We start from the raw sequence: 243,793 nt of genomic DNA, 5'->3' as shown, positions 1-243,793 counted from the left end.
TCGTAGTGATCGTTGTGTTAATAGCTGTTCCAACAGCCATTTTTCTCAACGGTAAGTGATTGTTTATGGATCAATCCATGCGCATTTGTGTGCATACGTTTAATGTTTAATCAAATCAATAGGATTCATGGTAAACTTTACGGATTTATAAGTCTATCTATCTATCTATCTATCTATCTATCTATCTATCTATCTATCTATCTATCTATCTATCTATCTATCTATCTATCTATCTATCTATCTATCTATCTATCAGAGGATAAAACTGAATCCCAGAGGACTTTTACTTTAGAAGATTACTTCAGTGGAACTGCAAGAACCAAGTCATACAACATGCGATGGGTTTCAGGTACTCTGAAATAAGTAACCCCTACAAATAAATAATATACCCAAATAGAAAGTATGCTGTGGCTGTACTATAGTACAATAATGGTATTAAATAGAAACACTATGGTACTTTGAAATGTACCATTTTATATGGTTCTACCATGGTATTTTTAAGTGCATATTCATGTTCTGTGGTATTTACATATAGTACCAAGTCCAAAAACATGATAATATCATGATATTTTCATAAGTAAACTTTTGTTAGTGGATATTGGCATGTTTTATAATGAAATCATTTTCTACCTTTATGCACTATTTTTCTTGCAGATGATGAATATCTTCACAAGACAGGAGAAGGTTCACTGCATCTGATCAACGCAAACACTGGAAATGGAAGTGAATTCATGAATCAACAGATATTTGTAAGAGTGTTTGCCTCATCTTCCTTTTTCTGAATAGGAAGTGGTGTTTTGAAATGTCACATACTGGACGTGTGTGAACCTTGACGCATCTAAGAGACTTTTGTTAGTTTGGGGACCAATTCTCACCATTAACTAACTATTAACGATGGCTTTGTCTCAATAAACTCTTAAGTTGCTGCTCATTAATAGTTAGTAGGTCGTTGTTAAGTTTAGGCATGGGGTAGGGTTAAGATATCTAAAATATGTTTATGCAGAATAACACATTCATATGTGCTTTATTAGTGCTAATAAACAGCCAGTATGCTAGTGATAGGGATGTTAATAAGCAGAATTGGTCCCTATGCGATTAAACGAGTGAAAAGTTGGATCTTTCTATAGTTGGCGCAGTAAGCAACCGCCTAGCAACTACCTAGAATACCCTAGCAACCACATAACAATGTACTAAAAACCAGTTTCGCACAAGAAAGCACCGCTCTTGTTTCTTCAGAAATTCTAAAATGGTCTGTTCGAATCAAGCCACGTACAAATCTCTGTTCTCAGATCCAGTGGCGGACTGGCCATCTGGAGCACTGGGAGTTTTCCCGGTGGGCCGCTGTACAATGTGGGCCAGCTCTTTGCGTAATATATATAAAAAATGGATTAGTAGTAAATGTACATATATCCTTCCATCGGCCCAGACGAATGGCCCACACGGCCCACTTCATTCAAAAATTCTATTTAATTTAGCGTGCTTCGGCTCAGTGCAGCGGCTCAAAAGCGCTCGTCAATGTCAAAATGTTTGAAATAGAGCTGCGCACAACTTGAATGCGAGCTGAGGTAAGATGTAAGCAGCTAAATATGACGAGAGACAATTCAGCAATATTTACCAACCGTTTAGTTAAAACAACAGACATTAATTTTCAGGAATGCAAACTACTACTGGCCTTTTCAAATTTCTCAGATTTTAATGCCGTTATTCGAATCGTCATAATGTAGGCTACATAATGCAGTTTTCAGCAGACATGAGATAAGAGTTAATGTAAATCTGCTTTTTTTTTTTGGCCCCAGTCCACCCCTGCTCAGATCTGTTTAAAAGTCTGATGAGAGCATCTGTTAAATGGCTTAAATGTAAATGCACATTTGTATCGATTCCTTGAACTTTCAACGGTTGTCTTTCTTTGATGTTATCAGTTCCGTGTGGCAGCTTTTGATTACATGGTGTCTGCCGATCGAAAATACGCCTGTTTCCTGAGCAACTACACTAAGGTATTCAATGAAACGCTTTGATGGGTAATTAATAATTTATCATCTGCTATTGGTGTCCAGATGTTTAATGTTGACTTTCTTCTCCAGCTATGGAGACACTCCTACACTGCATCATATTCCATTTACGACCTGGAAAAAAGGTTTGTTTACTAGCGTTTTTACGGTCTATAAAGCTAGCTAGTTGTTTATGCTAACAAACTGCTATGCTATGTCATAACTGTGATTAATGATCACTCTGTAATCATTTAAGATGACTAACTTGCTCTTTATTTCAGGGATTTTATAAATACAGATATCCCAAATGAAATCCAGTACCTAGCATGGTCACCAACCGGCCACAAACTGGTGAGTATCATATCAGTTCACCACTTCATGCAGAAGTTGTAATGTCATGTACGCGTCATAAAACCTTGCTGTTGTTTTTGCCGTGTCATTATTTATTCTTTTTTTCTATGAGGACCTTGGTTCACTACGTGTGTTAATATGTGCTTTTAAACAGTTTTGAGTGTAGCTCAACTACATAACTAGGGTTTACTACAATTTTGACAATAATTAAAACGGTGTAGCTAACAGTAACAATAAAATAGAATAAAAATTCAACAAATAGCAGTAGTTTGACAAAAGTGTATTACATTTTTTGTAGTATAACAGTGGCTAAGCTGTTTTTGAAAACAATGTAGCTTTTTTAGGTAATATGCTAATTTCTCAAACTCGTAACAATTTGCACACACAGCTTCCTTTTTTTAAATATTGGGATATATCAATACATACTGGGGGTTTCTAGTCTGTAGTTATGTATTATAAGAGATATTACATACTGGAGGTAGCTAATTAAAAGAAAGTGTAGCTTTTCCATTCTTTGTAACTAACTAAAAGAAGCAATGCTACTAACTTGACTACATTTTTCAATAGCGTGGCAATAGCTAAGCTATTTAAAAAAAAATAGTGTAGCTTTTCCAACAACAAGCTAATTTTTCCAGCAAGTAGCGCTATAGCATGAAAGAGATATTTGCGCACACGGCTTCTTTTTGTTAAATAACTTTCATTAAATAAATAATTTGTTAAATACTGTGATTTATAAATACGGTTTTTGCTAGTGTTATTACGTTATATATGTTCAAAAGATATATTAAATGTTGAGGGCTGTAGCTTTTCCAGTAGCAAGCTAATTTTTCCAGCAATTAGTGTTGTAGCATGACAAAATGCTGGCTAAAATACGAGTTCATAATCCATAATATTGCTTTTTCTTGTGGAAAACGTCCATCCCTTGTTGTCCTCTCACATCAAAATCCATCAACATATTTGTTTAGAACTGTTTTGGACTTTTTTCACTTGTAAAAATCTGTGCATATTTCTCTCGTTTTTCAAACAAGATGAGTTTTTCACTGGAGAAAGCAATATTATCAATTATGGACTCATATTTTAGCTGGAAGCAATGATTTAAAGTGAAAAAATGTCTTAATGATGGATTTGTTTCTTACAAAACATGCAGCTGGGTCATTCCGTGTTAAATCAACCAAATTTAAAAAACTTCCCGTGCTCAAAATTTTGCTGATATTTTTTCTGGAGAAAGACAGATATGTATAGTGATGAAAACCAAAATATTAAATGTCATGGATGAATATTGCCTCAGTAATCCACTATTTTGTAGAGGGGGGTCAAAATGGCTATTTTCATCTGAGATTCAGAGCCAAATTACAGGGGAGTAAAAATGACTTCAGAAAGATGGCAGCATCATAATGTTATTTTTACACATAGATTGGTAGGTCTGTTAGTAAAATCTGTTCACTTTAGCAATCTTTTTTGCATTATGTGCCAATGGTGACCGTTCAAAAATGGGGAAACAGCACATTTCAAGTTTTTTTTCTCCAAAGTTTGCATGCCTGTAACTCAAGAAGTGTTAAAGATATCTTAATGCCATTTTAGATGTTGGGTCTTAACAAACTTTCCTTTTAGCATCTTCATTTTTAAGGGCCTATATGGTTCAGTTCCAGAGATATTGGAATGTCAATATGGCTCCAAGAGTAAATTGTTAAAGGGGTGAATCAGGTTTACTGCCTTTTTTCTTTGCTTGATTGTGTTTATGGGGTGCAATATAACATGTCTTTGTGTTTCGTTTGTTAAAAAACGCCTTATTTTTCATAAATTTCACCTTTATTGTAAGCCTCTTTCTCCTCTGTCATTTGAACGACCAGTTGACTTCCTGATTCTATGAAACCACTCCCTCAGAAACAGGCAATGGGCTCAGATTGGTTAGTTGGGCCGGTGTGTTGTGATTGGCTAAACTGCATACTGCACATTGTCCGGAAACTTCACGCCCATTACCTTTACGGGCGACAGTTGCATGTGCTCCGGTCAAATGTAAATAATGGTGTCAATATTGCCATATCAGTTTGAGCCAGAATCAGACCCAGAAAGCGGTAATGAAGAGAGTCAAGCAGAACCTCCGCAAACCTCGGCTCTTACAAAACGTTTCTGAATGGTAAATTTTTTTTATCATTATTCTCTCAAAGAATTTCGATACGCTGTTACTTACAGGTTGTGGCCCAACAACTGCTGCCTCTGGTTTTAAAGTTGGAACTGCTCCATGTTTTAGTAATAGTTTCTGGTTGAATCCGGCATTGAACTCTGCATTTGAAGTATCTCGTTGTAGTCCCATTTGAGTCGTTTTTGTAGGCATTAAACTTCCTGATTTTTAAAAGACCACTTACGTTGAACATTCAGCGCAGCAACTTTGCAGATACTGTTCATGCACCAACAGCAACATTACACACTATTTAAAATGAAAAAAGTGAAATCGCAATCAACCACCCCTTTAAAAAGTATGTTTTCAGTGGTCAAAAACCAAATGTGGGCCAGTTTGCAAAAATATGATACTTTTTTTCTTTTAAAGAGGAATGTCTGATGAATGTGTGGTTGAGTTGACATGGAATGAGACAGCTTTTTTCGCCACCAAATATCTTCAGTGTTTTAAAGCTGCTTTTGGATAGTAGCTTGTAGCAGTCAAGGGAGTAACAGGACAAGCTAGCCTCAAAGTAGCTGCTACAAAACTGCTCGTCTTCCAAAACTCCAAACCCTTTGCACACATATTCCCATCCAACAAAAATGTTTAATGATATTCTTTTCAAATCCCTGCAGGCTTTTGTGTGGCAAAACAACGTCTATGTGAAGGAAACTCCCACCTCTGCATTCAGGCAGGTCACTACTGATGGAGCCCACAACCTGATCCTTAACGGCATTCCTGACTGGGTGTACGAGGGTAAGAGATGGATATTTAATGAAGCTGATGGATGTTATCCATTCATAACAGAGGTATTTTACCTTTTGAAGACTTAATGGAGTAGTTCACCAAAAACTATCCAAAAAAGCTAGTGTTCTTGTGTACATGTTTTCTCTGCAGAGGAGATGTTTTCCACCAACTTTGCTCTGTGGTGGTCACCAAATGGGAGGTTTGTGGCGTATGCCAAATTTAATGACTCGGGAGTCCACAACATTGAGTATACATGGTACGGAGAAGGCCAATATCCAGAAATGGTCTTAATACCATACCCCAAGGTAAAAGGATTTTTTTTTTTTAAAGCAAAGTGTGATGTTAAAGAAATAGTTTGCCAAAATTGAAAATTTGCTGAAAATTTACCCTCAGGCCATCCAAAATGTACAGTAGATTAATTTGTTTCTTCAGCATATCAATTTATAGTAATTTAGCATTACATCACTTGGTCACCAATGGATCCTCTGTAACGAATGGGTGCTGTCAGAATGAGAGTCCAAACTGCTGATAAAACACAACGTGATTCCAGTCCAGTCCACCACATCTTGTGAAATTAAAAGTTGTGTGTTTGCAAGAAACAAATCCATCATTAAGGCATTTTAACTTTAAACAGTCGCTTCTGGCTAATATATGAGTACATAATCCATAATAATGCTTCCTGCAGTGAAAAAGCCCATCTCCTGTTGTCCTCTAACATCAAAGATATTTGTTTAGAATTGTTTTGGACTGTAAACGGTGAATGATCTGTGCATATTTCTCTCCTGATTCACGACATTTTCCACTGAAGAAAGCAGCATTACCGATAGAGGACTCGTAATTTAGCTGGAAACAGTTTGAAGTTAGAAAAAATAAATTTTTCACAAATACAAATATTTTTGCTTGACAAGAGGGTAATTGATGGACTGGAGTCTTGTGGATTACTTGTTGATTAGGGCTGTGCAAATAATTGAATGCGATGATCATGTGCATCTTGTCAGTAAAGCCGGTTCTGTGATTAGTAGTTGATCTCCTTCACATGCTTTCAGATGGAGCGGCATTTAATACACAGAGCCGTAGATCGCTGACAAGCTACGCAATATCGCGTTCGTAATTGAATGCGATTCATCTGCGATAATGAACGTGATATTGCATAGCTTATCAGTGAACTAAGGCTCTGAATTAAATGCCGCTCCATCTGAAAGCACGTGAAGGAGATTAACTACTAATCACAGAACCGGCTTTACTGACTAGATGCGCATGATCATTGCATTCGATTATTTGCACAGCCCTATTGTTGTGGATGTTTTTATCAGCTGTTTGGACTCTCATTCTGACGGCACCCATTCACTGCAGAGGATCCACTGGTGAGCAAGTGATGTAATGCTAAATTTCTCCAAATATGTTTCCATGAAGAAATTAACTCATCTTGGATGGCCTGAGGGTGAGTAAATTTTCAGCACATTTTCATTTTTGGGTGACTTATTTATAACACACATTTTAATGCTCCCATTCGCTTGTTTCCAAGGCCGGAACCCCAAACCCAACTGTGAAACTCTTTGTCTTTGACACAAACACAACCACGACCGAAGAAGTCCTGGTTCCCAGTGATGTTGGTGCAGGGTAAGGAGTTTTGGTGTTCGCATGTGTTCTTCAGTAATTTGACCTAAATCGATGTGTTTTATCACAGAGAGCACTACCTGAGCACTGTTACATGGGCGTCAGATGAGCGAATTGCAGTGCAGTGGCAGAAGAGAACGCAGAACTATGTCGCTTTGAAGACGTATGACTTCAGCGGCAACACTTGGACCGAAAGTTCACTGGTACATCTAACTTCTTGGACTTTTGTTGAATCACTGAATCGACTGAAGCACAATCTTCATCCAATCACAATTCTTTTTTCTCATATGCTTTTTTTTAACAGAGCCAGGTTATCACAAGCAGCACGGGCTGGGTTGGCCGGGTATGCATTATTTTATGATGAAATTATCAATTGATGTTTAATGCAATGTTGAGTCAAGCTAATATGTCCCTGTTTTCATAGTTTTCTCCTGATGAACCTGTCTTTCGGCCGGACGGCAGCAGTTGTTATTACATTATGAGTGATGAGAAGCAATTTAAGCATCTTGTTTATTTCAGTCCAGTGAGTTTACAAACTATAAAAACATGATTTAATATCATTTTGAACTATTTAAAATGTATATTTAAACTCCTATTTAAGTTTTAGTTATTGCATTGGTATGTGTATATGTATTCAATATTTACACTTATAATATTTTTTATTTTATTTATTAAATGTTTAGATCTTAGCATTTGTTTTTTGTATATGTATAAATTTTTTAGGATAAAATGACAAATTGAGCCATTTTTAGTAACCTATTTTATTTTTGCATTCAGCTAATATAAACTTCAAATCGAAGTAGAAACACAGCGTTGCATGTGTTCTGCATAGTTTTTCATATTGTTCGATATTGTTTCCTAGACAGTAAAGTTGTTCCTGACAACAGGAAATTGGGAGGTCACTAGCATCCTTAAGGTCACAAACGATGCTGTGTAAGTTCATTTGCTAGAAACTTCTGTCACAGAAGTGTCCGAGATACTTTCCTCAACTTTTTTTATCTGTTTGTGACAGATACTATGTGAGTAATGAACACAATGCAAGTCCGGGCCAAAGGAACGTTTACAAGTGAGTGTCGCAAGCTGAAATCAATCAGATGTTTTCATAGTTGAAAAATGTAATAAATTGTGTTTGGGTTTTTTTCGGCAGAATCACCATAAATGGTGATGTTCATTTGGAGCGTGAGTGTCTGACCTGTACCCTCAATGCGGACCGGTGCAAATATAATTCTGCCCTGTTTAGCACTAAAGGAACCTACTACCTCATGAGCTGTTCTGGTACGTCATGTATATTAATTTTTATAGAACTTCTTTATATGCAAAGTACATAAAGCACACAAAAAGTCAATTAAATGTACCCAACATCTTTTATTTGTTTGTTTCTGAAGGGCCTGGACTGCCTCTGCACACACTGAGAAACAGCAGAGATGGAACAGGTACAGCTAAGCATTAAATTCATTAAAACCGCTGCCATTAGCAGTTAGCATAAATGTGTTCAAATCCCATTTAATGAACATTTTTGAGTACATCCCCACCACTTCCCATGTCCTCTACAAAAATAAAATAAAAAACTATTTATTCATTCACTTTTTTATTTTTATTATTTTTTTTAATGTAAATTTTCTTTTGTTATTTTGTAATATAAGTAACATATACAGTGGCCCAGTAGTGCACAACACAATGCATAGGACTAATTTAGTTGTGTTGGGACTTGTTTCTGTTGTGTTGTGTTGTGCTAATTTAATTGTGTTTTAATTGTTGTTTCCATTGTGTTGAAGAGATTTTGTTGTGTTGTGCTAAATATAAGCTTAGAAAGTGCTTATAAGTAATAGAATTATAATATTAAAATCATATGTATGTATGTATTATACAGTAAAAGTATACAATATATATCGGAATACATGTATGTAGAAACTTTAAATTTGTTGGAGTAATTGTAATATAATTGATACAAAGTTTATATTCTATAAAATAGTACTATATTCTAAAAGCTATTTTATATAATTATATAAATAATAGTTTTTAGAATATAGTATTATTTTTATAGAATATAATATATATATATACATACACACACTCTCATTTCCTTCAGAATTCTATAAGATTTCTACATAATTAATGGCAAACTAAATACCATTTTGGTCTGACGATTACAAATTTAAACCTTTAAGAGCACTATTTCCTGATGCACTGTCCCTTTGAGAGTGCATATCAGAGTGAGTTTCTCTGTATTCATGTATTACAATGAGTTTAAATGTGTTAATTATGATTAACTATTTAATTATTAAATAGCGTACTTTTCAAAATCAGAGCAGTTCAGTTCAGTATCAGTTATATTCCTGGTACTAACTTACTGAATTTCTCAAAATGTTTTTTAGAGGTGAGAATTCTTGAAGACAACAAGGATTTGGAAAATACTCTGCAGGATATCGCAATGCCGTCAGTTACACATGGCACGCTGAAGATCGGAGAGTTTGGTAAGGCTGACTCTGCAGGAGAGCAGAGAATCAGATCAAATAACCTAGAAAATGTGTTTGTTTTAAATCTTAATCTTGTGTGGGATTTTTTCCCTCAGACCTCTGGTACCAGATGATTCTGCCTCCCAAGTTCGACAAATCAAAAAAATATCCTCTGCTTATTGACGTGTAAGCTAGCTACACATTTTGTGGTCTGATTTTGAGCTCTGATCTGGGTTTGATGGCCACTACAATCTTGATTCTTTAATATCCTGTAGATATGCGGGCCCCTGCAGTCAGAAGTCAGATTTCCGGTTCAAGGTGGGATGGTCCACATACCTGGCCAGCACAGAGAAAGTGATTGTGGCCAGCTTTGATGGGAGAGGAAGTGGTTACCAAGGAGACAAAATCATGCATGCCCTCTACAAACGACTTGGCACTTACGAAGTTGAGGATCAGATAACAGCCGTTAGGTACAAATATGTGTCCACACTGCTCTAAAGTGAATATTTATTGATATTTTTGTGCTGCAGACATGAATAATTCCTCAAAACATGTATTTTGTTGAGGAGAGGTGAGCTGTTACTTTACTAAGCAATCAGACTAACAATTTTTCAAATGTTGGATGTTAAAATGGTGAAAAAAATCTCATAGACAATAAAGGATCCATATCTAAACTCTGTTGACTTGATCCAGTAGGCAACCACCCAGAATACAATGAAAACTACCTAGCAACACCCTAACAACCACCCAAAACACCCTGGCAACTCACAAAGCAACGCCTTAGCAACCACTAAAATCCTTAACAACCCAGAACAGTCTAGATTCCACTTAACAATGCTCTAGTGACCACTGAAATCACCTTAGCAACGACCTAGCAACCAGCCAGAATGCTCTAGAAGCTACAATCTGTAGCAATGCTCTAGTGACCACCTAAATCACCCTAGCAACGACCTAGCAACCTCCCAGAACACCCTGGAAGCTACAGTCTGTAGCAACGCTCGATTGACCACCTAAATCATCCTAGCAATGACCTAGCAACCACCTACAATATAAAACCACTTAGCAACATAATAGTCATACTAGCCCTAGTGACCATCTAGAATCCCCTGGAAACCACTTAGAAACATCCTAGAAACCATTCAGAATACTAGCAACACCCCTAAAGATCACCCAAATCACCCTATACACCTTGGAAACCACTTAGAAATACTCTAGCAATCACCTAGTGGTTCAGAAACCACTTAGCAATGATTAAGAACACAGCGATACCCTAGCAACTTGCCAATGCCCTAGCATCAACTCCCAACACTCTGGAAACCATCTAGTGACATCCGGTCAACCTAGCAATGGTTAGCAACCACTCAGAACACCCTGGACATCATCTAGCAACTTAGCAATGCCCTAGCAACCACCTCAAAGACCCTAGAAACCACCTACACTAAGAAATTGTAGTGAAGTGCAGTATTCTAGCAATAATTCACTCATAATTTAACTATAACAATTGGTTTAATCATGTTACATAGTATGCAATTGACATTTGCATTTTATTTATTAGAAATGACAATTCTATAATTTTTCTTCATTTTTAGACATTTTATTGACATGGGCTTTATAGATAAAAACAGGGTTGCCATCTGGGGCTGGGTAAGTTTAATTACCAGAAATCTTTGTTCTGATATCATGAATCTGACAAACTTCATTTTGAGAGTTGTCTATGTTTATGTTTTATCTGTATTTACAATATTGACAATGACTTTTATATTTTGTTATTTGGTGCAAAGATATTTATGCATTTTATGTCCAAATACAATTTTGTGGGCCACTGTATAAGTAACTGTGAGTTTGTGATGCAGTCTTACGGCGGTTACGTCACTTCAATGGTTCTGGGAGCCGGAAGTGGAGTTTTTAAATGCGGAATGGCCGTCGCTCCAGTCTCTAAATGGGAGTATTATGGTATGTATATGTATAATTGTGATCCATTATTGATTACAAATTACATGATGAAAACTATAGTTAGTAACATAATCTGGAATACAGATATTAGGTAATATAGTCTGACTATTTTTTAATTCCTTTTAGATTACTTTTGGCTTAGCTCGTTTGTCACATAGACTTGAATGTGATTATTGTCTATCATACTGATTAAAACAAAGAAAATGTATTTCATTCTGTTATCAATATTATGAAATCAATAAATTCTGAAAAATGTAACCCTCTGGTGCTCCTTATTTGGGAGTCACACTTGTGATCTTCACGGTCAAAAGTGACCAGACACCTAAAATTTAACTTTTTTTCCCTCCAGTAAAATCAATGTAACACATTTTTGTTTAATAATATATATTTTTTTTTGATAGAATTTCATGGTACTAATTAATATTTATGCAATAATTATGATCAATTTTTCCCATTGAAAATAATAATAAAAAAAAAAATCAAATATTTTTTATTACTTTTCAATTATGGCAGCATTTCATGTTAAAATAGAGCCAAAGCCTTCAAAATCCAATTTTTGAAGCCAGACTAGTGCCATCTGGTGGGAGTAAAATAAGAAAAACATCTGCAATGCCATGGTTTAGCCCATAGATTCCCATATAGCTCTATGTAAAAGTCCTATTAATTCTCTAATTGCTTTTAGACATAAATGCTTATTTTTAATTAAATTGTGGGTTTGGATATATATTTAGACATTTTCAAAGACAACTTTTTGTAAAGGTTTAGATTTTTGTTTTGGTTTGAAATGTTGATTTAAAGCGTCAGTTTTTATTATTATTATTACTACAGTCAAACCTGAACACAGAGAAAGCATTTTGTTACACAAAATATTAAAATGCTATAAAAAGTAACAGATGAAGCTGTGATTTTTAAAAATTAAAAACAGAACATCATATTAACAGCACCAGAGGGTTAATGCAATTGAACGAATACGTAATCATGTAATCCATAAAAACGTAATTTTCAAATGTAATCTAATCTAATTACAAGTACTGCTTGAAGAGCGGGTCATATGGGTTTTCGAAAAATATGTTTTGCAGTTTGTAACGTAGCTATCCTTCAATGTAAACAGTCTGCAAAGTTGTTAATCAAAAAATTGAATGATAAAGGAAAGAGTCGACTCAGAACCGCCTTAACGAGTTGCCATATTTTCGAATCTTCTGCCTGTTACTGGTCTACGCCACTAGGTAATACATTTGCATAATCCCACCTGCCTACGTAATACGAAAACACTGACCTGCCCACAAACACTTCCACGATTTCTACCGAGGGGGACCCCAACCCAGCCCCCAAACCTTATAAGATAAGAAATAAAAGGCCTTTAAGAAATAATTCTTAGAATTCGCTGTGAACCCACTATTTCCTAAAACTGTGTCGATTAATGTAGACAGTCGTGGTTCTAATTACTTCGTTTAATAATAAAGAATGTAGACATATTTTGGTTTACAAACTGTATTGTTTTATCAGTTAGTCACGTTAGCACTCGGCTAAAGTATCCACCATTATTGTTTTGTTAAGTGTTTACAGTTTAGCAGCTAAACTTTAGCTGTGGGCATGATTCGCTTTCATAAGTGTTAAACAAAATGTTTTTATGTCATTATTTTAAGAACGGATTGGAGCACTATATTATTGTTTTGCTCAAAGGTGCATGCTTTGTCAATGGTAGCGCTCGCTAACTTGTTCAAGTACTCCTCTCTGTGCCAATCACAACAGGCTTTGCCGCCTGACCAATCAGAGCATAGTAGGTTTATGGAATTGAGGGGTTTACAGACTTTAAACTCAGAACTGCTTCGAACGAATCGTTTCGAAATCATTAAATGTATATTCTGAGAAAATTACAATAATAAAATTTAAACCTGTTATAGGGGACTCCAACAACAAAACAAAAAAAACAGATGACCTGCTCTTTCATTTTTGGAATCTGATTATGTAATCCGTAGCACTGATTCTGGTTTTATATTTCATTTTCCCCTCTTTGAAGTTCATTCCTGTCATGTGACAAGACTGTTGTTCTGTAATTTCCTCCAGACTCTGTTTATACTGAGAGGTACATGTTGACGCCAGCGGAGAACCAGGCCTTTTATGATGTAAGTTGCGCTTGGAAATTCTGATTTTTTTATTTTTTTTTGTTAAACTCATTGGTTTCCTCATGGTGACGTCACAGAGAAGCGTGAGTCAGTCCTAATATAACTCACGAGAGGAAAGCACAAGCGCTGCGTCACTCAGGGTTTATGGGATGTTATGATTCTTGCAGAATTCCACAGTGACGGGAAGAGCCAGAAACTTTAAATCGGTCCAGTACCTCCTGGTGCACGGCACTGCTGACGGTGAGATACCACCCGTCTCTCTCTATCTCCGTCTCTCGTCCTGTCTCTGAAATTGAGCAAACTTGAGTAAATGAAAATAAATTGATATTAAAATATCGAATAAAAATGAGCTGCGTTCTTAATGTTTTTCTTTTGTGTCATTTTTGTTGAAAAAAAGATTTTGTTCATTTTAATTAAATTATTTAAAAAATACATGAATGCAATTCACTGAAATTTTTATATTCAGCTCTTATATATTATTTAAATTTTCTGTTAATGTAAATATCATGAAAATGTATTTGTTCAAAATTATTCTGAATATTTCCTGAAAATTACAGAAATATTTCCTTGTTACTTTTGAGTTTTAGATCAATAAAGAAATATTTGTACTATTTTATTTAAATTTCCTAAACATGTAAATATCTTTAAAATAACTCAAATTACATTACATTAAAGTGAAAACTCATCACATCTTTTTTTCATGGTGTTTTCAGATAATGTTCACTTCCAACAAGCTGCTCAGATCTCTAAAGCGCTCGTGGATGAACAAGTGGACTTTGATGCAATGGTAAGAAAGCAGCAGAATTGCATTTTATTCATGCAAAGTTATTCTAATGAATTATAATATATAATGAATATAGTAATCAAAATATAATCATATTATATATTATTTTATATTAATTGATAAAAATATAGAAATATACATACATTAAAAAATAAAATTGTGTATGTATATATATATATATATATATATATATATATATATATATCACAAATATTTGAAGTGTTTTTCACTCATGACCTGTTCTGTCTCTCTGTAAGTGGTACACTGATGAAGACCACGGTCTCGGCGGCTCGGCCAATCAGCACGTCTACACTCACATGAGTCACTTTCTGAAAAACTGCTTTGCTTGAACTTGTGAAACTTTCCATCGGATCAAATAAGCCCACCCAGAAGCCACAGCACTGAATCAACCTTACTTCCAGACCACTTCACGCACTTAAACACGTCAGGAGTGTGTGACTCCCCATCAGCAGCCCCTGAATCCACAAGAACCCTGTAGCTACTGTACTGTGATGCAATAATGGACTCCTTTTAGTCACGTTTATCAGTTTCAAATGTACAGTCTGAACAACTTTAGTACAAGAGTCATGAATCCTTAGTACACCGAAAAAAAACAACAACAGAAATACTTACTGGATAAACATAAAGCTTGATGAGCTGGCTAAAGAAAACAAAGTAAAAAAAAAAAATACATACAAAATAAAATAAAAAAGGTATTTGAATTGAATACGCTCAGATTTTATTATTATTATTTATTATCATTATTAATTACCTTTTAAGCTGGGGAGAGCAATATGGTGCATTTTCCATATCAAGTTCATTGCCAGCTGTACATTTTCATGTATAGTACAAAAATAAAAGGAATATTAATGTTAATTTAATATTTTAATTATCAAATATATTAAATATAAAATAATGCATTACAATATTGTCACACTATAATAATTTTTTATCAAGCTTTGTTGAGTGTCAAATAATCTTTTAAGAAAATATTTATTTTATGTGCCATTACTTTTCAAATATAAGCCATAATTTGTATGATATAGCAGAGATATATTTCAATATGTAATAAAATTCAACAAAAATGTGTTCAATTGTTTGACTTATTTACACTTTAAACATATTAAATAACAATTTTTTCAAGTTCAAATAGTATGAAATAATTAAAAAAATTATTCATTCTTACAAGCCAATCCTCTTGTCTTTGAAAAAAATTAAAATCATTATTTGTTTTTTTGTAGTTAAAGTAGTGAGTTTACTGTTTACTGTGATTTTATTAAAAAACTAATTTATTAATAGCATTTTTATATATTTTAATTTGAAGTTTCAGTTTAAGTTTGTAATTAATGCACAACTAATTGCACTAATTGTTGTTTATTAAAAACAACAAATATATGAAGATTTGATTTGCTAGTAATCAAATTCTATGCATTCTGTGAACTTTGTCCAACACTTTTGTTTACATAAAGTTGTCATTGACATATTAATATTGCATTAAAATGATTTTTGTTAATTGCAAAGCATCCTGGGTTGGACACAAAAATCATGTATACTAAAACTAAAAAACACATGAAAAGTCCGTTTGTCACGTTCTCATGGAAAGAGTATCCGTCTCCTCTCTTGATTTTCGCCTACAGTAGCACTTGGCGCGTTATTTTTCTCTGGGTTTATTTGCGAAAGCCTCCATCCTGCTGTCTCACACCTCCAGGACGGCTCTTATCTGGAGGTACTTTGGCACATCTCTCTCTTTAAGCAAACACGAGCGGTTTCATCCAGAGCGGGTAATGGACTGACACTAATGGATCTGAACGCCCATGTACGTGTGTGTGTGAGCTGCCGAGATGGGACGGCCCACCTGGACCGACTATATAAGACCCAGACCATTGAAAAGATGCCACGAAACCAGCAGGAGAAGAGTGAGGAGAAGATCCAAACACACTCAACTCTTCCATCCATTGGTAAGTTGAAGGACCTCTGTGAGAGACCCAAAGGCTTGTAGATGTTTGGTTGGTTTCAAAAGTGTTTTTCTCTCCTTTTTACAGAACGTGTGCATTCAGAACTGAAAGAAGCTCTCAAAATGAAAGGCGTCCAATATCTTGCTGGTCTTCTTCTGTTCCTCTTTGTTCAAAACAGCATCTGCGTCCCACTGCAAGACGACAACACAAGGTTGGAGAAATGGCCTTTTATGTGTGTTTCTAAGCAATAATTTACTAATTTGAAGATAATTTCCTAGCTTTTTGAGGACTTTATTTGGAAATGTGGGCATCATTTTGGTCAGTTTACGTAATGTAACACTCGTATATCATCTCGTCGTGCAGCACAGAGACAGTAGAAGGTCTTCTGGCGAGGGGTCAGGGATTCACGACCGCGAAGAGACATTCTGAGGGAACTTTCTCCAACGACTACAGCAAATACTTGGAGACCAGGAGAGCGCAAGACTTTGTTCAGTGGCTCATGAACTCGAAGAGAAACGGGTATGTACCATTACAGTGTGAGGTTATGTACAGAATTGTTCAAAAATGTAAAAAATTATCCAACATTTGGTGAAAAAGACAAAAATAGACATATTTACAAATCAAATCATAAAACATCCTCAGTTTTTGAGCAGAGTGTATCAAATTAAATAAGAATAAAACAAACAAAATGTATAACATATTCTGTATATACTTTATATATATATATATATATATATATATATATATATATATATATATATATATATGAAAATATTTAGCATAAGGATGTTAAAATGTTACAGAACATGTTATCACATTTATCTAATTAATTTATATAATATACTGACAATAAATATATACAATAAATAGAAATATATAAAATAGTCTGTGTAGTATAGTCTTATATAATGTATATTGTATTTCTATGTATCTATTTATATATAATATAAAAATAATATATAAGTAAAATATTAAAACAATATACAATGTATAGTACACATACATATACATATATATATATATATATATATATATATATATATATATATATATATATATATGAATATATATATATATATATGAATATATTGTATATAAAACCTTAAATACAGTAAAATATGTAAATCATATCTTATGTAAATCATAGATTGTTTTATAATATTTTATTTATAATATTATAAAAATTAAACAATATAATGCGATAATTATGTAAATAATACAATAATTATGAATATTATATTGCATTTTATTATTTTAATTTTAGAATTGTTTTGTATAAAAAATACAATTTACACATTATAATATTTCATATTTATTATGATATTTATAAATATGTATATATCATTAATATCATTCATTATATAATAATCAATAATACAATTATCATTTTATTTGAAGGACTAACACTTACAGAATATATATATATATATATATATATATATATATATATATATATATATATATATATATATATATAATTTTATAGTATAGTGTAAAATACTACATATATTATAAAGAGTATATTGTATTTTATTTAAAGCCCTAACGCTAACAGAGGTAATAGTAGCTCAAATTCACACATTACTTGAATTATTTCTCACATAAACTCTCTTTATTCCTCCAGTGAATCGGCCAAACGTCACGCTGAGGGAACCTACACCAGCGACGTCAGCTCCTACCTGCAGGACCAGGCGGCCCAGAACTTTGTGGCCTGGCTAAAATCCGGACAGCCCAAGCAAGAGTAGGCCTCTGCGCTTCTAGTCCCACCTTCAGTGCCTTATAGAGTGTGAAAGAGATGGAAATAAAGAAAAAGAGCGAGTGTGCGAGAGAGAAAACTGACTGCTTCACCACGCTTTCTCCTGCCCAAAATCTGTCTCTTTTCTAACGCACCCTGTCCAACCTCACTGCCAAATGCTAATGCTAATAAATAGCGCTGAAACCAGGCTGTGTGCTTCTGGTTATCTTTCTCTGCTAATGTCTTCTGTTTCTGTGCTAATCAAACAAATACTTCAAAATCCAGCAAAGATGCTAATTATAACCAAACGTCACAAACTAACAGCTACTACAAACTTTCTCACAATCTTACAGGCTACATGCTACAAGCTAAACTTGATGAAAGCCTGCTAACTGCTTCTAAAATGAGTTTAAACTTTGAAAAAGTGTCATGTACACAAGCTAACAAGATGTTTATCGCATATGCGCAGTGCTGCAGACAACAGAGGCGCAAATTTGCAGCGCAGGAGGCATGTAGACGGCAGTTTTACCAGTGACGTCAACAAGGTCTTGGACAGCATCGCTGCCAAGGAGTATTTACAATGGGTGATGAACTCTAAGACCTCAGGGACAAGGTAAAGTCCTCTCTAGTGGCTAACAACACAGATATGCTAAAGATATATGAATATTATGAATGCTAATCAGTGCAAGAAAAACATATGGCTGTATTTTAAGGAAGTTTTATGTGGTTATTGTCTTTTCTAGTGGCAAACGCGGCGGAAATCAATGAGGAACCAGAGGGCTTCCCTGCAAGAGCTTAAATTGGTATCCTGAAGGGGATACGATCATCAAAATGAATGAAAGCCATATCGCTTGCAGGCAAAATGGAAACTTTTATTTTTATTTTTTTTTAAAACCTCTGAGCACTGTGGTTATTATTTATTTTCCCTTAGTGTTAAAGAGCATCATGTAAGTTATGATGAGAGAAAAATTAATATTTTTCTATAGTTTTGAACTATTTTCTATGTGTGCGATAAAAACAAACTCAGGTGAATGCACTAAACACTCAGGTAAAAAAGTGAAATTTTACGTGTGCCACCACTGTATCAAAGTGCAATAGAAATGGTGTCTTGCTCTGCAAAATAAACTTTTTCATATTTCACCCGAGCCTGTTGTTGTATCTATAGCGTCACCTAAAGGATGTCTATAACAATACATGCGTTTTCAGATTCAAGAGAGATTCATGATTTCTTTATTTGTCACATACACAGTTATACAGCGTATAACCAGCAGTGAAATTATTCAGTTTATTGTATGAAAGGAAAGGAAAGGACGTGACATGTGGCCATGTATGGTGACCCATGCTCAGAATTTGTGCTCTGCAACTAACCCATCCAAGTGCACACACAGTAGTGAACACACACACACACACACACACACACACAGTGAACACAGCCCCGGAGCAGTGGGCAGCCATTTATGCCACAGCGGCGCATAAATAAAAAAGCAGTTGGGGGTTTGGTGCCTTGCTCAAGGGTCTCACCTCAGTCGTGGTATTGAAGGTGGAGAGAGTGCTGGACATTCAGCAACTTCAACTTGAAGTTATTTATATTTATGTAAGGATTTTATTGTTGTAATAAAACAATAGTTACATTCCTAAAATTTATGAAGATTCCTATATTAGGTAAAATACATTTGCTAATGCCTTTTTCTACAAATTTATATAAATAACAGGTATTTTTGTTTATTTTTAGATGTTGCCAACTTTGCCAACTTGTAATTATGCTCATATTGGTTTAAGCAGCTGAATCCTAATGTGAAGTATCAAACATCTTTTCAAATATTTTAAAATCTTTCTTTTTCCTCTTCGCAATTGATCAGAAAAAGAATATATTTTATTTAAAAAACATAAATATAAAAATAATATTTTCAAATACTCAAAAATATTTTTGCAGTTAATCAGAGAAAAACATTTGAGATGAAAGAATTATTTAAGAAAGTATATTATTACTGAAACTTTAGAATGTTTTTTTTTTCTTTGCAGTTGATCAGAAAAACAAAACAAATATAAGAAATAAAATCTAAAGAAAATAAATATAAAAAATCATATAAAATTACTCAAATATATATATTTTTGCAATTGATCAGAGAATAACATCTGAGATGAAAGAAAAAATAATTTTTTACTTTTTTTACGGCTGGGCGCTACCATCATGGACCGGCGTTACACCGGCCCAGTGGATTCCATGTAATCCAGCTATCCTACAGGTACGCACTTTTGGTGGCGGTATGTTACTGACTGGCTATGCTCAACACACTAACCTCCCTCGCTCTGTCTCGCTGGATGCTGGTGGCGGTGTTGGTGCGGGGAGGCCGAGTTGCCGGGTGTTTCCATGGCCGGAGTTGGCGTGTTCATGCGGGGTTGTTGGCGTCTGAGGCAGGCCTGGCTTCCCGTGCGGCGAGCGAGAGTGACACGGACTTCCAGACGAGCTCGTACATTACAGGACCTTTGGGGAATGAAGGGAATTCTGCGCCGATCGAGTCACCAAACAGTTCAATTTCTGTGAACTCTGATTAATACCTGATTAATATTCATGAACCCAGCAGCTCAATAATCCTTAGTGCGTTTTATATTGTATATTTTATATTGTTCTTAGTAGTAGAATATATACAATAAAAACACGATAAACAAACAAACAAAAAATATATAATACAATCCATATACTGTGCAGGGAGAGGCAGAAAACCCAAAGGGCTTATTTAGAGCCTCCACCTAAACAATGAAAAACAAATTTATTCACGGTTTGAAATGCAGAATGACACACCTGCACAAAAACTGCCCACACCTCCCAACGACCGGGGCGCTCTGTCTGTCTCCAGTCGACGTAAGGAAGACCCTATCTAGGATTAACTCACGCAAGGCTGCGGGTCCTGACAACATACCTGGCCGTGTTCTGAGAGACTGTGCTGCACAGCTGACAGATGTCCTAACAGATATCTTCAACACATGTAGCAGAATGACAATAAAGCTCAACTTGAACTTGAACTTGAACTTGAAATAAACTCATGAAACTAAAGCTAGATTACAATAACAAATATATAGATACAAATTAATTACAACATATATCGAAGAAAAAAAAAGAAAGAAAAAAAAACTGAATATACTCGAAATAAACCATCTATGGTAGCCTACGTGAAATATAAGATAAATTATTACAAAGCAGCATTTAAATGATCTTTTATTCTTCGTTTATCACATATTAAAGAGGACCATTTTTTTTTGCTAGATGAGATAAATCATTCCATAATTTTCACCCCTAAATCTTATCAAGTATTGACCTCTACAAGTGAGAACTTTAGGAAAATTAACATTTGAAAATTTTTAGGGTGACCTTTTAACATTCTGTCAAGGGTCTACAGATGAAAAATTGCCCTTTGGGCTAATTCTGGCACATTTACAGTTATGTTTATTAATGTGCATTGCCCCTGTAAATAAACTTAAAGTAACTAAATATTCAATAAAAATAATATTACTGAAACAAATTACCACCACTTCAATACTGTGCAATTTAGATGGTCTGTATTGAAATTCAAAAACTATTTGCAAGCTATTAAACATTTTAATAATAGGCCTAAGTTAGTTATGTTTCTGAAAAGAGCAGGATTTAGTTTTTAGGGTTTTTTGCAACAAAAAAAAACTATTTTGCAACTAAGAAAAACACTTTCTTGTGCAGTTTATAGCGTGTGTAACGAAACTCAAAACACTTACTAAAGATAGTCACTCTTTTTTTTTCATGGGACTTTATCATATCTTTGCACTTCGCACGGCGTCACTTCCTAAGGGGGCGGGGCATCGCGGGCTGTTTGCGTGTTGCGTTGCGTCAACAACGTTGCGCACGTTCTCTCTAGGCTTCTGCAAGGGCGTCGAGCCGCAGCTGGTGTCATTCATATCAACACCGAGTGTTCCGAGACTTTACTCACGTTAAAAACATGATCAGGAACGGAAGCCATGAGGTGGTGGAGGAGGACAAGGGAGAGCCGAGCTCTTCGAGCCACAGCCCAGAGAAGAGGAAGCGGGTGACCCGGGTGTGGTGTGACGGTTGGTGAGTGAGTGCACAGACGGGCATCTCTACAGCATTTAAAAGCAGCAAGAACGAGTCTTATAATGTTACAATTTAACAAAAGAAGTCGTATAGTTGCACTATTTTAATATTTACCATGGTACTTTATAATTACCGAGAAAAAAAAAACATGTTTGTCCTACTATGACAGTAAATGGTATGATTATAGCGTCACATCACACATCAGGTGTCCTTGTTACATTGTAGTTATACATTTAAATACTAAAACATTAATGGTTAGGGTTGCTTGTATGTTATTATGCATAATTTATTGTTATTACAATAGTAAGTACATGTAACAAGGGCACCTTCAAATAAAGTGTTACCAAAGTGTGTCTTTTTCAGTAATTACATTAAAACTGAAATAAAATAAGGAAAACTTTAAGTTGAAGGATTTAAAAGAATTAAAACTACAACTGAAAAAAATAAATAATTAAAGCTTTATAGAAATATAAAAAAAAATAGCTGGAAATATAAAAATAATAGCTCATTTAAATTAATGAATTAATACTATAATGGTATATAAACAAATATTAACATAACACTGCAGTGGAGGTTCAAAGGTTATGGGATCATGTGATTTCTGAGAACTAGGCCTATTATATGGGAGTTCTATAACTCGTATTACCTGTTTCTCATACATACGCTTATAGTTCACAAAGGCGCAGAAATAACACCCTTCGTGTTTAAAGATGTTCCAGTTCATTTAACCGCAGCATTCAGTTACGAGTGATGAAGTAACTGCAGTTATAAATAACACAGTGTGAAGTGTGGTGCCCAGCAAAGCATCATGGGAAATAGAATTGGAGATTATATCCCCATGTAATCCCATCGACCCAGCTAATGATATTACTAGGGGAAAGGGCTCGTGGTGGTTATATAAATTACAGCTGTGTGTACAGCCTTTTATTTAGCTGTTATTAAAGCATTTATTCATTACATCACCTGTGTGGGTTGTTTTTTAAACGGAGGTCATGTTTTCTTGACCCTGTATCTAAAGTCCACATGTGTCTCCACAGCTATGACATGGTGCACTACGGTCACTCTAACCAATTACGACAGGCCAAAGCGATGGGAGATTATCTCATAGTAGGAGTACATACAGATGGTATGCTTCACACTTAATATTTCAGACCTTCACATAAAGTCACTCTAATATATAAACTGAAAAAATGATCATATCTCTTTTCTTTCACGTTCAGAGGAAATAGCCAAGCACAAGGGTCCACCGGTCTTCACGCAGGGTGAGCGTTATAAAATGATACGGGCCACAAAGTGGGTGGATGAGATTGTTGAAGGGGCACCGTATGTTACTACGCTGGAGACGCTGGACAAGTACAACTGTGATTTCTGTGTGCACGGAGGTGAGGGGATCCTGTAGACACTTATAGACATCCATATTAATCATTTTAATATCTTTAAAGATGCTGTATCTTACAGTTTTGTGGAATTGTATTCCTTGAAGTACACTTATTTTCATCCCAAATGGTCAAAACTTAGTTTTTCATAACCATTTTCATTCTCTTTAATTCTTAGCAGCCTGTGTTTGCTACAGTTCCTTTTCTTACTGTTCCTTTTCGCTCGTAAAATGCACATTAGTATATATGTCAGGTTAACTGTTACTGAATAGGCATTTTTTGTGCTCAATATAATTTTAACATGACATTAATACAAAATTAACATATGCAGCCTTATGCTAAAGATTGTGATATCATATTCATGACTATTTCTAAACAACATATATTTTTAGAGTTTATTTTGAGTAAATGATCTTGGTGTATAAAGACCCGTTCCCACCAAGAACCGTAACTATAAATAAAACTGTAACGATAGCTATTTTGGTGTCTACTAGGGTTGTGATGTTGAGGAAATTTTCCCACCGGTTAATCGACGTGTGACAACACCGGTATCACCGTGGTGGGGGGGTCGTTTGAGTTTTCCCTCTTTTCCTCGTTTTCCTTCGGTTTCAAATAGATTGTAAAAGCACCGTGCACATTTTACGTTCACTTTTAAATTTGCGGCAATTCTGCATCAAGCATTTGTTTGTTTTCAGTTCGTTTGAGTTTTCCCACTTTCCCTCTCTTTCCTTTGCTTAAATAGCTTGTAAAAGCACTGTGCGCATTTTACTTTAACTTTTAAATTCACGGCAATTCGGCATCAATTGCTTGACTTCAATTCAAGCAACAACAAAATACAACATATATTGTAACTTATTAACAAAACTAATAAAAATACACCATGCTATATGCCTAATATAAAATAACAAATAACTTACAAATTTTAAATAGGTATACAAAACTGAAAATCGGTAAAGACTGAGGAACAAATAATTATAAAATGTAGAACGTTTATTAGCGAAACGATTAAGAATGTTTGGAGGTACGGACTGCGTATACCTTGATGTAAAATAATGGGGGGGGGGGGGGGTGTCACAGTTTAAATAAAATAAAAATGAGAAAATACCGTAAAAAAAATACTGTTTAAAAAAACCTTCCAATATCACCTTAGATAAATGGCAGGTCAACAGGCTTTTCAAAATCCAAAATATTTTTAAAACAGGCGCTTTTACATTTCGTTTTGAAACTCTTCTGCCATCGTCTTGTCTTTTTCACCTCACTCTTCTTGGCAGTCAGCTCGACGCACTCTCCTCACATGATAAATCTGATCTGTGATGCGCGACCGTCTTTCGTTCGATGTGCTGCATTGAGCACCCGCATTCAGTTTTAATTGTAGTGTCTGTTCTCTAACTGAACTAAATGATTTTTATTACTGTAAAAAATCAAAATGACGGTGCCGCAGTGGGCAAGTGACGTAACCGGTGTTGCGGCTTAACAACGGTATCACCGCCAATACCGTTGTGTCTACACCAGTGGACGATAACGTTCTGTTTATTGTAAGTATGTGATGTAGTTTTTTTTTCATCTGCCACTTTAAATTCTCAAGCTCCTTAAATCAGGGTGGATTCTGAGTGGCTGTCAATATTTTTATCATTTATCAGCTGGATAAAATAGTTCTGACAGTGGTTCTAAGGCTATCGTTCCTCTGTGTTGTTGTTGTTGTTATTGTTATAGTTGTGGTGTGGACATCTCTATTAGAATTAATTATAACAATTATTTAAATTTTTTAGTCATAGTTATCTTTATAGTTATCATCCTTCCTTGGTGTGTCGGCATAGTAATTTGTACAATGAAGGAATAACGCATTTTAGATTATATGCTTCTTTCAAAATAGTTAAAATTGTACCAAAATTTTATTGAATCTGTAAAAATATCATATATTTTGTTAGATGACATCACATTGACCGTGGATGGGAAAGATACATACGACGAAGTGAAGAGAATGGGCCGATACAGGTAAAGTCCAATGGGCCTCAGACATACACCTGCGGCACACCACTGAATTTTGACCCAAGGGTGTGTGTAACGGTTGCCATGTGTGTTTTTTTCACCAACAGGGAATGCAAACGCACACAGGGAGTGTCTACGACAGACCTAGTGGGTCGTATGCTCCTGTTAACGAAATCACATCACAGTAACGTTGTGAGTAGACTTTATCATTGATTGTGTGTAGACAAGTGTTATGTAAAGACTTTCTGTCAGTCATATTCTCCTCTCTCTTTCAGGATAACGCAGCCTACCAGCTCCACACAGATAACTTTGGGAAGGTGAGTTGATCTGCTTATTAGCAGATTAATATTTTTAAATGTATATTGTAATCTGCTGTCATATTCAAATTTGACCACTAGAGGTCAGGGCTTGCCTACATTATTTCCATCTACATATATAGTTTTGCTTGGAAATGTCACATATTACAGTCATTTAATAGGTTGGGAATGCCATTTTATGTAGCTTTGAATTCCAGTTGGGGAACATACTGTACATAACCTGAACTTGTGGTGTATGAGGAAACGAATACATGTTGTTTGTTTGAATATTCTGGCTTTTGCAAATGCAACAATTTGTCATGTATCTGTTCTCCTCAGGATCCTAAAGGCCACAGCCCTTGGACTGGTGTCTCTCAGTTCCTGCAGACATCTCAGAAGATCATCCAGTTCGCCTCAGGAAAAGAACCACAGCCGGGAGACACAATTATTTATGTGGCCGGAGCTTTCGACCTCTTCCGTATCCTTTTAAAAATATGCCACTCCACACATTGCTTCTGAAGACATCCAGAAAGCTATAAAAAATGATGAAAATTTCAGTTTAAAGTTTGGAAACTCCTGTTATGCTTTTGTTTTGGCCTTGACTAAATGACCCGTATAGATATCGGTCACGTGGATTTCCTCGAGACCGTTCATAAACAAGCAGAGAAACCTTACATCATTGTCGGACTGCACTTTGACCAGGTGTGTTTCATAAAAACAAACGCTTGACGAGTTTTACTTGTTGAAAGGGCAAAATTTGCTATTACAAGCTGTTTTTAATTCTTGTTATAAACTTTGATCAGACAGAAAACCTCATGTGAACCAGAAAAAGGGAAGTTCAAAGTCACAACCTCGGCATGACGACATGCAAACCTGTTTTACAGAGTTTTTGAACTTCTTTGCCTCAGGGGAAACATGTGTTTAAGGTCCCTAACATGCAAAATACCATACGCATTACAGGTATGGTTACTACAGTGAAACTGTGGTACATTGTTTTACTACAAGACCTAAGTGACAAAATTAGAATTGTAAATAGTTTTAAATGGCCAAATTTTAGACCATTGGTTAGTGACATACCGTAAACCTTTGGTTAGATTGTGACTATTTTTTGAGAATGTGCGAGTAAAAATTTGTGCGAGTGCATGGTCTGCTCTGCTCCAAATCGTCTGCTCCCAACTGCACATTGTAGCAGGACTCAGATTTCACTGATCACGTGAAGAGAGGTGCTTTCAGTGCAAGCGCTTGAGGTGTAGAGCCTGGTTTATATTCGCCGCGTCAGCACGAGCGCGAAGGTGCTATGCGGCAAAAATGACGTGAATATTGAGGAAACGATGGCGGACTGAGGATTTGGTTTTCACACTAAAGCCCGAGATACACTGCACAATTTTCGGCTGTCGCAGACGAAAGACTGGCCTTCTGAAGCAATCGTGGCGATTTCTGATTGGCCACGATTGTTTCACGATGCCAATCGTTCGTCTGGGACAGCCGAAAATCGTACAGTGTGTTTAGGGTAGGGTAGTGTGTTAAAAATAAAGTAAAAACCTATTCTTAAACCAGAGAAGTTAAACATGTTGGTACTCTTGTGGGAAAAAAAAGCATGCAAGTCTTGTTACCGACAGCAGGTTTAGTTTTGTTTTTGTTTTAAAAAGCTTGTTATCTTTGCTGTTTACCTCATGTTACACTATGGAGGCTATCTTATTTTTTATTTTTTTATTTGATTCCTCAGTTTACTAAACATTCTGTAATTTATTAGTCGGTATATAATAAAGCATATGGTGTATGCCATGCCTCATTTATTCGTTTTTGTTAATAAACGTTATGTAAGCTAGTTTGTCATTATGGCCTACTGTTTTATTGTTGTTGTGCTTTTTCATTAAGAATAACAATGGATCAATCTTTTGTTTTCGTCTTAAAAAGTGAAAGGTGTATAGATATAAGCAAAACAGACAATCATCTTATCTTGTAAAACGTGACACCAGGATCGCGAAAACATTTGAAAGTGAAAGCGTCCAAAATCCGGCTTTTAACACACCAAAGGAGTAATTCCCGTTCACAAAATTTGAGACCATTACAATAATCCACCCTGCTTGTGATAAAGGCATGAACACGTTTCTCCAAATCTTGACTGGAAACAAAACATCTAATTCTTGCAATGTTTTTGAGATGATAGTATGCTGATTTAGTTACTGCTTTGACATGACTACTAAAAGTAAGGTCTGTTTCCAGAATCACACCGAGATTTTTGACTTGATTTTTAGTTGTTTGACCCCTAGAGTCAAGGTATGCATTCACTTTGAGAACTTCATCTTTGTTTCCAAATGCAATGACTTCAGTTTTCTCCTTGTTTAACTGAAGAAAGTTCTGGCACATCCAACTGTTAATTTCATCAATGCATTGGCAGATGGAGTCAATGGGGCTGTAGTCATTTGGAGATAAGGCTAGGTAATCTGGGTATCATCAGCATAGCTGTGATAGGCAATTTGGTTCTTTCTCGTTATTTGACTTAGTGGGAGCATATACAGGCTAAACAAGAGCGGTGCAAGAATTGAGCCTTGTGGGACTCCGCATGTCATGGACGTCCAATTAGACTTATGCTCTCCTATACTCACATAATAACCTCTCCCTTCTAAGTATGACCTGAACCATTTGAGTACCATCCCAGAAAGCCCAACCCAGTTTTCCAGTCTGTCTAGAAGTATGTTATGATCGACAGTGTCAAACGCAGCACTAAGATCTAATAGTACCAGCACTGATATTTAGCCTGAATCAGAATTAAAACAAATGTCATTTATTATCTTAATGAGTGCTGTCTCTGTGCTGTGATGCGCTCGGTAACCAGATTGAAAATTGTCTAAGTATCCATTTAAGTTTAACTAACTGAGAAAGTTAGTCGCAAAAGAGCGACCAGTGGGAAGAATGAGTCTAGAGCCCTGGTTAGTGTATCTTAATCGGTCTGTAATTGTATTAATGAATTGTGTATGAATTATAACAGTGTGTAATTTGAATGTTTAATAATTGTTATTATGTTTATGAATTGTATTTGTTTTATTGTTTTGTAGGAAGTGAACCGCTACAAAGGAAAGAACTACCCCATCATGAATATTCATGAGAGAACTTTGAGTGTGCTGGCTTGCAGAGTAAGTCCATAACTTGCGCCTCCTCAAGTCAAATTTACTGCTGCCTTAAATAATTTATTGGTAGTTTGCATAAATTACCATCTCCTCCAATCTTTTCTTAGCATTTTGCATAAATTACTGCCTTCTCCAGTCATTTCTTTGGATTGTGCGTAATTTAAAGTCTCTTTCAATCTGGTTTTATTATGTTGCACATTGTTTTCGTATTCCTGATGCTCTTGTTTAAAAACAATGGGCCATTGTATTCATAGACAGGGAGTTATATAGTACAAAAAAGGGAGGATGAGGGAAGAAACTGGGCAGAAACGTTAAGAAACATCTCAAGGTCAAGAGAACAGATATCACAAGCAGTGATAAAAGTTCATTTGTACTGCATACTTGTGAGACACCTATTAAAAATCTCACGCCTTGAGCTAATCCAAACCATATTCAAGTTTTCAAACCCTCTCATTCATCCACAGCACACAAACTCTTATGGATCAGGCACATACCAGCATACCTAAAGCATGACGTTGCATTCAGACAGAACCCACATTGAGCTGCCGATATCAGAAACATGCAGTGAAACTCCAGACCTCCCTCATACTGTAATATCAGTGCAAAACACACATGCATTCCTTTCTGAAAACTGCTGAATGATGGGATGTTTCATTTGGCTTTAAGATTTAGAACTTTGGCTGATTTGGAATGCTTAAACCAAGAACTTTGAATTTAGGGAACCATAGAATTGTAGCACTTGAGGAACATGGTGAACTTAGAACTGGAGAACAATGAGAATGTGAAACATTGAGAACTTAGAGAATCTGGAGAACATGCTGAAAAAAACTGAACTGGAGAACTTTGAATTTGTAGAATCCTGAGAACTTAAAACCTAATGAAATTAAAAGATTTGTAGAACCTAGACAATGCATGATTTTATAACTCAGAACAAAATTACAAAAATAATTTAGATCGACAAAGATTTGACAAGAACCTTTTGTAGAACCTAGACAATGTAGAACTTAGAATTTACAATTTAAAGAAATTAGAATTACAAAAAAATTAAAGAATGTAAAACTTGGACTAGACATAGAGAATGTAGAACCTAGATAGTGGAGAACTTTAGATCTTAGAGAACTCTGAAAATATACATTTTAAAGAAATGAGAACTGGAGAACTTAATGAGCTTGAAGAACTTGAAGAAACGTAATGAAAAGAAAGTTGAACCTAGACAGTTTAGAACTTTAGAACTTAAAGAATCTACTATAGAACTTTGAGTTTAGTTTATAACCAATCTTCCATTTAGGCCTTGGATAATGGTCTTGCGATTCTTTTTTTCTTCAGTATGTGTCAGAGGTTGTGATCGGGGCTCCATACGCAGTAGGAAAAGATCTTCTGGATCACTTTAAGGTACAGTACTAAACTGGCTCACATTGTTAATTCATTGTAGAGAATACAAATTTAGTTTTGGTGTAACGCGCTTCCAGACACAATAAAACAATAAGAGGCTTTGAGTGTAAAGAGAACGTGGTTTGTGTGATTCACACACTATGTTATTGAGATATAAAGCTGTGTGTGTGTGTGTGTACAGCTCTGGGACAGCAGCCAGACTCAAAGGCTTTAGTGACTGAACACTATTTCAGCAATTCTGTGTTGTCCTACTTCGGGAACAATCTAGAGATTTACTGCTCGCCTCTTTAACCACAAACCCTCAGACAGTTACAGAGAGTTCAACCGTGTATTATAGTTTAACTAAAAAGAGTGCTTGGAACATTTTCTGTCCTGATGGGAAGAACACAAAGGACGCACAATATATTGGTGGCATTATCAATATACTGGACACTTTTTTTTGTTTTTGTAAATATAAATGTAGGCTTATTGGTTTTTATATTCATTTTTATTTTATTTTTTTTTATCAAATTGAAACAGTTTAACTTTATTAAATTATAAATATGGATATTTGGCACTGAAAAAATAATGAAAAAAATAATCTGCTTAATTAAAAAATAATAAGTAGAGCTCTAAATAGAGATATAAATGCTTATGCTCTACTTATCTTTCTTTTAATTTGGCAGATAAGCTTCTTTTTTCAGTTCAGTTACATTTTTCCATAATTTTTTCAGTGACAAATTTCCAAAGCACTACAATTGTATCCATATTTTCTGTTGTGCATTGAAATATTTTTCAATATTTTTTTTATAATTATGATACATAATTTTAATTATAACCTTTACATTTTAGATTTTAAATTGAACACTGTTCTTGTTCACATTGTGTTTATATTATAACATAAAAAACATTATAATAATTGACAACAAATATCTATATATATTGACAGTTATCTGATCTAAATGTCTCAACCAAGGTCATATTTAACTAAAACTGAAACTAAAATTATAAGCTTAAAAACATTTTGTTCTAATTCCTTCAATTTTTTTAACTTAGTTCAATTTAGTTTAAATCTGAAATGACACACACACACACACACATAAATATATATATATATATATATATATATATATATAACAAAAGAACTACTAAATATGACAAAAATGCACAACAAAATTACTAATTAACCTTCTAATTAATTAATTACTAATTAATCCTGATTCATGTTTATTTTTTCTGGTTGCAGGTAGATCTGGTGTGTCATGGGAAAACCGAAGTGTTTCCTGACACAGACACGACAGACCCTTACGCCGTGAGTAAAGTCTCTGAATATTCATCTCTCAATGATCTTCTCTTCCATAAAAACCCATTTTTACCCATTGTCTCTCTTCGCAGGAACCGAAGAAGAGAGGTATTTTCCGCATCCTGGACAGCGGCAGTAATCTGACCACCGACGACATCGTGCAGAGAATCATTGAGAACAGGTTTGTGGGACAATATGAGCAAAACGAGAAAACATCGCTCACGAGAAATGTTACAAACATATGCAAATGAGCCGTGTCTGTCTTTGTTCTGGCAGGTTGCAGTTTGAGGCCAGGAACCAGAAGAAGGAAGCTAAAGAGATGGCCGTGATCGAAGGTTTGAAGCATAAAGAGGATTCGCTGAAGACCGAGGCAGCTCTAACGAATAATTAACCGAACTATCCAAACCGAACAAATCAAGGGCTTCATCGTAGAACCAAAATTACCCCCGGACTGTTATATAAACACCCAGAATGAACAAAATGCCTAAGCTGAGGCTGCTTTTAAGTAGACGTGGAGGAACACAGACTTGTTTTTTTATATCGTACGACTCTTGTTTGACGACAAAAGCACTGGGTTGGAAGACATTCTCTCTGGATTTGAGGAACACTGAAAAACATTCAGTATCTGCTTTTGCATTGTGTATGAAGGTTATGGGAGTTTGTGTCATTTCAGTGGTTTTTGAATTGGCGATCCATCTGCACATATTTGTAGTTGAGCAGAGAAACGCTTTGTGAAGAAAAGATGTTGACTACGATTGCATGCATACTAGTGGTTAGTATGCATGTAAGCTTATTCAGATTTTATGTTGGGATTATTTTTATTTTGTGTTATGGAAATAAATCCAGGTCACATTTTACCCCAAAATCAAAAGGAAAAAAAAAGGTTTTATTTTTTCCTAACATTTTCTATTTCTATTTCTATTAAGGCTTTTTTTTTGCATTGGGATATTATTTTTATTATTTAATTTCCATCTATATTCTCATTACCATAATGTATCTGGACATTTAACTTTTATTTTATTTTTTGTTTTCAGTTCACATTTTTTTGTAGTAGTGATTCATATTAGATTCTCTTTATAGTATTTTTTTAATAGATATGTATAAATAAGGATGTACTACCATGATATATAAATGCTTTACAACTTAATATATGTTGTCCTTTTTTAAATAATTATTATTATTATTTCCATTTTGGTAGCGAGAATTTGACAAATGGTCTTATGGGGAAAAAAATATCAAGATAGTGTCACAATGCCAAAAGAAAAGGATAGAAAAATAATTTGAATCTTTTTTTTTTTTGTGGTAAAACGTCATCCTGGCCTTTTTTAACAGGTCTTACCCTGGCATATTTTATTCTAGTGGTGCTGTTGTGGTTTTACCTTTCTCAACATCTCTGGACGTTTGATATGTGTGTCATGAAAAAACAAAAACAAATCTCAGAACTAATCTCTGACGTTTTGTCAACTATTGTTTGATACACTGTCCACAGTCACATATCTGCCATTTTACTCAGTTTCACCACTTTTATTTTCACTTTCTTACTTTTGTTTGTTGTGACATGATCAAAATCACAGCCAAAGACTCTTTGACCTCCGGTGATTGTTAGATGTCAGTTTGATGTCACGCTTTTATTCATTTTAACATGTAACAAATAATCTTTACAAACATCAGTTTCTAAACTAAGTTGATTGTTAAAAGTCAAACTTGCTTTTATCTCATATATACTTTTATCTTGTTTTATGCGGTTTGTTGTCTGTTTTTGTTTTTAATGAATGTCAAAGCACCTTGCAATTGCAGCATGTTTTTAGTTTGTAACATTTCCTTCACATTTAGGCAGTGAAAAAAGAACTAATTTAATGTTTTTACATTGCAGAAATGTTGAGTGACCAATTCTGAATGTGGTGTTAATGTCTTCAGACAATCTATAATTTATCATCCCATGCATCAAACTGTAAATCATCAAAACACATCTATTAATTGCAAATTAAATTGCAATAAAAAAGCATCAAAACAGCTTGTTCTGACTATTGTTTGATCATTATCACATTAAGCGCATAAACATCTAATTATTGAATCTAATTTAGTCAATGTGAATATTATATAAACTTTGATCTCACTCAATTTTATGAGAAATTCAAAATATTCACTTATTTAACTAAAACCATACAGAGAAAAAATAAAGATTGTTACTTGGAAAAATGTTAACTGAAATAAATATACTATATATATATATATATATATATATATATATATATATATATATATATGATACACTGTATCAGTGATACTAAGTTGATTCTAAACTGAATTTTAAGGCAGGTTTGCATTTGTGTGGTCACTGATTGTACAAAGAAAATGTTTATGGTTATTAATAAAAAATAAAATTGTTTTATTTAAGCTGATACTTGATACATATTTTAGGATGATTCCATGTTTTAGTTTTGTTGTGGTCTATAGATCAAGATTAAATTAGATCAATATTTAAAAGATACTAAACTTACTATGCAATTTGCCATAATATTTTATTTACATTTAATTTATTGATTATATATTTTATTGTTTACATGGTATTTTATGGTGTTTGTTGTTGTTTGGTTGTAATTACTTTTAACGTTTTTACTTTATTCTGTTTCTCAGATTTTATTTAAAATCTTTAATGAATTAATTGATTTACTGCTTAATTTTATTTTATTTGAATTATATAAAGAGTTACACGGACTGCCAGCAGCTCTCGCGCAGCGCTTGAACGAAACCCATCTCAGGTGACAAAAGTTCCACAAACGGCACGTCACTTCCTTCCTAAAGAAAGCGGACACCCCCAAAAAAGACGCTCTGTAGGCGACATACACCATTTAGTTTGCGCGTAATGAACAGGTAGAGCTGTGTTGTGGTTTAGGAGTGTCTGCGCGGCGTCTGATAGTGTTTGCGTGAGATCTCGATGGACACAACAACGATCCGAGTGCTCAGCCTGACGAAACTAACCGGGAACAGGACAATTTGAAACTTTTTTTCTCTTTCCTCCTTTACGATCGGGACTATCCCAGCCTCTCTCTCTCAGATTTGGAATCAGGTCTTTCCAAAAACACACGCGCAATTGACTTTGGTGTCATTTTACGCGTTAACCGGAGGGACTTTGGATAAGAGCGTGGGGGACCTCGCCGGGATGTTTTTACGCGACTTTGAACGTTCCTCTTCGGTTCCATCCGTGATGTTGGGATTTCTGTTGGATCTTTAGCTATGAGCTCTGGATATGGGTCTATGTCTGGGCTCAGAGGTGACAGAGGAGGGAAAGAAGGCGAAGATCCACAGCTCGCAGATAGACAGAGATCTGTACGAGTACGCCAAGAGAGAGATGAACGTGGTGAAGATCCTCATGCTGGGTAAGACATGTCCCATCCAGATGTTTGTTTATCTGCCTATTGCTTTTAGTCAAAATAACATGGGTTTTGATGTTTACATGGGTCTGCTTGTACATTAGAAACCTAATTTTGGGTACTTTAGTTCACTTGTAACTAAAAGATTGTGGGTTTGACCACCAGTTTATTGGTCCAGCAAGTCATCAGTTTAAATAGGCGATCTGTGCTGGTAACTCTAAGAATGTAGGTTTAAATCCCAGATTTGGTTGGAAACCTACAGGTTGTGGGTTTGAACCCAAAAATTGGGCAGAGATTGAAACTTCAGATTTGGGAAGGTAACAACATATTTGGGCTTGTACCTCCTACAACCCCCAAAATATTTTGTTACCTGGCCAGATCTGAACTTTTAGCTGATGTTTATAAAAGGTTGTAGGCTCAAGTCTCAGTTATGGGTTGAAGCTAAAGGTTGGTAGGTTGAACCTTAGATCTGGTCAGTGAAATGGAAGGTTGTTGCTTTAAAATATCAGATGCGTGCAGTTAACTGAAAATTTGTGGGTTTGAAAATGAGAAATGGGCTCATATCTGCAAGGCATTAGCTTCATATAATATCTGTGCTGGTTTGAATTTCATATTTGAGCAGGTAACTGAACCATTCTGGGTTTAAATTTGATATTTGTGCAGGTAACTGGACAGTTTGAACCTTAGATAAGTTTGTAACTTAAAGATTGTGGGTTTGAATTTCATATTTTTGCAGGTAACTAGGCAGTTCTTGGTTCGAACCTCATATCTGGGTTGGTAACTTAAAGGTTGTGTGTTTGAATTTCATAATTGTGCAAGTAATTGAAGCATTCTGAGTTAAAACATCAGATGTGTGCAGGTAACTGGATAGTTCTCTGTTTTGAACCTCATATCTGGGCTGATAACTGAAAGGTTGTGGGTTTGAACTTCAGGAAGAGTTGAGTTATGAAAGGTGAAGACTGTGCTCTCGAACCAGACATTTATCTTGGGTTAATATAAGAGGACTGTACCATTTGTAGGATCTGTTGTTAAAATTGTAAACTAAATGACTGATTAGTAATGTTGAATGACCTATTTCAATGTAGGTGCTGCTGAAAGTGGGAAAAGTACGCTGGTCAAACAGATGAAGATTATCCACAGTCATGGATTCACCAAACAAGAGCTAGCCAGTTTTAAGGTAAGACATTTTATGATGTTGTTTTCTCATACTTGATGTCCACCGGTGCAAGAGGTTAATTGCATTTAATAGTTTAACATTTGTTCTGTATTATATTTTTGTCTGTGCGCTCTGTACTTCCTCTGCCATCTGGGAAATCAAGCCGCTGTGTGTGTTTGGGGATTATTAAAAGTTTAAGGGGTCATTGGTTCAACTGTGAAACAAGAACTCAGTTCAATGGAAGACTGGATCTTGCCTCAGCATGTTTTTTGTTCTGTTTGGAAGAGAAAGCGGAAGGGGGAAGGAAACATATGGAAACATGAAACAGAAAGGTTTTTAGGTTTTTAAACCATTAAAAATGTCTGATTTCCAAGAACATTTTCTCTATAGTTTGTTTGACAGCCAGTGTGCACTTCCTCTATAGTCTCATTGCACACCTTTTTTGACCTGCCACTCACAAGTGTTACCATGGCGACATAGTAAAGGCGCACTGCACGCTGGCTCCTTTAGAGTAACCTGCGGTCCATGTACGCCTTATCGCCATGGGAACAGAAAAACGATTGATTTGCTCATTCATAGTAAACCGCAGCCAGCTGTGATCTCAACATGGTCATCAGCCCTGGCGCCACTAAAACTGCAATTTTTGACTGTCACTTCAAGGCTAAAAGCCATTTTTGGCAACAACAATAGTGGTGTTATTCAATCCCCTTCTTCAGTTAACCAAAAGACCCTAGGCTAGGGGTTGGCAGTATGAATAAAGTAATTAAATATCACAGTACATATGACAAACTTGTTATACTTTGCTTGAAATTCAATAGAAAAAACATTAGTACTAGGCTACGAAAGGTTATTGTATGGCTATATATAGACTTTACAATTCAGCTTGCAAAAATAAAGACTTTATTTTGACAACTTCGAACTTTGTTGGGCTGAACACGGAGCCTTGCTGAATCCCGAACTCAAGATGTGGCTTAAACACTGCTCATCTATATTTACTACAAAATTATGCTATTTTATGACACACTTTAGCTTGTGACTGACAGGTTAAAAGAAATGTACTAGGAGTTTGTTGACTTTAGAGAACATGCATGTTGGCTGCAGAATGCACAGAAAAATGCTAACTAATTTTTTGTGAGAGAATGCTACCTTATTGAAACTTCCCTCAGTAGGCCTATTTCATTCCCTTTCCCTTAATAAAAGCCACTTTGATCCTTTGGAATTCGGGAATTCGTCCATCCAGTATTTGTGCGCTGATGCTTATCAAGCTAATGGAGCGTTAGCAAACATGTTTCTAGTCAGATATTTCTCCAGTTGTTTTATAAATCAGCTGATTTAGTCAAAAACGGACGGTCAATCGAATCTGCTATGAAGTGCCAGGTGCAGATCTGCATGTGTGCTTGCTTGGGTTAAACAGACTTTGTGTACCATGTTCTCCTCATTAAACCTTCCCTCAGGGTCTGTTTGTGTTCGCTACACTTTCCTGTGAGCCTGAATTAGATTGATGGAATAAGAATATGCAAGTGGTGTTTTGAAGTGCCTCAGGGAATGCTTTAAAACCTCAGTGGCAGCCTATTAGCTCCAGCCAAATGTAAAGGGTTGTCAGGATGGTTAACCAGATAACTAGTCACTAGTCATTGCTTGCAAGAAAGTATGCTACCCTATTTTTGTTACTGTCTGATTGTTGCCATGTGATGCGGTTTTATTGGTCTTTGTCCTGTATTTTGGTCTGATTTGTTACCCGTATGACAACACTGACCATCCCACAATGAAAAACCATGAACAAACCCTTTAAATAAACACTCACCGCAATGCATGTACCCTTTTGGGGAAGGAATCATCATCTGTGCTGTCTTTTGCCAGCAGAACTTCCATTATCTTTAAACAAAACAAGAAGTATTGGAATGTAGGTGAGATCAACGTAATATTGTGTAGTATAAAATAAAATGCGCAGTCAGAAGCTTGGGAGAAAGAAGTAAAGTTTGTGTACACAAATTTTTAAAATGCCAAAAGACAACAGCTAATTATTAATACTGAATTATAAACATGGTATTAAAATCATAATTTTAAGCAGTGTAAAAATCCACATAAAATATAAAAGGCTTTTATAAAAATGAAATACAAACATTTTAAAGTATAATATATTATATTTAATTATATATATTAATATTTACAAGTTTATGTATTTAAACAGGATCATTTATTCAGCGTCTGTGAGTTCTTGTTTTCCCTAATTTATTGATACTTAAAGACTTTATTTTTAAATAGGCTAGAGAGTGATTAGACTGTCTTCAGATATGTACTTCGAAAAATCACCTTTCTAAAATGTAAAAGGAACTTGTTTCATAAAATGACACTCTAGCTGCATACGCAGCCTCTGCTGTCATGTGGATAGAGTTTCATGTACATTCTAAACCGAAATTACTCCTTAGAGTTCTTTATTGAAAAATTGGAGTTCAGAAATTGATGACTGTCAGTGTCCTACTTATTGAGATGTTAATTTGTCAAAGATTTCAAGCATATCAATTGAATGCTTTGTCTGTACAGAAAATGACCTTTTTTACTAAAATCTAGAAATTTAGTTTTTTTTTTTCAAACCCATGTAAATGTGGCAGAATTGTTAGTGATTTGCTATGATGTTGATTTGTTCTGTAGGCATTGAACTGACTGACATCAAGTGTGAAGTATGTGATCTCTAGATCAGATTTACATTAGCCATGTCACTGCATAGTTTGTGCCAGTCACTGTGGTATGAAGCTCTTCTGACTAGACGCACAATGTTTGAATTTTGCACCAATCTAGTTGTTAATTCAACCCAACAGCGGTTTTCATCTGTTTGTGGAATGGGAAGAACAAAAAAGTAATGTCCCATAATAACACTAGGCTATCTTCTCCCATTGTTCTGGAGACAAAATAAACATTGCCCTAAAGCCAAAGGATAACATACAATAGCCTAATTTTATAGCAAACGCAGACGAGCCGAGTTTGAGTCATGTTTTGAGTTCGGAAAACCTCAAGGCTCTGTATTCGGTCCATCAAAGTTTGATATAAATTAAATAAAGTCTTTATTTTTGCAAGCTAAACCATAATTTTTATGCTGACCTCTTCTATGCCTGTGTTTTCTCTTAAAATGTGGCCAGACAGAGGGTTTCTGTGTTTCTAATGTTCAAAATCCAGTTCCTGCTTCACCAGTTTTTGTTGGATGGATTCATAAAGGGTCACGCTTTCACTCACACATGCATATGTTTGTACTGACCCATAATTATGGCTAGTTTTATATTTTACACATGCTTGCAGACATAAGCACAGTCTGTAATCAGACTGGCCTTGGTTGACTTGGATATAGTGTCACACAAGGGCGGACCGTCAACTGTCAGAGGGAGGCCAGGGAAGGGTGTGGTGACCTGTGCTGTGTGTGTGTGTGTGTGTGTGTGTGAATCATAAATGCAAGGGAAAATATGACGTGGTACAGGTAAAAAGAAGAGACTTGTTCTGACCTGAATGTCGCAGGAGTATCTTTTTCTTAATCCTTTCCTTTTGCTCACCATTGTACTAAACTGTCACTGTACTAAACTTTAACCACACCGCGGTCTCTCTAACCCACAGGAAGTCAAGTTGTCTTTCCTGTTTCCTTCTTTTTTGTTTCTTACCTGACACTCGTCTCTCCATTTTTCCTTGTTCTCCTAAAGCTGCAACTTCAGCTTAAAGTCAAAATGACAAACATTTCTTATTATCATGAATGTTGAAAACAGTTCTGCTGCTTAAAATTCCTGTGGAAGCCGTCATTTACTTTTTTCAGGATCCTTTTGTAGAATAGAATGTTTAAAAGAATAACATTTATTTGAAATGCATTTTCCTGACACATAAACATTTGAATTGTAGTTTATATTGTTACATGAATAAAGATTACACATATAGGAGATGTTCTCACATTACACACAAAGTGATAAATGTTACATTAGTGTTTTATCTAGTGTGTCCATCTGGTGGCTCTTTTTTATGGCAAGACTTCACAAAACTCGCAGCTGGATTTCGTGCTTTCATTTCCTCAACCTCCCTCTGACTCTGTTTCTTTGATGAAGTGGCAAGTTCTCTGGTTACAAATGTGACATAAAGGAGTAATAGGAGACTTTGAAGTGCCGTTGTCGGTGGTCTAGAATTTGAGCTTGACCCAAACATAGTTATTGTGGAATGTACAGTACTGTCTTTGACAAGATTCTGTTGAGCTCATAGATGCCTGGAATTTTCAGAATTTTACATGAGTTCTAGAATTTCTTGTTCTTTGATGTCTGTAAGTTCTATAAGTCAAATTCCTGAAAACAAACTGTGAATTCCTAGAATGGTTTGACAAAAAATTAACTTTTTATAATTATTTACTTATCCAAGCCAAACCTGTAATTTTTCTTAGTTTCAAGGAACACACACAAAAAAGATATTTTGAGGATTAAGCTGCTTTTTCCATATAGTAAATTTAGGGATGGGTGACATCTTATCGTTTGCGATTATACTGGTAAAAATTCTCCCCACGATAAGTAGTAGTATTGCCGCGCATCCAAAATAAAAGTTTTTGTTTGCAAAAAATGTGTGTACATTTATTATGTCTATATGAATGCACATATACATGTGTTGTATACACACATAAATGTGTTGAATGCACATATAAATGTTATGTTTATATATTAAATATATTTATCTGTAATATAAATTATATAAATATATACATGGAAATATTTAAAAAATATACTGTATATGTGTGTATTTATACATAATAAATATACACAGTACACACATATATTATGTAAACAAACTTTTATTTTTAATAATTTGCAACAGAAATTATAATAAAATTGGCAAACAAACATAAAATTACTAAAACTGAAACTATAAAAATAAAAGCAAATTCACACATTCACAGACATTTTTAAACTGTCACACTAATGATAATCAGTGTGACAGTTTAAAAATGTCTGTGAATGTGTGAATTTGCTTTTATTTTTATAGTTTCAGTTTTAGTAATTTTATGTTTGTTTGCCAATTTTATTATAATTTCTGTTTAGCTTTCATTTTATTTTAGTTTTTGGTTTCAGTTTTTATAATTATAGTACTTAAACTGAAATTTAAGGCAGCATTTATCTTTTTCGTTTGTTTTGTAAGTGTGACATCTAATATTCATTTTATTTTATTTCAGCTATATTTTAGGTATATTTTTAGGTAGTTTTAGCAAATTCAGTAACAAACTTATTTTAGTTCAGTTGTTTGCCAAAGCAACACTTCTATTTATTTTTTAGTTTTGTGTTACATGTAATGTTTATATTTTATATTATTTCAGCTTTATTTCAATTAACAAATATGTTTTTTAAATATTTTTAGTGCGTTCATTATGTAAAACATTTCTAATTTTCTATTTAGTTTAGTAAATGTAAGTTTTACGTCTAATTATTTTATCTCAGCTAATCTTTTATTTTACTTCAGAAAATTATTTTTAATAGTTTTAGTTTTAATTATTTATTACGATTTTTAATTGACGCTGTGTTAAGTAGTAAATAAAGGATGAAGAGTGTGATTTAACCCTCTTTTTCTCCCTCTCTCTCTCACACACACACACACACACACACACACACACACACACACCCACCCCTAGTGTGTGTGAAGCTCCCTACCATCTTTGCTCTTACCGCTTTCCACAAGAATAGTTTCATTGTTCTAAAGTGTGTGATTCACTACTGAGCTTTACCTCCTGCTTCGCTCTAGTGCACTTTGTGTGTGTGTTTGCAACAACAGGAAATCGATAAAAGCGCATCATACATCCGAACCACAGAACTTTGGGCCCGCAGCCCTTCATGAACACAGAAGGGCTTTTCGGCGTTCGCTCTTCCCTGGAATGTTCTGCGCCTCTGATCTACGGCCCAGCAAACAAAAGCTGTTCAATAAAGGGCAGGAATGTGTTTGCTTTGGCCAGAGAGTCAGGGGCGGTTAAAGGGGACAACATGAGTGGACGGGCGCTGAAAGTGTGAAAAGGGGAAGGTTTTGGGTGGCACACACGTGGAATGATTTTGTGAATCGTGCCAAATGTTTTTCAAAGTCGAAATTAAATCAAAATTTACTTTCGTAATATAAATTTCTGGTTTACTGTGCATGATTATTCATTTTAATAATGCAAATTTCTGATACTTGCTATTACAATAAGGTAGTTTTATGTTAATATTTTATTTCTTCAGTTATATTTATTATACATTTTGTTATATTATATTTAAAGTATTTTTGTGTATACATAAATAATACTTATGTAATATTTGTTTAATATTTATGGTTTGTGTATATTATTGTACACTAATATATAACAAAAATATAAAAATATACAAAATTAATATTACATTATATATACATAGATTATCTATTATCATTTTAATAATTATGTTGTGTGTATATACACACACTTTTTAAAATGAATAAATACTATTATGATTATCTAATAATTGTTTTAATATCATTAATACTTTACTATTTAAGCCCCCCCCACACACACACTTCAACAGTTGAGTTAAAATTTCTATAAATATTTATCCATCATATATTTATCTATTATTTATAATATTTTTGTAGATTTATCATATTTAATTTCAAAGATTTATTTGTCTTCAATTGTCTTTTTTAAACTCAATGAAGATCCTATTTTACTTGCAAATATGTTTCAATATGTGTGTAAAACAGTTCATGAATGCCGTTTTGTGTATGAAAAAGAAAATGTGGTGATTCACAAACTACAAATCATTCCCATCTCTGTTAAATGTTCTGACCAAAAAGACATGATCTGCATTCCGTAATTCATAGCCGCACAATTGCACTGAGTTGCAGCCGAGCGTTTGATCATCGCGCAGTAATGGCGCCTGGTGAAGCCACTTCCTGTCACTTAGGTGGACGTGAGACAATAAGGACCAATCAAGCAGAAATGCATAACGTCCCAGTGACAGGAAGAAGATTTGTTTGGTTTGATGCACATGTACATGGCCTTTTTACGTTCTGTCACAGATCAATGCAAGGGTTCTTAGGTAAGGCTTTTATTTTAGGAAGTTATTCGCATTGAAGGGACAAAGACAATGAGTTCACACCTGCCAATCAGAAGAGAAAATGAATATGATAAGCATGTGAACATTACGCTTTGTTCTCACTTATATGAAAAGACATTATGATTTATATATCTTTTGTTTTTCCAGCCTGCGGTGTTGGATAACCTCCTGACCTCTATGAAGTTTGTCCTCCATGGAATGGGCGTCCTTCGCATCAACCTCGCTAACAGCAAGAACAAGGTTTGAACCAGACTCTTTCCTTTCTGCTGTTGAACAATATATTTATTTATTACCCAGAGTTAAGATTTCTCTATTTTTACATTTGAATTTATTTATTTTTGTAATATATAATACATAAATATTAATAATAATAACAGTTATTATTATTATTATTTGATTTATTATAATAATAATAATAATAATAATAATAATTAATATTATTATTATTATTTAATTAGTATGTCTTTATGTACCCTTTTAGATTTATTTTTTGGTAATTTATAAAATAATATATTTTTTGGAATGTATTAATAAAAGCTTTGTTGTTTTATAATATTATTATTAAAACTTTGTAGTTAATAATTGTTCATTGTGTACCCATTTAGATAAAGATTTAAACATTCATTACCAGATCTTGTTACCTAAGGTTAGGATTACTGTAATAAAATAACCTATTTTTACATTTATATTTAAATATTAGATTCGTTTTATATTTTTATTATTACATTATAATTATTTATTTAATTTAAATAGAATGTATACATATTTTTCTAATATATAACAAATTGAAGAATTGTATTATTATTGTCGTTGTTGTTGTTGTTATTTACTAATAATATGAATAATTATGTCTTTATTATATAGCCTTTTAGATACGATTACATTTCATATATATATGAAATGTAATATGAAAAATTATATATATATAATTTTTTTGCAATGTATAAAAAGTAAAAACTATTATTATTGCATTGTTTTTATGTATCCACAACATCTATATACAGAGCTAAACATGTATAACTAGATCTAGTTACCATGAGTTAGCAAAGATGTCAGTGCCTCAAACTGTCTTTGTGCCTGCTGAAAAATATACTGTTTTGCTGTTTACAGTACTTATAGGGTCCACTAGGTGGCGGCATGTTTTCAGATCTAGGGATGTGAATGCCAACATTCAGTCCAAACATATCAGTCACTGAGAGTCGTGTGCTATCAGAATCCTCCCTCGGTTCTGGCGTGTTCCAGACGTGTGTCTCAGACAGTCGTCGTTATCATCTTCCGGACGCACCTAAACAGCACAATGAGGGTCGTCTGCTTTATTAAATATGATCGTGGTGCAGGGTGGCCTTGATCAGGTCATGTGACGATCGCTGTACTGTAATTAGACAGATTGTTCTTTAATAACAGTGCTAGAGACGCATATGTGGTGGGTCACACCAGCAGATCTTTGTTCTAGTTGTTTAAATGCTATTGTTTTATGCTTATAAACCTTTGCTCCAGTCCCTAATCTTAATTTTCCTTTCTTAAAGGGGTCATCGGATGCTGAATTCACTTTTACATGTTGTTTGAACAGAAATGTGTGTTGTAAGTGTGTACACACATCTACCCTATAATGATAGAAATCCACCCAGTGGTTTTTACTTAATCCCCAAAAATAATATCCCCTCTTTCAAATCAGGCTGTTCTCAGATTCTTGCCTGTGTGACGTCACACGGACAAAGGCCCCTCCCACGATTGTTGATTGACAGTGCCGTCTCACCTTAGACCCGCCTTGAGTGTGCTATAACAGTCCGACCGCCATTGTTTCGACACCAGAGCAGGAGAAGACAAGAATGTCTCAGATTAAGCGATTGAGGCGTTTTGTTGTTGAATGTAATAATGATAGCAGTATTTACTCCCGACATCTGGGCTGCTGAAGACGCAGTGGATTACATGTGTTTTTGAAGGGAATGCGCCCCCTGATCTACCTAAATGTGTTTGTTTTCGCGCAAATTATTCGTGATCCAGCTTCATTTACCGCAGAAAGTGAGTATAAGGTTTTTTTATGAATCTTTGCAATCGTTATTCCTAATAACGTGTTAGTTAGCAAGTTTTAAACAGCAAGTAAACAGTCTCTTCGTCAACCCACAGAAGAGAGGGGCGGGGTCAGCAGAGCTCATTCGCATTTAAAGCAACATGCAAAAAACAGGTTGATTTCTGCAGAACTGATTTTGGAAGGGTATAAAAAGGGTGCTGTTTTACACTACCGTTGATTTTGATATTTGTAGCATTAGTGCCCAGTTTAGCATGCTAACGTTATGCTAAGCTTTAGCAGTTAGATGTTTTGCACACTTTAAGTTCTTAAAATTGAGAAACGTTCTTGAAAGATACTTTGCCGTAAGTACAAATGATGTATTTCTCATGTTTGTGGTGTTTCTCCAGGTCCACGCTCACTCCGTTCTCTCGTGTGGCCGTTGCTTCGACGAAGACCAGATGCTGTTCCCGTTCATAGGCCACGCCCTCTGCTGTTTGTTGGCGGATCAGGGGGTGCGGTCAGCAGCGGCACGAGGATATGAGTACGAACTCAATGACTCTGCACTATAGTGAGTAACACTGAGACTCACTAATTACGCACCATCGCTAATTTGAAGTTAGGGTTAAAACAGTTATCACAGTAATACATTATTTGAGAGCAATGTTTTCGGCCAAGAGTTCATATTATGATATTTAATATCTAATATTAGACTAGATTTCCTAGAATATCTTGTTAGAAGCTTGTTGTTCATGTTTTTTTGGAGTGTTTAGCTACTGCACACTCTCTAATAAATACTCAGTGTTTGGTTGTGATTGATCATTTTATCTTCATGCCCAGCTAGATTCAAAGCTAAAAATAGTCAATGAAAACATTTCCTTTTTTATGTTTTCAAGTAACTTTCAGTTTGCAAGCTACCAGCTTAGCCTGTTTAAAAAAACCATTCTAGTTACGCAGGGCTTCTTTGAGATTAGCTAGTCGGCTAGTTGTTCAGGCAGCCCATGGGCTAGTAGTTGATTTTGATTATATATAAGTAACAGAACCCTTATGAAAATTAATGATTGTTTTACAGGTTTATAAAACCCCCCAAAAAATGAAAAAAATAAATCATGGTTACTATAATTAAACCATGGTAAACTAACCATGGTTTTGCTACACTAACCATAGTTTAACCATGTTATTTGTAGTAAAACTGTGGTTATACGTATGGTAATCAATATGCCAAAAAACATGGTGGTTACACTTTTACTACAATAAAACCATGTTTAATTTTTATAAGGGAAATTAGTGTAATTAAATGATAAATCATGTCAATTAAATTTTTTTGAATTACATGTTATATTAACCATACAATTGAAGCTAAAACATAAGTTCAGTTAGCCACAGTTTTTTTTTTTTCAGTTAGCTGCTATTATTTTTCAGTTAGCCTCTTTTTTTTTTTTTTGTTTCAAGCTTTTTGTTTTTTTGTTTTCTGGTTTGTCTCCATTCATTTTAGCTTTTTATTTAGCTTTTTTTTTCTTCAGTTAGCCTACAGTGTTTTCAGTTAGCATTCTGGTTGGTTAAGAAAAGCTCTTTTAACTAGCTTGAACATGTTTTGATCAGAGAGCAAAGAGAATTCGGACCATGACATCGGAATGGGTCTCCGAAATGCTTTGCATCTCATTTGAATCTTATTTAACCACACTCAAATAGGCCAATCATGATCTGGAAAAGGTCATTAATGTTTTATTCTAATCTAATTGGTTGTTTGGCACGGGTGCTGACCCCTGAATCTTTCTCATGTTCAGTAAACATTTCACGTGCAGCGAGAAAATTTACAGACGATTTTAAGTAACACTTCCTCAAAATATTCATCTTATATTATTTTTCTGAATCTATTAAAGATCCTTAACACAGATTACGTCATTCATTTTCACTCATTGACAAGCATTTATCTCCTAAAGATTTGATCCTGAAGGATTTCAGGTTATTCAATATTTTATTGATTTTCTTGCTCTCTAGCCCAGGTTTTCCTAATGCTTCCTGATGCAGTTTCTGAAGACTCAATGTAGGTGTAATGGAACTAATGTGCGACTGCCACTCTTGAGCCATAATGGCCGCTGATCTGTGACTCGATCTGACACTACCACTGTGAATAATGGCTGATTAGTGGGATATTCAAACAGTGAGTTGTGTAATTACATGTGTGTGCGATGACAAACTAAAACACCAGGAGGCTGATTATTTAAATGAAGCAGAGAGGGTCACCCGTGTCGCAGACGTGTGGTGTGTGCCACAGCGAATGAACCTCAAACTCCGCAGCGAGGTGTGTGTGTGTGGAAACTCATAAAAGGCAATTAGAAAACAGTCAAACCTCAAAGCCTACATCCTTTGCCAGTTGATATATATATATATATATCCTGCAATGCATGCTGGGACGTCACGTAATGGAGGTTTGACATGATAGCTTGTCTTTTTGATTAGCACGCAGGACACCTAGTGAAGGTTGTAAAGAATGAGGAAATGATGGAGGCGAGCAAGATGTCAGGTGCTGTGTGTGGTTGAAGTTGTCCATACCGAATGTGTTTGACATCAAAACCCACACACACACAAAAACTGCATAGCCTTGATTCTACTGAATTCCCACACATGTGCACACAAGTATGTCTTGGCTGTAGATTTGGGAAAAATGTCCTAATTTAATTGAATTATTTATTTATTTATTTATTTAGGTTGTTTAAAAATTATGTTGGTGGTGTTGTTATTATTGTAGTATGTTTAGTAATACATTTAAATGTAGTAGTTATAGTAATTATGTAGTAGTTAATAATAATTTTAAATGTATTATTGCTAGAAGTAGTAATAATTCATGTAGAATTCTAAACGTTCTAAATTATATAAAATTCTAAATGATATAATAATAATAATATTTATAACTGAGTTGTTTATTTAAATATTTTTTTATTATTTATTATTAGTAGTAGGCTATAACAACAATTAATTATATTATTTATTATTTAATATTATTAATATAAAATCTTATTGTTCTTTATATATTTTATTTAAATTATTTTAAAATGACTTTTATGAAAAAAGAAACCACTATAAGCCTGGATAACAAAGCATTATAATAAAATATAATAATAAAAATAATATAACAGTAATAAATGTTATTTATTTAAAAATGTATTATTATTATTAATTTTTTTGTTATTATTAGTAGTAATAGTACATTTTAAATGTATCCATACCAGTTTAAAACATTTGAATTATTATTCATTTAAGGCTATGTTAAGGAAGTGTGTGTCTGTGTGTAAATTTGATTGACAGGTACTCCTGCCCCCCATTGGCCCCTGGGGCCAAGGGACCCCTCCAGACACTTCAGTCAATAATATGGAGTCAATAACACGCTTGTCACCAGGAGCGACTAAATTATCATGGTACTGATTTGAGTTGTGGTTTGAAGAGTGTTTAAAACCGACATACACACAGAACACATAATGAAGAATTTAGCTGGAAAAAGTACCAGCTAAAGAACCAGAAAATTTCACTTTATTTTATAATATGCCTGATTTGCATAAAAAGGAGTCTGAAAAGAATGACAATGGCTTAATTAAATATGGTGAAGTGCTGTTTTGGCATAGAGATTTGCACTAAAACGCCCTTCCTGTGTCTGCATCATACCGTTCTCTCACTCTCTCCAGGTTTAAAAACCTTTCCTCCTAAGCCGTCATGTCACACCTGCAGGACTCCATCACCCATCCTCACACACACACAAAGATACACACATATTCTCTTGTTAAAGGTCAGATTTATCAGAGGGCATTTCCATCGTCTTTGCAGGCCAGGTCGCAGCTCCTCACCTGTTCATATCCTGCATGCATCTTGTGAAATCTCTTTTCATTTCGCCTTTCATCCGTGCTCATTTGCCCTCCCTCGCGATTCTAAATTCTCTACAAAAACCCTGACCGGCGTCATTTCACGAAATTCAGTTGTGTGGAAAAATAGATCAGAAGTGAGGAGAAAAGATACTTCAGAGAGAAGGATGTTTGGTGAGAGGTCAAAGTGGTGTCAAATCAATCCGAGAGTTAAAGTATATCTACAAAACTCCAGGAGAGGCTTGTAAATGCTAAAAATGCTTCAAAATGTCACGCTGATGGATAAACCAGGTCGAAGCCGCTTTGGAAAGGAATGGATCTTCTAAAAATGATTCTAAAGATGCATTTCTTCTGTAGGACGCAAAAGAAGAGATTTCGAATGAAGAGATTTCACGTTGCTCTTTTCCATACAACATACAGTGAGATTGGTGGACTACAAAATTATAATAATAACCTCAAAGGAAGAGTTCACCCAAAAATGAAAATTTGCTGAAAATTACTCACCCTCAGGTCATCCAAGATGTAGATGAGTTTGTTTCTCCATCGAAAAAGACTTGGAGAAATTTTGCAGTTTATCACTTGCTCACAAGTGGATTCACTGGTAGTCAATGGGTGCCTTCAGAATGAGAGTCCAAACAGCTGATCAAAACATCCCGATAATCCACATAACTCTAGTCCATCAATTAATGTCCTGAAGTTAAAAGCTGCATGTTTGTAAAAAAGAAAATCTATCATTAATGCATTTCTGGACATAATAAAAAGTCTCTTCATAATTTTTTTTCTAGTGAAAAGTCCATCTTCTATTGTCAAAATCCACTGGCATATTTGTTTAGAATAGTTTTAGGCTATTTTCACTTGATCTGTGCATATTTTTCTCCTGATTCGGATAAGACAATTTTTTTCACTGGAGGAAGCATTTTTAAAGATTATAAACTCATACAAAGTGACTGTTGTAGAGTTAAAATGTTTTAATGATGGATTTATTTTCTCACAAACATGCAAATTCTGCGCTTCACAAGACATTAAAAAGTAATTGAGAATTACTTTGTGTGATGTTTTTATCAGCTGTTTGGACTCTCATTCTGACGGCACCCATTCAATGCAATGGATCCATTGGTGAGCAAGTGATGTAATGCTACATTTCTCCAAATCTGTTTTGATGAAGAAACAAACTCGTCTATATCTTGGATGGCCTGAAGGTGAATACATTTAAAGCAAATTTTGGGTGAACTATCCTTTAATGTTCAGCTTAGACCAGTTAAAAATCATCAGAAACTGGATTAGCTGGGGTTTTTTTCTTGTATGGACTATATAAAAAAAGACTATTTATGGAGTCTAGAGATGGTAAAGTTAGCCCTTGCCTAGAGAGCGTTAGAGAGTGAAACGGATCCACAGCGACAGGGCCTTTGTGTCCCGCTGGGAATTGAAGGCCAGCAGCGAGTGAATGTTGCATCCAGATGCACGTAACGGCATGCCTGTTTTATACACCCAGAAGCATTTAAAGAAACGCACCTCACACTTGTTCACTCACAGTCTCTGCTCAGGCCCGAGGTGCTCGCTGTCATGCCGCCCAGGGGGTTTACAAGATCAGACTCGGCTCGAATACCAAGAAATCACATTAGCACTGAGGTTGGGGTGTGATATTGTGTGTTTATCTGTCACTAAAACCAGAAACACTACACAGAGTGTGTTCTTAATTTACTATGGTAGTAAAAAACACAATACTCCACAGTGGTATTGTCATTAACTAAAGCTAAAATTATTATACAATGTTTGTTTATTGAAATAAAGCTGAAATAAAATATAACAAAAATTAAATTATGGTGTTATGGTGTTAAATTATGCTGTTATGGTGGAGAAACAGCCTGAAGACACCCCTGCTAAGCAAGTCAACAAGCAACTAAACAGATTAATAACACCGTTAGTTTAACGAAACAGAAGTTTAAGAATACAACGTGTAGGTTTTAGTACTCACTTATGCGAAATCATTTTCTTCAAATATCTGCCATTACAACATGTTATTCATGTTGATAGTTAACGGGCTATTTTGATGAGTGAAACTTTAATTTAAGCTACAAGCTAAAGTAGTTTCCGCAACATGCTAATGTCATGGTGGTGCAAATTTCACTTAGTTACATAAACTGTACACTCTTAAAAATAAATGTGCTTCACGATGCCATAGAAGAACATTTTTGTCTAAATGGTTCCATAAAGAACCTTTAACATCTGAAGAAGCTTTCTGTTTCCTAAAAGGTTCTTTGTGGCGAAAGAAGGTTCTTCAGATTATAAAAAGGTAAGAAAGAGATGGTTCTTTAAAGAATCTTTGACTGAATGGTTCTTTGTGGAACCAAAAATGGTTCTTCTATGGCATCGCTTGAAGAACCTTTTGAAGCACCTTTATTTAAGCTTGTTCTCTTTGAAAATGTAGTTAGCCGCTCTACAAGCTACTAACAAACAGTAGCTAACTTAAGCAAAATTTAGTTGAAAACATGAACATGGTTAATAGCTAGCTATAAAAGGGTGACATTTTAGCTAACTTTAAGTTATTCATCAAGATTCTCTTCAAATCAGTGTGTTAACATGACATTAGCCATGTTAGGTAAACAACACTGAAACTTTAGCTTGCTACTACATAAGCTAATTGTCAAATTGTCAATAGCTCTTTTTTTCTACAAGCTACTAACAAAAAGTAGTTCACATAAGCTAGTTAAAAACATTAACTTAGTCAATAGCTAGCTAAAGGATGAAAGTTTAGCTAACTTTAACATTGTTAGCTATAAAGCTAATTGCCATTTTAAGCTCTTTTCAAAAAGTATTTAGCCACTCTACAAGATACTAACAAAAAGTAGTTCACATAAGCTATAGTAAAAACATTAACTTAGTCAATAAAGGATGAATGTTTAACTAACCTTAACTTCCTTAGCAAGATTCTCTTCAAACCAATGCTATAGCATGACATTAGCCAAGTTAGAGAAACTACATTTGAAACTATAACTTTGCTATCAGCTAATTATTTAAGTTCTTTTCAAAAAGTAGTTAGCAACTCAAGTACAAGATACTAACAAAAAGTAGTTAAAAAGGTAGTGTGAGTTGAATTTAATTGAAAATATGAAATTGGCCAATAGCTGGCTAGCTAAACTTCAGCTTGCTAGCCATAATCTATTTGTCATTTAAGATAGTACTCTTCTTGTTTTTTTTTTTTTGTTTTTTTTTTATCTACTCTTGCTAGGTGTAATCTATCATAATTTAAAGTAGTTCAAAGCACTTTTTGTTTGTACACTGCTAATAGTTAACTGCATTGAAGCTGCAATGCTAAATACTAAAATGACAGGAACTCTTAGAAGACAACAATTTATGCTAATGAGGCTATAGCATGCCTTGCAGCAGCAGTGCGAATTCAGCACATACATTTCAGTATGCAATAGTGTGTACGTCAATCTCTGACGTATTAGCGATTAGCACAACCTGGCCTTTGTTCTGTTTGCATGAACAGAATGACAAACTGGTCTTATCAGTGCAGGAAAAGATGCCTCAAACACTCTTAATCAAAAACTATGGCACAGTTGTCTGAGGTTATTGCTTCAAAACCGTGTTTGCGTGTTCGTTTGTCTAATTCTTTCTCCAAGGCATTTGCGACCTCCTGTGAGGTGTGTGTATCACTACATAGCGTGCGCTCCCGGATAATCCCTCTCTTTAGCACATCCGCGTACAGAAATCCCCCCACAGATGTGCTTGTACTGTATCATGCTGTATTTATATTCATGCTGGTAATTAGCATACAGTTCGTGTTTCCCCCGGACCGGTCTTATCGCTGCCACAGACACTGCAGTCAGAGGTAAAGCTGCTTGCCTAGACAAGGAGAGACGGCCCTTAAGAAGAGGGTTTTCCCACAGAGACCTGATTTAGAAGAGGTGAGGATCCGCGTTTGCTCCCAAGCCCCTTTTTTACTGGCAGGTTGCTGGAGTTAAAACCTGCTTGTATCAAACTAGGAACTGCTAAGGGGCAGGATAATGTCCGCCGTGTAAGGTTTCAGTGCTGCAAGAAATAAGTCTGGTGTCACTAACGCAAAACAAACTAGGTTGTGTGAAAGCACAAGATATCGGTACCATACCGATATCAACCAATATTGTAGTGTTTTTTTGTTTTGTTTTTCTTGGCAGGTTGTGTATGTTTGTTGGATATTTAATTTATTTCTCCTGTTTTTTACATGTTGATAACATTGGCTGTCATCTAACATTCACTTTAATTCTTTTAAAAAGGGAAGTAATCTTTATTTATTTATTGTTGCTGTACATTTTAATATGGTGATGCCTAAATTCACTTAAAGTATTTATTTATTTTTAATTTATTGTGACCAGCATTGTTATAGCTAAGACTAAAGCTAAAACTATTTAAAATTGTTTGCCGGTAAATAAAATAAAGCTTAAATGTAATAAAATATAAATATTATATGAAAAGCTTAAATTTAGAAACATTGCTATCACAACTAACTGAAATAAGCTTAAACTGAATGAAATACTAAAGTAACTAAAACTGAAAAAAAATTAAATATATAAAAAATCTGTTTAAAAGTTGACCTGCACACATAACGAAAACTAAATTAACTAATTAATATGAAAAATTTAAAAAACAAAAATAAAAGCAAATTCAAGATATATCATAATTTAAATAATATTACAGTAACACTAATTTGGATAATACAGTAAAGGATTTTTATATTGGCCATGTATTGTTTATCGGCAATGGCATGACAACAATTATCGGCTTATGAGATTTGATCGCAGAACTTCTGGCCAAGAACCAGGTTAATTTTGCTGGAAAAGGGATTCCAGATAGAATGTCTAAATGTGTCATTTTTGTCATAAAATTTGTTATAACTTTGTCTATTTATGTCTCTCTGTTCTCAGTTTTTTCGAGAACATGGGGAGGATCATTGACCCTGATTACATGCCGACAGAAATGGACGTTTTAAGAGTCCGACTGAGAACCACAGGTGTGATCGAGACGCAGTTCAAAGTCAAGCACCTGGTCTTCAGGTAAACAGCCTCTTTATTGTCAGTTGTTGTAATTGTTCTTACAAAAATTTGTCTGTGACTGTGAATCATCAAACATATCAAGCTTTTTCTGTTGTTTTCAGTTGAAGTTTGGTTAAAAGTAAGCTAAAATAGTAAATCAGGAGGAAAAAATTGAGGTGTTTTCCTTCTCTCAGCTTCACGTTTTCATGATATTGACCATGTCAGCATGGGCGGCATCCTCCGTCTCTCACTATCTTATGAAACGTCACCTTGCACGACGTTTTGATGCATCGCTCCATTCGTCAATATCCTAACTGGCATTATCAGCGTTGAGCACACGTTTAGCTTTGATTTGCATGCAAGACTTGTTTTGAAGTTGTCTTATGATTTCTTTTTATTTTGTATTCATTTTTAAGCTCGCTATGTCGTCTTGTCTCGAGTCCCAACTCAAATATTTTGACAAACAACTTTTGATGATGTATGCTAATCGTTTGTTAGGTTTGAACCAGTGTTATTTTAGTATTTTGTTGTTTTTTGTAATATGTAGTAGTTTTGTATTTTAAAATGTTTATAGTTTTTCATTTTAAATTAAATTCTTTTGTATTTTTATATAGTTTATATTTAATTTATATTGAAGTTTTAGTTTATTCAGTTTACGTTGTTTTAGTATTTCAACTAAATAAAAAAAAATTGTCATCTAGATTAAAACAAAATTATAATTTTTTTTTTAATTCATGTTTGTCAAGTATGACTTTTTTATGGTTTTAGTTAACATTGCTTTATTCACCATTTGCTCATAAATTCCCACTGTTTGCTTCAATCACAGTTACAATGACTTTTGATCCTCAAAATGTCGGAATGAAAAAGTTTCATGCATGTTCGTTGTCCTCGCAAGTTAAATTTTGCGCAAACATTAGACAACCAATAAAACGATTGGAAGGTTTCATGGGAAATGTGAGTAATTTTCTGCTTGGCAGCTTTTACCAGCCATTTGAATGTTAATGGAGACATTTACAGCTATGAGATGCCATAGACTGTTTGATATGGCATGGAAAGATGAGTGTTTTGGCATTTGGTGAAAAGCAACTGTCTTTGCCTATACTTTTACGTTAGTTTCTTCTTGGGCTCATTCTGCCCTGAGAGTTGGCTAATTTATTGGCTTCAGTTGAGGGCTTCTGCAATAACATTTATATTGCATTATATTGCATAATGCTAAATCTAAATTTTCTATGGCTTTCATGACAGTTTTTAATAAAAGCGCTTCTACAACGTCATAAAATGAAAACAAGATGACTTGGTTGTGGGATGTATGTGTTTGAAACACCCAGTTTAACACCCATCCATTTAGTCGTCTTTACAGTTTAGTCTTCAAAAGTTTTTCTATCTGCAAAATTCTGTTCTCTTTGTCGGGATTTTAGGTTAAATTGTCCTATAGAGTATATAAATGCGAGCAAAGAAAACCCCATAAACCCTGAAATCAGAGTGGAATTAAGAAAATGAAGTGGCTCTGCGATGATTAAACACATTACGTTTGTTATTAGCTGTTGTTATGTGGAGTAATTGTTATATGAAATCTGTTTAGTTTCTCTTGAACTCTAGAGTGAATTAATTTGCTCTGGAATAACTTACTGTCAGTCTTCTGCACACTCGACTGCTCATCCTTATCGCAGCAATTCACACGCATCCCTCGCCGAAACCTCATGATCTTTATCATATCACTGGATTCAAACCTCACGTTTGATATAAACACCCTAGTTGCATTTCAGTTTCTTTGCTTTATACACATTTTTTACATCGAAAGTTTATTTTTGCATTTATTTTTGTATTTATTTAATTATTTATGCATTTCTTTATGCATATTTATTTTATGCATGTATGGGTTTATTAATGCTTTTATTCATTTATTTTTATTTAATTGCGGCATTCATTTTATTTACTATATTTATCTAATAAGACAATAGACAAAGACAATAAAATGCTGTTTCTTATGGCCATATGTAAATGTTATGGTATCGTTTTAAATAGTAATTTGCAGTATTCATTTTTACCCCTAATTTTACTAATTCCAAATAGGGCTGGTCCGAATACCATTTTTTTGAGCGTCGAAGCTTCGGTAGTAATCAACACTATTCAAAGCTTTGGAGGGAGGGGCTGAACATATTCTTCTCTCTAATAAAGGCAGGAATCTCTGTGTGTCTGTTTGCATTTTTATGATGTCGAGAACTGTTCATCCAATCGACCTTACGCGTGGCGGGTGTGTTGCTGCGGACCCAAGGGAGTGCAGTGTCGCATTTTGGTGCAATATGGACACACGACACGTTCAATAAACAGCGCGAGCCGGAAGCAGTGCGCCTCACACGGGCAGGGCTCGTTTCTGCTCCAAGAACAGACACCGCACTAGTAGTGATACAAAACACACAGGTCTGTTAAGAGCAATGCTTTTAATAAGGTAGCCTAACATTTTTCTAACAAACAAATCACTCCCAAATCAGAAATTAGCAGCACAGTAATTACTGACACCGTATAGGGTAGGCTATTTAAATAAAAAAAGAACGAAAAATAAATAAAGAGCACGGTAGCATACTTTCAATAACAGCATCACACATTTTAATTAACGAACAGTTTAAATAAAATTAAATGAATTAAACAAACTGTAATAGGCTAAATAGAAGAAGGGTAACGTTAGGCTGGCTAGACAGCTCACATTTCTAAATTAATGGGTCTCATATAGCGATGAACTCCACTATGGCATCTGTTATCGTTCTTTCTTTTCTCCGTTATTCGCAAGTATTTTCCAAGCAAATTAAGTGCACGTTTTTATCATGTGTAAAATTACTTATTAACATGGCGGATAAAAGCAGCTCGTGTTTTTACACCAACAATATAGGCTACTATAATAGGCGTACTACTTACAGAACTTAGGCCAGTTTCAAATCCCATATTTGGCACACTGCCTTTGTCTTGTCCTTACTCAATTTAAAGTGCTCCCACACAGCTGAGGTCTTCGGCATTTTTGTCTTCTCTTCCAGACGAACTGAATCATGACGCTCATGACTTTCACTCAAGGGCGATTCATATTCAAGCGCGAAAGAGAACCGTTTCAAAAATCGAATGCCAATCAAATATTCTGGTCCAGCCCTAATTCCAAATAACTTGCATTTAACTTATCAACTGTAAAAGAGTAATGTTTATTGAATTATTTGTTTTTTCTAATGCATTTTATGCATACTTTATGCTTAATTTATGCATTTTAATGCATTTCTATGCGTATATTTATGTATTTATGCACTTTTATGACTTTTTGTGCATGCTTCATTCATTTTTATTTTATATTTTTTTATTGCTAAATTTATATTCATTTCATTTGCTACTTAACTAAAAAGACAGAAACATTGTTTATGTCCATATGAAAATATATTACTATTAATCATTTTTGATAACGATTTTGCACAGTTTCAATCTTGATGTGTGGTCTAATTTTCCAAATTTTGCAAATAACTTGCGTTTAGCTTCTCAACCTTTAAAAGAGTAATTTATTACATTAAGTATTTTCTTCCAGTGATTATTATTTGCAGTAATAATTGTATAGCTAATTTTTAATTGGACATGAATAGGAACAATATGGTGTTGTACAGTCATGGCCAAAAATATCGGCACCCTTGGGTAAATATGATCAAAGAAGGCTGTGAAAATTAATCTACATTAATCCTTTTGAACTTTTATTTAAACAATTCACAATCTAACCTTTCACTGGAGAATAAGAATTTAAAATGGGATGAAATATCGTTATGAAATAAATATTTTTCTCTAATACACATTGGCCACAATTAATGGCACCCTTTTATTCAATACTTTTAGAAACCTCCATTTGCCAGTTTAACAGCTCTCCTATAATGCCTGGCGAGGTTAGAGGACACCTGACAAGAGATCAGAGACCATTCCTTCATCCAGAATCACTCCAGACCCTTTAGACTCCCAGTTCCATGACGGTGCTTCTTCTCTTCAGTACACCCCACCCAGGGTTCAGGTCAGAGGACTGGAATGGCCAGCAGAAGCTTGGTTTTGTGCTCAGTGACCCGTTGTTTTTGAGGTTTGTGTTTAGATTATTGTCCGGTTGGAAGATCCAAACATGGACCACTATAAGATTTCTAACAGAGTCAGTGACTTGTTAATGCCATGTATCTAAACAAGATGTCTAGGAAGATATAGGCTCACAACATAAAAAAATACAGCAGTATATTTCATTGTACACATGGGGTACTTTTTATCCTTGTGTTCACCAAACCCATTTTGAGTGTTTGCTGCTAAAAAGCTAATTTTTTAGTTTCATCTGACCATAGAAGCCAGTCCCATTTGAAGTTCCAGTCGTGTCTGATAACTGAATATGCTGGAGATTGTTTTTGGATGAGCTAGGAGAATTTTTCTTGAAACCCTCCCAAACAACATGTGATGTAGGGGCTGTTTGACAATTTTTTTTTTTTAAGGTTTTCTGACCCCGAAACTCAACCTTTCTCTACAATTCTCCAGCTGTGGTCCTTGGAGAGTCTTTAGCCACTCAAACTCTCCTCCTCACCGTGCATTAGGACGATATAGACACACGTCCTCTTCCAGGCAGATTCGTAACATTTTCTATTGATTGGAGATTCTTAATTGTTGCCCTGATGGTGGAAATCATTTTCACTGCTTTAGCTCTTTTCTTAAAGCCACTTCACTAATTTGTGAAGCTCAATTATCTTTTGCTGCATCAGAAATATATTCTTTGGTTTTTTTTCATTGTGATTGGTGATTTAAGGGAATTTGGGCTTTGTTTTCTCTCCTATTTATATTTCTGTGAAACAGGAAGCCATGGCTGGATAATTTCATGTTCACCCTGGAGTGCTCAAAATTGTGATTATGAATGGGAATATACTTCAGAGATATTTTACTCATAAGAATTTCTAGGGGTGCCAATAATTGTGTCCAACGTGTATTTGAGAAAAACATTTATTTCATAATGATATTTCCCCCCCATTTTAAATTCTGATTATCCAATGAAAGGTTAGTTTTTTTGTGATTTAAAAAAAAAAAAAAAAAGATCAAAAGGATTAACAATGCAGATTAATTTTCACAGCCGCCTTTGATCATATTTACCAAGGTTGCCGATATTTGGCCATGACTGTAGGTTTGTTGGTCAGGAAGTGATGTGAATTTTTTTTGTCACAAGTCTAATGAAATCTTCCAAACAGCCACAAAAGTCAAAATCTAAACATCAGGTGGCTCTGGGTCACCCTTGACCTCTGAGCCATAATTAGCAGTGTAATGATCAGTGAAGTGACTTGCGTTTTGATCAGTGTGTTTAACACCGCACGATTCTCACCTTGTCTGCTGTGATTATTTGGCCACATCAGATCGTCCCATAATTAAACAAAGCCATTATTAAACCTGTGCTGTTGGAAAAGACATGACAGACAAGAAAGAGCACGAAAATACACTGGTTTGATTATTATTATTTTTTTTTTTCTTGTTTAAATTTCCTGTTGCAGCTGAATAGCCAATAAAATACAATATTGAAACATTTTTATATTCAGATTTACAACTATAACTGTTGAGATATATTTCAATTAGCTAATTTAAGTAAAATTCATTGTTACATTTATAGATTTGGATGACTTTTAAATCATTTAACAATTATAGATGGTGTATATTCAGGAGTTATAAATATTCAAATTAATAAATATATATTTTTTATTTTATATAATTCTAAAACATTTATATATGAATCTAAACATAAGTAAATTCTAAATATGTAGTTTTAAATTTGAATATAAACAGTGCCTTCCGAAAGTATTCATACCCCTTCATTTTTTTTCCCCCATCAATCTACACTCCATACACCATATTGGTAAAGCAAAAACATCTTTTTAACATCTTTGTAAATTTATTGAAAATAAAAAACTTAAATGATTCCATTGCATAAGTATTCATACCCTTATCTGGAACAGTTGAAATTTAGCTCAGGAGCATTCATATCACTTGTAGATGTTACTACACTTCGAGTGCTGTTAACCTGTGGCAAATTCAATTGAATGGGTATGATTTGGAAAGGCACACACATCTTAATAAAAGGTCCAACAGCTGATAATGCATATCAGAGTAAAAACCAAGCCCTGAGGTCAAAAGAACAGTCTGTATAGCTCAGAAACAGGTTTGCGTCAAGCCACACATCTGGGGAAGAGTTCAGAAAAAAATTCTGCTTCATTGAAGGGTCACAGAAGCCTGTAGTCTGTTACCCTTAAAGGAAGAAGTTTGAAACAACCAAGACTCTTCATAGAGCTGGCCTCCTGGCCAAACTGAGCAATTAATGGAGAAGGGCTTTGGTTAGAGTGGTGACGAAGAACCTGATGGTCGCTCTAGTTCAGTGGTTCTCAATTCCAATCCTCGCACCCCCCCGCTCTGCATATTTTGCATGTCTCTCTTAGTTAACACACCTGATTCAGATAATAATAAGGACTGGAATTGACAACCGCTGCTCTAGTTGACCTCCATGATCATATGTGGAGATGGGAGAAATCTACAGAAGGACAAAAATCACTGCAACACTCCACCGATCTGGGCTTTATGGCGGTGTGACCAAACTCAATCCTCTCCTCTGTGAATACACATGAAAACACACTTTAAATTTACAAAAAAGCACCTAAAAGACCCTCAGACTCTGAGAAACAAGATTCTCTGGTCTGATGAACCTCAATTCTAAGCATCATGTTTGAAGGAAACCAGTTCTGCTCATCACCTGCAGAGTACCATCCCAAAAGTAAAGTGTGCTGGTAGCAGCCTCATGCTATGGGGCTGTTTTTCAGCAGCAGGGCCTGAGGGACTCGACAGAGTAGAAAACAAGCGCAATACACCAAAATATTGAGAGAGCCGTAATGAAAACCCAGTCCAGAGCATTCAGAACCTCAGACGGGCAGAAGGTTTACGAAGTTGTGACAATTCTGTTTTTGCTTTGTCAGTATGGTGTATGGAGTGTAGATTAATGTGGGAAAAAAAAATTATTTAAAGCAGTTACATAACAAAACGTGAATAACATAACAAAACGTGAAAAATAAATAAATAAAATTAAAGGGTTATGAATACTTTCTCAAAGGCACTGTAAAGTGAAATACTGAATAAATAGTAATAATAATAGTAATAATAATAATATAAATTTGAAAATAGATATTTAAATTATAATGAATTGTGTGCAGAGTATACATATAAATTATACTCACTTTTACACATACTCGCATTTAATTTACAATACATTAAAGTGTTCCATATTTCATTAAAATTAGGTATGCTTTGTATTTTTTAATAAAATGGTCATATTTTTCTGTTAAACATGATTTTTTTTTATCTTCAGTTTGTTGTATACGAAAACTAATATAGCAGTTAATATCTGAGTTTCAGCATCAGCTATGTTCATGATTCAATTCATTTGTCTGATTTTATGGGAAACCCTCATGTATTAGTATCCCATAAGGCACATATAGATTTCTTTTTCCATCATGTTTGAAGTGTGAGATATAATGATAGATATAATTTCAGACGTGTAGGGGAATCTTTCCCACAAATATAGAGAAGAGACAGCACAGGATGAAGTGGAAGATGGAAAATAAATGTGTGAGAGAGAACCATAGATACTGTTTGTTCATGGCCTTCTCTGTTTAGGAGACAAGAAACACTCTTTGAGAACAAACACACTCTTTTTAGTTGTGTCCCAAAAACAGACGTGAAGAGGAGAAACCTGGAATGAAACGTCATGTTTTGAGATTTTATTTAGTTTTGACGCCTTTTTGCTATCTACTAGCTAACAAGCTAACTCTTTTAGTGTAGTGATCTAAAACGCAAAGAGAGGGAATTTGGCGGAGAGTGTTAATTTGAGAAGCTGGTTTGATTACATCAATAGCCCATTAGTCTGGTTTTCACATGTGCAGATGCGTGTCGCTAGTTAGCAGCATATTAGCATAACAAATGTGACGCTGTTTGTAAAAGTCATGTTTAAAATCCATTGTGCTTTGTAACTTGATGTACTCGAGGTAAATTGGTTTTGTGTTGAGTCTAATGTGTTTTGGGGTCATATTGAGGTGTTTTTTTTCCGTTTAGGACATTTTGTCTTTTTCTCTCCACAGAATGTATGACGTTGGAGGCCAGAGGACGGAGAGGAGGAAGTGGATCAGCTGTTTTGAGGATGTGAGGGCCGTGCTGTTCGTCGTGTCTCTGAGTGGATACGACATGACGCTAGTAGAAGATCCATCTATGGTGAGAAAACACTTGTGCTTTTGCATTCATCTACTACTTTGAGCAGAGGTTCAGTTAATGTTGCTGAACAAACAAGTAAAGAAACCAAGAATGTCATTAAAAGTGAGGAATTTGTGGTTGTTAAAAGTTTCCAGTATTAAAAAATAATTATGTACATACAAAATGGGCACCTTAAGAATAGTTTAACCAACAAAAATTAATCTGTTACTTATTGATTTTTTTTGTAAACAGTTATATTTATCAGTTACAACTAGCTACATGTAAAGCATCATTATAAATATATTACGTTTAAAAATATGCTTTTGGAAGATATTTCATTGTATTATTTTCATAATTCAGTTAATATAACTTAAATGTAAAATTTAGTAACAAAAATAAGCATCAGTATTAATGCTGAAATGTCACGTAATTTGAATAATTTACAGTATTTGTTTAAAGTGCTAATGTAATATTATAAACATACATTAAATGTATATTAAACAATTTAACAAAATAAGTCATTATTAATGCTTACAGTGACATTTTATTTGAATATTTGACTTTTCATTTTGTACTGTAATATTATAAAACCACATTTTCCTGAATATAAGTCCCTTTTTAATGCAGTTACAGTCGAGAGCAGAAACACATGAATATTTGTGCCTAACGAGAAAGCCGTTGGCGTTTATTATAAATGTTGTTTATAATGAATGCAACTGAAATGTATGTTTATTTAATACTTTTTCATTCTTGTCCAATTCTGTACTGATTTTGAAGTATTTGTTGTTGAGTGAGGGGAACTTTTCATTATATTGCTATTTTACATAATTTTTTATGTAATTTGTGCGTGCACCAATGCAACTTTCCTTTCTCAACAATGCAATTTTGACTCAGCGTGACTTTTATTTGGAGAAATGTGTTAATGTTGAAAATAACATTTAGTTTGAACATTTTACAGTATTTAATGTATTATTACAAAACTAAAATTTAGTAACAAAATCGTTCTACTTAATAGATATCCGAATGTTAATACAACACACAGATTGTTCGCATGCACCGACCTCCGCTTTTCCTTACTCATATGACATCACAAGAGCATCATGGGATCTCATGGGAATGACTTGTTTTTCATTTTGTTCTCTTGTTTAGAATCGACTGCAGGAGAGTCTCAAGCTGTTCTCGTCAATCTGTAATAACGTCTTCTTCAGAAGTACTTCTATGGTAAGAAACGGCTCAGTTAACAGAGAGAGCTCATCCAATCTCATCGTCCCATTAGCTCGAGAGGAGGTCAGTGTCGTCAATCAAGAGATGATGCAAAACAGGCAACGTGTGACCAAAAAAAAAAAAAAGTGCCTTGCAACACGTTTTTATTTTATCAAACAACTCCTAAATCCAAGGTGCTCGAGTAGTGTGAAAAAATGAAGAAGCCTTTATTCACTTGGCTTTAGAATTTAAAAACAACACATTTGTGCACCGACGCGTTGCGGCTAACTCGCCTTCATCAGGTTGTCAATTTACAAACACACACAGAGTTAATTTAAGCAATCAGTTCATCACATGACGTAGTCACCAGAACAGGTATCGAAGTAACAATGAAAGTATTACTTATCGTAGTCATAATCAATCAATTCAAAGCACTGTAACAAATGTGTTGTTTTTAAATTCTAAAGCCATGTGAATAAAGGCTTTTTCATTTTTTCACACTACTCGAGTGCCTTGGATTTATGAGTTTGATGATATGAAAGAATCCCGCATCCAAAGAGCACCGATTAATGGATTTTTTTTTTTACACCCCAGCAGCACTTTTTTTGCATAATTGTGAATATTTTTATTTGTTTTATTTAATAGTTTGAATTTACTGAAAACTATTAAACTATATAATACAATGAAAATAAATAATATAGATATATATAGTTTTCAGCCACTTCTACAACATTTTCAAATGTTATCAGGTGTTTATTTTTTGACAGTCTTGGTGCTTATGCTGCTTATATTGACAGTCCTTTTAGCGCCGCTACTAAAGTTTGCGATGATTTTAACGTTCCATTTTTTTACTTTTCATATTTCATTTTCAACTTTCAAATTTGTCTTTGTAAAAAAATTTAAAATAAACTAATCTTTCGTGATTATAATCTGCCTGTGAAATGACTTTCCGTTTCTGCTGACATCATCAAGTACTCTCATTTTTAGCCCCTCCCCTCCATCCTCTCATATATAGCTAGTTGTCATTAGTATGTTACCAAAGTCATTTTACGTGGACGTTAACTTTACGTCACCGGTTTGACCAGTGTCAGTGAGTTCTTCACAAGTTCTGAACCTACATCTCATTATAAACTCATTTTACGATTAATGTTTTTGCGATCACCTGATAAGAGTTTGTCGCTTGTTTAGACGGCACTGTTTGTGGTTTCATTCATCGAAACTTCTTCTTTGATTTCACTGATTACCGTAGCTTGCCGTGGTAACCTCGCCTCCAGATTTACCATCTTCCCTCATAATTACAGCCCACATCGTCAGTTAGCCCAGACTTTGTTATAATTGCCCATGTCGTTTGGTAATTAAACTAGCAGGTATAATTTAGGTCGTCCCCGTGGGTGACGGTGGTCCACTTTGTTGTCTGTCTATTTATCGTACGCCCTCCGTCCGTGTAATGAGGTGCGCTAACTGCCCTTGTTAAGATTTTATAGCCATGTTAGTCACACTGTGTTGTTTTGCAACGCTGAGCAAAATCATCACTGGAGTAAGTCGTTAATTAAGCCATTATACTGAGCCGAACTCAATGTTATTCTCTTTTTCGATCTTCTTTTGTGGACACTGAGGAATATAAAAGGAAAAGTGCACCCGAGCCGAGTTCATCCAAAAATGAACATTTGCTGAAAATTGACTCACCCTCAGGCCTTCCAGGATACAGATGAGTTTGTTTCTTCATCAGATTTGGAGAAATGTAGCATTACATCACTTAATCACCAATGGATCCTTTGCAGTGAATGGGTGCCATCAGAAGGAGAGTTTGGATTCTCATTCTGACTGCACCCATTCACTGCAGAGGATTCATTGGTGAACAAGTGATATATTTCTCCAAATCTGTTCTGATGAAGAAACAAAAACTCATCTACATCTTGACTGACCTGAGGGTGAGTGCATTTTTGGTTGAACTATTCCTTTTATAATCTCTTTTTGTCAAGTCGGTCATTATAACCACATAAAACTTTCACTTTGAAGACTTTCTATAGCTGTTGTATTGCACTAATCAGTTCTTGTCCTAAAGGATTGATTTTACAGAGCGACTGATTTATGGGTTGTGTCTGTCTCAATACAGCTTGGCGTACAAGTGTCTCTTTATGTTTTACAGATATTATTCATGAACAAGATTGATCTTTTCCAAGAGAAGATTCTCCACTCCGGGCGTCATCTGCGGCATTACCTTCCCCAGTTCAGAGGTGAGAGACGGATCTGTGATTACACATGAATCATGTTTACTTTCTCTGCAGACTCTTGAAAGAAAGTGTATTATTTTCTTCAGCTGCTTGCAAAGTTTTATTTGTTTGCTCACTCATGTCCTTGCAAGCATTTCTTCTACAGCTCCTAAATATATTCATTCTTTCTTTATTTGTGATGTTCGCTTTGATTTAGTTGTTTGTATCATTCGTTTGTTTGTTTGCTTTTTTCTTTTGTTCTCATTTTTTTAGACATCCATTAATTTTAAACATTTGTGTGGTTCATTAAGTCTTTGTCATTTTAGTTCTATTTCTGTTCTTTTTTTATTTGTTTGTTCTTTTGTTCATTGATTTTGTTTAATTTTCTTTTGTTTGTTCATTTTTTTTCAATTTATTCTTTCATTATTTTTGTTCTTTCTTTTTAGTCATTTGTTTCTTCCAATTATCTGTTCTTTTTTGTTAGTTGTTGTTCTTTTCTTAGTTCTGTCCTTCATTTGTTTGTTCATTTGTTTGTTTATTCTCTTTCATTGTTCATTCTCTCTGTTCTTTTGTTTGTTGGTTTCAGTTTTCTCCATTTTATTCATTTGTTTGTTCAGTTGCTTGCACTTGTTCTTTCTTTTATTCCTTTATTCTAGTGCTGTTTTTGTTTCAGTCTTGATCTTTTTTTTCTTTTCCCAGTTTGTTTGTTCTTGCTTTTCTTCTATTTATTTGTTTCTTTTTGTTCTGTCCTTTATTCATTTGTTTGTTTTTGTTCTTCTTTGTTTGTTCTGTCCCTTGCTCATCTTTTGTTTGTTTTTCTTTTGTTTGTTTTTCTTTTACTACTTTTTTCATTAAATGTTTCCCCCTATTATATTTTGTTTGTTCATTTTCTTTTTCCAGCATGTTCATGTTTGTTCATTCTTTTTTTTTTTTTTTTTTTGTCACTTGTTTGGTTTCCTTCTGTTAGTTCTCCTTTTCTTTTTTGTTTATTTTAAATTTTAGTCAATTTTATTTCTTTGATTTTGTTCATTTATTTGTTATTGTTCATTTGCTTTTTTCATTTTCTGTTGTCTTCTCTCCTGTTTGTTTTATTCATTTATATGCTATTTCATTATTTTAGTTGTTTGTAGTCATCGTCTTTCTTTCTTTCTCTTTCTTTCTTTCTTTCTTTCTTTCTTTCTTTCTTTCTTTCTTTCTTTCTTTCTTTCTTTTCATCCTGTAGCACTGTCCTTCCATTAAGACTGAATCCACCGTGTCGGCTTGAGTCTGTAGTTTGGCCGTTTAATCAGCTGGAATGGATCCCGTAGTTTTTATCTCAGGGAGAAAAGGTCAAGATGGACAAGGCTGGAAATTTCTCGCATGATATTGTCTTCTCTCCCCTCCTCCCACTCCCTCCATGACACTTGTATATGACTCAGATATAATTCAGACAGACCCAGAAATGCAAATGTCAATTTAGCATTGGAGGTTTAGAGATTGATCCCATTCATCAATCTTGCCGTTTGGAGCAGATCTCGTCAGATATTCATAGACTCTCACTTCATTTTTAATTTTTTTATGGGGAAAACCTCAATTACTTTCACTTCGCCCGTCTTCTCTCGGATGTACAGGGTTTCCTGGTAATGCATAATTCGCCATTGATAAATTCATATGTTTTTGAAGCAATCTCCTGTTTTGTTTTTCAAACCAGTGGTTATTGAACCGCATTCATATTTTGAAACTGTTGATTTCTAGCTTAAATATTCCTTAGAGAAAATACTTTTGCACCCATGCAAAGGAAAATATTGATATTTCACTTTCTCTGAAGTATATATGATTCATTGATTGTAGTGCATTCATAGTTTCTTATGATACAACCTATAATTAGTTTTTTTCATGACACTGAATACATTAAAATACATTCTATATATATATATATATATATATATATATATATATATATATATATATATATTTTTTTTTAACAGTATCAAATAAAACCACTTTTTTTCACAAACATCTCCCTGTGTTTTTGTTCGCAGGAGCTGACTGTGACGTGGATGCTGCCGCCCGGTTCATTGCCTCAATGTTTGTGTCTCTCAACACGACGCCCAGCAAACTCATCTACCACCACTTCACCACAGCGACCGACACCTCCAACGTACAGGTAGTTTTCCAGGTCGTCATGGACACCATCATCAAGGAGAACCTGGAGGCCGTGTCTCTGCTCTGAGAACCATTCCTCCTTTAATAACTCATTAAAGACTCACGGATGAGTCCTTCACAATGCTGATGGTATTTATTGTATATGATGCAATTATATTAACTAGAATGCACACGTTTAATGAAGCAATAACTGAATAAATGGCAGTTTATTTTCTTCTTGCTTAAACACAAACTAAAAAAAGACCAAATATCTAATAAAAATGCAATAATCAGCCCATATGAATCACATATTATGCTGTGGAAGTGTATAATATGGATTTAAAGAGTAAATTATGCTGTCCTTTGAGTGGTCGAGTTGCTCGTCCAAGCATCCCATCATTTCTAACCAAGATCCCCCACTTCCTGTGTGTACGTTACCATGGTTAATCATCACTTATAAAATAACCTTTTCCCCTAGTGTAAATCTTTGCCCAACACATTCCATTCAGAGATTGAACAGAACACCCTGTCAGGGTCCAGTGTGTTGTTTTGGGGGGGTTTTGTGTGATGAATCATCTTTTGCTTTTGACTTATTTGTGATCCAGCACTTTTATAGTTGTTGAGTCTTGGTTGGTGATTCAATCTGAAATGGTTTTATTGTACCAAGGTGAGCCAAACGCACATAGACACATCTATATGAAGCATAATCATACCTGTAGCAAATTTTGTAAATATGTTTGAAATGATGCCTAACCCATTTATTCATTAAGATTTGGTTGATATAAAATGTGTTTTTCTATTTAAATGCTGTATGTTGTGCCACTTTGCAAGGTAAATTCAAGTCACTCTTTTGTAAATGCAAAAAAGCCACTGTGAATAGAAACCTCATTAAAAACTAACATTAATGTTTTTGATATTTTGTTTTGTGCTGATCTCTCACACAATGAACGGTATGAAACAAATCACGCCAGCACAAATGCACAACACAAGCGTACACAGAATGAACGGTATATCTTTCAAGTTTAATAAAATAAAGAAAACATCTTTGAAAGTTTTTGCTCATAACAGTGAACTCTTTTTATGAATATTTAATACATCTGGAAGTAGGTACAAGAGACGGGCGGGCGCAGAGGAGAACAGATCAAACAGAAAATACCTCTCCGTTTTGTTTGTGGATTTCCTATTTTTCCATTTACAAATTTAAAGCAGCAAACTTCACATTGTGTGAACCAGGGGTGCTCAGAACTGCTCTCCAAGATCTATTTTCCTGCAAAATAAAGCTGAAACTAAGTGCGTTCACACTGGAAGTGAATTGAATTCGGTTTGACTTCACTTTGCTATAAACTAAAATTTATCTCTTTACTGTATGTCTTGATGACCAAATTTCATTTTAAGAAGAATAGGGGGGTTTTGTGTAGCCTATCACAAAACCATGTTCAACTTTGAATGTGCCAGACTTCCGATTATTTTTAGCGGCTCGTTATGCTGCTAGATATTACAAACTTGCATATATTCTCATATTATTTTAATGCTGCGTCGTAATTATGAACACACTGGTTTGCAGAGCAAATAGTTTTGTTTACTTCGCTTTAATATATATATATATATATATATATATATATATATATATATATATATATATATATATCATGAATCATCACGAATGAATCATCCCTCGCACATTCCCAGAACTTTTGCTGCGGCGAAATAAGGTGTACGGATTTATAATATATCACTCATAATGACAATGATTATTATTGGTATATAACTAAACTTTGCAGGAAGCTATATCTTCAGGAGCAGCGCTGAACAACCCTGGTGTAAATCAAGTAAACATTCAATGTCAACAGCGCGCCTCACTGCCTTGGCTGTAAATACTCCTGAAATGGAAGAGACTTTGGGTCGGAGAGGGAGAGAGACGGGTTCCGCTCAGGAGGTGAAGCAGTCCAGCGAATCGAGCGAGAGAAACACGTCTGCTTTACACCGAAACGTGCTTGAACCGTCCTGAACCAGCTCGCAGCTCTGTAGGTTTGGAGAAATGTCCTTTACGCAGATGGCCTGAGGGGAAAAACGGCACAGTTAAAGTTCATTTAAGTTATGGTTCTGATGCCTGAATTCACGTATGCGTCGGTCTTATGTTTTTTTGTTTTTTTCAAAACCGGTCAGACATCAAAGGTGTCTACATTAAATCTGACTGAGAAAAAAAATTAAATAATAAAAAAATAATATTAATGTAAAACACTTGACTGAGTTTCTGTGCTTGAATTCGTCCTGTTTTTCTATTGAGATATACAAATTATATATATATATATATATATATATATATATATATATATATATATATATATGCGCGCTGAAAGCAACCAAATTATAGCTGCTTTTATATGGGTTTTAATGTTTAAACAACGTTTTCATTTGTTAGACGATTTTAGAATGTGGAAACATGTTTTAAAAAGCTTTTGTAGGCCTATTGTTAATATATGTAAATGTACATTCAAATATATATATATAGAACATTTTAATATACATTAATTAGGCTAATTCATATGTTCTGAAATGTTCTGAATATTCATATTTGAATACAAATCAGGTATGATTTATATTGTATTGTAAATTTATCGTTAGTAATAATTTATGTAAAAAAGTTAAATATAAAGAAAAATCATGTTTTTTGTAAGTTCACATATGTATTTCTAATTGGATTGAGTAGCTTCTGCTCAGTTAAGCATTATATAATGTTTATGAATAAAATAAAAAAAAATAATTTTATAAAATATTTTGAATTTATTAACTTTTAAATAAAATAACATTTAAATATATAGCCTATGCTTTTCGTCAAATACAATAGAATTTACCATGTTTTTAAGAACTGGAGTTTGTCTGCTGCTGAAGTCGGGCATCACGCTGTTGGAGACGTCGGGGGTCTCGCTGCTGTCCAGCGCTGATTCGGTCTCAGATCTGCGCACATACGGCGACCTCCGGATCCCGGACAGCAAACCCGAGGCTCTCCCGACGGAATAGTAGCTCGGCCCGGTGGACTGCTTGTACCAGGCGTCTGTAGGATGGCTGGAGATGAGGATGGAAACAGCCACGAACACCAACACGGATCTGACGGACCTCTCCATTGCGCACTGGACCCAAACGCGTGTGTTGTGATTTATGATGCCTCGTAGCTTTTGGATTGATGTTCTCCACACATCTGGAGTTTATATATACCCCTCGGAGTCGTGATCTCGTTCGTCATTCCCCACTAGATGATTCATATTTCCGGCCAATAGGATTGATTTGCGCGTCTTTGCGCCTGTTTGGAGATGGCTGGGGAGCCCTTAACGTCAGGTGGATGTGATGTGTGGCGAGTTAATATTGTTTCTGTGTCACCGAACCTGTCTATATTGATCAATAAACGTCTTTCTGGCGTCACAGCGCAAATTAGAAAAGAGAAAATCCCGTGCGTAAAGACGCACATTCGCCTGAACCAAAGTATAAAGATATCAAAGTATTTTGAAATAATTACTATAGGAAATCTAAGTGCGTAGTACCTTAAAATGAAGTCTCATTAATACGTGATTTAAAATATTGACTTATTGACTTCTCAGTAATTACACATTTGGATAAACGTCACAAGGTTTAACCAGATTGGCAGATTTCTAAATCATTTAAATGAGAGAGCACTTTCAATATAGTAATTCAAGCAGCCATAACAAACTTGAGTTTATAAGAAAAACAATAAAATGCAAAAATAGGTATGAGATGACATTTAAGAAGCCAGAAATAATGTTTATTATTATTATAACTGCTATTATCATTAAAATATTAGTACTATACAATAACAATATTATTCGTAATAAAGCAATAATACACAATGTAAATACAACAATGTAATTTTGAAATGATAGCCAAAAAGTAATGCATATAATAATTAATATACAAAAATATAATTTTGATATGTTGTTCCTTAGGTATTTGGGATGACATATAAAAACATATTAAAATTATTATATGATAAAGTAAATTGATTGCCAATCTCTCAAAAATGAAACTTGGAAGGCAGAAGACATGTATATGGAGTCTATGGCAATTAAAACACAGTGTCAAATATGTCAAATATTTTCAAACATTTTCAAATAAAGTAGAGGTAATATAAAAAAAAGAGATGCGATAATGTTGACTTATTTAAAATGTTTATTAACATTTTCAATATTAAAACTACAAACATAATCTTACAGTTCTCATATTAAACCATTTAAACAGTGAACCTGAACCATAACAAGTTAATTCAGTTTTCTCTCAAATTTTAGGCACTCATAGTCCATTGTACAGTGGTCGGCACTGTGGTTCCAGCTTGGTCTCGAGGACTGCATCTGGCTCACACACCCAGGGATCCTCTGTTTGCCACTGCCACTTCAGCAGCTGATCCCTCAGGCTCTTCAGAACCGGGGTGTAGGCCGGATCACCAGCTAGGTTCCGCCTCTCTGTCGGATCTGACTGGATGTCAAACAGCTCCCACCTCTCCCGGTAGTAATACTCCTTTAGAGTCTTAAACCAGCCTGTGGGCTGACCCGTCTGAGTCCGGTTTAACAGATCCTGGAAGGTAGGGGACACGTAGAAGTCCTGGTCTATAGGGAAGGGCATGCGGTAATGCATGTTGTGCAGGAGGCGGTAGCGGCCCTGGTGGATGGAGCGCATTGGGTAAAACATAGTGACCTCGTGGAGACTCTGGCTGGCATAGACGGTGACCCAGGACGGTTCTGAGATCAGGGCTGGGAGAAGAGACTGACCCGTCAACACAACCGGACGAGCCCCTGAGAGACTGTATGATGGATGTGGCAAAGAAAACCAGTCCAGTATGGTAGGAGTGATGTCTGGGAAAAAATGAGAGATGCTGTTTTACAAATCAAAACTGTTGTTACACTGGCAATAATCTGTGAGTAAATAGAAAGATATGGCCTTAAACATAGAATCAAGTGTGAAAAGATGTAATGATAATTTTTTTATATCGTACGAACAACTTGCAATTCATACAAATATAAAATGTTACACTGACAATAACTGGAGCAAAAAATAAAAATGAGACCTCAAACACAGAATCTAGAATGAAAATGTGCAATAATGAGGGACGCCGATTCATAATATCGTACGAACAACTTGCAATTCATAAAAATAGAATTTTATTTTATCACATTGACAATCTGTCAGTAAATAAAAAGATATTAGCTTAAACGCAGAGTGATATGAATATTTGGCTATTTGCATAAAAAAAAGTGTAGTACAAATAGCTTCTGATACAAATAATTATCGTACAGATGTTTCCTTATATCTGCCATTCAGTAACAGTATTTCTATACTATAGCCTCAGTCACAGAAACAAGTGCATGAGTGTGCAGTGTTTTCTTAAACAGGCGTACAGCACTGCCTAGTGGTTAAAAGCAGTTACAGTATATAAGAAATTATGATCCGCACTCACGAGAACAGTCTTCTTTTTCCATTTTATTTAATGAACATCACCAATGGGGAAAAGACACAAACGTTTCGGCTACCAAGCCTTTCTCAGTGTGTAAAGCAATTACATCCCTCCACCCACTTTTCAAGTCAACCAATTATGTCGACGTCATCACTCGTTAGTCAATGTTGAATCACCACAATCACATCACGCATCCAAACTTTAATATTTAACTGAAATGGATCGTTATTATAGACATGATCTTTTTCAAATTTACCCAGAAATAAATTTGCATAGTTTGGTGCTATGGGAGTGCCCATCGCTGTACACTGTAAAAAAAAAGAAAGTTGAGCCAATTTAAAATTTTAAGGTAACCAGCTTCAGCAGATTTTTGAGTTTTCTCAACTTGTTTTAAGTTTATACAACAAAAAGTTGAGAATCTCCTACAAAAATAAGTGGAGAAAACTCAAAAATCTGCTGAAGCTACCTTGCACTTGCAAATAAAAATCTCTCTCAAATAAAAAATAGTTCTTGGTTAAGACTAATGTAGTAAGGTCCACTATATATTGTGATGGTACTCTGCTGTCATCATCTTTACAGTAAAAATTGAGTGCATCCAAACCTGCCTCATGAGGTATATTTGTGTAGAGTGAAGTGACATCGAGCGTTAGAAGCCAGTCCATCGTGCTTATGCAAGGAATTTGATTCAATTTATTAAAAAAAATCAGTGGTGTCTTTTAAATAGGAAGGCACTATCGCTTGAATCAAAGAATCAAGAAATTTAGATATAGTTTCTGTCAATGACACATTCCCTGAAACAATTGGTCGCATTGGAGGATCTTCTAGTGATTTATGAATTTTTGGTAAAGTGTATAAAACCGGAATCCTAGGATATTCATTTTTTTAAATATTTAAATTCTTGTTCATTAATCCATTTCCTATCTAATCCTATTTGTAAAATTTCATCAATTAGTTTTTTATAGGACTCAGTCAGGTTAAATACAAGTTTCTTATAAAATGTCTCATGATGTAACTTTCCTTTTATTTTCTCGATGTATGTACTAGTATTCATAACCACAATCCCTCCACCTTTATCTGCTCTTTGAATAGTCAATGTCGGATCATTAATTAATGCTGATAATGCTTCTCTTTGCCCTCTTGTTAAATTTTGCTTATGCAATTCATTATGGGGTTCTTGTAATCATTTTTCTACAAAAGTCTACAAAAAGTATTAACTGAATGATTATAAATTACTGGTGTAAAAGTACTTTTCGGTTTAAACTGTTGTACATATGGAGTTGCATTCACATTCGAATTAAAAAACTTCTCAATTTCACATTTCCAAAAAACTTAAACGTTGAGCATAAAGGGATTTGAGACATTATATGGTACAAATGATAGTCCTTTACTCAATACTGTAGTTTGTTCAGTGGATAATTCTTTGTCTGATCAATTAAATACAATATTGTCTTTGAAACAGTAGATTCGGATGAAGTTACCTCCCGAAGTCCTTTTCCCCAACGCCCTCTTCTCATTGGTTTCTTCCATTTTGATTGCGCTTGGAGCGCTTTTTCCACTGACTAATGATTTGACATTGACTAATGAGTGATGACGTCGACATAATTGGTGACTTGAAAAGTGGGTGGAGGGATGTAATCGCTTTACACACTGAGGAAGGCTTGGTAGTTTGTGTCTTTTCCCCATTGGTGATGTTCGTTAAATAAAACGGAAAAAGAAGACTGTTCTCGTGAGTGCGGATCATAATTTCTTATATAAAGTAACGCACCAAAATGAAAAGATCAAGTAACGGAGGAGCACGGTGCAAACAACGTTGTTGAAATAAAAGCAGTTACAGCCCATGAGAGACTTTGAGCTGTGCACATCCTGATATCATTTAATCAAGCTATTGATTGGCTCTTACCCAGCAGACTGACGTACGCCTGGCTAACCTGCCCCCAACGCTGCCAGTGTTCAGGTGAGGAGACCAGCATGGGTTCCTTCACACCTGAGCTGTATAGGTTAGTGCGACCATTAGGAAACGGAACTCCGTTATCTGAGCTGTAGATCACCAGAGTGTCATTTTCATATCCCGCATCCCGTAGTTCTTGAAGAACCAGACCGACACCTTCGAAATCAAGCAGAACATTTGTGAAGATCTATGCAAGCAAATGTTTAAATATTACTGTGAATGGTGTAAAATATATAACCTTGGTCCAGCCGGCTGACCGTTGTGTATTGGGCCGCAATGTCCGCCCTCGCTGCAGGAGTGTCCGGAATAAAGTACGGTACCTAGTCATATATGAAGAGACTGATGGTTAGGAAATTCAACTAATGACCTTTTACATTTTTCTTTATTAGTAAGGCGGCTCACCTTGACCTGGTCTGGAGAGTAATACTTCGGCTCCCAATCCTGAATTCTCCCCATTCCGCTCTCTCCATTCCCAAACTTTTCACAGAACATTCCATACTGAGGCTGGGAATGGCCGCAACGGTGAGGATCATGGAATGCCACGTAGAGAAAGAACGGCCGCTCCTCTTCCTTCTCACTCCTCTCCTCTTTCTGGCTTTGGAAGAACTTCCGGACAAGGAGCTTGATCTTGGTGATATTTCGACCCACCTGAAGAACGGAATTGGTCTCTTCTGTGTAGGCGAAATCAAACGGGTATACAGGGCCTGGGCCAACATGTTTTTTCCCGATGATACCTTTCCAAAAAAAAACAAAAACAATTATGAATGATGTAAAACTCAAAAATTTTCCAAGATTCACTCATGTTTTGAGTGTTTAGTTACGAATCATAAGCTAGTTTTCTCTTGAGCACAAAAAACGTCTGCCAAAAGGTGTTCAAAATTTGTACGAAACTTTAAAATTCATAGAAAAATTAATTGTCGTACTCATACGCTACGTTGGTATCAATCTGTCATTTGGTAGAAAGACTATTATCAGGGCTCAAAATAGAAGCAATCCCAAAAGTCATAATAGTTAGAAGCTACTTTCCTAAATTTGTACAAAAAACTTGCTATTCGTAGAAAAACAAAAAAGTTTTTATATATATATATTTTTGTTTTAGAGTCAGAAGAATAATTGGTTTTTCTTCATACAGATTTGACACATTGGTACAAATCAGTCACAGTTGTCCTATCATCTGGCCTTAAACACAGAAACAAATGATAAAGATTAGATTTTTTCAGTGTAGTACAAATAATTTGCGATAGAAATATTCATCGTGCAGCACTACACTGACACAAAATTGTCATTCAGTAGAGATTTTTTCTGTTATCTGGCGTCAAACACAGAAGTGCATTAACATGAACATTTTTTATATTCACAGATTAATAGATCTTCATCGTACCTGTGCGAATGTGTGCTTGTTTCAGGAGAAGAGGAAGACTCTGCACTCCATCAAATGAGTTAAAGTGATGAACTCCCTGATGGAGACCGTACATCCCATTCTGGTGCTATTGATCAGAAAGAACGTTCAAGCCAAGTTTATCCAAAGGCCAATGCTAAAATAGAGACTTTAACCTGCTGGTTACCTGTGGTAGTCCAGTCAGGATGGTGGAACGACTTGGTGAGCAGCTGCTGACGGAGGTGAAGGCGTTCTTGAAGATCACACTGCGCTCAGAGAGAGCCCGGAGATGAGGGGTCTGGACCACAGTGTTGTTGTAGACATCCGTTTCGAACCCACCATCATCAGCTGTGTTTCACAACAGAACATAAACACAACATTAATACAACTTAACAAAACAAGCATCAAAACAACGTTAATACAACATAACAATACAAAAACCTTAATACAACATAATAATACAAACATCAAAACAATGTTAATACAACATAACAATACAAGCATCAATACAACCTTAATACAACATAACAGCAATACAAACAAAACAAAATAACACAAAAATAAAATAGACATAAATACAAGATAACAACAACACAGACATAAGTGTATAAATTAGTTATTTTGTCAAATCAGTATTTATAAAAAACCCATGATTGTGTTTTACTACACACCAATGATGAGAAGCACATTTCTTCTTCTGCACTCTCCTATATCACAACAAACCAGAAGACACAACAGAGTCCACGCGAACAGAAACGACATTTTAGTGTCATTTGCCTCCAGAAACCATGTTACTAAAGCAAATGGAAAAGTCTTGACTTTGTTTACACTCCGCGAGACCAACTTCCGCCCTATGAGTTAGTCACATGACCGCGATCAGCTGACGCGGATCCTCAGCCAATCGCGTGGCGCGTCGCTGCTCAGACCGCGATACATGCCAGAGTCGCTTTGAGTGCTCAAATGTTTCTTTGTATATTTATGTGTTGATATAAATAATGTTTGAACTCCGATGAATCAAAGGTCTCTGAGGTTTCACATTGTGCCTCTTAACATTGATCTCAACTTGCAGTTTGGTTTATAAATACGATTATCTAACTGAGATTATTATTATATTTAGTATGTTTTTTCAAATGCTTTTCTTCTATGTGCATTGCACTGTGTACTCAGATCATGAGATCCTTTTAAAATGTCATATGATTCATGTCAAAACTCTTACCTAATCAGTTTTAAGGGTATTTTAGGCCCATTGCGATGTTTGATTATTTTCTTTTTTTTTCTATTTTTGCAATTTGTATCTCGTTATTGAAATGCAATAAATAAATAAAATGTAATCATATTTTTGATTGGAATATATTTTTGCATCGTTAGTCATTTTAGTAATTCTTTAAGTGTTTTCTTTGCATTTTGCATCTTGTTACTGTAATGCAAAAAAATAAATCAATAAAATCTTGTTACTTGAATGCAAAACATAAAACAGAATATAATAATGCATTATTGGTAATAGCAATATATTTATGCTAGAATTTGTAATTTTAGTCATTTTTAAGGGTATTTTTATGGCCATTACTATTTTTTTCTTTGCATTTTGCATCTCATTACAGTAATTAACCTGAATTTTTTGTTTCTGTTATGCAAATTCAAATAATAATAACAATAATAAAAATAATGATATATTATTTAAATTTTAATATATTTATACATAAAGTTATTTTTGTACTGCCGTTTAAATGTATGCCAAATTAAATAATAATAATAAAAAAAACAGTTTCTGAACAGGATGTTTTTATTACTGTATGATTCACATGTTTGAACAAGTAATTTCACAAGCAGCAGTGTTTGAATCTCGTGATCGTGCGTTTTATAGCTTGTTGTCATGCTGTCTTGTAGTTTACGTTTGTCGTTTTACTAACTAGTGGATTCTCCACAGATGTACTTTGAAAAAACACTTATGGAGAAGCAAAAAGAAACGTTTTGACTAGCACACAGCCAAGAAGAGCTTGATAGCTCCACCCTTCCCGTGAACTCTGCCACATCCTTGTTTGTCTACACCATCTGAGTAGCATTCAACATCCTGGATGAAGCACTACAGCTCATGAAGATCCTTAACTGATGGTGTTCGGTGGGATCTTCTGATGGAGCAGTGACGGGTCTCCACTGGTATGCCGCCCTGCGCTCTTGTTTTCCCATACTCACCTGGCTGCCCAGGTATAACCTGACCTGGCTGAAGATGGACCTGATCGCCGGTCTGATGGTGGGTTTGACTGCGGTTCCTCAGGCTCTGGCCTACGCGGAAGTGGCCGGTTTACCTGTGCAGGTAAGAACATCCACGTTCTTCCAGAAAATTCTGTCAATAATTACTCACCCTCATGTCATTCCAAACCCGTAAGACCTTCGTTCATCTTCAGAAGACAAATTAAGATATTTTGATGAAATCCGAGAGCTATCTGACCCTGCATTGACAGCAACACTACTGACTCGTTCAAGACCCAGAGAGGTAGCAAGGACATCATTAAAATAGTCCATGTGGCGCGTTGCTGTCAATACAGGGTCAGATAGCTCTCGGATTTCATCAAAAATATCTTAATTTGTGTTTTGAAGATGAACGAAGGTCTTACGGGTTTGGAACGACATGAGGGTGAGTAATTAATGACAGAATTTTCATTTTTGGATGATATAATCAAATAATCGAGATTATTCTGTTCTAAGAATCTTTAAAAGACGATATACTGCAATTATATTAATACAATTATGTGTAATTTTCTAAAGAATGAAAATTATTAAAGGCATCTGAAACACATTTAACATTGGTGTACAAAATATTAAATATTGAAATATTAATTAAATATCATCATTATTCAATTGTTTGGAGAAAAAACTAAATACCCAAAAATGTATTTTTCTTTCAATATTAAATGTGAAATTAAATGTGTTTCATAAAATAAAATTTAGATAAAATTATCTAAATATAAAGACAGCTATATATATATTTTTTATATATAAACACATTTATATTGTCAAAATTAACGCGTTAATAAAATCATTTTAACGGCACTAATTTTATTAACTCACGATTAACGCAGCACAAATTTTTGGTTTGACCTTTGGCCTAGTTCTCCCGTAGTTGGAGAAATGGAGATGCACAGTGTTGTCAACTAGATTTAGTGACTTTTTTCCACACATCTAGCGACTTCTTGGACATACCTTATCTAAATAAGGTAGTTTCTGAGACTTGCCGGTACTGCCGTGCGAGGTCTTGCTTTCCCAGCGCGCACACACTAGTTTGAGGCAAACAAATTTAATAATAAATTATAAATGTACATTTTGGAAGATTCAGACGAAGTAGTGTGAAAATGTAAACAGGTTTGTGTAAGTAAATTGCTCAGTGCAAAGAAAATTAATGGGAACTTGGTATTTCTTTTTTCATGTGTCTAATAGACATGAACAAGTTCTTTGAAAAACATCTATGACCTTTGAAACATATCTAGTCTTCATGCTCTATGTTGACTATGGTTTCAATAATAATAAACATACATTTGCATAAAGCATCCATATTTGTCATTGCTCATGTTGATTAGAGTATTAATTTAAGTATTAATTTAAGTATTAAGTATTAATTTAAGGTACATTTAGAACAAATATAAATGTGTGATGAAGTTGCGATTAATCACGTGTTAATCTCGATTAAATATTTTAATCAATTAACAGCCGTAATATATAAAAACAATAAAAAAATATATATGTGTATTTGTGTGTGTGTATATATTTATACAGTGCCCTCCGAAAGTATTGGAACAGTGAGGCCAATTCCTTTATTTTTGCTGTAGACTGAAAACATTTGGGTTTGACAACAAAAGATTAATATGAGATGAGAGATTAACATTTCAGCTTTTATTTACAGGTATTTTTATCTGGATCTGATACACAACTTAGAAGATAGCACCTTTTGTTTGAACCCACCCATTTTTCATGTGAGCAAAAGTATTGGAACAGATAGAATTAACATAGATTAAAGTGAAAAAGACTTAATATTTAGTTGCAAATCCTTTGCTTTCAATAACTGCATCAAGCCTGTGACCCATTAACGTCACCAAACTTTTGCATTCTTCTTTTGTGATGCTTTTCCAGGCTTTCACTGCAGCCTCTTTCAGTTTTGGGGAGTTACTCCCTTCAGTCTCTTCTTTAGCAGGTAAAATGCATACTCTACAGGGTTTAAGTGCGGAGATTGGCTTGGCCAGTCTAAAACCTTCCACTTCCTGCCCCTGATGAACTCCTTTGTTGTTTTGGCACTATGTTTTGGGTCATTATCTTGCTGCATGATGAAGGATCTCCCAATCAGTTTGGTTGCATCTTTCTGTAAATTGTCAGACAAAATATTTCTGTAGACTTCTGAGTTAATTTTGCTGCTGCCATCATGCGTTACATCATTAATGTAGATTAATGAGCCTGTCCCAGAAGAAGCGATGAAAGCCCAAGCCATTACATTACTAGTGTTATGTGTACTATAATGTACACCTGTGTACACTGTGTTTCAGATGAGCTTGTGTGTTTGGGATCATGAGCAGATCCTTTCTTTCTCCAAGCTTTAGCCTTTCCATCACTTTGGTCCATAAAATCAGTCCATAAAACCTTGTCCCAGAATTTTTGAGGCACGTCTCCTATTCTTCTTGCTAATGAGTAGTTTGCATCTTCTGGTGTAGCCTCTGTACTTTTGTTCATGAAGTCTTCTGCGAACAGTAGATTGTGATACCTTCACTCCTGCCCTCTGGAGGTTGTTGCTGATGTCACTAACAGTTGTTTTAGGGTCTTTCTTTACAGCTGTCACAATGTTTCTGTCATCAACTGCAGATGTTTTCCTTGATCTACCCGTTTGAGGTGTGTTACTTAGTACAACAGTGGTTTCTTTCTTCCTCAGGAGATTCCAAATGGTTGTACTTGCTATTGCCAGTGTTTGTGCAATGGTCTGATTGATTTTTCATCTTCTCTCAGCTCCACAATTGCTCGTTTTTCACCCATCGACATGGTTTTCATGTTGGTTACACGTCTAACTAACTATAAATGCAGTCTGCACGGATCTGAAACTGAGCGAAGACATTCAGTGCTATTTATTGTTTGAATAATCAATTAATAGGACACACCAGGGCAACAAAACACACGTCAGTCACATGTTCCAATACTTTTGGTAACATGAAAAATGGGTGGGCACGTAAAACTATTTTTAGGTAGTTTTTGTATTTTTTATTTTTTATTAAACTCTGAATCCCATGTAATTTTCTGAACACGCACTTATTCTCAACACTAAAGAATCAAATCTGAATTATTTTGGGTTAAAAAGCACTAAAAATCAGACTGGTCTCTCTCTCTCTCTCTCTCAAAGAAAAACAAATAAATGTATATATATATATATATATATATGTTACATTAATCAAGATAATTATCTTTCTCTGTAGTTTATTGTAGCACTTTTATAAGTTTAGTATGTTTACATTTATTATTTGTTGATTAAACTGATTCTCCATTAGGACACAGATGTTTGGAATCTTTTGGACTGACAAAGATTAAACAACAGACATAAACACTGAAATGTATTTTTGATATTAAACTTGATATGATCTACAATGGCTATGCTTGAAATATTTTCTTGGATAATTAGATATGTTATGTTTATTGTTTTTTTAATTACTATACATAAAATATTCAAATATCTTTTGATACAAAAATCTATATTCACACCATATTAGTATATATACAGTGCCTTGCGAAAGTATTCATACCCCTTAATTTTTTTTCACATTTTATGTTGCAGCCTTATGTTAAACTGCTTTAAATTAGTTTTTCCACATCAATCTACACTCCATACACCATACTGACAAAGCACAAAACAGGTTTGTAACATCTTCGCAAATTTATTAGAAATAAAAAACTGAAATGATTCCATTGCATAAGTATTCATACCCTTTTCTGGGACACTTGAAATTTAGCTCAGGAGTACTCATATCACTTGTAGATGTTACTAAACTTCAAGTTGAGTTAAACTGTGGCAAATTCACTTGAATGAGTATGATTTGGAGGTTTAACAGCTGATAATGCATATCAGAGCACAAACCAAGCCCTGAGGTCAAAAGAACAGTCTGTAGAGCTCAGAAACAGGTTTGCGTCAAGCCACACATCTGGGGAAGAGTTCAGAAAAAATTCTGCTTCATTGAAGGGTCACAGAAGCATGTAGCCTCTATTATCCATAATGGAAGAAGTATGAAACAACCAGGACTCTTTGTAGAGCTGGCCAAACTTGAGCAGTTGATGGAGAAGGGGTTTGGTTATACTGGTGACCAAGAATCTGATGGTCTCTCTTGAGCTCCATGATCATATGTGGAGATAGGAGAAATCTACAGAAGGACAAATATCACTGCAACACTCCACCGATCTGGGCTTTATGGCGGTGTGACCAAACTCAATCCTCTCCTCAGTGAATACACATGAAAACACACTTGGAATTGGCAAAAAAGCACCTAAAGGACCCTCAGACTCTGAGAAACAAGATTCTCTGGTCTGATGAACCTCAATTCTAAGCATCATGTTTGAAGGTAACCAGTTCAGCTCATCACCTGCAGAGTACCATCCCAAAAGTAAAGTGTGCTGGTAGCAGCCTCATGCTATGGGGCTGTTTTTCAGCAGCAGGGCCTGAGGGACTCGACAGAGTAGAAAACAAGCGCAATACACCAAAATATTGAGAGAGCCTTAATGAAAACCCAGTCCAGAGCATTCAGAACCTCAGACGGGCAGAAGATTTACCTTCCAACAGGACAGTGACCCTAAGCACACAGCAAGAGTGGCTTATAGACAACTCTGTGAATGTCCTTGAGGGGTCAAGCCACAGCTTGGGTTTGAACTCAATCAAATATTTCTGGAGAAATACTGAGTTAAGGGTATGAATACTTATGCAATGTACTTATTTCAGTTTTTTATTTCTAATAAATTTGCAAAGTTGTCACAAATCTGTTTTTTGCTTTGTCATTATGGTGTATGGAGTGTAAATTGATGTGGGGAAAAAAGTAATTTAAAGCAGTTTAACATAAGGCTGCAACATGACAAAACATGAAAAACATAAAGGGGTATGAATAGTTTCGCGAGGCACTGTATATACGTATATATATATATATATACAAACATATCTATAGGCTACATTATTTGTATATTTAACATATGTAAATAAATTATGTAAAAACTTTTATGCAATATTATCTAATAGTAATAATACTATACAAAGATCTACTGTATATTTTTTATTTATATTATTCAGTTCTTCTGATTAAAGGTTATATACACAATTACATAGAATGACTATGTTATTAAATCATTATTTATATATATTAAAATATGTATGTGTAAACGTTTTTGTGTATATGCATAAAACATATAATAAACATATCATAATTTAACTTTTTAAATACGGTATTTTATATTGAAAAAAACATTATTAGTAGTAGTATTGTTAATTATGCTTATGAGTATTTCCCCTCTTCCAAATGAATGTCTGAAAATAAATGTTTGTGCTACTTTTAAACAGTAGAGGGCGATTTTAAGCTTCTGTAGTTCTAGTAAATTACAGGCCCAAGTAAAACACTGCAATTAAGTCTGGCTTGTCTTATGCTGAATTTATGTAGTTATTGATATTGTCAACCAATAATGTCCTGACATTACCAGCAAGCAGCGTGCAAATATACTTAACCAGTATATCCCAAAACAAAGATGTTTCGATTTTCTTGGTCTGAAATTGTTCCAAATCACATTTCAGTGCCATTGACTTTTATTTTCAAAAGAGACCATGCTGATATCAAGTTTAATCAAACATGTGGTCTGGATGACTTCGCTATGGATAAAAAGCCACAATTCACTCCGTAACTGGCATTACTGACACTTTTAATATCCTAAAAGTCTAATAACAAAGTGAAAGCAATGGCATTTTGTACTTAAGTCTTTCCTTATACGATGTGGTTGGATGTTTGTTCTTCATCATAAAACTGACTCACAGCGGTACACACCTGGTGAAATGTTGATAGACTAAGAACCAACACACACACAGGTTATAAGATATTACAGTCACACCTTAAACTCTGACCTTGAGCAAACAGTTGTCATACTGTTAAACACATCTTCAGGGAGTCTAAAGGCATGGTCACATTAACTGTTGCGTGGCAAAATTGTGTGGGTGAAATCCAGTCAATAGGAATCCGTACGATGGGGACTTTCTGCCATCAAATAAAAAATGGAATTGCAACTTTTTTACTCACAGTTCTGAGTTTATATCTTACAATTGTAGACTTTTTCCCATAATTATGAGAAAAAAGTAGAAATGACGAGATATAAACTCAGAATTGTGAGACATAAACTCACAATTCTGAGAAAAAAAAAACAATTGTCAGATATCAACTCACAATTGCCAGTTTATAGGCTAACTCAGGGATGGGCAACTTCGGTCCTGGAGGGCCACTATCCTGCAGAGTTTAGCTCCAACCCTAATCAAACACACCTGCCTGTAGCTTTCTACTGATCTTGAAGACCTTAATTAGCTGGTTCAGGTGTGTTTGATTAGGGTTGGAGCTAAACTCTGCAGGATAGTGGCCCTCCAGGACCGAAGTTGCCCATCCCTGGGCTAACTCACAACTGCAAGATATAAAGTCACAAATTTTGAGAGGAAAAGTCAAAATTTTGATATAGCCTATAGACATAGCCCATAGGACTTTTGCTAAATTTGCCGGTATGAGAAGATGAAACATTAGGCATCCCAGTAAATTACAGGTGCTGTGTTCTGTGTGAACGCTGAACGAGATTACCGTTCTGAGCACATTTAAGTTTGGAACGTGGCCAGTCATAAGATGACACAGATGACACATTCACTCAGGGCTGTTTATAGAAGTTAAAGTCCCCATGAAATCAAAATGGAATTTTTTTGGCTTTTGGTATGACTATGTGAGGTTTAAGATTATCTATAAACTAGTGTGCTCCTAAACAATGACAAAGTTCACTTTGACAAGATATAAGCATTCAAAACTTAATCTCTCAGTTCCTCCAATATGGATCAGCAATTTTGATGACATCACACTGCACTTCAGCTTCTCATCAAACTTTCTGTCCAATCAAATGCTTTCTAGAACCCGAAGCGTCCTGCCCCCCTACACTAGTATAAATTAGACGCTGAAGCTGTGGCTCAAATTTTCCGTACGGTGAATGGCACGTAGTTTATGAAAACATAAACAAAAACACTGACCGCGTTTACCCCTCTATGTTTACATACACAAGACTACCGTTTAGGGGTTATTTCCGGTTAATAATGGGACAGAATTTACTGGTATTTTGAAACTGGTGTAAATTGTGCTTTACCGGTAAAAATTTGGAACGTCGTTGCCTGTGTGAACAGCACATTTTTGTATTTTCCGGTAAAGCCGTTCCGGTAATTTTACAGCAATTTTTACAGCATTTTGTTCCATGATGGAAATGGCCCAGGCTTCCATACCATAGATATACGTATATACATATCTATGTTCCATACACCTTGCAGATCTGTTCAAACTGGTGACTCAATACAGTGGGTCACTCACGCAAATTTGCTGCAAAGACCAACAGAAATCTGCTTGGTTTAAAAGTGACTTCTGTGTTAGCACTGCTTCGTATAATGGACGTTGTGACCATGCCTTAAAATGCTGTAAATATTTTCATCTATAGACTTATTTTTCATATTCAGTGGCATCAAACACCCGCGGCAGCTGTGATTTTACGCCCTGATCATGAGTGCTGTGGGTTCGTTCACTGTGTAGGTTCATTTAAGGTGTTAATAGTGAGGTCACGTCACATAGTGAGTGAGTGTGAACCACCTCACGTCCTCTTCACACGTGGCTTGAGCACGAGGTGACAGCAGCTGTGTTGTGGTTGTGCTCGCCTCCATCGGCCTGCTGTAATTGCTGAGAGTTGAATCTCACTCCACTGGCTCCTCGATGGGTTGCAAATTTGGAGTGCCAAATATAGCACGACTGCGTGCTAAAACTGGAGCCGAACTGTGAACTTATTTCACACTAGGCTGAAGGATCACATGAGGTTTCTACTGAGAGAAAGAGAGGATGGGACCTTGACTTAGAAGTAATAATCTTGTTTAGCCTAAATAAACCATTATTTTATGTGTAAATTCTAATTTTTCTAATCTGAAACTTTTTTTATTATTGGTGCCCATAATAATCAGTACTTTAATATTTTAATTAAATCTATCTATCTATCTATCTATCTATCTATCTATCTATCTATCTATCTATCTATCTATCTATCTATCTATCTATCTATCTATCTATCTATCTATCTATCTATCTATCTATCTATCTATCTATCTATCTGTATGGGCATGGTAAATATGATCAAAGAAGGCTGTAGAAATAATTCTGCATGGTTAATCCTTTTGATCTATTATTTAAAAATTCACAAAAATCAAACCGTTCATTGGATAATAAGACTTTAAAATGGGGGGAAATATCATTATGAAATAAATGTTTTTCTCAAACACACATTGGTCACAATTAACGGCACCCTTTTATTCAATACTTTTTGAAACCTCCGTTTGCCAGTTTAACAGCTCTAAAGTTTCTCCTATAATGCCTGATGAGGTTAGAGAACACCTGACAAGAGATCAGAGACCATTCCTTCATCCAGAATCACTCCAGACCCTTTAGATTCCCAGCTCCATGTTGGTACTTCTTCTTTTCAGTTCACCTCACTCATTTTCTACAGAGTTCAGGTCAGAGGACTGGAATGGCCAGCAGAAGCTTAGTTTTGTGCTCAGTGACCCATTTTTGTGTTGTTTTTGAGGTTTGTGTTTGGATTATTGTCCGGTTGGAAGATCCAAACATGGCCCATTATAAGATTTCTAACAGAGTCAGTTACTTGTAAAAAAATGTTATCTGTTAATATTTGATAGAATCCATGATGCCATGTGTCTAAACAAGATGTCCAGGACCTTCAGCAGAAATATAGGCCCACAACATCACAAATACAGCAGTATATTTCATTGTACACATGGGTTTTTATCCCTGTGTTCATCAAACTCATCTTGAGTGTTTGCTGCTAAAAAGTCGTGCCAGTCGTGTCTGATAACTGAATATGCTGGAGTTTGTTTTTGGATGAGCTAGGAGAATTTTTTCTTGAAACCCTCCCAAACAACATGTGGTGATGTAGGGGCTGTTTGACAATTTTTTTTAAGGTTATTCTCCAGCTGTGGTGCTTGGAGAGTCTTTAGCCACTCAAACTCTCCTCCTCACCGTGCATTAGGACGATATAGACACACGTCCTCTTTCAGGCAGTTTCGTAACATTTTCTGTTGATTGAAGATTCTTAATCATTGCCCTGATGGGGGAAATGGTCATTTTCACTGCTCTAGTGCTTTTCTTATAGCCACTTCACTAATTTGTGAAGCTCAATTATCTTTTACTGCACATCGGAAATATATTCTTTGGTTTTTCTCATTGTGATGGATGATTAAGGGGATTTGGGCTTTGTTTTCCCTCCTATTTATATTTCTGTGAAACAGGAAGCCATGGCTTTGTAATTTCATGTTCATAATCACCTTGGAGTGCTCAAAATTGTAAATATGAATGGGAATATACTTCAGAGATATTTTACTCATAAGAATTTCTAGGGTGCCAATAATTGTGTCCAACGTGTATTTGAGAAAAACATTTATTTCATCATGATATTTTAAATTCTTATTATCCAATGAAAGGTTAGATTTTTGTGATTTTTTAAAATAAAAGATCAAAAGGATTAACAATGCCGATTTATTTTTACAGCCTTCTTTGATCATATTTACCAAGGGTGCCAACAATTCTGACCACATGTATGTATATATATATATATATATATATATATTAGTGCTGTCAAACAATTAATCTAAATTAAATTAAGTTTTTGTTCACATAATATGTGTGTGTGTACTGTGTATATTTATTATGTATGTATATGTCACGGTGCACACACGAGGGAGGAACCAGGAACACGCAGACGAGGATATAAACTCAAAGAACAGACTTTACTTAAGACATCAGGACATGGCAGGACAAGGCAAGGCAGACACGGACATCACACACCGGGGTTAACGAGTAGACCAGACAAATTGTAACTCAACAGACAGGACTAATATACACAGGTAAATCATAGCTAATGAGACAAACAAGGCTGGACAAGAATTAAACTAATGATATGACAGGAAACAAACCAAATAAGGAAACACAAGGGGCAGGAACACACGACACACACGACAGTTCCCTGACAGTATAAATACACACACATACAGCATAATTTTGAAAATATTTACATGTATATATTTATATTCATAAAATTGATATATAAATATATTTAATATATAAACGTAGCATTTTTCTTAAATATATACATGCATGTGTGTGCATTTATATATACTTAATAAATATACACATTACATACACATACAATGCAATAAAAGGTTAATTTTGAATGCGATTAATCGTTTGACAGCACTTACATATATCTATAAATATATATATACATATATATGTATATATAATTTTATATTTTTAGATATATGTAAGTGCTGTCAAACGATGAATCATGATTAATATATATATAAAATTAAATGCCCTAAAGCTTTAAAATGTGTCAAACATAAACTGTGTCATAAATTTTTGTTACTTAAATGTGATATCATTTTTGTGATATAATAAATGTTTACAACTTATCGTCAGACAACTAATATAGAAGAAAACACAGCTTTATTAGTTTTCAATAAAACTTTTGTATTTAATTTTCAATTAATTTTATGTAAAGTCAAGCAAGAACAGACAGAAAAATATGAAAAAAATAAATAAATAATGAATCAACTCAATAAACACTTCTGATTTCTGAAACCAAGGTTTTACATTATGAGAGTTTTATTAGTTTTGAATAAGCTTATACAATGTATGTAGTCATTTGTAAGTCAAGCAAGGACGGAAATAATGAAAAAAATGTCAATTAAATTAAACAACTGCTAATTATTTAGTGTAAAAAAGTTACTTTTAATTTGACTTATATCAAAGGTTAACTATAATTAGCAAAAATTGACATTTTATATCCTATAACAATGCTTGCAAACAAACAAAAAAAACAATAAATGGCAGATTCAATTACATTTTATATTATAATATTTTTTTTTTACAGTTTTAGTTTTTTTCATCACTCTTTCACTGACGCAAAGACACCTGCCTCACCTTTAGCGCAACTGTCGTCACTGTCATGTGACGTCCAGCAGAGGGCGTCGCATCTCGAGGGCGGGGATTGAACGTTCCCCTCTCTTCCTCTGATTGGGCAGCAGGGTGTCTGACGGATAGGGGCGGGTCCTTCGCGGGGTATCTCGCCCTCTGATTGGCCAGGCGCGTCTAGAGTGACTGGAGCGCAGCGGCGGAGGCGCAGCGGAGAATCACAGCAGCACAAACCCACTGCGCTCATGGCATCAAGGAGAATGGAGACCAAACCAGTCATAACCTGCCTCAAAACGCTCCTCATCGTCTATTCCTTCGTGTTCTGGGTGAGTGACCCTCATTCATTAGCTTTTTTGAGCGTGTCATGTTTCCGCGGCATGTTATGAAGCATTTAAATTGATTTGTTATCATAATAAGGCGTTTGTTGCAATATTGCGCCACTAGAAAACAAGTGCATCTCCATCATGGCAGGGCTGGACCCATCTGAGGCCATTAGAGACACGAATATATCAATGATTCTGATCAAGGATATATGATAAACAATGTGCGTTTCAATGCAAATGATGAAAAACATAAAAAACGATGGTTTTTGAGACGCAAAATGAGATGTTCACGATGAGGTTGGTCATTATTAATAATTAATTAATATTAATGCTTAATTAAAGACATTTGCAAAACATTATTCCTGATGAATTTAATTTTAATGTCCAAAAATGAGCATATACACAACATTCTAAATTGTTAATTGAATATTAATGTTCAAATATGAGCATATCTTGGACATTATTAATGATAATTTTAACATTAATGCCCAAATATGGACATGTGCTGAAAATGATGCATCATAAATTGAAAGTTAATGTCCACACATGGACATTTGCTGAATATGATCACACAGACATTTAAATTATAAATTGTATATGAATGTACCAATATGGTCAGCTTCTAGAAATGTTTATTAGGGTTGCAGTGACCTTCATCTCTGTCATATGAAGCAAACCTCTGAGTCCTCATCTTTAGTAATGAATGTGATGTTTCTGTCTGTTTAAAGTCATTTGGATAGTAACAGTTGACTGTGACATGATGGCACCGCCCCGGTACCGCTGTAGTGTCTGTGTGTAATGACTGATCCAACTATTATTTGGTTTGATTTTTTTAATATTATAGGCTAAGTATTAATAGTAACACTTTATAATATAACTTTAAGTATAAGAACATTAGGTAACCTTTCTCGTTTCTGCCCAAAAACCACCCATTTAGACAGGAAGAAATGGTCTGACTGACATGTGACGTGAAGTTTTTCTTGTCAATTAAGGGAGTTGCATTAATGCCATGCAACTATCAAAAACCAGCTTTCAAAGATTTGATGCTACTAACCTGGCAAACTTTGGCAAATCCGATGCACAGACTAAGGCTGGGACTAGCTACTTTGATTTATAGGCTATATTTGCTTACGTACATTTTTGCATGTATGTTTAATCTGTTCAACGTTATGTAATGTTTGTTAATGACTAGCTAATGTAAGATATACTAAAGTGCTTTTGCAGTAGTTTTGTAGGCAAAGAAAGGCAGTAGCCTGATTAAGTTATTTGTTAAGAATTAGATAAATATTCCATTTTATCATTAATTATTCAGAAGAAATGGGGAAAAAAGGGCCAAATGTGCCAAGTAATTGAGTACATGTTCTATTTGATGTGATTACTAAGTGATGAATTACTGGACAATCGACACGATTCATTAAAATCATCTGTAAGCCAGTTTGACCTCAGATATCAATTTAAAATCTCATGTGATTTTAACTACAATGCAACCAAATATTCAAGAAATTTGAATGTTTAGGAATTTAATAATTGATGATTAGCCTGTCTGAGGGATTTTTGCAGTGACTGATTATATTGCTTAGGTTTTTCTTGATTGAGTCATTTGCGATATTTTTAGGTTCATAGAAGTGTGCATAGATTGCATTATTTTTTGGGCTTCGAATGGCGACTCTCATCTAGTCAGACAATAATGATGCATAATGGAAAATTCCAGAAACAAACCTTGAAGCAAATTCGGCATATTGCACTCTGTGTGTATCTGATTGTTCGTGTTTTGAGCTGAAGACGTGTTTCTTCCAAGGAATCTGGGCTTCGGATCTCATGTAGGTCAACACTCTGGGTTTGTGTTAGTAGGTAAATGTCCCCATCACATTTCCTTCTGTGCTTACTGGAGCTTCAGTAATGCAGTGTGGCACATTCGCCACCAACCAGCAGCTGTTTAGCTCTCTGTCTGTCTGTCTGTAATCCCACTCGGCACAGTGATCCAGTGCCTGACCCAATTCTAGGCCATTTGGACCGTAACGCAGTGCATTTCTACTGTAGACCTCAGAGTAGACACCATATTTATTTAAAACAATACGTCAAGTTCTGCCTCTCATAGCCTCATTTTCATTCAGGTTAAAAATGATCTAAAACGTCTAAAATGGTTTAATCAAGAAGCAAACTAATAGGAGTGAATTTGAGAAACAATATCACAAGTAGTATTTTAGCGCAAACCCATATGTCTTGTTTACAAACAACTCACAACTCATTTAATCATTGTGTGCTAAAAGGAAAGGGAAGGGAAGTGGTGTGTGGCAAGTATGGTGACCCATACTCAGAATTTGTGCTCTGCATTTAACCCATCCAAGTGTACACACAGTAGTGAAAGTGAACATACACCCGGAGCAGTGGACAGCCAATGCTGCGGTGCCCGGGGAGCAGTTGGGGGTTCAGTGCCTTGATCAAGGGTCTCACCTCAGTCGTGGTATTGAGGGTGGAGAGAGTGTTGGTTATTCACTCCCCCCACCTACAATCCCTGCCGGACCTGAGACTCAAACCCACAACCTTCAGGTTACAAGTCCAACTCTCCATGACTGCCCCATTTAATTGCCCCATAAAATTGCGTATTTTTACGAAGTAGGCCTTTTACATTGAATACATTGTCATTTACATTGTATATGTTGAGGTCTGCCTCTCATAGCTTTGCTTTCATAAAATGAAATTAAATATGATCTAAAATGTATATTCTTACTAAAAGTTAAATCTTTAATCAAGAAAAAAACTCATAGGAAAGTAATTTAGCACTTTCGCTAGTAGCACTTAAGAGTGAACCATTATAAACTGAATTGAGTCATTCATAAATAAGACTATTGTACATTTCCTAGGAGGGATGCACGATATTGGATTTTTGACGATATCCGATATGCCGATGTTTTTCAACTAATTTTAGCCGATACTGATACCGATATATGTGTACCAAAATTTTTCAAAATAAGTTCTTTATATTGTCACATTATCCATTAAAATACCTGCAAAATTAAATATGACTTGTTGGAATCAGACAAAAAATGACTGAGCTACAGCCGTTTGAAGGCAATGGAGGCAGCAGATCTGATTTTGAGAAAAAATCGAGTTAAAGATTACAAAGCAAAATCACAAAGCAACGCTGCATATTTTCCTCCAATTATTTTCTTAATAATAATTACTATATTATTAATCACAATATAGCTATTTTTATTTTATCTTTGTTATTAAAAATAAGAACAAAGATGCAAATAAACAGTAGCCTAGTTTAATCAAGAGCAGCGAGTGATTCCGCCTTTTCTTTTAATGTATGGTTAACATTGAGACAGATCTATATTAAGACCTACTGTATTGCATGGATCAAATATAATGTTACACATCAGATTTTCCTCCAATTATTAACTAAACGTTCATGAAAGACATAACAGATTATGTGAATCTCGCTAAGACATATTTTGCATATATCGGCAAGACATATCGGCATAATATTTCATATCGGGCCGATGCCGATATTTACATTTAAAGTCATTTTCGGCCGATTCCGATATCAGTCCAATAATATCATGCATCCCTATTTCCTAGTAATAATGACAAAGATATGATCTAAAACATCTATTATGACTAAAGTTTGAACCGCCTGAACCATTTAATCAAGAATCAAGCTCTATTTATTTAGCATTTTCACAAGTAGTAGCTATTTCAGCGCAAATCCTTGTCTCTTATTTACAAAAGACTCACAAATCAGTTTACCTCCTAATTAAATGCAGTAAAATAACATTATTATGGATTTTTAAAGAGGCGAATCAGGTGCAGCCAAACTTGAAATCAAATTTTTTAAACAATTTTGCAAGTAGACTTTCAGCACAAACGCTTGTCTTATTTACAGTTGACTAACAATTGAGTTTATCTCTTGTGAAAATGTGCTTGCAGAGCAGCTAAACACAAATGTTACAAATGAGCTTTGAAACTCACGTTGTGTTGAAACAGCCAGCGAGCGAGTGAGCGAGGGCGTAATTGAAGCGAGATGTTAAGATAGAGGGCATGTGAGTGACAACTGAAAATGGAGTTGGTGTCGTTTCTCCATCCTCCCATCAGCTGTTCTGGAACTGTTGGGTTCATTCTGTTCGTCTGAACGCAGACAGACGGCGCGCCATGTGTCCTGCTGTCGACCCTCACAAACACATTCACACTCTCTGTTCTCCCAGAGGCAGATGGGAACAGACCAACAGGGCTGAGAAAAGACAGGCCGAACATGAGGCAGATGAGACTGGTGCCTGTTGCTTTCAATGAAATAACTAGTGCATTTCACACCCAGCCAGTTTAGATTGTATTTGACATGTTAACATGCTGCTATTTGTGGAGAAGATCTAACACCTTGAGTTAACCAGACACAACGCAACACGTTTCCAGGATTTCCAACCCTGTCCTCACTGGAAAGAAAAATGCTTTAAAGTAACACAGCTAAACATGTTTGATATTTATGTTATGTTCATGACATGTTGGAATTAACTTAATTGCTAGTTTCCAACTAGTAAAAACCAATTATGTCAAACTCATGATTGCAAGTTGCACATTGCAAGTTCACAAGTTAAAGGTAGCTTTGTCATGACAACTCTTAGAGGGATTGGCATGGGTAACGTACATGACAATGTTAATGTATTTGGTCTTGGTGGAAAAGATGTGCTAAGCTGCTGCTGCGGCAGAGCAAGTACCGAGACTTGCTACTGCCAGTGCATCCACAATGTGCTGCTGTGAGCATGTAAGAAATACTGCTGCTGCAAATATAACAGACATGAAATAACCCCCTATAGCATACATGAATCATGAATCTATACAGGTGGAGCTGGGGGAGGTGGAGGGCTTCTGAAGCGTGCTGCGAACTGCTACAACAAGCACTATTTGAATGTTGAGCAGCGAGCTCATTGGCTACCGATACAGGAGAGAACCAATCAGCTGTGCCATGTGATAATGATTTAGATTAGATTGAGTTAGACCTATCGGACTGTGCCATCTAGAGTTTCATGCCAGAACGGTGTATTTATTTGACGAACTCTACATATTCTGTTTGATATATTATTGTTTTTTACAGGTAATGTCATGTGTTTTCTTAGTGTATTTATTATGTGAAGTTGGAATTTGGACCAAAGTGATTTTTATTGTGGGCAGAATTTGCGATTTTAACAAAACAATTCAAAACAAGTGGCACAAATTGGTGTGTTGCTTGTCACTGTAAATTTAATTTTATGTAGATTTTAGGGGTGACCTGTAATAGTCGACGATTCGATGCTTCAATTGGAGGAGCCTGATTCGACTCACAATCGAATATTCGTGGGGTGTTATAATCATGCCATTTTTGCTATATGGGGGGTGCTGAAATGTCTGATTTCACATAGAACTACCGGTTTTCTCCCAATAAGTTAATATACAGCCTATTAAGATAATGCTTTAAATAAGAATCTGAAAAGGAAGCTTTAAATATTTTAACGTGCATGAATAAATCCAACCACCCCTATAGATTTAAGTTTCACATTACATAATCCGTGACCGACAGAGGAGCATCTTGGCGGCAGGAATTTAAATCTTAAATTCAAGACTCAAATTGACAGTCTTTCAAATTGAGTGAAAGACTGGATTTTTTTTCATGTTTCAAAACATTTCAGCCAGTTTATATATATATATATATATATATATATATATATATATATATATATATCTATATCGTGTGTGTATATATATATATATATATATATATATATATATATATATATATATATATATATATATATATATATATATATATATATATCGTGTGTATATATATATATATATATATATATATATCGTGTGTATATATATATATATATCGTGTATATATTATTTATCTAGTATAAAATGCATTTGGTTGAGTTGGGCTGCAGTAAAGCACTTCATTGTAATACTACGGCGATTCTCTTCAGCGTTCAGTGCGAGCAGGACAAACAACAATGCAGAATATTAATAACTATGACTGGGACTGTCATATAAATAACATTAAAATGAGAACACTATTATAATTAAACGCTGTGAATTTTTAGAGTTTAGTTGCCGTGTTTCTGCACGTTGTTGCGTGAAGAACACTTTCACAAACGGAGTTAATTCAGAGCCGCCCAGACATGTTCATGAATTCGGGGCATTTTGTGCAGATAGCCGATAAGTCGTGATATTAATTGAGATAAATTATGAGTTAAATCTCAATGATTAAAAACCTGCTATCAGATGCTTCATTCTACTGGTCATCTTCAGCGCGCGCAGCTCAAAACAGAAATGCAGAAAATGTCTGTCATATACATAACGTTATAATGAGAGCACTATTGTAATTACGTTTAATGCTATCTTTTAATCAAAACATAAAACATTATTTTTGTATCTGCGAGGCGTCCGATACACATTTTCCCTGTGTGTTAACATCAGTAATTATGACTGTCCAATGTCTGACCATTACTTGGTAATGTATTTTGCCCCGCCCCCAAACATATGATTCGACTATCAGTTGACTATCGGCAAGATTCGAAAATTCCGAATATTTTTTCACTATAAAGAACTTTTTCTCCATTTGAAAGGTTCCATGGATGTTAAAGGTGCCATAGAATGCATTGATACAATATTTTAAATTGTTCTCTGATATCTACATAAAAGGAATGTGGCTTAGTTAAGGGCAAAAATTCTCCAGAAATGGAAACAATAAGATTTCTCCCCAGAATGAAACGGTCTGTTATTGGCTTATTTGGAAGGGTCATGAACAATAATGTTGAGCTCTGCTCTGATTGGCTGTTTCACAGTGCAGCTAATTTCAGTAGCTCACAGGAAGGAAACATAGGGAAAATATATATTTCAATACTTTCTTGCGCAGTTATATTGTTGGGTAATTATCCTGTAAATAAAATGCGGGCATCAGGGAGTCGCTATTAATATGCTGGGCATTGAAACTGCTTTGGAATGCACGATTGCGTTTTACTTTCAGTTTCGAGATTCGCGATCGCACAAACTCTGTTTATACTATGCAGCGGCAGTACTTACCACACATTTTACAAGATGAGATGCTTGTCAGTGGTGCTCAGGATCTGTAAATCATTCGCCATCATCCTCAGGCATCTCTCCTTACTCTGTTTATGTGGTAAGGGAAATCTTATGTGTTGCAATGTAACAGGCTACCACTAGCAAGGAGCTAACCATGTCCTTTTAGTGGCTCGCGTTATTTGTTTTCCGTGCCTTTCTGAATACAGACACCAACCCATCCCTGCACTTCACATCCCCTGCACTGCCTGGAACATAACATTTATTTCCATGATCTGCCATTTTCGCTGTTGTTCTCGCTTGTTTCTTCACAATACCTGCAGAACTTCTGATGGCTCGGCTGGCATAGAACATGGGCAGGTTTATGCAAATGTTGGGGGCGTAACTATTAGTGATCCCGTCTGTTACGTCACAGTTGGTGTTATGTTCTGATTCGCCTATTTTTCCGTGGTCTTTTTTTATTCACGAGATTTACATAAGAAGGAGGAAACAATGGTGTTTGAGGCTCACTGCATGTCATTTCCATGTACAGAACTCCTATTATTCAATTATGCCAAGGTAAAGACAGTTTTCCATTCTATGGCACCTTTAAAGCTTTTTAATGAAATCATTGATGCCTTTAAAGAACCTTTATTTTTAAGAGTACATGAAGAAACTAACATCCATAGAAGCTTTCCATTGCACAAAAAAAGTTCTTTATAGTGGAAAAACGTTCTTCAGTTTATTTTGTTCTTCACTCTTAGAAAAACAATATTTTATGAACTGTTCATGGTACTTTGGGGAACAAAAAATGGTTCTTCTATTGAGTTGCTTGCTACAAAACCCCTCTTTTGAAACCCTATTCATAGTCAATACAGACAAAGAAATTATGCTTGTATACAAAATAGCCTATAAACCAGTACCCATTGAGAAAAGCTCATCTTTAATTGCACTTGAATTTGAAACAAAGTATTTGTGGCCTCCATTCCTAATGATAACTAGTTAGAATACAATAAAAGAATAAAAGAAAGTATTTTTTTTACATATAAGCCTAATTGAACAAAATAGTTTTCACCATTACATTTGAGAGTTTTCTGATCCCAGGTTTAAACACTGATGTTATCTAGAGATACAGAAGAAAACCTCAGGTGTCCACGTGTTCCCCATGAGAGAAATCTGGATCTCTAGAGCTTAAATTAGCGTCAGGATTGCAGTACATTCATTCGGTTCATATTTCAATGCAGTCGACATTATTAAAGCTTAGGATGTAAGGTAACACCTCATGCCACATTTCCCCTGTACACGTTTGATTGAGAAAAGACCGCGTGATGGTAAGAACGCCTTGTTTTTACCACAAAAAGTTCCCAAAGTATGCTAATAATTACTAATGAATATTTTTGAAGGTTACATAATTGGCAAGTTTTCTGCAATGAATGTTCTTTATTAAATCACGACATGTTGAATCTTGGGTTGCTTTTTATTGACGAGTCAATTTGATTGATTGATTGCGTGCTTAACGTTCCCGTAGGTTGTGTCAGCTCGGGATGTGACAGTATGACTTTGCAGAGTGTGTGTAACTGATAAACAACTAGAATTGCATGTGTGATCCCAGAGTTCCCGGGGTCTTAAAATAGCTAGCCTAGGACACATCACAGCGAGCGACGGGAATCCTGTTCTCACTAAACGCTCTCTGGCAATTGAGGGGATTGAAGGATCTTTTGCTGAGAAAAGTAACTGAAATATTGAAGAAAAAGCTATACTGTATAATAAAAATATGCCTACAAATATACCGAAATAAGAAGTTACTGTGTAAAATATGATAGCATTGTCATTATGAACTTACAAAATTGTGTTTAGCAAACATTTGCAGTGTGTTAATTACAGTAAGTTACCCTACACCTGCAAAACGTTGGCATTGCCATTGTGTTTTTTATGGAGGTGGAAAATCAAAAGAAATAAAACCTGTTTACCAAGCATTTGCGGAGTGTAAAGTTTCTTTGGGTATTTCATGAAACTTAACACGCCTCAAATGCTTTTGTGCTAGTTAATGTCGTAATTTAATGGACCGCGTTAGTCAAATCAAAGATGGACTGTATCTTGTGTTTATGTTGTCCGAAAGGAAATTATTCTGTTGATATGGAATACAAGTAATTAAAGGGTGCCACTGGACCTATTTGGCCAACAAGTAATAGATGGTGCCATTTGGAGATTCTTGGGTCGCCCTTCTCTTAAGTTATTTTGCTCTTAGCCAGTGTTATTAGCACTGGCAGTCCTGTTCATTACAAGCAGACAATTAAGGGCTCGTCTGGTCCGGTTTTCCCTGTAGCCTTTGGTGTTATTATGGAAATGAGAGTGTCGAGCCACCACAGTGCCGCTGATATATTCAGTGTTTTTGTGTGTGGAGGCGTTGATGCTTACCGTTTGTTTCTCCTTAAGCTTGTTAATATTTTGTCTTGTGTAATCTTTTCAGTGTTATTGTTCCCTGTGGAGGGCAGAAGTGGAGTGATCAAACAGAGATTTATTCAGATAGAACTTCATCAAAACTGAAGGAACTGAGAAACATTTAATCTCTCTTACTGTATGCAAATTAAGTCATTGTTTTCTTGCTGAAAACATACTCACCCTCAAGCCATCCAAGATATTGGCTAGATGAGTTTGTTTCTTCATCAGAACAGATTTGGAGAACTGTAGCATTACATTACTTGCTCACCAATGGATCCATTGATGTGAATGGGTGCCGTCAGAATGAGAGTCCAAACAGCTGATTAAAAACATCACACAAGTAGTCCACAAGTAATCCACATCACTCCAGTCCATAAATTAACAAATTGTAAAGTAAAAAGCTTTGAAACAAATCTATCATTAAGGCGTTTTAACTTTAAAGCGTCGCTTCTTGCCAAAATACGACTTCATAATCCAAAATATCACTTCCTCCAGTGAAAAAGTCCATCTCGATCTCCTGTTGTCCTCTCCACCGTCATTTTTTGGATTGTTTTCGCTTGTTATCTGTGCTTGATCTGTGCATATTTCTCTCCTTAGTCAGAAGAGAGGACTTTTTCACTGGAGAAAGCAATATTTTAGACTCATATTTTAGCTAGAAGCAACGGTTTGAAGTAAAAAAAAACGTCTTACAAACACGTTAACTGATGGACTGGGCTGGTGTGGATTACTGTGATGTTTTTAATCAGCTGTTTGGACTCTTATTCTGACGGCACCCATTCACTGCAGAGCATCCATTGGTGAGTAAGTGATGCAATGCTACATTTCTCCAAATCTGTTCCGATGAAGAAACAAACTCTATATCTTGCCTGAGGGTGAGTACATTTTCAGCAATTTTTCATTTTTGGGTGAACTTTTCCTTTAAGAATCTTTTAGTGATAAAACTCATCCAATTAAATCTTCACAGTTCTGTAGTCCTTCTTTAAATGACTGTATGGGTATTATCCTGCCCTGAATCCTATTAAAGGAAGATTATGAAGACACTCATGACTCTCAGCTGACGAGGTGCTTAATCAGGATACCTGCTTGATGTGAAGAACATCAGAGACGTGTTTGTGTCAATGCAAAACCTGAATACACCATATTTCTCTAATATTAACAATGAAAAAGTCTCAAATCCCAAAATGTTTCAGTGTATTCCCTGTGTCTTTCTGACTCTAGTTTGGTAAACGGAACAGAAACACTTTTCCCACTGGGATTGCCTTTCCCAGGAAACATGATCTTTATCTTTTATTATCTGCATCAAAAACTCATTGTGGTTTTGTAAACAGGAAGAGAACAAAAGCTAAAGGAGTGTCTGGTTAATGCAGTAATAAACGGCGGGACCCATCAGAAAAAGAAGCTTTAACCTCTAATGGAAATAAAATTGAGTTGAGGTGACTGTTGGCAGGGAAATCTGATTAAAGATCAATGTGAGCAATGCATTCATTATGTTGATTTTGAACAGTGATTAATCTGCAATTCTGAAAAGTGTGAGTGTCCTACAGTGACGTCCCGTTTGTGTGTGTGTTAGGGGTGTGGCACTGTGTTTGGTTTGAGAGCTTTTTTAGGTTAATCCTTATCAAGGGGGGAAGTCGTGGCCTAATGGTTAGAGAGTCGGACTTGTAATCCGAAGGTTGCGGGTTCGAGTCTCCGGCCGGCAGGAATTGTAGGTGGGTTAAATGCAGAGCACGAATTCCGAGTATGGGTCACCATACTTGGCTGAATGTCACTTCACTTATTTTTTCACTTATCAGGATGTCTGAATGATATTTTCTGATTACATGTGTGAATGGGAAATCATAACTGTTAAATGTTGCTTAGTTACAGCTGATAAAAAGCCAATTGATAACAAATAAATTATAATGTAGGTAATAAAACTTTTTTTTTTTTTTTTTTTTTTTTTAAATGGTTTGAATTGTATTACCAATTGTCTTTGGCTTGTTAAATTGTAAAGTCCCAAATTGAACACTTTGTCTCTCACGTTTGCATTCCTGGAATATTCCCAATTAGTTCCTGGCTGTGGAATTTGAAGGTGACTGGAATTCCTGTTTTTAGGTCCTGGAATGACACCATGAACGGTTTTACACAGGCCTGCTAATGAAAGAGATGCTATTATTAGCCGCTAGCTTGAGACGTGGTGCAAGATTCTTGTTTACTTTGTTCTGACATGGCGATTAGCAGCTTTACGCTCACGGGGAAGGGTATGCTAAGTGACTGTGTTAGCAGCACGTAGCATTAGTATCATTTTTTTGTACAGAAAAAAGTTTTAACTTTCAATTTATTAACTTTATATTAGCTGCTGTGTTGTATAACTAAGCATGCTAGAACACCTGAGTTGCAGACTAGTGGTTAGCATGCATGTCGTCACACTAAGCCAGTGAGAAACAAATGTGAGTCTATTATTTCCAATTGTGAGCGGTGCTAGCCTGTAAAAAAACACAATGCTAGTGTGTTATGGAAGCCTCTCAGAGCATTGTGCTGGTGCTAAGATCTACTAAATGGTTTTCAGAATACATTTCTAAGCAGGTGCTAGAGTGTTTTTGATGGTTGCTGAGTGGTTGCTTACCGATCAAAGCCAGAAAGAGACCAACTAATTCAGTTGTTTTTGTTTCAAGCATAAACTGAACACTTTTGTTAATACAGATTTCTCTTGTGAAAACTAAGTTCACTTTAGCATAGGCCTACTTTTTAAGCACTTATTATGGAAATAGGCTAATAGGCCTACACTTTAAAAGAATATGTCTAAGTGCAGACTCAGTTTTTATGTTATTTGCAATTTTTTTAATTTTAGCTTGCATTTTTGACATACTTAAGTTAATCTTTATTCATAATTTCATAATTCTGTTGTTTTTGAAATAAGGTTGAAGTGTACTTATGTGTGTGCTTAAGTGTATAAAGGCACAGTCATTAAAGTATACTCGGTTACGCTTTATTTTAAGGTGTCCTTGTTACAGTGTAATTATTCATTTAAGTAGAGAAATATGAATTAACTTCATGTACTTTATGGTTCGGGTTAGGATTAGGGTTACTTGAATGTAATTATGCTTAATTGTTTGTTAAAATAGTAAGTACATGTAATATATATAATAAGGACATCTTAAAATAAAGTGTTACCATATACTCTTTTTAAAGTACACTTAAGTGAATTTTTATTGCATTAATACTATATGACCTACAAGTACATTTAAAAAAAGTATCTGTTTATGATTTGAAATACACCAAGTACACATTCAATACAATCAAGCATACTTATTTTTTCCACAAGGTTTATCTTGTTTTAAGGACATTTAGATAAGTTTTTCCCTGTTGCTAGGTTGCTAATGCTGTTTTGTTTTGTGGAAAAGTACATTTCAGAATACAAAGTACACTTTGTACACTTTGTACAGCATACAAAGAAACAATACACTTTAAAAAATATATACTTAAGTGCAAACTGAATGTTTTTGGTCGCTGAATTGCGTGTTATTTGCAATTAAATGAAAATGTCTTGGTTTAAATTTACATTAAATTGAACATACTTAAGTAGCACTTAAGTCTTCATTCAGAATTTCATACATCTGTTGTCTTTGGTTAAAAGTGTACTACCGAATGTAGTGACAGTATACTTAAGTATGTACTTAAATCTGTACTCAAATGTATACTTAAGTGTGTTCTTAAGAGAAAGTGTTTTAATAAACAAGTTCTTATAGTACACTTTTTTAAGAATGCTTAAGTGGCCTTTTTTCTATAGTACTGTATTATCCACAAGTTAAAAAAAAAAATACTATGAAGATTTGACGTACACTGCAAGTGCAATACAATTAAGCACAGTTCTTCACAAAGATTATCTTGCTTTAAAAGCATAGCCTATATATATATATTTTTTTTTTAAAAACAACCAAAAATATTAAGAAACTACATTTTACAGTGTCTTCATAGCACAACAAATTTATGTAGTGAAGTTTGTTACTTAGGGTTGTTGGTGTTAATGAGATGCCGACTAAAATAGATGGCTCCTCCATTAGCATTAGCGTTCTCATTTCCCGCTCTATTAAACACAGATGCACTCTAGTTGAAGGCCAAAATTCACTGTCTTTTATTTCGAAAATAGCTATTCGTCTCTGTCTGTTTTTGCTTTAATTTTATCCATTTTATATATCCACATATCCCTCCTTCGTTTCCTGCTAACCGCCAAATACACAGTCAATTTAGCCTTGGACAGATCGCTCTGATTTAAGCCGCCACCGGCCTCCATTTCCCTGTCAGTTGACTCTCTGAATAATGAGATGGACCTTTCGGTGTCATAGAGACGCTGACTCTCGCCGGCCGTTTTCCACCGACTCTGACCTGACATTTCTCAGAAGCAGTGCAGGAGAGAATGAGGCTGAAAGGCCAGCGCCTCTGACAGCGCCCGTCTAAATGACCCTCTCAGAACAAACAGCACTTATCAACGAGCCGCACTGGATCATGAAGATGTACGGCGCTCTAATGGCCAAGAGAGAGAGAGACAGAGCAGTGGAGTGGAAGACACGGGAAAATTACGGGCTCAGTCTTAGCTGAAACAAAACAGGACTGCGTATGACAACACCCTTAGGAAGAAGGGAAGAAAACAAGCAGGATAATATGGCAGGATTTTGTTTGACTATTTTACGATCTTTTTGGGTTTAAAATTGAGCACTGCACTGTTTCTCATGCACTGGAAAGATGTGAAACTGTACTATATAGGGAAGGTGAGCAAAAATGAGTGACTTTTATCTAGGCTACTGTGAGTTGTGAATGAAAGGAGATTTCAAACCGGGGCCTGCAAGGGGTTCACAATGTACAACTTTTTATTGATATTTAATATTAATGGATTTCAGACATGTGGCCTCAAGGGCTTTACAGAAATTGAATTCTTTTTAGCTTTTGTTGTTGTTTAATAAGAGGTTTTCAAACAGGGTGGCGCAAGTGGTTCACAATTATTTCTTATTTTTTATTTATTTTATGAAAGGGGTTTTCAAAAAGGAGTATTTTCAACAACAATTTTTTATTGTCATTTAATAAAATGTGTTTTCAATTAAGGGTTTAAAAGGGATTCACAAAAATTGTAAAAAAAAAAAAAAAAAAGTAATGAAAGGGGTTAGAGCTGCACGATTAATCGTTAAAAGATTTCAATCTCGATTCAAACACCCACGCAATCTGATTTCTAAATGACAATGATGCATGCCCATAAGTGATAAAAAAAATATATACATTTATTCATTTGGCAGATGTTTTTATCCAGATTGACTTACAAATGAGCAGTAAAATGTTTAAGTCATAAATGTTGTGAAATTCATCACAATTTCTATTCTATTGACAGTCCTAGTTTTTAACAATAATAATAAAAAAATTAATTAAAGCCCTAATCCTCTTAATCAATAGTAGTTAAAAAATGTTTTATTGAAAGTACATATGAAGATACAATATTTTAAAGGGGTCATATGATACGGTTTCAAGTTTTCCTTTCTCTTTGGAGTGTTACAAGCTGTTTGTGCATAGATAAGATCCCTGAAGTTGCAAAGACTAAAGTCTCAAAACCAAAGAGAGAGTCTTTATAAAAGTTAAGACTTGACCACGCCCACCTAAAACGTGTCTACGTCACTGTCTGGGAAGATTTGCATAACACCGCCCAAATGTATACGCAAAGAAAGGGGGAGTGGTCTTGTTTAATATCGCCGGCGCCATGTCGGGGGGAGTGGTCTTGTTTAATACCGCCGGCGCCATGTCGGGGGGAGTGGTCTTGTGCCGCCGGCGCCATGTCGGGGGGAGTGGTCTTGTTTAATACCGCCGGCGCCATGTCGGGGGGAGTGGTCTTGTGCCGCCGGCGCCATGTCGGGGGGAGTGGTCTTGTGCCGCCGGCGCCATGTCGTGGAGACGCTGTGTTTCGTTTTGAAAGTGAAAGTACTTTTTGGGCTTCCAAAAGAGGGCACAGCTAGAAATCAGTGGTTAAGTTGTATTTACAACACTGTTCCAGAACAGTTCAACCCAAATATTAGAGCGTGTGCAGCACATTTTACGGAGGACTATATCCTGAACCTGGAAGAGTAGCCTACAATGCTGGCTTTTCTATAAAGTGGGGCAATTCCAACTTTGCAAGGACAGTCTGGCGCTTCTGACTCACAGCCTGTAAGTATGTTTTCAAATGAAAAGAATTTGCCACTGACATTCAAACGCAAGTTTTGAGCCGTGTAGAGTGTTGTTTGTTGCTTCTCCAATCACAAATGCAGACATGGTAATGTTTACGCGGCCAATCAGAGCACACCTCGCTTCTCAGAACGATGAACTTCGTAAATATCGGCGCGTTTCAGAAAGGCGGGGCATACAGGATCAACAATAATGTACAGTATGTGGAAAATGTGTTTTTTGAACTTTAAACTGCATAAACATTGCATTACAAATACACAAAATAATGTTCTTTTTAGCAATGTCATATGACCCCTTTAAATGTTAAACGGCAACAACATTTTAATAATTATAATCATGTGTATTAGCTTCTTTAATTAAGATATTATTAAATTAGTTAAACATTTAGGCATATATTTTTATATAAAAAACTAAATAACAGTTAAGACACTGCTGATGAACGCTTTAATGTGGCAAAGATGACAATCTGCGGATCTTTTCTCATAGATGGATGTCATACAGGAAGTGTCTGACTGCGAGCTCTGTTGTTCTGGGGTCTCTCTGTGTTTGTTGTCCTGGACTCCCCGTGTGACCAGATGCTTTTCCCAGCTTGACCGTATGAGAGAAAGTGCCACAGCAGCAAACTATGACGCTACACGCTGTGTCCTGTGAGAACAGAAAGAGTGTGTGTGTGTGTGTGTGTGTATAGCGTGATTGTGGTGTCACCTGTTGTTTGGTGTGCGTGCCATGTGTCAAACTCTCACTGCCTGTTGATTGCGGAAAGAAAAGCATCGTGTATCAGACAGACATCTAGGAGTCAGAGAGGAAGTTGAAATCAGTGGTTTTCAGAAGTTGTCAGCAGTGCTTCACACAATATTTACTGTAACTTACATTGCGTGATAAGAACGGCATAATGAAAACATCAACTCAGTGTGCTTTTGCAATTGTTTATTTTTGGACAGCTCTGATATTAATGTTATTTGCATTTCATTTATTTAGCTAGTTATGGTCCTGTTTTATTTATTTATTTATTCATGTACAGTTGTGGTCAGAATTATTGAAACCCTTGGTAAATATGATCAAAGAAGACTGTGAAAATTAACCTGCTTTGTTAATCCTTTTGATCTTTTATTTAAAAAATTCACAAAAAGCTAACCTTTCATTGGATAATAAGAATTTAAAATGGGGGGAAATATCATTATGAAATAAATGTTTTTCTCTGATACACATTGGTCACAATTAACGGCACCTTTTTATTCAATACTTTTTGAAACCTCCATTTGTCAGTTTAACAGCTCTAAATCTTCTCCTATAATGCCTGATGAGGTTAGAGAACACCTGACAAGAGATCAGAGACCATTCCTTCATCCAGAATCACTCCAGATCCTTTAGATTCCCAGCTCCATGACGGTGCTTCTTCTCTTCAGTTCACCTCACTCATTTTCTACAGGGTTCAGGTCAGAGGACTGGAATGGCCAGCAGAAGCTTGGTTGTGTGCTCAGTGACCCATTTTTGTGTTGTTTTTGAGGTTTGTGTTTGGATTATTGTACGGTTGGAAGATCCAAACATGACCCATTATAAGATTTCTAATAGAATCAGTCACTTATTGATTTTTTATCTGTTGGTATTTGATAGAATCCATGATGCCATGTGTCTAAACAAGATGTCCAGGACCTCCAGCAGAAATATAGGTCCACAACATCACAAATACAGCAGTATATTTCATTGTACACATGGGGTACTTTTTATCCCTGTGTTCACCAAACCCATCTTGAGTGTTTGCTGCTAAAAAGCTCATTTTTTAGTTTCATCTGACCATAGAAGCCAGTCCCATTTGAAGTGCCAGTCCTGTCTGATAACTGAATATGCTGGAGATTGTTTTTGGATGAGTGAGGAGAATTTTTCTTGAAATCCTCCCAAACAACATGTGGTGATGTAGGTGCTGTTTGACAATTTTTTTTTAAGGTTTTCTGACCCCGAGACTCAACTATTTTCTGCAATTCTCCAGCTGTGATCCTTGAAGAGTCTTTAGCCACTCAAACGCTCCTTCTCACCGTGCATTAGGACGATATAGACACACGTCCTCTTCCAGGCAGATTCATTACATTTTCTGTTGATTGGAAATTCTTAATTATTGCCCTGATGGTGGAAATGGGGATTTTCACTGCTCTAGCTCTTTTCTTAAAGCCACTTCACTAATTTGTGAAGCTCAATTATCTTTTGCTGCACATCAGAAATATATTCTTTGTTTTTTCTCATTGGGATGGATGATTAAGGGAATTTGGGCTTTGTTTTCCCTCCTATTTATATTTCTGTGAAACAGGAAGCCATGGCTGGATAATTTCATGTTCATAATCACCCTAGAGTGCTCAAAATTGTGAATATGAATGGGAGTATACTTCAGAGATATTTTACTCTTAAGAATTTCTAGGGGTGCAATAATTGTGTCCAACGTGTGTTTGAGAAAAACATTTATTTCATAATGATATTTCCCCCCATTTTAAATTCTTATTATCCAATGAAAGGTTAGCTTTTTGTGAATTTTTTAAATAAAAGATCAAAAGGATTAACAAAGCAGGTTAATTTTCACAGTCTTCTTTGATCATATTTACCAAGGGTGCCAATAATTCTGACCACAACTGTATGTATGCGTGTATGTAGGGGTGTGCGATATACCGATAGACACGATTAATCGATAAAAATGTCAACCGGTAGAGATTGTGGACTATTGTCTCTATCACGGTTACATGCTCACGTGACACTGCTGTGCCTCAAACATATAGTTTGCATGCGTTTTTAAGCATTGTGGTTTAAAAACAAGTGATTTTAAGCCATTGAAATACAATCAGCTGGGAAAGAACTCATTTCGCTATATGCACGTGCAGTCTGAGAGACCCGCACACTTGAAGACTGTGCTTATAGAGCGTGGAAGTACTGAACGAAGTTACTGTATTTTAACTTAATAGACCTTGAACAGTTAAATACACACTTGTGTGTCAAAATGGCCATCTTTGCATGCATCCTTGTAAACACAGTAATTTAGGTCTTAAGTGAAAGCAAACAGCTCAGAAAGAAAACACGTGTAACAGTATACTGGATCCGGGCAGCTCTTAAAGTGACAGCAGTCATTCATATTAATCAAACAATAAAACAGAGAAAATCTCTGATTGCTTTTGACTTAATCACATTTGTAACTTTAATACGAATAAATATTTAATTCACACAATGAAGAATATGCAGTGTTTTTATACATTTGATTACTTTATACAAAGTAACATTTCTTATTTATTTGTTCTACTGTAGTTTTTTTGGCACATTGCTTGCAATTAGGCAAGTTTCTTATTTAATCACTGACGGTTTACTTGCCTTCAGGGAACTTGAGTTTTTTTAATTTAATTTAGGCAATAATTTTTTTGTGATATTGACACTGGCGACAAGAATTATGAAATTTCCATGTCAGGGGTAGGTAACGGTCCTGGAGTGCCGCTGTCCTGTAGAGTTTAGCTCCAACCCTAATCATACACATCTGAACAAACTAATCAAGGTCTTCAGAATTACTAGGGCTACAGGCAGGTGAGGGTTTTTATTCAGGGTTGGAGCTAAATTCTGCAGGACGTCGGCACTCCAGGACTGACTGACGTTTTATCATGATACGAAATTACTCATATCATGATAAAAGATTTTTATCATATCCAAAATCTTTGTTCCTTTGTTCTTTCTTCCTTTTTTTTTTTTTTTTTTTTTTTTTTTTTTTTTTTTTTTTTACACTTAATTTTTTTCTACCGCAGTTTGAAAACCCCTGAAATAAACTACTTATTTACCAAAACTGTAAAAGACTATATTAATCACGTAATTAATAAGCTTGTGCATCACATAATTAATAAGCTCTACCTCCGTCATTCCCTGCCACTTTTTAAAAGTTAAGACATTTAAACACAAAAATATGAGTCCAATTTAAAAAAAAGAAACACATTTATTAATGAGATATGAGGTATTGGTTAAATGATGACAGGCCTCACAGGAGCCTGAAGTGAACGTCTGTTTGTTTTGGCATTGATGGGTGGATTGAGATTGCAGCGGGTTTTGGGATTCCTGTTGCCATGGCTACTGATTCCTCCTACAGCTGGACGACGGTGGAGAACGTTTGTTGTGCTCAACCGTCTCCGAGTTGAAACATGGTGAAAAGTACAGCACTGTTGACTGTGCTTTAGTTGACACGGGCTGTTTGTGGGAAATTCCTGCAGTGATAACATCACATGATCGGGTGACAGTATGAATGACGGTATGTTTTTAATGCTCTTAGTGGATAATGTGACTTCTAGATGTGTTTTGTTTATGAAACAGACTGATGGGGTTTGGAAAGTCTAATGTAACATGAAGGCAAATCGGATATTTTGATTGCACTGATTTGGAAATGATGATATGAAGTTTTGGGGTCAACAATGGTTTGAACAGTTATTTTGACATTAGTGTGTAGAAAAAAGATACACTGTCATCTTAATAGAAAGAAATGAAAGCAAAAATGGATTAAAATATTATTGTAATTACTAATTATAATAAGTTTTCACTTCAAAAAAAATATTTCTTGTATTACATTATATTATATTATTTAATTTTATAAACATTGTAATTTTTAAGTTGTGGTCGACCAATATTGGCTTTTTGACAGCTAATGCAGATGGCGATATCTAGGGTGGCTGATGACCGATATAAAGCCGATTTATTATATTTATAATTTTTGTATTTTATAATAATATTAACTATTTAATTTTTATTATATATATAATTTTTTATTTTAATTTGTGTATTTACCATTATGTACCTTTAACACTTTTATTTTTAAAACCTCCTTAAATAATGACTTTTTTATCAAAACTGTATTTCTGAATAACCTAATTAATATGTATAAGCTCAGTCTTTACCATTTTGTGACATCCTGTTAATTGTAATTAGTTTTCACTTTTTTAAATATTTTAATTTTAGAAACATGCCGTTTTAATACAACACTGAATAGTTTTAAGTTTGTGGTTAGTGATTTTAATGTTTTCTTTTGTTTAATTTTATTAAAACCTGTTTTTTTTTTTTTATTACACCATTTTGATCCCAGTGTAAAAAACAAACCAAAAAAACCTGACATTTTACTGTATTTATTTTATGTTTACTGATATTTCTTCATATACATGAACACTAGGTTCACTTCATATCAAACCACAGATGTGATGTTAAGCACCAGATTCTGGAGCCCGTAATTGTTCTGGTGCTGCGGTAACTCTCTCTCTCTCACACACACACACACACACACACACACACACACACACACACACACACACACACTTGTTCCTTTGAGCAGATTCAAGGCCACAGAACAACAGCAGCTTTGATCAGGAATTTGAAATGCAAAGAGCAAGATGGCTTTTCTCCTGCGCTCTCTTGTTTCCTCTCGGGTCCCTTTTTCATCATAGTGTCTCTCTGTGGTCCGTTCTCTCTCTCGCACTCGCACTCGCTCCAGACACACAGAGAAATGGAGAACAGTCACTTCCTGTCTGCAGCAGTATCTCTGTCTCTCTGATTTAATTAGGGATGGGTAAAATGTTGCTTGATGGGTAAAATGTTGTGAACATGTGTCGGTTGGTCTGAGGTGTTGACATCCTTCTCTCCTAAGGTTCGTTATCAGGCAATTTAAATCCAGTCTGACATAAAAATGAACATTTACTTCCTAGTTCACTTAACAAGCAGATATTTGTCCGTTTTAACCTGCTAATTAATAGAAATGTGTGTATTTGTATGAGTAGACTGTGGTGAGAATGCTATTTTGCATAACTTTAATTTCAGGCTTCAAACTAGTCTTAATGTAAAGGGGTTAAACTACAGTCGAGTTACTCGGGGGAAAAATACTAAAATAAGTTTCAAGAAAAACTATAAGCTATTTGACCTTTTAAATATCAGATGATAGTGAATAAATGTTTTTTTGTATAGTTTATTTCATGAAAACAAAACAATAGCTATGTTTCCATTCAAGGTTGTGAATTTAATTTAAGGAAAATGTCAAACTTTAGTATGTTGCCTGGTTTTTGTTGTTTGTAACTTCATATAAAACTTAGTACAACTAATATAAAAAAGTAATAGAATTATTATTTTTGTATATTGATTTTTGTTCATATAAAAATACTACAAAAATTTGTATATTAAATTTTTTAATTTTTGTATATTGTTTTTTTTTTGTTCATATAAAATAAATAAAAATAATATTCAAGAATGAAAGAATATAACACTATAAAAATAAAATAAAATATAGAATATAATAACTTTTTGTTGTATATTGTTTAAAAAAATAGAATATAATATTTTTATTTTTCTAATATATTTCTTTGGTTTTGTTGTTCATATAAAATTAAAATAATATAATCTATACAACATATATAACTCATTTTTTTTGTTTGTTTGGTTTTTATTTGTATACAAAATAAAAAAAAGAAATATTCCTTCATTTATGTTGTACAGTATATTTTTTTTAGTTTTTGTTGTTCATATCAAAATAAATAAAATGTAATAAAAATATTCAAGAAAGAATATAACACTATTAAAACTAAAATAGAATACAATATCTTTGTTTTTTTTTTGTTGTTGGTCATTTAAATAAAAAAATATAATTTTTTGTTTCATTTTTTTAACAAAAAATTATAAAAAAAATAATTAAATAGAATATAGTATATAATATATATTGTATATTTTTTGTTCATAAAATAAAATTAAAATAATATTAAAGAAAGAATAACACAACAATAAATAAAGCAAAACATAACATAAATAACACAAACATGAATAAAGCAACAACAAAAAAGAATGTAATCCTCTTTTTGTTGTATGTTTTTTGTTTTTTGTTGTTCATCTAAAATAAATAAGAAATAATATTCTAGAAAAAGAATATAACACTCATGTAAACAGGCAAAAGAGTAAAAATGGAAGTTGTTGGATCTTTATACTTTATAGAGCATATATTATAAATGCTCTTTTTTGTCCTTTTTTGCATGTATAATTATTACTGTTAATTTATGCCATGGTAGAAATAATGGTAAGAATTGTTAAAATAGACTAAAAACTACAACAAATTACTGTAAACGTTGTAAATAGTCGCTAAAAGTGGAAGCTGTAGCCACTGCATATACATAAAAATGGACTCCATTTGCTTATTTACGCCAGCTGTTTCCCCTTGATTCTTAATATTTACCGAAAAACGCATAATGAGAACACCACAGGAAAGCATAGAATTTACATGTCACTATATGGAAACGTTGCCATGGCACCCGCCTCTTCTTCTGTCATGGAGCGTTTTCCTCGACGACGAGAGCTCTAATAGATTTTTTTTCTTTAAGCTCTAAATTGTCTGTAACTCGAGAGGCGCTGCTGACATATCAAAGACGAATGCCGCCAAGCCGCATCAATTTGAGATTCATTTGAAGAAATGAACGCTTCACGTTGCGTTAGCAGACAAATGCGAGTGTCAGGGGATAGAAAGCGTCTCGTTCAGAAACGTGTGGCTGAGATCCTGTTAAATATTGGCTCTTTGTGGGTAAAATGAAAAAGCAATGACTAGATCTCAGAGCTGCTTCAAAGACCAATCTCTATCGCTCTGAGCTAATATAAACACTGTGCTCGCAACACCAAGGTCATGGGTTTGATTCCCAGGGACTGCATGAACTGATAAAACCTCTGAAAGAAAGTGCATTAGTAGTTTTTAAAGTTGGGTACTCTTGGCTAACAGGGTTTTATGCATCTTTATTTAACAGACTGCTGGCTAAGACCGAGAGAGGGTGACTGACGTACTGATGAATAATTTATATTCTTTTGCTCAATAAAACATTTTCTTCTGCCAGCCTTCACACAGAAAACACAAGTTCCGCTCTTCGGTGTAGTTTTGCGTCGTGATGTATGCATAGCGGATGGCTGGTCATTTCTTTCGCTTTCTTTCTATTTTTTTTTTTTTTATTGTTGCTTCGTCTCAGTCCTTCCTAGAACATCCGGGTGAATCTCACGAAACGGCTCATATTTCATCCTAAAAACTCAAAAGAACCCTATGAAAAGTTATGTAATAACAGTATTTTTTACAGGGTAATTAGAATAATATTTTTATTTTACATTATAGTAATGATGGTATTTATTTATTTGCATTTTGTAATTACAATTGTTTTATTTTTGCATCATAGTAATAATGATAGTATTTATTTATTTGGATTATGTAAATAGCATGATTTTTTTTATTGCATTATGGTAATGATGGTATTTATTTGCGTTATGGCAATTAAAATTGTTTTACATTATAGTTAGTTGGTTTTTTATTTGCATTATGAAAGATTTATTTTCTATTGTTGTAATGATGACATTTATTTATTTGCCATATGGTAATTAGAAAGATTTGTTTTATTTTTTGCATTATGGTAAATTAACTTTCATTTTTATATTGTGACAATAGTGGTATTTATTCACTTATTTATTCACGTTATGGTACTTAGAACTTTTTTGCATTATGATATGATATTTATTTACTTATTTGTATTATGAAAATTACAATTAAATTTTCTTACATTGTGGTACGATGGTATTTTGCTAGTTGCTGAAAGTTAAGAGTTGTTTCCTCCTCTCTCTCGGATCCCTGATGAGTAACACCATCTGTGCACTTTCTCTTTCTCTCTCCGTCTCTTTGTCTCAGTGTGAGATGGAGACGGGACGTTGTGTCCTCTGTGCGGTGGTGGACATGGTCTGAATGACAACATGGTGCTACCATTGAGCTTAGGATGGATACAAGTTTTTCTCAATTCCTAGTCTTCCTGGATACCATTTAAAGTTAATCACCTTGTTAGCTTATCAACATGCTAAGGACAAAACGTTCTAAGACGATAAAATTGCAGTGTCAAATTTTAATACCATTGTATTATATATTGATATATAGTATTAGCATAGTATATATTCCGAAAAAAACATGGTATTACTATGGTAAAATGTCAAAAAAGTATTTCAAATTATTTCAGTCAATACTAGTGTTGTATTTTTTTGTTGCTAATTGGAATGTTGTCATTTGCTTACAGATAATTGCTTACATATTAACATAAAAATACTGTTGTGATACCGTAGCTATCAAATTTTAATATCATAGTACTTTGCTATATATATGTGATATTAGCATGTATTACCATGGTACCATGTCCAAAAAATGTTCAGTGAAATTAAAATTGTATCATTTTAGCCAAAATGTATGTTTTTAATGCCTGTTGAAGTATCATTTTGTTAGCAACATGCTAATGACAAAAAGTACCATGGCAGTATTTAACATAATAATGGCTTTTTATGTGTACTTTATTTACTATGCATATATTTTTATTTACATACACTGCTCCGGGTGTATGTTCACTACTGTGTGTACACTTGGATGGGTTAAACGCAGAGCACAAATTCAGAGTATGGGTCACACACCACTTCCTTTTCCCTTTGTTAAAGTATTGTTGTTGCAGTGTTAGCTTAGCAACATGCTAATGACAAATAATGTAACATTTAGCATGTTTAACACATTTGTGTGTTATGTATATTTTGCAATACATTTAGTTAATTTGAGTTTTGTTGCACTGTTAGCTTAGTAACATATTAGGCTAATGACAAAGTATATTTGTGGGTGCTGTGTCAATTTTGCGCTAATTTGAGTAATTGTTTTGTACAAGATTTTTAACTGTTAGCTTAGCAAAATGCTAACTTCAAACACTAATTGCGTCCCAAATGATGCACTATTCACTATGCACGTATACACTATGTACTCAATCATGTAGTGTATGAATTTTATATGGTTATTTTTAATCTGAGTCTTATAGCCCCTCCCCCTGTGCAACGTAATTAAAGCTGCAACAGTTGAGTGCATAAAGTATCCAACATGCCACACTTTATTTATTTATTTATTTTTTTGGCAATTTAAGTACATCAACCAGGTATTTAAAGTGCACTTTTTCTTTTTGGAATTTTCAATGTGAACACACTTCTCACACTATTTATACTATAGAACATCATAGAATGGTGCATAAGTATGCGATTTGGGACGCACCTACAATTTGGAACTCTAATTAAATGATGTTGCATAAGGTTCCTTTTTTAGTTAGTATGCTGCCTTAAAATGTAGTTGCCTATGTAGGCACCAAGGCAGCTCACTATTGAGTTTAGCTTGTGCCACAATAGCTTTTCACACCATCATTAGCATATCCATAAAAACGATGACTCTTTCAGAGGTGTCAAAATGACGGCATCAAACTGTTCTGAGTGGGATGTGGGTTCACTTATTCAAGGCCGTTTCAGTGGGTAGCATCATGTGCGCTCGCTAACTCTACACTATTGCTCATCTCGAATGTGTGGATGTTAGTCATGGCATTTCAGACGATTACATGCAGTGATGGTTACATGCAGAAATGTCCTGTATGTGTTGATCTGGGTTCAGTTCGTCGTGTTGAATCTGTGGTCTATTCGCAAGCAGGCTAAACTGGTTCAGCACAAGCAGCCAAAGGCGACTTTCTCCCATCGGCCTTCATGTGTCCTCCAACTGCTGATAAAAATGAATAAACTTTGAGAGAACGATCCAAGCAGCTGAAACACAATCTGTTCCACCTAGTTTCTAAACTAAAAATGATTACAATTATTAATTGAATGCCTTCAACGATTAATAGATTGCCTTGGTACATGTTCAGAACATGGTATGCCATGGCACTTTTTTTGTAGGTGCAAGTGAAGTCTAGATGAAACAGGAAAGATGAAACATGTTTAGATGCATATTTTAATGAGGCTAATGTATTTTCATAAGAATAGTTGTGTCTCTGTTTGGCTGATCATCTATTACGTGACATCCCGCCACCCCTCAATGAGTCCCATGCGTCATAGAACCTTCTAGGGATGAGAAATACACCGGCGCCCTCTTCTGGTCAACACACTGAAACAGATTGAATGGTTGTTTGTGGTACATGTTTGTGTGACTAAACTATAAAAACTGCCTATTATAAAATAAGAGGAAACATATTAAATAAATTGTGCTTTCAGTACGTAAAAAAATCTAGAAAACAAAAATTTGTAGGCTAAAGTTTATATGCATTTTTATTATATAAATATATAAATGATTCTGGTTCGGTTTTAAAATGTTTATTTGTAAAACAAATTTTCTATTTATTTATTTATATAGTATTTATTTTTTATGACAAATCCCAGTAACAAAGATTGAATTTGTGATTTTAGATATAAGATTTTATTTTCATATATCAATTCAAGTCTGGTGTATATACAGGTCCTTCTCAAAAAATTTGCATATTGTGATAAAGTTCATTATTTTCTGTAATGTACTGATAAGCATTAGACTTTCATATATTTTAGATTCATTACAACACAACTGAAGTAGTTCAAGCCTTCTATTGTTTTAATATTGATGATTTTGGCATATAGCTCATGAAAACCCAAAATTCCTAAAATCATGAAAACCCAAAATTCCTATCTCAAAAAATTAGCATATCATGAAAAGGTTCTCTAAACGAGCTATTAACCTAATCATCTGAATCAACTAATTAACTCTAAACACCTGCAAAAGATTCCTGAGGCTTTTAAAAACTCCCAGCCTGGTTCATTACTCAAAACCGCAATCATGGGTAAGACTGCCGACCTGACTGCTGTCCAGAAGGCCATCATTGACACCCTCAAGCAAGAGGGTAAGACACAGAAAGAAATTTCTGAACGAATAGGCTGTTCCCAGAGTGCTGTATCAAGGCACCTCAGTGGGAAGTCTGTGGGAAGGAAAAAGTGTGGCAGAAAACACAGCACAACGAGAAGAGGTGACCGGACCCTGAGGAAGATTGTGGAGAAGGACCGATTCCAGACCTTGGGGGACCTGCGGAAGCAGTGGACTGAGTCTGGAGTAGAAACATCCAGAGCCACCGTGTACAGGCGTGTGCAGGAAATGGGCTACAGGTGCCGCATTCCCCAGGTCAAGCCTACAGAGAAGCAGCACTGGACTGTTGCTCAGTGGTCCAAAGTACTTTTTTCGGATGAAAGCAAATTTTGCATGTCATTCGGAAATCAAGGTGCCAGAGTCTGGAGGAAGACTGGGGAGAGGGAAATGCCAAAATGCCTGAAGTCCAGTGTCAAGTACCCACAGTCAGTGATGGTCTGGGGTGCCATGTCAGCTGCTGGTGTTGGTCCACTGTGTTTTATCAAGGGCAGGGTCAATGCAGCTAGCTATCAGGAGATTTTGGAGCACTTCATGCTTCCATCTGCTGAAAAGCTTTATGGAGATGATTTCATTTTTCAGCACGACCTGGCACCTGCTCACAGTGCCAAAACCACTGGTAAATGGTTTACTGACCATGGTATTACTGTGCTCAATTGGCCTGCCAACTCTCCTGACCTGAACCCCATAGAGAATCTGTGGGATATTGTGAAGAGAAAGTTGAGAGACGCAAGACCCAACACTCTGGATGAGCTTAAGGCCGCTATCGAAGCATCCTGGGCCTCCATAACACCTCAGCAGTGCCACAGGCTGATTGCCTCCATGCCACGCCGCATTGAAGCAGTCATTTCTGCAAAAGGATTCCCGACCAAGTATTGAGTGCATAACTGAACATAATTATTTGAAGGTTGACTTTTTTTTGTATTAAAAACACTTTTCTTTTATTGGTCGGATGAAATATGCTAATTTTTTGAGATAGTAATTTTGGGTTTTCATGAGCTATATGCCAAAATCATCAATATTAAAACAATAAAAGGCTTGAACTACTTCAGTTGTGTTGTAATGAATCTAAAATATATGAAAGTCTAATGTTTATCAGTACATTACAGAAAATAATGAACTTTATCACAATATGCTAATTTTTTGAGAAGGACCTGTATATAAAACTTTCATTTTACTAATTGGTACATACTAAAGCAAATCAGAATAGTTTTGACAAAATATGTAAACGTAATATCTAAACAACATATAAAATACTAAAAATAATCTAAAAATAAAATTGAACATATTATAGCTTTTAGGACATAGCAATTTTACTATCAAATTTTGGTTTGAATTTAAATTATTTCATTATTTGACAAGAAACAACACGAGGCATGAAATTAGAACATTATCAGAAATTAGTGTTATTTTAGTATAGTTTATATACTATTACAGTATTTATTAAAGTTCTGAATTAGCTATTTTTTATATTATATTATACTTTTTATACATTCATTTACGTTTTAGTGATTTTGTGCTTTTGTCATTTCTATTATTTAAAAAAACTATTTTTATATTTTTTATAAATTTATTTATTTTTAATTGTAGTAATTTTAGTACTTCATCTTGTTTGTTAATACGTGTTTTTGTCTAATATTTATACTTTATTTCATCTTATTTCAATTACAGAACTATTTTTAATATTTTTAGTTTTAGTTAATAGCAACACTGATAATAAGTAATTAGTAAATGATTCAAATTGGGGGTCATTATTATAAAATATTTGACCACAGAACCTCATTACTGGCTGATCAGAATCATTTCCATGTTGTGGAATGATAACTGTCTTCATGTATTGTCCACTAGATGGTAGCAAAGGAGTAAAAGTACTTACTAGATGGGTTTAACGTTAAAAGTTCTAATGTTCATCTTTCTCTGTAGATCACGGGGACGATCCTGCTGGCAGTGGGATTATGGGGGAAATTCATTCTGGGTCCGTACATCTCTATGATCGCTGAGAACTCCACCAATGCTCCCTACGTGCTCATCGGGACCGGGACCACCATCATCGTGTTTGGACTGTTCGGATGCTTCGCCACGTGCCGGGGGAGTCCATGGATGCTCAAACTGGTGAGTTTAGCCTCAGGGAGCACATTTTACATCAAATGACGCCCCAAAACAAACAGATAACGTGTCTTTCTCGCTCTCTCCATCTCTAGTACGCCATGTTCCTGTCTCTGGTGTTCTTGGCCGAGCTGGTTGCTGGAATCTCGGGCTTTGTTTTCCGTCATGAGGTGAGACGTGCATAGGCATATTCTTCGGCAGTGACCCTTAATGCGTCTCAGAGATCTCCATCTGTCTCGCATTAGGAGGGCTTGTTCTGGTGACATCTGACAGAGTGTGTGTGTGTGTGTGTGTGTTCACTCAGATCAAGGGCACCTTTATGAGGACGTACAACGAGGCCATTCAGAACTACAATGCCCAGGACGAGAGGAGCATCGCGGTGGACAACGTCCAGAGGAGTGTACGTTCAAACACTGGTTAACATCAGTTCATCTGTTTAATGCTTTTTATCTAGTGTAAGGAAAAATGTATCATAATCTGCATTAAAAATGAGAAAATCTAGTCAAAGACAAAGTTACCTGCCTTGACTGGAAGTTTAAAGTAGTTCTGAAAGCTTTAAGTTTATAGTTTGCATGTCAGTTAGATTGATTTCTAGTCCTTGCTAAGGTGTTACAAGTAATCACTATTTTCTGGTTGTTTTACGTAGTTGCAAGGGCATTCTGTGTGGTTGCTAGGGGGTTGCTAAGGTATTCCTGGTGGTTAGGGTGTTGCTAAGATATTTTCTGATTGTTAGGCAGTTGCAAGGGTATTCTGTGTGGTTGCTAGGGGGTTGCTAAGGTATTCCTGGTGGTTAGGGTGTTGCTAAGATATTTTCTGATTGTTAGGCAGTTGCAAGGGTATTCTGTGTGGTTGCAATGGGGGTTACTAAGGTATTCTGGGTGGTTGGGGGTTGCTAAGAAATTTCCTGGTTGTTAGGTAGTTGCAAGGGCATTCTGTGTGGTTGCTATGGGGGTTGCTAAGATATTTTGGGTGCTTGGGCTTTCTAGGGTGTTGATTAATGTGTTCCAGGTAGTGTTTAGGGGGTTGTTAAGCAGATAGATAGATAGAGATTTAGTATTACCTGTCATGAGCTCTGATCTGTATGATATTCTCTCTCACTGTGTTCAGTTGCGTTGTTGTGGAGTTCTGAACTACACCAGCTGGTTCTCTAGCATTTATTTCCCTGTGAATGGAATTCCTCCGAGCTGCTGCGCTAACATCTCCGACTGCAACGCCTCAGACCTGCAAAACGTCACCATAGTGGCCACCAAAGTCCATCAGCAGGTAACACACACACACACACACACTGATTGTGTTTTTCATGTATTTATAATGCTTCTGTTGTGTTCAGGGCTGCTATGAGCTGGTGACGACTTTCATTGAGACTAACATGGGCATTATTGCTGGAGTAACGTTTGGAATTGCATTCTCGCAGGTAAGATGGAGACTTATTATTTTTCTCTTTTTTTCTCTTTTACTCTTTTTTTTTTTTTTTTTTTTTTCCTGTGGTTACAGGAAATCAGATTTTTTTTTTAAAGTCAGTTTAAAAAAAATATATATACATATTTATTTTTTTTTAAATAAGAATTTTTTCACTTTTTGTTTTTATTTTAAACATTTTAAAGATATCCCATAAAATTAAAGTATATTGTTTTTACTTTTTAAAATATTTAAAACAAAATACATTTTTATTTTAAATATTGAATATATATATATATATATATATATATATATATATATATATATATATATATATATATAGAATAAATTTAAATTCTTATTTTTTTAAAACACTGTGCACTTTAAACATTTTATAAGATGTTAGGGTTAGGGACCCTTTGTTTTTAAATTGTGTTTTATATTCTACACTTATTAAACAGTTTATTATTTTTATCTCTTTTAATATTCTGTACTACTTTAATTATACTATACTTACTTTTACTTAGATAGTCCCGGCCCAAACTCAAGCAACTGGATATTATCTGAAAAACTCGCACGCCGTTAATTTCATCTAATCATAAGAAGGAACGTTTTTTCCTCTCCCTGAGACGTCATAATCGTGTCTGAGGCGATCGTTTGCGAGCTAATATTTACTCCAATCTGTTTTCCGTTTACCGCTGAAGCGAGCTGAACAGCTGGCTGCTGTCGTCTTGCACAGGTGGAGCGGTTCGCGCTGTCAAAATGAGTCACTGGGTAACGGCGCGTCTAAAAGCTTGAGCGAGAGCCGCGCTGCCATGACAACCCCTCCGTGAACGCCGACCCCAGGCTGTATGTGTTTTACCAGCCCTCATTTAGTAAACACACATAGACACAGGCGCAGGAGCTGAGCGTGTGGCGCAGCTGGGGTTTGCTAGCGAACGTGCCGCTTCACACGCAATCAGGCGCTCTGTCACTCACGCTTCCGCCTCGGGACCATTATGCAGATATCACTCCATCCGTACTAATGGGTCCAAAGGGCCGCGCAGGAACACCTCGACCCCTCCGCCGCGCACACGTGATGCTAATTGAACTGTAAACGTTATCTGTGAGCACACAGGCGGCCCGAATCAATGACATCTCTTAGAGAGGGGCCCCGCAAATACATCTAATCTTCCGCCGCGCACGTGGAATTCTTTTGGCTCGGTTAAACGGGAATCAGTAAACATTCATTATGATTATAACTAGAATTTGGTGAGCGCGGAGAGAGCGAACCGTAAACCCGGGAGAGCAGCCGGCGGTAACGACTATCGCAATTTAATTTAATTAGCTATTACGTTGGGAGAGGGAGCAAAAAAAAAGAAAAGCCCTGGAAAACAGCTTTACCATGGTAACGGCCACGTGCGTGTGTGTTTTTCAGCTGATTGGGATGCTGTTGGCCTGCTGTCTGTCACGATTCATCACTGCCAATCAGTACGAGATGGTGTAGCGGCGTGTGCACAGGTGAGACACACACACACACACACACAAAGTCCGTTAAAAACGTGAGCTACTGACTAGCTTTAGCCTTACATGCAAGGTTGCCTTAGAATTTCATCAAATTCCCTTAGATAAACAAACTTGATCTTGCCTCTTTGAATATGCAGAAATTTTCAAACTGTAGTGGAGTGGAGGAATTTTCAGTGAATAGTGACTTAAATTTCAATCTCCTCACCAAAGCTGTGCTAAGAAAACTTTGTGTGGCAGAATGTATTTAAACCTCTTTCCCATTTTTACAGGCACAGAAGACGTACGACACCTTGGAAAGAGAAAGCAACCCAAAAATGCTACCACACTCCATTCTTTCTCATGTCTTTTTTTATTCTCTTTCCTTTTATCTTTCATTCTGTCTTTCCTGTCTTCTTTTTTCTCCTTTCCATCATTCCTTAATCATGCAGTTGTGCCATGACCAAAGCCTCTCCTTTCGAAACGTCAGCGTTAGCGAGGAAAAGGAAATGGTTTTAAGACGCACTCCTGCGCACGCGTACTTTACTCTGTACAGAAACCTTGCATGCGGAAACCATCTCACACACACTAGAACGAAAGTCAACAGCGTTTCTGTAACACCGCGTCCTAACCGGTCACATACAAGCCAATCGATGTCGCAATCTCTTTCTAGCTGCATATCAAATATGTTCAGGTTAGCTGTGGTTTTTGCTGCTTTTTCTGTTTTTAGACAGAGAAGTTACTTAATATTTGAAACATAAACGCAACTTAAGTGTGGTTTGTTAGAGATATACTTTTTTTGAGAAGAAAAACTATTTAAAAGCTGTGTTTTTTCTTATCTATCCGTCATTTTGTCAGCTTGGTTTCTATTTGTCACATTGCAGTTGGTATCTTCGCCCACAGTGAATTCTCATTGGTCCAGATAGCTGTATATTACACATCAAAAGTTCTGATTGGCTATTGTGGCTTTGTGCAGTATTTTCACAAATCTGGTTTGGACACATTGTTACTTAACCCCTAAAAAATTACTTCAATGCAAATTTGTTAGTTAATTGCTTTTTCAAGAGGAAAACTATTAAAAACGCAAAAAAATACAGATGTTTTTGTTGTTGTTGTTGCTGTTGTAAAATCTTTGGCAAAGGGGTTTATTTCAGAAATGGCTTTTTTTGTCTTCATTTTTTGCTCCACATCTCAGTGCTGGGTTGAAAGTGACTCGACAAAATCACGTACAGAGTCAAAAACATCAATTTTGTCTTGTCGTGGAAGCCAAAAACAAGCAATTTTCTGCCACATATAGCTGCGTACAGAACTCAAATACATTTAGACTGAAGTCTTAACATGTGCCCTTAAAACTAGTGGCTTTTATGTCATTGGAAGACAAGCAGATATTTCAGAGTATCTCTAAACACTGTTCAATGAGCGATTTAATGGGTAATTTTGCAGTTTATGGGTTGTAATTACAGTTTTACACCATATCTACTTTGCGAGACACTGTATTTTCTATTATTTTGTGGCTTTTTACTGTAAGAATGTAGTCAGCTCTGGGAATTTTCAATCTGCATGTGATGTATGAAGGATAACAAGAATGATATTTCTAAGAATGCTTAGAAAAATATATTAAAAAATATTGCACCTTAAAAAAAAAGGCTTGTCAGAACGCTTTGTGAAACTTATATATACACTGTTATATTACTTTTTACTCAAAGTAAAAATGATGATAATCAGCATCATGTTATGCTAGCTAAAGTGATTATGTTGGCAGGAGAACAGCTCTTAAAAACAGATTTGATTTACAACTTTATGGAATAATTGCAGGTTTTCTGCATAATAAAGTGCTTTGTTGGTTCATTTGTGCAAGAATGAGCTTTAAGACACCTCTGCTGTTTATTTATTGTTTATTTATTTGCATGTGTGGTAGAAATCGCTGCAGTCTTTGGCTTTCTTTACTTTTTATTTTGAATCGTGAAGTACTGTCAACCGAATTCCGCATTTACGTGTCTTTTTCATTTAATTTTGTGTTATTGTTTTGTATGGTTTTCTCATTGATCATTAATTCTCATTTAGGACATGTAGCTGTTATATTAATATATCAAACCATCCATTTCTGCAGCTGCCCCTTGTGTTGATGGGTCATTAAGTATTAGAGTCCAGAATTCATAGTCTGAACACACATGAACTAGATAGACGAGCGGAGTAATAATATACTTTGTATAATATAAGACAACTTTTTAAAATGCATCACCAGCTAGCATGCCAACAAAATGTACGTTGATATTGTAAACAACCGTGATCTCTGAATAAAATGGTTCTTCGTCGTTATCAGCTTCTGGTTTGTCTTCATTTGAAGTTTGTGATGGATGGATGGGGATCATGTGTAGGTCCACATACGTCGTCTTTTTCCCCAGACACGTTCTGGTTGTGATTTCTAAATTGCCTAAAAGGTCCGGCCTATATGGGTTTGCTACTGACATGCTATCTACGTACATTAATTATAAACGCATTGCTTTTGACCATTTTCTAGAGATCCCACCTTCTCGAATGCCACAATAGGAAAACAAACCCAAAACCCAGACTTTTTAGGCAATTTAGGAAAACCCGGCCAGGACATGTCCGGGAAAAAGAGGACGTATGGTCACCTTAATGGTGTGAAAATTGCCATCGCCGTTCCCTTCCTGACCGCTAGATGGCACCACGATGTTGTTGAAAAACGAAACGGGGCCGCAGCCACTACGAAAGAGATCTCCGTTTATGGGGAAAGCCCATGCAAATAACCACGCAGACATGGATTTTAATGCAGATATTGTGTCTTATGAGAATGAGAAGATCATATATAAAAACAGATCTATTGCCCCCCAAAATGCATGTCCTATCTGTCTGACACTTATCTGAAACATCAAAACAAGTGATCATGTTCCACTAACTTTGTCCAATACATTCTGTCCTCATTTTGAACAGTTTATCTACTGTTTCATCGTTTACAACCCAAACAAACTGTTTTGCATAGTGTTCTAGTGCTATATCTTTCTTCACAATAAAATTAACTTTCCTTGACATTATTCAAAGCAACGACTGAAAAAGGGACTTGATCTCTATTTGATTTTTTCCCCTAGTGTCATTATATATCTTGCATAATATTTGCAAGTTAGTATTTGCATAATTCCACTGATCGGTGAAGGCTTGGCATAACTACAGTCTCTTTAGGAATAACATTTGAATTATTATTATTTTTTTTATAAAGTGTATAGACTGTGTTATATATTTTGGTCTCTTTGTGAAAAATTAGTATGTTTCAGCTAACATAAAATATCGTTCTGATGATGTGAAGTGCATTTTGGGTAGCCTACTTATTCCGGTACTTTATTTTTTACTTTTGTTGGCATATAAAGCCCTTGAAAAGTGGTGAGATCAGAAAGCTCCATTTATAGACAAAGAAATAGTTTTTTTTTGTTGTTTTAATATTAAGTTGGTATTCGACATTTAAGAATGGGAAGTAAAAGTAAAGCGAATGAGGTAGTTCCCTCATACACTATTCTTCTCGTCCACTCCACTGTAATATCTGTGAGCTGCAGCTTTGGCACTTTCTGCCCTCTGATTGGCTGTCGAGAGGCGCCGTCCTCCTGGAGACTGGCTTCTGATTGGACTAGAGCTGCTGAGCGGTGGTGGGCTGATGTCTCGTCTCATGAATATTCATAAGCTGCATAGAGCTACATGCGGCCTCGCCCTCGGTCGGTTACTAGAGGAGTCTGTTATCTTTCAGCGACTTTATCATCGGTTTCTTTGGACTTTGCCGGACCTTTTCGGATTTAAGGGAAGTCAAATATCAGTAAAGGTGGGTGTTTAGAAGCTTGTGTTATTTGTTGACTCGATAGATTGACGCTTAGTTTGCCGGCCGGCCGGCTTTCCCTTCAGCAAATCAAGGAGTGGTAGGAAGTATATAATGCGCGTTCACAATACAGTTTTTAATACATATTTAAATTCAATTCGAATTTAGTTTGACTAAATACCTGTTAATCTGTATATTTAATTCCAAAACATGTTTGTACATATTCTGAAAAATATTATTAATCTTATCGTTATATTTCTTGGCCTCATATTCTACATTTCACACTTTTGATTATATAATATTGTGTGCATTCCTACTAATCTTTCACTCATCTGTGTTATTTCAGGTCACATTATCTGGTTACACGTTTGATTGATGTGTGTAAGCCACGCCCTTGCTTTAAATCCACCTGTGCTTTCAGAAACTCACTTTAGTGAATCTGAGCACTCTCTGGACACGAGTACTAGCGGATAAACCCTCCGTTAGATCTATCTGGACCGTCCAGCACAAGAATAACTACATCTACGGCTGCTCTTTGTCCTGCTTCTTCTCAAAACCCTCCAGGTCAATAGGACAGCAAAGATGATGCAAATCTGCGATTCCTACAACCAAAAAAACTCCCTCTTCAATTCCATGAACCGGTTTATTGGTGCCGTGAGCAACATGGACCAGACGATTATGGTGCCAAGTTTGCTGAGGGACGTCCCATTGGACCAGGAAGGGGAAAAAGAGGTGAACTCCTTCCAGGATAGAGACATGTACGGCTCTTATGTGCTCCTCAAATCAATTAGGAACGATATCGAATGGGGTGTACTTCAAGCCGAGGAGAGGCGCAAGGAAAAGCATGGCGTGACAACGGCCCTGGAGGTGTCTCGCATTGAACCGAACGATGAGGACTTGGAGAAGCTGTTTCGTTTTCATCTAAATGGACTGCACACGATTCTGGCGACGCTCACCCGAAAAGCAAACACTTTAACAAATAGGTACAAGCAAGAAATTGGTATCGGTGGCTGCGGGAATTGAAATGAACTAGAGTTTACTCCATCCATCGCCAGTGGACCGCAAAAAAAAGTTAACGAGGGTGCAGCAGGGGTTGAAGCCGAAAGGGCCCCTGGTGGCTTCCATGCATCTTTAATTCCCCGGATCGGAAAAAAAGACTTGTACTCGATGCCGGTTTACAAGCACCCTTAATTCCCCTGCTAATATCCCTTGATATTGTTTGCACAACCTGGATACTGGCTTGGAAATTAAATACAATTTATTTAAGCAAACAAGCCAACATTTAAAATAAAAAAGATATGCAAAAGACATTTCATTGGCTTGCATGGTAGTTTTGGCGGTGTATTAATGCAGATTATAACAGGCTGGGCTGGGAATTAATATCACTGATTATGTATAAAACGCACATTTCTACACTGAAAAGCCGCTGGTACCTTTATGACGTCAATCGTTGATGGACTCGTATGATGGTTCTTATGGATGTTGACAGATTCCTGGAGATTACGTCACAGTTACTGCTAGAAATTGTCTAGAAGGAAAGTTGTCATGTATTTTTTTTCTATCACAAAGATGGTGTGGAAAATAAACATTTTGTAAATGCAACCCCACTGATTTGACTCTTTACTCGCTGCAAGTGTTTAACTCGTGATTAACAATGAATCATTTCCTTCTGGGATGTCCTTGCAAAATTTCACTTTACGGTACGCCTAGTGTACTTGCCTTATCGTGCTCGGCAAACATTGGGCAGTGTTGGCGCGCACAGCTGCTGCTGAGGTCCGCAAAGGGAACAAGCACGTTATATTAAGACCTGGCAACATCTGAAAGAGCCGAGCACCTGCAGTGCATTTTTCCGATTCGTACTGCTGAGTCACTGCTTGAGCTGCACTTAATGACGGACGTCTCTAATCTAAGCTGCCCACACTAGTTTAATAGCCCTGAATGCATTAGAAAAAGCCTTATAAACTAAAGGAATGGTTTGCTGATGCCTGTGTGGCCGGCTGACAGTTTTCTGAGGCATCCTGTCAAATTGAATTATTAATATGGAATTGTACTGCTCTTTGGAGACAGTAAAGATAAGCATTAACCCTTACTTTTGGAATTTTATACGCGTTTTAAAAGAATCTAGCTTGATTTTGAGTCATTCAAACTGAATGCATAGTATTTCATGCTAAAATCTGGTATTTTAATAAAATCTATAGTTTGACTAAAGTCTTTGTCTGGTGTTATCATCAAATGGTAAGCGAACTTTGGTAAACTGTTAGTGCAAAATGACATGAGCAGTTGCAGACAAAACAAATTTGCATTTAATATTTGGTCTGGTTTTGAAGTCAAAAACATTGATTTTGCTTAAATTGTAAATCTTTATGCACAGAAGGCAAATTTACATTCTTACATTAAACCTTAAAAGGTTTAACTTTGATAATCTCTTTAAAGTATAAAGTTAAAAAATTTTAAACATATGCACACAAGAAGAATTTACATTTTGTCTAGTTTTGACATCAAAATCATCAGATTTTGCTTTAATGAACTTTACACTGATAAAATGTCAAATGTAAAGTGTAAATAAAATGTAAAACATATGCACACAAGACTAAATTGCATCAAACTTTTTGTCTGTATTCTTTTCTGAATGTCACAACATATATGGACTGTAATCAGGTTTTGCTTAAACTGTTAAAGATTTTTACACTGATAAATTGTAGAGTGTAAAGTGAAGTGTAAGACGTAAAATGCAAACAAAGTAAACAGACATGCACACAAGTCGATTTTACTTTTATATTTTGGACTGTAATCAGGTTTTGATTGAAAATTTTCAATCTAACTAATAAAATGTAAAACACGAAGTGTAAACAAAGCACATGACGAAATTACATTTACATTTTTGTCTAGTATTGACACCAAAACATAAATATTCTGTTATGAGGCTTAAACTGTTAAAAATATGAAGTGTAAACAAAATGCAAACAAATTTTTTCATTTTACATACGTTTTTGTCTGGTTTTGACATACTGTAAATGGACTGTAATCTCGTTTCTATGATCTTTTCCTGATAAAAAAACATGTTACATGTTTACATGTTATCCGGTTATGAAGTATCATGGAAGTAAGACTGTCCATGTAAACACACTCTTTTCAGCAGGTGTCACCACTAAGAAAGGTCACTTGCCTAGTTGGTATGTCCTTAATAAATCAATGCATAAATATTTCTGACATACTGTCTCAAGTGGTTCTAAATATAGTTATTATTGGGTCCAAAACTAATTTATTGTTGACCCATTTGGCTGAAGTATTACAGAGGTATATTGACTTTGCATTACACAATTCATTATAGACCCAAAGTTCTGCAAAGTTATTGACAAGCTGCACACCATGGTAAAAAAAATATATATTAAAAAAAAGCTTTGTTATCTACGAGCCAAGCAATCTACAATAATTTGCTCTTTGAACACCATGTGTCTTGGAGCTGGTCAGACTATTAGACAAACTGACCTTTAGTACTGATGGATCCATAATAGTTCCAAAACATGACACAGTAGATAAAGCTGATTTGAGGTGGGTATCACATGTTTGTCAACTTTACATTGTATTTCCTGCAACATTCCTAGTCTAAACCCTCCTGGTTGACATTTTTCTCTCGTCTTCCTTTTCGCACCCTAATTAGGGATGCTGGGAGAACTATACAGGAAAGAAGGCTATCAGTTGGATTTGCTGATCTAGCGTTTCTCCAACTCTGACTGTTTGTCTGCCATCTAGCTGATGTAAGACCAGCCCGTGGCGTGACATACTGAAACTTCCAGGCAGTACGATGTAGTTTTGGAGGATTGTAAGACCACCGGTGTAGGATATGAAGTGTGATGCAACGTGTCCTCTGGGTGCACAAAGGGATTCTAGGTTCAGGTACAACTCAAAAGCGCTATTGTTTTTCTTTGCAGAGAATCAAGGCCAAAATGCTTGTGGTGCAAAAACTCCAAGGACGGAAAATGAGGCGAAATTAGGAGAGTTGATATTCTTCAGAATTCGTCAAACTATTGATTTTAAGTTATTTTAAAACATGACTCGCTAGGTGTAGACGGGTAAAAGTGAGTTACAAACTAGCAGGACAGGCTAATGGAGAGGACGGATGCTGCCATCTTGTTAAGGGGATTGTGTCTTGTCTCTGAGCGAAAGAAAATAGCTGTCTTATTACAATCTCTCACTCTTCAGAGTATTTGACGTCTCTCTCTGAGCTATTTCAGTGGCAGCTTGTCAGGTTCCTCAGCGGCCTCGCTTTTGGTCATCTGTTACAGTCTAGGACTTCCCAGAATGCAACCCTTTAGAAACGTCGGGAAGGACATCCTATTCCTCTGGTGACAATAACAAGACAAACAGTGTACAAGTGCTGCCACCATTGTGGCCGAAACAAACCACATGGCAGTGGTCAAAAATCATTGTCACGAAGTTGTTACTATGGAGACGAGACGACAAGATTCCTCTGTAACGAAATAAGATGGTGTGTAATTCAGTTAGGGAATTGATTTACAGGAAGCTGAATTTAATAACATGGACTTAAACAACGTTTAAACACCCTCAAGAGGCTTTCGTTGAAAAGTTTGAAAACTCTCTAGTACGTTTAAATGATTTTTCTGTGCTGAAAAATCGTTTTAAAATATCTGAGCTATTGATTTACACCACCACCTGTATGTTGAAGTATTTAGGTTACAGTAGATTACCGTAAATTAGGCGTGACAAACGGTATGGCAATTCAACCGCAATTAAAACATATAAATGGCTCAGTTATACTGTAAATCTTGCCACGGTAATTATTTTTACAACCACAGATTTAAGGCTATCAGAAAGCTACATTCACTTATGTAAGCCTTAATTCACACAAGGGATTGTATAATATGTTAGGAGGAGTAAATTTATGTCATAAACAGTCCGTTTACGTTTGTGCGTTTTATTGGTACCAGATTCAGTTCACAAACTTTAGTTAAGCTAACTATTGCAATCCCGAAATGCACCACTATCAAGTCTGTCAGGTTGTAAAAACAAACAGACTTTCACAGTGTATTACTTTAAAAGATTTTTGCTTGCTTTTATGAACTGAGGGACATGTCACAGATACTGCTGACAGTGCTTAACTTGTACTGAAACCAGAGCATTCATTTCAAAATTAAGATTTCAAGAAGATTCAAAATGATTTTGATGTTTCATTGGTGGCTTTCTAGTTATTTTTCTATAACAATGATGCAGGATCAGAGTTGCTACAAAAACTGTTCCTCAAAACATTAAAGAGGAACTATGGTTTCGAATATGTGAAAACTGAGATGTTAGAATTTCTTCTGAATGGTTTGTTTCTGGACTCTTCAAAGCACCAGTACATAGGTTGTTTTCTAAAGATCTAGAAAGTTCTTTGTGCCTGTAAAATCCATTTTGCTTCTAAATGAAACCTTTATTTTTAAAACCTCGCCTCAGATAGCATCTCGCATCTCCAGGGAAAAGCAGAATATGATCTGGTCAGGCCTGCGCACTGCGAGAGATCAGGTTTCCCATCATTGCGGATTTGGTTATTGAAATAAGCGGCTGCCAGGTGCCCTCTGGAGCTGATCTGAGATCGGGTTTAGCTAGATCTGCACGCAACAGTTAAATACAGAAAAGCCGACCTTGGATCGGCGCCCCAGGTGCAGCACGTCGTCATTTAGTCGTCAAAGGATTCTGTTGCATTTCATCTTGAATGGCGCACTATGATTACTTCCTTTCCATTAAAATGGCCCCTCTCTGCTTTCCTGCCATTTTTTCCCAAGCATCCTCTCCACCTTTTTGAAATTTGCCCTAAAATTATTAATGATTCCGATATATTTTCCATGCGAGCGTTGATGATTTGCATGACTCACAGTGGGGAGAGAGAGAGAGAGAGAGAGAGAGAGAGAGAGAAAAACCCAAGAGTGGGAAAATGGGTAATGAGGGAAGGAAAGAGGAAAAAAAGAGGAATGCAAAGACGAGACGGCAGGGAGGTGGGCGGCCGCGGAGACCAGGGACTCGTAATTGCCTTCTGCAGCGAGACTGCAAGATGAGGAGAGAGAGCGCGAGAGAGACAACGCTTTGAAATTTCATCTCAGGGCTCAGGGCCATCAAAGTCTGTAGGGTGTTGAGGCCGCCTCGTTCGACAATTCCCTCTTCTTGTTTCTCTCTCTCTCTCTCTCCATTCTGTCGGTGACAACGTGAGGCAGTTATTCTCTGGTGTCTTCGTCGTCTGTCAGTGAAGCCGTTGATAAGAGCAGAGAGCCAAGCGCTAAGTGAGTTAGACGGCCAGGCAGACGGCAGCCGATAAACGAGGGTTGAAGGTCAGGAGAAGTCATGTCATGCTCTTAAGCTCTGCGGACAACCTGAGCCGACGGGATGCTGTGACAAGACGTTGAGGCAGTGCAGAATGAATGTTAAATGCAATGTTTTAGTTTGATTTCAGTAGAAAAATGCATGTTTTCTGGGCAATGAACAGATCGCTCAAAAGTGAACACACTACAAACCCTTTCAAAAGAGGACTTTCTATGGAACATTAAAGTACGTAGTGAGCAAAGACTGTCAAAGCGTAATCTTAGTGTAATACAGGAAAGATAATAGTAGCCTAATTCATAATATTTTCAGCTAGACACTATTTAATCAGTACTTTTACTCAGGTAAAAAAATTAGGAATAGTGTTTTTTTAGGGGTAGCCTAATGGGATATCTGTACTTCAAATTTTACTGTGTAAAATGTAAATATCCTTGAGAGCAAGGGGGCCCTCTGGTGTTTCGGGGGCCCTACGCAGCTTGCGTATTCTGCGTATAGGGAGGATCGGCTCTGTCTGAAACCATATGCTTTCTGTACGATGAACAAACCTTTTTTTCTGCTGAAGAGCTTTGATCCGTGCCAATGGGCATATGTTTTGAGTAACGGGGTTGACACAGGGATAGTCGTCTGTCAGAGATCCTGTGGTACATCATCTTGGGACAAGAACTAAGTATGGTGATTGCTATCTTCTTTAAAATTAATTTCCCGCTCTCTCTCTCCGTTTCTCTCTCTCTCTCACTCACTCATTCAAACGTGTATCTGTCATCCACCAATCAGCGGTCGTTCGCGTGGTCCTGGATCGTGGGGTTTTGCCCTTCATTTTCTGCGTAATTAAATTTTGATTACCCCTTTAGCTCTGCGAGCGGGGAATACGCCACAGCACACTCTGATTGCCGCCACACGCAGACTCATTACCGCCACACGATTTTGTGTGTGCGAGCGTCGGATCCCTGAGCTTTAGATCCCCTGAGTTTTTTCCTTACCTTGTTTATGAGGTTGGGTTTCTTTCATCAGCAGCATTAGCGGCTCGGAGCAGAGATGAATGGGATCGTCCTTGCTTGCGGACACACACAAACACACACCCCACCGCGCTCTAATGCTGAATAACTGACCTTTCTAGATGCCCTTGTTGCGAGGGCGCGCACGCTGAGAGCTCGTAGACTGCTATATAAACGGATATATGAGCAGTCGAGAAACTTCCTGCATTTACCTATTGTATGTGCATATTCTTGTGAGTCTAGTGTGTATGTGGGCGTTTTAATCAATATTTTTCAGACATTTATTCTTTAAAATACCATGCTATCCTGTGAGATGCCTTACCATAAATGACATGGCAAGGTGACCATGGTATTTTTGGGCATGTATCATGGTATTCAGTGTCACCATATTTACACCACAAAGTATGGTATTACTATGTTTTATCAGACATTTACCAAGGTATTACTATGCTATTGATTGAAATATCAAGTACATACTATGATAATACCATGGTAGGCTATTCTGTGAAACGCCATACCAACAAAATACCATTGTACAGTTTTGGATATGTCTCTTGGTACTTGGTTATTCGATATCACCGTCTTCTCACAACATACAAAAAGTACCATAGTATCACAAGCTTGTTCAGACATTTTACCATGGTATTACTATGTTATTTGAATACTTTACCAAGTACAACCATGGTATTTTGTATTTGTAGCATATGGTACTACTATGGTATTCAATATCATCATCATCTTCTCACTACATACAAAAAGAACAATGGTATTACCATGTGTTTTAAATGAAAAGTAAATACTATGATAACACCATAATATTCTGTGAAATGCCATACCAAAAAGTACCACAGTACTTACTACCATGGTATTTTGGACATATACCATGCTACTACCATGATTTTCTTGGAAGTACCATGTAAATACTATGGACAATTAATGCAATTACTGTGGTATATTCCAAAGTATCAGGGTATTACCTTCTAATAAGTTTGCCAGAATACTTTTTTTGTAATATAAGAACATGAATATGGTGCCACGGTGAGTGATTTTTCCTGCAGAGACCCTTACAAAAAGTATTGTTTTGGTACAATAATGGTATTTTATGATTACCATATTAATTTATTGTGGAATACATGGTACTCCAAACAATACTATGGTACTACCATTATATCAGTGCCACCTTTATAACCTTAGGGCACCTTTAGGGACATCCTTAAAATGAAAACCAAATTCAAGATTCAAGATTTTTATTTGTCACATACACAATTGAGTATAATAATAATAACAGAGTATAACCAGCAGTGAAATGTAAGTCAGGTCCGCTCCAAGGACAGTGCAATTGTATAGAATACAAATATTAAGAAAAAGAAAAGTAGAAAAAAATAAAAGAATAAAGTAAAATAAAAGATAAAAAATATAAATGTGCAGGTCAGTATGTTGTTGACTTAGTAATAAAGAGGAACGTGCAAAAGAATGTGCAAAAAAGTTGTACAGGGTATTTAAATAGCTGCAATATGAGGTAGAAAAAATTATGAATAGCTTATAGATATAGTGATATTTACATGGAGTCAAGTGATGTTATGACACAGAGTTAGAGTTTAGGAGCCTGATGGCCTGGGGGAAGAAGCTCCTCCTAAGTCTCTCAGTTTTTGCCATCAGGCTACGGACGCGCTTACCAGGTGGAAGCAAAGTGAATAGACGGTTACCAGGGTGATTTGAGTCCTTGATGACTTTGACAGCTCTATTTTTGCAGCTTTGAGGTAGATGTCCTGCAGAGAGGGGAGAGCAGACCCTGAGATGCGCTCAGCTAAGCGCACAACTCTCTGTAGTGCTTTGCAGTCCTGATTGGAGCTGTTTCCATACCACACTGAGATGCACTGAGTCAATACACTTTCTATGGTCCCTGAATAGAAAGTTTTCAGGATTGCTGGTGAGACCCTGAATTTCCTCAGCTGTCGCAGATGGTACAGTCTTTGCCTGGCTTTCTTAACCTGTGTTTGGATGTGCGTAGTCCAAGTCAGGTTCTCAGAGATGTTTACTCTGAGGTACTTGAAGCTACTCACCCTCTCCACAGGGGTCCCACTGATAATAAGAGGAGTGCAGGGCTGCTGCTGTCTCTTCCTAAAGTCCATGATCAGCTCTTTAGTTTTGCTCACATTCAGAGAGAGACAGTTGTCCTGGCACCATGATGTGAGTCTCTCTACCTCATCCAAGTATGCGGTCTCATCATTGTTGGAGATGAGGCCCAGAACCACAGTATCATCAGCGAATTTGATTATAGATGTGGAGCTGTGAGAGGACACGCAGTCATGCGTGTAGAGAGAGTAGAGCAGGGGACTCAGGACACAGCCCTGTGGGGCTCCTACGTTCAGGGTGATGGAGTTTGAGGTGAACTGGCCAGCTTTCACCACTTGAGGTCTGCCGGTGAGGAAGTCTTGAATCCAGTCACAGAGTGAGGAGTTTAGGCCGAGGTCTGTGAGTTTAGATGCCAGCTTGATGGGGACTATAGTGTTAAAAGCTGAGCTATAGTCAATGAATAGCAGCCTTACATAATTCCCATTGTTGCTGTCCAAGTGTGTGAGGGAAGAGTGGAGGATGTGAGAGATGGTAAATAATACTAAAAATGTTAGTATTAGTTTCTAAAAATGCCAAAATGTGTTTTTTTTAGTGCTATGGTAATTATAATTGACTTAATGTAATAACAATTGAAGTCAATGGGCAGTCCTTATGTAGACAGCTAGATAAATGTGTGTGTGTTTGTGTTAGATTGGGTTTTGGTGCCTCTGGCTGTGCTGAATCGCTGTGAAAATGAAGAACTGCTTTGATAAAATAACCACTGCCCTTGCGGCTTCTCTCTCTCCCTCATTTCTTTTCTTTCGCTCCCTCTTTAACGCCTACGACAGCATTCTGTTCTCGCCCGCTGCACAAACTCTTAAACTGCTTTCTTTCTCCTCTCCGTCTCCTTTATAGCAGATGGGCTGATGCAAATGATTGGGCGAGCTGTGCTCTCCCCGTTCCTGGTGTCTGGTTATTGATTGGATAATGCAGGATGTCCATTTGAGAGCGACGCCCTCTCTCTCCCTGACCATTTATCAGCATGCTATCAGCTCTCCACGGAAGAGCTGCACATCAGGATGAATGCTAATCGATTCAGAGAAGAGAGAGAGAAGATTGGGGGGGGGGGGGGGGGGGGGGATTAGACAAGAGGGGAAGAGATTATATGAGACGAGAGGAGACAAGAGGGTATCTGTCCTAAGGTTCTTAACCCTGTTCACCCTATCCTAGCGCAACCTACGTTTCCCACAGATGTCTGTGGCCTAAATATTGGTGTTTTTGCACAAATGTTGATGTGTCTGATATCCGATGGTGCTGTGGAACCTTTATTCCTCAGTCTCACTGTGAAAACAAATGCTAGGAAGCTAAAGTATCTGAAACTCCAATTAAAGGGTTGTTTGTCGTTTTACTGCAAGTCTCTAAGAAATATGGTCACTAAACAAATCTAGTTACTTGTATGTTATAGCTATTAGCAATCAGATATAAATGCACATTAACTGGTAGATGCTAAAGGCTAATTTCTGCCTTCTCTAAATGGACTTAATAATTAATCTTGTGGTGAATCAGTAACAGTAAAAATAAGAAACTGTCTGTATGCGTGTGGATAATGGTTGAGTTGGCTGTAGGAGGCTGCTGGCATGCTAATCTGAGGGTATAGCGCATATAACGTCATGTCCGTTAATCTGGCCTGTGTGTGGATCTAGGTCAGATTCCTTCTACATTATCCCTGGACAACATCAATCAGAGAGCCAGAGAGAGACAGGCTGAGAGAGTAAGACAGAAAGCAAGTAAGAGAGGGAGAGTGACAGAAGAGAGAAAGAAAGCGTAGAGAGATATAAAAATAGAAAGGAAGAGAGAGACAGGCATAAACTGATATATGGACAAGCTTAGAGACAGACAGGATGAGAAACAAAAAGGGGCAGACAGACAGTGAGAGAGACAGGCAAAGGACAACAAAGTTAAAGAGAGACAGGGAGAGAGGGACATTGATAACAAATAAAGCAGAGAGAGAGAGAGAGAGACAGGCGTGAAATTAAATTAATGGAAGAAGAAGATGGGCATAGACTCACAGATGGACAAGAGGAGAGACAGACTGGACAAGAAACGAAGAGAGACAGAAAGACTGTGAGAGAGACAGGCAAAGAACCACAAAGTGAGAAACAGTCAGGCAGAGAGGGAGATAGACATAAGAAAAGAAAAGCTAAGAGAGAGACAGTGAAATGAAAGGAAGAGAGAGATATACATAGACTGGCACATGGACAAGTGGAGAGACAGACAGTCCAAGAACCAAAAAGTGAGAGAAAGACAGGCAGAGATGGAGAGAGATAAAATGTAAAGCCGACAAGAGATACAGAGAAATTAGAAGGGAGAGAAGAGAAAGACAGGCATTGACTGACAGATGGACAAGTAGAGAGACAACAGGATGAGAAATAAAAAGAGACAGACAGGCCAAGAATCACAAAGTGAGAGAAAGACAGGCAAAGAGGGAGAGAGATGGAAGAAAAGAAAAGCTGAGAGAAAGACGGAGAAATAAAAGGAAGAGAGAGACAAACATATACTAACAGATGGACAAGTGGAGAGACAGACAGGCTGAAGAACAGAAAGAAAGCCAGGCAGAAAGACGAGCTCCTGAATTTGAATTTGACATGTTTAGAGAGTGAAAGATAGCGAAACAGAAAGGGAGAGACCGACAGAGACTGACAGACAGAAAGTGAGAAAGACCACAAAGTGAGAGCCAGACAGGCAGAGAGAGATACAGAAAAATCTACTGAAATTGACAGGCATAAACTGTCAGATGGACAAGCTGAGAGAGAGAGACACCCTAAGAAACAGGAAGACAGGCAGAGAGAGACTGATAGAACAAGAAACAGAAAGTGACAGGCAGAGGCTGAGAGACAGACAGGCAAAGTGAGAGACAGAAAAAGAAAAGAAAAGAGGCTGGCAGAGACTGACAGTGACAGAAAGAAAGAGACAGACAGACATTTCAAAGTTGCAATTGAGTTCTGTAAACACTAAGACGGAGAGTGCGACAGATGCTTTTTTTCCCTCTGTGTCTCCTGGCAGTAGTTAATAGATCGTGTTATGTTGATCTCTCCGGTCGCCGTGGATACAGCACAATAGTTAATAGCCCATTTGAGTGCACACACACACACACACACACACACGCTGTTATCAGAGCTCTGTGTGTATATGTATGTGAGGAACGGTGAGCAGATTTTCCTACGTAATGTTTGCGTAGTTAATGTGCGCTTGTCTGTGTGAAAGACAAAGTATGCAGTGTGCACGTTGCGTGAACTTATTTTCCTGCGTAATTCTTTTTTTGCCTATAGTGCACAGGTGTGTGCATGTGCTGCTTTTTCTGTTTTGTTTTCTCTCTCATTTGTTTTAATGAGCAGCACAAACATACACGCACGGCCTTCGCCATGACAGCGCACACAAATACGCGCACGCCTCAACAATAGCGAGGGAACAAACAGTGCAATGGGACAAAATACACACACTAGATGATGACAAACGCCTTTGGGCTCCAGAGCGACAAAACTCAAAACAGCAGTATTATTATTTATATATATATATATATATATATATATATATATATATATATATATATATATATATATATATATATATATATATATAAAAACGCTGTGATCTTTCTCTTCACGCTCTTGGTTTCTCTAGAGATAATTGGTGGGCGTGTCGCCATGGTGCCAAACACACCCGCATCTTTGTGTCATGACCTGGCACTGTTATTACTGTCAACTTCACGCCAACTTTCCTGGTAGCACATTAATATGACACATATTGACCTGCATTGTGCTGACATGGCATCACTTATCAGATTACACAACATGCTTTCTTCTCATCATGTAATATCAAAACTTCATGTACACCTCCAATGTGTTTAATAAAAAACAACAACTGTGAATTCACCATTACAAGTGCAACTTCAAATGTGTGATAATGTGTGTTTATTTTTGCCAGTTAAAAGAGCCTTTGTACCTTCAAAGGTCTTTGTACAGACAAAACACACACTTTATCTACATTGCTGGTAAAGACGGCATACAAAAACAAGCTGTTAACTGGCTGTGCAAAACACACACACACACACACACACTCAAGTTTCGAATAACAGCATTGCTGCATACAGCTGATGCCATTGCATGCTGTTGTTGCGGGTCCATGCTCATCTCCAGCAGCTCCCTTGCTCACATCACATTATGTGTGTGTTTTCAAGACATTGCAAGAGTCCCAGAGTGTTTACGTATGCCTGTTTGTGCAGCTGAGACTTCTAGAAAACAACAGCAGTGCTAATAACAAGCAGTACTGAAGTAGTGAGCAGTTTAGAAGGCTATTCTACAAAACTCATGTAATTAATAATTACATCTGGTAACAATAATAATTATTACATAATAATAATAATAATTGTCATAATAACCGGCTGGTTTTACATTGTTTCACAAACATATGCATATTTATATATTTATTAATAAATAATTAATAATATTAAATTATAATACAATAATATTATAATAAAATAAAATATAAGTAATAATCAATAAAAATTAATTATTATTTTATTAATATAGGCTACTAGTTTTGTCTAATAATAATGAATATATTATTAAAATGTATTATTATAATCATAATTAGTGATGGCTGACTGTAAATATTTTCTATAATAATAAAATAATATTTGCTAATAATGATAATGTATATATTATTTAGAATAAACTGTTAAATTAAATTACATAAAACATGTTATAAAAATAATTGATCATAAATAATAATGAGACATATTAATTAATAAATATTATTTAAATAATATACTAATATTATCTAATAATAATGTATATTATTAAATTATTATGTATTATTATTTTTATTATTATTATGGCTGTCTGTACATTAGGCCTAATTTATAAATGATTTCTATACAATAATATTATTTAATTATAATGTATATATTATATATTAAAATAAATAAATAAAGGTGCCATAGAATGCATTGATACAATATTTTAAATTATTCTCTGATATCTACATAGAAGGTATGTGGCTTAGGCAAGGGCAAAAATTCTCCAGAAACGGTTTTTCATGTCCATTTACAACCCTAGGATTTGTCCCTAGAATGAAATGGTCTGTTATTACCTTATTTGGAAGGGTCATGAATATGTTGAGCTCTGCTCTGATGGGCTGTTTCACAGTGCGGCTCATTGTTGAGCTCTGCTCTTATTGGCTGCTTTCGAATGCGTGATCGCTTTTTACTTTCACTTTCGAGATTTGCAATCGCACGTGCTCTGTGTAAACAACAGCGGCAGTACTTACCACACATTTTACAAGATCAGATGCTTGTCAGTGGTGCTCAGGATCTGTAAACCATTCAACATCATCCTCAGGCATCTCTCCTTACTCTGTTTATGTGGTAAGTGAAATCTTATGTGCTGCAATGTAACAGGCTACCGCTAGCAAGGAGCTAACCATGTCCCTTTAGTGGCTCGCGTAATTTTATTAGACCATGTTATTTGCTTTCCGTGCCTTTCTGAAATCAGACACCAACCCATCCCTGCACTTCACATCCCCTGCACAGCCTGGAACATAACATTTATTTACATGATCTGCTATTTTCACTATTATCCTCGTTTGTTTCTTCACAATACCTGCAGAACTTCTGATGATTCGGCTGTATAGGTTCGGCTGGCCTAGAACATGGGCGGGTTTATGCAAATGTTGGGGGCGTACATATTAGTGATCCTGACTGTAATGTCACAGTTGGTGTTATGTTCTGATTCGCTTATTTTTCCGTGGTCTTTTGCATGCACGAGATTTACATAAGAAGGAGGAAACAATGGTGTTTGAGGCTCACTGCATGTCATTTCCATGTACAGAACTCCTATTATTCAATTATGCCAAGGTAAATACAGTTTTCCATTCTATGGCACCTTTAAAAAATGTCATTGTAAATTGAATAATTTTATTAAAAACATTATTATTATAACACATTTAACAATTTATATTAATATTTGAATAATTGATATTAATATTAATAAATTAATTGATTATTATATACATTATGCCAGCTTTATAAATGTTTTCTGTCTTTAAAATACTATCTATCTATCTATCTATCTATCTATCTATCTATCTATCTATCTATCTATCTATCTATCTATCTATCTATCTATCTATCTTATTTTAATGGGCCTGTTGATTTTTTTAATTGCAAAAATTCCTCAGTATTGAATTATTTGTAATTACTTCCTGCAGTTTTAGCTGAATTAATTACAGGAGCACCTTGCTGCACTGATTGCCAAGAACAAGGTATTTACTGAAAGTGTAAATCAGGTTTTACTGCCACCAGGTCAACGGCCTAATTACTTGAAAGTGGGGGAGATTACTTCCCCCCTGCTTATTATCTCTACAAAAACAGGAGCAATCTCTATCTCTCGCTCTTATGTTATGACCGTGCATCAGTGAATGTGTGACTTTAATAGCGTGCAAAGGTTAATTTCATACACACACACATTTATCGGACACATGTGACCACTGCCGGTTTCCTTATCGAGCACGTAAAAGTCAGTGTGACTGAGCCGTTTGCTCTTCAACTGTTCATGGGGTGTTTCGGATCAAAGGCCGTGATACGACTTCAGAAATTGACTAAAAAGCCATGTCTGTCTGTCTGTTATGGAAGCCTGTTTCCACCACTGAATAAAAAAATAAAAAAGGAAATTTGTGACTATTTATCTGACAATGCTGCAATTACGAGTTATAGGCTACAATCAGAATTGTGAGATATAAACTTGTAATTCTGAGAAATAAAGTCAGAATTGCATGATATAAACTCATTATAGTGAGTTATAAAGTCGGAATTGTGAGACAAAAACTCGCAATTATGAGAACATAGTCTTTTTCCCTCTCAAAATTGGACTTTATAACTCACAATTGCGAGTTTATATCCCACAATTCGGAGAAAAAAAATTCAAAATTTTGCGAAAAAAGTCAGAATTGCAACTTTTTCTCTCACAATGCTGACTTTATTTCTCTCAATTGCGAGTTTATATCTCGCAATTCTGACTTGAAAAAAGTGGCAATTACTTTTTAATTTTTAATTCAGTTGTAGAAATGGGCTTCCATAGTCTGTCCATGTGTTTGTCTATCGAAGCAATCTATTTTCTTTGAGTGTGCGAGACTTCTGGTTTATTAGCCGCTATAGTAAACGGTAAAAGACAGGGTTCGAATTACGGGGGAGCTAAGGGGAGCTCGGCTCCCCTGAAAAGGACCTGGGCTCCCCTGAAAGCCTACTTTGAGACATTTAGGGGGAGCTCTAAAACACTGTCCATTTTTTGTGTCGCATATAGATTTAGATTTTCTGTACATTAAGGTTCCTGAAATAAATGATGATATTAAAAATGTGTCAATGTTGTGTGTTTATTCGCTCATTACATTACTATTTCCGAACATCTGTTTTTTTTTTGTTTTTTTTCTATTTCCGAACATCTTGTCTCCACTAATAAATGCAATGCTGTGTCTCCTGCTGTGACCATCCATGCGTGGCGGCGCTGCACTGAAATTACTACGTTTACGTCACCACTTGAACTTCTCACTGAGTTGGTATTTGAATGTTAGCTTAACTTCAAGTTCAAAACATACTTTATTCGTTTTTTGGAACACTCTGTGGATACTAATAAGAATTTCAAAAAGAAAGCAGCCAAACCTCAGTCAATTTGGATTTACAAAACAAACGAAGAGGAGTGATGACAGCGCACCAGCTACAACTAGCTTGCCGGTGTTACCGCCGCCGCCGCTAAAAGTTGCTGCTAGTGACAGCACCAGCACCGAGGATAGCGAGACTTGGGCGCCAGAAACCACCGCTGTATCAACTTGGATTAAAGCCGGTCACCGACCCTCAACATCCTGGGTTACAGGACGGAAAGCAAAGACAGAAGACCCCAGGCCTCTGTGGACACTTCTGATTTAAGGTAAGAATCATGGAATTACTTAACTTACTTGATCTGTGCGTTTGTGAGGATTGGCCCTAATCCTATTTAATATTGATGTATTTTTTTATGATTGTTATGTGAGTTATTCTGTTTTTATCATGATTTGCATGATGTAGGCCTAAGTGCGGTTGATTCAGAACCGTGGACAGAGCTGTTTGCCCTAACACTGACAACACTGACTGACGCTTGCGTTTTGAAGTAAACGGTTTACTAAGTAAACAATAGCTTTACTGTAAACCTATTGTTTTAAATGCCCGAACATGCACCAAAAGCGTTAAAGTCAGTCAGGGAGGATCGGAAAATAGGGCTCCCCCGAAAGCCACTTTGTAATTCGAACCCTGGTAAAAGAAGTGCAGTAAACGGTAACACTATATGCGCTACAAACCAGTGTGTTTATGTTTATAATAATGAATAAAAATAATATAATAACAAATACCAGTTTGCAATATTATGCTGCTTAACCGACTGCTTTTATACAACTAAACAATTGGAAGCAAAAGACACCGGAAACCCCGCACATTCAAGTTACAAATGGCTGCGCCCGTTCTTACATACGTTAAAAATAAGGTGGATAAATTATCATGGTATTCTAAGGGTGTGGTCTATACATATTCATTTCCCTCACTCTTATATAACCAGCTGCGGTGGGTAAAACTCATATTTTATAACTCAATTAGAGCGAGCGAGCGAGCCCTGAGCCCTGATGCTTTTCTCCCTTTGGGTTTGTGGTCTGGCTTATTCTCTCCACACTTCCTTTCTTCCCTTGATCCATCACTCATCCCTCCGTCTCCAATCGTCCCTGACTGGACGCCCTGATGTCACACTCTTGAGAAGCTCAGCGGCTTTTCTGCAGCCATGCTGACGGAAAGATTTGTGCAAGGAGCATGAGACAGAGACGGATTTTTCTCTGACTCACTCTGAGTCTATCCTCGGTGTATAAATAGATCAGACAGCGGTCCTGCACATGCCGCAGCGAGCATGGCTTGTGTTTACGGGAACGACCTGAAAAAAGAGGCTTGACTTCGGTTTGTCGGACGTACAAACTGTATTCAAGCTACTGTTTGTATTTACAGGACAATTCGAGAGCTATTAAATGTAACTTAGTGGCTTTGTTTGGCTGTTTTCAGATTTTGGGTGTGAACACACCACAAAATTTATTTGAAAACATGAAATTTTATAATTAACTTGCATTTCAATCAGGTGAGCGCTTGCTTTATTGTCATTGTACATGTGCAAGAAGATTGCTGTCTTCTTAATATTTTATATTTAGTAAACTATGGAAGAGGATTAAGGCCAAGCAATAATAAAAAAATTAAACCATCTTGAGATTAAAGTCATTAAATTGAGAAAAAAATTTAATTTCAAGAAAAAAGTCAAAATAAAATGTTGAGAATGAATTTGTTAAATTACGAGATAAATTTGTTAAATTTCAAGAAAAAAAAAGTTAAATTTTGAGGAAAAAGTCGAAATAAAATGTTGAGAATAAACTTGTTAAATTACTAGAAAAGTTGTTAAATATCTAGAAAAAAGTTGTTAAATTTAGAGAAAAAAGTGGCAAGTTCATTTCATCTCATTGGACATTGTCAAATAGCGTCAGCAGTGGTGTCAAGAGTAATGCACATGCAAGAGCTGTTTGACACTCTCCAACGAGAGGAAATGAACTCCGCATTTTAATTAAACTTTTTTTCTCTAAATTTAACAACTCTTTTCTCGTAATTTAATGAATTTATTCTAAAAAAAAAAAAAAATCAAATACAAATACTGACAAATATAATTATATAAACAGTTAAATATTAATATATAAATAATCAAAAATAAATAAAACGTATTTAAAATAAAAGGTTTTACATATAATATCTTATAGTAGTATTTAGTATATGAAATAATAAATAATGAAATAATATATATATATGTTGTACAAATTAATTAAAATAATTCCCTAAAAGAGGCACCTCACTGTAAATAGCGTTATATGACAGTATAGTACCTTATAATACGGGGCCTGCATGTGTCTCTGGACCCAAACACTGGGTCAAGGACCAGCATCAAGTTCTAGGCTAGTTTGAAAACATCTATAAACAGAAGTGCTATTACAAGAACTTCCCAGCAGCCTTAGAGAGCATGAACAGGGTGTGTGGACTGTGGATGTCCTTTCTATGTGCATGTTGTCATTCTTGCAGAGCTTGGTTGATGTTAGCTGAGAAAGCCTGTGATTTATCACTTAGCATGCTGTCTTGAAGTGTTATGAAGTGTGTAGATTTACGTAGTTCCCAGAAGTGAGCTAAATCTGAATGACTTCACTGTAGGGACATCCGGGAACGCTTTTGATTGAAAAAGTGATGAGTAAATAAAACTAAATATATAATAACAATATATATTTATAATAATATTTTTTTACTTCTTCAACAATGTTTAGTGCTTTTACTAGTTCAATCAAGCAGAATGTGTGTCAGAGGTGTTTACAGCTTCAGTTCAAGAAACAATACTGCAAATTACAACAATTATTGGTTAATTGTCATTCAGCCTTGTGTACAAGTGCACAACTGCCAATAACCAGTGAAATTTGCATGCTACACTAAAATAAATGTGCAAAATAGTTTTAGTCTTTGACACTGAATTTGACTTGTATGATGTATGTTCTTCAAAAGGTTGTTGTTGTTTTTTTCTTTATTCAGTCCGTTTTAAAATGTTGTAGTTTGTTCTTTAACTGTTGCTCTTTAATGTATTGGTTGTTTATTTTTTTTGAATATCAGTTTTGTTTTCCTTTAAATGCTGTAGTTTGTTCTTTGATCTTTAAATGCTGTAGTTTGTTTTTAAAAGTTGTTTTAAAATATTTTCTTAAATATGTACTTTTCTTTAAATGTTGTTTGATCTTTAAATGTTAGATTTTTTAAAATGTTGTTTTTGAAATACTTTTTTTTTTCTTTAAATGTTATTTAAATGTTCTTTAAATATTGTCGTTTTTCTTTAAATATCGTTTGTTCTTTTAAATTATTTGTTTTTGTTTGTTCATTCAAGGTTGTTGGTTCTGTATAGTTCCTCACTGTCCAGAAGCAACAACCTTGAATGAACTAGTAGTTCATGTTATATTTGTATAGCCTACTTGAGATGTTTGTGTAGCCTTAGATATATGTAGCCTTGGATATATTTTTGAGACTAAAATATATCCAAGCTATTAATTTACGTTCATTTAATTGACATTTCCCAGATGAAGTGTTGTTGCTTGCTAAAATAAGTTTTGTTTGTGTGTTTACTGTATGTCTGACTTGGGTGAAAGACAGCATCATTGAATGTTGGCAGTTAGTTGTTTGTACTTAAGAAACGTTGTTATTGTTTGTTCTGTTAATGTTGTTGTTTTTAGCTCCGTAAATTGAGGAGAACAACATGTTACTGTTATTTGATATGTGTTATAGCAAGACTTGTGAAATTCATGCACGTCACGCAGAAATGCGCTTTATTATGGACCATGAGCATGCTTTTAATGTAATGCTGTCTCTTTTAAGACAAAAATCATGCAGAATGAGTAATGTCCCACAGACGCCGAGTAGCGAAACAGGTGGTTTTGAAAAACAAGAGAAGTCTGCCAAGACTGTTAAGGGTATGTGCTAGCCAGTCCGCTGCGGTTTCTGGCTAAGCGATCGTTTATTAGCTTGCACATGTTGCCTGTTTTAGCGCTGGCGTTCCCGCACAGTTTATGATTCTAAATATAGATAAATAGCCCAGCGAGTGATCATCTGGAGGGGACATTCACATGGGCCTTGTCAGCTGTACAGAAACACAGCTAAGTTTAGGCTACACGGTGAGCACACGCGTTTAGCATCTGTGTTAGTGGTGCACCTAATGCACCATTTCAAAAAACCATTGCTAAATGTTTTTTTGTTTTTTTTGACAACGCATCTCTAACAATGGTTTGTGTGTGGTTTTCCATTTTTACTTTTTTTTGTTTTAACGTCATCTAGTGTAGCCTCCTCATCTTAAACTACTTGCTATACTTTAGCATTATGTTTACACTTTTTCATTTAGTCAAAGTGGCAATTAGTATCAGGCTACTATATGGTATATATTAAAAATATGCTATGATTCTGTTGACAAAATCTGACTGGATTAGCAACATGTAAATTATTTGTTGCAAAAATGCTGTGTAGTTTAAACTTAGGCCAATATACTATATTACCTGGCAGAAGAGACATTTTATTGTAGGTTTATAAATCTGATAAAGGCATCATAACTCGTATTTCTGCAGTAATGTTTATAGCTATATTGTACCATTTAGTGAGGAATAAACATGATTTGTTACTGATCTTCTGATCAAGTTATGACTGACTTGATGTGTCGAGATTGTTATCTATTAAACACTTTTAATGTTTTACTAAGGGGTTAAACTGAGGATACTCTCTTTTCAATTGGAATACAGGCTACTTCTCGAGTCACAAACAGTTTCTGGTGCTTGAAATTGTTGACAGCATGATGAACTTCTTGTGGATTTCCTGCACTTCAAGAATAGTGTGAAGTTTCAACACAATTTCACATCAACAGTTCAGCGAAAACATGTCTTGATCTCCTTGTAAAAATGCAAGTGGTAAGGTGTAATGTGTGGCTTTTGCTAAAGAAAGAAATAACATTATGTTATTGCCCAGGAAATAGTTTATTGAATGATTACTTTTTGGTGCAGGGCATGTTATCACAATTTATGGGGTAAGTTGTCACAATGGAACTCACCATTAAAAACCTATTAAAAGCATTATATCAGGCTGTGTCCCCTATAAAAATAAGTATCCTGTGAACACCTGCTCTTATATCAGGTCTATTAAAGTTTCAAAGCAAAGCACTAGATAAGTGTGTGTGTTTACAGTCAGCTTCTGTCTGGATTAGGTTACGTCTTCTAGTTTCTCTCTGGTGACCTCGAAGACTCGCTGAGTTGTGTGTGATTTATGTACGCTCTGGAGTTGTGAGTGGATTTAAAACTTTGTTCATTTTAAAAATAAATAAATAAAAATAGTAGTAGTAGCAGCAGCCTAATAACGAATCGAACATTATTAATACTAATAAAGTGTAAAGCAAATTTAAGCAAAATTAACATTTGTCTGCAAGATGTCTGTTAAAGATAGCTTAAATCCAGAAAAACTTATTTCAAAAAAGTTATAAACTGATCCATTAAGTATTTGACCCCTTCGCAAAACATGACTTCGTACTTTTTGGCAAAACCCTTGTTGGCAATCACAGAGGTCAGATGTTTCTTGTAGTTGGCCACAAGGTTTGCACACATCTCAGGAGGGATTTCGTCCTGCTCCTCTTTACAGATCCTCTCCGAGTCATTAAGGTTTCGATGCTGACGTTTGGCAAGTCGAACCTTCAGCTCCATCCACAGATTTTTTATGGGATTTTCTAAGAAGTGGCTCAAGAAGAAGAACATTAAGGTCATTGAGTGGCCTAGCCAGTCTCCAGACCTTAATGTGCTTCTTCTTGAGCCACTCCTTTGTTGCCTTGGCCGTGTGTTTTGGGTCATTGTCATGCTGGAATACCCATCCACGACCCATTTTCAATGCCCTGGCCCTGACGGTACATGACCCTGTCCATCGTCCCTTTAATGCGGTGCAGTTGTCCTGTCCCCTTAGCAGAAAAACACCCCCAAAGCATAATGTTTCAACCTCCATGCTTGACGGTGGGGATGGTGTTCTTGGGGTCATAGGCAGCATTCCTCCTCCTCCAAACACGGCGAATTGAGTTGATGCCAAAGAGCTCGATTTTGGTCTCATCTGACCACAACACTTTCATCCAGTTCTCCTCTGAATCATTGGCAAACTTCAGACGGGCTTTACATGTGCTTTCTTGAGCAGGGGGACATTGCGGGCACTGCAGGATTTCAGTTCTTCAAGGCGTAGTGTGTTACCAATTGTTTTCTTGGTGATTATGGTGAAAATTGTGAGCTCAAACTTGATTTTTACCCCTATTTTGAAGTTAATGTACTCTGCCTTTGCATTATCTGCAAAAAGTGGGAAGTCACACCAAGGTAAAAGGCAGTAACTTCCACATGATCAATATTTGATTGCTGATCACCATTTACAAAATAGTTATAGTAACACCTGTATAAAATCTACTGATCATGGTCTATCTCATATTGGCTGTTGCATATAATGTGACTGTATTCATTTTTATTTTATATTATTTATTTATTTTTCGACCGTAGCATGCAGACTAAAAGTTAAACATGTGAGTGGATACCGTTTTGCAACCAATTTATTTGCTATGCTCAGTAACGTAAAAGAATTCTAGACATAGCATAATTGGTTATATTTACTTGAACGAAATAGCCTAACCTAAAATAATGACTTGTGGATTTATGTGAACGCCATGCAGCAAGCAGGCATGCTCAGAAATGCGTGTGGATTAATCTCCGACGACGTTCAGTGCTATGGATTGATTTTATCGGGTTACAAGAAAAGGTAGGATATGGATTTAATTGCGAACTGTTAGGCTACTGATTTTATGACTGATCATGCTATGGCATTCAAGTACACACGCATCCAACTAGAAGTGACAGCCTGGTGAATAATCTGCATTACAAAAAGGGGGGGGGGGATCTTTAAAGGTTACTCACGATTACATATTGCTGCCAAGGTGTCTAGTCTTTACAGTGCTTTGTTATATGGAGCTGTTTGGTAGATCGCGATCTAATTCGTTTGTCTACACCGTAAATTAAATGCGGCAGACTTTAATGGACAATAAAAAAAAGGCAGAACACTGTGTAACTCCAAGCCGGCACTGTAACTTAATTTTGACGCGCGGCTAAACAAAGGCGGAATGCTGTAACTCATTTTAAGCGGTCCAAACAAAGCGAAAGAGCAGTAACTGGTGTTATACGGTGTTCTGCCTTGGTTTCTCTGGGGCTTTTTGAAGTTACGGTTGAGACGACCCATTATTTTCTCGGAAAAATAACAAAATTGACTCAAGATATTTATGTACATGAAAAAAGATGTCTTGAATGTCCCAAAAATACCAATAACTAATTTTCGACAAAAATCTAAGTTACGGTCTTTTGCCTTTGCACGGCAGTATAGTGGCAGTATAGTTTCTACAAGCAGAAACTGAGGATAGTGCGGATATTACCAAAGTCCCTTTCAAGAAAAGTCCGTTCACTCAGCCGCCATATTTGCAACGCTTCAGGGCAGCTCAAACAAGACCTACTCCTATCAAAATGAATGGGGGAATCCTGAAAACGGCTTGCTGAACTCGCGATTAAATTACATATTTCAAATCAGCAACAAAATCTGCAATGAACTGCCCCATGAATGTTGTTTGTAATGCTCAAATAGCGTTAAAAAGGCTTATTTTTCAGGCTAGACCAACCGATGCGCTCTAACAGCCGCTGCAGTGAAGCAATGACTTTACGAATCAACGATTAGCTAGAAGGTGGGACTATCCGCCATATTGCACGTTGCACTTTCTCCCATTCATAAGTGAACCGTCTTTGTATTTGTATAGTCTTTGATATTACGTCAGTTATCGCAACAATAAGCAGGGACAAGCCATTATTTAAAATTGGAATTTCTCTGGATTTACAAATCCTTAGGACCTTTTGGGATAACATAAATACACAACTGCATGAAACATGTCACACTGTGCAAGTAGTTTTTGGATATTTTTCGTACATATTTTGTCTTTAAAGATATCTAATGTGTGACATCTGATAGGAGACGACCTATGGATGTATTGCAGATGAGCAACCACTCTAAAAAAATGTCTTGCAGAGGTAAATGCAGACATGAAATAGATATCTCCATGATGCACATGTGCTATTAAGGGTACCGTTATATTGTCTATTTGTTTGCTGCTTTTAATAAGAGCTTAAAATACAGCAGTCTGCAATGACAAGATCAAACACACTGAGGGAGATTTGCATGAAAATGCAGGCAATGAAGGAGTGAAAAGGGCACAGCCGGGTGTTAACCCTTTAATAACCACAAGTGCACACAGTTATGAGATTATCCAGCCGAAAGCGCTTGTTAAACTGAAATGTTCAGTGTACCCTGTAGACAATGTTTAATGCAAAACTTCCTCTTCACTCCAGCATGAACACTGAAACTAGCCTGCATAAATAAGCATAGACACATGAAGCCTAAACAACAATTGTTAGCATGTTCTCTTTTAAAGATTAACACCTGTTGTGAAGGAAAAACAATGACAACACCGTTTAAAGTTTTGAATGTTACCTTGTTATTATGATGAAAAGATTAACCATTTATAAAACTGGTTCTGAATTTAAGATAGTTTGGTGATAAACACTTGGGTCATGTGACTGTGTGGCAGTAATTTGAGGTACTTTTTCAGTCCTATATGCGAATGTGCAAAACACCATTGGGTTAAAAGCAAATTTTTAAAACTTCCTTGGAGCTTAGCAGGGTTATTGTTCACAGGCCTGTCTGTGACCTTTAATCTTTGACCTCAGGCAGTGATTGAACTGATCTCAGCATAACACATTAATGAATATTGATGCAGCTCTGAGGAACAATGCAGTTAATGTTTAACAAATTCAAAATATCATGAAGCCAGGTTTGGGTGTTATGCTCAGGTTTTGCTGATTGCTACAAATGTCCCAAATATTAGAGTAAAATAAATATTAGAATGAAACCACATAAATGCATCTATGGAATCCAACAGTCTTTCTAGAAATCTTTTAAATAATTTTATTGACATATTACTTTTATATATTTCTATTGTTTTTAGGGTATAACAATTATAATTAGCTAAAAATAAAAGCAATTAAAGTCAGTGGAAAGTCCGCACCATGAAACAAACACAAGAGAGAAAACAAGACACTTTGGTTTAGATTCAATCAGCGTGTGTCGAGGTCTCTGGAGAACAATCAGAGCTGCATCTGTGTAACATCAGACGTGAGTGTGTGTGTGTGTGTATAAGGTGATACTTTAAATGTGTGTGACATCTGTACAGATGAGAGAGGTGGACGTGAGACTGATGCTGTGTGTGTGTGTGTGTGTGTGTGTGTGTGTGTGTGGAAGGTGAGCTTGAGGTTTCCTTGAGGTGCCTGAGTGTGTGTTGTCAGGAAAAAAGGAGAGACAGAGGACGTGTGTGTCGGGGGAAAAAACAGTGTGACTGACAGGATGTGACATCACAGCTAAAACAACGTGCGTCAATTGCTTCTGCAATGGTCCTTGTTCACTCACTATAACAGAAAAACAGATTAAGTGAAAGACTTATTTGTTTTTATACTCTAGATATTATATTTGCATTTTTAAGTTTATAATCAAAATATAATTTAAAATAATATAATAAATTATTATAGTAAAATATAGTAAATTGTATATTTACTTTTAATATATACATTATGGGTATAATATTATTAAAAATTTACAAATAATTGTATTTATTGTAAATATTTTAAATGTTATGTTTCAGTAGATTTTTAGGTAAGTAAATATAATGCAATTTATACACCCTATATGTATAAATTATATGTTCATATTAACAATTATATAGAATATAATTGAAAATACAAATTCATGTAAATTCAAAAATTACTATGGTTTATATACTATGTATATTTTGTTATATTTTATATTCCTAATCATATAAATCACATAATAATACAACTTCAAATATTAAAAAAAAAATATTAATAAAAATCTAGTATTAATATATGTTGTCATAATATTAATATCTAAAATATTATAATATTTAATATAATACAATATTTATTAATATTATCATTTAAAATTTTTATTATAACCGTTAGCCTATATATAATATACACTCACCGGACACTTTATTAGGTACACCTGTTCAATTGCTTGGTAACACAAAATGCTAATCAGCCAATCACATGGCAGCAACTCAATGCATTTAGGCTTCTAGATGTGGTGAAGACGACTTGTTGAAGTTCAAACCGAGCATCAGAATGGGGAAGAAAGGGGATTTAAGTGACTTTGAACGTGGAATGGTTGTTGGTGCCTGACGGGCTGGTCTGAGTATTTCAAAAACTGCTGATCTACTAGGATTTTCACACACAACCATCTCTAGGGTTTATAGAGAATGGTCCGAAAAAGAGAAAATATCCAGTGAGCGGCAGTTGTGTGGACGCAAATGCCTTGATGTCAGAGGTCAGAGGAGAATGGGCAGACTGGTTAGAGATGATAGAAAGGCAACAGTAACTCAAATAACCACTCGTTACAACCAAGGTACGCAGAATACCATCTCTGAACGCACAACACGTCGAACCCTGAAGCAGATGGGCTACAGCAGCAGAAGACCACACCGGGTGCCGCTCCTGTCAGCTAAGAACAGGAGGCTACAATTCACACAAGCTCACTAAAACTGGACAATAAAAGATCGGAAAAACGTTGCCTGGTCTGATGAGTCTCGATTTCTGCTGCAACATTCAGATGGTAGGGTCAGAATTTGGCGTAAAGAACATGAAAGCATGGATCCATCCTGCCATGTCTCAACGGTTCAGGCTGGTGATGGTGGTGTAATGGTGTGGGGGATATATTCTTGGCACACTTTGGGCCCCTTAGTACCAATTGAGCATCGTTTAAACACCACAGCCTACCTGAGTATTGTTGCTGACCATGTCCATCCCTTTATGACTACAGTGTACCCATCTTGTGATGGCTACTTCCAGCAGGATAATGCACCATGTCACAAAGCTCAAATCATCTCAGACTGGTTTCTTGAACATGACAATGAGTTCACTTTACTCAAATGGCCTCCACAGTCACCAGATCTCAATCCAATAGAGCACCTTTGGGATGTGGTGGAACGGGAGATTCACATCATGGATGTGCAGCCGACAAATCTGCAGCAACTGCGTGATGCTATCATGCCAATATGGACCAAAATCTCTGAGGAATGTTTCCAACACCTTGTTGAATCTATGCCACGAAGAATTAAGGCCGCTCTGAAGGCAAAAGGGGGTCCAGCCCGGTACTAGCAAGGTGTACCTAATAAAGTGGCTGGTGAGTGTATATTATAAATTACATTTCTATATTTATAGTTTAATATAATATGAATTAAAATATTTTACAATTTTATATTTTAGACAATAATATAGGCTAAAGAAACCCTAGCTGCGGTTTATGGCTAGAGCACTTTAGCGCAGTGTTTTTTTTCTGCTCTGACAGCAGACTCATGTAATGACACAGTGTCACAGAATCGGATCAAAGGGTCACATTGACGGAGAGCTTGCGCTCGCTCTCGCAATAGTGTATAATAACAAAATTATACAGCTGTCAGTGCTGTCTATAATACATTGTGGTGTGTTTCTCTGCATTACTCATTTCCCCATAAACACACATCAATCAAGCTTCCGCTCTCTTCCTGATCACACGCTCTGGCTCGGCCTGCTTCCCGAGATAAATAACGCTCCCGGAAAACCATCAATGAACACGGGCGGAGAGCAGTGCTGCTCTTATTACCGAATATTCATAATTTATGCCTCTAATGACATCTGTGTTTTATGTGCAGCAAACTAGTACTAGTTTGCAGCACAGGCTAGTGTTTCTATCTGCTTTTGCGCATTTGTTTAGTTGACTTGTTTTATTTATCAGCCCGTCTTTGGGTTCTTTTAGTACGAAAGTAAAACAGTATTTAATTTTTCATCTTTGCCTTTGAGTGATAGACTGCACAACTGTATCTATTATGAAGACCTTTTTCACCACTCTTATTGCTCATATGTAGGCTGAGAGATTTGACTTTGGTGTAGCCTTGGGTATTTAAGAAAGTTAGATTTAAAAAAAAAAAAAAAAAAGAAAACTGCCCCTTTCAAATTTTGAACTTTGTCACGACTGTTGTCTGGGAACAGTGAAAATGATTTTGTCATTAACTTGCATTACTGGATTCTTGTTCTGCATAAACTGGTTAGTGTTAAACTCAGGTTCGCCAGCAGGGGGCACCCAAGCCTTACACTACGTATCAGTAGCTGACTGAGAGAACAGAAATAGCATTCAGTACGTGTGATTAGTGTCGGTGTACACACAACGGAAAGCGTTCCCCATTTAACCTGTGTTTTTCATATTGTTTTAACAGAAAATAAATGTGTTGCCATAAGAACGGACGTCACATCCTTCTTGAAAGTGTAACATTGGCCTAGCGAATAAAAACGGCCAAGAAAAATCCCATAGATTATACTGACTTGAGCCAATAGCAATCTCAAATGTGTGAGAATTAAAAAAACAGCATTTTATTAACTATATAGCAATGTGCTAAAAACACCCAGAACCATGTACAAGAAAATAAAGTGTTAATAATACAATTATGCTAATATATAATTACACCCCCATCTCTTAATGCATTGTGTGGCTTTCTTGAGCATCAGTACTTGCTTTCACCTTTTGTAATACGAATTCCGGAAATGTTGGGACGTTTTTTGAATTTGAATAAAATGAAAAATAAAAGAATTTCTAATCACATGAGCCAATATTTTATTCTCAATAGAACATAGATAACATAAATGTTTAAACTGAGAAATTTTACAATTTTATGCACAGAATTAGCTAATTTCAAAGCCAATTCAGCACCTGGACTCTTCTACTACGAAGCCATGCTGTTGTAATAGCTGCAGTATGTGGTTTTGCGTTGTCCTGCTGAAATGCACAAGGCCTTCCCTGAAATAGACATCATCTGGAGGGGAGCATATGTTGCTCTGAAACCTTTTATATACCTTTCAGCATTCATAGAGCCTTCCAAAACATGCAAGCTACTCATACCGTATGCACTTATGCAGCCCCATACCATCAGAGACGCTGGCTTTTGAACTGAACGCTGATGACACGCTGGAAGGTCTCGCTCCTCTTTAGCCCGGAGGACACTGCGTCCGTGATTTCCAACAAGAATGTCAAATTTGGACTCGTCTGACCATTGAACACTTTTCCACTTTGAAACAGTCCATTTTAAATGAGCCTTGGCCCACAGGACACGATGGCGCTTCTGGACCATGTTCACATATGGCTTGTCACGAATCCGGTCCATGAATTTCCGTTCACTCACCATCAGAGGTCACCCGCTCACCGCATGGACTCTTGCACTACACCACTGTTGCACTTCACCATTAGACTACAATTCCCATCATCCATTGCACTGACAACACACAGCTTTCACCAATCTCACATTGCTCTGATTACACAGCTGATCACACTATCATACATGCTTTATAAGCCTTGGACTTCCTCCCTGTCATTGCCGAGTATTGTATAGTGTATATCACTCTCCTAGCGATAGCTACTCTACGGAGCCCACGTAGTTGTCATAGTCTTGCTTTACGTGTTTTCTAGTGTTTTGATTCTTGTCCGTGTTTCCTGGATTTACCCTTTGCCTTGCCGTTCGGACTCTGTTTGCACCTCTCTTGGACTATTGCTTGTGTACCTGGATTATCTCTCTGCCTTGCCCTGTTGGATATTGTTCGCCGTTCGTCGACCCACACTTGCTCTAGGATTACTCTTTGTCTTGCCTGTGATGTTCCTGTTTGCCATTGCATGAACCTGGCTTGTTTTGTGACCTCGCCATTGAATAAAGCCTTGCAAATGGACCCGCACGTCTCACGTCTTGTTCGCCCGTTACATGGCTTCCTTTTTGCATGATAGAGCTTTAGTTTTGTAATGTCAATGACAGAATCAATGAGTGATGCAATGTCGTCTGGGGGCCCGAAGACCACGGGCATCCAACAAAGGTCTTCGGCCTTGTCCCTTACGCACAGAGATTTCTCCAGTTTCTCTGAATCTTTTGATGATGTTATGAACTGTAGATGATGATATTTGCAAAGCCTTTGCAATTTGACGTTGAGGAATGTGGTTTTAAAAAGTATTCCACAATATTTTTACGCACTTTTTCACAGATTGGAGAGCCTCTGCCCATCTTTACATCTGAGATTCTCTGCCTCTCTTAGACATCCCTTTTATAGCTAATCATGTTACTGACCTGATGTCAATTAACTTAATTAGTTTCTAGATGTTCTCCCAGCTGAATCTTTTCAAAATTTCTTGCTATTTCAGCTCTTTGTTGCTCCCGTGCCAACTTTTTTGAGAACTACAGCAGGCATCAAATTTGAAAAGAGCTAATTTAGCGGATAAGTGTAAAATTTCTCCGTTTAAACATTTGTTATGTTCTATTGTGAATAAAATATTGGCTCATGTGATTTGAAAGTCTTTCAGTTTTCATTTTATTAAAATTTTAAAAATGTCCCAACATTTCCGGAATTCGGGTTGTAGTTATACATGAGTCCCTTAATTGTCCTCTGTGTTAAAAGATGGATTTCAAAATCATACAGTCAATGAACTCATGAACAACTATCACAAAATATAAAAACAGTCGCAGATCATCCAGGAAATGACACATAGTATTAAGATTCGAGGGTATGTAAACTTTTGAATGGAGTCATTTTTATAAATTCAGTTATGTCTTGTGGAGTATATGTAAACAGCTGTTATGTGAAATAGCTTATTCAGGACAGTACAAAAAAAATAACATGCAATTTTCACGATCCCTCTTATTTTGCTTCAATTATTAACATTTTGCAAGGGGTATGTAAACTTATGAGCACAACTGTATATATCAGGGAGGCAGTGTGTCTGGAAAATACTGTATGAGAAAAAAATAAAATCGAAGTACAAAAACAAACCAACACCAATATTACAAAATTTTACATTAAAAAAAGTATATAAATCTCTCGTTTTCTGCATCTCCCTCATCTCCCCTGAGCCTATTGAGTTTTAACAGACCCCCTTGGCCTGAGTTTACTTGGGGGTGTCTCTATCGCGATGTGATTGACTGGTGTGATTGGTTAATGTGATAAATCCTGCATATATATATATTCAGTATTCTCGTTTGGCTCTGTTCGAAGGCGGTCGCATTTTTCTTCCCTCCCTCCCTCCTGAACTTCCCTGCTTGCTCTCTTGTATTGTCCTGTCCTTCTTAAGAGACTCTCGCTGCACTATTTACAAAACCGAAATTATGGATCTGATCAACTGGTCTCTAAATGCAATTGACACCATCTTCTCGAGTAGGAAAGCGGGATCTGGAGAACCGAAATGTCCCGCTGGGACGTTTGCTGCTGGCTACACGATGGACGCATGGGAAAGATGGCGGGTCGTGTGTCTGGCGGCTCTCTCCGTGGAGGACATTGAAGACATCTTCTTATTCGGAACAATGATAACTGGGTTTCTGCTATTTGGATTAGGCGTTGCCCTAAATTATCAGAAAATTAAGGAGACGGGACTGGCTATCCAAAACCTCTCACGGCTGCCCGTCATGAAAAATTGATGGACATGGAGATCAGAATGGACAATGAGAATAGCTGTGAAACTGGAAGACAGCTGTTCGCACTAAGACAAAACAATCTTATCTCTTTCCGGCTTCCCACAACAGAACGGCTTGGCAAGGCCGCTCTGGTATCAACTCTCCGGTGAATACTGCAGGGAGACGCTCTTTCTTCCATTCCCTCCTCCCAAAAACACCTTGTTATTGTCGGGCGCTTGTGCTCTGTCCAAGGACGTTTCCATGGCAATTGCTATGTCGCATCACAACCTGCGAACTGAGTCGACTGGTTTGGAGTGCTGGCGAAACGGATTTCAAGGCATACGAACTCACACGAATTTACACATACACACACTCATACACCTCCCTAACCCCATCCCACGCCTTCGTCGCTTCATCCTGTCAGGTGTTAACGGGTCCGTGGGTTTGCGCTGTAATGGCGGCTGGCCGGATGGCTGTTTCGTCTGAACTAGGATTACTATGCAAGTTATGTTCCTGTATTGACTGTGCTTTATGCTGAGGTTTTTTGTCTGTTCTCACACTGCACTCTCTTCCAAGAACGCAGTGCGAGGACACTTTTTTTTCTCCTCTCTTTCCTCATGTTATGCTGTATTTCTTCTTCTCTATTGCATTTCGTTGCCTTGTACCTACATGTGCAATGACAATAAATTGAATCCAATCCAATATATATATATATATATATATATATATACACATTTATTTTTATTTGTTTATGGGCTTCAAAAACGAGGAAGTCATTCCAGTGAATTCTATGAAAGTCACCAATCATAGTAGCTTGACTCATAATAGATGTGTTTCTGCCGGACTGATTGCAAATGACGTTCATATTGTGATTGCTCATGGCAGACTCTGTGCTCGATGTTGTTGTGGTTTATCACAGCGGATGTTAATTCTGTCTATTTTAGTGGTCAGTGCATCGCTAATAATAAACTGAAGGAGGAACTGAGAGCCAATCAGAGATGTTGAGAGACAGTGTGTAATTTTCAACTGCGGTTGTTTCACACTTTTTGGGGGTCTTTCATCAGATCTGTCAGCAGGAGTTGGGCTGTTGTAAAGCTCTTAGAATTTTTTTTTTGTGCTCCGAGTGGACGAGATCAGTGATGAGGTAAAAACACGTATGCTAACTCACTGCGCACTCAAAACCCGCCAAACATCACTGTGAATGCTGACAGACTTTCTTGCTGCTGCTTTTTCAGACTGTTGTGCTTTGTTTTTACTTTTCTCAAGAAAATGTGAGCACCAGCTATGAAAAAGACGTGTGTGGGTTTTAGCAAGTTGCTACTGTAACCTAGAGTAAGTTTTGAGCATGTCGCCATCCATCTGCCATATTTTACATAATTTTATCTTATTGAATTAAAAACATAACAGTTTTAAACATTATGGAGCATTCATATATTTTTCTGAACAGAACCTGCGAGAGTTCTGTGGAGATGGATGATGTAACCCGTCGTCACGGTAATAGTCTCCCTCTGCAGACACTGATGGATCTGTTGCTGTGGCAGCCATAGACGCCCGCTGACATTCCGGCCTGCCCCTGTCTGACAGCGGGCAGTGCCAAGCACTCTGCCTGCTGTCACTGAGCGGTGTGTGTGTGCGCATGTGTGTGTGTGTGTGTACGCGTGTGTGTGGTCTGGGCCTCCAGCCAGAGCGCTGGCTGACAGGGCCCCCTCACGCAGCTCCGCTGAGAGGACCACGTAGCGCTTGTGAATACAGAAGAGGCCTTGTAAGCGAGCTGCACACCAGGGCAGTGGGTTCATTGTTTCCCAGCCTCTATACACAGTTTCTTAACCAGGCCCGGGACTGGACGATAACTTTCAGGTGTAAAGTATAATTTATAAAAAGTGACTTGAATTACGTTTTATGTTATAGAATTTGAAGTCGCTGTTTTGTTGGTCGCTAGCCTAGAACTGCACTGTTGATCACGTACAGTTTATAGGATCCGTAACTACTTAAAGTATCTAAACAGAGGCAGATATCATGTGCGTTACTTTTTACATTTCACTGCTGGTTATACTCTGTATAATTGTCTATGTGACAATTAAAAATCTTGAATCAGAAATATTAAGTTAGTAGTAATTGTGACTTTGTATCCCATATTCCAGACTTGAGTTGTGGTTTCATGCAAATCTGAGAAAAAAAAACGTTACAATTGCAAGATATAAACAAAGAATTGAAAGATATAAACTTGCCATTCCTAGAAAAAAGAATTGCAAGATATCTAAGTTTTTCTCCCAACTGCAAGTTTTCTGAGAATGGTACAAGATGGCGCCACACACTGCAGCTATGGTGCTTCGCTATACAATTGTTTTAGTGTTTTTGTTAGTTTTTCCTGTTTTTTGTTTCTCAAACACGTTCAGTTTTACCAGGGAAGAACTGCTGAACATTTGGCAGAACACACCACAAAATCTCCTACCAGTTTTCGATTATTCGGATGTTTTGCAGGACATAGTCGAGTTCTGGACTCTGGAGTGGATCTGGCGAGATCATCCTCGGGAGAGATGGTGAGGGGCGATCCATTTCTCGCCAGCGTCCACTCCACGGAGGTGGCAAAATCCTCTCGAGGACCATCCTCGGATGGCAGCGCTCTGCATGTGGTATTCAGGTTTGCATCATAGAATGTGCAGAGCGCGTCATCCGGGTAGCAGGTGGCATTAGCTAACATCAGGAACAGTCGTGTATGGTCCTCGAGAGATCGGTCCCCCTGCTCCAGCAGGAGGAGGAGGAATTCGGGCCGGACGAGGGGACCCATGGGGCACAACGGAAAGAGAAACACTGAGAGAAAACGGGAAAAAAACGGAGGGTAGACGCAGAGGTAACTGTTTGTAGGTCGGATCTTCGGTCACACTAGCCTACAGAGCAGAGCGATGAATGAGGAGAAAATACAAGCAACAGTCTTTTAATTCTTTCCAACACAGGGTAAACAGGAACACACATGTAACACCATTGACGTAAGAGACCCGACAAACACTAACTGAAGGACTGGGGCTTTTAAACAATAAATGAGTGATGGGTTTTCGGCTCAAGGTCTGAATTTAAAGTCACACCAGAAGTGTTCAGCTGGGATCAGGACTTTGCTTTCTGCAGACCAGTCAAGTTCTTCCACACTGACTGAATCAATCATTTCTTTTTGAACCTTGCCTTATACGCAGAGGCACTGTCATGATAGAATAGAAAAGGGTCCTGTCCAAACTGTTGCTATAAAATTAGAAGCACACAATTCCCTACAATATCATTATATTGTAAGCTTTATTATATGCTTAAACATTAAGATTTGTACTCATGGAAATTACTAAAGTGGTCAAACCTGTTCATTAGAAGGGGGTGACCCAATACTTTTGGCAATATAGTGTATATATATTTGTTTGTTTGCTTGATTCTTTTCCATTTTGTATTTAATTGTACTTTTACATTCAATACTTAAGTACGTTTAAGATTAAAAAAAAATACTTTTCGTACTTAAGTACAATAAATATCACATACTTTAAGACTTTTACTCAAGTAATATTCTAAACGGTGACTTCAACTTCTACCAAAGTTGTTTTCTGGTAAGAAATCTGTACTTTTACTTCAGTAAGGCTTTCAGGTACTTTGACAGCCAACCAGAATCCACCTGACTTTAAAAGTTTTAGCTTTTAATGTTTTTAATCACTCATCAGCTGAAAAAAAAAAATCGCTCTGAAAGCTATTCCAATGATATCCCTACTCTTTGTCTTTAAAGTTGTAGTTGTAATGTGAATTTCAGTATTCTAGTCATTATAATTATCGTCTTTGGTGTGAACGAGCTTTTAGAGTTGCTATATAACATCTACTCTCACTTTGTTGCACAATGTTGCTTCGTCACTGCAAATTTGTCCATATTTTTTATATTTGCAAGTATTGGTGACGCATACTCAGAAATTCAATGGATATAAAGACTAAAAGTGATTGTAAACACACGCACCAGCCGCTAGCATTCAGTGCTATAATCAGCAGCACATGTGGCCCCTTCCTCAGGAAACATCCAAGTTTCAAGCCTGAAACATAAAATAGATAAAAAGAAAGCATTGAAAAAAGCCACATTGTACATTTTATCCCAATCAACCACTAAACAACACTGTCTTTCAGACTTTCTGTCTGTGTAGTGTGTGTTTGGATGTAATAATCACTGTACTCATGCTCTATTTAATTCCCACACACTGTCTGTCTGTGTGTGTGTGTGTGTGTGTGTGTGTGTGTGTGTGTGTGTGTTTACATGTATTCAGATGGGACTCTGTGCTGGAATGCACACAACTGTCCCTCTCGATCTGTCTGGTGCTGCTCTCTAGTTGACATTTAAAAGCTAACAGCAGGCACTGAGACTCTAATTCCTATTGGACAATTGGTCTGTCAGTCAAATTTGGCCAGCCAATGGAACTGATCTCCTTATGTCACACACAAATACAGGCTGTACGTGTACTACTTCCTGTTCAGTATATACTGTATGCTACACTCCTTAAAATAAAGGTCCTTTATTGGCATTGATAGCACCAGGAAGAACTTTTAACATCCATTGAATATTTCCATTCCACAAAAGGTTCTTCCTTAACATCTCTTTCTTAACTAGCTATTTGACTGGACTGGTCAGATTAAGATTTTCCTATGAATATTTGAATTAAAAATCTTATTTTATTTTTTCAAAAGATAACTGTACACCACTTGGTGGAATAAATGAATATTAGTTTCGAATCATAGAACAATGTACATTTTCACATACTATTTAGTACTATGTTTCAATAGTAGCTACATACTGCACACTAAATAGTAAGCTAGCAATCCATTGAAAAAATTTGGAATAGCATACTACTTTACCTGGCAGAAATAGTAATGTAGAAAAACATTCTGCATTGCATTGTTTTAGTGTTGCAACTGCTAATGTAGTCTGTCAACTGGGGATTCAATAAATCATAACACTGTAAACATTATAAATACTGCAAAAATACACACAAATTAAATTCTAATCAAGGAAGAATCATACCTTCTGTTGTCTTCTTTTTAAAGACATTCTCCTGACATAATGTATGTGTGACTGTGAGGGACTGAGAGACGACATTAGAGTTGGCATTATCCACATTTTTGGAAAAACATTAAAATAAAAAACACGTCTCACAGTCCAAAAGCATTCACTGTGCGATGAAACCCATTTGAATACAGTAAGAATGCCCTTATAATTACAGCAATGTTTTTACGTTTTTATTTTAATTGCACAAGCAATACTTTTCTGTATATCAGCACATGTGCGTGAGCACAGATGTGCTATTAGTTTTATACAACAGTGCATAGCAACACGGTGTTTTTGAACGAATCGAGTGAGCCAGTGATTCAACCGGGTGTGTCTCACTCATACTGGAAACTGAAGCTGCGGGCTCTTTGATCGCCCCCTGGTGGCTGGCTGCAGTACAGGTCATAAACCCCGCCCTCTCCATGTAAACGAATGGGATTTGAGTCATAACAAAAAAATTCATTACACTTCCAATACAATTTTCCAAAATATGATTTTGGTTATTTAAGGTAATCACGCTGATATATGTTCAATTGTTCGTTTTTGTGGTAAGTTTGATTTTAGCTAGTAATTTGATGCTATATAAACAGGGCGTGTTATGGTTGATTGGTTCCGCGGCTCCACCTCACGACTCTACTGCGCAGACTCGGGCTCCAAACGAATCTCTACTGCGCAGACTCAAGCTCCAAATGACGTCATTTACTCACAATGGCAGCGGCCATACTGAGATGTATTCGCTTCACTTTTCTATAATGGAAGGAAGCGGAGACCCGTCGTCCATCTTTTTTTACAGTCTATGGATTCAACGGTCCATTCAGATGGCCTCACTTGTTTAGTTTCTAATTGAATCAGCCATTTTGAACGAATCGTTTGATTAGAATGATTCAGTAACTCATTTATTAAAACAGGAACTTGCTGCCACCTACTGGCGATATTATTGTCATATTTATTTATCCATGACAAGCCTAAACCAGCCAAGGTGCCAGCACAAAAACACATTCAGCAAAATATTGTTTAATTATCAATACAAAATTCCTCTATTTCAGGCCCCAGAAGAAAAAAGAAGTTGTTATAAATAAGTTCATTTAATAAGGCAAATTTTTCATGAAATAGAAACCTTTTTAAAAATGAGACCAATTTTTGGCCACAGCCACCCCATAAACCACACCATCCCCCCTGAATTTTTTTTTTAACAATTCGACCACTGATGCTAGTATACTATCCCAAGTAGTGAACTGGTTGTCATGAGTTATATCTCTCCTGCCTGAAGAATGCACCGTTGTGTGTTTGAGATTAGCCCTGTAATTCTAGTAGGAGATGGAACATTAAAGATGAACAAAAGCGCCTGACGGGTCCAGTTAAACGCTTTCTCTTTCTCTTTGTGTGTGTGTGAATCAGCTGAACTCTAGAACAGTACTGCATGAAATTTGGTATAGCACTTGCCAGTGTGGTTTACCGCAGCATGTGTGTGTGTGAGCATTTGCATGTGTGTACGTGTGCTTGTCGGCGACAGTAGCCACACGTAAGCCTGGTATTTCCCTTGGGGAAGTTTTTTGCTGCTTGTAAGTCTCATGTCTTTGATTTCGTGCACTGGAGTCAGAGGAAAGGAAGCAGCTGAACACCGTCTCACTGCCTCTGTCGACTTGAGGTCTCTTGATAAGAAAGAAAGAAAGAAAGAAAGAAAGAAAGAAAGAAAGAAAGAATTCTCATTTAAGGTCAGTTCAGGCCTCTCATGTGAATAGATGAAAAACACTGATAGATAGATAGATAGATAGATAGATAGATAGATAGATAGATAGATAGATAGATAGATAGATAGATAGATAGATAGATAGATAGATAGATAGATAGATAGATAGATAGATAGGTAGGTAGGTAGATAGATAGACAGATAGATAGATAGATAGATAGATAGATAGGTAGGTAGAGAGACAGATGATAGATAGATAAATACAGTGCCCTTCAAAAGTATTGGAACAGTAAAGGCAAAATTGCTCTGTTGGCTGTGGAGTCAAGACATTTACAAATATGATTAAAAGATGAATATGAGACAAAAGTATAGAATGTCACATTTTATTATTGGGTGATTCAACATAGATGTTTTACCAGCTAAGAAGTTCAGCACTTTTAGAGTTTCATCCCTCTATCTGATGTGAGCATAAGTATTGGAACAGTTGCCTCACAGGTCTTTCTAAGTGATCAGCTGTGTCCTGTTGCATTAATTCTTCAGATATTAAAAGCAGGGAATGTGTCGTATCAGTTATATCCATTACTTCTGTATTCTGAATCTTGCATTCGATGATGACACACACAAACCAGGATGAAGACGAGGGAGCTGACTTTGAGAGAAAAGCAAGCAATTTGGAGGCTAAAAGAAAAGAGGAAGTCAGTTAGAGCTCTAGCAAAAACAAAGGGCATGGAGAAATCAAGAGTTTGGAAACCACCAGTGACACCAGCAACCAACAACAACCTGATCGGCTGAGAAAACAACAGTAGCTGATGACAGACAAATCACAAAAGCTGTGAAAATGAATCCTAAAAGACATGTCTGTAAAATCATCAACAACATCCAGAAAGCTGGGTGATGCTCTGACAATCTACTGTCCTCAGGAGACTTTGACACAGAATTACAGATGCTGCACAGCAAGATGCAAACCTCTGACCAGCACCAAAAATAGAAAGGCAAGATTAGAGTTTACAAAAAAGCACAAAGGTGAGCCTGAAGAGTTTTGGAACTGTGTTTATGGACCGATGAGACAAAGATGAACCTTTATCTAAGTGATGGGAAAGCAAAAATGTGGAGGAAAAAAGGGAATTGCAATGATCCCAAGCATACAGCCTCATCTGTAAAGCATGGTGGAGGTGGTGTCATGGCATGGGCATGTATGGCTGTCTCTGGAACAGGCCCTCTCATCTTTACTGATGACTTAATGTATGATGACAGTAGCAGAATGAATTTGGAAGTGTACAAAACCATCTTGCCTACCAATATTCAAGAAAATGCCTCCAGATTAATTGGGAAGTGCTTCATATTGCATCAGGACAATGACCCAAAACACCCTGCCAGTTCAGTCAAGGAATTTATAAGGGTAAAGAAATGGAAAGTCTTAGATTGCCCAAGTCAATCTCCTGATTTAAATCTGATTGAACATGAATTTCACCAGCTGAAGAGGAGAGTAAAGGCAGAAACTCCCCAAAACAAGCAACAATTGGAATTGGCTGCATTAAAGGCTGGGAAAAGTATTTCAAAGGATGAGACCAAGAGTCTGGTGATGTCTATGGGTCACAGACTCACTGCTGTGAACAAAATAATAGCTTTTAATCGTTTATATCTGCCTTATGTTCAACTGTCCCAATACTTATGCTCACATCAATGAGTGGGATGAACTCTAAAAGTGCTGTTATTTAGTAAAACATGTATGTATTGAAACGGCTAATAATAAAATGTGGCATTCTGTAGTTTTGTCTCATATTCATCTTTTAATCATATTTGCAAATGTCTCGACTCCACAGCCAACAGAGCAATTTTGTCTTTACTGTTCTAATACTTATGGAGGGCACTGTAGATGGATGGATGGATGGATGGAGGGGGTAGGTGGGTTTTTCTGTGTTGATCTACATGGGTGGAAGGAAATAAGAGGATTTAATGGCACGTATGAGTAGTGTGTCCTGCCAGCCACACACACACACACACACCAGATCCTGCCAACTGTTTATTTGTCTGCCTGTTAGCAGGAGCCGCAGCACGACATGCTCTGATCCTCTGTGCCAAGAGCCGACACGCAGACAGCAAAGGAATATAGCGCAATCCAAGAGTCTGGAGGAAACTTCGGCCCACAGAACATGCTCTCTCTCTATCCTTCTCTCTGTCTCTTAACATTATTTTATTTATGATTATATTGTATTGCATTGATATGAAACTCATTTTCTATTAAAACTAAATTTGTCACTATGGTTTTTAAACATTTCATGTCAAATGTTCAGATTATATTATTGAGATTTGGAAGCTACTCAAAAAACATTTTACCAATATTTTCGTTTCATTGAAAACAGTTCACTTTTGCATTGTCAATTTTGTTAATAAAATTGATCAGGACGTAAACTCAAATCTGCATCACACTTATGTCATAATGTGTCACTTTTCAGCATAAATTGCTGATTAAACATTGTGATCTAATATAAATACACACAAATCTGCGGTTTTGCCCTGTGAAAATATATATGTGTGTGTGTGTGTGTGTGTGTACAGACGTGTCATCTGTGTGTGCAGAGCTGGTGTGAATGACACCGTGAGACTGCCCGAGAGGCCACAAGAGAGAAATGAGACAGAATGCGAGAGAGATTATTAACACCAGAGCTCTGCTTGAGCAAAAGTGTGTCTACGGTGCTGCCAAGACTATGCTGTTCGGTTGCTAGGAGGTTTCCAGGTGTTCTGAGTGTTTTCTTGCAGGTGTAAATCAAATTTAAATTAAGATTTAATTTATTTCTGCTTAATTTCACATTTTTATTTTATTGCTATTTTAAGTGGTTAGAATGCTCAAAGTATTTGTTAAATAACAGTTTCATTTTCTAACATTTGTTATAAATATGTGTTTAATAAACAATACAGTGGTGGCCAAAATTGTTAGAACACTTGGCATATTTAAGAGGTTTTAGTTTTAAGGGTATTGTAATGGCCAATTCAACAAAAGAAAGTAACTATTGCCGGAACTACCTGCAACGGAAGGAATCTGCTGGAACACTGAAAATGATGGACTGGTCCCCTGAAAGTCCACACCTCAACCCCATCGAGCAAATTTGGGGCGAGTTGGAAAATAAACTCGACAGATCTATTGTACATTTAAAGGAAAGCCTTTGGCTTGAGTTGCATAAGGCATGGGATAACATTAGTGTTCTCAGGAAATATACTGACACTATGCCAGTGAGATGTGCTGCTGTAATTGCAGCAAAAGGTGGACACACCAAGTATTGAAGTTAAAAGTGGATGAAAACAAACAGTGTGACTCCATCTGATATTTGCTGTGCTCAGAGCAAACGTCTGCATGCTTCATGAACACTATGAAATGAAATCATGTTTTGGAGGCAAAAAAGGTCAATATTTTCAGAATTGTCAGGTGTTCTAAAAATTTTGGCCACCACTGTAAATAATATAAATATTTGATTTGATTTTGGGGCAACATCAAGTAACCACAATGGTCAAAACAATTTTCATATATTTGATTCTAATATTCATAATATTCAAAGATGTAGTTATTTTATTTTACTTTATTCAAAATATTTGTTGAATAACATTTTCATAATTGTAATTTATTAATATAATATAATTAATTCCATTTTATGGGCTTGGGAAAAACTTTGGGTAAAGAGAATGCTCAAAATATTAGTTTAATAACATTTTGACAATATATATTAATTTCAGGTAAAGTAAAATATTCCTATTTTTTTAACAAACAAAATATGCCCTCATATAAATAAAATGCCCCTCAAATTCATCTTCAATATTGCCTTTAATAATAATAAAAAAAGTTCCTATAATATGTTCTAATACTTTAGGTTTTTACCATGGCAAAAAGGTCTATGAATTCCAAAGAGACGAGCTCCGATCGTGCCGACAGAACTGCAGTTGCACTGTGGGCCGCTAGGGAGAGCTGCTGTACCGCCGTTCTCCGTATCGCCGCCGTGCTCCGCTAGATGCTGCTGCCGCTCGTGTCCCTCTCTCTCCCTCTCTCTAATCACGCTCTGCGTCTCTCCCCCTCTCTTTATCATTCTGAGCCACCCCTCCTCCCCCAGTCACTTACCCTGCCCTTCTGAGAGAAGAATCCACGGCGTGTGCGATTTAGAGGCTGTGCGTTTCTGTGTGTGCGTGTTAGTTTATGAGCCCGGGCTTCTGTTTGTGTGCGCGTAGAACTGCTATGAAGGCCGGCTCTATTGTGTGCAGCGCAGTGTTCTGTTACCTGCGCGCGAGTGATTAGAGCACCGTAATAAACGGAGGGAGAGATAGAGCGAGAGAGAGAGAGAGGAGGAGGGGGTGAACGAGGGATAGGTTGAGTGGAAGAGTAATAAAGACCGAGGGAGGAGATGAAATTCCAGCTGCCTGTGAAAGGCTGTTTCCTGCAGCGCTGCCACGAGATTAATGACGAGAGAGAGAGAGAGAGAGAGAGAGGCAGGAAGAGTGCCGCGCAAACGACTCCGTGAAAGTATCCGGTCCGTGGCGACGGCGTCCCGTTTAGCGGCGCGCAGCTCGGTTTAATCTGGTTAAAGTTCTCTCTTATCATTTTAATAGCGTTCTTTCACACGCGCACGGATCACTGTCGAGGCAGATCGGCAGATAACGCGCGCGCTCAGAGGGCATGCAGAGACATTCGTGCCAGTGCGCCAGACCTGCCAGGCCTCGTGCCCTGCTCTCCTTGTGCTTGGGATGAAAGCATTTCATTTTAGGTCACGGCTGGACGTAAAAGTGAGAAGACAAGAGAGTTTGCTAGATTGTCCTCATTGCACTGCTTTCCAGATCGATATGCCATTAGCACAGTTAGCTGCATTTTTTATGTTTTGCGTCTCATGGCCTCTCTCTTTTGCTAATTTCTTTGACCCATCACTTACCATTACTTTTTCTTTTTATACTACCAGTAATGACATCACTACTTGATGATACTTTTAGAGTTAATGACCTCTTAGTTCAATTAATTCCATATGCTTACTGTACGTTTTCCAGATCTCCGTGACTTGGGTAGCCTACATCCTGTGCTTGCTAAATGACCCGTGTTAACTGGATTACCTGTCAATTGCTCAAACTGGGTCATCATTACCTATGCTAGCTGGGTCAACTATACCCTCAGAGTTACCTGTGTGGTTCAGCAAATTTCAGTCATTTCAATTGAAATCCACACAATTGGAAATTTCGCCCAAGAGCGAACGATTTCCCTATGCATGGGGTTGAGATTTCACAGTAAATTCGCTGTTACTGTAACCTTTATCCATGTTGTGTTCTCTGATATAGCAGGGATAACTGTCACATTCTGTGCTAACTGTCATCTACGCTTAACATTTGCCCACTTTGCCTTTCTTTGCTAACTTTAACTTGTGTGCTAATATTGCTATTTCCGTGTTAACCGAGCTATTTTGTTTACTTTTTCAGTTTTAACTTTTGCACTACTTTCTCTGAGGTAGCCTACTTGTGTCACAGTCAAATTACCCGTGCTAACTTTCTTAGCTTTATCAAGTTCCCTGAGATAGTGGTGTTAACTATAGAAGTATTGTGCTCAGAGTTTTGGATTGCTGTGCTGTGCCATCTAAAATCTACTGTTTAGCCCACTACCAAACCAATTCCTTAGCAATATATTGCCTTTAAGATTTGTCCTCAAATTTGTTGAGAGGATGTTGTTGAATCTTACTGCGTCAGGCTTCACTCGTGCGCTACGTTCTGCTTTCTATATTTACCGAAACGATCGCAGGAACGAAGCGGCAGAGGTCCACGGCTGCGGGATTTCTCCGGGGAACATCTTGCCATCTCGCTTCACTGGCGTCTGAAGAGCGCCAGGGAAACCCTGACTGAAGGAGTGAGACGAGAAAAGAGACAGAGCGTGAGGGAATGAACGCAGCAGCGCGTGTGTGCGCGAGGCTCTGTGGGAGAGAAACAGGTGCTTCCTGTGCCTTTGAAATGAGAGTATGTGTGTGCGCACGTAGCGCTGCCTGAAAAGCGTGTGCTGTGTGCATGCGATTACTGGCCCCGCTCTGAGTGTGTGTGTGTGTGTGTGTGTGTGTGTGTGTACCTGGCTCACGCTGAGACAGGACCATTAATCCTGCTTACTGGCCGTTGAGCAGCGCAGAGCAGCGGAGAGATAAAGAGCCAAATCCTTCTCTCTCTCTCGCCCGCACGCTCTAGGCTTGATGACTGACTCGGCCTGTCTGTCGTCACCTGTAACGAGCCGACGCGATTTAATTCAATTGTGTTCGATTCAGCGACTCGACTGTAATGTCATAAACTCAGATATGATAATTGTATTGATGATGTGGTTCCTGCAGGTTGAATAGCTCATCCAAGACCAGACCTGTTTCTGCGGTTGCGTGTGAAATCGTTACTAGTGAGGTCAGATCAACACTGACCTGAAGTCATGGAGAGACGGAGAAAGGGCTGTGTGTCGGGTCAGAGCGCTGGTCACACTTTCTGTAACACACGCGTTCATCAATAACTGCCTGATCGATATTCTTAACTGTGCATTGATGACCGATACACAAGCCTGCCGGAAACATGTGCACACACACAGAGACAGTGTTTCCCTGCACGGCCTTTCAGATGCTCACCAGTCTCTCTTTCAACCTGCCTACCTATCTATCTCCTTCTGCCAGTCTTATTCTCTGTCTCTCAGTCTGTCTTTACCTGTCTATCTCTCAAAATATTCCTACCTTCATCTATCTATATCTCTCTACAAGTCTTATTTTCTAATCTACCTGTCTGTCTTTCCATTTCTATCTGTCATTCTCGTCCTTGCTGTCTTTGTCCGTTTCTCTCTTTCTATTGCTGGCTTTATCTATATGTGTCTTTGCGCCTGTCTGTCTGTCTACCTCGCCGTCTCTCTCGCAGAGCCGCAGCGATATATTAATAGCTCCAGCCGCCGAGACCCAATTCCCAGAGCCGTGTAAGAATTCATTCCGTCTTTCTCGCTCTCTCTCCAGTGGGAGGGCTGACTCTTATGCATTCGGAAATTTGGCCTGTAAGTACCCTTCAGCTGGGGATCAAAGCTGTATGCTGCACACACACCGCCTGAGAACGGACATATAGGCCAATAGAGGGAGGAGTGTGTGTGTGTATGTGTGTGTGTGTGTGTGTGTGTGTGTGTGAGAAGGTCAGCAAGAGGCGACTCGGTCTTGGACGCTGTACAATCTCCAGACGGCAATTCCCACTGTGCAGGATTAAACTGCGTGTGTGTGTGTATGTGTATATCCATGCACTGAAAAACACAGCTTGACATGCAAATTTTCCACACTACGCTTAAGGGAATAAACTCACCCAGGACGACTGTGGGACTTGCAGTGGTTCAAGTTTATTCCCCCAAACCCTCATTTATTTCCACGCTGACCTGCAGTCAGTCCTTCCCACAGTCATTTGCATCTGATCTGGAATCAGTTCATGACATCACTGTGCTGAACCGTAGGGGTCAGGGATTAGTTGGTTAGCATGGCCCACTTAGCTCCTGCTAGTAGAGGCCATAGTTACACCACTTTGCAGATAAACAGCATATTTTAGCATGACAAAAAGAAGCATTTTTTAAAGTACATTTAAAAAATAAAGATGTTTCAAGTGGTTCTCACAAGTGTGAAATGGATCAGCACTGTCATGACAATTTTCCTGTGGCTTGTTTTGCATCACAAGAAAACATCCCAGAAATGAAGTTACATAATGAGGGTTTAATTTTTATTTTATATAAATAAAAGATTTTACAAAAAAAAAAATCAACACTGCATTATATATTATTGTTTTCATATATTTTGATATATTTTCAGTATAAGCTATCCTCTATCCATCTCCCTCTCTGTCTACTTCTATATTTATCTCTGTCTCGATCTACCTGTCTGTCTCCATTTCTATATTTCCCTCTGTCTCTCTCTACCTATCTCTGTCTACTTACATATACATCTCTCTGTCTATATCTAGAAGACAAAAAAAATATTAAAAACAGGATTTTCTGTGCATAATGTCATGAGGGGCCTCGCAAAGGAAGTGGGTCCCTCAAGTGCACCATGGGACCCGTACACCACTGACTTCATATTCTTGTGGAGAGAAAGCTGGTTTAGGATCATCAGTAGACTGACATTGCGGTTTAATAAACGTGCCGTCTGAGGTAACTGGCAGGTAAGAGAGTGATGCTTTGGGAAACAGTCACGGAACGCTTGGCAAGACCCCCTCTCTCTCTCTCTCTCTGTGCACTCGCTCGTCTCTACCAGATCTGACGCTTCCTTTAATTCTCTCTCACGCTTGCTTGCCTCTCTCTCTTTATCAGATTCCTTCCCGCGCCTGTGTCTGCCGTCGCACCTATTAAAGACGCTCGGCAAATGGAATTCCTCAATCGCACTCAGCGACGCTTTGATGTGAAAGAGAGAGAGAGACAGAGAGAGATGGGGGGGGGGGGGGGTAGCATGAAAAGAAGCTGCCAAATTGCGTGCTCGTTTTATCAAATGCGGGCTGATATTTGTCACCGAACAGCTAGGAATCCGCAGAGTATTTCAGTTAACGTGGGGATAACACCGCTGCAGACTCGTTTGCGGTTTACCAAGTGATTTCTTCCTATTTCAGCTCATGAAATGTGTGTTTCCAAAAGATAAAAAAGAACTACCTGTTGAAGCAGGTCGTTTAAATTCACTGGACCAGGAAACAAAACTTGTTACAATTTTTCCAAAACCCAGGGTTTCTGTGGGTCTTAAAAGTCTTAATTTGCCCTTCCACAAATTAAGGCCTTAAAAGGTCTTAATGCCATTACTTTGTTAATTTTTAGACTTTCTGCTTTGATTTAAATGTTGCATGCACTGACAAAAATGAATGTCTTTTAGTTTTTGTCTTGTTTTCTATCACAAATATCTAAACATCCTCAAGTCAAGATACATTTACTGAGTTGGAAGTCTTGTTTTTTGAGAAATTGAACAAAATTAAGTGAATTTATGGATTAAACAAGAGCAAACATCTGGTGTATGAAAACTTGTTTTCACTTTAAATTAAGTAGATTTTTCTGAGCCCATTGGCAGATATTTATCCTTTTTTAAATCATAAATTAATTTAATTTTGATCAATTTTTCAGAGAATTATCTTTAAGAATTTTTACACATTTGCACTGGAAAACAAGACAAAAAATACTAATGAAGAACATCACTTTTGTGCAGTGTGAGCAAAAAGACACAGTAAAAGTTATTTCCATATTCTAGTTCAACAATGTTTTGTGTTAAATTAATTTGAAAAAATAATGGAGATTGGTTGGAAGCTGCATTTTCATGTTGCTAATACAGCTCATGTTCTCATATACTCATTTATTTCTTACATTTTCTTTAATTGGTCTTAAAATGGTCTTTAAAATGTCTGCCTTCATAAAACTGGCAGAAACAATGAAAAGTCACCCAAATTTAATAACTTGCAACTAACCATATAATCTTGTATAGTTTAAATAGCAAACTGAGTAAAAACATTTATATTGTTATATAATTATATACCTTTTTTTTTTTTCAAAAGACGTGCACTGAATCAAACTGTATTTTTGGCACAATTTCATCTGTGGCTTGACAGGAGATAGAAAAATTAACCACATGCCGTCATCCTTGGAAACCAACAATAAAACTTTGTAAGATAAAATATGACCCGAAGTAAATTCGCTCTCTGTCCTACACTAAAAACCCTGACATTTGCATTGGCTGGTCTGCAGGGCACTGATGGCTGACGTGGGCACTGTTGCATTGGCAGGCTGGCACTGATAAGCTGGCATTCACTCAAGCACACTGATCTAATGCAGTAGGAAATGCTTAGTTCACTACTGTGACAGTCAGTTGTTTGTGGCGTATCAGAGCCTAAAAGCTTGGTGTGTTTGTATGCATCTCAATACTCTGGTTTCTTATCCTAAAACACTTAAGTGAAGTAATTTTCTTGTGCATGAAATCTGAGAAATACAGTGCAAAAAAGTGCAAAAAAACAACAAGAGCTAGATTATTATCACAGGATATTACACATTTCTCAGCAATTCTGTGAGATGTGGCAATTTGCTGTCACCTGTGCATCATTTTCTTTAGTCATTTCCACTTTCTTCTAAGGCAGCATACTAACTGAAATGAAACCTCAAAAATGATTTGGAAGACTCTACACAAGTTACAATTCTGTGGATTACACAAAATTATGCTTTTTAATAATCATTTTAATAATGCTTTTAAGAAAACTAAATTAATTTTTAAACAAAAATTCTAATTAACTGAAATTAAGGATAATTTTTGTTTTTTTTTTAATTATCAACCTGATCTCATGACAAAAACGCACCTGTGGGAACTTTTTCACAAGACGCGAAATACATAATGCCATGTACGTTTTGTGACATATTTGATGTGAAATGTCCTCAGAGTGGTGCTAAAATTGTGTTGTTGTTTTTTCCCCCAGATGAGATGAACGTACGTTGGTTTTGTACAGTAGGCCTACGTGTCACAGCAGTTCTGACTTTAAAATAATGTAGCCTACCATCTGCAATACCTACCCAATAGTATGAACCAGAGGTTGCATTACACTAACATTGTCCATGATTTTGATGAACAGGGTCGTAAAAATTCCATCATAATCTATTCTTACCAGTTATTTCAACTTTCATATTTTAATTATAATAACACATTTAATTGATTTTATTTTTGTTTACATTTTCATTTATAATAATGAACCTACAGGACAAGCATATAGGCTTATGCATTTATTTATGATGAAAACAGATGAACCACGCAGCAAGAGCGGAGACAACTAAAAACAACAAAATATGTTTATTGATATGTACTTATTGGTATTTCGATTCTTGCGAAAAAGTACATTTTTATATAGTTGTCTGGATAATAATAGTTGTTTGGGTGGCTCACAACTGAATTACATTTCATAGTCAACCAATACTTAACCATTAGTTGATAATGAAATCTACAACACTGATGAGCCACCTAAACAACCACTTAGCGAAATACTGGAAATCTAATATTATATGTAAAAATTTATCAAATAAAACTATTAAAATCCTGCATGCGATGGCCATCACAAGCCTGCAAGTCTTGTACGCATCAAGCACACCATTTGGGACCGAGCCACTGAGTCTTTTCTGTGTGCGTAGTTTCTCAGTGAATCTTAAAGCGTTTAATTACGGCCAAGGAGAAGAAGGATTAACAGATAACTAGGGGAAAAACAATGGAACGAAAACGAGATTGATAGAGATTGAAAGGGCGGCCCATGCAGTGGGGACATCTGCCAGCCGAGTGACCTCTGCCATTTGTAATGATCAACCGTGGAAAACACACACATGGACACAAACGAGAGGACGAACGAGGCCAAAATTTGGGCTAAAAAAGACTTGGCAGAAAGTGAAAGAGAATGTGTGCATGTGCCCGGCTTGCCAAAGTTGGCAGGGTCTTTGATTCGCTCTGACAGTCTTTGATGCACTCCCAGTGCCCGCTGCACCTCTCTCTACACACACACACACACACACACAAACCCTATGTGCCAGGATCAGACATAGCAGAACAAGGCTGACGTAACGCAGAGGAAAAGATGAGAGCGGGCCGCGAATGAGGCATGAAATGCAGAGAGGGAAAAAAAAGAGGAACGTTGTTGTCATCCTCCGTTAGCGGCCGTACTGAGATTTTTCCCTGGCACGCTTCCCACTGCGAGCCGCAGAACACGAGTCTGCTGAATGCGAAAACAGGAGCAGATAGTGGAGAACACCAGCAGAGACGGAGCAGCCTGTTAACGGTAGACAGGTACAGACGTGTCCTGCCTCTCGCTATCTCTTTCTCTCACTCATTTCATCCAGCAGAGCTCCTGTTTTGAAGGTAATCCTAATCTGAACCTTCATACAAAAGCTAACCCCCAAAATGTGTGAATATTTACATTCAAAACCAAAATAGTCCTTTTCAAGTTTTGAAAATCTCCGGAGAACGACTACCAGGCCCCTGCGGCAATATCTACTCGCACATACACCTGAGCTCTTGCAAGCTTTGAGCACTTTAACAAACAACACATCAATGTCTTCTCTGCACATGGGAATAACAACTCGAAGAAAATATGCACAGGACATATAACAAGGTCATCCATGACGTAGACGTGCTTCAAGACACTGCTTAAACTTTTTTTTCTGACAATCTTGATGCAAATTATTTAGATTAATTCTGTGTTGTCTAGAAATGCTGTTTTTTAATTCAATCAATTATTAATAGTTATCTTCTTGAAATCATGGTTTTTGGGGCCACTGCATCTTAGTAAAATGTAAGCAGATCCATACATTCATAGGCTCTGAATCAACACAAGTTAAGAAATATATATAAATAATGGATTTTTCAAAATCTATTTTATATAAACTGAAAGTTATAAATGGAAAACAATCTCCAGAATTTTTTTATTTTTATTTAATTGGTTTGGACAATAATTCAATAACTCTTTCACAAAGACAGTTCATAAATTAATGTTTTTAAATGAATCCGCTCAGTGAATAAATCACTTATAAAAATACTTTTTTCAATCTGTTTTGAAAGAATCGGTTTAATCAATGATTCTGTGACTCACTGATAAAGACAGTTACTTGTTCCTGAATGAATCAGTGTTTTGCACAAATCAGGTAACTGCATCCACTTATATAGACATTCACTTGAACAAATCAGTGTTTTTTGAACAAATCCATTTAGTGAATCATCAGTGACTCACTCATGTTACTTGTACCTTTCCTGAATGAATCCGTGTGTTTTAACAAATTGGTTGAACGAATGATTCAATGACTCAGTCATAAAGACTCATTTGCTTAATTTCTGAATGTATCAGCGTTTTGAATGAATCAATTAGTGAATGATTCAATTAGCCCCTAGTTGAAAGTTACTTCAACAAATCAGTTTTTTGAACATGTCCATTAGTGAAACAGTAAATCGGATGGTTACTTGAAACATTTAATTATTTTGGTTTAATTAATTATGGTTTGTTGGACGAGTGATTCAACAACTCACTCAAAGACTCACTGTTCAATTTCTGAATTTATCAAGGTTTTGAACAAATCAGTTTAGAACAAATCTCATACAAACAAAAACTTGATAATTTCCTAAACAAATCAGTACAAATTGATTAAATGAATGATTCAATGACTCATTCATTAAAACTTCTTAATTTCCTGAATGAATCAGTGTATTTAAATAAATTGGTTAAATGAATGATTCAATCACGTGTCACCTACTGGCATAACAATGTAACCTTGAGAAAGATTCAGACACAGACTTACCAATCAACCAATAAGAAGATGCATGTTTTATCTTGACCTCTTATAATTTTCTATCTGTCATCTATTATTTTCTCTCATTCTCTCATCTCATCTCTCTCTCTCTCTTCTGCAGGCAGTGCTTTGGGGAGTAGCAAAGATGACAGAACGCTCAAGAATGACTCACAGATAGAGAACACACATGAAGACGAGGGCTTGGAAAGGGAAAGCCAGCGAACGTGTGAGCAGTGCAGCGCTGGAGCATGTGAGGGCAAGAAGGACTTCAACACACACACACACGTTAAGAGCATACCAGCGCCGTGTGTGCGTTAAGAGGGTTGGGTTTCTAAATGACAGATCATTATCATGCTAATTAAAGCATTTTGTAGCTGTGACTCGTGCAGTATTTGTGTGTGTGTGTGTGTCTAATTAAGGCCGGTTCATCAGCACCCAGCTCATTTACACCGTGCTAGAGCGACACCCTGATTCAAGCACACGGACAGTAATGAAGCTACTAATTATTATAGCACTTTAACATGTTTAGCCTTAACTGAGCCAACCCCGAACAGCTGAACCACCTCAACTGAACCACATGAACCTAACAAAGCTTTAGCAGTTCAAGACAACCTAGCACAGCTGAGCCACCCAAACACAATCCAACACATGCAGGTAAACCCAGCAAAGCTAAACTATACATCTGAACTTCACCAAACATTTCCTTTTTTTGGACTACAGAAAGGCTTTTGTGAACAAAATGCACCCAGCATGTCACTAAATTTAATTCATCCACAAAATGCATGCATTTTATGATATGCTGAATAATTCACAATATTCTACATTTGAAGGATATATCTAGTTTTCATGTTGTTGTTTTTTTATTTATTTAAATGTGTACATTTAAATTTACAAATATATGTAGTAATATAAACAATTAAGATACACTTAAAATTATTTGCACTTTCCAAATCAATAAAAACTAATTAACATATTAATATAAACAAGATATTAACAACAATATAACATAAACAGTTATGATATTAATCTAAACAAATCAAATTTATATAAACATTAACATAATTAATGAATTAATATAAATGAGAATAAATTAAAAACAACAATTTGTAATTTTATATAAACAAATATGTAAAATATTTTCATCTTTGATCTATTTTAGCTCTTAATTAAAATAAAACAAAATATATTAATAAACAATTAAGATCAATATAAATTAATATTTTGCATATTATTCTTAATATAAAACAAATTAATATAATTACAAAATTAATCTAAACAAATAAAGTTAAAATACACATTAATAATTAGTAGTAATTAGTAATAGTAGTTTGTCAATTAATACAAACAAATTAACATATAAAATTATGGAATATTTAGTAAAATAGTTTGCACTCTTAATTGATGTAAAACAAATTAATAAATGTTAACTTCATCGTCTAAAATTATATATTATTTTAGTTAAAGTAAAATGGATTAAAACTGTAATTAAAAAATATATTATACATATATATATATATATATATATATATATATATATATATTATACATATATGTATATATATATATACAGACAGACAGATAAATAGATACAGCATATTAAGAGCACCTGTTCCTCTGGTGATTGGATATAAACTGAACTCAGAACAGCACCTTTACCTTAGAGGATTTATTCTAGTGACCCCCGTTGACTCTGTAATGTTGGAGACGGCACGGCCTTGGTTCGGTTCAATGAAGCGCTTCCTCGTGCTAATGCTAGAGGCTGGAGAGAGAGAGAGGTTTAATTAGCGATTTAGTATTGATCAGCACTGAGGTTACCTTTGCTGACAGAGCACAGTTTGAGGGGCCACGTGTGCGAACGCTTGCGTAAGCCAGTACCAAGAATGTAATTAAGAAATTCAGAAACCGCTGGGGTACTGCTGGAAATTGGGATCCTTTGGTGCGCAGTGTGTGTGTGTGTGTGTGTGTGTGTGTGTGTGTGTGTGTCTCCTGAGCCATTATGACACTCATAATGATCTATTGTCCTTATCAACCAAGACAAAGGTACTGAGAAAAAAAGAGAGAATAAAATACGGTTAATGAGCATGAGGGGCCATTAAAAAAAACATATTTACAGTGAAGTTACACCATTATAATGGTACTCTGATATATACCGTGGTATATTTTGGAATTAAGTAATTCCAAAAAATACCATTGTCTTACCATTGCACCATGTACAAAAACATTGTAAGACCATCGTAAATATCTGAAAAAAAACACAGAAACTCCATGGTAAATGTAAAAAAAAACATGGTAATACAATGGAAAATCTCCAAACAAAACTGTAGTGCCATAATAAATATAGTAATACCATGTTAAATGTCTAAAACATGGCAACTCCATGGTAAATGTCAAAAACATGGTAATACAAAATGGAAAATGTCCAAACAAAAGTGTATTACCATAATAAATATAGTAATACCACGTTAAAGCTGCAGTCCATACGTTTTGCCTCTTTGTCGCCATCTCTGTTTGAAAACCTGCAATTGCAGCTGTGTGCAGAATTATTGTTGTGCTCCAGCACGGCTCCAGTGCAGATGAATCTAATGTTTTGAGGAGTATGTGTGGCTGTCAATCACTGCACCGGTGTGGATGTTTACTGTACTTCGCAATCACAGATTCTAGCCTACGTCTTGGAATATATGACCCAAATAAGAATTTTCACCAGATATTGTCATCTGAACAAGTAAGTAACAAATCTGCCACGTTTGTTCTGACCAACTGAGGAAAAAAGCATTACCATAAATCGCGCCACCAATGGTGATTTAATCTAAAGATTGGTTAGCTCACATCACATCAAACCGTGCAAATTATTATTAATGTTATACTTTATTCTCAAATTATTAATGTTAACAACATCAGCATTGCGTGACTATGAGTATAGTGTGTATTAGCGTGTAGATTTAAATTTTTGGACAGTCTAATATTTGTTATACCATTTGAATTTCATATTAAGAAATTTTTTTAACCCAAAAAGCAAACTATGCTCACTTCGAACTGGTTGTCTTTAAAATACAAATCTTGTGTAATCCCAGGCTATCTGCAATCAGAAGCACATTTAAAACTGGAATATAATTTAATTTCATTCACATGCGTTTCATAAACACATAATCCTTTCTGGATTACAATCCGCCATCAAAATGATACATGTAATTATTCTAACTGCTGTGAGAAAAGGCTATAAACGATCCGCCACCTGCAGGATCCTCACAATCAATAGCCTACTAGCCGAGACAACTTCTTTAGGTTTACAGACGTGATGTAATGACGCAGTGTCATACTCAAATGTCCCGCGAAAACCTACCCGTACCACTCAAATTAGAAAACATTGTGATAATGTCTACACTGTGATAAATGTAGATAAATAGAGTAGCAACATGGTAACTGTCCAAATGTAATTTTGTATTAGTACAAAAAACAAAAACAAAAAACAGTAATGCTACAGTAAATGTCTCAAAATAAATAAACAAAGCAAATGTTCCATGTTACATCTATGGGAAATGTCCAAAAAACATGGTAAAATCATTATAAATGTCTGAAGACAACATAGTAACACTACGATAAATGTCCAAAAACATAGTATAACCAAAGTAAATGTCCAAACAACAGCAATAGCATGTTTAATGTCCAAAATGTCCATGTTTTTGTCCAAAAAATAAACAAAACAGTAATAGCGTGGCAAATGTCTGTAAAAACATGGTAATACCATTATAAATGTCAAACAACATGATAACAGCATTGTAAATGGTCCACAAAAAAAAAAGTAATAGCACGGTAAAATGTCAAAAACCTATAGTAATGCCATGTTCAAAATAGCATGGTTGAAGAGTGTTTGTATGCATAAATTTGTGCTCCAAAAAGTGAACTAAGAACATCTCTCTCTTTAAGAGCTTTGAATTCACTAGTGGAGGGCCAGAGACAGGAAACCATGGAAACCAGAGTTTTTTGATAAATAGCTGAAGTGGGTCCCTACGTGTGTTTGCATCCTGCGCTCTGTCATGTCTGCTATCTGTAAGTCCTGACGGTGTGTCTGTGCAGGTTTATTTCTGTATTCACCTCAACTAATCTCCAACTTGCAACCTACAGTACAGGCAGATGAGCAAGCCGCAATAAATGCACTACTGTCCGTCTCAACTGGTTGTTCGTTAGACATAAGATGGTGACCCAATAAAAATACAATAAACTGTTTAACATCTGAAAATAAACATATGTCCTTAAAATCAAACATTGAAATGTTTTAATATTACAATAAATTGCAACAATATGCTAAATTATTAAAATGATACAGGCTGAAGAGGAAATAAAATTAATTCTGAGATAAAAATTCATATTCTGAAATATGCAGCCATAATTGGCAGAAATGAAGTTACAATTACAAGAAAAAAGGATTGTGCACAATTGTGAGACAATTGTGCAGTTACAACATCATAATCACATTGTAAATAAAGTTGCAATTATGATACTATTACTCATAACTGCGATGTTACATTTCACAAACAACTTTATATCTCACAATTAGGTCTTCATAACTTATGTATTTCATAACTACAATTTTATTTTACAATGTGACTTTATATCTCACAATTCCAACCTTATTTCTTGTAATTGCAACTTTATATTTCACAATGTGACTTTGGCTCGCAATTGTGACAATGGCAAGACAAAGTCACATTGTGAAATATAAAGTTGCAATTACAAGAAATAAAGATGCAATTATGATTCAGTCAGAATTACAAGACAAAGTCACATTGCGAAATATAAAGCCGCAATTACAAGAAAGAGTCGAAATTATGAAAAATAAGCTTGTGGTTGTGAGACAAAGGCACATTGTGAAATATAAAGTTGCAATTGTCAAATATTAAGTCATGTTGAGATATGTCAAAATTACAATAAACAAGGTTTCAACTACAAAACAACAAAAATTGCAATTATTTATTTGTTTATTTTTTAACTCCGAGGCAGAAACTGGCTTCCATACATATCCTCATTTCAGGTGAACCCAAATATAATGTAGTCTGGGTAATATTTTCTTTAATCTTGCCTAGTCTTGAGCAGTAAATGCTGTGGTACATTGTGATTGTGTTTGTGTATTTGTGCGTGATTGTTAGTACTGTTGCAGCGGCCACAGCGGGACGTCTGCCTCTCTGTCTGTCTGTCTCATATAATTGTTGTTCTTTAATTCGGTTAAACTCAGGACAAAGAAACCACCGATCCATTCTGCTCTCTCGCTCCGTCATTATTCTCGTCCCTTTTTTTACGTTCTTTTTGCCATCTAATTGGTGGACGGCGGTGCAGCTTAATGGAGGCAGACTCTGCTGAAAGCTTTTCACCGCTCACCCAATTAATCTCACTCTCTCTTTCCCTCAAACACACATTCAAAAGTTTTCTCCCTGTTCTTTATTACACACAAAGTCAGCCTGGGTGAATCAAACAAACCCTCTCCCGATAACTCTGCAGAATATTTCCGGTTTATTTGTGACCCCAAAATCAAAAGAAACAAGAAATCAGTAGCAGTAGGGTTTTGCCATTATTTACATGACATTCATAATTGGAGTTTATGGCTTTCAGTCCATGTTTGTTAGTTTTGAGCTAATCAATATGCTAGTGTACCTCTAAATGCTAATAAAAATCTTCATTACTAAAATGCAAAAATAGTCCTACATTATTTAAATTATAAAGTTTGTATACATAATGGTATTATTTTTGTAATTAATTTAATGTCAGTCAATTTTCCAGCTGAAACAAACAAAAAAAAAATAACAGACTAAGCTAGTTTCCCGTTCTTACTTGACTGGTTTAAACTGATTTAGCTACTCGCTCAGCCAGCTTTACCATTAACAGGTCTCATAACCTGACTAAAACCAGCAAACTATACCAGTCAAGGCCAGAAAACCAGCTTAGGGTGGTTTAAGCAAGAGACATTTTTACTGTAATACTGTACATATCAATTCAGATTGTAAAATAAAGTTGCAATTACAAGAAATAAAGTCACAATTGCGAGATATAAAATCACAATTATGAGAAATAAAGTCACAATTGCAAGATATAAAGTTCAAGTGCAGTCAAGGCCAGAAAACCAGCTTAGGCTGGTTTATGCAAGATGCATAAAAGCCTTTTTTATTTCAATACATTCAAAATATCATCCTACAATAATGTGAATCTTACACTCAAACACTCATTAAATGTAATGAAAACATTATTCATTTTTACACAGATAATGTGAATGTCCCCAACAGTAATAGAATGGTAAATTTCATAGTAAATATGATAATACAATAAATAAGTCACGTTGTGAAATATAAAGTTGCAATTATGTGAAATAAAAGTCACAATTGCGAGACTATGGAAAATGTCAGAAACATTTGGTAATATCTTGGTAAACATCTGAGAAAACATGGTAATACTATGATAAAAGTCCACAAAATATTGTTGTACCACAATAAATATGCAAAACAACTGCATGGTAAATGTTAAAAAAAATGTTTGTTTGTTTTTTCGGTCTAAAAACTGTATTTAAAAAAACATGGTATTACCATGGTAAATGTAAAAAACATGTAACAAATGTAAAACACAACAGCAGTAATATGAAGTTTGTTTAAAAAAAAAAAAAAAGTAAAAAAAAGAGAGAAAAAAAAAAAAGGTAATACCATGGTGAATGTCAAGAAATATGCTAATACCACTGGAAATTAAAAGGGTAATAGATAGACATCAAAAATCTTAACGGTCCTAAAACAGGCTTTGTTATCTTTCAACAAATTTCTGATTTCTTTATCTCTTTTTTTTTAATAATTTGTGGTGAGATGTGAGTTGGACCTGTTCTTGACAGGTTTGGGGATATTCACTCTATGTGTTTCTCTGTTGTTTTTCTTCTCTGTGACACACACACACACACATACGCTGTATAACAGATAGCGGTGCGTTTTATAAACGGAGGCCTCCTGCAGTCTCAGCTCCACACAGACGCTGACAAATAGATGCCTTTCTTGAAAAGCTGCACGGAAAGTGTGTGTGTGTGTGTGTGTGTGCGCATTTGCTGCAGTGAGGTGTGGAGAGGGAGGGAGGGAGGTGCTGGAGAGCTAGAGTGGGCCGTAATGGGTGTAATTTGAGTTAGAGAGAGAGTGTGAGAAAGAGAGCGAGAGAAAAAATAAAAGAGCGTACCGATTAGGAGAGGAAGATGGGGTTCGCACGAGAATGAGAAATAGAAAAATGGCAGAACGCAAAGGCTTCTGAGAGCTTCAGAACGAAATGAGAGCAACGCAGAGGGGGAGAAATAAAGTGAAAATCTGTAATTTTCCATGCCACAAATAATGAGTTTTCAAACAATAGAAACGGAGCAAATTTCTTGATGACATCATCCTGCACTACTCAGATTTTTGTCCAATCAAATGCTCTCTAGATAAGAATATCCCACCCCATAATAACACATGCAACTGACTAGGTTGTAGTAAATTATGATTCGTGGCTGTGACACAATTAAAGAAGATGAATATTTAAGAAGAAAATACCACCCCTAACATTGAAAAATTATTTTTATAGTGTACGAACAAGATAACATCAATACTGTATATAGGTCCATTTTTTTGCACAAAAAAAAAAAAAATGCTTTTGTCAATATTTAGGAATACACTACATACAGATTAGCCTCGCATGCAGCTCATGGGCATGAATGCAAACTTTCTGTTCTTATTTCATGGTGTGTGTTCAAGAACTTGTTTACTTGCCACCAAGTGTCTGAAACACAATCAAGAGTTGTTCAAAGATTCAAAGCATGCACCTCACAAACTTTGACTCATTCTTGCACAGCAGACCTCATTATATCAACCTAGGAACATAAAAAAAATTAAATTTGAGACACCAAAAAAGAAATCAAATTTTTAATTCATTAAATTTGTTTTTTGACAGTTATTTTAAAACCATCTTGGAAACTTTTTACAATGCATTTATCATTTATATGTACTACTTTTAAAATGTCTGTTATGTATAGATCTTTATTAATTTACCCTTGCTGGGTATATAAATAAATAGATCATTTACCCTATTTTTTGTTTTGTTACAATTTTTGGCATCATTTCCAATCAAACATGAATGAATGAATTAATGAATGAATGGAAAAAGATATATATATATATATATATATATATATATATATATATATATATATATATATAAAATATATGAGCAATATTAATAAATAGTTCATTTACCATACTCTTGTCAGACCTGTGTCTTGTCTTTTCTTGTGGTTTTCTGTCTCGTGCTCCCCTTTGCCTAGTTTCTATTCCTCTTGTATGCCCATGTTCGGTTTGATTATCAGTTGATTATGTCCCACCTGTGTTTGTTCAATTATCTCATTTGGTGTGTGTTTATAAGCCCTGTGTTTCCCTGAGTCTGGTGTCCGGTATTAATGTTGATGTCCTGTTTCTTGTGGTCCCTGCCTTGTGTTACCCCTTTTTGGATTTAATTAAAGACTGTTATTTTGAAGCTTACCTCTCGTCTCCTCACTTCCTTGTGTGTGTGGATTGCGACAACTATCTTTTTTCTACAGGTGCATCTCAAAACATTTGAATATTGTGAAAAAAAAGTTTTTTGAAACTTATTTCAAAAAGTGAAAGTTTATTTATTTTAGATTCATTACAAGTAAAACACTTCAAAAGTTTTGTTTTAATTTAGATGATTAGAGCTACAGCTCATGAAAGTCACAAATCCAGCATCTCAAAATATTTCCTAGGATCAATTAAAAAAAAAGGATTTGCAAAACAGAAAAGTTCAAGTTCTTTAAAGTATGTTAATATATGCGCTCAATAATTGATCGGGGCTCCTTTAGCAGAAATTCCAGCATCAGTGAGGAATGGCATGGAAGCGATCAGCCTGTGTCTCTGCTGAGGCACTATTGAGCCTTCAGCTCGTCTGTATTGTTGAATCAACTGTTTCTCATCTTTCTCTTGAAAATATCCCATAGATTCCATATGGGGTTCAGGTCAGGCATGTTGGCTGGCCAATCAAGCACAGTAATATCATGGTCAGCAAACCACTTGGAAGTGGTTTTGACACTCTGGGCAGGTGCTAAAATCCTGCTGGAAAAAGAAATCGTCATCTCTGTAAAGCTTGTCAGCAGATGGAAGCAAAAAGTGCTCCAAAATCTCCTGGTAGATGGCTGCATTGACTCTGGACTTGATGAAACAAAATAGACCAAAACCAGCAGACGTCACGGGACCCCAAATCATCACTTACTTCAGAAACTTCAAACTGGACTTCAGGCAGCTTGGATTCTATGCCTCTCCAGTCTTCCTCCAGACTCCGGACCTTGATTTCCAAACGAAATGCAACATTTTTTTTTTCTCTCTGAAAAGAGGCCTTTGGACCACTGAGCAATAGTCCATAAAACAAGTTTCATAAAATAGTTTCATAAAACAATTTTACCAAATAAACCAGGTTTTTTCAGTTAGTCTGACTTATTGTCAGTTGATTTTTTCAAAATAAGTCAGACTAACTGGCTTATTTGGTAAACTTGTTTTATGAAACAGGCCCCAGTTCTTTTTCTCCTTAGCCCAGGTAAGATGCTTCTGGCATTGTTTCTGTTTTAGAAGTGGCTTTGTAGCCCTTTTCCTGAAGACATCTGAGCGTGGTGACTCTTGATGCACTGACTCCAGCTTCAGTCCACTCCTTTGTGAATCTCTCCCAAGTGTTTGAATCGGCTTTGCTTGACAGTATTCTCAAGCATGCTATCATCCCTGTTGCTCCCATTTAATGAATCTAGAATATATGAAAGTTTCATATATTCTCATAAAAATGAACTTTTTCATGATATTCTATTTTTTTTAGATGGATGGATGGAAAAACCTGGGATATATAAATAAATACTTCAATTACTTTTTTTGTTACAATTTTTGGCATAATTTCCAAGCAAGCAAACAAGCAAGCATAAATAAATAAATAAACAAACCTGACACACCAGTATATAAATAAATAGTTCAATTACTTTTTTTTTTTTCAATTTTTCAGCATTATTTCCAATCAAGCATAAATAAATAAAAAAATACTCATGATTGAAGTGCCTGTGATAAATAGTTGTTGTTGTTTTTTTTACACATTTTTTCTGCATCATTTCCAATCAAGCTGTAATTTAATTGTAATATCACATTACACAAAAATAAAAATATGATTTAATTATGTGTATTTAAACACAAAATACTACTGTAGCTTTTAAATAAGCCTTAAAAAGATCTTTCAAAAGCATTCAAAATATAATTTCTGTCACAAAATATTACTAAAAACAAAACATTTGAAATGTGATGGAAATAACACATGTGGTGCCAAAATAAAAACAAAATTCTCCTGTAATGCATGTATATTCTGCGATGGACACTTTAGTAAACAACTACAGGTACATCTCCAAAAATTTGAATATCATGAAAAAGGTCAATATTTTTCGTCACTCATTTCAGAACGTGAAACCCATAGATTATATAGATTCATTACACATAGAGTGAAATATTTCAAGCCTTTATTTCTTGAAATTTTGATGATTATGGTTTACAAATAATGAAAACCCAAAATTTAGTGTCTCAGAAAATTTGAATATTACATAAGATCAATAAAAAAAAGGATGTTTTAAACAGAAATGTCAGGCTTCTGAAAAGCATGTTCATTTCTATGCACTCAATACTTGATTGGGCCTCCTTTTGCATGAATTACTGCATCAATATGCTTTGATACAGCACTCTGTAAACAGCCACACCTTTCAGTAATGACCCTCTGTGACTTACCCTCTTTGTGGAGGGCGTCAATGTTCGTCTTCTGGACCATTGTCAAGTCAGCAGTCTTCTCCATTATTGTGGTTTCAAAGAACAAGAGATACCTGGAATTTATACTGTAGAGGTGGTCATTAATTGAAACTCAAATGTAAATATTCTAATATTTTGAGATACTGATTTTTAACTTTCATGAGCTGTAAGCTCTAATCATCAAAATTAAAACAAAAAACGTTTGAAATGTTTTACTTTACATGTAATGAATCTAAAATATATAAAAGAAAAAAATAACTTTCTCATGATATTCTAATTTTTTGAGATGTACCTGTAGTGAAGCGTGTTTAAAGTCTGCAATTAAGTTTCTTAGAAAAACACAAGGTTTTTAGAAAAGTGGCACCATTGAAACTTCCTCAGACACTCTGCCCTATATTTTCTATGTAATAGCACAAAGACAGACAATGAACGACGAAGTCCAATCCGTCCTTGAGGATGCAAGGCCTTGCTTAGCTTTTCTACAAGCCTGAGCGTGTGTGTGTGTGTGATGCTGGCAAGGTTCACGCTTTCCAGTGTGTGGCATTAACCTGATAACGTGTCTGGTAACATCCCCATGGCAACAGACGCTACTGTCCCTTTCCATCACCGGCATGCTGACCTTTACAGTGACCTGCCCCGAGACCGACAGAGAGAGACAGAGAGAGAGAGAGACAGGCTACACACCTGCCCTCCGTCAGAACTCCGCATCTGCTGCCTTCAAAGCCGCAGTGATGCACGAGTGTGTGCGCCAGCTGCATTTGTGTGTACATGAAAAGAAACCCGATCGGAGATTCACATCAAACAGGCCTGCCTGAGAGCTGACCAAACACACACACCGAGTGAATCTCCCAGACACTTATGATTTCTCTCTTCTCTGCTACACACTCCATTTCTCTTTGTCTGCTCCGGGTTAATGCTTTTATAGACCGTTGTGAGCCGTTTGTTCGGCTTTTGTGTGTGTGCCGGCGATGGAAGATCTCAGACAGCACACCCAAAATGGTAAAAGGGAAACTTTTAGTCATTTTTAATGAAAACACTGACAGTAGAGGTATTCAGTCTATCGCTGAAAACGAGGCTAATAGGGATTAGAGGTGAAGAAAAGTGTTGGAAATAAAGTTTTAAAAGAGATGTGACATGTAAGCAAGGATTTGGGGAGCAAGGCGGGAGATTCCAAGTGTAGTCCGGTGGAATAATTCATGAGATGTTTTTTGTTATACCAGGTGGCCAGATTGCAAGACCGCAGAGTAAAAAGAAAAAGGAAAAAAACCTAAACCAATGTTCTGTCATGACAACTCTCAGAGGGATTGGCATGGTAATGTACATGACAACGTTAATGTGTTTGGTCTTGGTGAAATAGATCTGCTACGCTGTTGCGGCCAAGCGAGTACAGAGACTTGCTACTGCCAATACATCCACAACATGCTGCTGTGAGCATGTAAGAAATACTGCTGCTGCACATCATCATCCATCATGGCTTGGCTTCGCAAACGAAGATTTAGGAAGGACATCCACGTCTTTTCATAAGGCACGCTGGTGGGTGACGAGGCCTATGCGGGACAGGCAGGTCTTGCCACAGCGGTTGCAGGTAAAGGTCTGGTCCAGGGTGGGTGCTGGGGGACATACGTTTTTTTTCTTCTTCTCCTTATGTTCTCTATACTGGCCCTGCGGGTATCCTCAAAGAGTAAGATGGCATGATGGACTGTGCGCCGCCAGGAGTCGCGATCAGCTGCTTTTGTCTTTGTACTGCTTTCGTGGTGCCCCGATGTTGCGGTGACCAGAGGACAATTCCCCATACAGCACGATCTTAGGTAGGCGGTATTTCTCCATCCTGGAGACGTGCCCTGCCCAGCGAAGTTGTACCTTGAGGACCATGGCCTCGATACTAATGACCTCTGCTGTCTCGAGAACTTCAGTGTTGGCAACGAAGTCACTCCAACGAATGTTGAGGATTGTGCGGAGGCAGCGCTGATGGAAACGCTCGAGGAGTCTCAGGTGATGACGATACATGACCCAGGACTCAGCGCCATACAGGAGAGTGGTCAACACAACAGCTTTGTACACACTGACCTTCGTGTCTTTTTTGAGGTTGTTATTGTTCCAGACACGTACGTATAGTCTGCTGAATGCGCTGTTTGCCTTGGCCAGCCTGTTATCAACTTCTTTGTCAATATTGGCGTCAAGTAGCTGAAATGGTGGACAACCTTTAGTTCTGTTTGTTCAATAGAAATACTTGGTGGATGGTACTCTTTTTGTGGTGCTGGCTGGAGCAGAACTTCCACCTTCTTCAAGCTGACTTCGAGGCCAAAACTCTGGGCAGTTTTTGCAAAACAGGACGTGATTCGCTGCATAGCTGCCTTTGTATGAGCAAGGAGGGCGGCATCGTCAGCAAATAGCAGCTCCCGGATCAGTAGCCTCAGACGCCTCAGGTTGAACACGCTCCTGTCGAGACGAAACAGATGTATACGCCATCAGCATTGTCAAGGTCCTCTGTGGTCTGCTGGAGCATCATGCTGAACAAAATGGTGAACAGTGTGGGTGCAAGAACACAACCCTGTTTCACACCGTTTACAATAGGGAAGGGCTGCGAGAGGTTGTTGCTATATCTGACTTGTCCAAGCTGGCCTTCATGAAGCTGGACTATCATGGTGAGGAACTTTGGTGGGCAGCCTAGCTTTTCCAGAATTTTCCAAAGTCCCTGCCTGCTCACGGTATCGAATGCTTTTGTCAGATCCACAAAGGTGACGTACAGTGCTTTGTTTTGTTCCTGGCACTTCTCCTGGATCTGCCTCAGGACAAACACCATGTCTGTCGTTCCCCGGTTGGCTCTGAAGCCACATTGTGTCTCTGGAAGGTGAGCTTCTGCAATCGCGGGTACCAGTCGATTCAGCAATACCCTTGTGAGGATTTTGCCGGCGACGGATAGAAGTGTTATGCCATGATAATTGGAACAGTCTGACTTCTCCCCTTTGTTCTTATACAGAGTGATAATGACTGCATCACGGAGGTCTTGAGGGAGTTTTCCCTGCACCCAGCAGCAGATGAAGAATTCATGGAGTTTGGTGTGCAGTGCTTGGCCTCCGTTCTTCCATACCTCAGGAGGAATGGTATCAACTCCTGCAGCTTTTCCACTCTTCAGCTGTTTAATGGCTTCCTCCGTCTCTTGTAATGTTGGTGCCACATCCAGTTCGGTTTTCACTGGTTGTTGTAGGATGCGGTCAATTGCTGATTCTTGGACTGAGCGGCTAGCATTGAAGAGGGTGTAGAAGTGTTCAGACCAGCGGTTCAGAATACAGTCCTTTTCGGTGAGCAGTTCTTTTCCGTCTGCACTCCGCAGGGGGCTCAGGATTTGGTACGAGGGACCATATACCGCTTTTAGAGCTGTATACCGATTTTAGAGCTGCTGCACATATAATATATGAAATAACCCCCCTATGTAGCATTCATGAATCACTCCGTAGAAGATCTATACACGTTGAGCTGGGGATGGTGGAGGGTTTCTGTTACAGCAAGCACTGTCCCAGTATTTGAATGTTGAGCAGCAAGCTCATTGGCTGCTGATACGAAAAGAATCAGCTGTCCCATGTGATGATGTCATTATGTCAAATTGAGGTAGAACCTATCGGACTATGTCATCTAGAATTTCATACCAGAACTTTGAATTTATTATAGTTAAGAAAAACTAAAACCATAAAAAAAATGTTACTTGAAATAAAATAAACATTAATTGAAATCAAATAAAATATATACAAAAATAAACTTATTTCAGCTAGTTCCCCAAGAAATTTCAAATTTTCAATTAGTGTAACTTGAAGTACTAATATAACTAAAACTAAAACTGAAATAAAAAAATAACAGAAATCACAAAATTACACAAGAAATGTAAAATAACTAAAAATACTTCAACCCGAATTCCGGAAATGTTGGGACGTTTTTTAAATTTGAATAAAATGAAAACTAAAAGACTTTCAAATCACATGAGCCAATATTTTATTCACAATAGAACATAGATAACATAACAAATGTTTAAACTGAATGAAAAATGAACTCATTTCAAATTTGATGTCTGCTACAGGTCTCAAAACAGTTGGGACAGTTGGGACAACATTTCCGGAATTTGGGTTGTAAACTAAACTAAAATAACATTGTCTATTATTACATTTATTAATATTTTTAATTTGAAAATGGAAAATGCAAAAATAAAAACTAACTATAATAGTTATTTTTTCAATGACAAAACATAACAAAATGACTACAATTTAAGTAAAAAACTGACAATATTAAAATAAAAGCTCATTTAAAATATTAATAAATACTATAATAGTCTGTTATTTTACTATCATTGAGCTATCCAGCAAACCCTTGATTTCAAAATGGATGGATGGTCCGTTGCAAGAATGTAAAGAAAAAACACGTTTGCCAACATGACAAAATCTTGCAGTTGTGAAAATAGTGAATTTGAATGAAAACACACCAATGGGAATTGCAAAAAGGTGCAGCTCAATCCAATCTGCCAGATTCCCACTTGATTTCAACCTGACCCGGGTCTCAAAACGCATCTCATCCGTCTGTCAGAGCTTTCTCCGGTGCCTAACCCGGCTAATACGCCGCTGCACAGGGAGAGAGAGAGAGCTATTATTCATGGCTGCCTCATTTCCAAGTCCAATTTCTAAGAACGGAGCGATTGAGTGACGCCAACTGAAAGGCCCTTCACCTCCTTGCTCTCCCTCTCTCCTTCTCTTCCTCCCTGCCGCAGGAAGTCGGGTGTGTAGAGAGCATCCTGCAGTCGATAGGGGTATTGATCCCACTCGGGTTTGGTAAAGTGATAGATAAAGAAACGAGTGGAGTGACAGAGCGAGGAGAATCATTTAACCCCACGGGGGGAGCAAAGGAGGGACAGTAATGACAGCGTTTTTCAGGGGCTTATCTTCGCAGAAAGAGAGAGGGAACGCAAACACCGCCATCACCGCAGCGCACAGAAAAGAGTGAAGAAAAGAGATAAGGAGAGAGAGAGAGAGAGATGGAGAGAGACGTGCCTCATTTTCGAAGAAGTGATTTGAATAATGAGGAAGTGTAATTTTCTCTCTTTCTCGTCTGTGGTCGTGGGTCTCTAATTGCTCGGGCTGAATGTAGAGTGGGCTCGTAGTCTGTGATCTGGCTCTCCTGTTCTCACATAATCGCACACGTTTTTCCCCTGTCGCGTTTTTTCTCCCTGCTTCTTTATGCCTTTTTCTCTCGCTCATGGTCTCTGTATCTTTTCTTTCCTGGCATTTTCTGTCTCGCCCCACAAATTTCAAAGCCAGACGGCCCATTTCAGACTTTCTCATCTCTCTTGATGTTTCTGTCTTGCGCTTTTCCTCGTTTATGACTGAATGTGTGTGTACCAGTGTTGGCGCAGCTACTTTCAAACTCACTTCCGAAACTACTTATCATTTACAGTCAAGATTTGAAAAAGCACTTGGCGACACTACAAGAACTAACAAAAAGCATCTAAAACCATCTGATTATATAATCGAATTCTGCAGATGAATCAGATCTTAATTTATCTGGCACAAGAACAATGAAAATCTTTATAAGGCTGATGAAAACTCGAACAAATTGAGCAAAAAAATGTGTGCTAAATATGATTAATAAAACTAGAAAACAACATTTTGCTACAGTAAGATTCACTTTAACCTGTTAACCTTCGCCCCCATTTGGGGCCTGTCAGGTGGGTGAAAATAACCTACCTAAATTAAAATGGTAACAGTTTGTGACAAAGTGTGCTTACACAAACAAATTAGGTATCTTTGGAAAGAAGAGACTCTGGGCTTTACTATCTATCATCCAGAGTTGATAATGCTCAAAAAGATAAAAAGTTATAGACACTGACGTGCCTTGAAAAATATTTTTCCACACTGAATGTTTTTTTATTTCATATACAAATACATGAAATAAGTCCTGGAGCAATCCAGAAAAGTAATGGATTGAAAGCCACATGTCTCATGAGTTCATATTTCAAATTTGAAGAAGATACCATGAAAAATGAGATTCCTGCAATATTTTTTCTGAAACTATTTATAGTCCCCCCACCCCCCTGTTTGAGGAAAAATAACCACCAAATGGATTGCAGAATTATACAAACTATTTTAGTCATTATACATGTTCCTGCATAGTTTTTCAATTATAAAATAATAGACAGATTTATTTGAGCACTAAAAAATAAAAAAATAATTATTTGAGTAATAAAAAAGGAAAAAAAAATTGTACATAGTATGTATACTGAAGTATTCTGATTGCCAGACATGAAGTGATATTGGCAGACATGGTCATAGAGTCAGTAATCACACACTGATGTGCTTCCATTCAGATGATAATCATACAGATGGGCCATATAATCAATAATAGCTGATCATTGAATCACAATGATAGCCGTCATAGAGTCGGTAATAAACACGCTGATGTTCGTCCATACATATTATAATCATGCAGATACGGCCACATTCCCCACACAATACACACACACACATATAAAAAATGTAGAAGAAAAAAAAAAAAAGTTTTTTTATGTAAAAAGCAGATCGCTAAGTTACGCCCCCCCCCCCCCCCCCCCCCCCCCCGCGCTCAGATGACAGCGTCATAGCCTGCGTCACACGCTGGCAGGAGGGAGCGCCAAATTCAAATAATCTATATTCTGCTTTTCTGAAACTTTTTTTTTTTCCGTGGATGGTCTCATTCTGTTTGTAAAACTGTATGCTACAACACCGTGTTGTTTTTTTTACCACCAAGACGCTGTTTTTGAGTGTAATTTACGCGAACAATAACTCTCCCGAAGAAATGAAACGTAAACAAAGGAATATTCATCCTTATTACAACGTTACTGTTTCGCTGGACTAAAAGTGCTCGCTGAGATGTTGTTCTGTGGACCCTTACCTCTCTAACTAAACTAGGATTTCAGCAGTGGACGCGTTTGTGGCTCGTTATTACAATGATAAAGGTACGTACTGCTTTTTTACTCTGCGTGTTTGGATGTGTACTGCTTACACAAATGTAGCAAATACATTCCTTATAAGCTTTCCATCGAAAAACAGCGATCTGTCGTCGATGCTTGAGGCTTAGACCTTCAAAATGATATATAGTTTGTCAAGATTAATGATATTCTTTCACGTTAAATTCATTCATAAACAGTATACTTTACTTCAAAAACAAAATCACAGGAAATGGCCCAAAAACTAGGAAAATCTCTATTAGCATGACGCAAGTGCAAACAAACTGAACAAATAAATGTATACTAATTATGACTAATAAAACCAGAAAACACAATTTCTTTACAATAAATTTCAAAACTGAAGACACTTCTTTGTGGGACCAAAGTGAACCATTGAATTGTTTGGTACTGAACCATCCTTTCAAACTAATTCAGCTAAATGAATAGGATTTCCTGGTATGAGAAACAGTGAGCCACTTCACTGCTAATCATTGAAAAAGTAGCTTGTTACTGAAAACTTTGCTATAAACTTACCTTCAAAACAGAAACAGAAATCTCTGTTTGCCTGATGAAAACTTCAACTGAACAAACCAACGTATACTATACAGTGGCATGCGAAAGTTTGGGAACCCCTTGCAGAATCTGTGAAAATGTGGATAATTTTACCAAAATAAGAGAGATCATACAAAATGCATGTTATTTTTTATTTAGTACTGTCCTGAGTAAGATATTTTCCATAAAAGATGTTTACATATAGTCCACAAGACAAAAAAATAGCTGAAATTATTAAAATAACCACATTCAAAAGTTTGGGAACCCTTGGTTCTTAATACTGTGTGTGGTTACCTGGATGATCTACGACTGTTTTTTTGTTTTGTGATGTTGTTCATGAGTCCCCTGTTTGTTCTGAACAGTTAAACTGAGCACTGTTCTTCAGAAATATCCTCCAGGTCCTGCAGAATCTTCAGTTTTCCAGCATCTTTTGCATATTTTAACCCTTTCCAGCAGTGACTGTATGATTTTGAGATCCACCTTTTCACGCTGAGGATGATTGAGGGACTCAAACACAACAATTAAAAAAGGTTCAAACATTCACTGATGTTCCTGAAGGAAACACGATGCATTAAGAGCCGGGGGGTGAAAACTTTTGAACAGGATGAAGATGTCCAAATTTTTCTTATTTTGTTGAAATATCATATTTTTCCATTTAGTACTGCCCTTCTGACGCGACAGAAGATACTTGCATGTTTCCTGGAAGACAAATGAAGTACAATTTACCTTGAGCTTCAAATTCAAAAAGTTTTCACCCCCGGCTCTTAATGCATCGTGTTTCCTTCAGGAACATCAGTGAATGTTTGAACCTTTTTTAATTGTTGTGTTTGAGTCCCTCAATCATCCTCAGCGTGAAAAGGTGGATCTCAAAATCATACAGTAAATAAAAAATGCAGAAATTTCGGTGAGATTTAAACAACGTTTAACAACGTCACAAAGTAGCAGTGTCACTATAAATGTTTTATTTTTAGCTTAATGTAATTGTACTTGTGTTTTAGTTGATACATTTATTTCATTTTATAGCAACTATAGCTATACTTTATATAGCAAGTATAACTATAATTTAACGTCAAATATTAAAGCATAACTATTTATAGTCCAGTCAAATTCTATTAAAACACACCTAATATTTGCTATTTTCAACTGAATATATTGCTTCTTCTTTTGGATCTCCATTAGCTTCCATGTTCTTCCTGGGGTCTGCATAAAAGTATACAAAATACAATTAACAATTGTATTTTTAATTTTTACAATTACTAGAATGACACATTTAAAAGTAAGTCTATTGTAACCAAAAACACCAATAATAAGATAATAATATAGAATGATTCGGTCATCGGATGCAAAATTCACTTTTACACGTTGTTTGAACAGAAATGTGTGTTGGCTGTGTGTACACAACCACCCTATAATGATAAAAATCCACCCAGTGTTTTTTTTTTTTAAATCCAGATAAATAATATCCCCTTTCTCAAATCAAGCCATTCTCAGATTCTTGGATGTGTGACATCACACAGACCCAGGCCCCTCCCACGACTGTTGATTGACAGTAGCGTTTTACCTAAGACCCGCCCTGAGTGAGCTGTCATCAGTCCTCCATTCTTGTCTACAACCGCTCCGGCATCAAACATAATGTCTCCTAAGCAATTGAGGTGTTTTGTTGTTGGATGTAATTATGAACACCACAACTGTTTTTGAAGGGAATGCGTCCCCCGATCTACCTAAATGCGTATATGTTTGTGCGAATCATTCGTGATTCAGCTTCACCTCCAGAAGAAGTGACTATAAGTTTCTTTTATGAATTTTGCAAATTGCCTTTCCTAATACTGTGCTAGTTAGCAAGTTTCACGATGAATGTGGCTAAAGTTTTTAAAGGAAAATGCACCATAATGGCTTGCTGTGAACAGAGCTGTTTTTGACAGGGTAAAAGAGTGTTGTTTTACACTACCATTGAGAAATTTTAACCAAAGTATGTTACAGACCTTTCATTAAGACCCTAAAGAATCATATCAACTTGTGGAAAATGGGCATCCGTGTGAAGCAAATTCAAGGTAGCAGAAGTTCTTAATGGGAAACAATAGAGTCAGAATGGTATTTCTTAATGTACATATTGCACTCGGAAAGTTAAATATGTTCATGAATGCTGTTCAGTGATAGAGACAAATAATGTTTGTATTCACCTCTGCTTTGCTGCGACAGGTCGAAAGCCAAACCGTGTGCTCAAATTACTTAATATGTGTGTGTGGATGTATTCACCTCTTTGAATGGAGGTGTGTGTGTGTGTGTCCAGGCCGTAGAGTGCTACTCCTGAGTGGCAAATACAATAATTGTACGTTACGCCGGAGCAAAGCAATCAGACATGAATGAAGAAATTAATTGGCCGATCTCTGGAGTCTAAAATAGAGTCCCTCCCTTCCCGACACGCACACACATACACACTCTAATCAGCTGTGGCTGACAGCCCCTCCCCATGAGCGCTAGCGGGCAGAGGATCAGAGAGGGGCATTATGGGAGATGAAAGAGGTGCGGCGGCCGCTGCAGAGGTTGCCGGGGTGTGTTACGCACCATGAACTCACCGGGCAAGAGCAGACAGAACTAGCACACACACATAAATGATCTCTCACATACCTTCTCATACACTGGATTCACTAGGTTCAAATAAATGTGCATTTGGACAATACGTACAGCAGACTAGTGTTGTCACGATACTGGAATTTCTAACTTCGATACGATACCTTGAAAAATATCGATACTCGATACCACGGAGAAAAAAACTGCCACAATATTAAGGGGGTAATTTTTTTAATTTAAAGATAAATGTAACAAGTCGAGAACATGCGGTATATTTTACATGAACAAAAAAATGTCTTGAGGTACTGCATTTGTTGATTTATTTATTAATCTTTTATTAATCTTAGTTAAATGTTAATTGAAACTAACGTTTACTAATACATGTACTAATTCAAATCCAAAGTTCTATTTGTTGATATTCTCATTTGCTTCATAACCAAAATATTTCCAGATATAGGGCCCTATGAAATCCGTTTTATTTTTCCCCAAATTCCATTAAATTTTTTTCTACATTCAATTTTTTCCATTTTAATTTGTCTGGATTCCATTTTTTTCCGTTAGAATTTTTCTGGACTCTTTTTTTTTTTATGGTCAAATTAAATGCTATTAATCTAAAAGCATGTCTAATTAATTAAAATCATGAAAATTATACAATTTAACATTTAATTTATTGAAAGTGTAACAAAAATGACACGTTTAGGGCCGTATGAAATGTTTTATTTTTTTCTCACCTTATGTTTTATTGTTACCAAATTCTGTGTTTTAGCATGTCTATTAGGCTATTTGAATGCATACAAACAATTTTTATTTATTCTTACAGTAGCCTTATGAAATGTGTTTTCCCCCTCAGAAATTCTGTGTAGTGTATTTAAATTTTACTGGATATCAGATGAAGGCATAAAACAATTTTAATTAACTTATATTTGAATTCATGAAAATTAAACATTTACATTTTTGGCAAATGAAGGGGATTTACTATTAAAATTAAAATATTTTGTGATTATTTCTTTAAAAAAATGAACAGTAGTAGTAAGTAGTAGTATTATGTACATTCTACTAAATAATAGTAATATAGTTAAACCGAACTTTTATTTTGACGGGTTGCCGTGAATACTTCTAAAGTTCTGTGTGTGTATGATATGATGCTAGTTTTACTCAAATTAAATGTTAAAATGCTGGTAAAGTGCCTTTCAGATCAGTTCTGGAGATATTGTTGATGTATTTATGTCCTCATTGAGACGGCAGACGCTGAAATCACCGCGAGCACCACATTAGTAAACAAAACCGCACGTGCAGCACATTCACACAGAGACGCGCAGAACATGCAGGATTCATATTTAAATCGACTTTTGCAGCTTAATATTTACAGTTACTAGTCCATATCGCGATTTGATTTGTGTAATGACCTACTTTTGATTAATTCATCCAAACTTTGACAAATTCCGTGACATTCCGCGTTAAACTGTAAATTCCGTTTTTATGACTGGATTCGTGCGCGTTCTCTGCATCGCGGAGATCATAGATCCCTACAGATAGCGCTCCTGCTGTGTTCTTTAACAACCAGAGCAGTCATCTTTCTATTCACTTCACTTCTGCTATTTAACCAGAGCGAAGGAGACGAGTGCGGTCACGTGTGGTGCTTGTCCACGCGCCTTTGGAGAGAAGTGAAAGTGACAGCTCGGCTAGTATCGGTGTATCCATACTTCGGGAAATTAATATTGGTACCGTTCAGATATTTCAGTATCGATATTTATCGAAATATCGATATTTTTGACAACACTACAGCAGACAGCTTTGATTAATATAGTTGTTTGTAGCACTAAACGTGTAAAACATAAACAATAAATATTGGATAAAAGCTAAAAGTGTTGGATAAAAACGAAAAGTAGGCTGTTGTATAAATGCTACAAATGAATAAATGAAAATACACAGGATGCGCTAGCTACAAATAAACATAGATACTTAAATTAACGTACAATGCTAGCTTTGTTGAATATAGTTGATTATAGTGTAATTTGGCGAAAGACACAACAGGAAAATAAATAAATAAATAAATGTTAATTTTCATATCCCGGATGCGCTACATAAAAATAAACTTGCAGTCGCAATATACATACAATTGGTTTTCATAAATTGTAAAACTCAAGTGTGGAAAAAAACTTTCAATATATGGTGATTTTTTTCAGTTTTTCGTACAAAAACTGTTCAAACTAGTCTGCTCACATACAATTGCACTAGCTACAAGTAAACTTACACTAACAATATACGTATACAGTGGTTTTGCTGAATACTGATGATTATATTAGAATTTGCTGAAAGAGTAACAGAAAGAAAATGAAAAAATAAGTTATGCGTACATTTTCATACACCAGATGTATTATGAGTCGCAATAAACATACAGTTGTTAGAATTATTGATCATGCAATTGAATATAAGCTTTCGTAAACTGTAAAAATCGATTCAATATACATTGATTTTTAACATTGTGGTACACAAGCCATTCAAACAAGGCTGCACACAATCACAAGTACAATTGCGCTACCTACAAATAAACTTACAGTATACAATAAACTTACACTGGATTTGTTGAATATTGATCACAATATAATTTGTCAAAAAACAGCAAACGTAAAAATAAGTACATTTTGATAAACTGGATGCACTACCTAAAAATAAACGTGCAGTTGTAACAAATACAATCATTTACTGAATAAGTTGTGAAACTCAGGTATGCAAAAATGTCTACGTTTTTCGAACACGAACAGTTCAAACAGGACTGCACACAATCGCGCACAAACATTAGTATACACAGGCTGCCGTAGCTACAAATAAACTTGCAGTAATATACCAACAACTGCTAGCTTTGTGTAAACAGAAGTACCACACATACACACAATCATGTGCAATGTGCAAAAAATGTACAATAAACAATACATACAACCACTAGCTTTGTTATATACAGGTACATCTGGAAAAATTAGAATATCGTGAAAAACTGTTTTTTTTTTTTTGTAACGTATTTCAAAAAGTGAAACTTTCATATATATATATATTAGATTCATTACATGTGAAGTAAGACATTTCAAAAGTTTTTTTGTTTTAATTTTGATGATTAGAGCTTACAGTTCATGAAAGTCAAAATCCAGTATCTCAAAATATTAGAATATTTCCTAAGATCAATCAAAAAAAGGATTCGCCAAACAGAAAAGTTCAAGCTCTTTAAAGTATGTTCATTTATGCACTCAATACTTGGTCGGGGCTCCTTTAGCACAAACTCCAGCATCGGTGAGGAATGGCATGGAAGCGATCAGCCTGTGTCTCTGCTGAGGCACTATTGAGCCTTCAGCTCGTCTGTATTGTTGAATCGACTGTTTCTCATCTTTCTCTTGAAAATATCCCATAGATTCCATATGGGGTTCAGGTCAGGCATGTTGGCTGGCCAATCAAGCACAGTAATATCATGGTCAGCAAACCACTTGGAAGTGGTTTTGGCACTGTGGGCAGGTGCTAAAATCCTGCTGGACAAGCAAATCAGCATCTCCATAAAGCTTGTCAGCAGATGGAAGCATAAAGTGCTCCAAAATCTCCTGGTAGATGAATGCATTGACTCTGGACTTGATAAAACACAATGGACCAACACCAGCAGACGTCACGGCACCCCAAATCATCACTGACTATGGAAACTTCAAACTGGACTTCAAGCAGCTTGGGTTCTGCGCCTTTCCCGTCTTCCTCCAGACTCCAGACACTGATTTCCAAATGAAATCCAAAATTAAAATTTATCTGAAAAGAGGACTTTGGACCACTGAGCAACAGTCCAGTTCTTTTTCTCCACAGCCCAGGTAAGATGCTTCTGACGTTGTCTCTGGTTCAGAAGTGGCTTGGTAGCCCTTTTCCTGAAGACATCTGAGCGTGGTGACTCTTGATGCACTGACTCCAGCTTCAGTCCACTCCTTGTGAACCTCTCCCAAGTGTTTGAATCAGCTTTGCTTGACAGTATTCTCAAGCTTGCGGTCATCCCTGTTGCTTGTGCACCTTTTCCTACCCAATTACTCAACCTGGTCTCATAAAAATACGTACTTCTGTGCACTTTCTGTGCGACACCGTTTTACGTATGTTACTGCATGTTTTGCCGCAGTTTCAAAGAGAAATGTCCACTGAGTGGCGCTAAAACACATTAAATACGTGAACCCTGGCACGTTTTTATTATGTTGATATAGGTATGTACTGCGGCGGTTCAGAATTCAAATATCCAGGGTCTGTCCCTAAATGTTAATGCTCTATCGGGTTGGAAATATGCCCTACACCAAACCCAAGCCTAAACCTCCACTGTAAAAAATGATCGTGATTTTAACGGTAAAAAACTGTGAAAATGCTACGGTAAAAACCTGTTACATGGTTAACGGAAAGTTCCTGTAAAATTTACAGGGAAAAACCGTAAACTGACGTTCCCAGAATTCCCTATGTTCCATTTCAAATTCTGTTTGAATTTGAAGTTTTTTCTTTGAAATAACTATGTTTCTTCTTAGTTTTTTCTTATCAGTTATGTTTATTAGGGTTGTATGTAGGGATGTAACGGTATGAAAATTTCTCATCACGATTATAGTGACCAAAATTATCACGGTTATCAGTATTATCACGGTATTGTTAAAATGTGCTGGAGATGTTTAAAAAGTACTGACACATAAATCACTTCACCAAGTTTTATACTTAAAAATCAACAAACAGCAAATAAAATGACTTTTTGTTTGCATAATCACTAAAACAATAACATTACCAATGAGGTCTGGATTTTAAATGACAACTTGACTGACACCAGTTTAATAGCATGTTCAAATAAATAATGTAAATGTTCAAATAAAGCTTTGAAAAAGTTTAACATAAAGGTAGACCTCACATTTCAGCCTTTAAAGAAATTAAAGGGTTAAGTTAAAATGATAATGGATTAATAAATGATTATGTATTTTATCTGCTCCATAAATAATTCTATATAGCTTATCTGAATTGTTTAAATATGTAGAATCCATATAAGCTTGTTTTTCATCAACCGGTTAAAATTTACAGCAGGTCATGCAAATTTGGTCCGTTTTTTGGCCAGACAGAAACTGCACACAGGCTGAATGTAAATAAGTGTCTGTAAATCCAGTCTCTGACAGCAGGTGGCGCTTTATACGGAAAAGCTGAATTACAGCTGATTCCCGCGAACAAAGCAGTATTGCGTTTAAAAACACTTCCTTTAGGTATTACATGGAGCTGAGATGAAAACAAAATGCCATCGAATCGTTTCTGAAGACAGTCAGATCCTTCAGAGGTACATTCATATAATTAATTCACTGATATATTCATTTGTATAATTCCCTCAGCACTCTTTTAAAACCTCCCAGCTTTTCCGGCCTGTTTTCACTCAGAATGAAACTCTGCTGCCGTGCGCTCGTGACACTGTTACACTCTGCTTTATGCTGGACAGTATTTATTTATCGTGAGTTGTTCAAATCACGGTAATCGAATACGGTTTTCATGATAATTAAAATTTGAAACGGTAATACTAACCGTGGAGAATTTTATCATGATTTATCGTCAAACCGGTAATCGTTACATCCCTAGTTGTATGTTACATCTAATGTTGTTAAATTAATGTTTATAGCATATTTCAGTTTAATGAGTCTCACCATGATGGTGTTTAGTGCTTGTGTGAATGACACTGTGCACCTTCTGTATATGCTATTGTTTAAAAGTTACTTGTGATGGGCTTTGGCTCATCATGTGACTTTCTCATCATCACCTGCATTTGGTGGTTATCAGTGTTAGTGATGGGATTTATGGCTCTTTGAGGGGATCCGGATCTTGGCGATCCGTTCCTTTCAAAGAGCCGGCTCTTTTGGCTTTTTTTTAAATATTTAGTCAGTTTTAAGAAGCCAGCTTGGCAACCACAGCTGCCGGTTTTTTACCGTAAATTTTACGGATTTTTTTTTACAGTGTACCCGATAGTGTTAACAAATGCAAAACTGGTATAAAAACGTATTTGTTGATGCAACAGTGCCATTTCAACTTCCTTTTATGCAGATTTGACCTGTTTTGTCAAACCATAGTTACACGGGATTCGAACCGGAGCTCCTCGCCTTATAAGTATGGCTCCGTACTCCTTGAGCTACCGAACAAACTTTTCATCTATGAAAACCCATAGATACAAGGCTGGATATGTGCAATGCTAACATTCAAAAGCATCAGTTTTCAAATCTCCCGGCATATTAATATTGTTTTGAAGTCGTAACATGATATTCTTAAAGTAATTGTGCGAAAAATACGCTTTATAAATCAAAACTCTGTAAATTTGTGTGAAAAGGAGTAAAAGGTGTCTAGTGTTTGTTTCTTTAGAAAACTGAAACTGCAGTAACATGTAGTTATTGGTACGTATTTCGTGTCTCGCTAAAAAGTGCACCCAGGTACGTAAATGCCATGAGACTAGGTTGCAATTTCTTCCCTCTAGTCAACTTTGCATTTAATATGCTTTGATACAGCACTCTGTGAACAGCCACTCCTTTCAGTAATGACCTTCTGTTACTCTCTCTCTTTGTGGAGGGTGTCAATGATTGTCTTCTGGATCATTGCCAAGTCAGCAGTCTTCCCCATTATGATGGCTTCAAAGAACAAGAGATACCTTGAATTTATACTGTAGAGATGGTCGTTTAATGAAACTCAAATATAAATATTCTAATATATTGAGATACTGGATTTTGACTTTCATGAGCTGTAAGCTCTAATCATCAAAATTAAAACAAAAAAACTTTTGAAATGTCTTACTTTACATGTTATGAATGTAAAATATAAATGAAAGTTTCACTTTTTGAAATAAGTTACAAGTTTTTCACGATATTCAAATTTTTGGAGATGTACCTGTATAGTCGATCATAGTACTGTCGACATAACACAACAGAAAATATAAGTTGTGTTGGATAAAAGTGTCAAATGTTGTATGAATTGTGCATTGCTGTAAACAAGCAGTAAAAAAAAGTATAAATGACATAAAAATGTGAAGTTTTACAATTTACAAAATTGTGTTGGATGAAATTGTCAAATTAACAAAGATACAAGGATAAATAAATGGAAATATAAAATGTAAAAATCTAAAGAATACAAGACACATAATACACATTGGGTTTTATGTTTATGGTACATAAATGAACACACGACGCCCTCTCAGCCAGGTAATTTCCTATTCCACGGTTGAAGCGTTTAAGCCCCTGTGTGGCAGTGCGATGACTCATATTCAATTTTCCTTCTAATTGCCCCAACTCCCACCCCACCTCCATCTACACCGCATTACCGTTGGCGTAACCAGGCTGTTTAATGAACGCACCTTCTCCCCAGGGGCATGTGCGCATATGTGTGTGTGTGTGCGGTTCTCGGAGGCGGTATTCAGAGGTGAAGGGGTCATACAAATGGTTTGTGTTTCCTGCGGTGTGGGGCTTGTCTTTGACAGGCCGCTCACTCGTGCATGCCAAATGCACGCGCATGCTGACTGATAATCTCAGCCGTGTGATGTGGGAACGACACTTTGCGACTTTAAACGCAGATCAGAGCCCAGGTGTTCCGTGCGCGGCATAAACACTTTTGTGATTCCGAGCTTTCATCCTAGATGGAGAGAGAAGAGAGACAGCAGGGGGGATACGCAGGAAAGAGGATGGACAGGAACGGCAGGGAGAAAGAAGCGGAAGATAGAACAGGATCTGCGTGTCAGGGGAAAGAAACGCCTGCGGATCGCATTGTCTGCCGTACTGAAATTACTGGCTCTGCCTCTCTCAAAAACATCTCAGTGGGAAACCGCCTAGAAGAGAGAGAAAGACACGGGGAAGTAGAACAAAAAAGCGCTTCCTTTCCCCGAAATAACATTTTTAAAAGAGCATTTGCGTGACTTCATTAGTTTGTAGCGCAACAAGGAGGAACGTTTTGCATTTGTTTACGGGATAAACAAGAGAGAGAGACCTTTCCAAATGTTTAACGTGCACAAACATGGAATCTCAATTAGCAAGAGCGTCTCGCACGTCCAATGAGACGGCAGGCCCTCTGCACGTGCCGAATCGATCGATTAATTAGCCGGTGGTGTGCGGATATGCTGGAGGTCTTCAATCAAATGCAGGCACACATGCGCGTGCAAAAAAAAGCGCGGAGGGAAAACGATGAACCGACAATCTCTCTCTCGCTCCCGTCTGTACGGCACAAGGGCCCCCTGGACGGCATATTATTCATCCGACAGACAAGAGAGAGAGAGCGAGCATGCAATAAAAGCACGTCCTCGCAGGCGCACGCTGACTCAGGAGCTGCATATATCAAAATAAGAGGAAAAAGCGGAATTATCCGGTGTGCTGCGGAGAACGTGGAAGGAATACAGATAGCACGCGCACGCACACACTCAATCTTCGTTCTTCGCGTCGGAAGCCTGTCTCTCTCTCTGTGGTGGGTTCGGCACAGAACGGTTTCCTCTTTAGAAACAGACTGTGGGCAATTTCCTGCACTGATTAGTCCGATTACATGCACTAGACAAGTGAAGTATTTAAATCGCAATAAAATAACAGGAAAAGAGGCTTGAGACTCAGGGAGATCATCACACAGTGTCTGTCTCTCGCTCGCTCTGTCGCGGTCTCGCGCTCTCTGTGATGCGATACACACACACACACACACACACACACACAAGCACAGTGGAAAATTAATTCAGGCACTGAAGGGAAGCGCTGTCTGTGAATACTAATGCCAGCGTGCTGAAAGACCCCGGCAGGGCAGCGCTCACTCTCTCACACACACACAGAACTTGCAACGCTCTTTAAGTGTGTGTTGGACAGGTGAATTGTGGGTAGCCTATATGTGCGCGATAGACAGAAGCGTGTGTGATAGACGGGAAAGTTTGTGCATGTTGGACAGGTGAATTGTGAGGTGCGTGTCAGACAGGTAAAGTGTCTGCATGTGCTAGTATGAATGTGTTCATGTGTGTCAGACCGTTTTAGTGATCTTTAGAAGATAGGCTGTTTAAATATGTGTGCTAGATACATGAAATATGTATATGTTATTGTAAGTTAGAAATGTGTGTATATGTCTGTTAGCTTGATCAAATGTGTCTATTTCTTCGCATATTACTCCCACTTGTTTATGTGTGAGTTAAATACGTGTAAATACATGCATTAGGCTATACGTGTGCGTGCGTGTGAGAGTCCTGTAGAAAGGTGTGCATGTGCGTGTCTGCGTTTTGCTCTTAACTGCTCTTTAATATCCTCCGTCTCGTGCTCCCTAACGAGCCTCTAACGATCTGCGCGTCATTATGGCTCCGCTCTTCCGTTCCCGTTAATATTTACCGGCCACACACACATAAGCGAGTGCGCTGCGCGGCTCATCTGCATGCTAAAGGTTACACGGCTGCTGCGGTAATTGGCCTCTGTCGCTCGGAGCGACGGAACAAACGAATGTCAGATATTCCTGCCGCGCGCGGGAGTCGGCCGTCTTACTGCTGTTTGTTTTCTTGGTTGTCGGGTCGTTAGTTGGCGGCGTTTGAGTAAACACAGCAGAGGATGCATAAAGAGAGAATTGTGACGCAACCTTAACTGAAAATAATTCACATCTTAACTTCATAAAAACTACTTTTGTCATCTGCGCAGTGGTGGATTGTAATGTTTGACAATATTCCATGATAATTGTGTTGCATGCAGAGTTGTATGTGTAATCATGCTCCCAAGAAATCAAATATGAGGAATATTCAGGTAATATTACTCTTAGAAAAGTTTGCATGGGAAACCATGTTTTAAAATAACAAAGAAAGTGTTAAGTAAAATCAAAATGTGAGATCTGTATGGGGTCTTAAGGATAATATAATTATATATATAATTATAATAAAAATATATTTAATCTTTCTATATTATGTTTGTGTGTGTGTGTGTGTGTGTGTGTGTGAGCACACAGGCGGTTCCGTGGAGTTGTACATAACTCGGATTGTCTTATCTACAGAGAGGCCACATTTCCACCAGTAAATCTTAATTATTGAGATTCGGTTACCAGATCTACACATCTTCCATGAAGCATTACAAACTGTCAGTAAGGCCTCCAGCAAACGCTGCAGAGAATCATGAACCCTCATTATGAATATCATTATGAATATGAAGTCGCTACTCTGATTTTAAACGAAACTTGTACAGTCATTTTAATCTAAAGGGATTTTTACCTTTTTGTGGTATAGGTAACGTATGAAATCACAACCACTAGCAAAATATTCACAATTATTACTCACACTGATAGAAAATCTTCAGATTTACCATGGAAAGTGGATGGCATAAAAAACAAAAACATCTACATACCAGCCATTGAGATGCCATACAAATCCAACAAAATGAAAACCAGCACATATTCTTCAAAATCCTCCACATTTTACCCCTCAGACTCAAGGAATTGAGATAATGATCCCAAGATGATTGCGTTCAGGAGACATTACTCATCCTTGCTCATGAACCGCTTGAGTTAAAGCTTTCAGACAAGCGGCACAGAGTGATGACCTCATGTAGAAGGTAAAATTACAAACTTTGACAGCGTTTAATCAGGTCCAGCAAGATGCTGTCATTACCTGGGACTGTGGCCGAATCCATGCAGGGAATGACCTCGCTGAGTTCCTTGGAGGTCGACTTTCTGTCTGTCTTGTTGATATTGAGCAAGATCTTGTTGCAGATCTTGATGGCAGCACGTTCTCTGGCGTTCAGAACAGAATGACATTACCAAGGCCGCATTGTAACTGATAGCTGCTAGGTACATCACTGGACCAGCTTACAGCACAGACCCTTTCTAGACAATCTGTGGGATGATAATACCGTACATGTAATTTACATATTAATCATTTAGCACACACTTTTATCCACATTGACTAATAAAAATGCCAGCCGATTAGTCCAAAATAGTACTATTTCGATGGAAAATTTACCAAATTTCTATGGTGTAAATCTGAGGTCATTTGTAAACACTGTGGTAAAAGTTGAGGTGTAAGGTATTTCTGAAGTAGACTATATCTGCGGCAAACTAAAATCTGATATAAAGTCTGTGGTAAACTGAAGTAGACTCTTACTGTGGTACAATCAGAATTAAAATGAGTTTACCTCTGAGGTAAACTCTTTAAACTGCACTAAACTTCTCTGAGGTAAACTCTGGAGTGAAATTTGAAGTAAAAGTTGAGGAGAACTCTTTCTGTGGTAAAAATCTGAAGTAGAATATGAGGTAACTCTGAGCTAAAATGTGGTAAAATCTGAAGTAAACTCATAAGTCTGCACTAAACGGGTAAAATATGAAGTAAAAGTTTAGGTAAATTCCAAAATTCTGTGGTAAAATATAAAGTAAAATACTTAGGTAAACACTTGTGTAAACTCTGAGGCAAAAACTGTGGTAAAATCTGAATTTAACTTTAACATCTGCACTATAACTCTGAGGTGAATTCTAGAACAGCTTATTTATTTTTTTCCAGCTTAAAAATTGTATCATCCAATATGATCTTTTTGGAAACATGTTAATGGATGTCTACAACACAAAACATCATGAAACATAAAACCACTCCAGGGTTTTACAAAATCTTTTTTTCATCCTATGATAGTCTTAAATCCAAAACGATCAGAAATTTGAGTGTTTTTCATACAACTGAAAAGACCTCTGAGGAACTTTCCAACTTAACATTTTGGAAAACTCGCACAAAATTCCATAAATCTTTGTATACTTGGTATAACTTGCTTAATTTACACTGTATCAGAGGATGTTGCAAATGCATTGATGTAATTAAGAACAGTGTCACAAGACCACACGGTCACATTTTGCACACTAAGCTTTGACAAAGTGTTGTAGCCTATTGTCAAGAATGTGTAAGCAGCACAGTCACAATCTTGCACACCTCAACAATGTGTTGCAATTTAAGGTCATGTAAGAAAATGTCAAAAACCAATTTAAAACAGTTTTCTTTACAGGTTCTCAGCTTATGTTATCAATGTAAGTTTGTGCACGTAAATATTCAATGTATATAGGCCTATGTATGTGACTGTGACTATGCAACTTTATATTGTAAGTGTGTGACGGTATAGGTCCCGATCACACCAAGGACAGTAACAATAGGGGGGCATTCATGGGCCTTGCCTCCCAAAACAAATTACTTTGCCCCCCTTCCCCTCCTCTCCCTGCAAAAGTGGAAAAATACAATGCGCATAGTTAAAGAGGGGAAATAACGATTGGACTCTTTCGTGAGCATTAGCGATTGCACACAACTGCAGATTGCACGCTTCCCACTCAAAACAGAACAACATGTGCTGCTGTGGACGCTAATATAGTTATCGTTCTTGGGAATGGGCCTAATGTGTTTTTACTTGAAAAATAACCTGAAATATTCTGACCTATGAGTGTCCATTTTTGTGTATATGTGCTGTTGAGACACACACACACACACCAAGCAGGCCGATGTTGCCCAGTGACTGCTCTCGCCTGACAGTCTGTCTCTCTCCCTCTCTCCCCTCTTCCCTGCTCTACTTCCCTCTCCGGCTTGCGGCAGTCTTTCATTCCGCTAACTGCCTCTCTCTCTCTCCCTCTCAGACTGATACGAGGCCGACAGGGTAAGTGTGACGTACATTGGCAGCATTCGCAGGCTGCCTCGCATACACACACACACGTTGAGCGTGACGTGCGCTGGCAGAATTTGCAGCCTGCCTCCTCGCTTATCATAGCTGTCAATCAGAGGCTGGTGACAATGCCTGGCAGGCAGCGCCACGGGGAGCCCGACACGCAAATACGCACACAAACGCTTGTTCCCAGCTGATCAACACTCGTGCTTCCCCTACAGACAGAGGCACACACACATATATACGCACTGTAATGTACATACAACTCTTAGTATTTGCATAACGAGAGGTGCTTTTCAATAAATGCACAACGTCTGTCTTGGGCGAAGAAAAAAAACAACTGAAGAAATAGCCTGTGCGCTAAATAACATATTTAAAATATATAATAAATGTATAGTAATTAATATTTTATGAATATATAATATTTTAAATAATTATATTAAATGTATATACAGTATAATGTGTTAATATATAATAATAAAGTTATAAATTAAAATGCTTTCTTGTGGTAAACTTGTTTGGAAACAATCATTATTTTAGCAATTCCATTTGTTGCCACTAGGTTTTGTTTGTTTGTTTTTGTTTATTTGCGGAAACCTTTATCGCAGCCTTGAAGATTACAATCATTTTGACTGGTTTAGAATAAATAAGCTTATCAAAATTGATCTGCCTGTCTTTCTCTGTGTTTGTCTGTCTGTCTATTAATCTGTCTGTTTATTGTATCTATCTATCTTTCTATCGATTTGTCTTTCTGTCTTCTGTCATATGTTTATATATTATAATAATATTCTGATATCATATATCTAATAAGTAAAGATACGTTTGGAAACAATCAGTTTTTAGCAATTTCTTTCGAAGATTGCAATTCCTTTTGAGCATTACATACCTTGAAGATTACAATAATTTCATCTGGTTTAGAATAAACACGCTCAACAAAATCTATTTTTCTTTCTATGTTTATTTGTTTGTCTGTTCGTTATTCTATCTATCTATAGTGCCTTGCAAATGTATTCATACCCCTTTATTTTTTTCATGTTTTGTCATGTTGCTGCCTTATGTTAAACTGCTTTAAATTACTTTTTTCCCCACATCAATCTACACTCCATACACCATACTGACAAAGCAAAAACAGAATTGTCACAACTTCGTAAATTTATTAAAAATAAAAAAAACTCATACAAGTACATTGCATAAGTATTCATACCCTTAACTAAATATTTAGCTGAAGTACCTTTACAGCCTCAAGTCTTTTTTGTTTCATGCGACAAGCTTTGCTCATCAACATTTGGCAATTATCTGCCATTTGTCTCCTTGTCTCTTCACCTCTCAAGCTCTGTCAGGTTGGATGGGGGCAGATGCACAAGGACATTCACAGAGTTGTCTATAAGCCACTCTTGCTGTGTGCTTAGGGTCACTGTCCTGTTGGAAGGTAAACCTTCTGCCCGTCTGAGGTTCTGAATGCTCTGGACTGGGTTTTCAGTAAGGCTATCTCAATATTTTGGTGCATTAATCTTTTCTTCTACTCTGATGAATCTCTCAGTCCCTGCTGCTGAAAAAAAGCCCCATAGCATGAGGCTGCTACCAGCACACTTTACTTTTGGGATGGTACTCTGCAGGTGATGAGCAGAACTGGTTTCCTTCAAACATGATGCTTAGAATTGAGGTTCATCAGACCAGAGAATCTTGTTTCTCAGAGTCTGAGGGTCTTTTAGGTGCTTTTTTGTCAATTTAAAGTGTGTTTTCATGTGTATTCACTGAGGAGAGGATTGAGTTTGGTCACACCGCCATAAAGCCCAGATCGGTGGAGTGTTGCAGTGATATTTGTCCTTCTGTAGATTTCTCCTATCTCCACATATGATCATGGAGCTCAACTAGAGTGACCATCAGGTTCTTTGTCTCAACTCTAACCAAAGCCCTTCTCCATCAATTGCTCAGTTTGGCCAGGAGGCCAGAAGAGTACTGGTTGTTTCAAACTTCTTCCTTTTAAAGGTAACAGAGACTGCATGCTTCTGTGACCCTTCAATGAAGCAGAATTTTTTTCTGAACTCTTCCCCAGATGTGTGGCTTGACGCAAACCTGTTTCTGAGCTATACAGACTGTTCTTTTGACGCCAGGGCTTGGTTTTTGCTCCGATATGCATTATCAGCTGTTGGACCTTTTATTAAGACGTGTGTGCCTTTCCAAATCATACCCATTTAATTGAATTTGCCACAGGTTACCTTCACTCAAAGTCTAGTAACACCTACAAGCAAAATGCTCCTGAGCTAAATTCCAACTGTCCCAGATAAGGGAATAAGTACTTATGCAATGGAATTTTTAATAAATTTGCAAAGATGTTAAAAACCTTTTTTTTTTTTTTTTTTTTGCTTTACCATTATAGTGTATGGAGTGTAGATTGATGTGGAAAAAAGTAATTTAAAGCAGTGTAACGTAATAAAAAAAACCGTAATATTAATATGTAATTTAAAGAAATAGTTTAATTTAGCTCAAAGGGAATCATTTATGATTTTATAGGGATTTTAACAGAATCAGTGTTACGGCGATTCACTGAACGAGCCGTATAACAAACTCTGCACTGGATAATAAAATCCAAAATATAGTGAAAACACTATTAAATAGCACAGTAACAAGATCGGCAGATTAAGACATTAACTTGTGAGCACAAAACACAAGATACTTCTCTTTTCAATATAAATAAGATTTTATTTATATAAACCTAAGACATGTAAACTAATCTAACACATGAACACAAGCATTCACACATTCACACGTTGCAGAAAGAGAGAAAGTGAGGAAAGGATGAGTTTAAGAGAATGGAAATATGATATCCCAAGTTTACAGCAACCATCAATCACTTATTTAACCCTCGCTTTGAGTTTCTCAACGAGGCTAAAATTTATATTAAATACACAGATTCAGTTAGAACCTGGAGGTGTTACTTGCTTGCTTTGCCTGTGTTAAGGGGTTTCCTTTGTGTCGTCGTTGTTGCAGACAGGGGGATTGTCGTTGTTGCTTGTCGTTGTTCCCCGAAGTGTCTGATTGGTTGAGAGTTCAGTAGTCTTTGAAGTGAAGTCTTGGGCGTTGGCTGAGGATACAGAGTTGGTCTGGTTGAAGTTTGAAGCGAGTACAGTCGGAGCTGAACTTTGCAGCAAACTTACATTAGAACACGAAACTCCACGGAAGGAAAAGAAACTAAAGTAAAAGAATAAGAATAAAAGGATGCAACAAGACTATAGGTTGGTTTTCTCCTCATTGTGGTAGCAGCTGGCACGTGGGCAATGCTGTGGCAAAAGAGAAGAAGAGGAGAAGGGAGAGGACCAAGAAGTTGTAAGAGAGCAATTTTAAGAAGAAGAGGAGAAGGGTGACTAAGAGAGAGTTTGATGGTGTCCTGAGTTTTTAAACTTGGCTTCTGGACACATCCCCTCTGGTGTCTTGACCAATTAGATAGGCTATTATCTTAGCTAGGGGTGTTCCTTCCATCATAAATCAGCATGTTATCAGTCACATGGTCCGAATTTTACACACTCTTGCAAAGTATAATTTTGGATGTGATTTCTATAACCAGAATATGATACATTTGACAAAGAATTGATTGGAAGAAACATTTAAAGCATGATTTTTCACACTCATACATACCAAACACGCATCTGAATCCTTCAGCTATTCAATAATGATTAAAAAGACATACATAATATTTGATTAAAACATGATAGTCTAATATGTGGGTTACAAACATAATATGGGGTTCTGCATAGAAATGTCCTTTTAGGATGATTTTATGTGCATATGAAAAAGAAAGTCTTTGTATAGTTCTATGGAGAACGAAGGCATGTTCTTTAGACAAAGGAATTTTGGTTTGGTCTGTCTTCTATGTGGGGAGAAGTCAGTCTAAGGAAGCTCATGAAATCAATCGTGGAACACGTGATGGCCATCTCTTTGACCATCAGTCTTGATTATTTGCCCCAAATTTGACAGTCTCCTTCTTGAATTGGAATTATCAATAAGTGTTCTTTTGTCTCAATGTTGTAAGCTGTTTTATGAAAGAGGCTTGCTGGTTAATTTGCTTGCTTCAAACTAGTCGGACTAGGAATCTGATTTACGGCGTCCTGTTTCCTTGGGCCTCTCGGTGGAATTCCAGTTTCTCATGTTTCAATGTTCTGATCGCATCTTAAATTTGTCTGATTCAGTCTCTGATATTCTATAGCAGTTTAACATAAGGCATCAACATAAAACATGAAAAACAATTAAGGGATATGAATACTTTCGCAAGACACTCTATCTATCTATCTATCTATCTATCTATCTATCTATCTATCTATCTATCTATCTATCTATCTATCTATCTATCTATCTATCTATCTATCTATCGCTTTGTCTTTCTATCTGTCTGTCATATAATATGTTTATATATTCTAATATAATATAGCTAAGAATAAGATAAATTAAAAGAGTTTCTTGTAAACCTATAATAACTTTAACTATAAGTAAATACACTTATTGAAATTATTGTGTGTGGTAATCAGCAACACCTCGCAGACATGGTCCATAGAAAATAACTTGGAATATGCCTTCATAAGTCTGATGGGAATGTGTGGTGTTATGAGGTTGTTTTGGTCTGGCTGGTAAACGAAAGTAGGAAAACACACAAGACAAAAACACGTTCTTGTGCCGCTACATGCATGTTCTGCCAGAGAAAACCTGGAGTAAACAAAGGTACCTGAGCAAACATATTTTGAAGTCTCGGCCGCTCCGCAAAAAACTGAAACACACATTTATTTGAAATGGTCTCGGGCGAGTCTTTATGCTATGCTTTAGCTAAATGGGCTTCAACAGACAACATACTTTGTTTTGACAGTTCCTCTGTCAAACTTTGGAATCGGTTTGGGAAAACCAAAGAGTGAAAGCCCAGACCTGCCGTATCCGGAAAGAAAACCTTGTGTGTGTACGTTGATATCTTAAGAGTTGAAACCATGCGTTTGCTTCAACGACAACAATCAAAAAGATTCCTTTTGTGTATAAAGCAAATATTTTTTTCCTAATAAGCCACTTGATTGAGTTTGGTTTAAGGTTAATATAAAACACATTCACAGCTGAAGTGTCTTATTATTTATAATGATATATAAATAACAGCAATTAGCACCAGCAGTTGAATAACAGGTCAATAAGCAAATGCATTATTGTTATCATTATTATCAATAATTATTATTAAACTTTTAAAAATACTTTTTTTAATTAAAACTATTTTCAAATAATAATAAAAACAATGTGTCAGTATTCAGATGAATATTTTAGACAATTTTAGATTTTTTTTATTTTTTTTTTTAATCTATTTTATAAATATAGACGGTGTTCAAGTTTAATCTCAGCAGGTCAGGTCTTTTTATTTGTCCATGAGGGAACCAGAAGGTCGTTTCTGGTTCAGAGAGCTGTAAGACCAGACCAAACACTCCTTGAAGTGTAGTTGTATTAATCGATTGTCTTAAAATGTCAATGTCTGCCGGCCAAAGATGACTCAGACGGTAACATCTCATCCTTGATTTCTATCTAGCTAAGGTTGGCCAGTAAGCAAATGTCTTTTGGTAGAGAATGAACTAGTAAGTGCCATCGTCTTTCATGTGGATTCTGGGAAAATAGCTTTTTTCATCTTTATGTTAAAAGGGGGGACTGCAGGGAGAAACCAAGACAAAGTCATTTTCAACAACCACTCAAAACACAACATGTGAGTGCAGGTTACAGTCTCTTACGTCATTGTTCGGCTTTCAAGTTAGTGGAAATGTAGTTTGGTTCTGAAAGAGGTTCACATTTCACCACAATGCACCGGCTCTGTTGCAGGCACTAGCACTAGCAGGCCTTTATGCTAGTTCAGAGACACCTGAAGGAGACGAAAGTGAAGGTCACATGTGCCACGTTGTGTTTCTCAACTCCTCTAAGACACGTAAAACACATCGTCACAGTGTTTACTTACACCACAGGACACCAGGAGACATTCTTGGCTCAAATATTCCTGAAATCCCTCTGAAAGCATGGGGAAAATTCATCTGGAAAAGTCACACTTTTCACACATTTGTTGATTATTTTTTTTTCCCCTCTGCAATTTAAACCTGTTTGCTATTGCACTGTCATTTTTTTCATTCCTCTCACCTACTATCGTCTTTTGGACCTCATCAATCCTTCCTTTTCTTTTCTCTCCGCTGGAAGTCTCTGCTGGTGAAACACGCAGATTCCATGAACAGTTTGATGAACAACCTCAAAGGTTTTTCCCCCAGCCGACGCTAGTGTTTCCCAGCCTTTTCAGGAAACACACACACACACACACACATAGTGGCGTTTCCTCTCCCCGGCCCACAGTCGCCTACGCTCTGCCAGCAGACCTGCCGTGACCATGATGTTATTATTTCCCCCATAGCGTGGCCGTATGCTTGCGAGTGTGTGACTGTTTATCGGAAAATTCTGGGGGCTTTCACGGAACATCTGAGTTTATCACGGTCTCGATGCTTGTGCATGTGTGTATAATCGGCATAAAAATGGCTGGTTTTCTTATTCTGTTGTTTGTGGCCAAACAAACAGCGATTCTCATACATTTTTGAGGCGAATAAATGTACTGGATGGAGCCCAGTATTCATGGTCTCACCACACTGCCATATTCAAGTATTCAATGTTCTTAACATGTATGCATGTCTTTTTGTAATTTGAATACATTTTTAATTTCAAGTATTTATCTCCTTGATATACTACTGTTTTCAACTTTACCACTTAATGCGCATGTGCATATATATTTGTTTGTACGAAGAAGATGTGAAAAAAATACATTTTTGAGGTAAACAAGAATTTTACAAATATTATATGTGAATGAATTTATGCCAGTGTTTCTTGTCAGTTTGCTGGTGTGTTCAAGTTAATGTCGTTTGCATAGAAAATGTAAAAACAAAAAAAAAAAGTATAAATGTCAACGTAAATGATTTTTGTAAATTTTTGTGGCAAACACGAGAATTTTATACTTAAAAAGCTGTTCTTTATCTTCAAAAATCCAAATAAACTGAATTTACATAGAAACGAAAAATGGTAACATTGAGGTTCTTGTAAGTTTAGGATTATTCTTAATGACTGAATCTCCACCAGTATCGTGTCGGTTCACTGGTTCGTTCAAGTTGCCACAGTTTCTTTGTGTATGTCATTTGCATATAGAAAATGTGAGAAACGCAGAAAATTCAATTTTGAACAGTTTTGATGCAAACATAAGAATTTTACAAATAAAAAAGCTTTTATGATCTTTGTAAATCAAAATACATTACATTTTCACAAAAACAACAGGTTTTGAAATGTCCCTATTACTGATTTTTGAAAATTACCTTTCATGCAGTGTGTAACATAGCTGTATGTAAATGTAAACAGTCTGCAAAGCTGTAAAGCTGAAAGTGCAACATAAATAAAGTTTCTGTCTCTCCAAAGAAGGAGTTGACTCTGAATCGCTTAAACTTAACTTAAATCACTTAAAGTCGTTTAAGGCCCTGTCCCAAATGGAATACTTCATGTGCATTTGCGGTCTTACGGACTTACAATGGCCGCCCCGTGCGCGTGTTCGTTAAGTCCACAAGACCGTAGGGTGTCCCATTCGTCATTTTAGCATTCAGAAGTGTGTCACGAAAGTGCAGACTCAGAGGAAGACTGCAAGAGTTTAGAGTGCCATTTGGGACAGGGCCTAAAATTCAAAACCCATTTCCATGAAGTTCCCGTCACGAGTTACCACTTTTGCATTATGTACATTCAGCAGAAACTTGGAACTCCTGTCAAATGCTGTAGCTCATTCGTGTGGATAACATAATGTCGAGAAAATGTTGTGGGAGTAAATTCTATTTATCTTTATTTTATCACTTCCAAAGGATGAGACTGTGAAGAAGCAGTGATTAAATTTCACCTTTACGTTGGTGCTCATAGCCTCGTTGGGCAGCACGTCAACATGTAGCGCCATTGTGCTTCAGGCGTCCCGTGTTTGATTCACGGCTCGCGGACCTTTCCTGATCCCATCCCCCCTCTCTCTCCCACTTCGCTTCCTATCTAACTACTCTCCTATCAAATAAAAGTAAAAATAAATCTTTAAATAAATATTCACTTCAATACCACAGCTGTTTAATCCCAAACTTTTGTTCCCGTCATTTTACTGACGACTTCTTATTACTTGGAGTCACGATCAAGGATGGAGCAATATGTTGGTTTACAAACTGTAGTGATTTATCAGTACTCCATGTCTGTGTTCAGGGCCGTAGCTGGGGTTTGCGAGGCCCCGGTGCAGGTTGTACCAGTGGGCCCTGTTTGAAATTGTTTAATTTGTATGTTGGTTCTATTTATTTATTTGTGCTATTTACACAATGTTTAAGTTTTTTCATGTTTGTAGGTGTCCAGGTACAGAAACCGAATAATCAAATGTAAAATAGCACTGCATAGTCTTCCCTGTAAAAATGAAATATACAGTCAAACCAAAATTTATTCAGACACCTTCAGCATTTCTCACATTATCACTGTTTATTTACTATAATTTAGAAAATGGTAATAAAACATGACAAGAACTCAGAGTTAAACTGTGTCAGAACAAATTAATCTTGATAATGTCAGATAACTTTGATAGAAAGGTATGTATTGGATTACAATCAACCAAAAATTCAGACAACTGTTAGTATGACAATATATACACAACTATCAATAATTTGTTGACCAATTACCAAGCAATGCTTAATTTTGTTCAGTCTGTGGTGTAAAAAGGTCACATTAGCGATTAAAGAAAAAACACTTAAACAAAACATGGTCAGGTCAAAGTGTCGGAAAAATGTTTGGCTTTTGAGACTCATTTGAGCTTTTCCACGGCTTTTGCTTGAATGCTTTAAACTCTTTTGAATGTTTAAATTGGCAAGGCCTTAAAAGTGATAAGCTTTCGTGACGACGCGCAGCAGTGGCCCATCAACTGTCCTGAGCGTCTTTTTAGGCTGGCCTCAGCCAGTCGGTTGAGATCGCCGGGGGGCCCCCCTTAGCCGTGGGCCCCTATAATCGTCACCACCTTTCACCCCACTAGCGACGGCCCTGTCTGTGTTCAGCTAACGCGTATGAATCATTATTGTTTGGGTCTTTACTATGTTCCGTTTCCTACATGTGCTGTACGCAGTCAACCAATCACAACAGACTGGGTCACCGGACCAATCAGAGCTAAGTACCATTACACAAAGGAGGGGTTTGGAACGTTTGAGAGTTGTTGAGAAATAAGGTAAATTTAAATGCATATATTATAAGAAAATTAAAGTTTTTTTTATTTTTACCTTGCATGCATGTAAACATGTTGTTGGAAACTCCCAAAACCAAATTATGAACCTTTCAAACAGCATAATACAGGCACTTTAATATTCACTTTATTTTGCAAATTTTGAATGATTATTTTTTATGTTTGAATCTATGCCAGCATTTATCTTGTCGGCTTACTGGTGTGTTCAAGTTACCACTGTTTTTGTGTTTATATAATAATTTCTAATTCTGTTCTTCGTTTGTAAATAACTGTGATTTTCTTAAATTTTTGAGGTTAACTCAAATTTCACGAATAAGGAGCAGTTGTTTGTCCTCTTTGCAAATCATAACAAACTCTATTTGTGCAAGGTCAAACATGTTTAACTGCTCAGGCATTGGGTGAAATCAAAGCCTCCGAGGTTTCTATGAGAGTTTGAATTGTTATTCTCCATGCTGGTATCTCCGTCAGAATTCACTGCCTCGCCATACTGCTGTATTTGTGTCGTGCCGCGGTTGTTGAGGGCGTTCCAAGCTGCTCTGCCGTCTGTGTGTGTGTGTGTGTGTGTGTGTGTGTGTGTATTTGTGTGTATCTGCTGTCAGCTGGTGAGTAATAGCAGTCTCGGGTCTCTAAATCTCGACGGACCGCTGCACTGTGGAACGGCGTAGCAGGCGGCCACCAGGGACGGGGTCTGTACACACGCACACACATGCGTGTATTAATATTCAGCGTGTGTGTGTGTGTGTGTGCGCGCACTCTGGAGAGTGTCAGCCCCCCCGTGGATTTGACTGGCAGGCAGGAGTGTTGCAAGCGTTTAGCCCCGCTGGATCCGTGCGTGTCGGCCGGTGACTATGAGGACAGGGTCAATTAGAGGGTCAACGCGTCCCAAAGGGCAGCCACACCCACATGTGCACACGCACACACACTCACTGACACATTTATACACCTTTTCCATCCTCTTGAGGGGGAAGCATCGACAAAATGCTCCATCGACCCTCTACCTATCTCTCCTTCTCTTTCAATCTCTTTCTATTCTTCCACGTCTCTGTGACTCGTGTGCAGATTTATAATGAATAATGCATTTTCTAATCAGCACTGGAAGGCTGTGTGTGTGCGTGAACTCCTATAAAAGAGGTATCGTGCCTCTCAAGCAGAGTGGAGATTTGCGGGATGGTTAGCGAACCGCTTCAGGTAGGAGGTTATACTTCGGACATCAAGTGTCAATGAGAAGCACGTCCTTAAAAACAAAGATTATACAAATGCAGTTGGTGAGGTGTGGGGTCATGTTTTGGAGAGGAAAAGGTTTGAAGATGTAATTCTTTCCATGACTTAGCATTCCTAATCTCTGCTTTGCGCTCAGTGAAATATGTTGTTATATCCAGGGTTTTTTTGCTAGTTAGTGATTTATGGTTGATGGGCAGAGATTGCTTTCCCTATTCTCTCATCCGTCTCCCTACCTCTCTCTCTCCGTAACTGCCCAGAGCGGAAGAAAAGCACGCAATTGAAATTTATTGCCTGCTGCCCCGCTTTGTCTTATCCTCCGATTCAATTCATTGTTCTCACTAAACAGGGGGCTCTCTCCCCAAAGACTCACTTGCACTCACACAATGTCAATGCTCAACAGATCGTGGGGTTTGATTTTGGCCACTTGTTTGTGCACGCGGCAAACGTGCGCACACACCCCCTTCCCCTAAGCCCCTCCATCTCCCAGGCCGCTCAAACACACCCTGTGACAGCTGTTGGCTCCATTGTTTCCATATGTGCTGTGTTGAGGTGAACGCTTACAGGCTTACAGCTTTTTACTGCCACATGCGAAAGACAGACACAACATGGAGAACTGCAATATAGATGTGATAGAGAATGGGAATACACGACACAACAACAGAAAAAGAGACATGGCAAGGAATCGAAAAGGACACGACCTGCAACTAGAATACAGATGGGACTGAAACACAGACATCTAGAATACAAATAACACAGAAAGCTGTCGTCCATTTCATTGTTTTATTCTTTTGACATTTTTAATGTTGTTCCAGTTTTTCTGTCGTGTCTGTGTTACAATTGATGTGACACGAAACTAAAACATAGATGAGACACAGGGAACCACAGTACAGACCTGACATAACTATAATACAGATTAGATGTGGACAGATAGTATACAGATGCAACAGAGAGAACTGATATAGAAACATGACAAAACTAAAACATAGACCCTACAGCGATGTAAAACACAGACAACACACAGAGAACTACAAAACATGACACACAGAACTGAAAAGAAACATACAAACATGACAGAGAACTAAAACGCAGACACAAACAAAAAAATGTAATACAGACATGATGAAAAGAAGTTAAGACACAATAGAGAATGAAATACAGACACAGCGGAGAAAACTGAAGAACAAACAACAAATAGAATACAGACGCGACAGACAGAACTGAAACAATGAAACAGTAAAAACTTTAATACAGACATGACAGAACTAAATGGCAGAATAGAGACACAAAAATAAAATACAGACATGAGTCATGACAGAGAATCACAGACATTACAGGCAGAACTGAAACAGACATGACAAAAAAACTAGAATACAGACAGAACTAAAACAAAGACACAATTAAAACTACAATACAGACACTACAGACAAAAATAAAACAGAAAGCAGAATACAGACACGATAGACAAAACTGAAACAGACAACAAAAAGCTAGAATACAGACACTACAGACAAAAATAAAACAAAACAGAATGCAGACATGACAGACAAAACTGAAACAGACAACATAAAAACAGAAACGTCACACAACAGACACGACAAAAGGCTAGAATACAGACATAAACAGAATAAAACGGACAACTGAAAAAACTGAATACAGACACAACAGACAAAACTGAAACAGACACATGCAACAAGAAGCTAGAATACAGGCACAACAGACAAAAATAAAAGAAACAACAGAAAAACAGAATGCAGACACGGCAAAACTGAAACACAGACACAACAAAAAGTAGAATGCAGACACAACAGACAGAACTTAAACACGAACACGAAAGAGACACAAAATAATTGAACAGACATATGAGAAAAAGAGAACTGAAACAAAGACTTGAAAATAAAAAACAAAAATTCAAACATGATCAGGGGTGAGAAGTAACAAATTACAAATACTCGCATTACAGTAATTAAGTAGTTTTTATCAGTAATTGTACTTTGAGTAGTTTAAAAATTGTGTACTTGAGTACATTTTAAGTGATGTATCGGTACTTTTACTCCGCTATTTTCCTCCGTTTGTGGTTGTTACATGCTTATTTTAATTTTATTTATTATCCATTAATGTGATTGGATAGAGAGAAGTCTCGTGACTTTCGTCAAATCAAATTGTGCATAGAAAACTTTAACCGCCAACTACTGTTTATCATGGCATTCTTCAAGCATCAATTCAGTCACATCTTCCTCTAATATGTTAAGGTGAATTTCGGATTTCTGCTTACTAAACGATTTGTATATATGCTTGCCTATCTACAAATTGCCTATTGTATATTGCCTCTTTGTCAGTGCGTGATGTAATAAAACTGCAGCTCATTAATAAACTTTTTTATTTTTTAAATTATCCATTTTATACAATCCGCCTTCATTTAGCAAGTGCACTCGCGCATACACAATTTTCAAGTTCAACACTTTTTGTTGCGTTCAGTTGTGGATGCTGCTGATTCACCGAGACCGCCGCGGCTCAGCAAAGAGACCTGCGTTTGTGTTTTCTTTTGAAAAAGTTTCCCCAGAAATACTTTGCTATTTCAAGCATTTTTCCTTACAAATTGTTTTATCAACATAACAATTCGAGTAAATGTTTAAAAGGTATGGCATGATGCCATCCTTCTAGAACAATGTGCATTTATGTTAAAATTGTAATATAAATTATCAAGTTTAGTTATTATTTCTTTATTGCAAAACAAAACTGGCACCGTTTTGGAGAGAAATGGGCTCTCATTTTAACCCATATCATGGTGTGTGATGCTGAACTATGAGTTTCTAATAGTGTTTGTATTTGCACTGTTCTAAACATTAATATTTTATGTGCAACAACAGCATGCTGTCTCAGTGGCCTTACACATGATTTTAAATCTATTTTTGAAACTTTATGATTTAAATGGGGATGAATGTACTGTGAATAACTTTCATATTTTCTTAAACTGAATACTGTTTCCGTGCTATTTTGATGTGTTTTAAAGAGTTGGCAGTCAAAATTAAAACTGCTGGATGATAGATATTATTCGTTCTTTATGACAAACAAGATAATGTAAATTACAGAATGTACAACGTTTTTTAAATGTATAAATTGCAGTGTAGAGCAGTTATTATGACTGGGTAGAATCCACAGCTCAGTACTCACTACTCAGTACTCATGAGTACTTTTAAATAGGCTACTTTTTTACTCTTACTCAAGTAGTTTTTTGGACAAGTACTTTTACTCTACTCACACTACATTTTTTGGAAGGTAATGGTACTTTTACTTGAGTATATTTTTTCAGTACTCTTTCCACCACTGAACATGATACAGAGAACTGAAACATAGACACAATAACAAAAATCGTAAATACAGACAACATGAAAACTAGAATACCAACAGTAACCAAAATAATATATGCAATATTTTGATAAATCTTTTTGCACAGGGAAACAGGCAGCACGGGTGGGTGCACCATACACAACTGAACAAAGCATCAGCACAGAGCAAAGAAAAAAAAAAGAGTCAGAAGAAGAGGGGGAAAGTTAGGCACAGGGAGAATGTCTCAGGCAGCACAGGCGCGCCGAATCTTTGTGCAGCGCCGTCTCAGAGCGGCATCAACGATCCAGACAAGAAGCCAGTGGGAACGCTGCGCCCTGCGCTGTGCTAAAACAGCCCTTCTTAATCTCCCACCAGGCTGGTTCCCTCCCCTCGCCTTCCCCCGCTCTCCCTCCTCCCCCTCCTCTATGGCTTCCCTCCTGTGCTCGCTCGCTCCATCTCTCCGCACAAAGCTTGTCACTCCTCTGTTCTCCTACCGCGCAGACACACGCCCGTTTTCTCGCTCCCGCTTTCGCGCGTACACACGCGCTTTCTTATCTCCTCTCGCTCGCTGATGAAATCTACCCCCCCTTCGGAGTTTTTCCCTCGCCTTTCTTGAGATCCAGTCATCCGCTTAATGAGGCTAATTCATTACTTTGAAACACAATCATTTATCAGAAATGTATTACAGGGACGTCAGGGGTTCAAAATGAGAAATCCTCGGCTCCGTCTCTCACCGTCATAATCCAATATATTGCGCGCGCGTGTGTGTGTGCATGTTTTTTACGACAGCGTGCTGTATACTCTTGACCCTCTTCAGACCCCTTCTGTTGGGTTGTACCTCAGATTTTTAGCGTCCTCTCTCGCGGGCGCACGCTTTCTCCTCTGCGCAGAATTAATGTTCCCTTCCTCTCGCCGCTGGAAACCGGAGGCAGAGTTAATGCTGCGCGGCTCTCAGGAAGTACACACACTCCTGTCAGACGCGCGCGGGCGCGCACACACACCAGTCGTGCTGCGATCAGAAAAGCGCAAGGTTTTGAAAAATGAGGGAAGACTCGGAGCGATAGTGATTATTCATTAGGCAAAGTAAACGACAAACATCTCATCTTCGCACACACATTATCATGGCGAAATCTGTCTCTTCGTTTTCTGTGTGTGTGTGCGTGTGTTTTCACTCTCACTCACGTTTTCTCGTTCTTACTCATAGTCAGCTCCTCACAATCTCGATATGAGTCAGTCCGTCAGTCTGTGTAGCTACGCGCAAACACACTCCCGTAGGCCTATAGAGGGGAAAACCCTGTGGTAAAGGCGTGTGATTAAACAACTAACCGTTACACACACGATTTTCATATAGGGCTCTTTCAACCTCAGAGAAACTGAACAGATCAACAGCAGCAGTAAACAATGTTTAGAAATCTTGAACGCATAATATTAAGGAAGATAAAAAGTTTGTTAGGCTACTTTTGTGTAACCTTTTCTCACCATTTTTCTCTTCCAGAATGTTAGCGCCAACTCATTTCCCACTTTGTCTGTTGTATTTCACTCCACTTTCTCAACTTTTGTGGGACTTAAAGCATTTTTATCTGATCCAGAATTATATATATCTCTATCTACATCTTACACCCTTTCTCATGTCAAATATCTACAAGAAATTTGTTTGTGAAAAGGTGCAAGTTAATCTGGGCTGGTGTATCACCCAGGGAGTAAAATCTATGGTTTAAACACAATTAACTCTGATCCTACTGATCCCGCTTATATTTAATAGCTATTAAACACTTTTCCAAATATTCAAATCCAAAAGTGCTAATATCAAGACTATTTACTCACGGCAGCTGAGATGTTTGACCATGTTGCAAACAGAAATATCAATTAAACCAATCACAGTCACTACAAAATTCTTTTAAGATCCTCCCTCACAGCTGATTGGTTAATATAAGGGTGTATTCACACCAGGAAAGTCTGCTAGTTCACTTGCTTTGGTCCAGACCAAATACAATGTTGATTTTTTTTTTGGTTTGCTTTTACACTGCCCTTTTTGCAAGTGAACCAGACATTGTAAACAAAACTACGTGAGTGCTAAGGTCATCCATTCATTGGATAGAAATTCTCAACCAGGGAAAACAGGCTAATCATGGAGATCTTTCGTAGTGCAATTTTTCTTCTTTTACTGATTTGGTGTTATCTAAACTAACACAATATAAAGAAACTTATGAACATCATATGAGACAATGTCGTACGATGTTGTAATTACGACTTGCCGAAAATAAAATCTATAGATATAAAATACTGAAAGCATATCAAAATGTTAGTTTAAACATTTAACCTAGATAAATGTGCGCTATTAGGCGCATATCCAATCGTTTGTGCAGAGAGATGAAGCTGAAGAGCGCTTCAGGACATCAGTGGAAACAAAATACGCTGTCATTTTTGCGCATAAATGTAAGAGTAATACATCATTCGAAACTGTTGTGCACTCACCAATAAAACGTTGTGCTTTTGTCAAATAAAGAAAACAAACAGGATGCGCTTGCCGCCTTGGTCTTGAGCAGGAGCGCTTCACAAAAATGAACCGAAAATCAGCAAATATTTTCCTTACAGACATGATGAATATATCTATAGAAAGCTTTAAATGGCTACAAAACAAAATAATTCAAATCCAAAACAAAAACTCTTTTCATTATGTAATCCAAGATGCATTTCTTTCTAAAGGCGCATCCAATGACGAGATGGCGAGTCAGGATCATCAAAATTCATCTTTGCGACACTGAATCAGAAAACACTCGTTTATTAATAAATAATTCAAATATCACCTTACTATTTCCCTTCAACGGATACATGGTAACTCTTGCAGTGAGCTTTAACCTATTAAGGGTGCTCACGTGACTTTGGTGTGCGCCATTGTCACAAAAACTCAGAATTTGCATGCATTTTTAAGCATTGTGGTTTAAAAACAAGAGATTGAAACGCAAAAAACAGCACTACATGTGCAAGTTTTACATGTCTGTTTCTGAGCGTGATTGCAGCAATTGGGTTGGATCGAGGTTGGGTCATATTCACACCTTAAACGAACTGTACCAGAGTTCGTTTGTAAGCGGTGAGATTGCTGTATTCACACCTGTCCAAAAGATCCGCACCAAGAGAGGAAACGAACTTGAGTTCGATTCAATCGAACCAAACAAGACAGGTGTGAATACATCCTAAAACTGTCTAAAGGAGTGGTGAGACACTTATGAAAAACAAAAGTTAAGCTCTGCCCCCGTGTTTGCCGGTGCAGTAAGCAATTTCTGAGAAACACTGTTGATATTTGAAATCACCAAATCAAACATACTCCTACTCAAAAGGATCATACCCATCTTGATAGCTTTGCCCCCAAAGAACACAGGCAACTGCCCCATCGTGAGTGGACACACCCCTGTTTTGGTGCTCAGTCCGATCCACTTTCAACAGCATTTCTCAGAAATCGCTTACTGCAACCTTTAAATCTAAAACTAGCCAAACTCGGTAGACTATGTATTTTCAATACAAGAGTACATTTTTGTTGACTATGTGAAATTTGTGTGTGTAAACAGAAAAGGACCACTGACACAAATTCTACCGTATGCGACCCGCACACGCTTCGATTAGCCTTGGCTTTTGTGTGTATTTGCGTGTGCGTTTGTGGTCCGGTTGCTCGGGTGATGGTTCTCTTTTCATCAGGGCTGGATGGAGAGATTAATAATGGATGTATAATGGATCTATAAATAGATGCAGGGCTTCAGTCCCTCAGACCAAACAGAAGACAGCGCAGGGTGACACACACACACACACACACACTGCTCTGCCATTCACCTCTTCCTGGCCCTGGCTCTGTGTACACAGCCAATCTATTCATCTCTCTCCCTCCGTCGGCATTAATAAATGATCCTAGCCCTACACACACACACAGGCTTTAAATATTCATTGGTCGGGCGGCGCTGTTGGTCTTGGGCAGCTCTGGGCGGCAGTAAACGCAGACTCAGGCTCTCACTGGCACATTAGTCATGCAAAAAGCTGTCACACGCACGCACACACAGTCTCTGCTAAATACTGCAGAGGTGTCTACTCGCCCGTCGTTTCTTTTCCACCTGAAGGCTGCCGTCTCTCTATCACCCATTTTCTGGCGCTTTCTCTTCACTGTCTTTTTCCTCATCTTTGTCCTATCTCTCTCATTACGGTCTCATTCTTTCTTTCACATTGCTATCTTTCTCTTCTCGGTCTCATCTTTTTTTTTTCTTTCATCTCTCTCATCTTTACATCATATTTCTTAGATTTGCCCTAACTCTGTCTCATGACTTTCTTGTTTCACTGTATTGTCTTTTTCTCATCTTGATCTTCTTTGTTTCATGTATTTACCATCTGTCTCGTCTCTTTTAATTTTTTACCTCATCTTTCTCCTGTCTCTCTCATTATGATCTCATTCTTACGGAGCCCCTTAGAGCTCATGGTGGTGGAAAGATTTCGGGGTGGGCGAAAAAAATTTGGGGTGGGAGGAAAAAATATTTTTCAAATATGTTTGCGAGAGAATGCAAAAGTTTTGCGAGAGAACGCAAAAGATTTGAAAAATATTTTTTTCACCCACCCCGAAATCTTTTTCATTTCTTCTTCAGATTGCTGACTTTTTCTCTGTTTCATCTTTTTTTCCTGTTTTATCTTTCTCAGTTCTGTCTCACATCTTGCCCATGATTACCTCATATATTTCTCGTCTTTGCTCCAACTTTCTTCTTTCACTCTTTCTTGTTACATTTGTTACATCTTGATCTTCTGCCTATCATGTCTTTCCCATTCTCATTCCTGACTCCTCTTTGATTTTTGCATGAACTCTTTTTAATTTGTCTCTTGTCCCTTGTTCATTACTCTCTTACATCTCTTTTAACTGTCTTCTGTCTCATCACTTCCTCCTCTCTGTGTCACATCTCTCTCATCATCACCACGTCTCAATCTCTGTTTTATTTATTTCTTATATCTTTCTTTGTCACTTCTTGATCTTCTTCATATCTTTCTCATCTGTTTCTTTCTCCTCTATGCTGTCTCTTTCTCTTTCTTGTCTCCTGATTTCTGCCTCATTTCTTTCTCCTCTTTTTCTCAGTCAAAACTCATTTGCCTTAACTCTGTCTCTTCTTTCTCATCACTGTCTCACATCTCTTTTAACTTTGTTTTCTGTCTCATAACTTTCGCCTCTCCGTCTCACATCTCTCTCATCGTCACCTCATATATGTCTCATTAATCTCTGTATTTTCTATTTCTTCTTTCTTTGTCATATCTTTCTCATTTCTGTCTCCTTCTCCTGATTTCTGCCTCATTTCGATCTCATCTTTTTCTCAGTCAAAACTTTCTCATTTGCCTTAACTCCAGATTTTCTCCCGTTTCATCACAGTCTTATGTGTCTTTTTAATTTTTCTTGTCTCATCACCTTCTCCTCTCCGTCTCACATCTCTTTCATAATCACCTCATATCTTTCTCGTCAATCTGTGTATTATCTATTTCTTTCTCTGTCACACGCAGATCTTCATGTCTCTTTCTCTTCTATGCTGTTTCTTTCTCATTTCTGTCTCATTCTCCTGATTTCTGCCTCATCTCTTTCTCTTCTTTTTTTCTCATACTAAATTGGAATTTGCATTAACTCCATCTCTTCTCTCTTAACTTTGTCTTCTGTCTCATCACTTTCTCCTCTCCGTCTCACATCTCTCTCATTATTCTCAATTTCAAATTTCTCTCTTTGTCACATCCAGATATTTGTGTCATGTTTTTCTGTTGTCTTTCACATCTGTCACTTTCACTTCTTTGCATTGCCTTTTTTAAATTCCCATCCCATCCTTCTGATTTCTGCCTCATCTCTTTCAAGTTAAATATTTCTCATTTGCCTTAATCGCCTCTTCTCCTCTTTTTTCCATCACGTCTTAAATCTTATCATCTATTTCTCATCCCCTCCATCACATCTTAATCAATTTTGTTCCATGTTCTTCTGCCCCCCCCCCCCCCCCCCCCCCCCCAGTCTATTTATCTTCATTGCTCTGTCTTTTTCCCATTCCGGTCTCATCTTTGACCCCGTTCCCCCTCCTCCCCTCTCGTCTTTGTATGTATAATTTATATAAATGTATTTATCAAAATAAAGACAAACAGGACAGAAAGAGCATCAAAAAAGACAGAGAGGACATGGCAGACACAAAAAGTTAAATAGCTCTATAGATCTGTAGACAGAGAATGATGCTGTAACGGGTTAACTGAGAGAGTGAGAGTGCCTAAAGCTCACAATGGACAAAGTGTGTGTGTATGTGTTCCAGGAAACAGGATGTCCTTTTGTGTGTGCTGCAGTGTCAAAGAGATGTGAAACTCTACGACAGCACAGGCCGCTCTACTTAAAATGCAGCACCACCACATATGTGCATACGTGTCTATGTGAGAGAGCATACACGTGCATCTATCACTGCTTAGACATCGCAATCCAACAGAAACCCTGTGCTGTTTGTGATCTGAAAGAGTCAGAGGACGCAAGAGAAAACACATGAGGAGAGAGAGAGACATGGCGCTGCTGCCGGAGAATAATTTATGCACGACTTCGATCACACACAGATGTTCAGAGAGAGAGAGCGAGTGAGCCAAAGACTGCGCTGTTGGGAAAATCTGCAGCGATCAGAGGAAGTCAGCCTAAAATAAAATTCCTGGTGCATGTGTTTGCGTGTGTGTGTGTGCTCTCGCAGCAACCATGACCCTGCCCTGACCTCTACTTCTTGCATCAAAGAGGATTATGGGACAGCTAACAGTCTGCCAAGAGTCTGACTGAAGGTCCGTGCTGAAAAAGAAAATAGAAAAGATGGATGAAAAACAGACCGACTGGAAGGCATGTGTATGAGCAAAATCCATATTATCTGTCAAATTCTTCCAAACAGCATTACAGATTATCCGCAAGAGAAGTATGTTAAAGCATATAGTACTGGCTGTGAAATTAAGATTATTATTATGAATAAATGTATTAATGATTTTACCTCAGTTAAGAAATTCCAAAAAATACAACTACTTTCATATTTCACATATGTGTTCAAAGGATGTGTCCAAAAACAATAAATGACAGTCAAACTTTTGCGAGACATCTGTATCCTGGCTGACCCTTCAAATGAACACTCCAGAAGAAATGTGAGGCTCCTAAAAGCATCTTACATTACGGAATTATGAAATATTGATTATACAGGAATTAAACAATCCCACGCAAATTGTTAAAGCTGTGGTAAATTACAGGGTGGAGCAGAGCAAAGAGTCAGCTGTGATATGACAACAGAAGAACACAGCCAATAAAATCAATAAAACTATTTACACAGCATGTATGCAAAGCGATGTGACAAAACTAGAATATTTCCGATATAAAGCTACAACTTATGTATTATAACCAACAAATCTGTGTACACTTCAATTATGTCATGCAACGAATATAGAATGCTTGCATTATTATTAATGGAACCTACACTGCAAGTGAGAAATGTAATGAATCTACAGTTATTAAATTTTACTGTTTTTCGACACTGCAATCAAGTGAAGCAAGGTAGTGAATCTGTCTACACTGCATGCGAACAAAAGGGCGCAACAATGCGGTCTACACTGCAAGTGTGCAGAAATGCGACAACTAAAGTTGTAAAATGTTCACTTGCATGTGCGCAAAGCAAGGTGACAAAACTAGAACTCTCACATTTAAATAAACAAAATTTGTGTACACTGTAAATGAGTGATGCAACAAATCCAGAATCCTTGCATTATGCAATGCAGTGCAACAAAATGTGTACAAGAAAATGTGTGTGGCAACAAAGCTAGAATTTAAACATCAAAGTCATCTACACAATGCAACAAAACTAGAAAGCTCTTGTGATAATTAGCACAGCTTTCTACACTGCAAATGTGTGGTGCAGGAGTGTTTTATAGTCAACAAAACTGACTCAACACAGAACTTTCCCATTATAATCGACAAAGCTGTCTACACTGCAAGCGAGCAAAGTGAAGTGACAACACCAAAAGATTGCTAAAAAAAATTATGACGTGGTCTACATTGCAAATGCACAAAGCGCCAAAACTAGAATACTAAAGTTATAGTACAAGAAAGAAACTCTAGTTTCCATATAGATATCTTAAATTTTTTATAACGGGAGCGATCTAGTTTTGTCACAGTTGCAGTGTAGACGTGTTAGGTGTTATAGCCAGAGCTGAGATCTGCTGTGTGCATGTGTGTGTGTAGTGCGGCGTAGCTCAGTGGAGTGCAGAGATAAGCAGCAGCGTAGAGCGTCTCGGAGCCTTGGGAAATGTGTGTGCGTGTCTCAAAAGGATTAGCAGGGTTGGGGGCCGGTGCAGGGAGGGGGAACAAAACGCCTCAAGGACTGAAGGGCCCACATGAGACAGTCACACACTCACGCTGTGTCCTGCTCGCTTTTCCTCTTTCCTGTTCATCACTCGTCTCGTCTCTGTTTTCACAACTCACTGCCTCTGTGAAAAATCAGTCGCTCCGCTGATCAGTGTTTGCTGTGTGTGCATGCTTTTGAGGTGTAGTGGCGCTACATTTTCCAGTAACGTGATTTTTTTGCAGTGAGGCATGACAAAACAAAAATTCATTAAAACCTTCATTTCAATTCATTCCTGACAGACAAATAGATCTAGTTAGTCATTTGCCAACACGCTACACCTTGAAACCACATACACGCCAAAGTTACACACCTGTCTGGTCTAGTTAGCCAACAAAAGAACAATAAATACAGCTGTAGCTTACAGTGTAAACTGTGAGAGAGAGAAATTCTCTCACGCTGAATGGATGCGGTCTTTAGGGAGCGAGAGTTCGTGGGTGAGAGAAACGAGACACAGATTAGAACCGGATAGAGAGAGAAGCAGGGGGAGATCAAATGTGGGTGGAGGGTGCCATGCTACCTAGGGAAACACACGCTAACACACACACACACACTCAAATAACAGTGTGTTTCCTAATGTTGTGTCAGTCAAAGCCAAAGAGCTCAACGGGAGGTCTATGATTGGAGCCCCTGGCATTTACTACAGAAGAGAGAAAGCGAGAGAGAAAGAGAGATTTGGCTTTTCTGTAGATTGTTGTGATCAAGACCAGAGGACGTACTATCCAGCCATCAGGGAAAAGGATGCATGTTTATGTACGCATATAAATGGACAGGGCTACATTTCAGCAGGAGGTTTATTATATCCTATCTATGCTGCAAGCAAGTGGTGTGAGGTGCTAAAGCTAGCATGTACCAGTTATTATCAATGACATTAGCTATACTGCATGCACACAAATGGTAGAAACACTTGTACTGGGAGCATCTTAGTTTTTCAAGTCACATGCTTGCAGTGTAGACAGCATTGTTGATTATATGTGTTTTAGTGTTACGCAAAGCCAAATGCTAGTAGCATAAACAGCATGCATTGTAGATACTGGAGCATTTTAGTTTTGGTGGGTTGCATGAAGTCGCATATATGCAGCATAAACAGTTTTGTAGAATATAATAGTAGCTGTCTTTTTAAAATTATTTTATAAGTTATAAACTTACTTGTAAACCACATTGTTGATTAAAATGGGACCATTCTAGTTTTGGTGCATTTCTTGCTTGTGCATTATAAAACATGAGCTGTCTATACTGCTTTCACGCATATGCCACGTAGCTTGGCAAGTAGAAGTGTTTTATTTTAGTACACATTCCAGTGCTGACGCATCCTCGATTTTAACTGGAGCGTTTAGTTTTGTTATGCCATGAAATGTTGTATGCAAAACTTTGTTGACTGTAAAGCATTTTAGTTTGTCATGCCAATATTTTGCAGCATTTTTATGATTACTGGACTGCATTCATTTTGGTACAGCGTCACATGCTTGCATTGTGGGCGAAGTTAAGCAATATTCACACTGGCAGCGATTCTGCAAAGAAAATTTTTTTATGATTTGAGATGGAATACTCAACCTAGTAATGCAACAAATGTGAATTTAACTAAGCAAAATAGCAGTGACGCGATCCAGTGACTACCAATGAGATAGAAGACGTGTTATTGCATGTTGAATCGGGCAAACTTCCGCCGACGTGAGCCCGACGAGAGCAGACGAGTGGAACACACCAAACAAACTAGCCCGACAAATGCTCAAATACCAATGGCCCAACGGCCAACCTTCAGCTTGTTGTGTCCCAGGCTTTAGAATATCTGCTAAAAACCAACAAGACAGCAACTTGGCGACCTCCCTTGATTTAATAGCCGTCAGTTGGAACACACCTTAACTACAGCTTTTTGTTTGTCACATCGTTTGCTTGCAGTGTAGGACACGTTGTCAGTGTGCAAGTGAAAATTGTACCCAGCTGTGGTGCTGCTGTTGTTGGTGGGGTGGCGTCAACGTGTCGACACCAGCATGTCAAAAATAGCAACGCTCAGCTATCAATCTCCGCACGCAGACCCTCGAATACCAGAGTGGCAGTGGGGAATATCAGAACCACCGCCAAAGCTCCAGAGGAATGTCTTTGAGACGGAGAGAGAGAATCACTCCTTCTATCTTTATCAGTCTTGATCTCTCTGCAGCTGCACTGAGACAGGGGCCCTCTAACTCATGAAGTCCCTGTCAGTCATCCCTCTCCGTCTCCTGTTTCTCCGACAGAGGTCTGTCTGTAGCAGGTGGCATTTTGCAAGCCAGCGGGTAGATTTCCCCCCGGTTGGTGGCAAAGGTCAGAAAAAGGTGACAAAGACGAATGGAAGAGAGTGAATGTGTACATGTGAGAGAGATCAAATGGCAAAGCGTGCATGCAAGTGTGTGTACTTTAAGAGATTGGCGAACTTAAAGGACAAAATGCAGGACAGATATAAAAGTCCAAGTGCGCAGTGGCGTAAGTTTGATTTTAGCATGGTTGTATATGCACCTATGATTCACCTGTGACTCAAATTATCTCAATTTAACCGTAGGATTTAAAGAACATCGCGGGTATAAAAGGGGTACGCTTCAGCCAATGCTGTACACCAAAAAAAAGGCACTTCTTCAAAAGTGGTACGCAATATTAGTTGCTGCATGAACTGACTAGTACTGGCATGCTGATAAAAAGAAATATTCTACATCTATGACTCAAACACTGATTTAACCATAAGAGGTAATAAAAAGTGCTGCAATAATAAAATGGGTATGTTTAGACAGTATTATTAAACAGTTCCTGAATTTGACAGGCTGAGATTTAGTCCATGGGGATTTGCAAGTTGCATCATTAAGCCAGTCGGTGACAAATTACCCTTTATGAGCAATTCAATGATTCATTCAATGAACAGATTCATTCAAACATGCTGATTCATATGGGACCGTGCAAGTCTTAACAAAACTGTCAATTAATTATTCACTCAACTGATTAGTTCAAAAACACTCTTTCTTAATCATCTTTATGAGTTTAATTTACTCAAACAATTCATTCAAAAAACTTTAGAGGATTTATGTCAACACCACAAGTGTGTGGTTTGCTTAAAAATACTTTTGTTGGCAAATTCACTTGCAGTATTACCATAAACTGACAAATACTGTCAGTTTTCGTGTTTTGGTCAAGGATTGTGGCAAAGAAATTAATCAACTAAATTAGTAGAAGTTAATAAACTGTCGACATGTTTATAGCTAACTACGTTTAGTTTAATTGGCACAGACATTTGAAAGTAACTATTCATATCAAGTACTAAGGTTTGTTACCGCCAAAGCATCAGACTTGCATAGAGTACAGGTACATCTCCAAAAATTTGAATATTGTGAAAAATTGAGAATACTGTCAAGCAAAGCTGATTCAAACACTTGGGAGAGTTTCACAAGGAGTGGACTGAAGCTGGAGTCAGTGCATCAAGAGTCACCACGCTCAGATGTCTTCAGGAAAAGGGCTACCAAGCCACTTCTGAACCAGAGACAACGTCAGAAGCATCTTACCTGGGCTGTGGAGAAAAAGAACTGGACTGTTGCTCAGTGGTCCAAAGTCCTCTTTTCAGATAAATTTAAATTTTGCATTTCATTTGGAAATCAGTATCTGGAGTCTGGAGGAAGACGGGAAAGGCGCAGAACCCAAGCTGCTTGAAGTCCAGTTTGAAGTTTCCATAGTCAGTGATGATTTGGGGTGCCGTGACGTCTGCTGGTGTTGGTCCATTGTGTTTTATCAAGTCCAGAGTCAATGCATCCATCTACCAGGAGATTTTGGAGCACTTTATGCTTCCATCTGCTGACAAGCTTTATGGAGATGCTGATTTGCTTGTCCAGCAGGATTTTAGCACCTGCCCACAGTGCCAAAACCACTTCCAAGTGGTTTGCTGACCATGATATTACTGTGCTTGATTGGCCAGCCAACATGCCTGACCTGAACCCCATATGGAATCTATGGGATATTTTCAAGAGAAAGATGAGAAACAGTCGATTCAACAATACAGACGAGCTGAAGGCTCAATAGTGCCTCAGCAGAGACACAGGCTGATCGCTTCCATGCCATTCCTCACCGATGCTGGAGTTTGTGCTAAAGGAGCCCCGACCAAGTATTGAGTGCATAAATGAACATACTTTAAAGAGCTTGAACTTTTCTGTTTGGCGAATCCTTTTTTTGATTGATCTTAGGAAATATTCTAATATTTTGATATAACTGGATTTTGACTTTCATGAGCTGTAAGCTCTAATCATCAAAATTAAAACAAAAAACTTCTGAAATGTCTTACTTTACATGTAATGAATCTAAAATATATATGAAAGTTTCACTTTTTGATATAAGTTCCAAAAAATTTTTTTAGATGCACCTGTATGTGGCCTTAACCTCTTGACCCTGAGAAAGGCCAACATCTCGCTCCAACCCCTCTAAACATACATGGCACTGCCGAAACATTGCGAGCGCTAAACTACCGCTCCATCTTTCCGTATCTCTCTCTTTCTCTCCCGTGGGTTCATTCATTTTTCATTAGCTGCGCTAACGCAGGCAAAACACTGTCTGTCTCTGGCTGCTCTGACACACACACACACACACCTTCCCCTCCCTCTCAATCTCACTCGCTTGCTTTGTCTCTCTGGCTTGCTTCCTTGCAATCTGTAGCGCGCACACACACACACACACTCAGACACGCTCCCTTTCCTTCTCTCGCAATCTCAGCCTCACACACGTCTCCCCAGTGCTCGTTTTCTCTGCTTCCCTCCTGCTCGCAATCTTTTTCACTCACACACACGCACACGCACACGCTCCCTCCCTTTTCCGCGCTCGTTGACACTCGGCTCTCTCTCCAATGCCATGCCGAGGGGAAACGCTTTCTTCTCCTCTAATTGAAGCTGTTCCGTTGCCATGGCGCCGCCCAGAGAGAGAGACACGCGGAGGACTGCTGATTGTTCAGCGGCAGGGCTGTTTTTCTCTCGCACACACACATACGAACACGGGCTGTTTTTTACCATGCTATGATTGCGAGTGTGTGTGTATATGTCAGGGGAAACAGCCGTGGTGTTAAAATATTACCCCTGGCCATCACAGGCTTTAGTGCCACAGGGAAAAAAAACTGCACAGCCTGGTTACCCATGTGACTTGATCAGGCCGCATGATTTTCTAGAGGCTTGACATCCAGGCCGTAGGTTCTTCTGAGGCTGAAACCAGATTTCTTTGCCTTTCTCTATCATTATATGTCAAGTTCTAGATCTTTCTGCTTCAACACATTTTGAGTTCTGGTTCTTTGGCTTTTCTGAAGTTTTAGTCTTTCTACATTAACAGGATTGTTTGTGTTTTCTGCTTTTTCTGCTCTCCTGCATCAACACATATCAAGTTCTAGATTTTTCTGTCTTTTGTACATCAATACATCGCCAGTTCTGGATATTTGGCCTTCAACAAATCTCAATTTACAAAATATTTTTTTCTGCTCTATTTTATGTTTCAGATCTGATGCTCCAGTACATCTGAAGTTCAAGATTTTTCTGATATTTCTGCATTAACACATCATCTGCCTTTCTACATCAACAGATGTCCTGTCCTGGATCCATAGGCCATTTCTGCTGCAGTGAATCTCAGATTAAAGATTATTTCTGATCTCCTGAATCAACATAATCTCAAATTATATATCTTTTATGCTTCAGAACAATCTCAACCTTTAGCCTTCTTGTTTTTCTGTGCAGCAGTGCATCTCAAGTTCTACATTTTCCTCACTTCCGTACATCAACATCTTCGGTCTTGGATCTTTTTGCCTTCAACAAATATGAGCTTCTGAAAGCTTTTTCTGCTGTCTTCCAACATATCTCTTTACTGATGTTTTAGATTTTCTGCTCCAGGACATATCACATCTCATTTTCTGATCTTTTTACATCAACAGATCTTCAGTTTTGGATTGTTTTGACTTTGTGCTTCAGTAAATCAATTCAAATATAATTTTTTTTCTGCTCTCCTGCAACAACATCTCAAATTCTAGATTTTTCTACTCTTGTGCTTTAACACAATATTTTCTATTTTTCGGCTTTCTGCTTCCAACCTATGTCAAATTTTATCTTTAGTTCTATCTTAAGTTCTAGAGTTTTCGGATCCTCTGCATCAACACAAACTTCTGGAACTTTTTCTGTCATTCTGCATAAATACGTCTCAATTTCAAGATTTTTCAGCCATTCTATTTAAACACAAGTGTTAGATTTATTTTCCTTTCTGCTTCAATATACGTTATGCTCTTCTGGATCAACACATTTCACGCTCTAGACCTTTCTGCATTAATGCATTTCAAACTGAGTACTAGATCAGCAGAATGCGCTTATCTTCATTGTCTATGCTTGAGTAGTCTACGTTCAGGAGGAAATTAAGCTCTGTTTGCATTTTGACAGAATTCTCAGCCATATATCCGTCGCCTTGTAAACACCTGACAGAGCGCATTTGCACCTACCAAAAAAAACGAGTAGTTCATCCGATATTACTGCCGCTTTCTCTCGCACGTTTATCTGTCTGCCTACTGTCTTGTTGTCTTGCTGCCGAGCGCTCGACTGCATTTCTACTCTGATCTGTTTGGCAGCGGTGGAGGGTTTGACTTTCACTCTGCCAACTCTTGAGGTTGAGTTCGGCCACACAGCTCACACACGGCAGTCTGTTTGTAATGAATGCTGCTCGCAGAGCGTATATTTGTCTCTCCCTGCTCAGCGATCATTCTTTATTTCTGCCATCTCAAGAGGGAGGCTGTAATCAGGATCGTGTGTGTTTAAAACCGGTGCAAGGAACAACAACAACAGAAAAACAGATATTCCTTCTTTCAAATGCCATTTGAGTGGGCATATGGGTGCAAAATGGTCTGCCATCATCTGCGCTCTCTCTCTCATACACACAGATATACAAGCACGCAGGCGAGAACAAGAGGAAGCGCTATTGATCTGTTGTTTTCCACGAGTCATAGGGTTTTGTGATTGGGCCATTTAGTGGTTGAGCAGCCGCCAGTGTGTCTGACCAGACACTCATGGAGAAACATCACCTCCCTCCAACGTGACGGACTCCTGTGCATCTGCACCGCTCGTCTGCTTAATGGAGGAGAGAGAGATCAGGCTCAGGTCATCGTTCGGATGCGTTCGCTCAACTTCAGCGTAGCGCTGCCGGACCTGTCCAGGGTGGAATGAATTTGAAAATGACTGTTATTTTGGAAATGACACATCTCACATGTTCTGAGGTTAAAGATGAAGTGCGTAATTTCTGCACCAGTAGAAGCAGCACAAATTGCAAAAATTGTTTTCCCAAACACTTCTTCGATCCCTTTAACCCTGCCAACATCTGCCATTGTTCAGTATAACCCTGGTGGTACCGCCCACAATTATAGATTTCACCTTTAAAAGAGGAAGTAATTCAAAATGACTTGGTTAGCATATTCTTATAGTGCAAACAGTAAGAAAGGCACTAACAACAAGGTTATGGGTTCGATTCCCATTTAAGATAGGAAATGATAAAATGTATACCTTGAATGCAATGCTACTTGCTTTGGATAATATGTAGATGTAGCCCATGTGCTCAGAATCCATTGAGATTTGGCTCATTTGGATGTCATAGTTTCAAGTTTAAATCCATGGGGGTTTTGTATCCCATTCCCACACGACCGCTCCAATAATTTTCCATCAATGTAAATGTAAGATGTGCCTTGGTGTTCACTTGAGTTTGGTCTGCAACAGGAATAAACCCCATTCCCGCACATCCCCTATTGTAGTTTCTTATCATTCTTTGATGTTTCTGTCGAATGAATTGGCAAAACATGCTTTAAAAGTTGTAAAAACTGCAGCATATTGGTATTCACACTTATACAATAAATGCAGATACTTTACCAGTGGCGTCTTGAGGTGTGGTCTCTGATTTCAACTTCCTTTTCCCACCACATTATACAGCCATTCGCCAATGTTTCTGTCTTAGGACATACCAAAAGCTGCTGCAAAAATTGTCAAACACTGCAGCTCATTGTGGCGTAGATATTTCAACACTGGCATTTTTACCAGCCACAAGATATAGACTTTCAAAACCAGTAAAAACGATTTGACCATCATAGACAAAACAAAAGAAAATAGAAGAAAAATTGAGGAACTCTAGAAAACGAATACAGACAAGAAAGAGAGGACGTAATGCGATGTGTGGAGGAGGGGAAAGCAGCTCACTCCTCTGTCCTTGTCACGACCCGGAGGGTTCTCTCAGCGATGTCAAGGCCAAGAGCGTGTCAGGGCAGCGCTGTAAGGGTCTTTTAAATGCCGCTGCCTGCGCGGAGAGAGAGAGAGAGAGAGAAAAAAAAGAGATACAAATAGAGAGAGAGACATAAAATGTGCAAGACAAGCTTGAGTGCTTTAAAAGACCTTGTAGCTCTTGGTTGTGTGGACAGCTTTCTCTAGCAAAATTTATCACATTTTATCTTGTTTGAAAAATTACATATAAAAAATATAAAATACTGGAAATGATTTTTTTCCCCATTATATGAGACCTAACCACTGTTGTATGTGGTCTCAGGCGAGACTGTGCTGAGAAACAAGAGCACATCTCAGTCTGAGACGTGTATTTGTGTGTGTGTGTGTGTGTCTTGAAGCGTGGCAGCCTCTGGCTGTCGTCCAATCTCTTCGATCTCTTTTATACCAAAGGCTGACTCACCACAGGCTCTCTCTCTCGTTTTTTCTCGCTCTTGACTCACACTTGTGTTCCTCGTACCCAGTTAATGTTTGAACTTCTGTGCATCAGATGTTGTTGCCTTCCCCTTGTGAGCGTTAACACTAAATGCTACCCAGAAGAACAGATTTGTCATTCCAAATACGGCTTTTATCATTCATTCTTTTTATTTCTGACAATTGCTGACATACAGTAAGTATATATTGCTAGAAAATTAAATTAAATTGATAGCATAGTTCATGGAAAATTTAATGAGATTATATTGAGATATTACACTTGTTTGCAGACTTTGGTGTCTGAGCACAGTTAAAACTCCATAGGATATGCACTGCAAGATTACCTGGGTCATCATCTCAGATGGAAAATCACGACAGTGTCCATCTGATCTCCATTTAGTCTCTTTGATATCAACGAGAAACAGCTGAAATATTTAAGAGATTGCATTTGCCATTCTCTGTCCTATGGGAAACCATTTAAACGTGTCAACGTGTGTTTGTGGGGTTG

The 243,793-nt window shown here is 36.8% G+C and overlaps 8 protein-coding genes across 11 annotated transcripts; 6 read left to right on the top strand and 2 right to left on the bottom strand.

Moving 5' to 3' along the window:
* Positions 1 to 333: 333 nt before the first annotated feature.
* On the top strand, positions 334 to 14,843 carry LOC306867259 (dipeptidyl peptidase 4-like; the record flags this gene model as incomplete). Its single annotated transcript, XM_079412863.1, has 24 exons — positions 334 to 349; positions 655 to 749; positions 1,920 to 1,994; positions 2,082 to 2,134; positions 2,270 to 2,339; positions 5,133 to 5,253; positions 5,395 to 5,549; positions 6,770 to 6,864; positions 6,932 to 7,064; positions 7,166 to 7,204; positions 7,286 to 7,384; positions 7,724 to 7,794; positions 7,874 to 7,927; positions 8,009 to 8,136; positions 8,247 to 8,294; positions 9,237 to 9,335; positions 9,434 to 9,503; positions 9,593 to 9,787; positions 10,907 to 10,961; positions 11,171 to 11,270; positions 13,338 to 13,396; positions 13,564 to 13,636; positions 14,110 to 14,183; positions 14,438 to 14,843. 24 exons carry the CDS (start codon positions 334 to 336, stop codon positions 14,528 to 14,530), a joined length of 2,070 nt encoding a protein of 689 aa, XP_079268989.1. The 3' UTR covers positions 14,531 to 14,843.
* Positions 14,844 to 16,085: 1,242 nt separating this feature from the next.
* Positions 16,086 to 18,696, top strand: LOC306867559 (uncharacterized protein). Its single transcript, XM_079413290.1, has 6 exons — positions 16,086 to 16,138; positions 16,223 to 16,346; positions 16,499 to 16,654; positions 17,760 to 17,876; positions 18,340 to 18,483; positions 18,614 to 18,696. The coding sequence occupies exons 2-6, from the start codon at positions 16,258 to 16,260 to the stop codon at positions 18,636 to 18,638; spliced, it is 531 nt and encodes a 176-aa protein (XP_079269416.1). The 5' UTR covers positions 16,086 to 16,138; positions 16,223 to 16,257; the 3' UTR covers positions 18,639 to 18,696.
* Positions 18,697 to 21,695: 2,999 nt separating this feature from the next.
* Positions 21,696 to 33,433, top strand: LOC306867551 (ethanolamine-phosphate cytidylyltransferase-like). Its single transcript, XM_079413280.1, has 13 exons — positions 21,696 to 21,951; positions 22,989 to 23,077; positions 23,172 to 23,333; positions 25,256 to 25,322; positions 25,424 to 25,508; positions 25,592 to 25,633; positions 25,952 to 26,090; positions 26,232 to 26,314; positions 28,672 to 28,749; positions 30,070 to 30,135; positions 31,361 to 31,426; positions 31,510 to 31,598; positions 31,694 to 33,433. Exons 1-13 carry the CDS (start codon positions 21,839 to 21,841, stop codon positions 31,806 to 31,808), a joined length of 1,194 nt encoding a protein of 397 aa, XP_079269406.1. The 5' UTR covers positions 21,696 to 21,838; the 3' UTR covers positions 31,809 to 33,433.
* A 744-nt stretch (positions 33,434 to 34,177) lies between these two features.
* On the top strand, positions 34,178 to 68,601 carry LOC306867553 (guanine nucleotide-binding protein G(o) subunit alpha-like). Its single transcript, XM_079413284.1, has 9 exons — positions 34,178 to 34,797; positions 35,877 to 35,968; positions 43,159 to 43,251; positions 45,430 to 45,590; positions 53,784 to 53,912; positions 62,039 to 62,168; positions 63,297 to 63,368; positions 65,500 to 65,587; positions 67,585 to 68,601. Exons 1-9 carry the CDS (start codon positions 34,668 to 34,670, stop codon positions 67,773 to 67,775), a joined length of 1,086 nt encoding a protein of 361 aa, XP_079269410.1. The 5' UTR covers positions 34,178 to 34,667; the 3' UTR covers positions 67,776 to 68,601.
* Positions 68,602 to 69,616: 1,015 nt separating this feature from the next.
* Positions 69,617 to 70,812, bottom strand: LOC306867561 (neuropeptide B-like; the record flags this gene model as incomplete). Its single annotated transcript, XM_079413292.1, has 2 exons — positions 69,617 to 69,745; positions 70,543 to 70,812. 2 exons carry the CDS (start codon positions 70,810 to 70,812, stop codon positions 69,617 to 69,619), a joined length of 399 nt encoding a protein of 132 aa, XP_079269418.1.
* Positions 70,813 to 71,445: 633 nt separating this feature from the next.
* LOC306867549 (N-sulfoglucosamine sulfohydrolase-like) lies at positions 71,446 to 77,348 on the bottom strand. Of its 3 annotated transcripts, none has more exons than XM_079413276.1 (7): positions 77,146 to 77,348; positions 76,662 to 76,822; positions 76,478 to 76,583; positions 75,499 to 75,830; positions 75,335 to 75,416; positions 75,049 to 75,252; positions 71,446 to 72,549 (listed from the first exon to the last, which is right to left on the bottom strand). In XM_079413276.1, the coding sequence occupies exons 1-7, from the start codon at positions 77,234 to 77,236 to the stop codon at positions 71,990 to 71,992; spliced, it is 1,536 nt and encodes a 511-aa protein (XP_079269402.1). In that variant the 5' UTR covers positions 77,237 to 77,348; the 3' UTR covers positions 71,446 to 71,989. The 3 variants fall into 3 exon arrangements, with proteins under 3 accessions (XP_079269402.1, XP_079269404.1, XP_079269403.1); XM_079413278.1 differs by having other exon boundaries at positions 75,505 to 75,830; positions 77,146 to 77,342; XM_079413277.1 differs by having other exon boundaries at positions 76,478 to 76,577; positions 77,146 to 77,314.
* Positions 77,349 to 89,908: 12,560 nt separating this feature from the next.
* Positions 89,909 to 124,728, top strand: LOC306867555 (tetraspanin-7-like). 2 transcript variants are annotated; one of them, XM_079413286.1, is made up of 8 exons: positions 89,909 to 90,050; positions 119,347 to 119,535; positions 119,625 to 119,699; positions 119,834 to 119,929; positions 120,637 to 120,792; positions 120,860 to 120,943; positions 122,345 to 122,427; positions 122,703 to 124,728. In XM_079413286.1, the coding sequence occupies exons 1-7, from the start codon at positions 89,970 to 89,972 to the stop codon at positions 122,411 to 122,413; spliced, it is 750 nt and encodes a 249-aa protein (XP_079269412.1). In that variant the 5' UTR covers positions 89,909 to 89,969; the 3' UTR covers positions 122,414 to 122,427; positions 122,703 to 124,728. The 2 variants fall into 2 exon arrangements, with proteins under 2 accessions (XP_079269412.1, XP_079269413.1); XM_079413287.1 differs by lacking the exon at positions 89,909 to 90,050 and adding an exon at positions 104,041 to 104,272.
* Positions 124,729 to 126,671: 1,943 nt separating this feature from the next.
* On the top strand, positions 126,672 to 128,430 carry LOC306867560 (mid1-interacting protein 1-B). Its single transcript, XM_079413291.1, has one exon. It carries the CDS (start codon positions 126,815 to 126,817, stop codon positions 127,253 to 127,255), a length of 441 nt encoding a protein of 146 aa, XP_079269417.1. The 5' UTR covers positions 126,672 to 126,814; the 3' UTR covers positions 127,256 to 128,430.
* Positions 128,431 to 243,793: the final 115,363 nt, after the last annotated feature.

Source organism: Barbus barbus (assembly GCF_936440315.1).
Source record: "Barbus barbus genome assembly, chromosome: 49".
Taxonomy (NCBI): Eukaryota; Metazoa; Chordata; class Actinopteri; order Cypriniformes; family Cyprinidae; genus Barbus; species Barbus barbus.
The sequence above is the reverse complement of the archived record's forward strand: the minus strand, read 5'-3'. Positions and strand labels throughout refer to the sequence as shown.

Bases quoted from the DNA above. Each gene is read 5' to 3' on its own strand.
- LOC306867559 (XM_079413290.1), top strand. From the start codon at position 16,258: ATGAAAGGCGTCCAATATCTTGCTGGTCTTCTTCTGTTCCTCTTTGTT. The intron at 16,347-16,498 runs GTTGGAGAAATG...CTCGTCGTGCAG, and splicing joins CTGCAAGACGACAACACAAG to CACAGAGACAGTAGAAGGTC. The intron at 18,484-18,613 runs GTAAAGTCCTCT...TGTCTTTTCTAG, and splicing joins TCTAAGACCTCAGGGACAAG to TGGCAAACGCGGCGGAAATC.
- LOC306867551 (XM_079413280.1), top strand. From the start codon at position 21,839: ATGATCAGGAACGGAAGCCATGAGGTGGTGGAGGAGGACAAGGGAGAG. The intron at 23,078-23,171 runs GTATGCTTCACA...TTTCACGTTCAG, and splicing joins AGTAGGAGTACATACAGATG to AGGAAATAGCCAAGCACAAG. The intron at 25,509-25,591 runs GTGAGTAGACTT...TCTCTCTTTCAG, and splicing joins AATCACATCACAGTAACGTT to GATAACGCAGCCTACCAGCT.
- LOC306867553 (XM_079413284.1), top strand. From the start codon at position 34,668: ATGGGTCTATGTCTGGGCTCAGAGGTGACAGAGGAGGGAAAGAAGGCG. The intron at 45,591-53,783 runs GTGAGTAACACT...CTCTGTTCTCAG, and splicing joins CTCAATGACTCTGCACTATA to TTTTTTCGAGAACATGGGGA. The intron at 63,369-65,499 runs GTAAGAAACGGC...TATGTTTTACAG, and splicing joins TCTTCAGAAGTACTTCTATG to ATATTATTCATGAACAAGAT.
- LOC306867549 (XM_079413276.1), bottom strand. From the start codon at position 77,236: ATGTCGTTTCTGTTCGCGTGGACTCTGTTGTGTCTTCTGGTTTGTTGT. The intron at 75,831-76,477 runs GTACGATGAAGA...TTTTTTGGAAAG, and splicing joins ACAAGCACACATTCGCACAG to GTATCATCGGGAAAAAACAT. The intron at 72,550-75,048 runs GTAAGAGCCAAT...ATTTTTTCCCAG, and splicing joins GGCGTACGTCAGTCTGCTGG to ACATCACTCCTACCATACTG.
- LOC306867555 (XM_079413286.1), top strand. From the start codon at position 89,970: ATGGCATCAAGGAGAATGGAGACCAAACCAGTCATAACCTGCCTCAAA. The intron at 119,536-119,624 runs GTGAGTTTAGCC...CTCCATCTCTAG, and splicing joins GTCCATGGATGCTCAAACTG to TACGCCATGTTCCTGTCTCT. The intron at 119,930-120,636 runs GTACGTTCAAAC...CACTGTGTTCAG, and splicing joins TGGACAACGTCCAGAGGAGT to TTGCGTTGTTGTGGAGTTCT.
- LOC306867560 (XM_079413291.1), top strand. From the start codon at position 126,815: ATGATGCAAATCTGCGATTCCTACAACCAAAAAAACTCCCTCTTCAAT.